Genomic DNA, 285675 nt, shown 5'->3' with positions numbered 1-285675 from the left:
TTTCTCTCTTTACCTATTGTAGGACGCTGGTTGTTTCTAGTTTTTAGATATTATAAGTAAAACTGCTATGAACATTTGTGTACAGGTTTTTGTGTGGCCATAGCTTTCATTTCTTGGGGTAAATGTCCAGGAGTGATATTGCTGGGTCATATGGTAAGTGTGGATCATTTGTAAGAAATTGGCAAACTGTTTTCCAGAGGGCTGTAACAATTTACATTCCCACCAGATTCTCTGCATCCTGACTGGCCTTTGGTATTGTCACTATTTTAAATTATAGCTATTTTAATAGGTGTGGTGCATTATTCTAATGACTAATGATGTTGAATCTCTTTTCACCTGCTTATTTGCTGTTTATCCTCTTCAGTGAAATGTTTCTTCTTGTGTTTTGACTATTTTCTAATTGGATTGATTGCTTTTTACTGTTGAGTTTTGAGAGTCCTTTGTAAATTCTAGATAAGAGTCCCTTATCAGACATGTGGCTTATTTTCTCCCAGTCTGTAGCTTACTTTTTATCCTCTTATCAGAGCAAAAGTTTTTAGTTATGATGAAGTTCAGTTTATTGGGGGTTTTTTCCTTTATGGTTATTGCTTTTGTTGTCATGTCTAAGAACTCTATTTTAAGCCCTAGCTCCCAAAGCTTTTCTCTTACGTTGTCTTCTAAAAGTTTTATAGTTTTACACTTGATAGTTAAATCTGTGATCTGTTTTGAGTTAATTTTTATATAAAGTGTAAAGTGTAGGTCGTCTCCTTATTTTGCCTATGAATATCCAGTTATTCCAGCACCGTTTATCGAAAAGACTATCATCCTCTATTGAATTGCTGTTGTACCTTTGTCAAAAATCAGTTGGCCCGGGCTTCCCTGGTGGTGCAGTGGTTAAGAATCCGCCTGCCAATGCAGGGGACACGGGTTTGATCCCTGGTCCGGGAAGATCCCACATGCCGCAGAGCAATTAAGCCCGTGCGCCACGACTACTGAGCCTGCACTCTAGAGTCTGCGAGCCACAACTGCTGAGCCCGTGTGCCACAACTACTGAAGCCCATGCATCTAGAGCCCGTGCCCCGCAACAAGAGAAGCCACCGCAATGAGAAGCCCGCACACCGCAACAAAGAGTAGCCCTGCTTGCTGCAACTAGAGAAAGCCTGCATGCAGCAACGAAGACCCAAAAAATAAATAAATAAAATAAATTTATTAAAAAAAATCAGTTGGCTGCATGGAGTGTGGGCTCTTTGGAGTTTTCTACTCTGAGTGATTCCTCCAACTTAAGCCTTTTTCAGAATAGTTCTAGTTATTCTAATATTACTTTGATTTGCCATATAAATTTTAGAATAATCTTTGCTATATACATACATTTACAAAAATTTTGTTGGGATTTTGATAGGAATTACATTAAACTGGTTTATCAATTTGAGGAGAAATGGCATCTTTACTATGGTGAGTCTTCCAATCCATGAACATGGTATATCTCTCCATTTATTTAAATTTTTCATTTCATTAGGTTTTTGTAGCTTTCAGCATACAAGGTCCTGTACATGTTTTACAGGTTAGATTTACGCCCAAGTGTTTTGTTATGAGTGCTGGTGTTACAGTTTAAACTTTGGTTTCTGTGTGTTCACTGCTAGTACATAAAAACATGATTTTTATATGTTCTTGTATCCTGTAGTTTTGTTGAACTCACTTTAACGTTTTAGGAGGTTTTTTAGGATTTTCTATGTAGGTTATCTTGTAATCTGCAAATAGGGACACTTATTTCTTCCTTGGGATCTCTGTATAACAATTTTTAGATCAATGTTCATGAGAGTTATTGGTTAGTAATTTAGTCTTTTTGTACTGTCTTTGTCTCATCTTGGTATTAGGCTAATACTAACTTCATAAAATGAAATGAGAAGTGGTCCCTTTTCTTTTTTCTGGGAGAGATTATGTAGAATTGGTGTTAATTCTTCTTTAAACGTTTGGTAGAATTCTCCAGTGAAACAATGTGTACCTGGCCATTTCTTTTTTGGGGAGTTTTAAGTTACAAATTCAGTTTCCTTAATTGTTATATGTTCTTCAGATTATCTATTTCATTTTGGGTGAGTGGTAGTAGTTTTTGCTCTTTAGGGAATTGGTGCGTGTTATCTTAGTTGTTTGCAGTATTTATCCTATGTGTATATATATCACTATCCTATATATATCCTATCCTGTATGTCACTGTAGTCTGCAAGGGCTATAGTGATATCCTCTGTTTCATTCCTCATATTGGTAATTTGTCTTTTCTCTTTTTATCTTGTTAGAAAATAGCTGGTTTTCTTTTTAAAGAACCAACTTTTTGTTTCATTGATATTTCTCTATTGTCTTTCTGAAATTCTGGTGGAAGCTACAAATGTTTGGACTATTCATCATTGTTTTCAATTTCATTGATTCTGCTCTTTATTTTCTCCTTCTTTCTGCTTGCTTTAGGTTTATTTTACTCTTCTTTTTTAAAGTTTTTTGAGATGGGAACTTAGATTGTTGATTTGATACATTTTCCCTTCTAATGTAAACATTTTAGTGCTATAAGTTTCCCTCTCAGAACTGCTTTAGTGATGCCCCATGAATTTTGATGTGTGTATTTTCATTTTCATGCAGTTCAATGTACGTTTTGAATTTCCCTTGGGATTTTGCATTTATCCCATGGATTAATTGGAAGTGTGTTTAGTTTTTGGTATTGGGAGACTTTCCAGCTATATTTCTGTTACTGACTTCTAGTTTGACTCCCCTGTGGTCAGAGAACACACTGTGTGTGATTTCACGTCTTTTAAGTTTATTGAGGTTTATTTCATGCACCAAGGTATGGTCTATCATAGTATTTGTCTGTGTTAACTTAATTTTTGTTAGATTAGGTCCTAGATTTCTTTTGCGGGAGGGCATCATTCAGCCTACCAAAGATTCATATCTGTCTCACACGCAAAATACGTTCATCACGTCCCCAAATCCCCTGAAGTCTCAACCTATTACATCATCAAATCAAAGTAAGAAAGTCTCATCTAAATATCATCAGCTCAGAAATCCCATATCTCAACCAGGTGTGGGTGAGACTCTGGGTCTGATCCATCCTGAGGTAAAATTCTTCTCCATCTGTGGCTCTGTCAAGTTAGAAAACAAGTTGTCTGTTCCCCAAATCCAGTGGTGGGACAGGCAAAGGATAGCAGTTACAGACATTCCCATTCCAAAAAGGAGGGGAGAGAGAGAGAGAAGGGAAGGGAAGGGAAGGAAAGAAGTAGTCACTGCTCCCAAGCAATTTCAAAACCCAACCAAGCAAGGTCACTGGGTGTCAGGGCCTGGGAATAATCCTCTGTGGCTCAAGGCTCTGTCCTCACAGTGATCTTTCCTTTTTCTTGAGATTAGCATGTTTGCATCTGAGTAGTTTTACCAGCCTGTTTTCCTGTCTGTAGAATTTTGGGAGTCTGACAGCTTTATTTCATTTCATCCTCTCTCTTTTTCATACCAAGCACGCCATGTTTCTCCTGGTATAACATTCTCAGAAACCTGTGGGTCTCTATCTATTTCATGGGATTCACTCCATTAGACAAGAGGGTCCCCCATAGATCTTTCCTGTATAACCCCATTTCTATCCCTGGCTTCTGCGGAGGTGGTTGGAGGGATTAATGAGTGGCAGGCTTGTCAGAGAATTTTCTGTGTGAGCGAATATTCTGTTCTTTAATTTCTTCCAAAGCATTTGCAAGGCATTAGCCAGCCACACCTTGGCTTTCTCTTTAGAGCACGTGTTTCTTACAGTGAATGTCCTGATTTTATTATCTTTTACAATCTGGATAAGATGAGATTTTCTCAAATCATCACATCTTGGTTCCTTTTTGTGTAACAGTTTTTCCTTCAACTTACCTCTTTCCTCTTGCATTTTACTGTAAGCAACAAGAAACCAGGCTTCACCTTAAACTCAGTTAAATGTCCAACATCGAGACAAGACCCTCCGCCAGCAAAAAGGTTACGACTCACCGAAGGCTCAGATGATGGTTAGCGTTTTTTAGCGATAAAGTGTTTTTAAATTAAGGTAGGTACATTTTTAAAAGATATAATGTTATTGCACACTTAATAAACTACAGTGTAGCGTAAACATAACTTTTATATGAACTGAGAAAACAATTCGTGTGACTTGCTTTATTGTGATACTGGCTTTATTGCAGTGGTCTGGAACTGAACCTGCAGTATATCTCTGAGGTCTGCCTGTATTCCAAGATTACTTTATCTTCTTTTTTTTTTTTTTTTTTTTTTTCCCCAGCTGCGCCGCTTGGCTTGTGGGATCTTAGTTTCCCGACCAGGGATTGAACCCGCGCCTTCACAGTGAAAGCATCAAGTCCTAACCACTGGACTGCCAGGGAACTCCCTGTTTATCATTTGTTTTTAAAGAACTTCCTTTAGCCATTCTTTTAGGGTAGGTTTGCTGGTTACAAATTCTTAGTTTTACTTCATCTTAGAATGTCTTAATTTTTCCTTTGTTCTTGAAGGATAATTTCACCAGATATAGAATTCAGGGTTGATATAATAGTTAAAAAAATTTTTTTCCCCTTCATTTGAAAAATGTTGGGTTTCTTCCTCTGGCTACTGTGGTTTCTATGAGGAATCCAATCATTTGAATTGTTTCTCTCCTGTAGGGAAGGTGTCATCTTCTCTGGCTGATATCAAACCTTTTTTCTCTTTCAAAAGCATATGATGGCAACTATACGCAAATAAAAATTAAAAAAAAAAAAAGATAACAACAGAAAAACAAAAGCATATGATGTGTTTTGGCACAGGTCTCTGGGTTTATCCTTTAGAGTGCGCTCAGCTTCTTGAATTTTATAGGTTTGTTTTTTGACAGATGCGGGAAGTTTTCAGTCATTAAAAAAAAAAAAAAGCAGTTTTGCAGCCCACCCTCTTTGTCCTCATTTGTTTCAGGGGAATTCTCTGTGTCCTTTCTGACTATCTAATGCCCCTGTCACCTGTGGAACAGCTTCTCCTCTTGGCCCGTTGGGGTTCAGGCAACAGTTGAGAACAACTTGCTGGTCACGCACGTCTCTCTGGGACTTTTTTGACTCCGGTGCCCCCTGTTGGGAAGTGATGTCTAAAATCCTGTCATTAAGCTTTCAAAATACTCAAAAGTAACAGGTATAATTCCCCTCAGAGGGATAAGGGGTGTCCCATCCCATCCTCTTCACACACAAAATAACTCTGTAGTTTTGTGTAGGGTGGGTTTTGTTTAAATTTCTGTCCGTTTTTATTTACCACGAGAACCTTACACTTTGTCCAAAGCTGATTAAAATCAGGCTAAGAACGTAGTATCGTCTCTGTACTAACAGTGTGACCTGGCAGCCCCTCGCCTGGGGTGGTGAAGAGACTCGCACAGCCTTTCACAGGGAGACTGTCAGCATTGGCCCTTAAATCATTTTGTTTTATGAGTGGTAATTTTATGTTACTGTAGGAGATCTTACAAACCTCACGCATCCTACAGAAAAGAGGGAAACAATAGATCTTACAGGTTCTACTTGTTTCTTAAACTAGCAAGTTGTCCTTGCTCCATATTTGTCAATCTTTTAATTTTTTTCTTATGATTTTTGTCAGGCGTGCTCAGTTTTTTTTAGCTTCTAAGGTCACACCCAGGCCATGGAGGGCTGTGGCCCTGTTAAGTGCCAGCTGCCAAGGGAATTCCAGGGCTGAAAATACATGCTTGTTTTTGAGATTACACCAGTTTGTGTGGTTTTGAAGAGCCAGATATCGTGTAGGTTATTTGGGAATACTTAGTAATATTTGAGGAGAAAATAAGAGTTCTTTTTTGTAAAGCATTCCTTATACAGGAAATTAAAGAGAATTTAAAATGGTTTAGAAATCTGTAGAGTTCTCTAATGAGGCTTCTAAAGTTTTTTTTTAATGTTTCAGATTTTCAAAAAAATTTCAACATTTTATTATGAAAAATTTCAAATATACAGAAAGTTAAAGAATTAATTATACAGTGGCCATGCATAAGCCCACCTCCTAGATTCTACCATTAACCTTTTGCTGTGTGCTTTACCCCAGGTGTATCCATTTATCCATCTGTCATCCATCAGTCCATCTTATTTTATAGGCATTTCAGAGTTGTAGGTATCACAACACTTCACTCCTTTGGCAGGTTTTTTTCTTATTTATATGGTCCAAGATGGGCCCTCCAGAAACCTGGAATCAAAACACCTGTCTTCTAGAAGTTCTAGTTACTGCCACAAGGTGAGGGGAGTCTGCCCTCTGTCCCTTCTGCCAAGAAGAGCTCCCTCCAAATTCGTGTTTGTTCTGCTCAGATTTACCTCTCCTCAGTGTTGGGCCATCCTGATAAGCTCTTGCTTTGCTGGCTTCTAAGGAACAGTGTTTATCTTCTACTGGGCGTGATCCTGAATTAACTAAGGAATCTGGGAAGAGGGGACAAGACTGTGTACTCAGGGACCCAAGAAGAGAACAGGTCACACTTAGGAGCAGTACCTCTTAGACTGTGGGCTTCCAGGCCCCCGGGTTGAGGGCCAAGGAGGTTAAATTTTTTTTTTTTTATTGAGTAATTAAAGACAATGGCAGAAAAACGTAGGGACATTGTACCAGGATTGAGGTTATAATGAAAAGAGTGGGATCAGACTGCCTCATTGTGTAGAATGCTGGCAGTAGAGTCATTAAAGCCCTCGATGTGAACATTACTTGACACAAAATCATGGAAATCTTATTAAAATGCTCTGGGAGGCTTCTTTTCCCCCCTCCTCCCCAAACTGTTTTCTGCACCGCCTGACGGTGGATGATGTTGGAACATATTTTCAGGAATCCACCAAGCCCATGTAAGTGTATGCACTACTTTTTTTAATTGCAAAGAATTAACAAATAAGCAAACAACTCTCATCCCTAGAGTAACTTTTGTGAAAAACCTGTGTTCTGAATACTAAGATAATTCAAATATTTTTGAGCACCTGCTGTGTGCTAGTCATTAGTTCTTGGTGCTGGGAATTCAGTGGTGAACAAGGTAGGCAAGAAACCTATCCCTGGGAGTTGATATTCTTGTAGGAGGAGACAAACTAACAGTAAATCAGTGAGATGATAATATTAACACACAGCACTTGTATGTACGACAGTCTGCTGAAGTGCTTAATGTTGTCCCTATTGAAGAGGAGAAAAGCGTGCAGAGAAATTGCAACCCCTGTGCACCGTTAGTGGGAATGTAAAGTGGTACAGCTGCTGTGGAAAACAGTATGGAGGTTTAAAAAAAAAAAAAAATTTATATGATCCAGCAGTTCCATTTCTGGCTGTATATCCAAAAGAGTAGAAAACAAGACTCAAGCACATGTTTGTAGACTCATGTTCACTGCAGTATTATTCACGATAGTCAAGGGGTAGAAGCAACCCAGATGTCCATCGACAGAAAACTGGATAAAGAAAATATAGTACATTCATACGTAAAACTGTCACATGCTACAACATGGATGGACCTTGAGGACAAGTGAAATGAACCAGTCACAAAAAGGACAAACATTGTATGATTCTTTTTGTAAGCAGTATCTAAAGTAGTCAAATTCATAGGAACAGAAACTCGAGTGGTGGTTACCAGGGGCTGGAGGAGGGGAATTAGGGAGTTAGGGCTCAATGGGTACAGAGTTCTGGTTTTACAAGAGGAAAAAGTTCTGGAATGTGAATATACTTAATACCACTGAACTGTACACTTTAAAATGGTGAGGATGGTAAATTTTATGTTTCTTTTTAAGCCACAATTAAAAATTAAAAATTTTTAGAAGCGTGAAGTGCAGGAGTCCAGAATCACAAGCTAATGCAGGAGCCGCGCCCGGCCGTGTGGCTGCAGAGCACCTGCGTCCCGTCCCTGTGACGACTGCTTCCTACGGCCCGATGCTGCTGGGTGCTTAGGAAAACGGAGACAGTGGAGTCTTGCAGAAAACGTCGTGCCGGGAGCCCGGGGTCCTTCAGGCCACGGGGAAGGCCGCGTTTGCGCTGAGGTCCAGAAGCGAGGCAAGGAGCCCGCAGAGGAGCTGTACCGGGCGGCGTCCACTGGCGAGGGCGCTGCACCCCAGGCCCGGGTGAGGAGGCCGCGTTCTGTGCTGAGGGCCATGGGGAGCTCTCTGTGTGCTGAGCAGGGATGGGCTTCGTTGAGTGCACACTTCCAGAACTGCAGCTGGGAAGGAAGTTGAGAAGAAATTCTAGGCTCTTTGGCCATTTTGTAATCAATCATCAGACTGAAGACTTGCCTGAAGATAATCTGACTTCAGGATCTATAAGATGAAATCATTGTCCTCCACTTTTTTTGGGGAGGGGGTGGGCTGTTCAAGCATATTTAAGTGTGATGAGTCTACCAGTCAAGGCGGTCTACCAAGGAAAGCACTGGTGCCCATCTTTCTTTTTGAAAGATACATAGTTAAAGATACACCGTGGAAGGAGAGATGCTGCTTTCCTTTTAAGCCTGGGGGCCGCTACTCAAGGTGATGTCAGTTATCCATCAGAACTAGCGAAGTGAATTGGAAAGAAGATGGACCTATGTGTTGAGGATTTCTTTTGGGGACCTGCTTACTGATGCAGATTTTATGCATTTTTAGCCAAAACTCACCTATGGCTTCAGCAAACCGGTTATAAAAACGTTCTTATCTCCCCAACTTAATGAAGCTTTCAAAGGCAGAGTTTTTGACAGTAATTTACATGAAAAGAATCAAATCTGATCTTAAATTTTAGGTGACGTTTCTTTGACATCGTGGTTGAAAATCTCATTTGAAATCTGATAAGGAGCCTCTTTCATCTTCTCTCTGATCTTCAGAAGAACTTGTTGGAAGTCAGGGCTGATTACATTGCGAGTTGACTTTCATAAAATTGTTTAAGAAAATTATTTGGAAGCTTTGGATATCATTATCTCTTTTTAGAAACGTTATTAATAGATTTATTTTTTAGAGTTTTAGATTTATATTTAAAAAAAACCTGAGCCGACAGTACAGAGTTCCCATGTGGTCCCCTCCACATCTGGTTTCCCTGTTACTAACATCTTACTTTGGTGTGGTATGTTTGTTACAATTGATGAACCAGTGTTGATAAATTACTGTTACCTAAAGTCCATAGTTTACAGTAGGGTCCACTCTTTGTGTTGTATAGTTCTATGAGTTTTGACAAATGCATGATGACATGTATCCACTGTTAGGGTATCATACAGAATAGATTCGCTGCCCTAAAAACCCCCTGTGTTCACCCATTCATCCCTCCCCTCGTTCCCCTGAACCCCTGGCAACCACTAATCCTTTGACTATCTCCATAGTTTCAGAAGTTCGTGTGGCTGGAATTACACAGTGTGTGGCCTTTTCAGACTGGCTTCTGTCACTTAGTAACGTGCATTTCAGGTTCCTCTGTGTCTTTTCATGGCTTGATCCTCATTTCTTTTTAACACTGAGTAATATTCCATTGTCTGTTGTGCCACAATTTATGTTCACCTGCTGAAGGACATCTTAGTTGCTTCCAGTTTGGGGCAGTTTTTTTGTTTTGTTTTTGGCCATGCCCCGCGGCTTGCGGGATCCTAGTTCCCCGACCAGGGATCGAAACTTCCCCGCAAGCACTGAAAGTGCAGAGTCCTAACCACTGGACCGCCAGGGTATTCCCTGGAGCAATTATGAATAAAGGTGCTGTAAGCATTCGTGTGCAAGTTTTCATGTGGACAGAGGTTTTCAACTCAGTTGGGTGAATTCCTGGGAGTGTGATTGCTGGATCGTATATTGCAAGGTGGTGTTTAGCTTTATCAGGAACTGGCGATCTGCCTTCACACAATTTTTATGCCTGTGTATTTGTGAAGCTGTTCCCGCTCTATCCTCCACCCCCTATCACAACTTCTGCCTGGGAAAAAAATCAGTTAAACAGGCTTGATGTCAAAAGTTGTTTGTTTTGCTTTTTCAGTTATCCATGGTAGAAATAGAAAGTCTCATTGTTCATTATTAGTTGTTCATGATTGAGGTAAAAACATGTCTCTTTCAAGATCTTTAAATGCTTCTTGCTTTGATCTAAGATGTAATATTTATCTTTAAATTTCAAGCAACAGTCAAGAAGAGCATTAAATTTTTATTAGCTTTTTGTAGTAATGCAGACATAGGTAATATCCTATTACAGGTGAGGAAACTGAGGCAGAGAGGTTAGGTAAGTTGCTTAAGGTCACACAGCTAGTAAGTGGCAGAGACAAGCTTTGAGACAAGCAGTCTGACTGCAGGACTTAGGCTTCTAACCACTGTGTCATGTTGCCTCTCTAATATATTGCGTTCATAATTTGTGTTAAGGACTTAGCCGTGCATAGCTACATTTTAGCAATGTTCAACAAAATCATTTGGGAAGCTTGTTAAAGTTCGGAGTCCTTGGCCTCCTACCCTAGAGGTTCTGATTTGATAGGCATGGGGTAGGGCCTTGGAACCTATTTTATTTATTTATTTTTTTTAAAGAAATTCACGTTCTTTTATTTATTTATTTATTTATTTATTTATTTATTTATTTATTTATGACTGTGTTGGGTCTTCGTTTCTGTGCGAGGGCTTTCTCTAGTTGTGGCAAGTGGGGACCACTCTTCATCGCGGTGCGCGGGCCTCTCACCATCGCGGCCTCTCTTGTTGCGGAGCACAGGCTCCAGACGCGCAGGCTCAGTAATTGTGGCTCACGGGCCCAGTTGCTCTGCGGCACGTGGGATCTTCCCAGACCAGGGCTCGAACCCGTGTCCCCTGCATTGGCAGGCAGATTCCCAACCACTGCGCCACCAGGGAAGCCCGGAACCCTATTTTAGACAAGTGCCTTCAGGTGATGCTGATGGAGAAGTCCTGTGGACCTTGTTGTGTAAGAACAGGTGTAGATGATGAGCTGGGATCATTGATTCAGATCATTGTCAACACTGTTGATGAGGAGTCCAGAGCGCTGGTTGAGTTCTTGGCTCTCCCGTGTGCTTTTGCTGGATAGATCCAGGGGATAATTGCCCTTCACCACTGCCTTCAGTAAGACACACGCCACCGCGGAAGTCCTCCTGTTGCTTAGTGGTGGTTGGCTGCATCACCCACCAGGAAAAGCGACAGTTGTGGGTTGGCAAGTTGGTCATCAAGAGGATGTTTATATACGAGTGCAGACTCACTTGGGGAGGGCGTGCGGCCCCATGTGAGTGTAAAGACAAAGCGGTTATTTAAAAAACTTGCAGTGACTGCTTTCATTCTTAGTTTATTGCTGACTTCATCTCTCTGTTGTGCGATGATTCTTAACTCCTTCCCAGGGATAGATGCGAACACCGGAGGGTGAGGGAGACTTTGGAGTAACAGCAGTCATTACAAAGGTTTCGTCTTCTAGAGCAGTTAGCAATGATTTTTATCTGCTCTAAAACCAATTTTGAATTAAGAGATGTTATTCCGTTATAAAGTAAGCATTCTTCATAGCTCTTCTGTCATTGATTCTAAGATGCACATTTTTTTTTTTTTAATTTATTTTTGGCTGTGTTGGGTCTTCGTTTCTGCGCGAGGGCCTTCTCTAGTTGCGGCGAGCGGGGGCCGCTCTTCATCGTGGGGCGCCGGCCTCTCACTATCTCGGCCTCTCTTGTTGCAGAGCACAGGCTCCAGACGCGCAGGCTCAGTAGTTGTGGCTCACGGGCCCAGTTGCTCTACGGCATGTGAGATCTTCCCAGACCAGGGCTCGAACCCGTGTCCCCCGGCATTGGCAGGCAGATTCTCAACCACTGCGCCACCAGGGAAGCCCTAAGATACACATTTTAACCTCTCTAAAACTGGAATGCATCTTACAGTTTGTCATCTTAAAATTAAATTTGGTAGTCTTAGTGCTTTTTCTTAACAGGACACAAAATAATGGTGTACTTAATAATTGATGGATTTTCAATTTTCTGAAATAAGTTATCCGGTACAGGCAAACCTTGGAGACGTCACAGATGCAGCTCTGGACCACTGCAGTAAAGCAAGTCACATTGTGTGTGTTGGTTTCCCAGTGCATATAAGTTACGTTTACACTGTACTGCAGTCTATTAAGTCTGCAGTAGCGTTATTAGTCTAAAAAAAACAATGTGCGGGCTTCCCTGATGGCGCAGTGGTTAAGAATCCACCTGCCAATGCAGGGGACATGGGTTCAAGCCCTGTTCCGGGAAGATCCCACATGCCGCGGAGCAGCTAAGCCCGCGAGCCACAGCTACTGAGCCCACGTGCCACAACTGCTGAAGCCCGTGCGCCTAGAGCCCGTGCTCCGCAACACGAGAAGCCACTGCAATGAGAAGCACATGCTCCGCAACGAAGAGTAGCCCCCGCTCGCTGCAACTAGAGAAGGCCTGCGCGCAGCAACGAAGACCCAATGCAGCCAAAAATAAAATAAATAAATTTATAAAAAACCAAAAAAAACCAATGTGCATACCTCAATGAAAAAGTACTTCATTGCTAAAAAATAACATCTGACAATTCAGGGTTGCCACAAACCTTTAATTTGTTTTTAAAAAAATAAAAAGGCAATATCTGTGAAGCACAATGGAGTAAAGTGCAATAAAGATGAGGTCTGCTCTAAAAAGAAAAAAAAAATTCCCCTTCCCCCGTGTCCCTTATAATGCCACAGTGGCTTCTTGCCCTTTACTTGGTGTTTTGTGTTTTAGAGGTACGGAATGTGAGGCAGGGGTGGCAGTGAGGCCTTCTGACTCGTCTTTTTGTACCTCAGACCAGTCTGTCCTGAAGTCCTCCTAGGTGGGCAAGCATCGATTTCTGTTAGTGTGTGGCAGGCTCTTAGAATGCTCTTTTAGTGTCTTCAAGGAAATTCTTCCTTCTCTCCATGGAGGGTTATAAGGGATCACTTACCCAGAAGTAGACTTGCAGGGGCAGTAAATACGATGCCCCGACATTAAGTGCATACGGAACTCAGGGTAAGCACACATGCTTGTGTAACTACCACCCAGATCAAAATACAGAACATTTGCCGTCCCCCAGAAGGCCCTCTTGTCTGACTTCTCATTCAGCACCTTTCCTCCCACCCCAGATTAACCCCTCTTCTAGTTTCTATTACCACAGATTTGTTTTGTCTCTTCTTGGCCTGTTCTGAACATTTCCTGTAAATGGAACCATACAGTATGTGGTCTTCTGTGGCTGGCTGAGCATAACATGTCCAAATATCGGTGCTTCACTCCTTTTTATGGTTGAGTAGTATTCCATTGTGTGGGTATATCACACTTCGTTTATCCATTCGTCACTCGGTGGACATTTGGGTTGTTTCTGCTTCTTGACTGTTGTGACTGATGCTACTGTGAATACCCGTGCACCAGGTTTTGTGTGGACATATGTACTCAGTTTTCTTGGGTAAACACCTGGGAGGAGGGGACTCACTGGATTACATGCAGACTCAGTGTTGAACCTTTTGAGGAACTGCCAGACTTTTGCCAGAGGGGCTGCACTTCATTGCATTTTTTATTTTTATTTTTAATTAATTAATTTATTTATTTGGCTGTGTTGGGTCTTCGTTTTTTGTTTTTTTTTTTCTGTGCGAGGGCTTCCTCTAGCTGCGGCAAGCGGGGGCCACTCTTCATTGCAGTGCGCGGGCCTCTCACTGTTGCGGCCTCTCCCATTGCGGAGCACAGGCTCCAGACGCGCAGGCTCAGTAGTTGTGGCTCACGGGCCCAGTTGCTCCGCGGCACGTGGGATCCTCCCAGACCAGGGCTCGAACCCGTGTCCCCTGCACTGGCAGGCAGATTCCCAACCACTGCGCCACCAGGGAAGCCCATTGCATTTTTAAAATGAATTTCTTTTCTGTTATTTTCTCCTTTGGGTTTTAAACTATAATTTTTCTAATTTTTTAAAGGTGAATGCTTTGCTTATTTTCAGCTTAATTCTTTTCTGAAATAAGCATTTTAGGTTGTGAGTTTCTAAGGATTGTTTTAGCTGGAGCATACAAGTATTGATATGTAGTTTTTCATCATCATTGTCTTCTCAGAATTTTCACATTTACATTATATCTTCTTTGACCAAGGAGTAATTTAGAATTGTGTTCCTTAATTTCCAAACAAATGGGTTTTTCTAATCACTGTTTTGTTATTGATTTCTAACGTAATTATTCTGTGCTCAGAGAACGTGGTCTTCATGATAGCATTGTTTCCGTAAGAGTTCCATGGGAGACACACGAAGCTGGCTGTGTCTGGGGCAGGAAGGGATAAAGTAATAGGGAATTGGGGTGCTGGACACAGCCCTGGAATGACTAGGGCACTGGGCTCTGGCCTGGTCTCCAGAATTGAGTCACTAATGGAGCTCCTCATAGGCGACCCCTGGAATCATTGAGATCCACGTCTATCTCCAGCGAGGAAGGGGTCCACAGGCCTGGATCCAGAAGGCACTCTGCTGCAGCACCGTCTCGATTCCTAGGAGCCTGGAGAATGAGCGCCAGAAGGCTGTTGACGGAAACCCTCTGCTTCCACATCCTCGCTGGCCGGCCAAGAAGCATTCTCTAAGCAAAGGCAGGACAAGGACCCCTGCTTCACTTGCCTCTGTGGAATCTTGGGTGGTGCATCCCATGGGTAGGGCCTAATTCATCTTCAGTAGTCTAAACGTAAGAGAGTCTGGCGATGTAATTTTGAGCTTTCGGTGGAGCAAAGCCAATTCATTGTATCTACCACACTGGTCCCGTGAGAGTAAGACTTTGTTGATGGACTGTATACAGTCGGCTTGCATAAATGTTCCCCATGCCCCCGAAAAGAATGCATATTGCACAGCTGCTGGGGGCAGTGATCTGATTGAATCTGTGTCTCCATCAGTTGTAAGGTGCGTCATTATTTTATGTTCCATTAAGGAAAAAAAAAGCTGTCAATTAAACCAGACTTAGTGATTTCTTCTCACTTAGAATTTTTTTACTTATACTGATGGGAAGAGTTCTTTAAACTTCTTTAAGCATTGATTTCTAAACAACATTTACTAATTGTCCATACATATAGAAGGTAAAATATGAGCAAAATAAGTTGGTTAAGGTACCCCTAAAGCTTGGGACCAGAGCCTCGTTCTCTGCACAGAGCAGGTGTTTGCGTTTTTGACAGAAGCAGTACACACAGCAGTGTCCTCTCTGCTGCTCAAGGCACAGGTGCACAGCTCTTCTGAAGGGCCCTCCTGTATCGTCTGGGAGGGGCGGGGTTCAAATTCTGCAGGTTTTCATGCTGAGACTTTATTGATCTTACCAGAGGGTGCCAATGCAAGGTTTGAAGCAACAGTCAGCTTATTTCTTTATGAGATGGTTCTTAACTTGTGTTTTTAGCAGAACCATCAAGGAGTAGCACTTTAGTAGCGCCCCTGGCAGTCATAAGTGTATTCACAGATGTGAAGGCAGTGACCTCTGTATGTCACACTAGATTTCAGAGACGTAAAGACACACCTCTTAAAACTGATGAAGCATATTATGTCTACTAGTTCAGCTTGTTAATTGTATTAGTCAAATCTATAGCTTTTTCTTTTTTTTTTTTTTTTTTGCCTTTAGGAAGAGTCCATTTTTACATGTACCCTGTCAATTTTTGCTTTATATATTTTGAAGCTATTGTGTTAGATGCATATATGTTCAGACTTGTTAATTTTGTGATTAATGGAACAATGTCAGTATCTAGTGACTTTATCTTTAGTCTGTTTTGCCTGTGTTCATGTCACGGGACCAGTTTTCCTTTGGTATATCACTCCCTACCCTTCTGCCTTCAATTGTTATGTGTTCTTATATTTTAAATAAGCCTTGGGACTTCCCTGGTGGCACAGTGGTTAAGAATCTACCTCCCAATGCAGGGGACACGGGTTCGAGTCCTGTTCTGGGAAGATCCCACATGCCGCGGAGCAACTAAGCCCGTGCGCCACAACTACTGAGCCTGCACTCTAGAGCCCGCGAGCCACAACTACCGAGCCTGCACACCACAACTACTGAAGCCCGCGCACCTAGAGCCTGTGCTCTGCCACAAGAGAAGCCACCGCAATGAGAAGCCCGCGCGCTGCAACAAAGAGTAGCCCCCACTCACCACAGCTAGAGAAAGCCCGCGTGCAGCAACGAAGACCCAACACATCCAAAAATAAATAAATAAATAAGCCTCTCGTATCTAGAAAAATGGTACAGATGAACTTTTTTTGCAAAGCAGAAGTAGAGTCACAGATGTAGAAAACAAAATTACGGTTACCAAGGGGGGTGGGATGAATTTGGAGATTGGGATTGACATATATACACTACTATATATAAAATAGATAACTAATGAGAACTTACTGTATAGCACAGGGAACTCTACTCAGTGCTCTGTGGTGACCTAAATGGGAAGGGAATCTAAAAAAGAGGGGATATATGTATATGTATAACTGATTCACTTCGCTGTACAGCAGAAACTAACGCAACATTGTAAAGCAACTATACCCCAATAAAAATTAATTAAAAAAAACAAACCTAGGCCTGTTTGTCCTTAATTATGTTCAGCAGGCTACACAGCATAGAGGTGTTCTATTTTTTAAAAGATGAGTCCATGGTCAAGTCAGTTAAGAATCCTCTTAGTTTAATACAATTAGTGTTGTTGGCGCTTCTTTTTTTGGTTACAGATTTCATGGAATCTTTAACATATTAACATGTATCATGACGTACTAAGAGGGGTGATATATAGTATGATATTTGATTGTGGACCAAATCCGTGTTTGTGGATTTAAACTTCAAAAATTGTACACTCACGTTTATAGCAGCATTGTTCACAGTAGCCGAAATTTAGAAACAACCCAAATATCTATCAGCAGATGAATGGATAAGCAAAATGGTGGCTAAACATGGAATGTTATTCAGCCGCAAAAAGGACTAAAATTCTGATACATCCTACAACGTGGATGAACTTTGAAAACATTATGCTGAGTAAGATCAGGCAGACACAGAAGGACAAATATTGTGCGATTCTACTTACATGATACACCTAGAGCAGGCAAATTCAGAGAGGTGTAAAGCATAAAAGAGGTTCCTAGCCAGCGGTTAGGGCTTGGGGGTTGAGAATGGGAAACTACTCTTTAATGGTTACAAAGCTTCTGTTTGGGATGATGAGAAATTCTGGAAATAGGCAGTGGTGATGGTTGCACAACATTGTGAATGTACTTAGTGCCACTGAACTGTACACTTCAGAATGATTAAAATGGTAAATTTTATGTTGTGTATATTTGGCTCAATAAAAAAGGCCAAAACAGTAAATAAATAAACCTCTTATAAAGAGCATTTAGTTGGGTGTTTTTTCATTGTGCATTTTTTTCATGTCCGGGTTTTTAAACTTGGTCCTTTTTCCTGTTCATGTTCATTGCAAATGTATCAGTTACTTACGACTTCATGACAAAGTATTCCAAAGTGATTGGCTTAAAACAACAGTGGTTACTATTGCTCCCATTTCTGGGAGTTGGCTGGCAGTTCACGGACCGCTCTTGCCCGGGTCCACCCACTCCCGTGGCTGCAAGGAGCTGGCAGGTCAGCTGGGGCTGAGTTGCCTCCCTGAGGTCCGGGGCCTCAGCCGAGGCGGCTGCAGCAGCTGGGATGTCTTGGACTCTCCCTGCCAGTGGTCTCTTTCCACAGTAGGTTTCATTCAGAAGCTTGCTGACCCGGGCTTCTCCGGAGCACGGTGGTCTTGGGGTTCCCAGACAGGAGGGGTGCGAGGCCTGGGTTCCGGGTCCTGCATGGTGTCCTCTGTGCCACCCTCTCTTGGGCAAAGGAAGTCCCCGAGCCTCCCACCTTCCTGATCGGAGGAACTGTGCCATATCACAGACTCTTTCTTCAGTCTTCCACAGTAAAAATCAATGCTTGGATTTTTTTTTTTCTCCTACTCCCATATTTTGCATTTTGTATTTCTAATGGTTTTTCTTCTTAAAATTTCAGCTGTATTGAGATAGAATTGACATATCTAACAGTTTTTCTCTGTTTCTCTTTGTTGTTTTGGATTTTTTTCTCATTCCAGTTTCTCGTCCTCTTTCTCTTTCTTTTTTGGGCATTTTGAACTCCGTTTCCATTCCTTTGCTGCTTAGCCTAGACATTTTAATATGGATTCTTAGCTTGCCAGGTCAAAGTTCATTATGCAGGCCCTCCTCCTCAGAACTCTTAAGAACTTCAGAGCAAGTTATTTCTCTTCCCATTTCCATGCTAGTGTTGCTGGCTATTTTCTATTCTATGAGACCTCCTGTGTAGGTATCATCCTGTGTAGTCACTTTTTCTTTAGGTTTCCTTCTGTAAATCTGTGCCCATGATTCCCTCTGGTGTCCCGCCCCTCCCATCTTGGGTCTTTTCTCTTGATTGAAGTTCATTCTTTCAGAATTTCCCTTAATGATGGTGTGCTGGTGGCCCACTCTTGAGTTTTTGTTTGTCTAAAGGGGTACTTCACCTAATCCAAAGAAGGCTGGGCAAAGCATGAGTGTCCCAGGACAAAGAAAGATCACGAAGGAGGATGAGGGGACGTGACAGGAGGTGACTGCTGAGTGGTCCATGGGGGCCAGGACCTTCCTGTCCCGTAGAAGCCCGGCCTCTCAGAGCGCCTCTCTCCCCGCGAGGCACACTCTCTTCTTCCTTGTCCCTGGCAGAAAGGCTGCCGCTGCAGTTTGGTCGCAGTGCTTTAGCGATCTGGAGCCCCCACTGACTTGGCCCCCAGTGTGGTTGACATACTGCTGGCCCTGTTAGCCATTTGGACTCAGCTTTATCACCTCACTGAAGGCATACAGTCCTTGGGTGGTGACCAGACCTAGAGGCACAGCTGCCGACGGCCACAGCCTGCCTTTATGTTCTTGGTATAACCACACTGCTTCGTAGTAGCTAGGAACTCATCCTGCTTTAACAGTTTTAAGTCACTGGTTTTTGTGGTGTTCCAGGTAGGTAATATTTGGGTTAAACCACACTCCAGTACAGGGTTCCCATTTAGTGAATTAATGGGACCAGAGGCCAAGCCCATGCTTTCCCAGCATTCTTAGTGCCCTATGGCATTGACCAAAACTCTGAAAAATACCATACAATAACAAAAAAGTTAGTATTGATTAGTAATCAAGGTAAAATTAAGGTTAAGTGACATCAGTTTGCATTAGAACTAGGTACCAAAAATATGCAGTTGTGAGTCATGTGCATGTGATTGTTTGAAACCCTGTTTTATCACCTATTATCAAATTTGTTAAATTATCACATTTGACATTTAGTGACTAAAACAAGGGGAAGATTTCTGGCCACAGTTCACATCTGTGGAACATTATCTTCCCCTAGGAGAACTGCTGATTAACTTTATGGAAGATCGTGTGTGTGTGTGTGTGTGTGTGTGTGTGTGCGTGTAAAATTTGTAAGGGAGTCATTAGATATTTATAGCAGTGAACCAAATTATAGCTTCTTGGTGGATTGGAATCTGTTAGGTAAATAGGTTATTAATATAATTTGAAAATTAGAAAACACTTTGAGATACCATTTGCTTATGCTTTGATGTCAGTATGTATGATAATCTCCCTTTTTCCATTGATTCTGATTTGCAAAATTTTCTACATTCTGAAATCACTGAAGTGGAGGATTCATCTTATATTTGATGGGATCTTAGATTTCATTAAACATCATAAAATAATGATTCTCATTTTCTTATTAATATATTTTTTGCATGCTTTATTTTAGTGGTTTATTTTAGTTTTTAAGTAGTAATGCTTTTTAGATATTATATACCTTTAATTTATCAGAGTCTACTATCAAATAATATTACACCACTTCACATCCAGGGTAAGAACCTTGTAACAGTGTACTTTCATTTCTCCCCTCCCAGCCTTTGTGCTCTTTTACTTTTATGTGTGTTATCAACCCAACACACTTTTTGTTATTTTTGCTTTGAACAGTAGCAGTAAATCTTCTAAAGAGATTCACATCATGAGGGGAAAATGTTTACTCACATAGTTACCATTTACAGTATTTTCCATTCTTCCGTGTAGATACAGACTTTCATCTGGTATCTCTCCACCCCCCACCCCACCCCAGGACTTTTTTTTAATATATATAAATTATTTATTTATTTATTTATGGCTGTATTGGGTCTTCATTGCTGCGCGCGGGCTTTCTCTAGTTGCGGCGAGCGGGGGCTACTCTTGGTTGTGGTGCATGGGCTTCTCATTGCGGTGGCTTCTCTTGTTGCGGAGCACGGGCTCTTGGCATGCGGGCTCAGTAGTTGTGGGTTGCAGGCTCTAGAGCACAGGCTCAGTAGTTGTGGTGCATGGGCTTAATTGCTCCACGGCATGTGGGATCTTCCCAGACCAGGGCTTGAACCCGTGTCCCCTGCATTGGCAGGCAGATTCCTAACCACTGCACCACCAGGGAAGTCCCCACCCCAGGACTTTTAAACGTTTCTTATAGTACAGATCAACTAGTGATGAATTCTTTCAAGTTTTTAATGTCTGAAAATGATTTTGTTTCACCTTCCTTTTTGAAAGATACCTGGCAGGGTGTAGAACTGTGTCCGTTGTTTTAGTCATTTCAGACAGGAGGGTAAATCTATCCCTGTTACTTTGTCTTGGCTGAAAGCAGAACTTCCCACCCAAGTACTTTAAGTAAATTCATACAAATCATGAACCCCAAACACAGACCTCCCACCCACAAGCCTCCATTTGTGGGAAGCCAGTGCCTTCTCAAGAAAGGCAGGGGCCTGAGCTAAATTACACAAATCACTCCTGATTCTTAATCTGAAACCTCTCTGGCAACGCCTTTGTACTAAAATGGGGAATTTCTTGACATCCTTCCACATTGCTTTTCCCCTGTGAAAACATTTATATTTGTAGAAACCACACCTGCTGTGTTGTGGCTAACCGTCTCCCGTCATTCTGCAGACGAGAAATGGGCCCCAAGTGGTGAGGCTTAAGCAAGGCCCTTATCTCTGGAGAATCAGGAAGACCGTGATCAACTGCAGTGATTGCACGAAATTTCACCAGCAGGTTCCAGTTAACTTGCTTTTTCAAAAAAAGCTTTTATTGAGGTTGGAAGGAAATTTCTCATTGTATGCCCTTTTGTATGTTTTCAGAGAGAGAGTATGTATGTGTGTAATAACCATATCCATGTATAACTTTTTCAATTAAGAAAAATAAACCACTGGATTTCTTAGGAGAAAAAATAAATCAGCTGTAGACTTTCGTTTCATCTTACCTAACAACGTCAAAGTGACAAAATGTAGATGATAAAGTGAACCAAACCTTCTTTTTGCCTTCATTGGGAGAAGACTGCTGAGTCGTGGGAAAGGTCTTGATAATTAAGAACACCTTCTCTGAACATGGCTTATCTTCCCATTTTTTTCCTGTGGCACTTGCATGCGTGAAATTATCTGTGAGTGAGAGGATTATGTGGCTGCAAAGTTATTTTGAATGCAGAGAGATACTGATAGAATTTCACTGAATACCAGCAAAATGCTGGTATTCACTGTACATTCAGGGTGTTAAAAGAAATAGTAGGACATCAAGATATTTAAGTGACAGCTGTACAGAGATTGGTCCTGAGTATTTCATTATATACTTGTATTCTTTTTATTTATTCTTTTAGATGTGCCAGGAAACATTCCATTATTTTTCATTAATACTTTAGCCAAATACCCTGAAAAGGTGCTACTGGCCATTTATACTTGAAACTTTTTTTTTAACTTACGAAAAATTCCAGGACTTCCCTGGTGGCGCAGTGGTTAAGAATCTGCCTGCCGATGCAGGGGACACGGGTTTGAGCCCTGGTCCGGGAAGATTCCACATGCCGTGGAGCAACTAAGCCCGTGCGCCACAACTACTGAAGCCCATGTGCCTAGAGCCCATGCTCCACAACAAGAGAAGCCACTGCAATGAGAAGCCCCCGCACGACAACGAAGAGTAGCCCCCGCTCAACGCAACTAGAGAAAAGCCCGTGCACAGCAACGAAGACCCAATTCAGCAATCAATCAATCAATCAATTCCAAACCCTTAGAGTATAAAATAGGTAATGAATGCCCATATATCCATCAAATAGATTTAACACATCATTTTGCTTGATTAATTTTTTGCTGAACGATTTCAAAGTAAAGTCCAGATGTAATAATATTACAGCTCCTAAATTCTACAGTATGAATAAAGACTTTTTTTTTTTTTTTAACATAGTCACAATATCGTTATCCCACCTTACAGAATTTGTCTTTCTTTTAGACATGCAAATTCTGGTCAGAATTATGGGTAAAGTAAATGGTCAGTACTTTATTTAACTCTTTAGGGCGTTAAAGGGATAGGAAAAGATGGGCATTACTGAGAGAAAATCAAGGAAATCCATTAAAGGTCATGATTCTTGAGTTGAATCATTCTGGTGTTTAGATTCACTTAAAATGTACCTTCACTGTTACCAGCCAACCCTACTCATCATCAGGGTTGGAGGGGAGAAAACTGGAGGTGGGTTTTCTTAAACCAGAGTCTGTTGATGATTGAACTCGAGTGGCACCCGTTCAGACTCTTGTTTTCATATAGCTACATAGGAGAACTCAGAAGAACATTTTTTTTTTTTTTAAATGAGGCCCCTTTTGGGAGCCCAGTCCATACTTGACAGACTCAATTTAACTCTTTGGGTGCATTTATTTTTTTCGTAACAGGATAGTGTCAACCAACCGGTTAGTTTTTGATTTCTCTCTATATTACAGTAAGGTGCTTGCTTGCTGGTAAGAGTAATTCCTTGGGAGGTTCAAAAATTGCACACTTGCTTCTTTATTTTACTGTGGCATTTGACGTTGTTGGGTTTTTCCCTCTTGAAATTCTCTCCTCTCTTGGTTTTGGATGCATCATTCTCTGCTGGTTCTCACATTTTCTCTTGATCTGGGTCTCCCCACCCCACCCCACCCCACCCCATACATGAATAAGAAGCCTCTGGAAGCCGCTAGCAGCAGCTTTACGATGAAGCTGACACTTTGGACTATAGAATGGAAAGACCGGGTCCCTGATGACACTCTTGAGCTGCTGGGCCTGCCCGTAGCCTACTCTGGGACCCTGTGGATCTTTGGGTTTATCCTACTTGGAGTTCAAGCACCTGGGATGTGTATATTCATGTCTTTTATCAAATATGGAACATTTTAGCCAGTACTTCTTCAAATATTCTTTCTCTATCACCAGGGAAAATCATTAGACGTCTCTTGGCTTCAGTTTCCTCAGTTATAAAATTAGGATAATAACGGCTGCTCTCAAAGTTATTTGGCGGTGGCAGGGGTGGGTGTTTGGTGGTGTGATATAATTTCCTACTCTGAATTTATAAACACATTTTCTATTTTTCTTCTTAAGAAATTGTGTAGTATTTATTGCCTTTTGAATTTAAGCCTTTATTCTGGAACCGATTAAAAATATAACCAGGAATTCAATTTCATTTTTTTACATGGAGATAACTGATGTAGCACGTAACATACATAGAAGAGTCTGCCCTGTCTCTCTGACCTGCAATGTCAGTTGTGTTGTAAATCAAGTTTCTGTGAGTCTGTGTTTATTTTTCTGGCTACTGTCTTCTGGTTCATCAGTCCGTTTGTCTATCCCTGCACCATGATCACAGTATCTAAATTTGTTTGTAGAAGCTCTACATGTTCTCTTGCTATTTACTCAGATTCTTAATCTTTTGTTTCTTTAAACAGATTAATGAAATAGAAATTAAACACACGGTAGAGGATTATTAAAAGCTGTTTCTCTGAAAAGCTTAATGAGATAAAAGCCAATTCTAGCACAAAGAAAAGAGAATATAGACATAGTAGGAATGGAAAATACTGCAGAGGTTAATCATTAATGCAAGGATATTATGAACAACCCTGTCAATTAAAATTAAATGTCCATGTACCAGCCAGCCTTTACCCACTGCATTGACGTTCCCTAATATCATTCTGGAATGTATTTCCTCACAAGCCAACCTTCTCAGAAGGAACCACTATCAAGAATGTGGTGTTGAGGGACTTCCCTGGTGATGCAGTGGTTAAGGATCCGCCTGCCAACGCAGGGGACGTGGGTTCGATCCCTGGTCAGGGAACTAAGATCCCACATGCCACGGAGCAACTAAGCCCGTGTGCCACAACTAGCAAGCCCGTGTGCCACAACTACAGAGCCCACATGCTCTGGAGCCCGCACGCCACAACTAAGATCCAACGCAGCCAAAAGTAAATAAATATTAAAAAAAAAAAAAAACTGCCATTAAAAAAAAAAAGGAATGTGGTGTTGATCATTTCTGTGCATTTATTTATGCTCTGCGTATGTATATGTCACCCCTCTGTGGAAGGTGTCACGTACAGTGTATGTCTTCAGCCTGCTTTTATCTTCTTTTCATTTGTGGGTTTCATCTGTGTTGGAAGACTGAGTTCAGCCATTGTTAATTGTGTGGGATTCTGTTTCATAAATATACCACAGTTTATTCATTTTCTTATTAGTGGAAACTTAGGTCGTTTTCCTATTAAAACAATGCTGCTACGAATACCTTACACGTGGTCTGTAAGCGAGGGTTCCTTGGGATAAATACCTACACACAGAATTGCTGGCTTGTACATATGCCCATCTTCAGCCTCACCAGAAGTTGGCAAATTGTTCTCTGGAGTAGCTGTTGTTTACTTGTTTAACTCGATTTTTTTTTTTTCTTTCAGTGCCTGAAGACCTCTCATTAGAAGAGAGAGAAGAACTTTTAGACATTCGTCGAAGAAAAAAGGAACTTATTGATGACATCGAGGTAAAAAAATGTCTTTTAGTTTTTGCTCTTAGGTAAAATTGTAAATCAAGTCATTTGCAGAGACGTGGAAGGACCTAGATACCGTCGTACAGAGTAAAGTAAGTCAGAAAGAGAAAAACAAATATCGTATATTAACGCATATATGTGGAATCTAGAAAAATGGTACAGATGATCTTATGGGCAAAGCAGAAACAGAGACACAGACGTAGAGAACAAACATATGGATACCAAGGAGGAAAGGGCGGGGGGTTGGATGAATTGGGAGATTGGGATTGACGTATATACACTACTATAAAACAGATAACTGGGGCTTCCCTGGTGGCGCAGTGGTTGAGAATCTGCCTGCCAATGCAGGGGACACGGGTTCGAGCCCTGGTCTGGGAAGATCCCACATGCCGCGGAGCAACTGGGCCCGTGAGCCACAATTACTGAGCCTGCGCGTCTGGAGCCTGTGCCCCGCAACAAGAGAGGCCGCGATGGTGAGAGGCCCGCGCACCGCGATGAAGAGTGGCCCCCGCTTGCCGCAACTGGAGAAAGCCCTCGCACAGAAACGAAGACCCAACACAGCCATAAATAAATAAATAAATAAAAATTTAAAACTGAAAAAAAAAAAACCCCAGCTAACTAATGAGAGCCTATTGTATAGCACAGGGAGCTCTACTTGGTGCTCTGTGGTGACCTAAATGGGAAGAAAATCCAAAAAAGAGGGGATATGTGTACACGTATGGCTGACTCACTTTGATGTACAGCAGAAGCTGACACAGCAGTATAAAGCAACTATACTCCAATTAAAAAAAAAAAGGATAAACAACAAGGTCCTACTGTAGAGCACAGGGAGCTATATTCAATATCCTGTGATAAACCATAATGGAAAAGAATATGAAAAAGACTGTATGTGTGTGTGTGTGTGTGTGTGTGTAGCTGAATCACTTTGCTGTACAGCAGAAATTAACACAACATTGTAAATCAACTATACTTCAATAAAATAAATTTTTAAAAAAATTGTAAATCAAGTAGCTTCATGAAAATGTAAAAAAGTGGGTATTCAGTATGCGTTTATCCGAACCATACGGAGAGGCAGAGCGTAAGAGTTACCCGGGCTGGTGAAGCAGAGCTTGTGCTCACGGGGCGGCGTGGACTCACTGGAAGAGAAGTCACGCCTGGAGTCACGGGCGAGCGACGTGTGACTCCACAGTCACGAAGGGCGTCTTCACACGGCAGCGGCGCCTGCACACGTACTGCTCCCGGAAGCCGATGGCGAGGCCCCGCTTCGTCTACCAGGGTCCCTGGCGTGCTGCCTGGCACATTGTTGGCACTCAGGTGTCTTTTGAATAATGGACTAAACATATATTGAGTTCTAGCTGTGCACCGAGCGCCTACTAGCTGGTGGGAGTAGAATGACGGACAAAACACAGACAACCGTTGCACTTTTCCACACTTGTGTGCTCAGAGGACAGGGTGGAGGGGGTCCCGTGGGAGACCCAGAGGAGTCAAGCCAGAGTCTCAGAGTTGGAGCATCTGTGATAGTTGCAGAAACGGTACAGAGGAGCAGCACTTGCGGCTTCCTCGGGGGATCGACTGGACGTGCGGCTGCTGCCTGGGACGCTTCCTAACCGTTGTCACGCCAGAGTCAGCGCGGCCTCCCCGGCCACTTGCTGCGGAGCCGAGCCGTGTCCAGACAGCAGCTCCTTTCTAAGGGCTCACAGTTTGAGCCTGAAGTTTCTTGGCACCTAAGATCATAGGGTCTGAATAAAAATTTCTTTGTATTTGAGAGACAATTCATGAAACTTTTCCTTCTAAGGTTACCCGTCATTCTCAGAAAAATCAGATAACCCAGAATGTGTGCTTTGGTTGAAGAATAAGAACATATTGTAAGGCTAACGTTCCGATTTGGACGTTAGTAATAATAGTGCCCATGGAGCCTTGTGTAGCTCCAACGACCTCACTGCTGAGTTGAGGACGCCGAGGCCCAGGAGGTCGGAGCTGTCTCAGCCAGTAAGTGGTGGGGGGTCTGTCCCTTCTGGGTCCTTGGCCTGAGGGCCCCAGGCAAGATCGTTGTCACCTCCTGGGCTCTGTCCACGGTGCCTCGTCTCATGTAAAGTGACAGAAATCATCCTGAGACGGTGGTTGGAGGCCCGATACTGACCTGACTGAGTTTAAGCCTCGCCCCAGGTCTTCCCAAGAAGTCAGGTGCCGGCGAAGGCAGGTGGGCATGTGTGGGTGACGTATGACAGGACTCATTGCTTTCCTTTTGCTGTTTGTGTCTTTTTACACCTGTGATGTTCTCCCCAGGGTCCCTTCTTGATTTTACACACAGACACTCCAGAATCTGCCTACGGGACCCCTCTGCTCTCGTTCTGATGGGAGGTGGACAAACAGTCATTTTGCTTGCTCATGAGTTGGGGTGGCTCTGACTACGAGACTCTCTGTGTCCATAAGCAGTGCTGGTTTCTCCATACCTGTGATGTCCCCATGAGACCTGAGGGGACCTTGCACCTGGGGGGCTAAAAGGTCTCTGAAGGTGGAGACCCCCTCTCTCACCCCCACAACGCTTTCTTTCTTTCTTTCTCTCTCTCTCTCTCTCGACAGAGGCTGAAATATGAAATCGCGGAAGTGATGACGGAGATCGACAACCTCACGTCCGTGGAGGAGAGGTGAGCAGCTGTGGCTGCACCTGCAGGTCGCCCTCCAGCCGAGCTCGTGACGCTTTGGGGCTGGGCAGTGGGGAGCCTGTGGGGGCCTGGTCCTCCTCCTCCGCCCCCTCATCTTCCCTCCCCACGTGGTCCAGTTCACCGTCAGGCCTTGGAGTTGAGGAAGCCGCGCAGGCCCCTCAGAACACCCTGCCCAGACGTGACCTTTCTGTGTGGCAAGGAGCTCTGCTCTTGCTGAACAAGTTAGCAACTGTGAAAGAAAAGAGCTGCAGTGGCCGTACCTGTGCTGCTTCCACCTGGGCAGGGGCGCCTGGGGGCCTGTGCCCTTTCCTTCCCCGAGTTGTCCTGTCGGGAGGGGACGTGAGCTCCCGGTGCTTTGTGCAGACGTCCAGTAACGACTTCTTAATTTGTTCAAACACACAGCAAAACTACTCAGAGGAACAAGCAGATAGCCATGGGAAGGAAGAAATTCAACATGGATCCCAAAAAGGTAAGAGGACATCTTCAGTTTTCTGGCCTGTGAGAGACTGATGGATGGATGGATTGATCGATTTTAAAGACATGCTCCCTCTTGGACAAGGGTGGGTGTATACCTCATAAAGACACTGAGTTGATGTTCAGTTTTACCGCAAAGGGGGCTACTGATGAGCGGGGGCAGCAGAAGTCCCTGGACCAGAAGGCCTTTCTTTGGGAAGTTCCGACTCGGGGCTGGCCTCCAAGGAGCTGCCCGACGCTCAGTCGGGCCCCTTGGTTCCCCCAGGCCGAGCTTTTTGCTGGCCCTCAGAAGCCCCAGGCCAGGGAGTCGCATGGCCCGTCAGGGCAGAGATGGTAGATGTTATGGTCTAGGGGGTTAAAAGTTTCAAGGGAGAGGGCTTCCTTCCTTTCATTTACGGTAAAAAGAAGACATCTGTCTGAAAGACCAAGCGACTCCAGATTTAAGCCAATATCTTGGTCTTTCCTCAAGTTGGATTTTCTAGGAAAGCACCCCCCAAGAAATGAAACCTGCAACATGTAGCATCTTGTTTTTGAGATTTGAGCTAAAGGACCTATTAGCTGAACCTATGAAGCTTTGTGTAACACATGGCTCAGTTGTAACATCGTTTTGGTTTTGAGAAGAGTGGACCTGATCAGCCGCTAAGGTTCATGGTCTAGGAGAGGAGAGGAGAGACGTGTCCGCAGAGAGGTGGCCTCAGGCCCTCTCTGCTGGTGACTTCATTCCTCTCTGGTCTTTTTTTGTTGTTTGTTTGTTTGGTTGCACGAGATCTTAGTTGCAGCAGGTGGGCTGCTTAGTTGTGGCATGCGAACTCTTAGTTGCAGCATGCATGTGAGATCTAGTTCCCTGACCAGGGATCGAACCCGGGCCCCCTGCATTGGGAGTGTGGAGTCTTATCCACTGCGCCACCAGGGAAGTCCCCTCACTGGTCTTTAATTGGTGTTCACTTCTAACGTCTTCCTTGTTTTTCCTGGCATCTCTGTGCTAATTACTTATTTGTTCATTCGGCAAATGTTTGCTGATGGCTGGAATTACACTGCGCAAGGTCTCAGATCTGTAAACTTACATCTGTAGGTGCAAGCACAGTTGCAGATGTTATTTAAAGATATACGTACCACTTTTCCCTATTCAAGGTTTGCAAATTTGGGTTTTGTCAAGATATTAGCAGGGCTGCAGCACAAGAGGGTCTCTGTTTAACTCGGGTACTCTGGCCACTGTGGCAGTTTTCCTGTTGCTTCCTAATTCTCTGCTTACAGGGTATAAATCAACTCCAGATTGTCAGTGAGAACAATTCAAATTGTGAATTTGGTAATGATTTGATATTTGGGATTAGTAACAGTCTTTTTTTTTTTTTTAGAAGTTGAGTTTATAGAGTAGAATTATCAGCAGATGTAATAAGCATTGGAAGCATCTCAGGAGAGGGACGGTCTAACAAGAGGAAGTTTTAAAAACTGGGCCTTAGATTTTCAAGTGCAGCGCAGGGTAGCACACCATTCAGTTCATGGAGAGATTCAGATCTTCTCTCGAAACAGACAAATAAGTACTTGCTTTGAGTGGTGCCTGAAGTCCTCACCATCAGGGTCTTGCCTGTTGTCTTATTTTACATACACTGTGCGTCAGATTTACAGTAATAATGGCTAACGTTTATTGAGAAGTAACTCTGTCGGGAGCTGTGCTAAGGAAGCACGTGGCCCGGTGGACTTCAGTCCCTACAACGACCTCCTGAGGTTGGTTAGCACGTGGCCTGGTAGACTTCAGTCCCTACAACGACCTCCTGAGGTTGGTTAGCATGTGGCCTGGTAGACTTCAGTCCCTACAATGACCTCCTGAGGTTGGTTAGCACGTGGCCCGGTAGACTTCAGTCCCTACAACGACCTCCTGAGGTTGGTTCCGTCTTAATTGCTGTGTCACAGTTGGGGGGCAGCCAAGGAGCACAGAACCCGACTCTGAGACTCATGCCTGTGACTGTGGTGCTTCCTGGGCTCTGGCAGACTCGGGGGTTGGTTCGTAGGTGGCCTTGAGCCCAGCCTAGGTGGCCCGGGCCCCTGGCCAGCCCTGTGGTGTCTGCTGACCCGTCTCGCACACGGGTGTTTCATCTGCTGTGCCTGGGCTGCGGCGAATTGCACCACAGGCTTCGTTTTGTGTTACTGTTCACCTAAAAGACTTTTTGAAATATTAATTCTTGGTTCCATTTGACAACTTACTTGTAATTATGTTGTGCGATAAAAGCACTTGACACATTGAGTCTGCATGTTTGCTTTTTCTGGGAATAATTATCAAAATTTTCTGGTTTTGTAGACTTGGTTTCAGCACTTGTAGTCAACGCCAGCCGCCATAACAAAATACCGTACACTGGGTGCCGTAAGCCACAGAATAATTTTTCTCACAGTTCTGGAGGCTGGACGTCCCAGATCATGGTGAGGTTCTGGTGAGGACCCTCTCCCAGGCTTGCAGACGGCTGTCCAGTTGCTGTGTCCTCACGTGGCAGAGAGGGGGCAGGCTCTCTGGCATCTCTGCTTATAAGGGCACTGATCCCATCAGACCAGGGCTCTGCCCAAATGACCTCATCGAACCCAGATCACCTCCCAAAGGCCCACGTCCTAATACCATCATATTGGGGATTAGGACTTCAACATAGGAATTTTCAGGGGACACACGCATTCAGTCTGTAACAGCACTGGATGATCTCACAATTCAAACTTGTATCTCCCCCATGGCCCAGGCCCCTATTAAACCATGTGACATTGTGAAACACGAGGCTCTTGTCAGAGTGAATTCGTTCTTTCAGGCCAGGAGGAAGATTTAAGTCCCAGAGCGATAACACACTGAGCAGGGAGCTTCGGCTTGTTCGGGTACGTGGATACCCAGGAGTAGCACTTGGCTTTATAAATACAGAAGAGAGACGGTTGATGAGATCAAGGAAGCTGAAAACACTCGGCAGCCTCTCCCTTTTATTCCCAACGTCCTAGAAGTGCCTTTAAAAACATAATACATAAATGTGCAACAAGCAGACTCGGTGGCCTAGAAATTGAGGCATCCCTGAAAGACACAAGGAGAATTGCCCAGAGCACAAGTAAGGGGGAGGAGGCTGTGGGAAGGGCAGCAGCTTCAGGGCTTCCGCCTGCTCAGAGGCAGGTGTGGGTGTCGGGCCATCGCGGGGGCGGGCATCAAGACCCTTCCCCTCGTGTCGAGCAGCGGAGTGTGCCCCCAGGTGGGAGAAGCCAGGGGGGCGCTTCGTCTGTGAGAAGGGGGCCACATCTTTGGGCGCTGCCATCACTAAGGGGGAAACACCCACTGACGGAGACCAGCTGCCGAGCCCTCACCCCCACCCCGCCTGCGTAACCCGCCCCTCTGCCAGATCCCTGGAGGCAGCCGCCACGAAAGCGGGAAACAGACTGCGGTCCAGCTCCCAGAGCGTCCTCCGTGCGAATCTGGACAGCCAACCGGGACCCAGCTAAGTGGGAGGAAACGGACACCACAAAAGAGACGTGGACTCAACCAACAGAACTGAAGCGGCTCTGGAGGAAGCAGACCTCGTAGAAACAACAGAAGGAAACATTAGAAGTAGGGTATTCGCATACGTATGTTTGTATTTTATATAAATCTCGTCAAGGAGACGTGATAGGACGTTGGCTTATCCATGATACAGAAGTGGGGAGTTGGGGGAAAGATCCTTGGAAGTGAAAACAGCATCAGGTAAAAACCTAAGGGCTGGGCTGGAACCCACAGAGGACCCGGCTGCAGGTGGATTCGTGAGCCGAAGGTGGAGTTGGGTGATTCTCGCCGTAGCTGTGCGCGGACCTACAAGGGGACGTGGATGACAGCCCTGGCAGCTCAAAGGTTGCTTAATAGAAGTCCCCAAAGGAGAGAAAAGAAAATGGAGTGGGGACTTCCCTGGTGGTGCAGCGGTTAAGACTCCGCCTGCCAGTGCAGGGGACATGGGTTCAAGCCCTGGTCCGGGAAGGTCCCACATGCCGCGGAGCAGCTAAGCCCGTGAGGCACAACTACTGAGCCTGAGCTCTAGAGCCCCTGAGCCACAACTACTGAGCCTGCGAGCCACAACTACTGAGCCCGTGTGCCACAACTACTGAGGCCCACGTGCCTAGAGCCTGTGCTCCGCAACAAGAGAAGCCACCGCAACGAGAAGACCGTACACCGCAACCAAGAGTAGCCCCCGCTCGCCGCAACTAGAGAAAGCCCGCGCGCAGCAACGAAGACCCAAGGCAGCCAAATAAATAAATTTTTAAAATAATAGTAAAAAAAAAATAAATTCAAAAACCTTTTTTAAAAAAAAAAGAAACGAGTGGAGGAAATAGTTCAAAAAAATATTGGAATATTTCAGAACTAGATTAAGATCAAATCCTCAAATTCAAAGGGCTCACCAAATGCCAAGCTGGATGCATTTCTTAAAGACCTATATGCATAGATACATTGAGTAAAATATCAGGAAACCTGTGGATTAAGAGAAGTGTACGAAATTTCCAGGAAGGAAAGACCAGATTCTCTAAGAAGAAACAAAAATCACAGCAAGCTCGTCAGCAGCAGCACTGAATCAAGGGCAACAGGGAAATCATGTTTTCCAAAGTCTGGGGAAAAGTGATTTAAATTAACTGCTAAGACCTTCTCTGAGCGCCAGAAATGGAGAAATTGGAGTAGTACATCTCTAATCCAGAGGGGAGCCCAAGGGCAAGATGTGGGATTGAAAAACAGAAGAGCAGAGAGACCAGAAGAATTTACAGTTAAGTCTACATAGTGATTGTCGTAAGAATACTTTTAAAAGTTAAGTCCCAGATTATCTCAATATGTTAAGTAGCAAGAAGGAAAGGAAGGAGATTAAAAGCTGGCTAAGGTTTTCTGGATGTTGGTAGATGAATATAAGTTTAAAAATTTGTTAAAATTAAGAGTCACCACTAAAAATAGCAATAAAATAGGACTTCTGAATTATTAGTGTTTACCTAATGTATTCGTTTTCTAGGGCTGCCGTAACAAACTGCCACAAACTTGGTGGCTTCAATCAACAGAAATTCATTCTCTCGCAGTGCGGGAGCCCGGAAGCCCCAAATCCAGGTGTGGGCGGGGCCTGTTCCTTCCGGAGGCTCCAAGGGAGCCCCTGCCGCAACCTCTCCCGCAGCTCCCGGGGCTGCCAGCATCCTCGCCCGTGGCTGCGTCCCTCCCGGAGTGTGACGTCTCCTCCCCTCTGCACAGGGGTGCGTGTCCTCAGGCCGAGAGGAGGCCTCTTCCTCTGCTCTGTCTCCTCGTCCCCTCCCAGGTGCAGCCAGCCCCTTTCTCCTTCGCAGCTGCTCTCTCTGCCTGTGGCCTGGGCTCACGCCAGTGGCTCCGTGTTTTCCATGACCAGGGAGGGCCTCCGTCTCTTGCACAGGGAGCTCAGGCTTCCCTCGGGGCCTCCTCTGCCTGCCTTATGTGACGTTTAAGCACAGAAGGGATCCCCTTGTGCTGAGCCTGTCTGCCTTCCCAGATCCTGGGAGGTGGTTAGATAGCACTTCCTCTCGGAGAAGTTTCCGAGTGATTGGGGAGCGTTGGGTTTTAGAGCAGGTCGTGTGCACCTGGAAGAATCCAGGAAAGCCTCATCTGCAGCCCGTTCAAGGGGCATAGGCTGACGGGGTGGCCGGGGCCCCTTGGCCACAGAGATTGCCGGTCGGGTGACTCTGCAGACAGCCGGCAGAGTGGGGAGAGAACAGGGTCGGAAGGACGCAAGACCCTCTTGCAGCCTCGGCCCCGCTGAGGACGCACGGCCAAGTAGCATCCGCAGAAGGGAGGCTGGCCGCTGGGCCACCACCCTCACTGGTATCACAGCCGAAGTGGTCACGAAAGACCGGGCCAGAACTGTCACCCCGAGGTGAGCCTCCATCCCCCAGGGAGCCTCTGCTGGTCCCTTTGTCCCCGACCTCGGGCTCCTAGGAGGCCCTGTCCCCTGCCCCTACGGTGTTGGGAGCGGCAGAGTCTCCTGTCTCCACCCACAGCCAGCCCGTGAGTCCTCACGACAAGGACTCCAAGGGCCCCAGCGAGGCAGCTGGGGGCAGCTCTGCCTCTGGCCTCGTGGCAGGGCTTTTAGGTCAGACTCGGAACCTCTGCCCAGCCCCACAGAGCTCCCGTCCCTCACAGAGCCCTGAGGGCATCCCCAGCCCTGCAGTCTCCCCTCGCCTTGCTCCACGGGCACCTGGGCGTGGCATCGTGTCCCCTGAGGAAGTAGCGCCAGCACCGCCCTTGTCCAAGGCCTTGTTTTCCGGAATTTGGGTGAGGACAGTTGCACACCTAGGATCGGAATGCTTCGCTCCAGTGCGTGTGTGTCTTCCGATTCGGAAGGTGATACCCAGGTGGCTGTACCCACTTAAGCTCCCACCAGAAATATAGGGCAGTTAATTTAAGATTGTCAGACTTACTGGTTTTTTTTTTGGTAAACTTTTTTTTTTTTTTTTGAAGAATAACATGGTGCGCAAATTTTAAATGTACAGCTTGAAGAATTTTAACAAATTTAAATACTCATGTAACCACAACCCAGAACAAGACGCAGCTGTGGAACATTACAGGGCACCTTCCTGGAGTCTCCTCCTAGGGAATGAATTCTGCGCTATCAGCATAGATGAGTGTTGCCTTTTTAAAAATTTACGTAGGTGGAATTAGAATATGCTGAGTCCTTTTATCCGTGTCACGTCTGTAGATTCATCTGTGCTATTGTTTATTCCACCTCGTGCTATAGTCTTCCATGATGTGAATGTGCTACAATGTACTTGTCGGTTCTCTTACTGACCCACTGTTGGGTTGTTTCCAGTTTTTAGAAATTCTGAATGAGGCTGCTGTGGACATTCATGTGTTTAAAAAATAAATAGACTCTTCAGATGGATTCATGGGGCATGAGGGATCCCTGGTCTTGGGCCCTTAGGCTGTTAGCTGCATTTGTAGAAACAGCTTCTGGGCAGAATTCCCTCTTCCCTTACAAGCTTTCCAACATGTATTTTGAAACCAGCTCAGAAGCTCTGCCCGAGGTAAATTTTTGCTATTATTAGGGCTTCCCGTGAGACAGAGAACCGATAGTTTGGGCCCAGCAGCCCCTCTGCAGCCGTTCATAGAGACTGTTGGGCTGGTCTCTGTAGGTCCTTCCATGGGTGTGGCTTTGACTGCTGTGAGCTCAGTGGCATGGTGACTGGTTACCTGTTCAGCCACAGGTGGCAGCACATCCGTGAAGACAGCTTATGCAGCGGGCTGTCTTCTCACGGCAGAGGTGGCCACAGGGCGTCGAGTGGCTCCCAGGTGGCAGGACTGGGGTCCTGTGTTCTTCCCAGCCTTGCCCTGTATGTCAACTGCAAGGGCTCCTGCCATCACATCTGCATTCAGGGCAGGAAGGAGGAGGAAGGAGCTGTCAAGGTCCCCTTTTATCAGGAAAGGAGCAGCTTTCCTGGGTCCTCCTCACAGACTTCGTCTCTGTCTGTTTGACCAGATCTGTTCACAAGGTCATTTCTGGTTGCAGGGGAGTCTGGGAAGGGGGGCTTGGGATGGGTGTTGGGTTGGTCAACCATGTACGATGTGTTCCTTTCGCACACAGCACAGATCCTTTTCCTGAGCTGGGGAAATTCGGTGTCATTGTTCCTTCTGCCTTTATAATCTCTAATAACACTTAGAACGGTTTGTTCAGTTACTTGTTTGTCTCTTAGCCTGTTCATTTGCCAGGAGGCGTGGAAGTGCTTTTCTCTGATGGGTAAGATGTGTTATGGTGATGTGAGAATCCCATCATGCTCTTGTATTAGTTTTGCCATGTCCGAACCAGTAAGGTCATGACACTAAATGTATTTGTCTTTGAAGTACGAGTCTGGTGACCCTCCTAACTGGTGCTTCCTTTTTACGCTCCTATTCAGGGAATTCAGTTTCTAATAGAGAACGACCTGCTGCAGTGCTCCCCGGAGGACGTGGCCCAGTTCTTGTATAAAGGGGAAGGCCTGAATAAGACCGTGATCGGGGACTACCTGGGTGAAAGGTGAGTTCAAGGGCAGGGGGCAGCCTGCCCACCCGGGCCGACCCTTGCGTCAGGGCCTGTCACGTGGGCTCTGGGGGTGGCTGTGCTCCCCGAGGCCGAGCCAGTCCAGGCAGCCGCATCCTCCCCTGGGCCCTTGTGAGCAGAGAGGGGTGGGTGTCCTGGGGCTGGGCGGGGTCGGTGCTCCTCTGGAATCCTCTGCTCATCCAGGAAACCAGGACGGAACCAAGAATGCCACTGCCTCTCGCTCCTTGCCTCGGAAAGCGTCTTCGTTTGTTTTGCACAGAAATACCCGGGTCTCTCAGCTGTCGCCTTTCCCCTGTTAGTTGGGGGTATGAGTAAAGGTGGAAGGTTGTTATTTTTTAAATGGAGAGCGGCCAGTCAGGCTTACTTTCTCGACCTTCTCCACTTAAAAGTCCACTGGCTCTGCTTAGCAGAGGGCAGGGCAGGAGGCCTCAGGCAGCACATCCCCTGAATGTGTCAGAATAGACTTGGGCAAGGAGCAGACGGCAGTGTTTTTAAACAGAAGGCCAGCAGTCGCTCAACCAGCGTGGTTTCTGTTTCGAGCTTTTCATTAAAAATACTTGATCAGAAGTGAAAAGCAGAACACTTCCCAGCTCACTCTGTGAGGCCAGTGCTACCTGATACCAAAATCAAAGACATCACAGTAAAAGAAGTCTACAGACCAATATCATTTATGACTGTAGAAGCAAAAATCCTCAGCTAAATACTAGCAAATCAAATCCAGCAATATCGAAGAAGGATTATGCACCAGAACCCTTGAACAACACGGGTTTGAACTGTGCAGGTTGACTTGTATGTGGATTTTTTTTCAGTAGTAAATACTACAGAACTGCGTGATCCACGGTTGGTTGAATCTGCGGATGCAGAACCGTGAAGATGGAGGAACCCCGTGTGTAGAGGGCTGTGTAAGTTTACACACATTTTCAACTGAGTGGAGGGTCGGTGCCCCTAACCCCCACGTTGTTCAAGGGTCAACTGTATTCATTATCTTACGAATGCCAGGTTAGTTCAACATACGCAGATCAGTTATCAATAGATGCCATATCAGTAGAATAAAGAGCAAAACCCACACGATCATCCCAGTAGATTTAGGAAGAGCATTTGACAACATTTACTGCTTCATAATAAAAACACTCAAACTAGGAAAAGAAGGGAACTTCCTCAACATTATAGAGGGCACCTGTGAAAAACCCACAACTTCATGCTTTCCCCTTAAGATCAAGACTGTTCTCAGCGCTTCCATTCAACTTGGTACTGGCAGTTCGAGCCAAGGCAGTTAGGCAGGAAAATGAAATTAAAGGCATGTAATTTGTAAAGGAAGAATTAAAACCGTTTCTATTTGCAGATGACATAATCTGGCATATAGAAAATCCTGGGGAATCACTAACAAACTATTAGAACTAATAATTTCAGTAATGTTGCAAGATATCAGATCAATATACAGTTTCACTCATATGTCTGTACAGTAGCAATGAAAATGCTGAAAAGGATATTATAAGAAAGCAGCTCCATTTACAGTAGCATTAAAAAGAATAAGACACTTAGGAATAAATTTTAACAAATGAAATTTTTACTCTGAAAACTGTAACATATTATTGAAAAAAATTAAAAGATCCAAATAAGTGGAAAGACATCCATGTTCATGGATTAGAAGACTTAATATCGCAAAAATGGCAGTACCTTCCACATTGATAAACAAATTTAACACGGGACTTCTCTGATGGCGCAGTGGTTGGGAATCCGCCTGCCAATGCAGGGGACACAGGTTTGAGCCCTGGCCCGGGAAGATCCCACATGCCACGGAGCAGCTAAGCCTGTGCACCACAACTACTGAGCCTGTGCTCTAGAGCCCGTGAGCCACAACTACTGAGCCCGTGTGCCCCAACTACTGAAGCCCACACGCCTAGAGCCCCTGCTCCACAACAAGAGAAGCCTCTGCGATGAGAAGCCCGCGCACCGCAACAAGGAGTGGCCTCTGCTCGCTGCAACTAGAGAAAGCCTGTGTGCAGCAACAAAGACCCAACGCAGCGAAAAAATAATTAACTAAAAAAAATTTTTTTAATTAAAAACAAAACAAATTTAACATACTCCCTAGCAAAATCTGAGCTAACTTCTTTGTAGAAGTTGACAAGCTCATCCCATAATTCATGTAGAAATTCAGGGGACCCAGAATAGCCACAACTGTCTTGGAAAAAAAAGAACAAAGTTGGAGAACTTACACTTCCCAATTACAAAACAGACTAAAGCTACACTAATCAAGACAGTGTGGTATTGGCATAAGAGTAGAGGAAAAGGCCATGGAATAGAATTAAGAATCCAGAAATAAACCCTCATATATACATCAACTGAGGGGCCAACACAGTTCAGCGGGGGAACGAATGGTCCTTTCAGCAAGTGGTGTGGGGACTGCTGGACAGTCACCTGCAAAAGAGTGTCACTGGGTCACTCACCATATACAGAAATTAAAGTGGGTCAGAGACTAAGTATAAGCACTAAAACTATAAAACACTGAGAAGAAAACACAGGGGTAAATCTCTGTGACCTTGGATTAGGCAAGGGTTTCTTAGATATGACAGCAAAAGAAAAAAGTAGAATCATCAAATTTCAAAACATCTGTGCTTCAAAGGACATCCTCAAGAAAGGGAGAAGACAACCCAGAGAATAGAAAATATTTGCAGGTCATATATAAATGTGATAAAGACTGGTATCTAGTATATAAAAAGAATTCTTACAACTCAATAATAAAAAGACAATTATAAAATGGGCCAAGGACCTGAATAGACATTCATCCAAAGAGGATATATACATAGGCATATGATAAGGCCAATAAGCGTATGATGAGATGCTCAACATCATTAGTCATCAGGGAAATGCAGCTCAAAACCACAGTGAGATAGCACTTCATATCCACTAGGATGGTTGTAATTAAAGAAGATGATAAATGTTGGTGAGGATGTGGAGAAACTGGAACCCTCATACACCGCTATATAAAAAATGGTGCAGCCACTTTGGAAAGTAGTTGGCAGTTCTTCAAAATGGTAAACTTACCATGTGATCCAGTAATTCTACTCTAGTTACAAACCCAAGGGGGAAAAAAAACTTGTACGCACAAAAACTTGTGCACCAATGTTCACAGCCACGTTACAGCCCCAAAGTGGAAACAACTCAGACGTCCAGCAACTGACGAATGGATAAAGAAAATGTGGTCCCTCCATACAATGGAATGTTATTTGGCATTAAGAAGAAAGGAGGTATTGATACATGCTACAACATGGATTTACAACATTAAAAACATTATGACAGGAAAAGAAGTCAGTCACAAAAGGCCACGATATTGTATTATTCCATTTTATATGAAATGCTCAGAATTGGCGGATTTATAGAGACAGAACACAGAGTGGTTGCCTGGCGCTGGGGGGCTGTGAGCATTGGGAGGTGATGGTTAAGGTGTGGGCGTTCTTTTTGGGGGAATGAAAATGTTCCAGAATTGCTCGTGGTGATGGTTGCACAGATCTGTGATATACTAAATATGCTAAAAACCGTTGAATTATACACTTGAAACGGTTGAACTATATGGATTGTGAATTATGTTTCGACAAAGCTGTTTTTTAAAAAAATGGAAGGGTCTCCTAGGAGTTCAGGCACCGAGTCTAACAGGCACCTAGCACAGGACAACGTGCTAGGAGGGCCAGAGTCTGAGTGACTCCCTGGCGTCCTCTGGCAGGTGTGCGACTACGGAGATTAAATTAACTACGACGTTAGTATAAAGCGCGGTCTGGCAGTGCCTGCAGATTTTTAGTCCAAAAATATGGGGACTTCCCTGGTGGCACAGTAGTTAAGAATCTGCCTGCCAGTGCAGGGGACATGGGTTCGAGCCCTGGTCTGGGAAGATCCCACATGCCGCAGAGCAACTAAGCCCGTGAGCCACAACTACTGAGCCTGTGCTCTAGAGCCCACGAGCCACAGCTACTGAAGCCCGCCTGCTGCAACTACTGAAGCCCACGTGCCTAGAGCTCCTGCTCTGCCACAAGAGAAGCCACCGCAATGAAGAGTAGCACCCATTTGCTGCAACTAGAGAAAGGCCGCGCGCAGCAACGAAGACCCAACGCAGCCAAAAAAAAAAAAAAAAGAAATGAAGTCCTGGCTCCGTGCCGGGCACTGTTCTAGGCACTTGGGTGGCGTTGGTCCCTCTGCTGTGGAACTGCGTTGGCTGCAGTAACAGACAGTACATAACAAGCAAACTAAATAAGAAAACATGGTCTGTCGGAAGGTGACCAGGGCAAAGGGCCCGCGGAAGAGCTGGGGGAGTGGGTAGCAGTGTGACGGGCTGGTCAGGGCGTCTGACTGGGGCGGTGGCATCTGTGTGAGGATGCGGGGAGGGGGCGGATGTGCTCCGGGTGATGGGAAGTGGGGGGCGTGGGAGGCTCCCGGCGGAGGAGGGGCAGGAGCAGATGGTCCCCGCGCGGAGTGAACGGCAGCGCGGCGGCGGGAGCGGAGGGGGTGGCTCTGGCCAGGCCGGCGGCCGCTCAGGAGGTGGGAGGTGCTAGACTCTGGGTCTGAGGTCCAGGGAGGGGCGGGGGGGGGGGGTTCTGGCAGGGGTGATGCGGCGGTGAGAGGCTCCAGGCCGTGGGCCGAGCAGCCTGGGAGGCGGGGCCTCGGGGCCTCGGAGCTTGCGAGGCCTGGTGGACGTTCAGGTGGAGAGCTCTGGAGAGCGGTCTGGCCTGCGGGCAGTCCCTGGAGGACTGGCGTGGAGGTAGAATTTAATTCTCAGGGCTGAGGCCCCCGACACAGCCCTCCAGCGGGCGATGGGTGGAACCGCCCTGCCTTGGGGGCCTTCACACTGGCTGCAAGCTGAGCACTGAACACCTGTGAGCCTGGACCCCCCGCTCCTCCCCTCCGGGTGGAGGTGGCGGCCTCACGGCGGGGCTCCCTGCGCTCCGGGACCCTGCTGTGCGCTGTCTTGCCTTGAACGCGGACTTCAGAATGGACCGCTGTGCTGGGTCACAGGCCTGTCCCTGCTGCACAAATCTGTACCCCAGCCTGCCTGCCGCTCCCCCGGTGCTCAGCACGCTTGCGCACACACGCGCACGTGTACACACCCACCCACCCCGAGCGTGCCCTTTACGATGTCACGCGGCCTTTTCAGCAGGACACCAGCTGACGGGTGCAGTGTTGGACAAACCAGGGCCCAATAGCCAGTCTTTCCAACGGGCTGAGCGCTCGCTGCTTCCCGGGAGGGTCCCGTCCGCACCCGCTTCTGCACACCCAGGGCTTGGAGCCCCACACCTGCCACCAGCTCATCTCAAAGAGAAAGGAGGGGGTGAAGTTGCAGCACATACTTTGTGCCGGCGCCCTTCCCGCCTTGGGTTCCATCCTTAGCCCTCGGGTGGGTGGTGTCGTCGCAGTCACGGGTGCTGAGCTGCAGCGTTTCCTTGCTGTTGGCAGGTCATGGGCCTGCACCTGTGGAGGTGAGCATCGTCAGGTGAGGCCCCGGGAGGGCGAGTTACAGGTGTCCCCATGGTCAGTGGCCCACACCTGTAAGCCAGCCCTTTGCAGCCTGGGTTGGGTGCTACCCTGGCGTTTTGCTGGCTGGGGCGTCCTTAGGCTCCTCCAGACCAGGGCCTGTGGGAGTGGCTTGGAGTTAAAATGCCAGTGTATTGAGCTGTCGCCGTTACGTCATTTCAGGTTTTTTGTCATAAAACTTTACCTGTTTTACTGTATTCTCACGCTAAGTTTAGTTTTTAAAAGCTAGCTATTAATGTAAGGCATGACTTCTCTTCCAAACCTTCCTCTCTGGGTCCGGGACTGTGCTTTCTGCCTTATGACCCTGGAGGAGTTGCTTCCTGTCTCTGAGCTTCAAAATCCCACCTGGGAGGTGGGAACGAGATTAGCGCCTGCTTCGTGGTGGTTTTGGAGGTTGAGAATCTGTACCAAGCACCTGGGTCGGTGCCTTACAGCTCAGCGCAGGGAACTTGGAACGTTGGCCATCGATCGGGCTTGTATTTGGGGTCTTACCCTAACTCATACTGATTGTGAAGTAAACGCTTAATATCTTACTGGGTCTCCTTTGTTTTCAGCCTGAAAACAAACGCACAGTGAAAAATACCTGATCTTTTAGTCATATGACGTTAAAAACCATGAAAACTTGCTTTAGGAAGTGTCATTTAAAATTATTGAAATAACATGCAGTGAGGCTGTAAAATACATTTTCTTTCCTAGGGATGAATTTAACATTAAAGTTCTTCAAGCTTTTGTGGAACTCCACGAGTTTGCCGATCTCAACCTGGTACAAGCCTTAAGGTGAGTGTTTCATCACCTGCTCTTGCGCAGAGGGAGGGCGGGTGGCCCAGCGGTGCCGGGTGACCCACTGGCAAGCGAAGGGCCTCTGCAGACCTACAGCCTGGTGGGGGGGGGAGGGGTAGGGGAGGAGGGGGGGGGGGGGGGGAGGGAGGGGGGGGGGGGGGAGGAGGGAGGGGGGGGGGGGGGGAGGGGGAGGGAGGGGGAGGAGGGAAGAGGAGGAGGGAGGAGGAGGGGGGGGAGGGAGGGGGAGGGAGGGGGAGGGAGGGGGAGGGGGGAGGTGGGGGAGGTGGGGGAGGGAGGGGGAGGGAGGGGGAGGGAGGGGGAGGTGGGGGAGGGAGGGGGAGGTGGGGGAGGGAGGGGGAGGTGGGAGAGGGGGGGGGGGGTGGGGGTGTCGGGCCACGCCTGCCTCCTTGTGGCCGCTGGTCCTGCGTTCCATTCATAGTTGCTTTGCTTTTTCATTTTGTGTGATATTTGACAGTTGTGGGCGTGCCTCTTTCCCACTTCTACGCATGATCTCAGTGCCGCCCAGGCACGGGCCCACTTTATGCCACATTTGGCCTTGAACACCAACCGTGTGGACACCCAGCGTGTGCCTGGGAGGGTGTGGGTTTCCTGCCATCGGAGGCCACCCCTGGCCCCAGTGTGCCCGACGGCCTTGGCTGGTCCTGGTCTGGCCCTTCTCCTCCGTGCTCTGCCCCAGCTCGAGCCTGTTTCCTCGTGGCCGTTCCCCCACCTGTGGACCAAGGTGGCAGCCATGTTGCTGTCTGACACTCGCGCCCCTGCGCTCAGCCCCTGGCCTCAGCTGAAGGACACACTGGCGGGTTCCAATCCTGCAGCCGTGGTTCAGGAGTTCTAGGTTCAGTGTTGAAAACGGCGTCACGGGGAGGTGCAGGCTTGGGGAGGCTGGGGTGCATCCACGCGGACTCTGTTCCTCTGGGTCAGTGTCTGGCCCAGAGCCGCGGGGGCTCCCGACTCGCTCCCGCAAGTGGGTGGCAGAGCACAGGCAGCGGCCGTGCCACTGTGTCCCGTGGGTCCCCGCGCTCCGCCCGCAGCCCCGGCCGGGGCCTCTAGGCGCGGAGGCGCCACCCAGCCGGGCCGTGGAGACGCGCATCCCCCCCCCCACCCCGGTTCTCGTCCCCCTGCAGGCAGTTCCTGTGGAGCTTCAGACTCCCGGGCGAGGCGCAGAAGATCGACCGCATGATGGAGGCGTTCGCGGCTCGCTACTGCCTGTGCAACCCCGGCGTCTTCCAATCCACGGGTGAGCGCGGGCTGCGGGCGCCGGGCACACGCAGGGGCGGCGCGCGCTGGGCCAGCGCTGACGCCCCGCGGCTCTGACTCCCCCCAGACACGTGCTACGTGCTGTCCTTCGCCATCATCATGCTCAACACCAGCCTTCACAACCACAACGTGCGCGACAAGCCCACAGCCGAGCGCTTTGTCACCATGAACCGCGGCATCAACGAGGGCGGGGACCTCCCCGAGGAGCTGCTGCGGGTGAGCCCCCGCGTCCCCCGTCCCCGATCTCTGTGCTCGGGAGCGTCAGGCTCAGCTCCAGGGCAGCGGCGCCAGGTCGTTTGTTTCACGGCGTCTTCACAGGGTCCCTGGGCCCCATGCTGGGGGGGCGACGCGGGGGCGGCCGTTCCTCCTCCACCTGAGTTTCCGCGCCCGCCGCCTTCCCTCCTCGCAGAACCTGTACGAGAGCATCAAGAACGAGCCGTTCAAGATTCCCGAGGACGATGGCAACGACCTGACGCACACGTTCTTCAACCCGGACCGGGAGGGCTGGCTCCTGAAGCTGGGTGAGCGGCGCCGGGGGCGGGACCGAGCTGAGGCCCCTCCTCCCGCGGCAGCAGCCCCCGCGGTGCCTCCAGGGCCTCCCCGGCCGACCGGAGGCACGAACGCTCCACGGAGCACCCCACGCGCCCGGCCGAGCGAGGCCATCCTGCCGGGGCCGCACGCAGTGCCCGTCCTAGCAAACTGCCCCCCCTAGTGTCCAGATAAGCCCACGGCAGTTTCTGTACCGGAGGCAGGCGCCGCCGCCCCGGAGCCTGCCGCCTCTCTTGGTTTGGTGTGGCTGATTTTTGATGAGTGGTTTAAATGTGCCTTCTTGTTGTTTTCCTTCTGCCTGTGGCTCCCACCTTTCTGTTCTGTGACGGGCTGTCCCTGCTTGTTCTGCGTTAGGAGGTACGTACCCAGTGGCTTCCTGCCCCTTCCCAGCTGCTCTTTCCTTTCTCTCTGTCGGTTTGTGTGAAGCTCTGACTCGGCTGTCATCCATCTGGCCCTTGTGGCTTCGGACGTGCTGGGGTCACCTCCTCCTCCTCGCAGGGGGCGGCGGCCACGACGCCCGCCCGGGGCCGGGTGAGGAGTGAGGGACCGGAGGCGTGTGGGGATGCCCGGAGGGAACAAGCTCACCCCTCCGCATCCTCAGGGCCCGAGCGCGGGACGGCCAAGTCACCCGCCGCCCACTAACCGGGCGGTGCACGTTTGCACCACCTGTGTGGAGTCCAGCAGCGTCTTAAGGACTTCATAGCCACTGACAGACAAGTAGAAGAGCATTTTTATTTTCTGGGCAATTTTAGGAATTGGTAGGGGGTTTTTACTCTGGTTGGGGTTGGGATTTCCACCTTCCCGTGACATTGGAGCCTGAGAGATCTGACATATCATCCAGGCACTCTGCAAACACCGGGGCCTACAGAGTTCTGGTGATTTTGTGCCTTTAACTGAGAGAGGATAAACATGGGCCTGGTGACAGTGTGGCGGGCGTAGGGGTGTGCAACACCGGTCAGCTGTTCTGATCTGGGGTCTTGCTCTGACTTTTCTCTGGCTATGCCAGGGTTTGGAAGAGTTCTGGATCTTTGCCTAAAAACCCAGAACCGTAGCCTTGGACTTGAATACCTGAGTAACCTTCCAGAGGCACCAGACTTTGAGATCCCATCCAGCCTGTGGTCCTGGGGTGAGGGCAGAGGAAGGTGCCCAGAACAGCACTCGGGCCCTTCCCGTTGCTGTGTTGCCAGCAAGTGCCCCCCTCGGGATGGTGACAGCACAAGCGGTCCTGGCAGCTAGTGTGCCCCAGTGCCAGTGGGGATGCGGCTGGCTCTAGAGACTGAACAAAATGAGTGACAACAGGCCTGTGACCTGGTTGAGCAGATAAGCGGGCCACAGCGTCAGTGCACAGAGCACCGTCACAAGCCGCAGGGCTGGCTGGCGCCCCGGGTCTGCTGCTTCCCTGCTCCCGAGGCCTCGCGCTCGTGTCCTCGTTAAGGCTACGGAGCTGGTGACGGCGCAGCTCACACCTGGAGCCCGGAGCCTCGGCTCCCGAGGCTGCTCTGCTCTCGGGGCTGTTAGCGTCCCCAGGGGGATCCCAGCACACTGGTGGCCCGTGTGCGCTCCAGACTCCCGCCAACAGTTCTGACACTGGCCGAGCTGCTGGGAAGGGTCACTGGGTGTCAGTCCCCGAGGGACCGAGGAGGCGGTCTGTGTGCAGGAAGCAGATGCGGAGGCCGCGTTGGGTTGGGCCTGGGTGCAGCGCCTGTACTTGGTGAGGGCACGCAGCCCTGGGCCCCTGCCTGGCCTGGACACTCGGGCAGAGAAGCCAGAATTGTGGCCACGCATGTGCTGGGATAGGAACGGAGATCACAGTGTGACCTTGCTTGGTTGTTTCTCATCGTGAAGTTAGAGGACACGGCTTTTTCGGGAGGCCCGGGTGCCCCACCAGAGCAGAGCTTGGTGGTGTCGCTTAATGCTGGTACGGTAAATACCATGTAGTCACTATGTTTTGCGAGTGAGTCCGTTGTGTTAACGCAGACAGGAGTGCGGTCAGAGTGGGGCTGGCGTGGAGGAGAGGCGTGCACAGTGAGCACGAGAGCGCGTGTCTGCTAACAGCCATGCCAGCAGCAGGGTGTTGACAGAGAGAAAGTGGGTGCTTATACTAGTCAGGTGTTGCCGGGCTCCTTCCTATAGGTGTGTGTGTGTCCCGCGTCCTGAAGTCCAGCTGCAAACACGTACATGAGCGGAGCCGCTCGGTCTCCTGCATCAAAACCTGATGGGGCTCGGAGACCAAGAGTGTCACCACCAGCCACCCTGAGCAGGGGCCCGGGGCGGGGCTGGGCTCAGGGGTCAACGCAGACCACACGCCTCCATCTTGATGCCCACTGCCCCCGGCCCGAGAGGCTCCCCTGGTCTCAAGAGCTGGACCAGGGATTGGGCTCCTCTAGACTTGCCACTGAACTTGGGCGCAGTGGGGTGGGAACCCAGGTACGAAGAGCCGAGAGGCCTCCCAGGGAACAGAGAGCCCGGATGAGCCTGCACGCAGGGTTCGGGGAGTGAGAACCCAGCCCACGGGTCCGAGAGACACGGGTTGGGGGACGCCTCAAGGGGATGGAGGCCCTGCGGGGGGGATGAAGGCTTCTGATGGGGGTGGGAAGCGAGATGGGGAGCTGGGGAATCTGGGGACCTTCCTTCAGGGCATGGCTGAGGCTTCCTCCCCGCATGGCCGCCCCGCATACCCAGCCTGCCTGCGGCCGTCACGAGGACAGACGTATCATCAGTGACGCAGGGGTGAGGGTCTCAGTCCCTGAGGACCCCTCAGTGGCACTGAATCTGCAGGCGGGGCTCCCTCTCTGCAGCTGGGTGTCCTCATGCGTGTCTCTTCCCCCCGCCCCAGATCTCCACAAACGTCAGGCCCTCGTGCCTCGGCCCTCAGGGTGACCTTCATGTCCCTTCATGTCCCCCCCGTGTCCCCAAGCTCCTCACAGCAGGGACCGGGTTTATGACCCTTGGCCATGAGGGTCTCGCCTGCCTGCATGTCCCCTGGGGAGCAGTGGGTCAGGGGAGCCGCTGCTTACCTTGTGCCCGTGGATCGTGGGCATCTGTCACCAGGCTCATGTTTTCTCTTTCAGTTTTTGTATTTAAACTTTGTGTCAGGAGCAAAAACTAGAAATGGAAACCAGTTTGTTTCTGCTGTATATTTGAGGGTAAAAATGATTTTCTTTTCCATAGTGTAAAGAGAGTAGGTGCAGATGAGCTCTGTGTGTGTGTGTGTGTGTGTGTGTGTGTGTGTGTACACGTGTGTGTCCCAGATCTTAAGAGATTAATTCAATCTAATAATTCCCTGGGCCAAGGCGTAATCGATTTTGATGGATCCCAGGGCGGCCTGAAGTCCTCAGTAATGTGATGATGGCCCTGACGTAACGGGATTAAGTCCTGGACAGACCGGCAGCGCGCTGACTTCATCCTGTTGTCATTTCCATGTGGGGAAATTAAGGCCATTCCTCACGACTGACTCTCCCAGGAAGCAGATTTGGGAAGCGCTCGGGTCATCGGGGTGCCGCGCAGGCGGGCGGGGTGCGTGCGGGGCGGGCCAGGCAGCACAGCACGGCCAGCATTGGGCTGAGTGTCGGGCGGTATGGGGGGGGGGCAGAATGTGAAACATTTTCCACGAGGAAGGAAACTTAAAACCCAGCTCGGCCCCTGTGGCATTTCTGAAAAGCGCACTAACTTGTGTAGGGCCCGCGCCGCCCTGACTCAACGGGGTTCCTCTGCTCTTAGGGGGGCGCGTGAAGACCTGGAAGCGGCGCTGGTTCATCCTCACCGACAACTGCCTCTATTACTTTGAATACACGACGGTAAGTGCAGGGCAAGTGCGGGGCTGCCCGTCCTCTGGGTCGCGTCGCGGGACCCTCCGCGGGTGCCGGCGGAGGCTGGCTGAGCGCTCTCCTCCCGCAGGATAAGGAGCCCCGGGGAATCATCCCGCTGGAGAACCTGAGCATCCGGGAGGTGGAAGACCCGCGGAAACCCGTAAGCTGGCTTCCCCGCCGCCCGCCCTGCCTCCCTCCCCTCCCCTCCCCTCCCCTTCCCTTCCCCCGGCGCCGGGTGACGGGTCGTGTCTGTCTCCACCAGAACTGTTTCGAGCTTTATAACCCGAGCCACAAAGGGCAGGTCATCAAAGCCTGTAAGACGGAGGCGGACGGCCGGGTGGTGGAGGGCAACCACGTGGTGTACCGCATCTCGGCGCCCAGCCCCGAGGAGAAGGAGGAGTGGATGAAGTCCATCCGGTGCGCCGGGCCACGGGGCGGGGGGCGGGGCCCGGGGGGCGGGGCCCGGGTGTGGGTGGGTCATGGGGTGGGGCAGAGGGGGCGGGGCCGCGTGGGAGAGGACCGGCCCTCCCCGCCTAACCGAGCTTCTTTCTCATTTTCCCCCCAGAGCGAGTATCAGCAGGGATCCTTTCTATGACATGTTGGCCACGAGGAAAAGGAGGATTGCCAATAAGAAATAGAGCTTTCCTGGCCTGAGCAGCAGGTAAAAGTAAACTCAAACCCCGCAGCAAAGAGTGACTGGGGGCCTCCCCGCGACGCCCTGGACCCCCGGCCCGGCTCCTCAGGGACGGCGGCCCCCGCTGGTCTCGAGGGGCCTCATGTCGTCCCTTCCCGCCGCCCTCCCGGCGCTGAGCGCATCCTTCTCGAAGTCTCTTCCAGCAGCTGCGCCTGGTGGTTCAGCCGTGAAAATCCGCGTGGCAGACGCGGGGTCACACGTGCTCCTTTGTGGCGGTGTTCGCCGTTCTGGAAGCCGCTGTTTTGTATCATAACAGGAAAGGAAAAGCTACCAGTTTTTTATTGAGTTTTTTTTTCTCAGATATATAGGATTATAGCTTTTATATGCCTTTTTATATTCTCAAATTATAATGAAAGATACTTTCTAACAGTAGTATTTTTAGAATGGCAGCTATAAATTTAACTTCTGGACACAAGAATATACTGTGCACTGAGAACAATTACATGTGTACACATATGCAGCCCCCGGGGGGCTGGGGGAGGCATCCCGCTGTGGGGGGGGGGCCCAGGGGAGCTCCTGGTGGAGGGAGGCGCACGTGTCCTTGACGACCAGCACTGGGCGGGGTAGGGCGGAGGCCAGTCCTCTGGGACCGTTCAGCTCAGACTTTGTGGTCCCACAGATACTTTCTAAAGAGGCAAATTGTTAAAATATAAATTTCGGTTTGGGGCATTTATCCTGTAACTTCTGAATCCCAGGATAGACAGTGTATATGTTGGACCACATGAAACTGCTCATGTTTGACCATTTCTGATCATGCCCACAAACAGCAGTGTCCTGTGGTCCAACTGAACACGTGGTTCAGACCAGCTGTGACCACTGTCTTCACTACTTAAAACTTGTTGGCAAAACGGATGCTTAGAATAATTTGACCAGATTTCTTAACGTAATGAGTAGACATATAAGGAGATAGAGATAACCTTATTCCATGTTTTCAGAGATTTGATCTTCCGTTATGGGGAGGGAAAAGAGCAGGCGGAGGGGGATGAAGAAGTGGAGCGCTTAGGCTTTTCTGTAAATAGTTTAAAACCCCAAATATGCACTGGTGGTGGGACTGCTGAAGATCGCCGACCAGGAGGTTGTCAGGTTGCTGGTGGCTGAATGAGAGGTGCTCAGTCGTGCGCTAAGGGCAGGCTGGAGCTGGGCCCCAGCACGTCGCAGAACTGGCCCAAGGGTGCACGGGTGGGCCGGCCGAGAGGCGCTGGGTGCTGGGACATTCGGGGCTGGTGACAGTTGCCTTTTTATTGGGAGCTTTATTTCCGCCGCCAGGACCCCCGCATGTAATACATAGGACCCCCTTGCCCACAGGGGCTGTTCCGGTGGAGAGTCCCTCCCCTGCAGGACCTCCTTTCCCTGCCCCAGCCGCGAAAGCACTCCCTCCGTTTGCACACTTGAGAGGTCATCACCTCTCCTGTGCAAAAGCAGAGTCGGAGAATGACAACCGCAGGCTGTACGCACTTACGTGGAGATGTAAAGAGCAGAAGGAACCGTTCCTGGGAGCTGCCTTGATGCCGAGACTGAACGGCTGTGGGCCCTCGGCCTCGGTGCAGCTGACCTTGACGTAGCGCTCAGTCACACCAGACTGCAAAGGGGTCTGCACCCGGGACTCTCCAACATGCATCAAACTGATTTTTTTGGTTCATTCCCAAGCTTTTAGGCTTTGCTACTGTACTGATACCTCAGATTCGAACCTCTAGTTTTGAGAAAGGCAAGTCAGCATTCTTGAAACACGTGACTGGCACATATGCAACTCTGGCCCCAGTCTTCCGTGAAAAGAGACGCTGCCCAGACCACCAGACCAAACACTGCTGACGACGACCCGGCAGCGCCTTCCCCTCGGGCTGGCCCCGTACCCGGGCTGCTTGGGGCTCCGGCTCCATCAGGATTTTGTGTGGAATAACCGGTCTCTCCTTTGTCTGACCCAGGTAGGACCCTGGGGATACAGGGCTTTCTGTCTTTCGGGTTTGCCTCAGGGTGGGGCTGGGAGAAGTGAGCGTAAGGAAACACACACCTGGAAGAAATCTGTTCCTCTGGCCATCTGTGAAGGAGCCTCGCCCAATGGCTGTTTGCCCAGAACAATGCAGAAGGCCATGGTGCTCAGAATCTGTGTCACTTGCCCTCGGAGTGTTACGTGAAATCGTGTAACTCCAGGTTTTGTGTGACAGCGTTAACCTGACGGGGCTGTGGGGCGCGGGCCCGGCTGCCTGGACCTCAGCGTGGTCCCCCGTTCATCCCCCTCCCCGCTCCCCCCGTCTGTGCTCAGTGCTTGAATTATCAGTCCCAGCTCTGTCTCCTCCAGAGACGGAGGGCAGGAGGCAGGGAAGGGGGTCGCCGGGCGGGAGACGGCGGCTTCCACAGCCCCACCAGCCCCCGTTAACACCTGGGGTTTAGTTGGCCCACCCTGGACCCAGACAAGCAAGTGTCTTCAGGATCACGGAACAGTTTTGAGCAGTTTAATGTGGTACCAGACTGAGTCCAAATAAGAGCTATTTATAGATGAAGCAGCATTTAATGCTGCATATAAAGCAATGCATATTTTTCAAGTTAAAATGCATATATCTACATAGATGTGCTTTGCTGAGAAGTTAGGTCTGTTGTAGACCAGAAACCACACATTGTGATTTCTTGTTTTATTTTTTTCTTAGAAAACATTTCTATTTACAGTAAATACAGTTAATATGTAAATAATGTACATATATAATACGACTTCTGGAGTGTTTGTTATTCAGTGTATATACTCCAACTTGCATGAAGAAATACCCTGTATCTATTGATATTTTGTTGTAAAGTGGATGGTGAAGTCGGAGAGTTGTATGGCTGTCAAATTGCAAATACTGTGTTGGTTAAATAAAAACGCACTGTTAAAACAAGATTGCCTGTGACTGGGTTCTTTAAAGTAGGGAGACTGTCGGGTCCAGCAGCCCACACCTGACTCTCCCTCACCCATTTGGGGTCTGCACCTCTCAGTCTGGGACTGAGAGCCCGTGGCTTGAGCTTTAGAGGTTTTAGGAAAGTGCAAAGAGAAAGAAGTCCATGAGAAGTGTCTGTAAGCAAATGGGGAAAACAGCAGTAAAAAATAAGACACGAAAGGTTTAATTTGCTGCCATTTATATACTATATAAATTTTACATGCTGTATATTTACAGTGGGGCAAGTGCTTTTTTAATCTTTAAAAAAACAAAGATCAAACTTTAGACATCTCTGAACAACACAAACTGTATAAACCATACAGATTATTCAGATACAAACTGTATTAAATACAGCTTTCCCCACTCCAACTCCTGATGCAGGACCAGTGAATTATAAGTGTATCACAGTTTGATAGCATATCCATATTAAAAATAAAATCACAGTATGATTTTTGTCTGTAACTAGAAACTTTAAGGGACCAAGCTGACAAGTCAGACTCCAATATCAGTCAAGACGAGAGACACTGTATAAAAAAGTGTTGTTACGTAACAAAAACATACTGTAGGCCTTACAAATAATGTTCGGATTATACATTCATAATGTAAATACTCATCATAACTGGTAAATTGATTGGAATAGTTCCACAAAGTTCAAAAACAGAACTTGTCTATAAAATACATCTTCAAATCTTGAATACAACTAAAATATGAAGCAAATTAGTTTCTAGTATCAGACATTACAGAAAACAGACGACTGCTCTCAAAAGTCGAGTTGAGAGCTTGTGAATCTTTAAATAAGTTTTTAAATTAAATATACACGCTGTCAGTTTGTACTTTTACTAATTCCATGGTTTCCCGGTTGGTCTTGCACCGGACGTCCGGCCTGGAGGAGCGTTACATGGAATACGAGTGATCAACCTGAGTCTGTGATTAAGCAGCATTTGAGATGTTCTAGTCCAGGGCGTTATTTTCAATGTGATTTATATACACACAGTCTTATTTTACAATGGTCAGCAGTTGTAGAAAGTGTTCATTTGGAATAAGGGTAATTAAGAAAAGGTGGTAAAAACTAAAAAAAAAAAAAGTCCTCCATGGTAAAATCTGTACAGTATTTACTAAAGAAGCACCACGCAGATTTGAACAAAGTTATTTTCTCTATTTATAATTTAAGCTGGGTTGGGGATGGCTTCTGTTGAACACGTTGAATCTGAAAGACAAGAGGCAGCGGGCGTTAGTTGGTCCAGAGGCAGGAGGTGGGAGCCCAGCGCCCCATGAGTCCCCCGGTGGGGGGGGGGGGCTTCTCGTCTTCATTCACGCCCTCCCCTCAGCAGGCGCCCCCAGGTCTCCCCGCGGGCGGTGAAGGAGCCGGCGGTGGCGCAGAGGCCCGCGGGCAGGGCGCCCTCTGCTGGGCGCGGTCCCGCCAGCCCGGCCGCCGCGGAGCCGCCGCAACCCGGCGATTCCCTTGCTCTAGGTAGGAAGAGGCTAATTCCTTAACGCGGCTTGGGTCTTCCCATTGAGGACACGCTGTAAAGCGTGTTAAATCAACTGCAAGTTAATCTCCTGCAGACAGTTCACGTAAAGCCCCCTTGCCGACTACCAGAAGTTACACGTTTGGACGAAATTCCCTCCGGAGAGCAACCCCGCAGGTGCGGCAGGCCCAGGACACCAACCCCACCTCCGGGGCCACTGAGTACGAGGCCACGAGGAAACGACACTCCAGGTTTTGATTTGCTGTAAAAAAGCACCCAAAACCCATTCCGATCAAACCAAGCCCGAGCCCTTTCAGTGCGCGGGGCGGGCGGCGGGCACGGGACGGGCTCCCCTCTGTCGGCCCCTCAGGTGGGGCTGCGAGAGGACATGGCTTCTCCATCTTTCAAATGTTTATCAAATGACTTGATTCTGAAGCTTCTGACCTGCCCTCACTTTCTTACAACGGGGGAGGGAGGGAGCAGAGCGACTCTGACTTAAGGGGCCCAAATCCCACCCCCCCCCCAGGACTGACTCCCCACCTGCTACCCCCGAAGCCGAGGCCCAAAGCTCCCTCCTCAGGGCCCCTCAGCGGCTCTACAAACCAACAGGAAGAACATACCGAGACGAAAAGAGCTTACCGTAACTAGTGAATTTTTTGTTTTGAGGCCACGTTTTCAATCACCTACAAAGCAAAGGTTAGGAAACATTTTAATGATGGTTTTGCAAAAATTTTAGTGCCTACGCTGTGTGTGCGTTACGTGACTACACTCAGAAGCAGTCCTCAGAAGCTTAATGTCTGTTGCCTGAAATCAGTCCTACACAAGCTGTGTCTCCAAGTGCTTCACTGAAAACAAGAGTTGAGGTGACAACTGAGGGCCACGTCCCCTCGGGCATAGTCCACTCTGACCCCAGTAAACCCATCAGCGTTTCAACATTAGGTGAGAACAGATCTTAGGCCAGAGAAATCGAGAGCTTGATGGCGCCAGAGAACAGGAGTCTGGAAGAGAGGTCAGTGGTCAGGGCGCCAGGACAGACACACGCAGGCCAAGAGGTCTGGCCTCCACCAGCCGACAGCGATGCGTGGTCTGGGCCCGAGCAGGTGGCCCTTCCCGGGAGGTCAGGACGGGGCGGGCGCCCAAGCCAGGAGCACACCAGTCATTGGGCGCCATCAGATTGAGGACAGGAAAGGGGCCACCCCCCTGCCTGCAGCCTCTGGAGACGCGCGTCTGGGCCACCACATGCCCACTACTGGGCTTTGCACGCCACCTACTGTCCCCCGAGCCAGCTCTGCGGGTGCGCTGGCGGCCTCCAGCTGTGGTCCTCACCAGAGACCTGCAGCCGGAAGGGGAAGATTCTGGCAAAAACGTAGAATCCCCGCGGACCTGCGCAGAATGCACACGAACAGCCCGTCTCCACTTCGCCCCAAGCACCAAGCAGACGTCAGCAGGGACTCATCCCCACCAAGTGCCTTCCCCGAATCGCTGAACTGTTCATGGGAAACCAGTGCGGAAATGCAAATAATTCCCCTCTTAACAAACACAGAGCAAGCCCACCGGTAGCGTCCCTCTCCTGCCGCCCCGACGACTCCTCACCCACGCCGCGCGCCCCAGCATGCCCCCGCCACTCAGGAACACGCCACCCCTTCTGCTCTCTGCTCCTCCCAAACGCCAGAGCGCTGCGCGGCCCTCTGTCCGTCCTCCACCACCCACCGTGGGACCGGGGCCACCGCACGGGACAGGGCTGCCCCCGAACAAACGACACCTCACCCGGGTCCAGGACGCAGTCGAGAACCCCGTGGCCCCTGGGCATCTAGGACAGCGGGCAGGGTCGCGGGGGTCTGCCTCAGGGGTCCAGGGCGAGGCCAGCACACCTTTCCCTGTGGACGGGCGGACGGGCGGGCCGGGCTGGGCTCATTGCGGCTCTACAGACACCTCAATTTCCCATGATTTTCATGTGAAATGAAATATTCTTCTTTTGACTCTTCCAACCATTTAAAAACGTCAAATTCTTCCTTACCGTCAGGCCGCGCAAAGACGGTGGCCAGTCCAGCCCTGCCCTAGGCCCCCGGCCCCCTCAAATACGCTCAGCACTCCTTCCAGGGTCGAAGGTCATCGGAACAGATGAGGAAGCAAGGGGGGCTGCTTTCAGAGCAATCAGAGTAGAAAAGGCTGGGAAGGTACAAGGGAAGACAGAACTGTGCAAAGCAGACAAGAATCCCAGAGCCCAGAGGCCTGCAGTGACCCAGGGAACCCCGTCAGGAGCCCGAGCCCCACCAACCCAGGCCTGAAGCGTGACGTCCAGCGAGCCAGTCACCAAACTGAGTTCTAGGTTCTACTCCCAATGCCAAAGGCTTAAGGATTCTGGAGAGAAAGAATGTACCACAACAATATTTCTATCAAAAATTGCTTAAAAACAGAAGTTCTGGTCCACAATCAGACACTCAGAGCCATAAATTCCAGAGGTTCCTGGTTCCGCGTAACTCAGGTCTCCAGTAAGCGCCGAGGCGGCACGGCTAACCATCGAGACCGGCCACAGCAGCCTCGGGCCAGCCGTCGGGCAGAGGACACAGGGCGGGGAGCTCAGAGGGGACTTACACCTTCTACGCCCTTTGAGGCTCCTTCCCTGTGTTAACCACCCTTTCCAAAGAAAAGAGTTTCTATATTCGCAGTTCCAAGTATGTCCTCTTACCCTGGCCACAGTCAGACGGATGACACCTGTCATCCCTGGTTTCCATCCAGAAATGTTTTGTTTTCTCACGGAAAGGTCCCACACCCTCCAGAGGCTGGCCGTTTGTGAGGGGGAAAGCGCTGTCCGCTCTCCGGAAATGGTCCACAGTCTCACAGCTGGCGGCCTTGGGCAAGTGTGGTTCTGAATCTCTAACCAAGTCCTCCGATTTCCTTGAGTGCCTCTTCTTCTTCTTCTTCTTCTTCTTGTGTCTGTGGAGGTCAGCATCAGAGTGCGCTACCGAAAGGTCTGAGTCCTGCTGATGCCTGCGGAAGAAAAAGCCAGAACTCAAACCACCGGAAAAGCAAACCACCCCAAGGAGAACTGGTCTTTGACTTTGATTTATACCCACTACTGTTGACACTCATTACGTGAACACAGGTAAACCCTTATCTAATGAAAAATGCGTTGTTTTCATTGTAATAATTTTTTAAGTCTGGGGTCATAAATTCACCAATTTCAACCTTTCCCCACCGATGCCCTTCAGCTTTGTTTGGGAGGGGAGCTATGGCCAAAACACCAGAGGAAGGATTTCATCAATTTTTCCTGAAACTAGTGGCTGAAGGAAAAAATATCTTTGCCAGGTGTCTCAGGCACATAGGAGGGAAGGTTGTTTGACTTCCTCTTCCTTCAAGTAACCACTATTTACCTGTGCCTTCTGGTAACCGTCTCCCAGGGTTTCGATGTTAAGAGGCACCCGTGTGTACAGCACACAACGCGCAGTAACTGTTTGTGCCCACCCCTCTCATTGTGGAGAAGTCATTTTCAAGAAAACTACTGACCAATTTAGCTTTTTAAAAATACAAAAACAAATGTCCCAATGAGATTTCAAACTGAGAAATGGAGACAGAAAACTAGACAGAGGCAAATGCAACAAATGATGTGTCTCAGCCCTTTGGGTCACAGGCACATTCAGTAGGATGGCGGCCTCCCATTTCCTGCCACACGGCAGTCACTGAGGTTGAAGGAAGTATCAGCAGACGTGAAAATATAACTACATCTGTGAATAAACATATTAACAATCACTGTGAAGTCAAAGAATCCCAAGTTTTATCTACCAAACACTGCACACTTGCTCCTAGAAGTTAAAAAGCACTAACTGAAAACGGCAAAATCATCTTAAAAGATGGTTTTCGGGCATTTCAAAATACCATGAGATAAGATCCAGCTTAACACAGAGGTAAGTTTTAGGAATCTACAAAAACAGGGAAGTCCAAAACCCACAGAGATAAAAAATACAAATCAGAGTCACATACACAGGACACAGCCCTTCGCAGGTCACCAAGCACACACACCCTCACCTGGAATCTCGGTCTCGGTGTTTGTCTTTGGATTTCTTTTTCTTCTTTGATTTTTTGTGCTTCTTCACTTTAGGCTCCTCTAAAGGATCCTTTTGTAAGCTTCTCCAGGCTTTCTTTTCTACGTGACTGTCATCATTCCCTACACTACCGTACCTCGGTTTCCGTGACTTGACGTCCTTGTGTTCGTGAAACCGACCGGCGAGGCCACAGCTGCTGTCTTCAGCCCCCAGCGCAGCCTTTTCGTGGGCGTGCTTGTCAGCGGGGTGCGGAGGGGGCGCGTGGGCCAGGCCCGCCCGGGGGCTGCTGAAGCGGTGCCGGTCCCTCTCTTTGGCCGCCGGCTCGTAGCCCTTCCGGCCTCTGTAGTGGTCCTTGTACGGCCGGCCGCCATAGGGCCCGGCTCGGTCGTACTCTCGCTCGGCGTGGAAGGGCCTCCAGTCCCGCGGCTCGCGGGCCGGGTACGGGGCGCACCTGTCGTGGTGGTACCTGCACCGCCCCCAGCGCATCCTGTCCGGGTAGTGCTTCTCCCAGGCCCAGGCGTGCTCGCCCTCGCCGTGGTGGTAGCGGCCCCACTCCTGGTCGGGGGCCCCCCTGCTCCGGGAGCGCCGGTGGCCGGACCTGGCCAGGGACCCGGGGCAGGAGGCGTGCGGGGCCGCGGCGCAGGGCTCGGGCCACTCGGACCGGGGCTGCTCCCGCCCGTGGCGGGGCCGCTTCCGGCGACGCTGGTCCTCGGTCCTGCTCCTGCTCGCCCGCACGCGCTCGCCGCTGGACGACCGGTCTCGCCGGCTGCGGTAATGTCCTCGGTCCACCTTTCTGAGGCTGCTGATTTTTTCCTGCACTGGACAAGCCTCCTGGACCTTCTGCCCGGCCTTACCATCTTCACCTCTCTCACCGTTACTTTGCTCGGGGACCCCCTCTGGACGGTTTTCTGCGATCCTGTCTAATTGCGGAGAGGGCACCCCATCTGCGGACACCCCTGTGCTTTGAGGGGGACCCTCCACATCCGTGCCTCTGTCCCGACTGCTGTGACCCAAGGGCTCAGGCTCACAGTCGCCCTCGGTACGTGACAAGGGACTCGGGCTCAGCCTCCCCGCTGCTTCTGCTGCCGCCGGGTCCTGGGGACACTCTGGTAACATCCCTTTCACGTCCTGGGACGGTTTGCTCTGATCATTTGTTAAATTCCCAGGGTCACACGGTTTAGGAAGCTGATCATCCCCGAGGGTATCCTTGTTGGTGTTACAAAAGGTGTTGATACTCGGCAAAGCCTCCTCGGGTTTTGCCAAAATGTTTTCAGAGACTTCTTCTTTGGTAGGTTTGATGCTGGGGTCCGAGGGCGACAAAACCTTCTTGAATTTGCTGCTAAGGCTCGTGACCAGCTCCAGGTTCTCACGGGAATCGGGAGCGGAGCTGCCAGCCTCCAGGTCAGCCTCAGGGTCCTGCGGAGGCCTCTCCTCTGTCCCAGTCGTACTGCAGCCCCACCGAAAGAAGGAAAGAAATCAGCATTTACTTGTTTGCTTTCTGGCTCACAGGGACAAACACTTGAAATCGTTCGTTTACTAAATATTTTATGGCTTTACTACATCTGGTTTAAACCTAAAACTGGGCTTATCATTTTTGGAAACGTCAAATTTTCTCATTAAATAAAAATGTAAAAATTTGTATCAAGCCTACCCCATTTTTCAGCAATAATAATTCTGCAATTCTAGGCGCCTTCTGTTTTCAGATATACTTCTAATTCTTAATAACTAAGTCTGGACCATCAAAAAAGTCAAATAACGATGGGGCTCTTACTTTTCCTTTGGATCCCTTTTCTCTGAATTTTCCTGGAGCCTCGGAGCTAGAGTAGCTACCTCCAGACAGAGCCAAGAGCTCCCTGAATTACCTACAGATTGTGAGGAATCACTGAGGCTTTAGAAACACTTTCTGTAGTAAAAGAACTCTGCCTTGCTTTTGATGGAGTCTCGAAGTTAATGAAAGCTGCCAGAAAGCAAGAAGAACCCTAAAGCGGGCCCGCTTTGCAGCGGGAAAATATCTGGGAGAGAGAAGACACGTGTGATCTCGAGCGTGGCAGTGACGTGTTCAAGGCCGCACGTGAGGTTAGGAAACGTGCGTAGCTGGGGACTGACTGCTTATACAATCACCTGTCGTAATTCTCACGCACGTTACATTTGAAGACAAACTAAGCCGGACAAGGATAGAGAAAGGAGGACAGCCATCCTGCCAGGGACTGAGTGTTCAAGTGCCCCCTCTTCACGGTCGACCGGGAGTGCGTGCGCTTTGCTCGTTTTTCTAAGTGAGCGTTCCTAACAGTGGTTCTTGGTGAGGGCACGCCCCCCGCAGGGCCCTTCTGAAACGGGGGGTGCATTTTTGGGTCAGCCCCACGATGGGGGAGCCTCACCAGCACCAGTGGGCGGGGGCGAGGCAGGCGGCCCCACAGAAGAGCCCACGTCCCAGCGTTCACGTGGGTGAAAAACCCCGGCTCTATTACTGGCCGCTTCACAGACACCGCTAGGGTGTCGATCTCAGGTTGGTCAGAACTTGGCCGCAATTCGTCCACCAGGAGGACGTCACGGCGCTGACATGCGTGACGTGACCTGTGCGTGGTGCCGAGCTGCTGGCCCAGCCCGTGTCCTGCGGTGGCCCCGCCTCCCGGCTTGTTGGCATGGCCACACGCCACTGCCTTCTGACCCTTCCTTCTACTCCCGTTACATGACGCTGAGGTCAATGCACTGACTTCTTTTTTTTCTTTTTAAGTGTGGAGACAGAGCATCTTAACTAGGAATTTAATTCAGAATTCTAAAGGGAGCAAAACAAAGTCTTCGCTACCGGACAGTCGAGAAGCCCTGCGCCACCCGCTTCACACCTCCTCCGGCGCCTGTCACACGGAGGGCTGAGTGGGACGGTGCCGGCGGGAGGCTCCACCGGGGGCTGCGGACGAGCCCCAGAGAGGAGGCCCTGCGGGAGGGGGGGCGTCAGCTGGACTAACAGACCCTGTACGTGTTTACTTTACTTTCTTAAAAGGAACATGAACGAGTTCGACAGATCGTTATTCAAATCATTCCAGGGTCCAAAAGCTTCACCGAGACTTCCGCGAGCGGCCGCACCCACAGGCCCTGCTGTGGCTCCCCGGCCTGCGTCCCACGGCCTTGGGACAGTGTCCTACCTCGTCTCATCTGTGCAGCCTTTCCCTTTGCTGCTGGGTTTGAAGGTCTCTAAGATTTTGTCTTCTGGGAGAGGTGGCAAAGGAGCGGGCATCAACTACAATAAAAAACAGAGAGATTTCAGCTCCGGGGGCCACCTGAAACCCAGCCACGTGACCCGCCAGACACGAGGGGGGAAGCAAAGCCCGCCCCTGCCCCGCCCGGTGCAGGCTCACCTTCCCAGGGAGACCGTTTGCCTTAGAAAAGGGGTTTTCTGAGTGTAGAGCAGGCTGGACTTGGCAGGTGGCAGCATCCGAGGGCAGGCCGTTTTCTTTCGGGTCACTGTCCGTACTGGTAGCACCATTTAGAGCCACGGGCTCTCGGAGCTCGTGCGGAGAGGCCCCGACATCTTCGGCCTCCGGGGCAGGGGCGCACGCACTCTCGGGGGGACCAAGACCGTTCTCCTTGCCGAGGCCCTTCGCCTCCTCGTCGGACTCTTCGGACGACTCGGCACCATACGGGACCAGCACGCCGGAGCTCAGCTTGGACCTGCCGTTCATCAGAGGCTCAGGGCAGGACTCCCTCAGGGTGATCTGCTTTGTGACCTTACTAGACGCGGGCATCACGGGGGCACTCGAGGTAGACTGTATTGCAGAAGAAGTGGTAATGGTAGAAGACGGGGCAGGCTTGTTAGGGCTCTCCAAAGAATTGCTGTGAAGGGTAGGCTGAGACTGACCTTGGCGCACAGGTAACTTGTTGTGAATACTGATCGTGATTTTCTGTTTCTTGGGATGTTCTGGAATAACTGAAGGCCTGTTAACTGACCAGTTCTGAACAGACGTTGAGGCGTTAACAGGGCCAGTCCTACTGACATTGGAATTCCCGTTAGGACTTGACATGGAGCTGCTCGGCGTTTCCTTCAAGGGTCCCGTCCCATTTAGATGAGGTGGGTTCTGGAAACAAGCAGACCACAGCCAGGTGAGAGCCCCAGAAACAGTCGCAGACTCAGAAACCTGAGACCGTGGGCCTCTCCCACTTTGGTTATCTTTTTCTTTTGTGAATAACGAGTTTCACGCACCAAGAAAGCCCTCCCCCTCTCCTGTGGGCCTGCCCACCACAAACCTTTCACAGGGCACAGTTTTCTGAGAATGAATTTCTGGTGAACAGGGACCACTCTTTTTGTCAGAGAACAACACCCAGACCAAATTCTTCCTGCTCCAATTTGACAGAAAGAAGCAGGTCCCTTTGGGCATGGAGTCACACAGGTTCTCCTTGCATGGTTTCCAGGGAGCCCACCGCAGTCCGGGCAGAAGGGAGTGCCAGCCACGGGGAACTCCCACGGGCCAAGGCAACAGGCACGTGGACAGACACGCTCACTAAGCCATCCCTGCCCCCATCATCTCCGACTCCTGCTCGAGCAGTTATTTTGCTCCAGATCCCAACTTTTGCTGCTATAACCCAGAAGTGGCAAACTGGTAGTCATGGGTGAATTCTGACTCACAGATAAATTCTGTTTGGTCTTCAAAATGTTTTCTTAAATATCTGAATTAGTTGCTATCCTAACACTGGAAGGCTTCATAGTTAAAAAAAAAAAAAACAACAAAAACCAAAAAACCTCTTGAAAAAGCAACAGCAGTGGCCCCTCCACACAGGGCATGTGCTCTCCAGCTGGCCGTGTCCTGAGGCCTCACGCAGGCAGCGCCCAGTGCAGGACCTGCTGCCTTAGCTCCCTAAGCCACTCAATCTGTGAGTCCCTATCAAATTGAAGGCTGTTACGACACTACGGCACAGGTGACAGGATTATTCCAAGGTGTATACAGGCTATTCCAACAAGTCCAACATGTCCACAATCTCAACACCTACGTCAAGCAAAAGGCAGGCCTCCACTGAGGACTCGGGGCTTCACGCGAACCAGGCGTACCTTCCACTCCCCCCGAGAAGCCATGAGGGAGCGTGACCAGGCCCAGCTGACGGCAGACAGAAAACGCCACATGCCTGAAAGGGCTAAACGGACACGACTGAAGTGTTCTTTTTGTAAAGGCGTCACTTTCCTGGAGGCCAGCATTAACCAAGAATCCCCAAACATTTAATCCATTAAGTGAATGGAAGTCCAAGGTGGGAGCTAAAATCTCTAGCGTTTAAACAGACTTACACCAGACTTTCTTCTTGATCCTTGTGTTCATACTCAGGGATTTTCTGTATATTTGAAATATAATAAACAGCTCGAATAAACTTTTTGGCCAAGAAATTCAGTTGTAGATGAGGTCATGACGACCACTGCAGTGTTAACTAGAGGGCTGGAAAGGTGAACATGAAGACGGCATTCTGCCGTGGAACGCTACCTGCATCATGCGAGAGGGAAGCTGTGCTCCCATAAACCCGGACGCCGCCTGTTTGCTGCTGACAACCCGCTGGCTGACCACCGGTCGGGGAGAGGACTGGCCAGGGCTGTGGGCGGAATGACTAAGTTCACCTCCGTTTTTCACATCGTGGGACCTGGGGACAGAGAGTGACAGTGCTCAAGGGACACTGGGACACATGGGACGTCTCCCCCAAAGAGATTCATGTACACCCCACCCTCAGGTAACAGGTGACACGACGCGCAGAGCTCCACGCAGGGTCCCCGTCAGGTCCAGGCCAACGCCGGGTGCTCAGATCGGGAGATAACAGGGTCACTGGGCAAACGGTATTTTGAACTGTGGATTCTGAGGATGCCACTATCTGAAAGCTACTGTTCTTTAATTTTTTAATTTTTTGAAAGGTATTTTTCTTTTCTTTTTTATTTCTATTTTTCTAATTGTAAATACATACCATTGTAGAAAAATCTGTAATATCCTGAAAAGTTAGAAACCAACAAAAACACTGTGCCTCCCCTCACTGCTTCGAGGCGTCCACTATTCAGATTGAGTGGATTTTCCTCCAGGCTTTATTTAGCCTGTACTGGTTTCTTCAGTATCAGTGTGTAAAATTTCAAACTGCTTTTCCTCCATATACGGAGCACTCTCTCATATCATTTTAAAAAGCTTTATAAAAATCACTTTTAACAGCTGCATTGTATTCCATCATATGGATTTGCTACAATTTATATGATCTTCTGCTATTGATGGAAATTTCACGATGTTCTTAATTTCCAGCTACTACAAATGAATACACTGGAGCACACATCAGATTGCTCCAAGGCCCTACGTTCCCAGAAATGGAATTAGCGAGTCAGAATGTGCAGCAGCAGCAGGGGTGCTGGCGCTGGCCCAGGCCTGGCCCAGGGAGGTGGCTGGCCGCCTGTGCTCAGTGCCTGAGAGGTGACCACACCCAGGTACTCAAGAGTCCCCTTCTCCAGGCCTCCGCTCACTGCCTCCCAGGCCCCCTGGCCCACCCGGTTTGCCACCAGCAGCAGAAGCCCACCCTCTGAGACTACCGCCTTCCCTTTCTTCTGCATGTTTCTTTATTAACCTGCCGAAGAGCTGGGAGCTAAAGCAAACTCATGATCCACACTGAAAACCACCTTCCTTACTCTCCCCACCATCGAGATGCTGTTTAAACAAACAATATCGAATTTAAATATGTTGATGAGAGGAAGAGAGATGACATAACAGAAAAGATGAAAATTTGCTTTCCTGACAATACCTGATATAAAAGAGAACATAAGCTTGTTGACTGAGTACCGATCTAATATCACTGGTAGATACGATGGAGTCATTCATTTGGTACCAGAGGCCATTGCTAGCCTGCAAAACAGCCAATAAAAGAGATATTAGATACAATTAGGTAAATAGGGAACACCAATCCACAGACGTAAGAAAAATGGGCTTTCACATTTTAACTGTAAAAGCCCCACCTTTCCTCCCCAAAATGCCAGGGCTATCTTACAGTGTATTGTAAAAATACTTATTAGCAAAATCCACAGAGCTTACTTTTATGTAGCAGAAGTAATGGCCAGCATGGCAATTAAAACCAGTGTGTACCAGTACTGCATACAAAACATAAATGATCGGTTCTCCATTTGGCTGAGACATATACGGTCGAATATCAAGATACTCAGGATATTTCACATCCTACACAGGAATGGAAAGAGGAAAAAGGAACATCATTTCTGAAGGTGCAGGTTATCCCATGTGCACAGGCACAGGAGACCCCAGAGCACTGCACCCTATGTTCTGGCAGAAACCCAACACACTGAACCTCATTTCAAAAGACAGAATTAACCTGGAGCACACCTGAACCTAAGTGTGTTTAATGCAATCCCACTGTATTCTTTATTTCCTTTAAACAAATAAGGATCCACGTTAAGTGAATCCTCCAAATCCATCAAAGGAGATGGTAACAATCACAACTCTGGATTTGAGAGTCCAGACTGTCTTATTTTTATTTTTAACAATTCAGGAACAGATTTCTTTTGCATGTTACTGGATTTCTGACCACTTTCAATCTTCAGAAAGTGGGAAGAAAATGGGAAAATTCAGTATACTACCAGTCAGAAAACAAATGAATAAACAAAATAAGCTCTGATGAAAGAATGGCAAGATCTGACTGGGAACCCTCTTTGGATTCAAATGACACAAGCTCACTCCCTGTAGCCACTCGTCACCTGCACTGACTATGAAGCCCAAATGAAGATAGTAATCATCAATTTATCTTCAGAAAGTCTAGCCAGCTAAAGGATATAGAAAAAAGCACATACGCTCATAAACACACATACCAAACTACTAGCTCAATTCTTTGACATTTTTTTCTACTACCAAGTGCTGGAAGAACTTAGAAAATCAGATAATAAAACTGTTCAATTTAGTTGCTGACACTTAAGCCTTGAAAGGCTCAACATAAATGGTTATTAATAATATTATCTACATACCTTAGCAATTTTTCCACCAGTAAAATTTGCAAAACGTTTCAGAGAAAGTGTAAGAACATTAGAAGATCTGTGTATAGTGAACCTCTTTGAAGCTGGAACCATCTTTTTACACCTTGGAAAAAAACAGAAACAAATGTTTAAGAAGATTAATATGGGGTTTTTTAAATCTTTCCCTTGTTATTCCTCTGAAACATTCTAAATTAAGTTTCCAAAAGAAGGCTATGAGATGAGAAACACCACCCTTTTCAACCAACAGTGAAAATATTAAAATTTAAAGTACGGGGGAAACTGCTTAATTAGCATGAAAGAAAAAGATAGGACAGTTCTGAAATGTCAGGTATGATAGGTCACTGATATTTTTTAAATTAGATTAATATAAGTTTCTCTCAATTCAAAACAAACTGAAAAACTGGCTGGTATAATACTGTGAAAACTAAGCCCAGATACAAAAGGAAGAAAGTAAAGACTAGAAACGTCCATGAAGTTTAAAACAAAGGAGAAATCCCTATGGTCTTGGGAGGAAAGGGAGCCTTGTCCCCCCACAAAATGAACCCAGGCACACCTCATGTTATTACCCTTTGTAGATATTTCATTTTTCACAAATTGAAGGTCTGTGGCAACCCTGCATGGAGCAAGTCTACCGGCACCGTTTTTCCAACAGCATTTGCTTACTTCGTGTCTCTGTGTCACATTTCGGTAATTCTCGCAATATTTCAAGCTTTTTCATTATTATTATATTTGTTATGGTGACCTGTGATCAGTGATCTTTGATGTTACTATTCTAGTTATTTTGGTATTTTTTAACAGTAAGTATTTTTAAATGAAGGTCTGTACACTGTTTTTTAGACATAATGTTATTGCACACAGACTACAGTATAGCGTAGACATAACTTTTCTGTGCACTGGGAAACGAAAAAATTCATGTGATTCACTTTATTGTAAGGTTTGCTTTATTGTGGTGGTCTGGAACCAAACCCGCGCTATCCCTGAGGTCTGCCCATATTCAATAACAACACTTACCTGTGTTACCTGACTTAAAATGAAAATCTACTTAAAACATATGATAACAGGGCTTTCTTAAAATAGGCTCTCTTGGGACTTCCCTGGTGGTCCAGTGGTAAAGAATCCACCTTACAATGCAGAGGACGCAGGTTCGATCCCTGGCCAGGGAACTAAGATCCTACATGCCGCGGGGCAACTAAGCCCGTGCGCCACAACTACTGAGCTTGCATGCCTCAACTGGAAAGCCCGCGTGCCGCAAACTACAGAGTCCATACACTCTGGAACTTGCACGCCACAATTACGGAGCCCAAGTGCCCTGGAGCCTGTGTGCCACAGCTAGAGAAAACCCACACGCCACAACTAGAGAGAAGCCTATGCGCCGCAACGAAATATCCTGCATGCCGCAACTGAGACCCAACAAAACCAAAAATAAATTAAATAAATAAATAATGGATAAATCTTGAAAGAAAGAAGAAAGAAGGAAAGAAAGGAAGGAAGGAAGGAAGGAAAGAAAGGAAGGAAGGAAGGAAGAAAGGAAGAAAGGAAGGAAGGAAGGTAGGAAGGAAGAAAGGAAGAAAGGAAGAAAGGAAGAAAGGAAGAAAGGAAGAAATACACTGCCCCCTTTAAAAAATAAATAGGCTCTCTCGACTCGATGGGGAAACATTAAAGAATAACTTAAATTCGAGGTTTCTAGCAGATACTGCCCCAAATCCTGGGAAAGAGCCAGCAGTTAAGAGAGATCCTGAACTGCTCTGGGAGAAAGTGACTCCCCATCCACCCCAACCCTCTCACACAGGAGAGTCCATGTAAATGCTGCTCGACACACACGCCACACGCCACACGCCACCGCAGCCAAGCTTCACACGCGGCAGCTCTAGCCTGTGGTGAGTGAGGACCTTACCTCTGCATGCCCACCCACCTCCCCAGGAGCGAGGCTCCGTCTCCCATTCCTCAGTGCACTTCTCTGACGAGTGTAAACACAGACACAGCGTGCCCTGGCCCGGGGAAGAGAGACCCCGGGTCTTCCCAGCCGGTAACGGGACTCTAGCCCTGGGCTACGCAGACACACCGAACCCCTCCAAACCAAGCCTCCCCGCCCCCCATGCGGCCTCCAGCATCACCCGTCATACTTGCTGCACTTGTACGAGTTTTCTCCATCAAGCTGCTCCGGCTTCACAAACTGCTCCAACGCCTTGTTGACGCTCTGAGCAGCCTGGGGACAGAGCAGCACCAACACCACATTACCACTCCCTGCCGCTTGTTAGGAAAAAGAAAAAAGACGACTCGAAAGTATAAAAGCACATGTGAATTTTTATGTAAAAAGAAAATCTTCTTTCATTATGACGTTCAGTTTTATATTAATACATGTACACACCAAGCTAATTCCCCTCCCATTAAAAAAAAGAGCAGACTAAAGTCAACAAAAATATGTGAAGAGGCTGCTTGCTGCAGCATTATTTAAAATAGTATAAAACTGGAAACAAATGAAGTATCTACCAGCAAGGAATCAGGCATGTAAATCGGCTGAAGCACAACACACAGAAAGCCCAAGCAAAATGCAATGAAGATAGGAAGTGGCCAAACAGACTGAAGGTATAAACCCATTTTTATAGACAGTAAACAAATACTCTGGAAGCAGTTTATATCAAACCGTTAACAAGAGTACATTCTGAGGGACAGGATCTCACACGTCTCTGCAATGTTTCTCATTTTTATCATTAGTATTACACTTGTAATCAGAAAAACAAAAGCTTAAGACAACCAAAAATAGGAGTTTAGAAAATGCAAGAAGCAAAACAGGATCTAAAGAATAACAACCACCTAAATTTGGCTAATAAGAGGCATCAGAATCTGGTTTTATTAAGATTAAGTGAAAAGTCAAAAGGTAATAAAATTATTAAACGTTTTAAGCTTTTTATGACGCCTAATACAAAGCTTAAATAATCTCCTCTAAATAAAGTCCTAGCATATTAAATTTTTCAATTTATATTCTCTAACATGTGTAGTCTAAATCATAAGTGAACTATAAATACATAAAGTATGACTGACTTTTTTTAACTTAACCACCACAACAACTATCAAACTTACCTTTATCTCCAATGTTATATCGAGATATGGATCAAAAGTATCTGACACACCTTTGCAATTTAAACACTTGACTGAAATAAAAAGAAAATGCAAAGGATAAGCCAAGTATAATCAGTATGGCAATACCAACTACTGAAATGACAGAACATATAAATACTATCACAAAATAAAAAACACACGGTACTTTTTTCTTCTGTCACATCGGGCAAACAATTTTACTACTACACAGTGAGAGGCACTAATGTGATGCACGTTCACCACTGGCTGGAGTGTAAACTGGCATAACCTCTTGGCAGAGTGACACAGCGGAGTCAAAGTTTAAAATAAACACACCCTTTGATAAGGAGATTCTAACAAATTATCCTGTGTATATACACTTTTACATGGACATAAAGGCATGTGTATACAAGGATGTTCAATGAAGCACTGATGGTAACAAAAACAACAAAAATTAGAAACAATCTAAAAATTCCCTGATAGGGAACTAAAATAAATGGAATACTACTGCAACTGTGAAAGACTCCGTTAGACCTATATGTGCTGAAATGTAAAAAGGTTTCCAATGTGAAAAGCAGCCAGTCTGCTCATGCACAGGAAACTACTGGAAGGATAACCACAAACTGGGACAGGGGCTGCCTTTGAGGATGGGGGATGGGAGTCTGGGCTGGAAGGGAGATACACTTTCCATTAGTAACCCTTTCCTATCCTTTGCATTTGTTAAACCACATACTGTGTCACACTTATCAACCTTTAAACAGAAGTTTACCTCTAGATCTTAGGTATCCTCCAAATATCTGACAAACGAGTGTGGTAGCCTGGGTGTGTCTGTCTAATCTGAAAAAGTCAAACAGTAAAATGAGAGAAGAGTTCTACAAAAATGACAGAGGCTATAACCAGATTTTAAAAGCAGGTACATCTATAAAAGAACAAGAATTCAAACAGCAGAGCTGCACAGTATGTGTGACAGCTAGAGAATCGCCGTGCCTCATGAGAACACAGTGAGGGTTTGGGGTGAGGCAGGAATCTGGCCCTGAAGCAGGACTGTGACACCGCGTGAGGACTCGCCGGCGAGGGCAGGGAACACAGAGCGCTCTCCCCTGTTCTGCAGCCGACTGTCATCCAGACCGGGACAGCCTGGCCAAGGCAGTGCTGGTGGCAGCGGGAAGGCAATGGGAGACTTGCTGGGTGTGTTGAGGCAATAGCAAGTGGGTTAGGACTTGTTATCTAATTGTTTCTCCAATCTTCCTCTTGAGCCCACATTTAGATTTTAAAGAAGAAACTGCAGAAACTGGTAAGTGACCAGAGTGAGAAAGACGCAGGGAACAAATACAGATTTCAAAGTCTAGAGATCAACTCAGAAAACGCTGGCACAAGAAAGGAGAAGTGGTTAGTTTTGAGCTGCAGAGGGGTGATGATACTCAGAAACTAAATAACGTCAAGACCAACATTCATGTCCTGACGTCTGCAATTAAATCCAAATCATTATAGTAAGCACACCTTTTAAAATTTCAACCATTTGAAAATAATGCCAATCACTTGAGGAAGAGGCAGCGCAAAGTCAAAAGCTGAGGCCGAAAGAGAGCTCTGCACACCCGTCGTAAAAGGCTGGACTGCGTTCTGGTGAGCCAGCGAGGTGGGCAGGGGGTGGGAATGGGGGTTGACCGATGCTGTGTTGTACTCACTTGTTGCTGCCGTTCAAGCATGCTTTTTGCATAGCATCAACAGTGTACTGCAGGAACTCATGGGCATCTTCTTGGCTTCCAAAGCGGAAGTGCCTAGCTATGCCTATAAAGTTCGAGTAAAGACAAAGCTGTATCATCACATGACATGCCGGGCTGTACTCCCCCCAGAGTTACATCTTATGTCAATACGTTGGTTAGAAAATACCCGATAATTATTTTATGAGGAAACAGCATTAATAAGCTCCCCTGAGAACAGCTAGGACAGGCCCTTTAGACAATTAAAAGTCCACATGGGCTAGAGTTTCCGAGAGCCCAGAGACTCTATGTCTTCAGCAATAAAATGATACCTGAATAAATTCAACTTTGGCTGTACTGTTTCAAAAATTTGTCCCAAATGTTATGTCAGTGCACACATCTTAAATCTGGCCCTAGATCTTCCTGAGAGAATCCATGTAAAACATAAACACGTGAACCTATCTAAATTCTATCCCAGTAACCTAGAGAACATACTATATTCTCCACTGAGTATCATTTTGGTCCTATTTCTAATTGACTAAACAGCCGCAAGACAAAATTACATAATAATGAAAAACAACACAAAAGTATAAACAATATACATAGAATTTTAATGTGTATGAATATATATAAATATATATTAACTTGAATCATATGAAATTGCCAATATTCTACCAGTTCTGACCTACAAAAATGACAATTTCATTATTCAACCATATATGTTTGGAGTTGGCGGGGTGGTGTATGTTCATGGATGTATGTATATACACACAATGACACTCTCTTAAAGACTAAGTTTAAAAATATTAGACATGCCTGCCGTATGTGTGTGTGTGTGTGTGTGTGTGTGTGTGTGTGTGATCTATACATGTAATTAAACAAACAAAATCACCCCTGGCTAAAATTCTGCCAGGATCCTACAATGTTTAAAAAATTTTTGCATTGTCTACTCTGGCCTGTTAATAGTACCAAGGGCCAATATAACATCTCTTTATCTTCAGCAGCTTTTTAGGCAAAAAGATTATAAATTGTCACTGTGTAATTATCCACCCCTATAATTACCCAGCTAGATACCAGATTAAGAGTTAGGTTTTTGTTTTATTTGCAAGCATTTTTTATTCCAACTCAGTTAATTAAGATGATGTAAAAGCTTATTACAAAAAACATACAGAAAGTGCATAAAAATATTTCATGCGACCTATCAGAATCATTACAATTCAAGAGGAAATTTTAAAGTCATTTAAAAATTGTATAGAAAAAGTGAAATTTATCCACAAATTTGCTAAGTTATGAGTATAAAATTTTCTTTAAAAGTATAATTAACTTTATTTTGGTAATTCCCATCACTATGTATAGTGTAATACTCATTCACTGAATTAAAACTAATTGAAAACTAAAGAAACCTGCAGGACAATATTAGAGTTAGTATTAGCATAGAAATCCAAATATCTGAGAAAAACACTGTAAAACTTATCAATGATTTTATCAATAAATTGAGTTTTTAAAAATTTTTAATGTGTTTATATATTAAACTGAATACCACCTTCTTTACTATATTGTCATCTTTCACTTTAGGTTTCAAAATGTGTTTATATAGTAAACAGTTTACTAAAAACCTGTTATTCATTAAAGACATATACATATACAATAAACTGTTTGTTGTAATACACAAGGAGCTCATCATTTACCAGTTAGACCATTAAGACCAATTAGCTAACAAATACTAATATAAACTACTATAGAGGATACTTACGCCGCATCTCATTAATGACAAACATCGGTTTAATAACATCCCCAGGATTACTGAGTGCCTGGGTAATATGTGCTTGCATTGTACACATCATACAAAATCCTTCTGCATGACCTGAAAGATAACAGATGATAATCCTCCAAATTAGCAAAATATGACTCTATATATACATCAAGGGGTATTATAAATAATGGGCACACTCCTGAAATAAGAGTAACAGTTACAGGACTTCCCTGGTGGCGCAGTGGTTAAGACTCCACACTCCCAATGCAGGGGGCCTGGGTTTGATCCCTGGTCAGGGAACTAGATCCCACATGCATGCCGCAACTAAGAGTTTGCATGCCACAACTAAGGAGCCCGCAGGCCGCAACTAAGGAGCCCTCGATCTTCAACTAAAGAGCCTTCAAGCTGCAACTAAGGAGCTGGCAAGCCGCAACTAAGACCCAGCGCAACCAAATAAATATTAAAAAAAAAAAAAAGAATAACAGTGACTATGTGTCATGTATTGAGCTATATACTTTTATTCATTTTCATTTAATTCTCCAGCAAACCTAAGTGATAAGTATATACTGGCTCTACTTTACAAGAAAGGAAACTGAGGCTCAGAGAGTTAAAAATTTGCCCAAAGTCAAATAGTTATTAAGGGGCAGACACATAACTGGACTCAAATCATACCCTTCTAATTTCAAAGCCTGTGCTCTTAACTATTGTCTATACTGAAGAAATAAGAATTTTTTTTCTTATACTACCATTTGTCTCAAACAGTAAAGGAATGTCTCCTGTACAAGGGGTTCAAAATCTCTCTGTAAGTATTCTGACTTTCTTGGCCACATACAGTGGTCTCTGTTGCATTTTTTTTTAAACAACTTTTTAAAAAAATGAAAACCACTCTTAGCTCATGACTAAATGGTGCTCCTGGCATCTTGTGGGTAGAGCCCACAAATGCTGCTCAACATCCTACAATAAACACAGGACAGCCCCTACGATAAAGAATTACCTGGTCCTAAATGTCAATTACACTGAAGTCAAGAAACTGCCTAAAACTAAAGGCTGCTCAGACCTGCCTAACAAAGCTTTAAGAGCCTCAAAAGGTCCAGACTATTTCCTTTTTAAAATATTTATTTATTTATTTTATTTTTACTTATTTTTGGCTACGTCAGGTGTTTGTTGCTGCACGCAGGCTTTCACTAGTTGCGGCGAGCGGGGGCTACTCTTCGTTGCAGCGCACGGGCTTCTCATTGTGGTGGCTTCTCTTGTTGCAGAGCACGGGCTCTAGATGTATGGGTTTCAGTAGTTGTGGCTCGCAGGCTCTAGAGCGCAGGCTCAGTAGTTGTGGCGCATGGGCTTAGTTGCTCCGCGGCATGTGGAATCTGCCTAGACCAGGGCTTGAACCCGTGTCCCCTGCATTGGCAGGCAGATTCTTAACCACTGCACCACCAGGGAAGCCCTCCTTTTTTAAAAAAAAAAAAAATTTATTTATTCATTTATTTATTTGGCTGCGTTGAGTCTTCGTTACTGCGCGTGGGCTTTCTCCAGTTGCGGCGAGTGAGGACTGCTCTTTTTTGCAGTGCACAGGCTTCTCATTGCGGTGGCGTCTCTTGTTGCGGAGCACAAGCTCTAGGCACGCGGGCTTCAGTAGTTGCAGCATGTGGGCTCAGTAGTTGTGGTTCGCGGGCTCTAGAGCACAGGCCCACTAGTTGTGGCGCACAGGCTTAGTTGTTCCGTGGAGTGTGGGATCTTCCTGGACCAGGGCTCAAACCCATGTCCCCTGCATTGGCAGGTGGATTCTTAACCACTGCACCACCAGGGAAGTCCTAGACTATTTCCCATTAACATAACTGTGTCCCAGAATAAAGCTCAAAAATATTTATAGGCATAAAAAGAAAATCCAGCACCCAACAACATAAAATTCTAATTGAAGAGTACAACTGAGTTATATACTCAAAGATGAGGCATGGAAAGATCAGAAATGACCACTAACAAGGAGCAAATAAACAGAAACAGACCTGAAAATAACACAGATATAAGACTCAAAAATAAGGACATTAAAAAAGACATTATATATATATATATATATATATATAATTTCTATGCTCGAGGTAGAAAAAAGAGCATGTTAAGGAGACACATGGAAATAGAGCCAAACCTACTTTACAGAGGAAAAGTAGAATCTCTGAGATGAAAAACACACCAGGTGAAATTAATAACAGGTTAGAAACAAAAGAAGAAAAGATTAGTAAACTTGAAGACTTAGCAAACAGAAGTTATCTGTAATGAAACACACACACACAAACCTCAAAAAAAAAAAAAAAACCTCTCAAAATAACAACAACAAAAAATAAGCATATCAGTGACCTGTGGGACGACTTCAAGTTGTCCCTAATGTACATGTAATTGGAGTTGGAAGGTGAAGAGACAGAACAAAGAAATAATGATTGTATACAAAGGGATAGCACAAGGAAGGTTTTTAAGAGTGACGAAACAGTTGTGTATTCTGACTGAGGTGGTGGTTTACATGAACCTATACCTGTATTAAAATTCGTAAAACTGACCCCCCCAAAATTAATAGGACTGTACACTAAAGAAATTAACTTTATGTTAATTATAATAGAAGGTTTTTTAAATGACTGAAAGGTATACAAATCTGAAACAGTAAATTTACAGATCTAACAACCTCAACAAACCCCAAACAAAAGACTACAAAAAACAGTAATAAAAAGAAAAATTTTAAAGCAGTTAGAAATAAAACATTACGTATACAGGAACAAAGGTAAAACTGACAACAGACTTCTTGTCAGAAACAATGCAAGACAGAAGACAGTGGAGTAACATCTGTCAAGTATTAAAAGAAAAATGTCAACAGAGAATTCCATACCCCATGAAAACATCTTTCAAAACCAAAGATGAGACCTTCCACTTCTCGGAAGATAGATTAGTGGTACTTTTCCCTACTCCTCCCACTAAGTACAACAAAAAATCCTGCACATTGTATGTGAAGCAAACATAAGAAAGCTGTGAAAGGTAGAGAGAAAAAGACAAGCTAGCAATTTCAGAACCCAAGGAATGACATGGCAGTGAGTTCCCTGGGATTTCTTTGTGCTTCATATATTCCAGACTTGGAGCTGAAGGAGCCACCGACCTGGAAACACCAACAAATGGCGGGAACCAAGCCACAGTGAAAGCCTGCTACCTCTAGCCAGAGGACCAGGAAAGGGGCAGCCTAGCAAGGCAGAAAACTTACAAAAACTGCTTTACCCTAGTCAAACACACAGAAAAACTGTGGTGCCACACCTACCCATGGCCAAGTGGGGAGCCTAATCTTCCACTTACCAGGCTTTAATGAAGCATCCCAACCTACCCACTGGGGTAGTGTTAGAAAAGGTAAATTAGGAATGGGAACTTTCATCCATGCTGAGTGATAACAAACCACACCCCCATCCCACAATGTCAGTGAAGATCAAATGAAGAGCCTGGACTTCCACCCACAAACCCAGTAATAAAGAAGCATCCCTCCATATTATGCTAAGTTAAATAAATCAAACAGAGAAAGACAAATGCTGTATGATAACACTTACACATGAAATCTAAAAAATACAACAAACTAGTGAATATAACAAAAGAGTAACAGATTCACAGATGCAGAGAACAAATTGGTGGTTATCAGTGGGGATAGAGAAGGGGGAGGGGAATGATAGGAGTAGGGGATTAAGAAGTACAAACTATTATGTATAAAATAAGCTACAAGGATATAGTATACAACACAGGGAATATAGCCAGTATTTTATAATAATCATAAATGGAGCATAACCTTTAAAAATTGTGAATCACTATACTGTACACCTGTAACATATCATATTGTAAATCAATTATACCTCGAGAGAGAGAGCGAGAGAAAGAAAGAAAGGAAGAAAAAGAGAGAGAAAAGAAAGAAAGAATCAACCCTTGAACTCCCCAGTGGGTAGTGTCAGAATCAGGACTTTCACTATCACCCAGTGGTAAAAAGCCACTGCTGTGTCAGTGGACATCATGTGGGGAGCAGAAACTCCTACCCCTGCCCAGGAAGAACATGGAGCCCCAAACCCCACCTTGGGTGTCAACAGACTGAGTGGGGAACGTGGACTTCTATCTCCACCTAATATTTCTTCCTTTGCCAGAATGGTGTCAGAGAAAGCCAGCTAAAACACATATTAGATAAGATCCAATACCTTATAACGTAACACAAAAATGTCCAGGTTTCAACTGAACATCACTCATCATACTAAGAACCAAGAATTTCTCACTCAGTGAAAAAAGACAATGAATGAATAGATGCCAACACTAAGATAGTAGATATGTTAGAATTATTTAACAGAAGTTTTAGAGCAGCCATGATAAAAATGCCTCAACAGGTAGTTATGAACATACTAGAAACAAATAAAACAATATAGAAAAACTCAACAAATAGAAGATATAAAGAACCAAATGGAAATTTTAGAAGTGAAAAACACAATAACTGAAATAAGCAGCTCAGTGGATGAGCTAAGTAGAAGAATGGAACTGACAGAGGAAAGAATCAGTAAACATGAACAAAGAACAACAGAAATTACCTACTCTGAACAATACAGAAAGAACACACTGGGAAAGAAAAATGAACAGAGCCTCAGGGACCTTCAGGACGTTAACAAAATATCTAAACACATGTTATCAGAATCCCAGAAGGAGAGGAGAGAGAAGGCTTGGTCGAAAGTATTATAAGAAATGAAGGCTGAAATTTTCCCAAATTTGGCAAAAGATATCATTCTATAGATTCAAGAAGCACAGCAAGCACTAAACAGGAAAAAGAACAAAGATATTTATGCCAAGACACATCATAATTAAACTTATGAAAACTAAAGACATCGAAAAAATCTTGGAAGTAGTGAAAAAAAACATCACCTTACCTATAAGAGAAAAACTATTTGAATGGCAATGGATTTCACATCAAAAACTATGGAGGACAAAGGAAGTAGCAGAATAATTTTCAACTGCTGAAAGAAAAGGACTGTCAACCCGGAATCCTATACCCAGTGAAAATGTCCTTCAGGAATCAAGGTGAAATTAAGACATTCTCAGATGAAGCAAAACAAGGAGAATTTGTTGCCAGTAGACTTACCCTAAAAGAATGACTTAAGGAAGTTCTCTAAACAAAAAGGAAATAATTTTTTTTAAAAAGGAACCCTGGAACATCAAAAAGGAAGAAAAAAACATGGTAATCAAAAATACAGACAAATACAATAGGCTTTCCTTCTCTTTGAGTTTTTTAAATTATGTGATAGTTGAAATAAAAATTATAACACTGTCTGATGTGGTTCCAAATGTATGTGAGGAAATATTTAATTACATGATAACTAGGGAAGAATACAGGAGATAGAAGGTAAAGTTTCTACACTTCCCTTGAATTGGTAAAATGACAACATCAGTAGACTGTGAAAAGTTATGTATAAATAATGCAAACCTAGAGCAACCTCTAAAAACACTGTATAAAGAGATACACTCAAAAACATAAAAAAACAAATTTTTAAATATTCAAATAACCCACAGGAAGGCAGAGATAAGAAAACAGAAATGAAAAACAGAACAGAAAACAAAAACAAAATGGCAAACTTAAGTCCTAATATATCAACAACCACCTTAAATATCAATAAACATTACACCAATTAAAAGACTTAAATTAACAAAGCAGATTTTAAAACATGATTCAACTATATGCTGCCTATAAGAAACTCACTTCAAATGTAATGATACAAGCAGGCTGAAAGGAAAATGATGGAAAAACATGTCATGCAAACATTAACCCAAAGAAAGTAGGAATGGTTATATTAATAGCAGATAAAGTAGACTTCAGAGCAAAGAAAACTATCAGAGAAAGGGAGATTATATAAAGGATCAGTCCATCAAAAAGACAAAGCAATCTCAAATGTGTTTGTACCAAACAACAAAGCTGCAAAATACATGAATTGAACTCTGACAGGACTGAAAACGGACATACAGAAATCCACAATTAGAGCTGGAAACCTCAACATCCTTCTGTCAACAATTGATTGAACAATTAAACAGAAAATCAGCAAGGACACAGAAGAAGTCAACAACACCAACAGCCAATGAGATCTGATCAACATTTATAGAACACTCCACCCAACAACACATTTGTTTCAAGTGCTCACAGCACATATACCAAGATAGACTATATCCTGGGCCACAAACAAACCTCAAAAAATAAGACAACTGAAATCATAGTAAGTGTGTTCTCTGACCACAATGGAAAATACTAGAAATCAGTGAGAGAGAGATAACAAGAAAGTCTATAAATACCTGGAAACTAAGTAGCACACTTCTAAATAACCCATGGTTCAAAGGGTAAGTCTCAAGGGAAACTAAAAAATATATTGAACTGAATGAAAATAAAAAGACAACATATCAAAAGCTTGGAGACACAGGGACTTCCCTGGGGGCGCAGCGGTTAAGACTCCGCCTGCCAGTGCAGGGGACATGGGTTTGAGCCCTGGTCTGGGAAGATCCCACATGCTGCGGAGCAACTAAGCCCGTGAGCCACAACTACTGAGCTTGCGCTCTAGAGCCCACGAGCCACAACTACTGAGCCCGCATGCTACAACTACTGAAGCCCGCGTGCCTAGAGCCTGTGATCCGCAGAAAACACAAGCCACTGCAATGAGAAGTCCGCACACCGCAACAAAGAGTAGCCCCCACTCACCACAACTAGAGAAAGCCCGTGCACAGCAACGAAGACCCAACGCAGCCAAAAATAAATAAATAAATAAATAAATTTATTTTAAAAAAAAGTTTGGGGACACAGCTAAAGCAGTGTTGAAAGGGAAATTTACAGTAATACCAATATCAGAAGCAAAAACAAGGATATCAACCCTGCAGACATCAAAAGGATAACAAAGGAATATTATAAATAACTTCACACACATAAATTTGACAACTTTGGAAAAATGGACCAATTCCTCAAAAGAAGTGAACTACCACAACCCACCCAATATAAAATAATTGGAATAGCCCTATACTTATTAAGGAAATTAAATTTGCAATTTTAAAACTCCCAAAAAAGAAATCTCCAGGCCAAGATAGTTTCACTGATGGATTCTACACTAAATAAGAATTTACATCAATTCTACACAATCTCTTTCGAAAAACAGGAGTTAACATATCCCAAATTCATTTTATAAAGCTAGTATTACCCTGATACCAAAACCAAACAAAGGTGGTACAAAAACAGAAGATTACAGACCAACATATCTCATGAACACATGTAAAAATCCTTAACAAAAATTCAGCAAAATATAAAAATAAACATCATGACCAAACGGAGTTTATTCCAGAGATACAAAGATGACTCAGAACTGGAAAATCTACCAGTATAATCCACTATATTAATAAGCTGAAGAAGAAATTCACATGATCATATCAATTTGACACAGAAAAAGCTATTGACAAAAATCAACACTCATTCAAGATAAAAAGCGGGAATCAGTAAAACAGAAATAGAAGAGGAAAAAAAAAAAAAGAAATAGAGGGGAACTTCCTTGACTTGATAAAAAGGATATACCAAAAACCTACAGCTAACATCAAACTGAATGCTTTTCCCCCAAGATCAGAAATGAGGCAAGGATGTCAGCTCTGATCACTCTTATTCAACATATTGCTAGAAGTTCTAGCCAGTGAAATAAGGCAAGAAAAGGGAAAAAAGGATACAGATCAGTAAGGAGTAAGTAAAAACGTCCTTATCTGCATATGACATGATTCTCTGCATAGAAAAATACAAGGACTCCCCCCAAAAAAAAAAGCCTAGAAATATTAAGTGAAGTCAGTAAGGTCAATATACAAAAATCAAATGTATTTTTATATACCAGCAATAAAAATGTGAACACCAAAATTAAAAATATAATGATGCTTATAATTCCTCAAAAAATAAAAGGATTAGGTGTATATCTAACAAAACAAAACATGCTGATAACTACACAACACTGACGAAACAAAGTAAAGAAGATCTAAGTAAATGCAGAGACATACCACATCCACAGACTGGAAATGTCAGCATAGTAAAGACGTCAATTCTCCCCAAACTTAGATACAGGTTTAACAAAATTTCTATCAAAATCCCAACAAGATTTTTTTGTACATATAGACAAGATTATTCTGTAATTTATATGGAAAGACAAAGGAACCAGAATAGAAAAAAACAATTTTGAAAAAGAATAAGTGGATGGACTCACTCTACCTGATATCAAGATTTATTACATAGCTACAATAACAAAGACCAACCGTGTTGTGGGACAGATACATACTTTAACAGAACAGAATAGGGGACCCAGAGGTAGACCCACACAAATACACTCAAGTGAATTTTTACAAAAGTGCAAAAGCAATTCAATGAAGGAAAGATAGCCTTTTAAACAAATGGTGCTAGAGCAACTGGACATCCACAGACAGAAAAACTAAACCTCATGCTATACAAAAATTAACGTAAAATGGATCACATACCTAAATGTAAAACTATAAAACTTGTAGGAAAAAAAATAGGAGAAAATCTTTAGGATCAAGGGCTATGCAAAGAGATCTTATACTTGACAGCAAAAGCACAATCCATAAAAGGAAAAATTGGACTTCACCAAAATTTAAAACTTTTGCTCTGTGAAAGACCCTGTTAAGGGGATGAAAAGACAAGCTTCAAACTGGCAGGAAATGTTGGAAATATACATCCGAAAAAGACCTAATATCTAGAATATATAAAGAACAAAACAACAATATAAAAACAAAGAACGCAACAGAAAATGAACAAAAGACACAAAGGAATATTTTCCAAAGAGGATATATACAGATGGTAAATAAACACATGGAGAGAAGTTCAAGATCTTTAGGCATTAGGGAAATGCAAATTAAAACTACAATGAGATATCATTATACTCATCATTACCATATGGCTAAAATGAAAAATAGTGAAACACCAAATGCTGGCAACAATGCAGAGCAACTGGAACTCAATACACGGCTGGTGGCAATGGAAACTGGTCAGCCAATCTGGAAAAGTATTTGGCAATTTCTTACAAAACTAAACATGCAACTACCTTATGACCCAGCAACTGTAGTTCTGGGCATTTATTCCAGAGAAATAAAGACTTGTGTTCACACATATGCTCTACACACTAATGTTTACAGCAGCTCTATACATAATATCCAGAAACTGGATACAACCCAGATGTCCTTTAATGGATGAGTGGTTAAACAAATTGTGGTCCATCCATACCATGGAATACTAGTCAGCAATAAAAAGGAACAAATTATTAATATACACAACAAAGTGAATGAATATCCAGAGATTTTGCTGAGTGAAAAAGCCAATGCCTACTATATAATTCAATATATGTAACATTCTTGAAATGATAAAATAATAGAAGTGATAACTAGTAGTTGCCAGGGATTAAGGAGGAGGTGGGGGCACGAGGGAAGTGGGCTTGGCTATAAAAGGGAAACATGATCCTTAGTGATGGAAATGTTCTGTACCTTGACTGTATTGATATCAATATCCTGGCTGTGAGACTGAACTACAGTGTCACCACTGGGGGAAACTGGGTAAGGGTACATAGGATGCCTCTGTGTGATTTCCTACAACTGCAAGTAAATCTAAAATTACCTCAAAATAAAGTTTAGCTTCAAAAAAGGCAAAATAAAGATATTTCAGACCAAGAATAAAAAACAAACAAATAAATAAAACAAAAACAAAAAAACAGAGTTTGGGGGCTTCCCTGGTGGCACAGTGGTTAAGAATCCACCTGCCAATGCAGGGGACACGGGTTCGATCCCTGGTCCGGGAAGATCCCACATGCCATGGAGCAACTAAGCCCGGGCGCCACAACTACTGAGCCTGCGCTCTAGAGCCCGCGAGCCACAACTACTGAGCCTGCATGCCACAACTACTGAAGCCCACGCGCCTAGAGCCCGTGCTCCGCAACAAGAGAGGCCACCACAATGAGAAGCCCGTGCACCGCAATGAAGAGTAGCCCCTGCTCGCCGCAACTAAAGCCCGCACACAGCAATGAAGACCGAATGCAGTCAAAAATAAATAAATAAATTTATTTAAAAAACAAACAAACAAACAAACAAAAAACAGAGTTTGTCACCAGCAAGAAAAGTTAAGGGAATTCCTCCAGGCTTATGAAAAAATACCAGATGGATGCCTGGATCTACACAAAGGAATTAAAAGCAGTGGAAATGATAAAAGAGTAAGTAAATATAAAAGACTGGTAAAGAAACCTTAACAAACTACTTAAAATAAAACTTTTAAATTTTATTTAAAGCAAAATAATACAATATATTATGTGGATACAAATTAAGTAAAAATAAAATGTTTGAAAAAAAAAAAAAATGTTTGACAACAATAGCACAAATGCCTAGAGAGAGACCATGAAAGTATATTGTCATAAAGTCCTTATACTACACAAGAAATGGAATAGTATCTCAATGTAAGCTATGGTAAGTTAAAAATGTATGCTAAACCCTAAAGCAACCACTAAAAAGAGAAAACAAAGTTAGAGAAAATATGCCAATAAAGGAGAGGAAATATAAAATTACTCATTCCAAAAGAAGGCAGAAAACGATGAAAAAGGGAACAAAGAATACAGGACAATTAGAAAACAAATAGCAAGATGGTAAATGTAAAACCAATCATATCAATACTCTCATTAAATATAAATGATTTATATTTTAAAAGGCAGAGACTGTAAGAGTGGATTAAAAAACAAGAACAAACTATAGGCTGTTTACAAGAAATCCACTTTAAATATAAACATAAATAGGTTAAAAGTTAAAAGATGGAAAAAGATACACCATGTTAACATTAATAAGAAAACTGGAGTGGCTCTATTTCAGACAAAGCAGATTTCAGAGTAAAGCATATTATTTGGGTTTATAAAGAGGGTCATTTCATAAGTTATAAATAGGTCAGTTCACCAAGAGGTCATAATAACCTTAAGTGACAGAGTTTCACAATACATGAAGCAAAACTGATAGAACAGAATGAAGAAACAAATTCAAAAATTTATTTTATTTCAACATACCTCTCTCAAAATTTGATAGAACAAGTAGACAGAAAAGCAGTAAAAGGACATAAAAGACAACCTCAACAACATTATCAAGTAACTAAACATAATCAGCATTTATAGAAACTCCAACCAACACAGCAGAATACACATCCTTATTAAGTACACGTGGAATATTTAACAAGCTAGACCATGTTCTGGTGCATAAAACAAGTCTCAAGTTTCAAAGGATTCAAACAATAAAAGTATCTTCTCTGACCACAATGGAATTAAAGTAGTAATCAGTAACAGGACAATTTCTGAAAAATCCCCAATCATCTGGCAACTAAAAACGTGCCTCTAAGTAATCACAAGGGCAATCAATCAAGTAACTGTATTAAAAAAAAAAACAAACTACTAGAATTAAGGAGCTTAGCAAAGTTGTAGGATACAAGATCAATAAACAAAGTTCAACTGCATTTCTATATTCTAGCAATAAACAATCAAAAATCGAAATTCAAAAAATATTACCATTTATAATAGCTTTCAAAAATATGAAATACTTAGGGATAAATCGGATTAAAAAATGTACACACTGTACTTGTATACTGAAAACTATGCAACACAGCTAAGAAAAACTGAAGATAACCTAAATAAATACCTAGTTTGTGGGTCAGAAGACAATACTGTTTGGATGTCATTCGTCCCAAACTGATTTACAGATTCAACACAATCCTAATCAAAATCTCAGGAAGCTTTTTTGTAGAAATTGACAAACTGATTTCAAAATTCATTTGGAAATGCAAAGGACCAAGAATGGCCAAAACAACTTTGAAAAAGGAGAACAAAGTTGGAAAAGTTACCTGACTTCAAAACTTTTAAATATGTAGTAACAAGGCACTGTGTTATGGTGTCAAGACAGATAGTGGATCAGTGTAACAAAACAGAGTCCAGAAATAGATCCATATGTATATGATCAATTGATTTTTGACAAAGGTACAAAAATAATTCAGTAGAGAAAGGGCTATCTTTTGAACAATAATGCTGGAACAACTGGATATCCATATTGAAAAACATGAACTTTAATCCATTCTTCACACCACAAATAAAAATTAACTCAAAATGTATCACTGACCTAAATATAAAAAATAAAGTATAAAACTGCTAAAAAAAAAAGGGAAAATCTTTGCAACCTCTGGTTAGGCACATTTCTTAAATGCAACATCTAAAGCACAGATGATAAAAATGGAAAAATAATGAAGTAGTATTCTTCAAAACTAAAAGCATGCTCTTTGAAAGACAGTGTGAGGAGACTATTTTCTCCAGATTGGGAAACATTTGCAAATTACATATCTGATAAAGGGCTTCTATCCAGAATACGTAAAGAACTCTCAAAACTCAACGATAAGAAAACTACCCAATTTTAAATCAGGCAAAAGATATGAGCAGGCACTTGAGCAAAGCAAATACACAGATGGCAAAGAACCATATGGAGAGATGTTCAACATCATTATTCATTATGGAAATGCAAATTAAAACCACAGTAAGACACTATTATACTACACACCTATTAGAGTGTCTAAAATTGGAAAGACTGACCACGCCAAGTATTAGGGGAGATAGGGAGCAAATGGAAGTTTCATTCACTGCTGGTGGGAATGTAAAATATCACAATCCCTTTGGGAGACAGTTTGGAAGTAACTTAAAGTTAAGCGCACACATACTATAGGACCAAGCCATTCCTCTCCTAGATATTTACCCACAAGAAATGAAAACATGTCCTTACAAAGACTTCAAGGTAGCTTAATTTGTTGTTTTGTTTTGTTTTGTTTTGTTTTTTTGGCTGCGTTGGGTCTTCGTTGCTGCGTGCAGGCTTTCTCTTGTTGCGGCAAGCGGGGGCTACTCGTCATTGCGGTGCACGGGCTTCTCATTGTGGTGGCTTCTCTTGTTGCGGAGCACGGGCTCTATCTAGGCATGCGGGCTTTGGCAGTTGCAGCACATGGGCTCAGTAGTTGTGGCTCATGGACGCTAGAGCGCAGACTCAGTAGCTGTGACGCACAGGCTTAGCTGTTCCGTGGCATGTGGGATCTTCCCAGACCAGGGATTGAACCGGTGTCCCCCTGCATTGGCAGGTGGATTCTTAACCACTGTGCCACCAGGGAAGTCCTCATAGTAGCTTAATTTGTGATGGCCCAAAATGGGAAACCACCCAAATGTCCATCAATAGGTGAATGGAGAACCAAACTGTGGTACATCTATCCATACAATGGAATACTACTCAGCAATAAAAATTAACTATTGATACATGCAACAACATGGAATAATGCTGAAATAATTGTGCTGAGTGAAAGAAGTCAGGCAATATAAAAATATATACTGTGTAATTCCACATATAAGACATTCTAGAAAATACAAACTAATCTGTAGTAAACAGCATATCAGTGGTTGCCTGGGGTGGAGGGGATGAGGGACAGGAAAGGGTGGGAGGGACTGATTTCAAAGGAGCACTGAGACTCTTTAGGGGGGTGATGAATATGTCCATGATGTAGACTGTGGTGATCGTTTCATGGGTATACACAAATGTCAAAATGCATCAAATTGTGTATTTTAAACGTGCAATTTATTGCTTATCAACAACACCTCAATAAAGCTGAGAAAACAGAGAGAAAGAGAAAACTACCAATGGCCTATAAAAGATAGGCACGTAATTCTAGACACCCCGAGCATCTGCATTTTTGTCTCCATCCTCCCTCTCTCTGTCCAGGTGCCAGTGCTGGGTTTTCATCCACATCCTACTTTCATTAAGTGCAAAAGTGATAGGAAAGCTGTCTGTGGGGAATGAATTATGGACTTAAAAAAGAAGAAAATGAGGGCAAACAGAATCTTCCTTCTGTAATTTGAAACACTGGCATAACAAACACCTCTTGATGGTGAGATTCTAGGTGATTTTCTTTTGGTTACCTTAAAATTTTCTGTACTTTCCAAATCCTTTAAAACCATTATTTTGCTCTTTGGGGGAAAAAAGTTTTAAAAGAGTGAGTCTAAATTCTCCATTAAGTAAAAAACTATTCGGGAATTCCCTGGTGGTCCAGTGGTTAGGACTCAGCACCTTCACTGCCGAGGGCCCAGGTTCAATCCCCGGCTGGGGGACTTCCCTGGTGGTCCAGTGGCTAAGCTCCACGCTCCCAATGCAGGGGGCCCAGGTTTGATCCCAGGTCAAGGAACTAGATCCCACATGCATGCTGCAACTAAGAGTTCGCATGCTGCAACTAAAGATCCCACGTGCCACAACTAAAGAACCCGCACGCCGCAATGAAGATCAAAGATCCCGCATGCTGCAACGAAGACCCGGCACAGCCAAATCAATCAATCAATCAATCAATCAATCAATCCCCGGTGGGGGAACTAAGATCCCACAAGCCGCAAAAAAAAAACAAAAAAGTAAAGAGCTATTCAAAAAGAAACCAAGGGGCTTTTTTTCCACCCTAATAATGAAGGACTAGCACCCTAACATACACACATACACATTAATGTAGATCAAAGAACAAGGAGATTTCATTTATAAAGGGGGAACAGTATGTACAATACTATATGCAGAAGGTCAAAACCTCAAAAAACGGATATGTTCTAAATTCTGAACTTCACTAGTTGACCACTGAGTTGGCTCTCACCTAATTAAAGACATAACATGTGTTAACTAACTTCCTGCCCTCTGAGTTGAAAACCGAGCTCTCACACACTAAAGGGAAAGTCCTGCATGAATTTCCAGGAGGTGAGGAGCAGTGACAAGAGGCTCCTCTCCGCTAATGCTTAAAGCCTGTAAATGAATCAAGCGTTCAACACGGGATGGATGCCAGGAGAAGTGGGATTCTTAACCCTGCTTGTCCTAAGCTGTTGGCAGTAGACATTTATGTCACATTTTTTAGCAAGTGTAGAAAGCCAGCAGGGGCTTCAGAAATGCCAAATGCTGATACAATATGTTTCTTTTTAAATAATTCTACAGGTCAAATTACGTGCACAATGTTTTTTATGCAATCTGAATGTAAATCTTTAAGAGTCTTCCTCCATGATTTCTAAAAGAAGAAACCAACTCCTTAGTGATAATCAAATTCTTGGCTTAAATCTTCACTTTCATTTCAGAGGAAAAAAATGAAAGTACGTTAGCATACCATAACACTACACACATAACATAATACAGAACACTTACATGTCTTGGAGTGTTCGTGCGATAGCATGTAGTTGGCGAGAGGTGGCGTGTAAGTTAAACACTGCAGCGCTGCGTTGGCAAAACAGGTATTGCCCAAATTCTGGAGCCCAGCTCCTACTCTATGAGTTTGCTGCCACTTAAGACAAATCTTCTCAGATGGGAAAAGAACTTTTTGTGGAGGAGCAATGCCATCACCTAGGGCTAGAAAAATAAAACAAATATTTAAAAAGAAAGCTTTGCATACTTCCGAAGCTGAATAAATAGCAACACATCAAACCTGAATCTGATCAAGATTCTTATGACCAGCTAACCAGAAATACAGGGGAGAAAGGGACATTTTAAAAGAAACAGCCCAGAATGTGGGAAACTCTATATGATTTGGTTTCTTTGATAAACAAATTGCAAGGACAAAAAAAGGGGGGGGGGCAGCATTTAACAGATTAAAACAAACTTAAAAGACATTCACCAAATGCAAAGCATAGACCTTGTTTGGAGGTTGATTTCAACAGCCAACTGTTAAAATAAATTATACGACAACCTGGGAAATCTGCACATTGACTGGATTTTTAATATAAAAAGCTTTTAATTTTCAGACATGAATTCTTTAAATATACACACTGAACTATTTATAGATGAAGTATAAAGTCCTGGATTTGCTTTAAAATGATGGGGAGTGGGGAGAGGAGTAACTGGGTGCAGGTGTAATTGGCCAGGAGCTGATAAACATCAAAGCTGGCTGAGGGGCTGAGACTTCATTACAATTATTCTCTCTTCTGCACCTACTTAAAATTTTTCATTAAAATAGTTTTAAAAATAAATAAACTACAACACAATAAAAGTGCAGGAACGTCGATTCCCTGTAATATTTGCTACGGATGCTCGTATTCTGTACCCCCACCAGCACGGCATCCTCACCATCATCTCACCTACTCAGTCCTCACTAGCTGTCAGATACTCTCAGTTCCAAAGGTTGGTAGTGATGTCATCCCGAATTTACCAGCAGGGAAACAGGCTGTTAGGCATCACTATACATACTCATAAGTATAGTCGACATGGCCTAAAAATTTCTTATCTATTTTTAAAACTTAGAAACAGATTGCTAATGATACTCAGGTGAGGCTCAAAAACTATTTATTTAGGAAAGGTCAAAAATCATCCATAGCAAGACTGTTTTTTCAAAAGTTCGCCAGTTCCTCAGTACTACCAAAGACTGAGATGCCCAATAGATGGTTCTCTCTTTTAATAGCAATACTGAGTGTTTAAGCACGCAAACAGGCAGGCTTCAGCTTCGTGAAGAAGGGAGAGCAAAATCAGGAAAGGAGAAATGGATGTTCAAAGAGCGTGACAAGGCCCCCAAAAGGGCCAGGTGGGGTGATACAAACTAAATCTTGAGGAAGAGAGAGGAGCCCCAGCAAGGTGACAGGAGGCTGGAGTCTGTGAGAGGATGTCCTGTGGGAATGCCCTGCTTATAAAGGTCTTTAAACCTCTCTGTATAACATTCAGTTGTTTGATTTGTGATGTAAATGTCCCCTCACCCAAAACACCTTCAGCAAATCATACCACCCACCTCCACATCACAATATCACACGCACTAGGAAGACTCAAAACAACGTGAGAGCCAAATTATTCTAAACCAAACAATGTTCTGAGTAGGAACTAATCTCTTAAGGTTTCAAAGCTTCCAAGTCCGAAAGTCTCAGGAGTACCAACTAAAGTGTCAATGTCTTACTTATCAGGATGGGTTTTAACAAATATAACCACATTAACCTGGCTTTATACATAATGTAACATTTACACGATCTGCTCGCTTTCAAAGAGCTTTATTTCTACAGACGATTTTAACTGGCAAAAACTAAACACACAAAAAACAAAGTTGGGTGGAGCTCATTTGTCAAAAGGCAACCATTTTTAAAAACATCTTAAAAAAAATCTGTAAAATTTTCAAAGGTAGACATTTACTTAGGGCACTACAGTTAATTGACAAGTTAATGAAATGCTTGCCCATCTCAATTCTCACCAAGACAAAGTTTATCCTTCAAAAAATTAGGAACTCAACTACAAATAAATTCATAGTAACTAAAAATAATCTTACCTTGTTATGATACATATGTTAATCATGAACAAGCAGCAGAGGAAAATGAAGCCTGTCAAATAATGCTACTCTGCTGGCCATTCAGGTGGCAGTGTATCTTGCAAAATAAGCCCCTCTCTGAAACTACCAACCCACTGACAGCATTTATACAGGAGTTTCTTGCAGTGATTCTTTTAGAGAGTAGTACCTTGATCCTTTTGTGGTGATAGTTTTGATTTTTCAGGTACAGATGAACTTGAATACACTACAGCACCAGGTACTGGTCCTAAAGAGAGCGTGTGATTTGACACATCATTTACCGAAGACACCGCCCCCCAGCTGGCAGACCCCGCGTCCATGTCTCCAGGCGAGACGGCCTCAGAGCCGCCAGGCTGGTTCCGATAGGCTGACGGGCCTGAAGATTCAGAAGCTTTGTCAACTATGGTCATTGTCCACCTCTGTAAAAGATGAGAAAAGCATACGTTTGTTTCATAAGGTAAGAAAAGTAATCTACTTATTCTACCATTAGATCTTTGAAAACAATTATAAACGGCTAGGCTAATTTTCCAACAAATCACCCCAATACAAAAGCAACACTATTTTTTAACTTTGTAATAATTTCCTTGGGATATTTACTGTTGTGCTAATCTGAACATGCCAACAATTTTTAATTATAAAATCTTCAATGAAGTATTTGATTAGATCTTGTCATTCTATTTCATGCCCTCTGAAAATCTGATATTTCGTTTTATAATCAGGTACCTCAATTTCCAACTCTATACATTCACCAAGAACCTATATTTTTTCTCTCCCTTGCTTAAACCTAGAATGTGAAATGCACTAACACATTTGGCTCAATTTTCAATTCATATATAATTCCTCAAGGAAAAGTCTCAACTACATGAAAAGAAAATCTAGCTTTAATTTGAAGCTTAAAGTCCAAAATGACACTGTTTGAAATATATTACTTTTTTTTAAAATATAGGAAGTCTCCCTTTTGAAACACATTTTGAAGAGGCTCATTTATTTCGCACATATGATTTTTTAAAATGAAGTCCATAAGGCATTGCTGACATCAAACTGGAACACAAATACATGTTATAAAAGTACTTAATTATAATTTTCTCTCTGAACCCTATTAAAATCTTAGGGCCACCACTAACTGAGCACTTTCTATGTGCTAGTCATTGCGTTACGCACTGAACACACACTAACTTACTTAATTTTCATAATGACCTACAAGAGACTGGACAGAATCCACTGGGTCTACGAAATGGAGCAACTATTACCCAAACTAGTCACAACTGGGAAAAGGTCCCAAGCCCAAAATTCCCGGCTGGGGTCCCTTCGGGCTCTACCAAGCTCCACAACACAGCACTTCAGGAATGTTTCCCATATTGCCCAGCAGCAACCAAATCTGGCAGGCCACTGCTCTGCAGATGATCTTCCAGGCGTGCCCCGACTGCCTCCGGCCCAGCATCCCGACACCTGGACTCTGGACACTGCCCGTCCGCCCTAGGAGCCTCTCCGCGCCCCGTGGTCCTGTCCCGCCTTCTCTCTCCGGGCTCTGCACATGCTGTTCTTCTTTCCCCAAATCTCCTCCACCCTTCCACCTCCAGCCAGTGAACACCCACCCCCCTTCTCCGTTTAGAATTCATTTTCTCTGGGACACTTTCCTTGATAGTGCCCTCCCCCAAGACAGTCTGAGAACCCCTCCTGGAAGCTCTGGCGGCGCCCTGGGCACCCTCAGGCTGATTTCCACCATAGCGCTCGGGCATGGACTCCACAGCCGTCCTGCCTGTGGCTCTCCATCATGTTCTTGTTTACATGCCTTGACCTGGCACAAGGAAAGCTCTCCACACACGTGTTGAACAAATGAATGAGTTGTGAAGACAAGACATAACCAGTGTTTGCTCCTAGCACCAATTTTCGCTGACTGTTTTATATAAAGTATCTCATTTAATCCTTAAAAATTCTGAAGTAGGAATAGCCTTTAAAACTTGTTTTAAAAAATATTCAACACAGTAAAATAATTACCCGTGTATGTGACACTTCAACAAATGTTATGATGCACTGTCTACTCACAATAAGGTTTTTTTAAAAGCCTCAATTTTGTTGTGATTTTAAATTAAAGATTTAAATTAAGATTATCACCCCCCAAAAAAGTACAAACTTAAATATTTTTGGAATCTTATGTAGAAACAGAGAAGAAGATGTTAATTAGATCTTAACGAAAAGAAAAACTGAACTGAAATTTTAAGTCAATCTAGGTAAAACACAGGACCTTTATTCAGGAAGAAAGCCTGAGCCATATTATCCAAATAAAGTTTATACTTTCCTCATCTGACAGTCAAAAGAAATTACAAAACAGTGTGGAGGCAAGAGTAAGACAACAAGGGAAAAAGAAGTAGAGAAGGAGGAAAAGGAAAAAGAAAGCCAAACAGTGAAGGTTAAGCCAGCCTTATTTACAGTAATTTAAATAGCAAAAACCTTGATTTTCTGGGATAAACATCCCTTCAGGACAATCATTAACAAATGACCAAATAAAACCATTTTACTTGCTCCAGTTGCCTTTGGGGGGGTCGCGGCGTGGGGTGGGGGGGTGGTGGTCACACAACTCTTAAATTAAGAAAAAAAAAAAACAAGGAAAACGTACAACGCAGTCATTGATAACCATATAGCATTATAATTTGGGAAAACCAAAAACATCCATTCTCCTTCAGATGTATATTCAGCCAATGACTTCTTACCCTGAAACCATCAGGTATTAAACTAAACTCCATCTGCTATGGAGAAAACCTTTCTGGAAGCCAAACAATGTTGCGTAGGGCTCAGGATTCAGATGTCACATGTTCTTTAGTCTCAGTAAAGCTTCTAAACATTACTGAAATAAATCTCAGGACTTTTAAGCAACTACTTCAATGAAAAGTTTAAATTTCTCTCAACACCTCCTGATGACAGACAAACAAAAAGTTACAAAAGCATGTTTGAAAAAAACTGAGTACAAAAATCAAGGTTGGATGTGTGTGGAGGAATGAGACAAAGTGACTTCTCAATTGTTTCCATTAAGTGTACCTGCTTTAAGTACAATGTTTTACTTGAAAGTCTTAAAATGCTGTCCCTTATATGGTATTTCTCCCTTGTGGTGACCAAATGCTAGAATACATTATTCTTTTTCATTTTTAAAAGAATAAGCATATGGCTATTTGAACATTATGGCACTCCACATACATTGTGGTAAAAATATCAATACATGCAAAAACAAACTGTTATACCTGTGCTTCTTAATAAACAATGTAATCCACATTCTTGTTGCATTTCCATTTGAAAACTCACAAGCTTTAAAAAGACAACCTGGATTTTGCTTATTTGTAAGTAAACAAATCAATTCGCTTTAAACTTTTACAAAAACAACTCTGTAGACTTAATTCAGATACAGAAAAGAAAGTGAAACTGACCCTAAATACAAATAAGTGAAACCGATTATTCACAACACCGATGCACTTTGAATGAATAATACAGTCAGAAGAGGAGAATTATGTTTCAAATGCGCAAGTTAAAATTTGAGACTCCACTAAAACGTACGAGAACCTAAAATACTGCTGTTTTAGAGGCTAACTAGTTTTTCAACCAGTTTTACTGTTATTTGAGTGTATTTACTTTAAATAACCAACGTGTTTTCCCATTAACAAGTAAGCCCTAAGGCCTCCCGTAATATAAAAGAGCTATTCCACAAAAGTAATCTCAATTGCATTCATTATAGCGAGGTTAAAGTCCTAGATGGTAAAACTTCTGTCCCATCAAATCTTCCTCTCAAACATCTGAAACTGACCGCCCTCTCCCCCCCCACCGCCCCCGCCCCAGGTAAGTTGGGTCTTCCTGCCCCGAAGATAAAGAACAGGACCAGGGCACACGCGCTTTGGGGGACGCGACGCCGGGCCGGCCGGCCCCTCCTCTCCTCCCGAGGGTGCCCGCTCCGCCCGGCGGCAGGCGTGGGGAACTCGGACACCCGGTGGACTAGCTAGGTGGACGGCCCCGCGAGGACGGACCGGCGCGGCGGGCTGGCCGGCGGGACGCCCGGGTGGGAAAGTTTGTCTCTTTGGGGGGCGCAGTGGGGGTGGGGAGGCGAGCCCGGGGCTCCGAGGAGCACTCGGGGGCGGGAGGTGGCAGCCACGCGGGGGGCGGCGGGCGGCCCGGGGACTCCGGGCGGCTCAGCGGTCGGCGGCCGGCACACGCCCACCCCGGGCAGACCCATGCGGGCCTCGCTGCCCCGGAGCCGCCAGCCGGGCCCAGCCCCCGGGCCGAGGGGGGCGGGCTGGGCCGGGTGGGGGTGGGAGGGCAGTGTCCATGGCAACCAGGGGGGTCCGGCCTCCCCGCGCAGCCCGGGGCTCTGGGAGCCCGGCCGCCGCGGCCGTCGCGGCCACCGCCCCCTCCCCAGCGGCCTGGCCCGGCCGGCGGTGGCGGCACTGCCACCGGCGCGGCGGGGTCCCGGGCGGCCCGCCGCTGCGGAGGGGGCGGCGGGCGAGGGGCCGCGCCAGCCCCCGGCGGGCCGCGCCGGCAGAGGGGCGGCCAGGCCAGCTGCGGCCGAGGCGAGCGGGGCGCTCCGCGGGCCCCACGCCGGCCAGCGGCTGGCAGGAAGGAGGCGGGAGCTTACCTGACCCGGCTCGGCGCTCGCTCCATCCCCCTCGGCCGCCGCCGCCGCCGCACACAGCCCAGCCGCCCGGCGGGGGACAATGACGTGCCTCCATCCGGGCACCGCCGCCGCCGCCTCCGGGTCAGCGCCGCGCCCGCAGCGCCCCGCCGGGCCGCCAGGGGGCGCGCCAAGGCCGCGCCCGCACGCGCCGCCGCCCAGGGGCCGTCGCACAGGAGGCGCAGCGCGCAGCTAACTGGCCGGGCTAGCGCGGGAGGGGCCATCGCCAAAGCGCCGCGGGCGCAGGCTGGCCCGCGCGTCACTGGAGCGCCGGTCGGCCGCGGAAGGAGCGCGCTGATTGGTGGAGCCGAGCCGTACGGCGCGGGCGGGTGAGGTCTTTCCCCAGCGGCCGGCTGGAGCCGATCGCGCGGCCCTCGGCTGCCGCGAAGGGAGGGCCGACACAGCCCCGCGGCGTGTGCACAGCGCACGCGGGACACCTGGTTTCCCCCTAATGGACACGGCTCCAGGAGATGCCCCTCGGCCTAGAGACCCGGCATTGAAGAACGCCGGACCCAGCGGTGCTCCAGCGCGCCATCAGACTTCGCCAACTGTTACTGGAAGCGGAGAATTTTAAACCCGGCTCCAGAAAAGGCAGACCTCCACCTATCCCGTCACGATCTCATCTCAGATCCGAGCGTTGCGCATTCTTGGAGGGCAGCTAGACCAGCTCTTGCTCCGGAGGGCCAGATCCATACTTCCAGCCGCTTATTGGATGTCTCCACCGCGAGGTCGAGCAGAGAACGAATTGATTGATCGTGGCATCTCCCCTCCACCACGACCCTGCTCCTCTCTGTGGGGTTCCCTGCTTTGATTAGGGACGTGGCACTCTCCCGTACTAACCTGAGTCCTCCCTCTGTCTCTTTTCTCCTTTCCTGACCTAACCCCTTACACCAGGTCACACCCACCCGACCTACCCACGGGCTGTAATCCCCACCCTCCCGGGGCAACCTTCCTAATCTCGTCCCTCGCCTGCCCACAGTCTCCTAACAGTCACTCCACTCTCTTTCAACTTCCACACTGTGGTCAGGATGATCTTTCAAAGACACAGATCAGATGTTGGTCCCCTCCTAAGAGCCTTTAGCTACTTTCTTGGCCCACGGAAAAGTCTCAACTCCTTTACCTGGCATTGAAAGCCTACAGTTCTCTCTCCTCTTTTGTGTCCCAGCCATAACCTCCTTTTTCCTACAAACACCCCACTCCTACTTCTGCTTATAGAAATCCTGCCTGTGTCTCTTCTTCCATGAAGCCGCCATGAGAATCTTATTGCTCCGCCTATGTCTTTTAAAGTAGTGCTAATTTCACTATTATGGAAAGAAATCACTGAAGTGATAAAAATAGCAGTTGTGTGTTTGGAGCAGAACACTGAAGTTGTCTGAGAAAACAAAAAAGGAAAAGGTGAATTCCAAACCTCCAAAATTCAGTACCCACTTTTGGGGTTAACACCACAATTTACTTCTTGATGAAGAATGGTTATGAAATCTCACCTGCACCGTCCTGGCAACACTAATAAGAGACTTGGAAGAACAGAATAGCCATAGGAATGGATCCAGTAATTTGCTTGCCTTTACCAAATGACTTTCAGGTGATTAAATACAGAATAAGAAGGAATTGAAGAGTCAAATGCCTAATAGTCACCTGAATAGTGGTTATTTCAAAATGCTTCCTTTGGAAGTCACATGAGAAGTTTGGCTTCTAATGTCAGTTTCCATTTCACATCCTATTGACAAACTGCCCCCGCAGTCAACGTCTTAATACAGTAGAGTAGGAAAAGAGATTTAAAAAAAAAAAAATCCCTTGGCATTCTCTCCAGAACAGAATTTTTTTGGAGGGGAGGGGTTGTTACACAGTCCTCTGCTCCTTCCTCCGTGCCTTGAAAGCAAACATAGAGGCCCTTTTCCTCTAAAGAATTTTGGTGCCACTTTAGTGCAAACTCATGACATAAATAGAGTAGTTAACAAAGGACATTAGGAAGTCCCTGCCTTCAAACAGCTGGGTCTTTGGCTTTTGCCCCAGAAATTTGTTTTCCTCCAGACCAGAGCTTAATCCAAAGTGAATGCTGTTGGGAGAAGATTTCACTCTGCCTCTGTTCTTACAAGCTGTGGGACCTACACAAATTACTTAGCCAGTTGCCTTGACCAAAACTGTCTTTAGGCGAGAGGTAAACTGACACCAAGTGCGCCACCTCCCAATCCGGGTGATCACATGATCAAAGAGCAAAAGGTGTCAAAGAGGAATAAATTAGACTTTTCAAGGACCTCCAGATACTGAGGGAGCCTGTGGTGGGCTCTGTTAGTGCCCCATCTAGATCCGCTTTACTGGCTGATTCACGAATTCCCCTCCCAGCTGTTATATATGTTAGTCGCTAATAACCCACAGCTGCCCCCTTCTGACAGCTGTTCTTGGCTGATGGGGAGCTGCCTTCTGGGGAGGTTAAGCCCACCTACCCTCCCCCCTTTCAGTCTACACCAATGGCTCACCAACGCAGGGGTTCAGAAAGACTTTGCCTCAATTAGTGACCAGCCTTGCGATGCGGTTTACATTCCAGAGCCAATGGAAACAGAAGGAAGCTCATCTCCTACTGAGACTACATCCTTGCCTAACTCTTCCCTGCCCTCTGCCTCCCTTCATTCCCTTTAACACTCCCTCGATGTATCCTATGCATCTGAATTCTGTCTCAAGCCCTGCTTCTCGGTGGTCCAGCTTAGAGAGTCAGTACCAGGAATGGTCCTAAGAAGCAGAGTCTAAGGATAGGATTTCAAGTGGTAGCTGGGATGCCGGCAGCTGTGTGATGACCCTCACCTTGGGGGAGCTGGGTGAGAGAGAGGTAGATGGGGATGCGTGGGCTTATTCAATCTCTCTGGTGATTGAGGACGTGGGGGAAATAGTAATTTTCTAAACTGAAATTAGGTGGCCACTGATGCTTGAAAGAGGGAGAATGGCTGCCTCTGTTCAATCCGTCATCAATATACAGCAAAGCCAGTGGGCCTGCTTAGGAGTCTGTTGTAACCACCACCTGCAGTCAGACAGCAGAGCATTCGTTCTGAGGACCAGGCTCAGGTTCACTTAAAATGAGCTGATCTTTAGAAATGGTCAACTCAGCCATGGTTAATCCCCAACACCATAGTCTGGGCTCTGATTAGGAAGAGGTGAGACTCCAAGACTAGGGATGAGACTAGGGATGAGAACCAAACAGTGGTAGAACTTCAGACTCCTCTGAACCTTTGGGGCCTGTAGAAGTGGCCAACTCCCACCCCCCCAATCTGAAGACTATGCAGAAGCTTCAAATGAGGCAGGTACCCTACAAGACAATGCATTTTCCAGGATCTGCCCCATAGCCCCCTCTGGCCGCTAGACCATTCACTAAAATTAGGCCTCAGGGACTTCCCTGGTGGTCCAGTAGTTAAGACTCTAAGCTTCCAACGCAGGGGGAGCGGGTTCGATCCCTGGCTGGGGAACTAAGATCCTACATGCCATGCGGCACAGCCTAAATAAATAAATAAATTTTAAAAATAAAATTAGGCCTCAGTATGGCCTACCTGGGGAAGTGTTGTAGGCTTGCTAAGGGAGGAATGGAATGAGCTTGCGGGACCATGCTAATATATACTAGCAGGAACTTTAAATAAGCCTCAAAATGGATCCCAAGTGGGCTAGATCAAGGGGTGGGAGTGGGAATAAGGAAGGGTTTGTAGATATGGGCTCACTCTCCCATAATATAGGTCTAACACTTTGTCAAGGGCCCTGAGTGGACTGCTTCTGATACACCATATGGATAGTACTTGGCAAGAGAAGTGAGACACATTAAGTGAAGTCAAGATAATATGACTTCCATGGTAGATGAAGGAAGAGATCAACAGGCTCAGGGAAGTGAACCTGTTAGAATGGATGCTCCTAGCGGGATATATTCCATAAGAAGACCCGGAGGACACTCTGTTTACCAAGGCCATGAGAGGTGGGGGCACCACCAGCTTTGCTGAGAAACTCGGTGACACCCAGTGGGATCTGTAGGCCAGGGCCGACAATAGGGGATGCTGCTACAGAACTGGGCTCTCTAGTAATGGGATCCTGGAGTGACAGAGGCTGGGTGGCAGCACTTACCCATTAGAAGCAATGTGGGCATGATTGCTGTAGAGGGAAACAGGGTCAGAATGACAGATGGGGGCACCTGACTTGCAGGGATCCATGGAGATGGCTGATAGGACATGGGACTAGATAGATGGGCGGTCAACAAAGGCATAATATATGTAATCAAATACATATATGTATATATATATATATATAAAATCTGGATTGCAGAAGACTGAAGTCAGGTGACCCAGTGGAAAGTCACAATCTCCTTCCCAGTTTCCCCACCTGAGCCAGTTCTCAGATCCAAAACACCCATTCAGTAAAAGAGAAGCCAGATCCACAGCAAATGTACACAGCAGTGATTCTCCAAATCCTTCCCAAAGAGACCTCTGGCCATTTAATTTACTCAGGGAGCCATATACTGGGTTACAAAGAGCAATACTCAGGTATTTCCAGGCTATTGGATACAGAGACCAAGTTAATGCAGACAGATGGGGACTTAAAGCACCCACAGATGGGGACTTAAAGCGCTCCACAGGGATCCTTTTTGGCTAAGGGAGTAAGAATATATGGGGTCAAGCAATATATTGGGTCCTGACCCCAGTCCCTCAGCGAGTGCATTCAGGCTACAGTGGTCACTTCCCTGGTTTCCAAATGTAATATCCAAATGGTCATACTTAGTGGTTGCAAGAGCCCTCACATTGGTTCCTGGACTTGTAGAGTAAGAGCTATTGTAGCAGAAAAAGCTGTGTGGAAGCCCCCGAAACTGTCCTCTCTGGCCAAGAGAGCAACTCTTGGGGGGGGATGGCTGGGAACAGTACCACCCTCAGAGTTGCAGAGGATACAGGGCTAGTGGTCTCCATCATGGGCCTATTTAGTAACCAGTCTGGCCCCTGCAAAAACTGGATGGATCATGGAGGGTGACAAGGGACCACTGCAAACTTAACCAACAAGGGCTCATCTAGCACCAGCTGAATCCCACCACGACCCACTCCATCCCTTGGCACTCTTCTACACTCACAACGGCATGGAGGAGTACCTAGAATCTTAGTCAATCCTTGCTCTGAACTCCTCCGAGCCAACATAAACTAGGTCCTTTATCTCTTATGGATTTCACTCATAATCAGTATGAACAAAGAAGAAATGATATAAACACACAAAAAATGGATTAGTCACAAAGCATATTCCAAAGTAGTACCTACCATATTTGGCCACACACACACACACACACACACACACGAAGAAGAGGAAAGGAAAGAAAAAGAAAAAGTGTACCTACCTTTCACTATCAGAGTGCACAGATAACACCACCAATAGACTTGTCCATGCTGCCTGGCCTGAGACGCAGTCACCAGGAAGTGCTGTTTGGAGACACACAGAGCAGAAGTCCTGTTGGGAGACACACGGACCAGGTGTAAATTCCAGCTCCAGCTTCTATTTATTAGTTCAGGTCTTTGAGTCTTGCTTTGGACTCTCATGAAATCAAAGTTATCAAAGCCAACTTTATCCTAATGGATAATTAGCACCCCAACATAAGACCTTACAAACCAAAAGTTTTCAAGGAAGAATATATTTGATTTTTTCTTTTTTTTTTAAACTGAAGTAGAGTTGATCTACAATGTTTCAATTTTTTAATTAATTAATTAATTAAATTTATTTTTGGCTGTGTTGGGTCTTTGTTGCGGTGCGCGGGCTTCTCATTGTGGTGGCTTCTCTTGTTGTGGAGCACGGGCTCTAGGTGTACGGGCTTCAGTAGTTGTGGCACGCAGGCTCAGTAGTTGTGGCTCACAGGCTCTAGAGCGCAGGCTCAGTAGTTGTGGCACATGGTCTTAGTTGCTCCTCAGCATGTGGGATCTTCCCAGACCAGGGATCGAACCCGTGTCCCCTGCATGGGCAGGCGGATTCTTAACCACTGAGCCACCAGGGAAGCCCTTACAACTTTTTTATTATTTTTTGTTTGTTTTGTTTTGTTTTTGTTTTATAACGTTTGAATGTTCATCTGGGCAATAAAGCCATTTGTTCACACACTCAACCCTTAGCTGTGTATAGCTCCTTTCTCCTGAAACAGTTCACAGTTGCATTCGTTCAGCAAATATCCACCTAGATAACCAAATATATGGGTATCTATTCTGGAAATCAGGGAAGGAGAAATGATATGTTAGTCCAAACTGTTCCTGCCTCGGTAGCTTTCAGGATGTTGATATAAAACCGTTAAGCGGGACTTCCCTGGTGGCACAGTGGTTAAGAATCCACCTACCAATGCAGGGGACATGGGTTCGAGCCCTGGTCTGGGAAGATCCCACATGCCTCGGAGCAACTAAGCCCGTGATCCACAAGTACGGAGCCTGCACTCTAGAGCCTGCGTGCCACAACTACTGAGCCTGCGTGCCACAACTACTAAGCCCGTGTGCTGCAACTACTGGCACCGCAATGAGAAGCCACCGCAATGAGAAGCCTGCACACTGCAACGAACAGTAGCCCCGGCTCACCGCAAACAGAGAAAGCCCACGCGCAGCAACGAAGACCCAACGCAGCCTAAAATAAATAAATTTATTAAGAAAAACAGTTAAGCAATTAATGACAATTTTCCAGAAGAGAAGCGTGGGAAAAAATAACATAGTTGGGGGGTGGGGGGTACAGGTAAACAGGAGGGGGAAGTTCAGAGTGGGCTTCCCTGCAGAAAGTACAGAGAGATTGAAGCCTGTGGGTTGAGTGGCAATGAGCAAAGTGACATGAGGACTGGGCCAATTCAGATAGGAGAGACTCAGAGACAGAGACGGGTGGAGAAAATCAAGGGAGGAAAGGAGGACTTAATGTGTAATTCACCTTGATACGCATTTGAAGGAAACAATTTACAACTTTATTAGAAAAATGTCTCAACATGGAGCTGAACAAAGTGAAGGATGCCAAAGGAAGGGGCTACCGCCAGGCTCAGAGTTTCTCTTATGTGAAGAATGACAATCAACGTCTGACAGTAGACTCAAGTCTCAAGAGAGTTTACAAATGATAATACTAGTAATTGTTAACAGTTCAACAGAAGTGATTATGTGCCAGACATCACTTCTAAAGATTTACACCAGTTAACTCATTTAATTGTTGAAATGACCACTTGATGTAGGTACTATAAGCATTTCCATTTTATAGGTGAGTTGACTGAGGCAAAGAAAGGCTGACTCGTTCAAGACTGCACAAACTAGTAAGTGGCAGAATCCATGTTCTTAAATCTCTCAGCTGGCACGGTCCAGTAGAACTTTCTGCAGTGATGATAAGGTTCTGTGCTAACAGAGTAGCTGCTACTCACATATAGCTACTGAGCACTTGAAATGTGGCTTGTATGCCTGAGGAACTAGGTTTTTAATTTTATTTAATTTTAACTAATTTGAATTAAAATGTCCACATGTGGTTACTGTATTGGACAGCATAGCTCTAAGTTATTCTGATTAGAGTATATTCACTGTAGCATTGCTTATAATATTGAAAAATTAGAAACAACTTTAAATGGGAGAATGGCTAAAATAGACTATGAAATATACACAGGTCCAGGGAATTCCCTGGCAGTCCAGTGGTTAGGACTCTGCACTTCCACTGGAGGGGGCACAATTTCGATCCCCGGTCAGGGAACGTGCTGTGTGGCACGGCCAAAAGGAAAAAAAAGAAATATACACAGGTCCAATGAGGGGAATGGAGAAATCTGGTAAAAATTGTAAAATTGGAACATCAGGACAGAGGGCCTGGGTAAACATACGTTGCATAAAGTACAGATCCACACTTTCTGGGATTCCTGATTTTCTTCTGGGCCCTAATCTACTCTCGTGGTTCCTGAATGAGCAGTCCATAGCAACCCCGTCCAATAAAAATATAATGTCAGCCACATGTGTAACTTAAAATGTTCGTAGTCACATTTTAAGGAGTTTTTTTTTAAAAAGTGAAATTAGGGACTTCCCTGGTGGCGCAGAGGTTAAGAATCTGCCTGCCAATGCAGGGGACAAGGGTTCCATCCCTCGTCCGGGAAGATCCCACATGCCTCGGAGCAACTAAGCCCGTGAGCCACAAGTACTGAGCCTGCACTCTAGAGCCTGTGTGCCACAACTACTGAGCCCGTGTGCCGCAACTACTGATGCCCGCGCACCTAGAGCCCGTGCTCCGCGACAAGAGAAGCCACCGCAGTGGGAAGCCCAGGTACCACAATGAAGAGCAGCCCCCGCTCACCGCAACTAGAGAAAGGCCACGCACAGCAACGAAGACCCAACGCAGCCAAAAGATAAATAAATTTATTTTTTAAAAAGTGAAATTAAGTTTAATAATATATTTCATTTAACCCAGCGTACCCCAAATATCATCATTTAAACACGTGGCACGAGCCATATTTCTGGTTGCTCAATAGCCACTTACGGCTAGTGACCACCATATTGGATAATAAAGATCTGTAGACTACTAATCAGCAGTTACAGGAAAGAAACTATTCTATACCTACTAGTGGGCAAAAGTTCCATGAGGCATATTATCAAATGATAAAATCAAGTTGCATATCTATATATCTATATAGATTTATAGATATGAAACCCCAAAACTATTTAAGCCTATCTTGAGTTTCTATGATATTTAATGTCACTTCATAGAAATCCCTTAGAGGTGTCTCCATCGAAGACTATCAAAATATTTATAGTACCTACTTAAGAATTCTCATTTCATTGCTTTTTTTTAATGGTATGGTAAAATACACACAACATAAAATTTATCATATTGACCATTTTTAAGTGTGTAGTTCAGTAGCATTAAGTACATTAACAAAGTTGTGCAACCAGCGCCACTAACTAGTTCCAGAGCCTTTTCACCCCACCCCCTGCAACAGGGTAACCTCCTATACATTAAGTGATCACTCCCCAGTTGCCCCTCCCACCAGCCCCTGGTGACCATTAATCTGTTTTCTGTCTCTATGAATTTACCTATTCTAGGTATTTGATGTAAACAGAACCACACAATAGGAGGTCTTTTATGTCTGGCTTCTTTCATATAGCATGGTTCAAGATTCATCCACATTGTAGGATGTACATCATCCCTTATGAGTGAATAGTATTTCATCGTACGAATATACCATATTTTATTTATCCATTCATCTGCTGATGGACATTTCGGTTGTTTCCACCTTTTGGATATTGTGAGTAAAGCAGCTATGAATATTTGTGTACAAGTTTTTGTTTGAACACCTGTTTTCAATTATTTGGGGTATATACCTAGGGGTAGAATTGCTGGCTCATAGGGTAATTCTATGTTGTTGGGTTTTTTTGGACACACCGCTCGCCATGCGCATGCGGGATCTTAGTTCCCCCACCAGGGATCGAACCCATGTCCCCCTGCAGTGGAAGCTCGGAGTCTTAACCACGGGACTGCCAGGGAATTCCCTATGTTTAACTTATTGAGGAACCACTGAAATGTTTTCCACAGTGACTGAACCATTTTACATTCCCACCAGCAATGTTTGAAGATTCCACATCCTTGCCAGCACTTGTTATTTTTTTTCTTATTTAAAAATTATGGCCATCCTAGTGGGTGTGAAGTGGTATCTCGTTGTGGTTTGATTTGCATTTCCTTGATGACTAATAATGTTGAACATCTTTTCATATGCTTATTAGCCATTTGTATATCTTCTTTGGATAAATGTCTATTCAAGTCATTTGCCCATTTTAATTTTTTTAAAATTAATTAATTAATTAATTTTTGGCTGCATTGGGTCTTCGTTGCTGTGCTTGGGCTTCCTCTGGTTTCGGCGAGCAGGGGCTACTCTTTGTAATATTAAGGAAGTTCTCTTCTATTGCTAGTCTGTTGAGTGTTTTTATCATGACAGAGTGTTAGATTTTCTCAAATGCTTTTTCTGTGTGAATTGAGATGATCATGTGTTTGGGCTTTTTTTCCCTTCATCCTATTAATGTGGTGTATTACATTGATTTTTTTTTTGTATATTTTTTGTATATACACCACCCTTGCATTCCTGAGATAAATCCCACTTGGTCGTGATGTCTAATCATTCCAGCATGCTGCTAGTATTTTGTTGAGGATTTTTGTATTTATATTCATAATGGATATTGGTCTGTAGTTTTCTTTTCTTTTGGCCGTACCACACGGCATGCGGGATCTTAGTTCCCCAACCAGGGGTCAAACCCCGGCCCCTGCAGTGAAAGCACTGAATCCTAACCACTAGACCACTAGGGAATTTCCCTGTAGTTTTCCTGTGATGTTTCTGTCTGGCTTTAGCGTCAGGATAATGTTGGCCTCAGGGTGAAATAGAAAGTATTCCCTCCTTTTCTATATTTTGGGAAGAGTTTGAGAAGAATTGGTGTTAATTCCTCTATAAATATTTGGTAGAATTCAGCAGGGAAGCCATGCAGTCCTGAACTTTTCTTTGTTGGTAGGTTTTTGATTGCCAATTCAGTCTCTTTATTTGCTATATACCATATTAATAGAATGAGGGGGAAAAAACCCAACTGCATGATCATCTCAATTGATGTAGACAAAGTCTTTGACAAAATCCAACACTCTTTCATGATAAAAACACTCAACTCAGATTTTCTATTTCTTTTTGAGTCAGTTTTGGGAGTTTGTGTGTTTCTAGTAATTTTCCCATTTCATCTAGGTTATATAATTTGTCAGCATATAACTGTTCATAGTATTCTCTTATAATCCTTTTTTAAAAATAAGATCAATAATAAGGTCCCCATTTTCATTTCTGACTTTATTGTCTTCTTTCTTTTTTCCTTAGTCAATCTAGCTAACAGTTTATCAATTTTATTAACCTTTCAAATAACCAACTTTTGGTTTCATTGATTTTCTCTATTGCTCTATTCTCTATATCATTTATCTCCACTCTAACTTGTATTTTTTCTTCCCTCTGCTAACTTTGGGTTTAGTTTGATCTTCTTTTCCTAGTTCCTTAAGGTATAAAGTATATATATAATATATATATATATAAGATCTCACATCTTTATCCATTCATCTGTTGATGGACAGTTTCTTTAAAATCTTTGTCTATCTAGTAAGACCAATGTCTGTGTTTTCTCAAGGACAGTTTCTGTTTGTGGTATTGTGATTTATACTTAGTAATATATATTTGATCTTCTTCCCATTCCTGGCACAGGGCTCCTAAGACCCTTGCAAGTTCCTAAGTGATATGAGCCCTAAGAACATCTTTTTTTCTAATGAGGTGACTCTGGGTGGGCTTTTGGATGGAGGCTGGTCACCAGAAAAACCAAGCCATAATTAGAAGCTTGAAAAGGGGCTAGAAAAGGAGTTATGTATGAGGAGGCCTCCATAAATCCCAATAGTATGGTGTTCAGAGAGCTTCCAGGTTGATGAACATATCCACGTACCAGGAGGGCAATGCACCCCAACTTCACAGGAACAGAAGCTCCTGTGCTTGGGACCCTCCCAGATCTTGTTTTATATATTTCTTCATCTGGCTCTTCATCTATATCCTTTAACAAATCCTTTAATAAACTAGTAAATGTAAGAAAGTGTTTTCCTGAGTTGGGTGAGCTCTTCTAGCAAAGAATCAAATCCCAGGTGGGGGTCATGGGAACCTCCGATTTATAGAAAAGTCAGAAGCTGTGGGTAACCTTGGGTCTTACTACTTGTGATTGGCATCTGAACTGTGGCAAGTCTCGTGGAACTGAGCCCTTCACCTGTGAGATCTGACACTAACTCCAGTCAGATAGTGTCAGAATTGAGTTAAACTGTAGGACTCCCATCTGATGTCACACAATTTCTTGCTAGAGGGAAAAACCCCGCACATCTGGTGTCAGAAGTGTTGTGAGTGTGATAGCAGTTTAAGAGTTAAAGGAGAAACACAGGAGGAGTGTGAGTTTTTCCCTATTTACTGTTTGTCTCTTTCTGTCCTGGTAATGGACCATACGTTCTTGTGTCTTTGCATGCTTTATAATTTTGCATTGAAAATTGGATATTTTGAATACTATGTTAAAACAAAAAGAAAAAAGAAAGAAAGAAAAAACAGTCCTTAGTTCTTTGCAAGTTGGCTGTATATAGGGCATCCCTTCAACTCTTAGCCAGGCCATTTGCAACTCTGCCCTAACCATCACTTTCTGCTTATGCAGAGTCTAAAGACAAGCCAGACTTCCCAGATCTTTTCTGAGCTTGCATCCTACCCTGGCCATGCACATGGCTTCCTAGGTTCCCAGTATATGTGGGACTTTTTTCAAAGGCTTTTCTCCAAAGTTTCTCACTCCCCAGCTTTTCCTCCCCATCTTTTATCATGTCTACTGTTTGTCTCAACTGCTATTTTTTGCCCCAGGCAGCAGTGGCTTGTTCACTTGGTTTTCAGTGTTTTCCAGGAACATTCTCCAGGTAGCCATAGCCATTTTTCCATCCTGAGAGTGCTCTGGGTTAGATAAAACAAAGGCAGGCCATTGTATCTTTCAGGCACCCATAGGCAAGTCAAAATAGACTTTCTTCTGATCAAGGTCTTCTCTGTTCCTGGACTAGATGTGGCCACACTGGGAACAGGCTGCCATCTTCAAGATCGCTGCTACCCTGGGAAGGGTTCATTAAAATAGGGTAAGACTAAGTTAAAATGTCAGAGCCTGGGAATGCTCTGGTGGTCCAGTGGTTAGGACTCCACGCTTTCACTGCCAAGGGCGTGGGTTCGATCTCTGGTCGGGGAAATAAAATCCTGAAAGCCACGTGGCAAAGAAAAAAAAAAAAAAAAAGCCAGAGCCTTCTCCCAAGCCTGTTTCAGTGACCTTTTTCATGGTTAAGCATTTGCTTAGTTGTTGAAAACCTTTAACTATCTTCCAGAGTTTTGATAAGGGTGATTCTGACAGTTTTCGCCAGGATTTTCAGTGTTAGAGTTGGCTCCTTCAGGTTCATACTCTACCGCTTTTGCTGACATCACTCTTAAAAGTTTTTTGTTTTTTTTTTTAATGCCAGTTTTGTTTGGGCATAATATAGAAGTGGTGTTACACGTGGAAAATACAAGAAACATGGTCATGGGGGCGGGGGCTGGTTCTTAAGAGAGTTCAAAGAGCACTAATCACCAGTCTCTTGGTTCTTCTATTAATCCATTTTCCCTATTTCTCTTTGAAAAATGGTACAGATTATATATCAAGGTGACTTTGTCATCCATATAGATGTTGAAATTAAGAGTAATATTAAAATATATATTTTTAATTAATTAATTTATTTTGGCTGCGCTGTGTCTTAGTTGCGACCTGAGGCTCTCTGTTGGGGCATGCAGGCTTCTTAGTTACAGCATGCATGTGGGATCTAGTTCCCTGACCAGGGATTGAACCTGGGCCACCTGCATTGGGAGTGTGGATTCTTACCCACTGGACCACCAGGGAAGTCCTGAGGGTAATAATTTTAATTGAGGAGTAGGATGGCTAAAACAGAGTCGGGGACTACAGCCTTCCCATGAACATAAGGGAATGAAACAAAAGTCAGAAGACAAAAGCAGGGAAAAGGGCAGTGATGTATAATGACCTCAAGTTTCAAGTGAGGGAGGAGAAATAGTTGTGGAAACATGTTTACTAAGAAATAAGGGTTTAGCTAGCTGGTTGATCATATAAAGAAAGATAAAACATCTTACGTTTAAAATAATTTCTAATTAGGAACAAAACCATAGTGCGTGTTATTACTGTAATGGTTAACGGGATTCGTGTTTTTTGGACCGATGTAAAAAAATAAAAAACAAGAATAAAAATAAGATGAGAGTGGGGCCTTCCCTGGTGGCGCAGTGGTTAAGAATCCGCCTGCCAATGCAGGGAACACGGGTTCGAGCCCTGGTCCGGGAAGATCCCACATGCTGCGGAGCAACTAAACCTGTGCTCCACAACTACTGAGCCTGCGCTCTAGAGCCCGCGAGCCACAACTACTGAGCCCGTGTGCCACAACTACTGAAGCCCGTGCGCCTGGAGTCCATGCTCCGCAACAAGAGAAGCCACCGCAATGAGAATCCCGCGCACCACAACGAAGAGTAGTCCCCGCTCGCCGCAACTAAAGAAAGCCCGTGCACAGCAACGAAGACCCAATGCAGCCAAAAATAAATAAATAAATTTATTAAAAAAATAATAAGATAAGAGAGAATCAATATAATCAATGGAAACCCAATTAGAGTATAAAAGGTTGGTTGATTAAAAGAGACATATATGTAAAGTCAACTGATCACTAAGTATTAACAATAACAGCTTAGAAATGTTTTAAGCCGTGACTCTCATCACAGATGAAACAAGATAGTAAATAATAAATAATAAGCTGAAACTACTTGTAGGACTTATATGAAGAACATGATTAAACACAACCGAGTGATACTTGCTGAAGGCAGAGTTATAACGCAATATTGAATAGGTATCATGTGTCCCAGATTAGATTGCAACTGTGATGAAACTGATTCCAAGGGGATTCTTTCTAGAACATAATAAATTGCTTATTAGATAAATGTATAATACCTTTTAATTAAGTTACAAGCGTAATGTCATGCATCCCAAGAGGATTCCTTTTGGAAATTAGTAAAAATGTTTTAAATGTTCTCTAGGCAATAAACACATTAAGTTAGAGTACAGTTGTGTACATTGACCATCTTCCCCTCCAAACGGTTCATTCTTTCATTCATTCATCAATTTTCCATTGAGTATCCACTGAGCATCAGAGGGTGTGCATGATATAGAGAAAAATGAATGAGACATATAACAGTGCTTGTACTAATGGGATTTCCACTGTGTTTATATGGGGAGAGGATTTAGAGGGAGAAAGAGAAATTGGCTTAAAAAAAGTAACATCTACAATGAAGTGTGCTAAATGCCATGGGGGGGGAGCGTGGATACAAGTGCTATAAAGTGCACAGCAGGAGGTACTAACATAGTGGGATGAAGAGAAAGCTGTGAGGGGGGTGTTCTCTGTTAAAGTGTGTCCCTTCCCAAAAGATATGTTCGTGTCATCACTCCCACTACCTGAGAATGTGACCTTATTTGGAGACAAGGTCTCTATAGAGGTAATCTAGTTAACGTGAGGTCCTTGAATTGGACCTTAATCCAGTAACAGGAGTCCTTATAAAAAGGGGAAATTTGGACACACACACACACACACACACACACACACACACACACACGGAGAATGCCATGTGAAGATGAAAGCAGAGGTTGGGGTGATGTTTCTACAAACCGCAGAACACCAAAGATTGCCAACAAACCACCAGAAGATAGGAGAGAGGCATGGAACAGATTCTCCCTCACAGCCCTCAGAAAGAACCCATCCTGCTGACACCTTGATCTTGGACGCTCAGCCTCCAGACCCATGAGAAAATTAATTTCTGTTGTTTAAGCCACACAGTTTGTGGTACTTTGTTATGGTAGCTCTAGCAAACTAATAAAGGAAGGGACATAGTATGATATGTATAAAATGCAACAAGTCACATTTCATTAGAGACCTGAGGGATAAGTAACTGGAAGTCAGGTGAAGTGGGGGTTAGAGCAGGGGAGTGTTCTGGGCCGAAGGAACCAGATCTGCATTGATTAATCATGTGTTTTTGTTTGGCGGTTTCTTTTTGTTTTTTGGGTTTTTTTGGCTGCATTGGGTCTTCGTTGCTGCACGCGGGCTTTCTCTAGTTGCGGCGAGCGGGGGCTACACTTCATTGCAGTGCGCGGGCTTCTCATTGCGGTGCCGTTGCGGAGCACTGGCTCTAGGTGCATGGGTTTCAGTAGTTGCAGCATGCGGGCTTCAGTAGTTGTGGCACGCGGGCTCAGTAGTTGTGGCGCACGGGCTTAGTTGCTCTGCGGCATGTGGGATCTTCCTGGACCAGGGATCGAACCCGGGTCTCCTGCATTGTCAGGTGGATTCTTAACCACTGCACCACCAGGGAAGTCCCCAATCATGTGTTTTTTGTTTGTTTGTTTGTTTGTTTTTGGCCTCACCTTGCAGCATGCGGGATCTTAGTTCCCTGACAAGGGATCGTGTCCCATGCCCCCTGCATTGGAAGTGCAGAGTCTTAACCAATAGACCCCAGGGAAGTCCCAATCATGTGTTTTTATTTTCTGTATTTTATGATGTTTTGACATCTTAAAAAGCTTGCTGGCCAGGAGAGAGTATTCCTCCCAGAGCTAGCCAATTCTTAGAGATAGCAAAGGGTTCAATCAACCCATGCAAACCGACCAATCCCAAGCCTGTAGATCCTGCCTTGTTCTTATCTAACTCTCACACATGAGTCAATACTTCCTCTGCCCTAAATCACCCCAGGGCCAGGTACCAGGCCACTAGAGATACCCCTATGGCCCAAAGCCTGCTGGAATTATTCCAACCAGCCAATCCTAAGCTGCTCACTCTGCTGTGCCTTGCCTTTCCCATGGAAACCCAATCCAGGCTCTGGCTCAGACTTTCCCCTCACTCCTGTCTTGTGCCACTTGACCAAAACCCATTGCTTTCCTTGTGCCCTTGCATGGTATGTAGTGACCGCTTCTTTGGGAGCTGGGAGTATAATCAACTTCTTCCTCCCAAGTCTTGTTCTCGTTTCCTTCTGTGGCTGCACCAACTTAACCACACGTATACAACATTTACATTCTTAGGACACAGCAGGTTTCTTGTTTCTTTTTCTTTCTTCTTCTTCTTTTTTTTTTTTTGCCACACTGTGCGATTTGCAGAATCTTAGTTCCCTGACCAGGGATTGAACCTGCGCCCTCAGCAGTGAAAGTGTGGAGTCCTAACCACTGGACCGCCAGGGAACTCAGGACACTGCAGGTTTCAAGGAGAAGGGCAGTGGGAAGAAATGGAGAGAAAGGAAGCATAATGTCTAACTCACCTGGATGAGTGTTGAAGATACAAAATTATACCCTTTCAGAAGAAATCTTTCTGCTTAGGGAGATTCTAATGGTGAAGGACGAAGGAGCTGACACTACCACCAGGGTCAGAGTGTTTGACCTGAGTGGTGTTGGTCAGCGTTGGCACAAAGAATCAGCCTCCTTGGAGCAAAGAGGAAGGATCATCATTAAGCAAAGGTGTTAACACCAGCCAATAGCTGAAAGGTTCCTATGCCCCAGGCACCTCCTCTAAATGGTTTAGATACGTTAACTCATTTACTATTTACAACAAGACTATGAAGTAGGTACAAATTAATATTTCCATTTTACAGATTAGGGGTTAAGTACATTGCTCATGATCTCACAATTAGTGTCCGAACATATATTCTTCAACATTAAGCTGTATATGCACAGATTTACTGTAAGACTAGAAATGCAGGCTAGGGACACGGAGATTTTGTAGGCAGATGGGGCAGTGTATGAAAAAGCAGAAATAAAAGAGAATGAGGGAGATCTCAGCGTGTAGATTGTCTTAAAGAGCTGTTGGAGAAAATTCACATATTTTTCATCCTTCTGAAAAATATCTCAGTTCAATAAAGGAGGATTAAAGAAGTTTTGCTACCACCAGGGTGTTTTCTCTGATCTCAGTGTTGTCAATCAGTGTCTGTGGCAGAATGAAGTCTCTTAGAAGAGTTGCTTCTAGGGTAATAAGGTAATACATACATCAGAGATAATAAAATAATATAATAATAATACTTGTTATCGTGGTATTATATGCCCGGTACCTCTTCTGTATGTGTGAATTACATGTTAACTCATTAATTACATTCAACGACACCATGAGGAAGGGAGAATTAGATTTGCATTTTACAGGTTCCAACAACTACAAGGGAATGGCTAAAAAACAAAACTGTGAAAGATCTACTAGGCAAATAAAAGGAGTGGGGGACACTGGCATAAAAAGGTAGCAATGGTGGTCAGAAAGGGGGCCTCATAGGCAATTATGTTGCACATAAGTACAAATCCACTCTTGCTGGGGGATCTGAAAGTATTTTCACCTAACTCTGTCATAGAAGCTCTGCACGTGAGTAGTATTTCAAATGCAGTAATGAAAGAAGTTCTCAGAGTCAAATCGCTGACTAATAAACCAATTTGTAAAACAATAATACAACATTCAGTAAGAATCCAAAAACTAAAGTCCAAAATATTATATATATTTTTCTATGGGCACATGGCTAGCCAAAGAAGTGAACAGAAAAAGATTTGGACAAAAAAAGTAAAGAGTGCTTAATTCTAGAAAGGGGAAAGAAGAGGGGATAGAGTTTAATGGTCATATGGAACTTGACTCAAAATGTTTTAATGTTTCCCAGAAGATTTTACCTATTGTATGATACTATTAATAATAAAAATTTTGTTTTACCAAATATATGATTTTGTTTTAGCTTTCACTCTTATTCCTCTACATTAACCTCTATGTTGGATTCCAAAAAAGAAATGCACCATTAAGGCACTGGTGAGCATAACAAAGAAAATGCTTTCAGGTAATTCCAAAGGATAATATACAAACAAAATTTCAATAGTGTAAAATTTTAGAGGTTGGTTCTCCGATTCCTGGGCAGCAAATTTGATGTTAGCTCCTGGAAGAGCTACTTTACACAGCTACTGGGAACAGGGAGGTAAAGAATATGAAGTTCCTTTCCAGAGTTATGGTAAAATAGAACTGTATCCTTACAAAGTTTTTTGAATAATTTGAGAAATAAAATCCACCATTAAGGTGTGAGGGTTATAAGAATATGAACATAGAAGTAGAGCGTTCTCAGGGACTCTCAAAAGAGACATTAAAAGTCGTTTTTAATAGTGCAGTATTTCATTATTTAGTCTCAGGGAGCTTAAAAAAAATGTTACCTCAAACTGCCCTAGCTCTGCATTACATAGCTCATATTGGATGGAAACAGAAGCATTAAGTAATATTAAATATTTTTTCAAATATGTATCCTGGTATTTTCAGTTGAAATATTTTTTTTTAATCTCCTTTTAATCCTAATGACAATATTATGAGCCTATTTCCTCTTTTTTTTTTTTTTTTGAATTTTATTTATTTATTTATTTATTTATTTTTTGGTTGTGTTGGGTCTTCGTTTCTGTGCGAGGGCTTTCTCTAGTTGCGGCAAGCGGGGGCCACTCTTCATCGCGGTGCGCGGGCCTCTCACCATCGCGGCCTCTCTTGTTGCGGAGCACAGGCTCCGGACGCGCAGGCTCAGTAGGTGTGGCTCACGGGCCTAGCCGCTCCGCGGCATGTGGGATCTCCCCGGACCGGGGCACGAACCCGTGTCCCCTGCATTGGCAGCTGGATTCTCAACCACTGCGCCACCAGGGAAGCCCCAGTTGGAATATTTTATAGCTTAACTTTATAAAGTGATTATTACTTACAAAGTTATTCATTTTTAATATTAACAACTTGCTAAAATTGTTTATCTGACTAGCCCTATATTAAAATTGTTAAAAGCAAAAACTTAACATCTCTTGCACATTGCACTGGGATTGAGGCCCCAAAACTGAAAGAGCTAAGTTCAGGGATTGAAATGGGAGTGATCCACTCTAATTGGCGATAACCACGTGAAATCGCCATGTAAAATGTGTCCACTGACATAAGGAATATCAAGAAACAGTTTTGGCTTGAGGATCCATTAGTAATTCACCTTATTTGGGAAAGTAAAGAGGAAAGGAGAAATAGATATGCTCACCTGAAAGAAGTTGCTCTTCATTTGGAACTTGCCATCCAACGGTTGGCAGGACCCTACTAAATGAGGGTTCTAATCCTTATGACGTCACAACTGTTGCCTGGTAACCAGTCAGATCAACTGAATCTTTACAAGGCGTTGGCTTAGGCAGTTTCTCACCCTGATAAGAGGCTGGAAATCTAGTTAAGCATATGTATTTATTATTGCTGTGTAATAAATTACCCCCAAGCAAGCATTTATTTTCTCACACAGTTTCTGAGGGTCAGGAATCTGAGAGCAGCAAAGCTTAGTGGTCCTAGCTCAGTCTTTCCTGAGGTTGCCGTCCAGCAGTTGTCCTGGGCTGCAGTCATTTCATGGTCCTGCTGGGGAAGAAGAGTCTGTTCCAAGCACGCTTCCGTGTCACTGGCAGGCGCAGATGCTCATCACTTGGGCCTTGCTCACAACACGGCAGCATGTCTCCCCCAGAATGAGAGATGAGGGAGAGAGGGCAAGGTGGAAGTCACAGTATCTTTTAAACTCACCTTGGACATCTCAGACCATCAATTCTCCATATGCTAACGATCATACGAACCAACCTTAGTACAGTGTGAGTGGGAACTTGAAAAGGGTGTGAAGACCAGGAGGCAGAGATCACTGGGGGCCATCCTGAAGGCCAGCTACCAAGGTGTGGTACCCTCTCCCAAACTCTCACTCTCACCTGTCATTACTAGATGCCTACAGGTGGCTGGGGCTGTTGTGGTAAAAATAGAGGAATTAGAGACACGGTAGAATTAGAGACAAACTGGAGAAGACTGGATCCCAATGCGCCACTTGGACAACTTCCTTAACATCAGATGAGGAAGTACTCAGGAAAGATGATAAAATGTATACAACCCCCAGTTGTACACAGTGTACTAAGCACCTTATTAGTTACCTTCTATAATATAAATATCTGTTTACTGATCCATCCAATTGAGACAGTATCTTCTAACTCCCCACCATATAGATGAGAAATTTCTACCTCTCCCCATCTCGTTACTTCCAAACATGTATGGATATACCACTGATTCTATTAAGGTTTATAGCACTTACCTCCTGTTGGGCAACCATAATTATTTATGTAACAGGATGATTGATAAAGGTAGCTAGCGGAGACATCCTCTGAGGTTACTGATCTCTCCCCCATGACTGAGAGGTGACTTTGAAGTCCATTTGGATATTGGTGGGAAGGCTTCACATTGGGGGGCTTAGTGATGGGGGAGGTAAAGGAGAGACTGGGTAGGCATTTGTGCACACACACAGACGCACACACTTAGATGTACACAGACGCACGCCTACACTGCCCAAAAGAGGGAGCTTTCCTCCGGGATGCCAGCCCCCACTCTGCGATCCCCACCCCTGCCACCAAGAAACTTCCATCTCTTTAGAGAGTTCGTCTTCACCTCACCATGAAGAAAAAGCTATACTGTCCATGCAATATAGGTGGAGGAGGTGGGTGAAGGCCATCTATGCAGCCAATGGCTAATTGTTCAGTTACTGAGATTTCCGTCCTACTTCTTGTGTGACCCTGTCCTTGCTCCAGAAACTGTGACCTTGAGAACAATCTCTGCTCTGTCCCTCCCTCATGAATGTGTTAAGTCATGGGTCTTGTTCATCGGCCTGGTCCCATAGGCTGCTGTGAGAGTGGCATGACTGAAGACTGAAAAGGAAGGCCGGGGAAGCTCTTGAAAGGCCCTGTGGGCCTTACAGAGGACTCTGAATTTTCTTCTAAGTGCAGTGGGAAGGCTGACCCATCACAACAGCTAACTGGTTCTCTTGCCACTCCTGTTTCTTTCTCCTGGTCTCTTTCTTTCTTTGAAACGTACTAAATTCATTCCTACCCCCAGGGTGTTTGTACTTTCTTTCTCTCTCGGGACACCTCCCTGGTCCTAATACTGATGATGCCTTCTTATAATTCAAGTGACAGCTCAAAAGAGGCCTCTTCAGGCAGGTTTCCTCTGGTCCTGTAATCTGATGTGCCTCCTCACCCCCTCCTTTGCCCCACCCCCTTCCTATCTCAGTGTCTCACTTGTCTTATGTGTCAACTTGTCTGGGCCATGGTGCCCAGATAGTTGGTCAAACATTATTCTAGATGTTTCTATGAGACTGTTTTGGGGTGAGATTAACATTTAAATCAGTGGACTTTGAATAAAGCAGCTGGCCCTCCATAATCTAAGTGGGCCTCACCCAAACAGTCGAAGGCCTGAATAGAGCAAAAAGATTGACTTGAACTTTCAGATGCATCAAAACATCATTTCTTCCCTAGGTGTCCAGCATACCTGCAAAGTGAACCCTGCAAAGTGTGGAGTTGCCAGCCTCCATAATTGCATGAGACAATTTCTTTTTTTAAAATTTTTTTTGGAATTTTTGAATTTTATTTTATTTATTTTTTTATACAGTAGGTTCTTATTTGTTATCTATTTTATACATATTAGTGTATATATGTCAATCCCAATCTCCCAATTCATCACACCACCACCACCACCCCCTCCCGCCACTTCCCCCTCTCGGTGTCCATACGTTTGTGCATGAGACAATTTCTTAAAATAAATCTCTGTATATACACACATCCCATTCGTTCTTTTTCTCTGGAGAACACTGACTACACAGGTTTTGATACCAGGAGTTGTTCTAGAGGAGAGGAAACTTAAGGGTGAGTTTTCTGAGTTGGCTCCGGGCTTTCTGGAATTGGCTCTCTAGTTAAATTAGGTTGAAAGACCAGTGACTATTTCTTTTTTTTTTTTATGTTCCAAATAGGTTTTATTTTTTCTTGCTTATTCCTTGAGCATACCTTACTTTGAAGGACAGCCCACAGATTTTTCTGATAGACTAGACACATAGTATGTAAGACAAATCAAACTTGAATGTTACGTTTTGCCTGAGAAATCATAAGGTTGGAGTTTCTATCAAGGAAGAGGTTTAGAGGCAATCCTATTGAGTTAAGATAGTCTAGTATGGTAGTGTATCTGAAGCATGACACATGGAATGAAGAGATTATGGAAGGGTTATAAGTTTTTTTTTAAATATCAAGGACTAGGACATAGGAGTAAATGGCTGGAATTAGGGTAAAACTGAGAGAAAGTTGGGCCACAGGAACCATGTTTATCACGAATATAAATTAACTCCATCTTCTAATTTTCCTAATTCTTACTAAGGCTGTATCACTTCTCAGCTGCTTTTTCACAGAAAGTTACTGTGACTCAGGCACTTGCCTCACAAATATTCAAATTCGTGCCTCTGCAAGATTACAGATACCTTCAGGACATCTCTCAAAGTTCCTCATCCAATAATGAACAACCACAGTGTTGCCTGTCACCAGTACCCATGTTCCTCTTGCCTGAAATACCCTTGCTATTCCTTCAAGCCACTTCTCCCATTAAGTCTTACTAAAAAAAAAACACTCATTCCTTCTGTTATTGTTCTTACCACACTAGAATTTACTTAACTGCTTACTGGCCAAATAGTTGGAAAGGATAATCAATTTAAGAAAAATTCCCAAGTCAAAAGAGATTGTATTTGGGCTTCCCTGGTGGCGCAGTGGTTGAGAATCTGCCTGCCAATGCAGGGGACACGGGTTCGAGCCCTGGTCTGGGAAGATCCCACATGCCACGGAGCAACTGGGCCCGTGAGCCACAATTACTGAGCCTGCGCATCTGGAGCCTGTGCTCCGCAACAAGAGAGGCCGCGATAGTGAGAGGCCCACGCACCGCGATGAAGAGTGGCCCCCGCTCGCCGCAACTAGAGAAAGCCCTCACACAGAAACGAAGACCCAACACAGCCATAAATAAATAAATAAATAAATAAATAAATAAAATTTAAAAAAACAAAAAACAAAACAAAACATAAAAAAAAAAAAAGAGATTGTATTCATTTTTAAAATATCACATATGAGTCTGGCCTCTTGCAGTTTCTGTAGCTGGATCACTCAGAACTTATTCATCAACCTGTTGAACTGTTCTTTTTTCAGAAACATAGATACCATCCAAAAATTTTCTGATATCCTTGTTTTTAACTGTTGTGGCTTGCTGAATCAAGGCAGCTGAATTTGACACAAGTTCAATGTCATTTCCTTCAAGAATCAACTCATCTTTCTGGACTTGAGATACTGAACAAGCAACACCTGGCCTCATCCGAACCCTGCAGAGTATCTTTCACCCCCCAAATTTTGGATTCCTACAAGAGAACCATTTTCCTGAATAACAACATTGATGGGTAAGTGAGCATACGCAGAACTCATCTTGTAACTGAAGCCCAGTGTAACACCCTTGATCATGTTCTGTACATGACTACAGATAGTACGAACAGTCACCAGTTCCTTTCTAGTCTCCCACCATGTGTCAACCCAGAGCCTCTTCTTTTTCTTTCCAAGGAGACTGAGTTCTCCACTGATGTGATTGAAGTCCCTCTGCAGGGTGCCTCTGGGGCCCTTCACAATAACTGTGCGTCCCTTCAGAGTAATGTCGACATTTTCTGGAATGTCGACAGTCTGATTGCTGAGAATGGTCTTCATTCTCACCTCGAAATAGATGTGGCAAAGAGTAGTGACTCTATTTCTAGAGGTAAAGAGAATGCTCATAGCCCACGGCATGATGTGGCAATAGAGATACAGAAAATATCACCACTGGATACTCTTAATCAAACACTTACAAGAAGCAAGGATCTGGGTGACCTTGTATACGATACCTTAAAACACTTTGTTAAATTGAGATTGACTGGTGACTCCTAAGGTCACTGGACAAAGAGGGGAAAGAAAAGGATGAGCTTACAGATTTGATTTTAACTGACGTGGAAGCTCTGTGCCTGCCTTGAAAGAAGAGATCGTTGGGACTTCCCAAGGATCCAGTGGTCCAGTGGTTAAGACTCCGTGCTTCCAATGCAGGGGGCGTGGGTTCGATACCTGGTCGGGGAAGTAAGATCCTACATCTTATTTACCTGAGTGGCTTATCATGAACTGGGTGTCCTTTGACCCAAAAAGCCATAAAGTTGGGCATGCGCAGAAGCACTGCATCACCAAATGGAAGTGAAATCATGCCCAGGCAGGCCCTGAAGGCACACATAATTTACATGAAGAAGTGGCCCAAATGTTCACGGTTCCCACTCCCGCTACAGTACCTTCTCTCTCCACGCCTACGAGTATGGCCTTATGGAGAGTTGCCTATGATCAGAGCATATACAAAGGAAGGGAAGACTTGGGCCTGGTTTCCAGATGCTTCTGCACAGTATGCAGGCACCACCCACAAGTGGGCAGCTGTAGCACCACGGCCCCTCTCTGGGACATCCCTGAAGGACATGGTGAAGGGAAATCCTCCCACTGAGCAGAACTTTGAGCAATGTATCTGGTTATTTATTTTGCTTGTGAGGAGATGTGGCCAGATGTGATTATCTACCGATTCATGGGATGTGGCCAATGGTTTGGTTGTATGGTCAGGGACTTGGAAGGAATGCAAGTCTATAACTGATGACAGGGAAGTCTGGGGAAGAGATATGTGGATACACGTCCCTGGATGGGTGAAAAAGGTGAAGATATTTTTGTCCCAAGTGAATACTCACCAAAGGATTTTTTTTTTTTTTTAAATAAGGCCGCACTGTGTGGCATGTGGGATCTTAGTTCTCTGACCAGGGATCGAACCCTCGCCCCCTGCAGCGGAAGCGTGGTGTCCTAACCACTGGGCCTGCAGGGAAGTCCCTCAGCAAAGGATTTTAATCATCAAGTCAGTAAGATGAACCATTCTGTGGGTACCAGTCAGCCTTTTCCCCCAGTTGCCCCTGTAATCACCCAATGGGCAACGTGGCCATGGTGGCAGGGATGGAGGTTACGGGTGGGCTCAGCAACATGGGCTTCCACTCACCAAGACTACAGCCACTGCTGATGGCCCAATCAGGCATCAGCCGGGACCAGCACTGAAGCCCCAATGTGGCACCATTCCCTCGGGGTAATCAGCCAGCTACCTGGGGGCAGGTTGAGTATATTAGACCACGTCCATCAGGAAGGGGCAGTATTTTGTCCTTACTGGACTAGACACTTACTCTGGGTAGAGATCTGCCTTCCCTGCATGCAATTATTCTGCCAAAACTACCATCTGGACTTACAGAATGCTTTATCCACTGAAATGGTATTCTACGCAGCATTGCTTCTGATCAAGGAACTCACTTTCCAGCAAGTGGAGTGCAGCAGTGGATCTACGCTCATGAAATTCTCTGGTCTTACCATGTCCCCTACCTTCCTGAAGCAGCTGGCTTGACAGAACAGTGAAATGGCCTTTAAAAATTTTGTTGTATTTTATTGAAGTACAGTTGATTTACTGTGTTGTGTTAATTTCTGCTGTACAGCCAAGTGATTCAGTTATACCTATATGATATATATGAGTTAATATTTGTATATATATATATGAGTTAATATTTGTATATATATATATGAGTTAATATTTGTATATATATATATGAGTTAATATTTGTATATATATATATGAGTTAATATTTGTATATATATATATGAGTTAATATTTGTAAAAGCACATAGAACTGTGTGAGTGAGGCTGACACAGTTCTCAGTAAACATTATTATACATATAAAATAAGACTTCTGCAACTTTCACTGTTTTAATTAATTAATTAATTTATTTATTTATTTATTTTTGGCCACACTGCATGACTTGCAGGATCTTAGTTCCCCGACCAGGGATTGAACCCATGCCCTTGGCAGTGAAATCGCAGAGTCCTAACCACTGGACCGCCAAGGAATTCCCCACTGTGTTGTTTTAAATGTCCATGATAAGACAAGTATATCTAGTTGATTCATTCTAACTGTTCTATAATATTTGTTGGCATATATGTTTATTTCCCTACTGATGGATATTAGGCTACTTTTGTATTTGTTGTTACAAACAATGTTGCAATAAATATCTTTATACACATATCCTTAGGCACAGATAGGGGTGTCCAAAGGGAACCAAGAGGGGAATTATTATCTTTAGAATATATTTTAAAATTTATTTATTTATTTATTTGGCTGTGCTGGGTCTTAGTTGCAGCACGTGGGATCCAGTTCCCCAACCAGGGATCGAACCCAGGCCCCCTGCATTGGGAGCGTGGAGTCTTAGCCACTGGACCACCAGGGAAGTCCCCAAGAGGGGAATTAATTACTGGATCTTGGGTATACACCATTTCAGCTTCACTCAATATCCCTAAATAGCTCTTTAGCAATGTATGATAGTTCCTTTTCTCCATATCCTCACCAACCCTCGGTATCAAAAACTTCAATTTTTGCAAATGATAGTTTGAAATGATATTTCATTGTTTAACTTACACTTACCTGTAACTAGTGAAATGTGTGCATCTTTTCCTATGTTTATTGGCCATTAGGGGTTCCTTTTCAGTTACCTGAATGTTTAATATTGCATCTTTATATGTATCATGTTTCTATTTATTTATTTTTTTATTAACTTGTAGGCAGCCTAGATATGTTCTGGATATGGAATAAAAGTTGACTCTCAGGTTTCAGGCTTGGACAAGTGGGTGGATTGTGTGCTAATTTAAATGGATGGAGAAGGGTAGTAGAAAACAAGTTTTAGGAGGAATATCAAGAGTTCACTTTCAGACAAATTTGAGATGCTTTTAAGCCATCCAAGAGAACAAGTCTGTGTTGCAGAGATACATTTGGGAGTTGTCAGGTTATAGATGGTATGTAAAGTGATAGCGGTACATGTGGTTATCTCCTGACAGAATTTGGAGTGACATGACAAGAGCCCTACAGAATTACACATTTGGAGAAGGAGGATCCAGAAGGGGATATTGAGATGAAGGGCCAGTAAAATAGAGAAAAACTAAAATTGTGTGATATTATGGAAGCCAAGAGAGGAACGTGCTTTTTTTTTTTTCTTACAATTTTTGCCTGCATGTGGTTTCATCGCAGGGATGTACCCTAACTGCTCTTCTATCTGGAATTTGGATTATTTCAGTGCTTTCTTATTATAAATTACACTTTGATGGACATTCTTGTATTTATCTTTTTTCACCACTCTATTTCCTTTGGATATACACCTATATATATAGGTGGAAGGGTGTGCTTATTTAAAAGCTTTTAGCTATAAATTGCAGGTCATCTTCTAGAAAGATTTCTTTCATTCTATTCTGACCAGAATGAGTTTGGTTTTTTTTTCTCCATTCTGGTGGTGGTGGAAAAGTGGTGAGAACCAGATAATGCATACCAATATTTTTAATGGTTGTGAAGTGTGCCATTGTATTGATGTTTGTAATTTATTTAACCAGTTATATTGCCTGTTTTGGGTATTATAATTAGTGTTGCAATTAATAACTTTTTAAGCTAAATCTTTTTGCTCATTCTTTTCTTAAAAATTAATTAATTAATTAATTTTTGGCTGTGTTGGGTCTTCTTTGCTGAGCGAGGGCTTTTCTCTAGTTGCCGTGAGCGGGGGCTACTCTTCGTTGCAGTGCGCGGGCTTCTCATTGTGGTGGCTTCTCCTGTTGCGGAGCACAGCCTCTAGACACGCCGGCTTCAGTAGTTGTGGCGCACGGGCTTAGTTGTTCTGTGGCATGTGGGATCTTCCCAGACCAGGGCTCGAACCCGTGTCCCCTGCATTGGCAGGCGGATTCTTACCCACTGCGCCACCAGGGAAGTCCCATCAAATAAAATTCTTTTTAAAAAAAATATTTATTTATTTTTCGGTGCGTTGGGTCTTCGTTGCTGTGCGCGGGCTTTCTCTAGTTGCCGCGAGCGGGGGCCACTCCTCGCTGTGGTGCACGGGCTTTTCATTGCAGTGGCCTCTCTTGTTGTGGAGCACGGGCTCTAGGTGCACGGGCTTCAGTAGTTGTGGCACATGGGCTCAGTAGTTGTGGCTTGCGGGCTCTAGAGCGCAGGCTCAGTAGTTGTGGCACACAGGCTTAGATGCTCCACAGCATGTGGGATCCTCCCAGACCAGGGCTCGAACCCGTGTCACCTGCATTGGCAGGCAGACTGTCAACCACTGTGCCACCAGGGAAGTTCAAATAAAATTCTTAAACAATACCATTTTTGCACATCGCACTGGGGTTGAGGCCCCAAATCTGAAAGGCTTTTCTTTTTATTTTTGGCCGAGCCACGTTGCTTGCGGGATTTTAGTTTCCCAACCAGGGATGGAATTTAGGCCAGGGCAGTGAAAGTGCCAAGTCCTAACCACTGGACCGTCAGGGAACTCCCCCAAACGCTTTTTATTCCAGCTATGTTATCTGATCTGCGATCTAAGAATCAACTTCCAACAACATTGTGTCAGCGACCAAGTCTTCAGAGACATCGCCAGAGGGCAAAGAGGATTTTTGCAGCCAATGGCTTCAAACCACCGTTGGTCCATTGCGGCCATGGGATCACTTGGAAAAGCCTGTCTCAGGTTTGTGAAAGTCGTCTCAAAACCAGCGGAATTTTTATTAGGCTGATTCACTCTGGAATCTAGTTGGCATTTCCCGTTTTGCTGTGGCCTAACGGTTCACCAAAATACGTTCAGTTCTCCTTGAGACGAGTCTTGCAGATGCTTTTGATTTTTTAAAATAAATAAATGACAAATGAACAGTCACCGCTGTATCCGCAAAAAGTAAACATTTGGATCAGCGTCCCTGCAGACATCCGATTCTTGCACTAGCACCCGAGTCTTGGCGTGAGAAGTGAGAGCGCTGACTCGTCGGGTGTTCAGGTCTCGAGGATAGTGGGGCTGAACCGCGGGGAGCAAAGGCCGGGGTCGACCCCACGTGGGGGCCACCCAATTCCTTCCGCAACGCCGCTCGCAGAACAGCCCACCACGCGCCAGCACCTGGGGTGCGCCGGCGCGGGACCAACCCCCCTCCTCGAAGGGGAAGGGGAGGGGGCGGGGCCTGCGCCAGGGCCCGCCCCCTCAGGCGCCCGGAGGGCGGGCAGATCTTCCTCCTTCCGAGAGGCTACTTCCGGATCCGGTGGCGGCTGCTGGGAGTGTATAGGGAGGCGGCGCTTGGGTGGCGGGAGGGCTACCTTGCAGCCCGCGCGCGGCCGGCGATGCTGGGGGGTATCTTGGGGGCCCGGGAGCGCGAGGCGGAGGGCGACGCGGCAGGGGCTGTGCCTGCGCCGCCTGCCATCGACTTCCCGGCCGAGGGCTCGGACCCCAAGTATGATGGTGAGGGACCCGGAATGCGGCGGCGGCGGCGGCCCTCCCCGCCCCCGTCCACCTTCATTCCCGGGGCTGGCAGGTAGCTGCGAGGTTCGGCCCAGGACCTGGACAAGTTCATCTGGATCCGGGCTTGAACCGGGACCCAGCGGTGCCGTATGGGGGCGGCGGGCGGGCCGTCTGGGTTAGGTGAACTCGTGTTGAAACAGGTGTCTGCAGCCCGGTCGATCGTTTACATTTCTGTTCCTTGGTTTCCTCTGCGGACTCGGGGCTGCGGACGTGCTGGGCTGTTTTCCAGCTCCTGAGCCCCGGGGTGTTGTCGGACGATGAGCTTGAGCTTTGTAAACTACTGGAATGGAACTCTGCAGACCCTATGCGCTGAACAGTTTGGGTTAAGAGTTTTAATTTGTAGCTTCTCTCGTCTTTTGCTTCACTAATCGCGTAAAGACTTCTCATAGTGAGGCAGTATGGACATCATCCTCTTCGGTTAAAAAAAAAAACGCCCGAGTTTTCTTGAGGCTTTTGGTTTCTAGGAGATAGGGCTAAGTCGGCAAAGTCAGTCAAGTTATTCATAAAGCGAGAGGTACTTACAGCATTGAGTCTAACCAGTTCAGAGTATCTAATGTTTTAATGAAAGTGCAATCGGCTCTTTAGCTGCAACCAGTTGTTTTGGCAAAAAAATATATATATATTTTTAAATTGAACATGAGCGTGATTTGGAGAACTTTTCCAAACTTGCAGTTGGTGTCAGAAGGGAGGGAGGTTTCATGTGGACAGTCTACCCTGTAACATTTGTAGTTGGCTAAGCCCTTGCAGACATCAACATAAGAATTGAGAGGGAGCATTACAGCATATAATTATGAGCAGAACTAAGATTAAATAGGGGCCAAAATGGAGAGAGTCTGGTATGTAACGTCTGCTCAGTTTAGATATTGGACAACTAAAAATAGGGGAGTGGGGAAAGCATGTATTTAAAAAGTTTGGTCTCCGCAGTAAATATATTGATGATGGTAGTATAGGTATCGATATTCTGTAACCCAGTAGCAACAAATATCCCAAGTTCTCAGAATGTGGTCTTTTTTTTTTTTCTTAGTGGATGAACACTTGAAAAAAATTGAGTTATAGTTAATTTACAATGTTGTGTTAGTTTCAGGTGTATAGCAAAGTGGTTCAGTTATGCATATATATTCTTTTTCAGTTTCTTTTCTATTATAGGTTATTACAAGATATTGAGTATAGTTCCCTGTGCTATACAGTAGGTCCTTGTTGTTTACCTATTTTATATGTAGTAGTGTGTATGGACTTTTAATTAATTTATTTTTTGGGTGCGTCGGGTCTTAGTTGCGGCATGCGGGATCTTTTCGTTGCGACACGCGGGCTTCTCTCTAATTGTGGCGCGTGGGTTTTTTCTCTTCTAGTTGTAGCACGCAGGCTCCAGGGTTCAGTGGGCTCTAGTTGAGGCACGCGGGCTTAGTTACCCTGCGGCACGTGGGATCTTAGTTCCCTGTCCAAGGATCGAACCCACGTCCCTTGCATTGTAAGGTGGATTCTTTACCACTGGACCACCAGGGAAGTCCCTGTATGGCCATTTTTAAAATAAAATTGTGCCATAAAAAATGAATACATCGATTCAAGGAGGTTTTTACTATGTGGTAGTTCGAATAGAATGATTACAGAGAATACACGTTGAGTTGAAGCATGAAACAAATATTAACATGTTGTAGGGATTTAAAGGTGCAAGCCGAGTTGAAAAGGTCTTAATTTCCTTAAATTCTTTGATTTTCATCCTTATTACTACCTACAATTCTTGATCTTAAAGAGAAGCAAAAACAGACTGTGAGGGCGATTTAAGTAGATCCTTAGCACAGGACAGTTGTAAGATAACTACTCTTTAATGGACAAACTGATTTTTTCCACATGTGTCATATTATAGCAGCTCAATGATGCGTAAAGCATTATGTCATAGAAGTCCCAGCTGTAAACAGGCAAGTCTGTCTGTTCTGTAACATTGTGATAAGGTTTTCTGCAAACCGAAGATTATTCTTGAAGGGAGTGATCGTCGATAAGCTTCTAAAAATTTCCTCCTCCTTTGGTTACTAATAATGCTGCCACATTTACATATTGCCTTTTCTTCCAAAGAAGCCCAGAATGTCCAGACATACTTTATCTTTTTATATGAAAAGTTAGGTCTGTGAGAAATGTAGTTTCTAGACTTCAAACAATAGGTAGACGATTTCTCGACGGTCGTCTGTATTGATGTGAGGAGGTCACTCTGCCCGCCAATGGTAGCGTCAGAAAAGTTGCAATCTAGATGTAAGTAACACCTGTGTTCTCTAGCACCTCAGCCTGCAGGGAGTCTCCATCAGCCTTTTTTTTTTTTTTAATGATTTTGCTTTTTTTTTTGTAAAGCTATTTTTTAATTTATTTATTTATTTATTTATTTATGGCTGTGCTGGGTCTTCGTTTCTGTGCGAGGGCCCTCTCCAGTTGCGGCAAGTGGGGGCCACTCTTCATCGCGGTGCGCAGGCCTCTCACTATCGCGGCCTCTGTTGTTGCGGGGCACAGGCTCCAGACGCGCAGGCTCAGTAGTTGTGGCTCACGGGCCCAGTTGCTCCGCAGCATGTGGGATCTTCCCAGACCAGGGCCCGAACCCGTGTCCCCTGCATTGGCAGGCAGATTCCCAACCACTGCACCACCAGGGAAGCCCTCCATCAGCCTTTGATCAGAGTTTCCGCATGTTTTTTTTTTCCTGTGTTAGAAGGAGGCGTTAGAAGGAGGGCCGACAGTAAGCCCATTGTCAGACTCATTCATTTTCCTTCTTTCATCTGACACAAATGTTTTTACCTCAGATTAATTCTACAGGTTCTTTAATTTAATAATGGACCATTTGGATCATACTTTCCTCAGGAGGTTGAATCAGGTCATCCCTTCCCTGTTTGTCTTACTCCCCTCCTTCTTGGCAGAATTCTAGAACTCTAATGCACATCGGGTTTAGATACCATTTCCTACTCTTTAATAAGAGAACTTGACCTCACCTTTCCTTTTAGCCACTTAACCTCTTCCTTTTCTCATGACCAGAACTGTGAAATGGGAAGCTTTCAGCCTCAGCCTTCGTTTCCTTTCAGTTTTACTCCTTCCTGCATTTGGGTGTCTGTCCATTGGTCTTTTTTAAAGTTGTCATTTTCTTGATTTATTAGGTTCAGTTGACTCCACTGAGCAACCATTCTTTTTTGTTTTTTATTAAAAAGTAGAATTTTCTCATTGTAGAAAATAGGAGAGTATAAAAATAGGAAAGTGTAGAAGCAGAAAACCCTCCTAAAAAAATCTCACCGCTGTTGACAATTCAGTACTTAAAATTTTTTTTCACATTACAGAGTATGTTAAAAATGTAGAAAAGCATGAAGAAGAAAATTAGAAAAACCATAATCTCATCGCCCAGAGATTACTGTTTGTAATTTAAATATACAAACATTACATTTTGGCTTAGCTAGAGACAATTTTTGGGGTGAATTTTGCATTTAAAACTGTCAAAGAAAGGTATTCTGAATGGATTCAAGATTTCTGTCTGATTTCGTCATCCAGATAAGATAAAAATTTAGAGAAATCATGTGCAAAATTTAAAGGCATAAAGGAAGAAGAGGGGAAAGTGTATTTATTCACATCTCTGAGGAGAACTCACTGCTAATAATTTGGTGTATTCATTTGCAAATACTTCCTGAGAGTTGCTGTATACCAGGTAGATGCCTAGATATGAAGGATCAAACAGGCAGACTATAAAATAGCTGCTCACTGTAATTTCACTCTTTTTGTAGCCTCTGTCATTGAAAACACAGGGGGCAGAGATTTCTGTCTGTTTTGATGTTTCCATTCTTTTTGTGTGTGTGTACATTTATATAGATATAAAATAAATATATTTTAAAATCGTGATTGTAAAAATTTTATGTTGCTTTTTATTTTTTATTTTTATTTTTTGGCCATGCCTTGCAGCTTGCGGGATCTTAGTTCCCCGACCAGGTGTTGAACTCAGGCCCCAGTAGTGAAAGCTCAGAGTCCTAACCACTGGACCACCAGGGAATTTCCTTATGTTGCTTTTTATTTATTTATTTATTTTAAAAAATTTATTTATTTATTTATTTTTGGCTGTGTTGGGTCTTCGTTTCTGTGCGAGGGCTTTCTCTAGTTGCGGCAAGCGGGGGCCACTCTTCATCGCGGTGCGCGGGCCTCTCCTGTTGCGGAGCACAGGCTCCAGAGGCGCAGGCTCAGTAGTTGTGGCTCACGGGCCTAGTTGCTCCGCGGCATGTGGGATCTTCCCAGACCAGGGCTTGAACCCGTGTCCCCTGCATTAGCAGGCAGATTCTCAACCACTGCGCCACCAGGGAAGCCCTTATGTTGCTTTTTAAATGTGAACTTTTATTAGCATTTTCTTGTGACAAATTAGCCTTTAAGAATGTTATTTTAAGACCATCACATTCTGTACTATCATTTATTTAGTCTTCGCTGTACTGGTGGAAAACAGATTTATCTTTTTTTTTTACCATTAGAAATAATGATGGGTTTGACGTGTATACACAAATCTTTGTTAATATCTGATTATTTCTTTAGAATAGAGCCACAGAAGTAGGATTTGTTGGGTGAAAGAAAAATATTTTAAAAAGTTTTGATACGTTTGGCTAAAATGATAACCAGAAAGGTTGCATTGGTTTGTATGAAACTATCTCCCTCACCTTCATTAGTGTTACTGTTTATGGCCTGCTTCTTTGACTTGATACAGGATTATTTATGATTATCTTTCTATACACCATCATTTATAACAACTACATAGTATTCTATTATATGTGTATAGCTTGTTTAACAAATTTTTAATACTTTGAGTGTTATCCTGAACACCTTGTACATATATATTTGTTGTGCTTTGTTTAATTATTTCCTTGGTTTATGTTTCCAAAAGTAAAGTTTTGCACACGTGAAATTCTACAGTGTATTGTCAAAGGTTGCAAACACCCCCTTGTGTTTGAAAGTATCTAGTTTTCTGTGCCCTTAACAATACCAAGGATTCCAGGCTTTAAATAGTTACCAGTCTGATGGCAAACTCTTGTACTGTGGTTATTTTAATATGTATGTCATTACTTACTAGTTTTGTTAAGACTATTACAATTTTAATTGTGCTTCATCTTCTTACTAGCTTGTAAGAGCGCTATATAAATTTTATTCCCTTTTTCTTGTCATGTACAGTAAAGGTATCTGTACTGTATCTGATTTTGTGATTCATATTTTAACTTTAAGATGTCTTTACGTAGAGAAGTTTTTACATGGCCACATTTTCCATTCTTTTTCTTTCTCATATTCAGGCAATAAGTATTCATTTAAAATGAATAGCACATCTCCATTCATGCAGGTCTTTTTTTGGGCCACCTACAGGTCGGAGAGGTGAATTGGTGAATGAAGTCTCGATTTCCAGACCTCTCTTCCAGGACCTTTAGTAGTTGATAGAGAAGCGTGGAATAAAATGTTTGGAATGGGGCTGATTGTAGAAGGTGTAGGATACCTGGGCCCTGTTTCCACAGGGCATTTCCAGCTGAATGGGTCAGCAGCTCCTGAGCGTTTGAAATTCCTCATCTTTCCTCCAACAGCCCCTCTTACCAGTTTTCACTCTCGTTAACCTCTCCTTCCTCTCATTCCTAGTGTTTTAAATCCTGACCAGTCCATTTCTTTCTTGGTATCTCTGGGACCTGTCCTTTCCTCCACGTTTCTGTCACTTACCTGCTTTATAGGCTCACCCTGACTTCTTGTTGACTCTTTTTTTTTAAAATTTATTTATTTTATTTTATTTTTTAAGTTCATTTTTGGCTGTGTTGGGTCTTCATTGCTGCGCGCGGGCTTTCTCTAGTTGCGGCGAGCAGGGGCTACTCTAAGTTGCGGTGCGCGGGCTTCTCATTGCTGTGGCTTCTCTTGTTGCGGAGCACGGGCTCTAGGTGCGCGGGCTCAGTAGTTGTGACTCACGGGCTCCAGAGCGCAGGCTCAGTAGTTGTGGCGCATGGGCTTAGTTGCTCCGCGGCATGTGGGATCTTCCCGGACCAGGGATCGAACTTGTTGCCATTGGCAGGCAGATTCTTAACCACTGTGCCACCAGGGAAACCCCTTCTTGTTGACTCTTGCATGTCTCCTTCCAGGCTACCTATCACGTGTCCAGAACGGTTTCCTCAAACATGTTTCCTGCATTGTGTTTTCGGCCTGTTAAATAACGTATTAAACAGTGCGTGAGAACTTAACGACTGTCAGCTTTAAGTGCCAACTCAGCTGTCCGCTTGGTCTTGTTCAGTGGAAAGAGGATGGGCTTGGGAGTCAGTCTGATCTGCCTGCTAACTTGTTCCTTAACCTCTCAATGGGATCAGTGTCTGCATCTGTAAAATGGGAATGGTAACATAGGGCGTTTCGGGAGGATTCGATGAGATCGTGCATATAAAACACCTGGTCCATAGTGTGTAGCTCAGAGTAAAGATTCCGTTCTTCCTCCCTTTCCCTTTCTTTGCTGCCAAACTTCTTTCTCTCTGCTTCTCGAAGGAAGGAAGCCGTCCTGTTCCTGCTTGCTTGCTTGTTTGTTTGCTGGAATATTTATTTGTTTCTACCTTTGTACACATCATCCCTAACCAGAGCTTCCTCCCTTCCCGAACTGGCATCTCTCTGCGAGTCCTTCCAGACTTCCAGAATTCAACTCAAAACTCAATTCCAGAATGTCTGTCTTGATTAACCCCACTCACCTTAACTACTGTTTTGCTTTTTATTTCCTTACATTTAAATAGTGTTTTCCTAATTAGAATATGCTGTTTTGTCATTATGAGATATGTTTACCATTTCTTAACATTTTTTTCCTTTTTTAATTTGCAGAATCTGATGTTCCCGCAGAACTCCAGGTGCTGAAAGGACCCTTACAGCAACCGACCTTCCCTTTTGCAGTTGCAAACCAGCTGTTGCTGGTTTCTCTGCTGGAACACTTGAGCCTTGTGCATGAACCAAACCCGCTTCGTTCAAGACAGGTGTTTAAATGTTAGTAAGAATAAATTAACCTTGCTAAATAAAACTTGTAAAATTACTCTGTTGTTCAACGCTGTCAGTCTGAGAAGCAGCTGGTATATAAAAATTTGAAATAAGCCTTAGTAGTACATTTGTAAATTTATTTTATGTTTTCCTTGGGGTAATTCCTTATGAATATCATCCCTGGGGACCCTGCAAAAAGATTAATCACCACAAAATTGTGTGTATTTAAATAAATAAAAGGTAGTTCTTTTTGATTTATAAGTGATAATTCATACAATTTTCGAAGCTCTCTTACGGTTTAGTTGGTGACCAGGTACATGAAAATCCCAGGTATTGATTCGGAACTCATTTTTGCCCAGAGCCCTGGAACAGTTGTGTTTTGTGTCGTTGAAGGAAACTGTTTTCCTCTACACATTGAATACTTCCGACACCAAATGTGTGGGGCTTTCCTCCCACACGGACCAGTTCTCCTGACACCAGCTGGGTGTCTTACAATTCACTTCCGACACTATCTCCCTGGAGTTGGTGTCAGATCTGGCAGGTTAAGGGCTCAGTCCTACAAGACTGTCCTTATTTCAGATGCCAGTTGAAAGTAGGAGGTCCCTAGGTTCTCAGGTTACCCACACTTTTGTCTGACTTGGCTCCAAATTGGGGGTTCCCAGTGCCCCTCCTCAGATTTGATAATTTGCTATAACAGCTCGCAGTACTCAGGCAGACACTTTTTAAAAAAAATAAATTTATTTATTTATTTATTTATTTTGGCTGTGTTGGGTCTTCGTTGCTGCGCGTGGGCTTTCTCTAGTTGCGGCGAGCCGGGGCTACTCTTCATTGCGGTGTGCGGGCTTCTCATTGTGGTGGCTTCTCTTGTTGTGGAGCACAGGCTCTAGGCGTGCGGGCTTCAGTAGTTGTGGCTCACGGGCTCAGTAGTTGTGGCTCACAGGCTCTAGAGCGCAGGCTCAGTAGCTGTGGTGCATGGGCTTAGTTGCTCCACGGCACGTGGGACCTTCCTGGACCAGGGCTCGAACCCGTGTCCCCTGCATTGGCAGGCGGATTCTCAACCACTGCGCCACCAGGGAAGCCCGAGACACTTACTTATGCTTACCAGTTTATTATAATAAAGGATATGATAAAGGATACAGAGGCACACAGGGTGAGGTCCTGAGGGTCCAGAGTGCTCTACCTTCTGTCCCCACAGAGTTTGGGTTCCCCACCCTCCTGGCAAGTGGATGTGTTCACCCACCCTGTACTTTAGGGATTTTTTATTGAGGCTTCATCACATTGGTGTGCTTGATTATTAACTCAGTCTCCAGCCCTTCTCCCCTCCCTGGAAGACGGGGGTGTGAAGTGGAAAGCTCTAAGCTTCTAATCAAGGCTTGGTCTTTCTGGGGACCAGCCCCCATCCTGAAGTGACCTAGGGGCTCCAGCCACCAGTCATCTCATTAGCATATGAAAAGACTCATCACTGGAGACTCCAAGGCTCTGAGAAGCTCTTGTGTCAGGAACTGAGGTCGGAGACCAAATATTAAGACAAAAGATCGTCCTAATACCCCTATCACTCAGAAGATTATAAGAGTTTTATAACTGTGGAGCTGTGTGTCAGGAGCCCGAGACAAAGATCAAAATAAGCAGCAGCAGCCGACCCAGTGTTGAAAATGTTTATTCCTGCCATAGGTTACTTGTCTGAGGAGCAAGCACAGAAATGAGTAGAATTACAGATTATGGCATTTCTGGTTCAGCTTCAGAGGTGGAACTCTTGAGTAGCCCACACCACAGATTCTAAGTGTCTTTTCTACCAAAAGTCTTCCCAAGTCTTGTTTGGTGTTAGAAAGCCTTAAACTTACAGATACTTCTATGTGATCTTAGAAGAACATAATGTTTTTAGTTAAAGGTAATTATCATTTTGATAAGCTTCATGGGACATAAGAAATGGTAAAAAATTTATTTGTCCAGTATACACTTATTTCCTTGAATATGTGTTGGGGGGGTTGGGTCGCACAAAAGGGGGTGTTCTGTAGGTTCCAAACCCGGGGATTATTTTCTGGTATAGAGACGCAGATTATAATGCTTTTAATATAGTACTCTTGGTCCTGATTAAAGCAAAGCTGTGAATCTTGCTGGTTTTAAGATGTTTTAAAATTCCTTATATACAGCCTTTTTAAAGCCCGAAATTTAAGACAAAGTTGGTTATTTTTTAAAGAGAAATGAGACAGTGTTAATATCATTATTACCTTTTACTTACTATTTCCCTCTTCTGACTATGAATTTCGGTTTCCTTTCTTCCTTCGTGTCATGGTGTTCAAAATAAAGGATATTTAAGTAAATGTTTTTGATGTGGTTTAGTTAGTTGACAATCTAAATGGAGAGTTTTTCACATAGAATTTTCTCTGTAGTACCTGTATTCCTTGAATGAGTAAAAACCAAGCAGTTCTGTAGAAACTTCTTTTTCTGAGCAGCCTGGCCTTGTGACTTGAGACTTGACTTCCCCCCTGGTACCTGGTCTGTACACGCATCTCAGATGTGCTCTTTGTATGTTGGTTAAGGATATTCCATAATTGAAAACAACAATTCATATTCACTTTTGTTGTCAGTTCTAATCATTTGTTTCCATTCCTGCCTTTTAAATTTTTATTTATTTATATATTCTACCCCTCCCCCTCCTTTTTTTTTTTTTTTTTTTTTTCCTTTTTTAAAAACAGAGCTTAGTACTTTACTGACTGACCAAGCACAGTAAACAAATGACTGTAGAATGTAGAGTGTCAGATAAGAAATAACAGATGAGCCCCCGATCAACGAGTGTAACCAATCATTCCATCTCTTCAGAGAATCAGTCCCCAAGCTGTAATGTGTGCGTCAACATAACTTTTTTCTTATAGAGGCTATTATTATGACTCTTTATTTTCTGTGTGTTCTTGAAAATTGCCATCTCATCGATGGCCTTTCTAATAATTGTTTTCCATATTTTTTTATAGTACTTTGTCAGACCTTTATCAAAATGGGGCTGCTGTCATCCTTCACGTGTAGTGATGAGTTTAGCTCCTTGAGGCTACATCACAACAGAGCTATTACGCACTTAATGAGGTCAGCTAAGGAGAGAGTTCGTCAGGTAAGCACTAAGAAATGTACTTGGAGTGTGATAAAGACATTCTCATTTCAAGAGAACTGTATTTTAAAGCATTCTGAAATCCTGATTATAACATAGGTTTAATGTTAACTCCCATTTGTTTATTCAACAGATGTTTATTGAATGGCTGCTATGTGTTAGGCTCTCTTGTAGGAGCTGGGGTTCAGGCAGTGAGCAAAATAAAAGTCCCTGCCCTGGGGCGGGGGTGGTGGTGGTATGAATTGGGAGATTGGGATTGACATATATACACTAATATGTATAAAATAGATGACTAATAAGAACCTGCTGTATTAAAAAAAAAAAGTCCCTGCCCTCAGGGAGCTTATGTTCTGACAAGCGGGCAGTAAACAATAGAAAAAGAAAAATACATGGGGTGTTAGGTGGTGGTAAGTGTTAAGGAGAAACATAAAGCAGTGAAGGGCATTAGAAAATGTTGGGAGGGGCCGTGTAGCGTGGCAGGTAGGACCTCGCTGAGACAGGAGCAAGGAGCTGAGGTTGAGGAATGAATCACGTGGAGGGAAAGCATTCCCGGCAGAGGAGCAGCTGTGTGCTGGCAAGTTTGTGAGGCTGACAGGCAGCCAGTGGTGGAGGTTGGAGTAAGCAAGGGGGCGTATGGGAGAGGCGGGGCCGAGGGGCAGATGGAGATGGACCGTTTTAATGTCCTTGGTTTTCACTCAGTAAAATGAGAAGTGCTGCAGGGTTCTGAGCACGGGAGTGACATAACCTGACTTTAACGGGTTCTCCCCAGCTGCTGTGTTGAGAATACATAGAGGAGGGGACTGAGGGCAGAAGCAGGGAGACACGTGCAGTCATACAGGCACAAGGTGCTGGGGGCTTGGAACGGTGACACGGGAGCAGTGGTCAGTTTCTGCTTTTATGTGAAAGGGAAGCTGGCGTTGTTTGCCGGTGGCAACTCCTTGGTAAATCTCAGCTTTGTCCTTGGATGGCAAGAATATAGCTTTTTCACGGGTGATCTTTTAGTTAAGAGAAAAATGTCTTCAATTGCAAACTCTTAAGTAATATTGAAAAAGCCATTGGGTGGGTGTGGTTTTTTTTTTAATATTAGTTTGAGCATTTATACTGATCTAACATTGAATTTTAATAGATCCCTTATTCCATGAAATTTTCAAAATACTTTTTAAAAATAACTTTTTGATTTTAGGGTCCTTGTGAGGATAATTCTCATATCCAGAAGATCAGGTATGTGTTGAATACTTTCTTGACTATGCAAGGAGTAAACTGATCCAAAAGAAATCAGGATTAAGAATTAATCCTGAATTAATCAGAAATTAGTAGTGGGGTTAAAAATAACGTAGTTAGGGTAGTTTATGAAAACTAAAAACATTGTAAGATTAAAAACTTTTTAAGATTTGCTAAAAACTTTGTAAGATTTCTCATTCTCTCTTTGACCACCCTTCCCCCACAATTCTACGTGGATTCCATAAGCCCCACTCTTAATTCAGAGCACTGACATCCAGTCTCTGTCAGGGGAACACCACTGAATTTCGGCTGTATGTAGGAAATGCTCGTTTAAAATCTGTAACTGGTCTGAATCATTCAGAAATTTAAGTAAACTTATCACTGAGCTTAGCTATCCCCTTGCTATCTCTATTACGCTATTGATTTGCTAATTATCAAATGTTTTCTTCATAGAGAATGAAAACTTTCATTTTAGCTCATCCTTTCCAAATTATCACAGTTTAGTGATAAACGAGGTTTGCCAGGTTAGTAATACAGTGAACATGATCTGTCTTAGAACATTTCGGTTCTCTCATGTTTAGGGATTGATTGATTGATTGTGTTTAACTTTCAGATCAAGGGAAGTAGGCTTTGAAGCACAAACTTCACGCTACTTGAATGAATTTGAAGAGCTTGCCATCTTAGGAAAAGGTGGATATGGAAGAGTATACAAGGTGGTTTTCCACATATTTGTTTTGACCCCCTACTCTAAACAATGTATTTGCAGAAGTTGTTTTCATTATTATTATATAAAGTGCTCAAAGGAAAATTCCTAGAAATCATGTATGTTTACTTTTAATTTAGATTTGTCATTTACAGGAACGTGGGCAGGTTTTAATTTTTTCCTAACCACGTTGGTGATTTAGGTGGATTCTGGAAACTTTGAGTTTTTGTTCTTTAGTTAATTTTTATTAAAAAATGTATTAGTTGAAAAAGTTTTGCTGCTGTGTTTTGCACATAGCCTTTTTGCTAACATTCCCATTCTTCAGACCTAGAGATTCTAGGAGTTGGACTGTCAGTACAGTTGGAAAAACTATTAGTCTAGTTGACTGCGGCTGACTTCCCTGAACACATAGTAAAGAGGATGCATAAAGCGTGGAATCCAAACCACTGGACCGCCAGGGAATTCCCCAGGACGTGTGTCTTTAGCTTAATTTTATCTCTTTGGCTAGTTTGGATTATCTAAGGTCAGGTTAAAAGAACTTTCTTTATTCAGTTGGATTTAATGGTACAATATACTTTGTCTTTTCCTCTACTTTTAGGTCAGGAATAAATTAGATGGTCAGTACTATGCAATTAAAAAAATCCTGATTAAGGGTGCAACTAAAACAGATTGCATGAAGGTATGATTTAAAACATTTACTTATTTTGAATAATTGAGTATGTAGGTCCTTTTGAAAGAGTTTGTGCGTGTTTGTGTGTATTTGGGAAATACTTGGTGGTACGGATTGCAGTTTGCTAGGAATGGGTTACCGTAAAATAAACATCAAGATTAAATTTTTATTTGACTTAAATTTTTTATAGGCACTTTAGGTTGACCACATTTCAGGGTCATTGCTGGGGAAATTAATTTTTTAAGTAAACTATTCATATACAATATATAACAAGCTTTTTATGAAAAACACAGGCGCTCAATTCAGGTCCAGGTCTTCTCCCTGACATACTGTGTGGTCCCAGGCAAACGACCTAGTCCTCTAAGCCACTTCTGTCTCCTGCCCTTGAAATAGTGGTGACAAGAATGGTTTTATTTACCTTGGAGGTCTGGACTAACTTGTAGGAATGAAATGAGGGAATGATTATATATGAGCCATGAAAAGTGTAAAGTGCTATATGCACTTGCTATAACAACTGCATTTGTCTCTCACAAAAGTATTCCCATTATTTTAACACAGTCTAGATTCCTCGTACAGAGGGAACAAGTATTATTTAATACCATGAACATTTAACAAATTTGTAAGTAAAAACCAGCTCTAAGTATGTTTCTTCTTCAGGTACTACGGGAAGTTAAGGTGCTGGCGGGTCTTCAGCATCCTAATATTGTCGGCTATCACACTGCCTGGATAGAACATGTTCACGTGGCCCAAAGGCAAGGTGAGCGGTTTCAGACGAAACAGTTGAAGGGTTGGTAAATTTCGGCCCGTGGGTGACACCAGGCCTACGTCTGTTTTTGTGCACCCTACAAGCTGAGAATTTTTTTTTTTGAAGAGTTAAATCAAAGGAAGAATTATTTTGTAAAGATTATATGAAATTCAAATTTCAGTGTCAGTAAAGTTTATTAGAACACAGGCTCGCTCGCGTGTGTTATCTTTGGCTGCTTTTGCAGTACGAAAGCAGAGTTGAGTAGTGGCAGCAGAGTCCCCTAGGGCCCACAGAACCTGAAATATTTACTGTCAGGTCCTGTACGGAAGGTTCGATGAGCCCTCGCATCGTTGAACAGCTCTGTTTTTGTCTTTTCTAAAATCTGCCAGTCATTTGAATAAGCTTGGTGTATTTGCATTTTGCCAGAAGGTCGTGACATTTTTAACTTGTTGTCTCATTTGGTCTTACTTATGTATTTTAGCTCTGCCTTTGACTATAAATTAGAAAACTGGGCTGCTTGAAGATTTCCTTTTGTTTCTGTTCAGCAGATAGAATTTCTATTCAGTTGCCGTCTCTGGAAGTGATCTCTGACCAGGAGGACCCCAGGTACGTGGGCTGCTGTGTCCTTTCACGCCCTGGACGTTACCTCCAGTCACCTGCCTTGGGTCGCCTTTGCCTTTTACAACTAGGAGCTCAGGAGTGTTTTAGACTTTCTTTTTGCTTATTTTCATTACAAAATGTTAAGTTATTTTCTTCCTCCTCTCAGGTATTTCCTGTCAGTGTTTTTAAGTAAATGCTGCTGCTAGACAGATTGGCTGTCTCTTTTGTCAGGAGTTTACCAGTCAGGTTCATACAGGCTTGAAGGAACAGTTGAGGTACTCTGGATCTTTTTTTACGTTGGTTTTTATCGTTACTGTTTTTTTTTGGCCTCCAGAGATCAGTGTGATGTTAAAAGTGATGAAAGTAACAGCTCATTCATTATCTTCGCCGAATTCACCCCAGAAGAAGAAAAATCCTTGGGAGAATCTGGCGTTGAAAATCAGAATAATAGATTGGTGAACTGCAGCGCCAGTGTAGTCACAGGAGATGCCGGTGGATTTGCACCATCCCTTGAGCCCCAAGAAAAAGGTGTGGCTGATGGGTCTTCCAGATCAACTGTTGGGCGTCGGCTGCCAGTTCGGCATAATTCAGACCTGGAAGAGAACTTCGCATCCACTGAGGAATCTTCTGAAGAAAACTTCAACTTGCTGGGGCAGACGGAGGTAGATGACTCTCCCAGAACTTGCCCATTTGCTGTTTCCCTGTAATAGCGGTGTGGAGGGCTGTGATTGGATACGGCCGGCCCTCCTCCTCAGCTGGCTTCCCTCGGCTCCTCCTCCCTGTCTCTGCTCTCGTGCTCCCTCCTGACACGTGGCCCTTGTATTTGGTCTTCCCTCCTTCTCTTAGTTAACTCCTCCTGGTCCTTTTCTGACCTCCCTGACGGGGGCATTTCACAGGTACACCCTGGAGCAGGAAGCATCACACACGTTCTATTTCTGTGGTTGTTTAGCATCATGCTATCAAAATATATTTATGCAGAAAGATTTTCTGTATTTTGGAACGTGACTTTAGGAGACAAGTCCTAGGCAGATCACCAGGTCAGCTTTCAGTGTCCTAATTACAGTAATTAGGATTACACTGATGTGCTGGTACTCTCACCCTTACTGAGTGTTAGTATTTAAACTTGAACGTTAACAGGGTCTGCGCATAACCTGTCATGTTGGGATCACAAAACTGTATATACCATCTGTACACTCACACGTAGAATTAATTCTGGCTGTCCGGGAATATGAGGTTCTGTATTTTTATGAAACACAAAAAACTTTGAGTAGGTTCCCTGAATATAAAGGAGTTGAGTTTGAGGGACTTTTCATCAGAATCATTTCACTGCTCTGTAATAAATTTGGAAAATTTTCCTGAATGGGCTACAGTGAGCTTAATTTTTGCTTACTTTTTTCTCAGACAAATTATTAGTTATGTGAAGCCAGATAAAGTGTGTGTACACTATGGGGTATCCATAGAGTAGTAGAATACCATACAGCCAGCCTGATGCTTTATCTTCAGCTTTAAAAACTGTTTATCTCGAGAGCAGACTAAACAGTTTCGGGCCCACGGACTCTGTCACGTTCAAGAGCTTCTTCCATTTAATACCTGCCTAACCCCAGCCGGGCCTGCCTCTGCCCACTTGGGTCATGACGCATTGTGTTAAGTATTGCTTTATTCCTCTGTCTCCTTCACTAGAGTTCGGGCTTCTCGGGCAGGCTTGTGTTTGTAGTCTCTGCCCACAGCACATAGCCTGGTGCTTGGCCTAGGGTAGGCAAGGGAGCATTTGTCCGCTAAATCGTGCAGATGGGAGCCAGCGGTGTGTCGCCCCCTAGGTGCAGTACCACCTGATGCTGCACATCCAGATGCAGCTGTGTGAGCTCTCGCTGTGGGACTGGATCACGGAGAGGAACCAGCAGGGCCGGGAGAGCATGGATGAATCCGCGTGTAAGTACCACGTGGGTGTTCGAGGGCTGGGCTGGGAACTACAGACAGACCTGCCGCCTTCTGCCTCCACGTGCTTTGGATCGGGGGAAAAATCACATTTTTAAAATATAAGTAGGTATTTGGAAGTTAATATTTTCTGTTATAGATACATAGTTTGTTGATATTTAAGAGTACTATGCTAGAATTTAGTATAATGATTTCAGGTAGAAAAGGTCTTTTAAAAATTTTTTAAGGGAAAATTTAAATATTTGTTTTATTTTTTTAACCTGAAAATGTGATACTTTGGGACTTCCCTGGCGGTCCAGTGGTTAAGACTCTGCCCTTCCAGTGCAGGGGGCATGGGTTCGATCCCTAGTCGGGGAACTAAGATCCTGCATGCCGTGCGGTGTGGCCAAGAAAAAAAGAAAAGACTGAAAATGCGATACTTCTATAAAAAGAAACCTTTAAAGAAACCCTTATAGAAGGGCATGTGGTCAAAAGTTTGTCTCCTTCAAGATCCATATCCCCCCCGCTCCCCTGCAGTTATACAATAGCCTCTAGAAGTACTCTGTTAGGTTAATATTTGTAGAATATTATAACACTGGTTCTCAACTTAACACTGCATGTTGAAATCACCTGGGGAACTTTTACAGAGATGTTGTCAATAAAAAAAGAATAACTTTACAGTGGAAGAAACGTGACAAACACCCCCTCAGCAAGTAATCAAGGTCAGCATCAACAGCGATAACTCATGTTGATAGTATGTGCCCTTGATAAGAGGCTATGAGAAGGGCACGGTATCTCTGTGATTTTCCTCCCCAAAACCCATAACCCCAGTCTAATCATGAGAAAAACAGACAAATCCCAACTGAGGGACATTCTACAAAACACCTGACCAGTACTTCTGAAAACTGTCAAGGTCATCATAAACAGGAAAAGTCTGAGAAACTGTCACAGACCAGAGGACCCTCAAGAGGCGTGACAACTCAATGTAATGTGGTATCCTGGATGGAATCCTGGAACAGAAAAAGGACATTAGGTAAACACTAGGGACGTCTGAATAGCCTGTGGACTTGTATCAGGATCGGTGCATTGTGACATGTACCAGACTGATGTAAGGTGTTGGTGACAGGGAAACTGGGTGTGGGGTAAGTGGGAACTGTCTTCTCAGGTTTTCTGTAAATCTAAGACTGTTTTTAAAAATGAAATCTTTTTAGAAAAAGGGTGTTGTCTGGGACCACACCAGTAATTTTTATATAATTGGTCTTGGATAGGGCTTAGCCTTTGTTATTTTTTTGTGAAAGTTCTCTTGTTGATTCTAATGTGTGGCCACAGTTGAAATTCACTGCGGTAGATGATCAAAATAGGGAATGCGAGTGACCTGATTTTAAGTAAAGGCTCAACTAAATATCGATCATTAATCATTTGCTGTTCACTCCTAGTGACACTATCACCCTTTATTTGGCCTAAAACACAGGTCAGTTGGCCTACTCAGAATCTTAGACTAGCTTCCCATGGAGACGGAGACATAACGTCTCTCTCCAGCAGCTCCTCAGTGCCCCTCGGTTTACCATGAAATTAGAACATGCCAGACTTTGTTCAGTCCAGTCCAGTCATGGTAAGTGGTGCGTGGGGTATTTTTAGGGCCCAGTAAAACTGGATCCTTGGCCGGCTGCATGCGCATTATAGTGCTACGTGCGCATCTTTGTGGAAGGAGAATGGTCCATTCCAGCCCTGTGTGCAGTTGATCTTGAAGCTTACGTTTGGAAAGTGAGTCTTTAACGAAGCGTGGGGTGAGAACTCTAACCTATACCGTCCAGTACGATAAACCCGTCAAAACAGTGAAGGCAAGAGATGGATCACACTGCTAGCAGGATGTATATTTTTCTTTTAAAAAATGTTTTAAATTAAAAAGTTTTATCTTTGTAGTATTCCAGCCCTGTGTGTCCAGCTTTACATCAATCACATTTTTTACGTGAATCATTCCCAACACTCCCATGAGCGGCACACCTGGGTTTGAGTCATGGCTCTGGTACTCACCAGCTAGGAGGTGTTGGGTAAGTCAGTTAACAGTTCTCAGTCTCTATCCTCACCTGTAAAATGTGGATCATCCCTGTTTTATGGGGTCGTTGTGAGGATTAAAGCAGTGCCTGCAAAGGATGTAGCACTGAGTGGAAACTGCGGTCACTGGAGCAGGTCTGTGTATGATTACTGAATCCTCCAGCAGTTGCCTACCGTTTGGATGTGTTAGGTGAGTTAAAAGGAAAACCGAATTAAAGACAGACCAAAGCAAGGTAGTTATTCTGAATAGTTGGGAAAGTCAGAAAGGTCTTCTTGCATTTCTTCCCAGACAGGTTGGTCACTTCAGGGGCGGGGGGGTCATACTAGAGGTACTTGTAGTGGAACCATTGTTTTTATTTTATTTTTTAAATATTTGTTTACTTTTTGGCTGTGCCACGAGGCTTGCAGGATCTTAAGTTCCCCGACCAGGGACTTAACGCGGGCCCCGGCAGTGAAAGCGCAGAGTCCTAACTACTGGACCACCAGGGAATTCCCTGGAACCATTGTTTTTACACACACACACACACACACACACACAGAGTTTTCTGTCTTAAGTACTTGAGGTCCCTAAATTATATGCTAGACAGTGTAAAAGGAGGATGTGGAATAGGTTTGAACTCTATAACAAAGTCGGCTCATTCAGGGAGAAGGGACCACGTGGTGCTCTCGTGCTCAAAGGTAAACAATAGGCTTATGATTTTATTTTATTTATTTATTTATTTATTTAATATATTTATTTATTTTTGGCCGCATTGGGTCTTCGTTGCTGCATGGGGGCTTTCACTAGTTGCGGCCAGCTGGGGGCTACTCTTCGTTGCGGTGCACGGGCTTCTCGTTGCAGTGGCTTCTCTTGTTTCGGAGCACGGGCTCTAGGTGCTCAGACTTCGGTAGTTGTGGTTCGTGGGCTCTAGAGCGCAGGCTCAGTCGTTGTGGCGCACGGGCTTAGTTGCTCTGCAGCATGTGGGGTCTTCCCGGACCGGCGTTCGAACCCTTGTGCCCTGCATTGGGAGGTGGATTCTTAACCACTGTGCCACCAGGGAAGTCCCTGATTTAGTCTTACCAAACCTCTCCACCCTCTAAATTCCCATATTATGTTATGATATTAATAGATTAATTAATTCATTTACCTTTTCGCCCCTATACTTCATTTGTCCATCATTTTTGGAAAATGCGGCATTCCAAATCTTCCAGGCAAAAGAAGCTCACCCCTTGGGCTAACATAATTTATCTTTTTTCTTATTCTGTTATTTGTAATAATGTGTTTAATCCACAGCGGGCCAGGACACCAGATTTATTAGCATTAAACCCCAGATGTCAGGGGTTGAAGGTGACTGAAACGTAGTTTAATGTAGCCACCCGATGCCTGAGAATTGTTTACAAAGCAGTTAATACAGGGGCTCTGAGTGACATGAGAGGTCCTCTCTTCCTGGTGACAGGAAGTCCATCAACTCTTGGTAGCTAATTTGCAGTGGCTTCTTGGTTTGCTGATTTCTAGGTTTGAAACCATTGTGGAGTATTGACTGTGTTGACAATCTGAATGTTGTGTGGTGTCAGGTGTTAATGTACTTATAACTACGTTCATTACATTTTTTTTTTATAAAGTTATTTATTTTTGGTTGCGTTGGGTCTTCATTCCTGTGCACGGGTTTTTCTCTGGTTGTGACGAGTGGGGGCTACTCTTCATTGCGGTGCGCGGGCTTCTCATTGCGGTGGCTTATCTAGTTGTGGAGCAGGGACTCTAGGCGCACGGGCTTCAATAGTTGTGGCACGTGGGCTCAGTAGTTGTGGCTCGCGGGCTCTAGAGCGTAGGCTCAGTAGTTGTGGTGCATGGGCTTAGTTGCTCCGCGGCATGTGGGATCTTCCTGGACCAGGGCTCGAACCCGTGTCCCCTGCATTGGCAGGCAGATTCTGAACTGCGCCACCAGGGAAGTCCCCTCATTACATTTTGATGTTATGTAACAAGTGAAAAACTATTAGAGAAATAAAACTATTTTCTTTTAACTTAAAGGTCCTTACATTATGGCCAGTGTTGCAACAAAAATTTTTCAAGAATTGGTGGAAGGTGTATTTCACATACATAACATGGGAATTGTACACAGAGATCTAAAGGTAAGTGGGGAAGATTAAATCATTGACAGCTGCTTACAGGGATGACTTGGGTATTGGTTTACTGAATTAAATGAGATCATGTACCCTAGTTTATTTACTTCGGAGGTTGTCATTACCTTTATATTGTATAAATCATTGTTCCATAGGTCTAGAATGTGAAAACTTTAGATTGAATTTAAAAGGAGTAATCTTTGGGCATTCGAAAATTCTAGCTGTCTTCAGGTAGTAAGTGTGCTTTGAGTATTAATATAACTGATGATGCTAAATGTATTTCATGCTGACAAAAATACTCATTTCTGCCTTAGAGGTAAAATGTTTCTGTAATTATCCCTCTTAAAAGAAATTTAACATGGGAAATTTTTTTCTGCTGTTTTAAATATCTGTAATGACTATTCCAATTTTTATAAAAGAATATCAAGAAAGAGAGAAAATAGGGAATTCCCTGGCGGTCCAGTGGTTAGGACTCCATGCTTTCACTGCTGGGGGTGCGGGTTCAGTCGCTGGTTGGGGAACTAAGATCCTGCAAGCCGTGCGGCATGGCCAGAAAATAAAAAAAGAGAGAGCGAGAGAGAGAAAATATATTTACTACTTTGGCTGAGAGTTTTAATTTACTTACTTTTGGGGCAAAAATTAAATCATGGAAAATGCATTTAAAAGACTATTTAGGAAGAAGAAGTTAATGTGCAAATCATTTTATTTTCTGAAAAAGGTTTAAGAACCAGTAGTTTGTACATTTGGGATGTATAAGGTGACGGGTTAAGTATTTTCTGGGTACACGTCTAGCCAGAAAATGCGACGTGAGTTACTGAAGTTCTGTGGCTCTGTGCAACTTTGAGATCTTATTTCAGGAGGTGAGCTAAATCATAATAACCATATACAGAATTCCAGATCTTCTCTGGGAGAAGTCGCTTCAAGTGCTGTTTGTATTTCTCCCCATAAATATTTCTGACGTTTCTTTTACAGTTGTCCTCTAGGGATAAGGGTTTTTGAGATAACTTTATTGGGGTTTCCCTTAGGAGGTGGAATTCTGGGAGCATGATTCCTGCAGGTAGAATTCCTTGGTTATTGGTCAGTCTCAAAGGATAAGAGTGGTAAAGCAGCCTGGTGAGAAGTGCCGTGTCTCTTATATTGGAGCCGCGCAGAAGGTACATATATATCGGAGATTCCCCATTTCTTGTTAATATGTTAACATTGGCTTCAAATTCGAGCAAGAGATTGATTATTGCCTCTCTGCCTCCAAAACACGCCTCGTGGATCGCGGCTTGACCTTCATGGTCCTGGGTATTTACCTGGGCTCCGTGAACAAGCAGCAGGCGGGTGCAGCTCAGGCCCGCGGCCAGCAGCCGGCCGGCCTTGCTTGACGCGGTGCACACCGCCAGCTTCAGGGCCGTGTTGCCCGTGGAGGAGATGGCGCAGTTGACGTTCACCCCGTGGGCAGTGAGCGTTTCCATCATCTCCTTATTCAGTACATCTGCAGCCACGTGCAGGGGTGTCATGCTGGACTCGTTCATGGCGTTGACCTGGGCACCGTTCTGGGCCAGGATGGAGAGAACCGGGGAGGTGCCGTACGTGATGGCCAGATGGAGGGGGGAGCGCCAGTTGTCGGCCACTCGCGCATTCACCTGGGCCCCGTGTTCGCACAAAGTGTGCAGACACAGGACTGCGTCGTTCTGGATGTCCGTCAGCATCCTTTGGATTCTGTTCCCCGGGTTCGTCCACGTGGTAGAGGCGATGGGCCAGTGCAGGAGCATCAGGCGGAGCGTGGTGAGGCCTCTCGTGTCCCTGGAATAGGTACTGATGGCAGATTACACTCAATTCACAGCGGGAATGGCTCGACGCGGAGAGCTACTACTTAAGAAGGCAACATTTATTTAAGATAATCCTCCGTAATTACTCTAAAGAAGTGTTTGAGAATCTGCATTGCTGTTTAATTTCTTGGGGTATCCCAGCGTCTTGGGACAGAGTGGTATGCATCCCAGCACGGAGGGGCCCAGCTTCCTGTCGCAGCTTGTGTCAGCTGTGTTACTCCTGCTGGGATGGCGGCCTCTTCCAGGCTGCATCTCAGTTAGCTCTGTGTCCACAGCCCCTCAGGGCTGTGCTGAGATAGCAGCTAGTCAGTAGAATTGTGCGGACTCGAGTGTGATCAGGGATTCCCACAGAAGTGAGCCGTGAAGGGCCAGAACGCCCGCTAACTCGGTCCCTGGCGGCCCCGCACCTGCTCCTCTACCTGACCTTTTCACTCGCGTGTGTGGATGGCAGGAGCTGCAGCTGGAGTTTATCGCCAGTCCCTGCCCAGCACAGGCGGAGTGAGAGTTTGACAACTCGGCCCTCATCTCCTTTCCTGAAATCTCTCAGGATTGCCTCCAAAATTCCTTGATTGTGGCAGAGAAAAGGGAAGGTCTCTTATGAGCATCTGACCGCTCCACTGGGATTAGAAGATGACTTTCAGTTCACCTGTTGATTTAGTGTAAGCCCTGCACCAGGGGTGTGGGGAAACAGCAGAGTCCCCACGCTGCAGAGCTTACAGTCAGGTGTGGAAGCATTAACCCGAAAGAGCTAAGTAAACAGGCCAGTGGGCAAAGTTCTCGAGAGGTCTGCAGGCCCCATCCAGGGCGAGAAAGGGTGGGAAGGGTGTACTGAGGAATCCTCTGGGTCGTGGGGGGGAAGGTGATGGTCCAGTCCTGGGAGGACCTGCAGAGCTGGGGTGGGGCTCGGGGGCAGGGTGAGAGCACGACGGGGTGGGGGCGCCCTTCCGGAGCGTGGTAAGGATTTGGGGCTCGACTCTCTTTTATACCGTGTACTTCTCCCATTCGTTCAGATGGTATTTATTGGGCACTTAGGAAGTGTCAGCATTGGTTTAGGTGGTGAAGATACATTGGGAAGCAAGATAAACTTCTTTCCAAGAAAATCCCTTGCCTATTTCCATTTTCTTATTTTTCATATCTAACTTAGGTTGTTAAACTCCCTGAGGGCTGTGACCAGGACTTAATTTGCCACAACACCATTGCTGAGCGCTTAATACTCACGATGCTTTAAGTGGGCTGACTCATTTGTGTTCCTGTATTATTTCCGGTTTTTCAGAGCATCTCATCTAGTCAGTAAGGAAATTGGTTTATTCCAAACGTGGTAACCTGTAGTCCATCACCCATGGAGAGTGGATGAGTCCAGACGTGACCGGGAAAGGAACACAGATCGTGTGTGTCCTCGTTTAGAAACAGTCGCCTGTTGAGTTAACTTACCTTACTTCTGGGTCTGCGCCGTGTTCTAACAAACAAAGCAAACTCTGTGCCTTGCGGTATTCCGCGGCCAGGTAGATGGGGATGATGGACTGCGTCTGCTTTGGGGGGAAAAAATACATTACAAGTAGCCCAATATAGTTAGAATAATTGTGTTAGCTTGCTATTTCAAAGGAAATAATTGTATTTCGCATCTCTTTGGTTCAGTATTTCTCTGTTATGTGCATTGAAATTCTCCTTTTGCCTGTTTTAAATTACCCCAAACCAGTCAATTTTATATTGATATTATAAAAATCTGTATTTTACATAAATGCAGATTTACCAAGGCAGCAGATATGATTTACTTAAAGCTTCGAAAGTTGATTCTTGTGAAGAGCTCATTGTGTAAAATTAACGGTAATTGCTATCAAGTCCCTTAGGCCTTAAATTAACCCAGAGAGTCATTGACAAGTAGGTTTTGTTTTTTAAGGCTTCGCCAAAGTCATAGTATCAGTAGTATAACCTGCACTTTTAGGGTTTCAAAGTTAATGCTGCTTGTATTCTGTCTATGATTAGCAGAGCTGTTTATGCGAGTTCTTTATATACACACACACACACACACACACACACACACACAGGCCTTTACAGCACGACTGCAAGATAAGGGCAGAGGGTGACTTTCTGAAAAAAATTTAAGTTATAAGGGTAATAATTACTGTATAAAAATTCAGAAAATGAAAAAGTATATGTAAAAAAGGGAGAAATAATTCCAGCACACAGACATAATCATCATTGGCACATTTGAGAGGATGAGATCAGTGTTCTTCCAGCCACGCGAGCCCCAGTCTCTGCTCAGTCAGTGCCCCTGTGATCCCTGGAAGGAGCCGTCGCAGACTCAGCAGAACACGGCTTTGCGTGTGCAGGTGCTCGGCGTGGACCATCCAGCCTCGGGCACGGTGAGGGCAGCCAGGTGTAGTGAGTCCTCAGGAATCAGGTGGCGTTCCTTCTGAAGCATCACGTCTTTTTCCTAAAAGTGACCGAGAAGAGGAAGAGGGTACCTGGCTCAGCAGTAATCTGTAGCCGGTGGAGCTGGCCAGAACGGTCATGGGCTCGTTGACGGGGTGGCTTCTGAGCAGAGCCCGGAGTGCGGTGCAGTCCTCCCTCAGGATGGCCTCGTAGAGCCTGGTGTGGAATGACACCGCCACGCCCTCTTCCAGGGCCTGGGCCCCGTCAGCCACCAGCCCCCTGCTGCCTCTCTTGGTTATGTTTCCCATTAGTACAACTTCGAGAGGGGACTTAGGAATTCAGGGCAAACGCGTTACAGAATTGGTCAGTCTCAGTCTCTTTATGATTCTTTCCATTCAGTTCTAGAACTGTTGAGAATGGTATCCGTGAAGATGATGCATTTTTATATCAGAACCAAACTTTTTCACATGTTGTTCCTGTATCTATAGTGCCAGATACAGGAGCACAGTTTCCAGGACTTTCTACTTAGTCACAAAAGCGTATCCAGGTTATCATCTTGCACCTAAGATTGTTTCTGTTTTCTCTTCCCATTCAGCTACTGTTAAAAAAAACCTGACAATGCTAAAATAAGGGAATTTATACAAACAAAACATTTACATTAAGAAGACCTAACTTTTAAGCTAAACACTTTCTAGTTTTTAATGGAATTCCACCCCACCTCCAACAGAGGTGCGTTTTCCACTGGTCTGGGGGTAGTTCCATCGGGAAATGTGTTGGGTCTGTGATGATTGCTTCAATAGAGTGAAATGTGTACCTTTAGAGTGTGACCTGGCCGTCCCCAACCCTGGCTAACATGTTAGATCATCTGGGAGCTTTAAAAAAAATCAGTGTTCTCATTAAAAATAATAATAATCAAAGTCTTTGACTTGTTGAGAGGATAGTAGTTGTTAAAACCTTCTCGGTGACTCTGAGGTTCCGTCAGGGCTGAAATGCACTTGTGCACAAGCACGCTCTACATTAGTGGAATAAGCTGGGGACTTTAAGTAATGTCGATGCCTGTGTCCACCTCCAGGAAATCTGATTTAATCCGTCTGGGAAGTGGCTTGGCCGCTGAGATTTGTTTAAAGTTCCTCCAGTTATGCTAATGTGTGACCGAGTTTGAGAACCACTGCTCTCATTTTTAATTCTTGAGGGGCTATTGGCTCCTGAGTTGAAAACTCTCAACATCCACACGTTTTCACTGTTCATTCTAGAACACCGTGGAGTTGACCTGTTCTGTTTGTTTACAGCCCAGAAATATTTTTCTTCACGGCCCCGATCAGCAAGTAAAAATAGGAGACTTTGGCCTGGCCTGTGCAGACATCATACAGAACACAGACTGGGCCAATGGAAATGGAAAGAGTAAGTTTCTTTTGGTGGTTGTTTTTGTTTGTTTTTGCATTAAAAAAAGAGAGAGAGAGCCATGGTTGAACGCTGTCAGTATTTAAAGAGAATCATAAAGACTTAACAGCAAAGGTGAGATTTAAAAAAAAAAGCAACTGTCATTTCCTTGGGAGCTGCAGTGCCCTGCTCAGTCAGGGGTCTTTATGGAGACAGTGCTAACCCCACCATGCTTCATCTCTGGCTTTTCAAATTACAGGAACATCCACACATACCTCCAGAGTGGGCACTTGCCTGTACGCTTCCCCTGAACAGTTGGAGGGATCCGAGTATGATGCCAAGGTAGTGTTTGTTCCCGTCTACCCTTTCAGTGGACTTACCCTGCAGTCATAAGTAACAAGAAGTACAGTAAATGCAGTGGAAGGTCTGACGTCGAAGTGATTTGGAAATAGCGGAGTGTGGTAGGTTATCTCTTACATCAAACTACCATAGTGCGAAGCCTCACTTTTCAACTGAATCTGACTTTTTTAGGCTGTTTTACTATTTCCAAATCCGTGGGTGTCACAAAATCATTTTTGCAATGAGCTTTCCCTTTAAGATATCACCGTCCCCTCAGGAAGGCAGGATTCACCAAAGTCTGTTTTCAGCTGTTCATTCTGCTTTCAAGCTTAGGTAAATCAGTGCCCCCGACAAGTGTGACACTTGCTTCCCTCTGAGGTAGAATGAAGATGCGGAAAAGTTTTAATCCAGCTTGTTCCTCAAAGGAATGTTAAGTAAATTCTTTTCTCAAAATAACAGCCTAGTAAATTTTCTTCCTTTTGATGAATCATTCAACTTTTTAGTGACTGGGAAAGAGCTGCCAGAAAAACCATGGCAGCTCCGAAAATCCTACGTAGTAAACACCTTCCTAAAAGACTGTTTTTAGGAAAAGTGACAGGTTTTATGCAGAGTTTGCTAAAACTTTACCAAGAATGCCTAACTCTGAGCGGAGGCAGCGGTGGGACCGGGGTAGGCCGCAGGGACCCTCAGTGGCCTCTCATGTCTCTCTCAGGCTATACCTGGCCTGGGTTTTCAAGGAGCAGTGGAGTCAGTTGTATGGTAGTGACCGCTCTGGGTGGCCGCGATCACCCCTGCCCCTCGCCTGGCCCTCAGTCCTTCGTGCCCCTGGATGCCCCTTTTTGGTGTTAGAGCTGGGGATTGCAAGAGTGCCGTCACCTGTCTGTAGATCACCTACAGTAGATCCAGCTGGCAGACACCTGCCTCTGTGGGGGACGAGCCCGCCCGCTGTGTTCCCTCCGTTGTAGGGACTGTCAATCATCCTTCTGTAGAAAATCCTCTCGCTTTTGAAAGGAAGGTGGGTGGGAATGGAAGTGTTACTCTGTGTATTTCACTACTCATTGACCGTTTCCCCCCTTTTTCAGTCAGATATGTATAGCTTGGGTGTTATCCTGCTGGAGCTCTTTCAGCCGTTTGGGACAGAAATGGAGCGAGCACATGTTTTAACAGGTTTAAGAACTGGGCAGATCCCCGAGTCCCTCAGTAAAAGGTGTCCCGTCCAAGTCAAGTACATCCAGCACTTAACCAGAAAGAACTCATCCCAGAGGCCGTCTGCTGTTCAGCTGCTGCAGAGTGAACTGTTCCAAAATTCTGGAAATGTATGTATGATTTTTTTAATACTGGGGGAAATATGAAGCTTAAAATGGAATTTGTTTAAATTGTGAATCCCATTTCACGAAGAGCAGTTGAGCTTAGAATCAGGTTTATGGAAACAAAATATTTCAACCCATTCTCAGAGTTGCCAGTGGCATACCTGTCAGGTAAGCTAGATGACCGCTGCCAACTGTCTGCTCTGAAAATGGTCACATGGGCTCCAGTTTCGAGCCTCAGCTTGCTAAGTCAAAAGGTTTTAGTTTTCCTTTCCAACTATGGTATATGGCCTTTTATGAATTATTGCAAAGTATCTACTAGTAGAAAGGGACACACACCAAAGGATGTAGGACAGCAGTGATTCTCAGGGGAGCTGGAGTATCTGTGGCCGAGACCGCCTTACCCAACCTAAGATCTCAGCATCCCAGTGTGCGAGTCTGGTTTTCTGTCCTGTGAGGAGGTCCTGCTCCAGGCAGCCCATCCCCTTCCTCCTTCCTGACATGTCGTTTCAGTGCCAGGTATAAACAGAAACTTTCTAAGACTTAAAAAAGCTTGATTCAAAGAGAAATGCACAGGTTCTCTAGTGCTTTGCTACTCAGAGTGGGTCCTCCGACCAGCGGCATCAGCCTTACCTGGGAGCTTGTTAGATACATAGGCTCCGGGGCGCCACCCCAGACCTGCATTGTAGCGAGATCGCCGGGTAATTTATACGCAGTGTTGTGTGGATGCACCGGTTCCAGAGCGCAGTCTCCAGACCAGCAGCATAAAATCACCGTGAACCCGACAAAATACTTAGACCCCCCCCCCCAACTTCCCCCACCGACCTATTAAAAGAGACATCTGGGGGAGAAGGGGCTGCTCTCTGTGCTTCCACAAACCCTCGAAGTGGTTCTGATGCACACGAGTTGGGGAACCACTTGCAACTGGTTAGTTGATTTGTCTTTTGTTTAAGGCTTATTTCTTTTCAAGTAAAACAGTGAATTTTAGTAGATTGAACGGTAAACAGGTAGGTGTAGTGCTTTTCTCTCAGTCTCTGAAAATAGCAGATGTGGTTGTTGAATTGATATCCTTGTATGGAGAGAATTTTCTAACTCCCTGTGAAGCTAGAGTAGAGACCGTAGTTATTTGTTGTTAATGGTAAGGATTTCTCCTTCTTGTAGAATTGTTTATAGAGTAACCTATGCATACCTGTACAGATAAATTTGCATAGACAGGTGGCCCTCACTTTGCACTTTGTGTAGTGCAGGACTGTGAAAATGACCACGCAGAGCTCACAGCATACAAAAGGAGCTTAAAAATCAATGGGAAAAGTTACAGTTGTTCCATGACCTTTAAAAATGTTTGTCAGAACATTAAAACCCTCTTATTATCAGTTACAGATGTATGCGGAAATGAAAAAAATTATAAAACTATAATTGAGAATTAAAGTGTTTCAAGAGTCGTCTGAATAGTGCCCACCTTCATCTTGTCCTGTAACTTAGCACACGGAGTGAGCACCTTTTCTATGCCTTGGTGACTTGTCATACTCCTTGCTAAGTTTGGATCAGTTTCTGGCATTTTACCTTTGGCACTTTTGATGTTATGGTCTGTCTCCAGGAGTTCTTTTAATGTGAAGTTTTCTTGGGGACATCTTCACCCTCTTCCTGTTCACGTTGATAAGCTGTCTTCACTCAGTGCGTCAGATGGTGGCGGGATCGGCGTTCCCGCGATCAGCTGCTTCGTCTGTAACACCGTGCGTTTGATACTCACTTCTCGCGTCCTCACTTTTCATTACTTTGCTGTACTTTCATCTTTGTTGGCCAGTTCCCTCTTTCAAAAATGTCACGTGGACTTATCACTGGGAGACAGGAGGCAGCACAACTCCACACGCTGCTTGTGTGTGAACCGACTAACAGGTGCACGGTGACCAACCACCAGAGCCTTTGAAAGAAGTGATGATTGTTCCTGATGATGACGTGTATGGTGGGTCAGTGTTTTGTGGACTGAAGCGCTAAGGCAATTAGAGTCACTGTACCTTGGTAACTGACACTCGACCCACGTTGCTGGGTGACACGTAATAAGCTGTGAGAACTGGAATCCACGCATATTGGAACTGTGCAAAGAGAGGCAGCCCTGTATATTTAAAAGTAAAGGAAGAAGCCGTTGTAACGGAGCTTAAAATTTTCTCTCTTTACAGGTTAATCTCACCCTACAGATGAAGATACTAGAGCAAGAAAAAGAAATTGAAGAACTAAAGAAGCAGCTAAGTCTCCTCTCTCAAGACAAAGGGGTTAAGAGAGTGACATGAAAGATGGGGGTGTGCCCATCTAGCCTCAATAGGCTCTATAAATATGAGTGGACTTTTTAAGCTAAATAGTCAACTGGAATGTAAATTTTCAATCTTTATTAGGATATGGCTGGTATAACTCTAATCGTATTTAGTAAGCCTGTATAAGACTTATTAAAGTGAGGTTGTGAAAGTACCTTTTAAGGCTGGCATTTTGAACCTAAGACTGCTCGAAACGAAACCTGTTCTGTTCTTGCCTTTCTCCTACCCCGCACGCTCCTTTTCCTGGACTTCTCACTTTAATATTACCATCCATCCAGTCTCTGAAAGTGAAAGTGTAGGCCTCATCCTCAGCTGTTCTTTCTCTTTTGAACTCTGCCTGTTGACCACCAAGTCCTCCTCTAGGTTCTGCTGCAGAGACCTAAGTGTGCTCTGGACCCATCGCTGCCCAAGCCCAGGCCCGCGCACTAGCTGCACCGTTCCAGGTTGACAGCTGCTGGCCTTCCTACCCTCCACACTGCGCTGTTCCCACGGGCTCCCTCCTTCCTCACAGACTTGCTTCCCCCCAAGTCTACATTCCTCGAAGGCAGCGATATGATACGTTCATATTTGTACCCCAGTGTGCCTGCCACATAGCTGGCAATTGTCACGGTATATTGCATACAGTGTTGCTGGATTTTAAATAAAATGAAAACCACAGATTAATTATATGATGCATTTATTGATATTTAACCACTGGCCTAAATAAAGACTTTGATTTTAGTACAAGTCCCTTTACCAATAATAGGCACAAAACAGCACCATCCTTAAAATTTAAACCCTTTAAAATCAGTGACTGAGGTTCACTGAAGGAGCTTGAGGGCCGTGTGAAAAGGGGCCAGGTTTTCACAGGCCCTCATCCACTTCTGCACGTTGGCTGGCGCTGTCCCACTGCAGCCCCCTGTCTGCTGGAGAACGGACCACAGCACGACATCCGCCACCGTGAGTTCATTCCCAACGAGCCAGGGGCTCTTCCCGAGAGCAGAGTTCATGGAGCGGAACACAGCGGCTTTTTCTTTACTGCTTCCCTCTTTTAGCTGAAAAATAGCTATATCTACCCAGCTATCTATGAGGGTTAAATTCATAGCATCCTGCTTCTGGCCAAAGAGAGAGAACAGGAAGCGTGCAATGTTCCCTTCTCCTTCGATGGGACACATCGTTTGGACACTGAACTTCATCTGAGTCTTCGGCACTGAAAAGAAATAAGCACTCCATGAAATGTCAACAAGAGCAGCGCCGCCGGAGGACGTGCTTATAGAGCGTGGCAAGGGGAGTCCCTGTTAGTCACGAACCGGTGGCGAGGGAAAGTGTATTTTCAAGAAAATCGGAGTTTTAGTCGGTCTCCAAAAGGTCAGTAATATTCAAGAAAGTTTAAACTGCAGGTTTAAACAGTGCAAACTGTAAGTTACAAAGCAACCATTTCTGGTATTCGATGATGACAGTTTTCAAGCTAGAAGGGACCTCAGACCATCTGTTCCAACCCCTGTGCCTAAGGATCTGGGCATGAGGCCTGCAGACCAGGGGTCCCATCTCCCGGGCCAGGACCTCCTGCTGCCCTCACCTGGCTCTCCACGTGTGGCTGAGGGCAGCAAGGCCTCGACGGATGGACATGAACTCAATTCCCTCCGTAGGAACTTAACCGGGAGAAGCGCACACACCAGTGAGATAATGAATAAATGACATCCTGCCAGCCTTTAATGGGTAACGTCCATTACAAGAGGACATCGATGTCCCCATAATGATAGGTTTTGGAATGTGAGGGCAAGACGGCCGTGACAGCCGTGACTCCCCTGCCCTGGCTGGTTAGACAGGATTCCCTCGGAGACTGCTCTCAGTCGAGACCTCCACCTTCCCAGAGGAGGGAGAGCATCTCTGGGCCAAGGTGCACCTGCTCCTCTTGGAGAACCCCCCACCCCAAACCCCGCAAGCTCTCTGGACTTTGCCGGCCAGCAGCTGCAGACCGCCCCTTTCCCATCCCCCACTGCCTCCCAGTCACCCGGCCCCTCCGCTTACCGTCCTTCCAAATCAGAGTGAAACCCAGCTGGTACTCGTGACGGGGCTGTTGCCTCGTCTGCTCGCCGAAGCACCTGAGGAGGTTTGCCGGCACGCTCTTGACCGCTGAGTGCGTGTGGACGGTGGACAGGACCTTGTAGTGGTCACAGAGCAGCCGGTGCAGCACAAGCAGGGAGAGGGGTGGCGAGGCGGGGTTGGCGTTGATCACGATGTCCTTCAGCGCCCCGTAATCCTGGGGAGCAAACCCCAACAGCGCAGATGACACCAACAGCAACCTGAGTGCCGACACTGTACCAGGTGCTGTGCTTAGACCCCCACCAGGCTTCTCTAAAGAATCGTCACCTCCCGGGAAGAAGGAACTAATGTCACCCCACCTGCAGCCAAGGCTGTGAGTGCTGGGGATGGAAGGAAGCTACCAAGGGGGCTCGGCTCGGTAGGAAGCAGGGGACGGCAGCCGACTCCACCCCTCCACCCCTGCAATGCTGCTCCCAATAAATAACAGGTGACTCTACTCAAATTAGCGCAACGTGTTAGGATTGACACCTCTATTTGTCCCTAAGTTAAAAAAAAAAATCACACGTGTAACTACTCCATTTACTAAATCTTTCTAATGCCCGACAGGATATAGTTTCTACAGCAATTTGTTTGAGTTACGTGTCAGTGAAGAACCCCTTGGAAAAGGGTCTTCGCTCAGGGAGATTTTAAAAAACTAGGTGTGAATTAAAGTGCCAAAACACACTGCCTTTTTATTTTATTTTGTTTTTAAAATGTATTTTATTGAAGTATAGTTGATTTGCAACACGCACTGCCTTTAGATGCGGACTATCTTCTTTCTGTACATCCGCTCTTCATAACTAATGAACTCATATGATACAACAGAGGCCAAACTCTGTGGCTTTCTGTCCACAGCCGGCCACAATCTGGCCTCTGGTCTTGCACTCCTGACCGATGCCCTTCATGTGGACCTATGCTGGATGCTCTGCATTTCTCTGAACATATCGTGTTACTTGATGCTGTGCCTTCTGCGGTATCAAGATTTATCTGAAGCACCGTGTGCTCTGGGAGGCCCCCCGGCATGCTGGGACACCCGGCACAGCTGTCTTACCGACTCACCCCCTATGCAGACTGGCTCCCTGGGGGACTGGCTGAGTGGGGTCTCATGGGCCCCCGGTGCATGCAAACACGAACTGGGGGATGAAGGGATACATGAGTGCAGAGGGACGGACGTTACCAAAAACAGCTCTGGGGGAGACATGGCAGTGCTGCCTCCGCTTGTTAGGTCTTTAAGCAGGACCGTTTTCTATCACCAGTTCCAGGGGAGGGTGCTAGCAGGGATTCTCGGGACGCACCCTCTTGCACCCACTTGTAACAAGACATTCTTTCTTTGCGTATCAGATTGTCCTCTAAATCAATTGAAGCCTGTAGACTGACATTAAAGGTGGCTGATGCAACTGAATTTTAACACAGCAAACTGAATTTAAGCAAAATATGTCTGAGGTATGAGACTGTGACTGGCTTTTAGCAACAAATTGCAAAAGGATCGGTGGGATTTTTGCGCCTGGACAGCCAAGGCTCTGAAATTCAGGCCACTCTCAAAGAGTCAGGGTTGACTCGGCTGAACCTCAGAGAAGCACCGAGTGAACGACCATTTCTCCAGGGCTCGGAGTCTGCCGGGAGCTGCCCCGAGTGGCAGGAAGCAGGGACTCTTGACTTCCTCTTCTGCCTAAGGATCACCCCCGTTCTCCACCGGGTCTGAGAAATCCAGAAGCTGCATTAGAGCCTGCCTGGCTTCACTCAAGCTCATGAATCTGTTCTGTGCAAAGGCACAATCAGAGGAGGAATGTGCTTTTTGCACCACCTTTGAAAACTCAAAAACCAAGGCTTTAATCACACCGGCACAATTTTCCAGCACTAACATCCACCTAGCACGCTGATGTTCTTTATCCTTCTAGATGCACTTACCTTTCCAAGCACGGAATTTAAGTCCAATGCACCGGTCGATAAAGCAGCGGGCTCGTCAGCTTGGATTATGTTGGTTACATCCAAGTCCGCATCTGGTGTCTGAATCATCTTGGAGAGACCATCGACCGCAGCTTTCAATTCATACAGACGTTTTAAAATATCATCTTGGCGGGACTCAAGAGCTTGAAGAGATGGGTCCGACTCTTCCTAAACAGACCAACATCAAAACGTTCACTTCCTCTCACATCAAAGCAGTCTGTTTGATCACTTCCACTTAGTTCGAACCTCCCACCTTTCAGAAGACATTACAATGAGGTAGCAGAATCATCTCATTTGCCCCAGTCCAATAGGTCCTGCAAATCAATCCCCAAATGCTATAAAACAAATAATGTTGTGCCTGAAAGCCACTTTGAAATTGTGGGACTCCTATTTCAGGTGATTTAGTCTTTAAGAACAGAGAATGAGAGAAGACGAACACAAATTGTTCTTTCTATCAAACTAGTTCAAAATACTTTGCGTAAATGAATAGAAAAAGATTGGGGGTGGCGATGAGGATGTAATCAACCATTTAGACTAATCGAAGGAAAAAGGGAGCACACAGGTTAAAAAAACAGTGTCCTTAAGCTTGGAAGTATGTCCGGGGTGGGGGGGTCAAATGATCCATTCCCCAAATCATTTTCTAGGCAATACTGGCACTCACATTATCTTAGAATCATCTAGAACTTTTTCACTGCTGAAATGTATTACTTCATAAAGAGGGAATATTCACATCCTTCATTCACTGAATCTTTGCATCTTTCTTGCCTGGTACAGTGGATTAGTACACCATAAGTAACTAACAATATTGGGTTGGCCAAAAAGTTCGTCTGGGTTTTTCCATAACGGGACTTTTTGGCCAACCCAATATTTGCTGAGAAATAAATCTCAAATCTCTACAGACGTAATTATTTATTTAATTAATTAATTTAATTAATTTATTTTTGGCTGCGTTGGGTCTTCGTTGCTGTGCGCGGGCTTTCTCTAGTTGCGGCGAGCGGGGGCTACTCCTCGCCATGGTACACGGGCTTCTCACTGCGGTGGCTTCTCTTGTTGTGGAGCAAGGGCTCCAGGTGCGCAGGCTTCAGTAGTTGTGGCACACAGGCTCAGCAGTTGTGGCGCATAGGCCTAGCTGCTCTGCGGCATGTGGGATCTTTCTGGACCGGGGCCCGAACCTGTGTTCCCTGCATTGGCAGGCGGATTCTTAACCACTGCGCCACCAGGGAAGTCCCTACCGACTTACTTTAAAAAGCAATAACAAGAAACCTCCCAGCAGTCACACTGTGCAACCTATTTTCAGATTCACAAGCTCTCACAAAAGATAATCCATTTGAGTCAAGAGAACAAAGAACACGTTAAGCATGAGTAAGACACTCATGACTAGACAAAAGGGTCAATAGGCAATGACCTTGAGTTTATTATAAACATGCACTTGTGGCCTTCCCGCGCACCCGCAACGAAGAGTAGCCCCCGCTCGCTGCAACTAGAGAGCTCGCGTGCAGCAACGAAGACCCAATGCAGCCAAAAATAAATAAAATAAATAAATTTATTTAAAGAAATAATAAAAAATAAACATGCACTCATGATACAATGTGAGTGTTGGAAGAGTGCCTGCTCACATTTGTATGCTGGTGAGTTTAAGGAACATTTTGTTTCTCCCCTTGTCACTCACAACACTGCCCTCTTCGCAGAGCCAATTCATCACCAGCGGTTGTCAATTTTCTGGAATCCAATGACTTATAAGTGTGCCTCCATGGTCAATGCCTGAGTCCAAGACACCATTTTTCACCTGGCCTACTTCTACTGGTCACCTTGCATCCATTCTGGTCCACCCCTCTGACCCACCCATCCCTACGATGGCAGCCAGAAATCAAAACAAACTCTTAGGCTAAAAAGCCTAACCCGGATTGATAAATAGCTTGTATGAATGGTTCTCTGGTTACCTCCTCTCCCATCATTGCCCCCATTGCTCTGGGCTCTGGCCATGCTGTTCTTTGGATCCTAAAACACACAGGCCCCCACCTGCCACAGGGCTTTTCCTCATCAGGTTCCCTCTGTCTGCAACATCCCTCCCCCTTCTCTCGGCTGGTTAATGCCGATTTACCCTAGAGCTGGATCTCCACGATCTCAGCTCCCCTCACCTGCTGCTCTTGTTTAAGATCAAACAGCAGAGAAATGCAAGATGACTACCATCTGGGTGTGATAAAGAAGGATAGAGTTCAGTGTGCCAATTAAATAATGTGGTGCTGACTGGAAATAAGTGTGCAAATGTGTGACTGGTAAGGCTACCACCTGTGTGATATCCTCATGTTACTCAATATCAGTCCTCCTGAGTAATACTTCCAATCTTTTAATCCAGCCTGTATGTGTGCATTCTTTGTGTACAACTTTGCTCATTTCTACAAATGGCAGTCGGGTCCCTGCCCAACCAGGGGCGAAGCACCTACTGTACTCAAAACCCGTCAACACTCACTGAAGACTGAACCCAGTACTGCGTGTGGAATGTGGCCTGTGATAAGAGCCCAGCATAGCTTCATCTGAGGAACGCAAGATGCTCAAGTTCTGCTTTACCTACCACACCTTCTAATGCTGGCCTGTTGTTTTCTTTGTTCAGGAGAGACTGTGACTTGGCATGTTGTGTTTATCCATTTGTGTTGTTTTACATGGATTTAGAGGCATTTTATTCTTTGTGTTGCTCTCATTTCCTCTGGAGATGCTAGATTTCTACTGATCTGTCCACATTGTTATCATCTGCTAAGTTATCACCTTCAAAGTTGCAAGTTCACAGTTAAATGCCCAAAGGATGTTAGGCAGCATACTTAAAAAAAAAAAAAAAAGAAAGGGGGACTTGGTCTCAAAAGGGATGTTATGTTCCCCACTCTGGGGTTTTCTTTTTGATTCCATGGGACTGTCCAGTTAAGGGGCACCAGACCATGCCTCCATGGGAATCTCCAGGTGAAGAGATACTGGACCATGCCTGCGTTTTTGCCTTAGCTCTGCAGTGAGACAACAGTTGTGTTATTTGGTTTCAAACTAAACTAACGACCGCCCTTCCAATCGAGGCAGAAAGGTCTTAAGACAAAGGATGACAGGGAAAACAAGCCACGAACGTTATCTATTCACTCATCTTGAGTCAGAATGGACAGAAAGTCTCTCCAGCTGGAAAATTAAAATGTGTATTTGCAATTAATAAAAAAAGTCAAAGTTGAGCAGGTACTTTACAAAAGAGGTGAAATCAAAATGCCCAATAAACATGAAAAGGGGCTCGACTGATTTAGAGGTCTCGGAGATCTGAACTAAATTACAGTAGGATGCCACTGTACACCCACCAGCTTTGGGGAGGGTGCCAGCATCAGAAATTCGTATACACCGCGGGTGAGAGCATAAACCCGGATGACCGCTTTGGAAAGCAATCTAGTCCAGTTGAAGACAGACCAGCCCACTGAGCCAGCGATCCCATCCCTTAGTATATACCCTATGCCTGCTCGTGTACAAGAATATCCTGCAGAATAATTCATAACAGCCTAAAATGCAAAACCAGCCGACGCCCGTGAGCAGCGGGACGGATAAAGCCGTGGGGGCACAAGTCAAGCCAAGGAGCAGCAGACCGCAGAGCAGAAAACGCTTCGCTTTTTCATGGCAGCAAAGGGATTCTTCAAATCATATCTAGAAGAGGCAGCCAGACACTGCAGGGCACACGCTGCATGCTTCCACTTACACCAAGACTACATGGTTAGGGATGCATACTCAGGTGACAAAATAAGAGAGAAAAGCTGGACGTAATGACCGCGGAAGTCGGGAACTTTGGGGGTAGTTTTAAATGGGGCGCTGACAACGTGTTAACTGGAGTGGTGGTGACACTGGGATTCGCTTTATAATTCCTCAAAACGAGCATTTACGTGCTATTCGCTTTTCTGTGGGTAAAATTTCGTCATATAAAAGTTTAAGTAGTCATAAGCGCAAAAACAGCTACCAGATGGATAGCTCCTTTAATAGATAAGAGTTACGGTCGTTCGGAGGCCGGCGGGCGCGTGAGGCTGGAGTGGGGTAGGCGATCGGGTCTGGTCCCCACGGTTTGTTCGAGACAGTTCGGGTCCCAAGGTCCGGGCCTGGAAGGACCCATGCCCCTAGTCCTCCAACTGAGGGCCAGGGCGGGCGGCAGCGCGTGCGCACTGAACAAGAGGGCAGCGGGGCGGGGCGGGACCGCGGTGGAGCCAGGGCGCCTGAGCACTGGACGGGCGGGCGGTGGGACTAGAGCCTTGGCGCCTGGCACTGGGCTGGTGCGGGGCCGGGGCAAGGGCCGCGCGCTCCTACCTGCACGTGGCTCGCGGCTGGCGCGGGGCTGCCGATCCTACCGTGCACGCTGGGGAGCCGGTACATGCAGGTGGGAAGCTCTACACGGAGAGATCCACTGCCCTCGTGATAGGGCTTTACCTGGTACATCGGCATTGTGGAACCCAAGGGAGGGAAGGTGGCGGGTGAGAGACACGAACGCTCAGAAACCGTCCAAGTCCACGACAGGCTACTGCCACCTCCTTTCCGACCCGGAGGCTGGCGTCCGGGAAAGCGCAATTCCTGTGCTCTAATTGGCCCCTGCTCATTCGACGTCATGGACTCGACCTTTGACACAACCAATCAGCGAGAAGGAGAGGTGGGAGGCGTTCGTAGCCTTATCCGGAAGTGGCGGGACACAGTGTCGGAAGCAGCCAATGGGCGGCGGGGGGGGGGAGGATTCCCTCAACCCCCCCAAACCGTGGGAGCGGCGGCGCAAACTGTTCCGATTCCCGAGTTAGGCTCTGCATCCATGGAGCGAGCCGACGGGCCGAGGTGAGCCGAGCTTGCAGCCTCCCCTCGCGGTCTCCCTGTCTAAGGCCCACAGCGTTCCAGACCCCTGAGGGGAAAGTGACCGCGGCGCTGGGCGAGCCGGCGGCACGGAGGCCCCAGGCCAGGCTCCTCGGCGCTCCCCCAACCCGCTGCCCTGTGGGTGCACTTTGAGGTCGGGGTCCGCGGGGGATTCGGCCCGCTGCCCGGACGCCGCCATGCATCTGTGGACCTGAAGCCGGAGCTTGAAATCCCAGTAGACGGAATTAATTTCCTTTTTACCTGGTTGCTCTCTCTTCTTTTTTAAAATTGAGGGTTATTTTCGGGGAGGCTTTAAGGCACATGCTAATTTGCGGCGGACAGTTTTAAAAAAACGCATTGCTTCTGTATCTCCTTGAGTATGCGATTACCGTCAGCTACACCGAATTAGGGGTAGCGAATCTTCGGGTAGCACTGTTGCCCTGTGACAGATTCCTGAATCCAGATTCGCTGTCTGTGTTTAAATGTTTTATCTCCACCCCTCCAAATAAATATCAGGAATGGACCTGTAGCCTATGGTGTCCTGCCAAATCAACAAATTTTTTAGAGATACTTTATTCCATTTTAAGTGGTGTCATCTGCAGTTTTTCCATTTAAGACAAATTTGAGTGGAATTCTGTGCAAGGTCGAGTAAGAGTAAAGATGTTCGTTCTTTTTTTTTTTTTTTAACACGGGTTTACCGAGGGTCTATTATGTGTTATATGTTGTGGGAAATACCCAAAGATTTCCTTCCCAAGGATGCTCCTGTGTTCAGTTACACCCAAGTTATCAGTAAAACCGTTTACTAGAAATTGCTAAATTAGTGAACATGTAGACGAGAGGTAGTTTGCCAGGCAGAGGAGGAGGAGGCTACACACCTGTATGGGCAAGATGCAGTGTCTAAAAGAGCTTGTGATATTCAGGAAAGAGTTGTTCGCTGTGACCAGAATGTAGGGGAATTGGCAATGGGAGGATTGGAGAGAGAGAGAAAATAAGGCAGATTGGGGTCCAATTGTGACTAGATTTGAAACTTCATATAGCAGACAGTGGGATGCTAGTAAGTTTTTTTCTTTTTTAAATAATTATTTTTTGGCTGCGTTGGGTCTTCGTTGCTGTGTGTGGGCTTCTCATTGCTGTGGCTTTTCATGTTGTGGAGCAGGGGCTCTAGGCATGGTGGCTTCAGTAGTTGCAGCACGTGGGCTCAGTAGTTGTGGCTCGTGGGCTCTAGAGCGCAGGCTCAGTAGTTGTGGCGCACGGGCTTAGTTGCTCCGCAGCATGTGGGATCTTCCCGGACCAGGGCTCGAACCCATGTCTTCTGCATTGGCAGGCGGATTCCTAACCACCACGCCACAAGGGAAGTCTGCTAGTAAGTTCTTAAAGCAGAAAAATTATTTGACCAGATTTGTGATTTCTAAAGTAACTCTGGTGGTAGCATGGAGGATTGATTGAAGTAGAGAGAAAATGGAGACAAACCAGTTGGAAAATTCTGAAGGTAGGTACAGCCAGAACTGTGAGGGCCTTTGCTAAGGCAGGAGCTGGCAGCCTGGATTTGGAGTGGGGATTTGTAGGCAACCATAGGAATAGTTACCCAGCTGGTACCCGATTTCTGAGATGGTTTTGATTTTGACATGAACACTGGATTTCCCAGCAAAATTTTGGCTTTTCAAATTGTGTGGGAAACATTGCTTTCAATTTTCAAGAAAGAAGATACTATTGTTGCAAAAGATTATTCACCCATAGCTTTAGGGGGATGTGTCTCCTCCATGTAGATCCCAGTTTAATTAGATTTTAAATGTCTGTTTCATTTGAAGTATCTATTCAGAAGACTTTCTGACAGATGTTTAAGGATTGTAGACCAACATTTATATTTGTGAATATAATAAATGGATATGTTAATATAATGAATGGATTAGACCCATTAACTATTAACGGAGATGAATCATTTCCCACAGTTAAAACCAGGATGAAAATGCATAATTGCCTCCTTGCTGTTTCTTGTAACCCGTTTCTTTAGTTCAGAACTTGCTAAGGCCATCAAACCTATCGATCGGAAGTCAGTCCATCAGATTTGTTCTGGGCAAGTGGTTCTTAGTCTAAGCACTGCTGTGAAGGAGTTGGTAGAAAATAGTGTGGATGCCAGTGCCACTAACATTGGTAAGTTTGGGAGAGTTTTAAACCACAAGAAATAATCAGTTTATGCTGTTTCATTCAAGAAATGTTTGTTACTGTAATAAGACAATCAGGTATTGATATACAGAGAAATTATTATTTTTTAAACATAAATTTAGCACTTATTATATGCCTAGTATTTAGCTAGGTAGCAATAATAATAATAGCGGTTAACTTTTATTGTGTTCTTACTATGTGCCAGGCAGGCATTGTGCTAAGAACTATACAGATGGGATACCTCATTTAATCTGTAGAATGACTTTATGAGATTGGAATTATTGTTATTGTTATAATTATTATCTCCGATTTACAAATGAGGAAATTAAGGCACAAGGAATTTACTTTTTTTTTTTGAGGTTATAAAGCTAGTAAAATATGATCCCAGGGAGTCTGATTCCAGAACTTGTTCTCTTTAATGACTGTGTTAAAATTATCCTCTTGAAGGAAAGAAAAAAGAAAGAAAATAAAAACAAAACTATTTTATCTGGGCTAGTAAATAGCCAAGAAGGACTTTAAAAAATAAAATATACAAAATGACAGTAGTACATTTAAATAAATATAGTTAGGACTCAAAGTTGCATTTTGTAAGTTATAAATACTGTCACTCTAAAGGCTTTTCGCATGGATCAATTTGAGAAATCAATATTTTAAACTTTCTAGAGCTCAGGCTTAAAGACTATGGCGTGGAGCTCATTGAAGTTTCAGACAATGGATGCGGGGTAGAAGAGGAAAACTTTGAAGGCTTAAGTAAGTTGAATTTTGCTAATCCTATTTTAAAATATTTGGGCCAAATGTCTGAGAATTTGGGTTAACACTGTCTTAGGAAACACAAAACAGCTTTTTAAAACCAGTCACTTGGGTGGGTATGGTGTGTGTTCATTGCTGTGTCACTTGCGATCTCTTCGGCCTTACTCTCCACCTCTCTTTCAGCTCTGAAGCATCACACTTCTAAGATTCAGGAGTTTGCTGACCTCACTCAGGTTGAAACTTTTGGCTTTCGGGGGGAAGCTCTGAGCTCACTCTGTGCACTGAGGTGATGCAATAATTTTATCCACTAACTTGACCCCTTATAAAAATCTCTCTGAAAATTAAAAAGTATGATTAGAATCATTATTGTTTACACTTTTCCATCTGAATGTCTCAACTGCTAACTTCTGCATTCTGTTTTATCTTAGTACCAACCTAAGTGGTAATACTTCTGAAATGTAAGCAATGAATGAACAAAATGAAGCAAATAGTATTGTAAAAAAATTGTTACCCTTACTAAAGCAGTAACTTCTCAATTTAAAAGTGACATATAGATAATACATTATAGATGCCATATGCTATTGGTTTTAATTTATTTTGATGTTGAGGAAAAAATTTAGCTGAAGCACTTATTTAATTACACAACAGCTTCTAAGATTTTGTTAGAACAGTAGTAGCCAAACTGAGAAATAAATCTTTATTGGTGAATATGTAAGTTTTGAGATCTTTTATTTTGCAGTTTAACCAAAATAAGTATCAAAGCTTTTATCAAAACAAAACATTTACAGAACTCTCTCACTATCTATTGGGGGCCAAACCTTGGATTTTATGATGACTCCTCACCCATTTAAACTCTCTTGATGATCTCGGAGGGATCATCATCTTTTTAGGGGAGTTTAGAGAGAACAGAAGTGAGAAAATGAGCACGTGATGACGAGCACGTGGGAGTCTCTAGCTGACTGTGCTCTGCTGGCTTTTTCGTACAGTGATGTAACTATTTCTACCTGCCACACATCTGCGAAGGTTGGGACTCGACTGGTGTTTGATCACAATGGAAAAATCCTCCAGAAAACCCCCTACCCACGACCCAGAGGGACGACAGTCAGTGTGCAGCAGTTATTTTATACGCTACCTGTGCGCCATAAGGAGTTTCAAAGGAATATTAAAAAGGTACGGTGGGGCTTCCCTGGTGGTGCAGTGGTTGAGAATACACCTGCCAATGCAGGGCACACGGGTTCGAGCCCTGGTCCGGGAAGATCCCACATGCTGCGGAGCAACTAAGCCCGTGCGCTACAACTAACTGAGCCTGTGCTCTAGAGCCCACGAGCCACAACTACTGAGCCCACACACCTAGAGCCCATGCTCTGCAACAAGAGAAGTCACTGCAATGAGAAGCCCGCACACCGCAACAAAGAGTAGCCCCTGCTCACCGCAGTAGAGAAAGCCTGCGCGCAGCAACAAAGACCCAGTGCAGCCAAAAAATAAATTAATTAATAAATTAATTAATTAATTAAAAAAAGAAAGGTACGGTAAATTCAGAATCCGAGAGCCTAGAGAGTGTGATGCCCAAATGTAGTACAAGATCAGTCAGGGTGGTTTGCACTCCCGTTCATTCTCTTCCCTTAATTTTTGGAGAAGTGCTTAGCTTGCTTCTTCCCCTCAAAGACCTAACTTTTGGGTGATTTACCCTTTTCTTTTCTTTTTTAATATATCTATTTATTTTATTTATCTATTTATTTATTTTTTTGGCTGCGTTGGGTCTTTGTTGCTGCACATGGGCTTCCTCTAGTTGGGGCGAGCGGGGGCTACTCTTCATTGCAGTGCGCGGACTTCTCATTGCGGTAGCTTCTCTTGTTGCGGAGCACGGTCTCTAGGTGCGAGGGCTTCAGTACATGTGTGTTTGTGTGTGTGTGTGTGTGTATATATATGATTACAGTTTTGTAAAAACAAAGCAACTGGCCAAAATATGCATAGAAAAAAGCATGGGAGAGTAGACGCATGAATGCTACCAGTGGTTATTCTTGGATGTGTGATCACTTGTGCTTTTTGCCATCTTCCTTGTACTTTTCTGTTTTGTACCTATATTCTTTGTAATCAAAAAACTTAAACATATGCTGCTAAAAACTTTCTTTACCTCTAAAGCAATTTGTGCGAGTTTTAACTTTATTAATTTTGCAAAAATATAAACTTTAAAAATGTTTTTTAATTTAAATATTAAAAATTTTTTGTACAGAGAAAATTTTTATTATTATTTTGTATCTTAAGGTAAAAAAAAATTGGTGTCTCAGAAAATATAGGCATAAAGAACTTGTACTTGCCAGAGATGACCATTGTTAACAGTTTGGTGAGTCTTTCCAGACTCCTTTTAGTTTCATGTATTTATAAATCTTAGAAAATTTTTCAAGATAAATATTAAAAAAATGAAATCAAGTGACATAGAATATTAAACATTTAAGTCACATGGAATTGTGTGCAGTAGAAAGTTGGTATTGTCTCTGCCTACCTCCCAGAGTTTGGTTTACATCCCTTAGACTTTATTTTTTATTTTTAATATTTATTATTTATTTATTTGGCTGCTCTAGGTCTTAGTTGCAGCATGCGGGATCTTTAGTTGCAGTGTGCAGGGTCTTTAGTTGCAGCTTGCAAACTCTTAGTTGCGGCATGCATGTGGGATCTAGTTCCCTGACCAGGGATTGAACCCGGGCCCCCTGCATTGGGAGTGTGGAGTCTTAACCACTGGACCACCAGGGAAGTCCCTATATCCCTTAGACTTTAAATGCGTACATGTATATACAATCTTTATACATATGTTTCTATTTTTCTTTAAACAATTGGGATCATATTATATATACTGTTCTATACCTTGACTTTTTAATATAGTATATTGTAGATACCTTTTTTTGGTCGATTGGTAACTACCTTATTTTTTATCATGGCACCATTATGTGGATATACTGTAATTAATTAGCCCCTGGTTGATGGTTGCTTAGGTTGTTTATAATTTTTCACAATTACAGATTGTTTCAGTGAACATTTTCATAATATATCTTTTTTTAAAAATTTTTAAAATTTATTTATTATGTTTATGTTTGGCTGTGTTGGGTCTTCATTGCTGCGTGCAGGCTTTTCTCTAGTTGTGGCGAGCGGGGGCTACTCTTTGTTGCAGTGTGCGGGCTTCTTACTGCGGTGGCTTCTCTTGTTGCAGAGCTCAGGCTCTAGGCACACGGGCTCTAGGCACGCGTGTTCAGTAGTTGTGGCTTGCGGGCTCTAGAGCGCAGGCTCAGTAGTTGTGGCACACGGGGTTAGTTGCTCTGTGGCATGTGGGGTCTTCCCGGACCACGTCTCAAACCCGTGTGCCCTGCATTGGCAGGCGGATTCTTAATGACTGTGCCACCAGGGAAGCCCTTTCATAATAGATCTTTTTTTTTTTTTTTAATTTATTTATTTATTTTTTATTTATTTATGGCTGTGTTGGGTCTTCGTTTCTGTGCGAGGGCTTTCTCTAGTTGTGGCAAGTAGGGACCACTCTTCATCGCGGTGCGCAGGCCTCTCACTATCGCGGCCTCTCTTGTTGCGGAGCACAGGCTCCAGACGCGCAGGCTCAGTAACTGTGGCTCACGGGCCCAGCTGCTCTGCGGCATGTGGGATCTTCCCAGACCAGGGCTCGAACCCGTGTCCCCTGCGTTGGCAGGCAGATTCCCAACCACTGCGCCATCAGGGAAGCCCATCATAATAGATCTTTGATTGTTTATGCCAGTCTTTCTACAAGGATAAATTTCCAGAGGAGGGATTTCAAGGTCAAAGGGAACATACTTCTTGATTTTTAGAGCAGAAGGCCTGGACATTCTGGAAATGAGGGAAGTGTGGTGAAGAACCTTATCCTCTGATTTCCCTTTGGTACCACGTAGGGAGATTCAACTCATCGCTCATTCTGTCAGGAATAATTTGCCTTATTTGTGAGATGATAGGAGAACCTTGAATTGACTGTATAACTTGAATCATGTGCTTCTTGCAAGACTGAAGTAACGTTGAGTCCTTGCGTTTGTCTTTTTTAAACAGGAGTTCTCCAAAATGGTCCAGGTCTTACACGCCTACTGTATCATTTCAGCAGGCGTCCGTGTAAGTTGCACCAATCAGATTGGACAGGGTAAGAGGCAGCCTGTGGTGTGCACCAGTGGAGGCTCCAGCATGAAGGAAAATATCGGATCTGTATTTGGGCAGAAACAGGTAGTGGTGGCCCGTTTTTTGGTTTTTTGGTTTTTTTCTTGATTCAGGTGCTCCAATCTCTCACCTGGAGCTCTCCGGCAGTCTTTTCACTGATCACCTAGCCTCTAGACCAAAGCTCACTCTTATCCATCCACCACCACGCAATGAAAATAATCATTCTAGAACAAAAAACTGGGTGGCCAGTTGTTTAAAAACATTTTATTGCTCTAGTGATTATGGCAGGTTTCTCCTGTCCTTTCCAGTAGCATAGAGAATAAAATCTAAGAATTGATTTTTTTTAAATTATGTCCCTATCACAAAAATTAATCTTAGGAGCTGCAAGTTTTAAAATCATCCTTTTACTCTCTCCTTGAAAAAAAAAATATTGTGAGCAATGTATTGTTTATGGATGAGTAGGAGCACAAGTGTTTCATCTTGCTAATAAATCAAAATTATTTATTATAGAACTGCAAAATGCAACTATTGAGATTCTTTGTCCTCTTGATGTGGATAGCTTGGCTAGGAAGGAAAACACACGAAACCTTCGTTATATCTTCCTTTCTGAAGTCAGGCCGGTTCTCGCTTTATTAGGAAATAACTGTAAACCTTGATTTCTTTCAGTTGCAAAGCCTCATCCCTTTCGTGCAGCTGCCCCCTAGTGACACTGTGTGTGAAGAATATGGGCTGAGCTCTTCCCAGGCTCTGCATAACCTGTTTTGGTAAGTTGATTGGCGCCAGGAAAATTACGATCAAACAATTTTTTTGAGTTTTTTTTTTTTTTCCCTTTGGTTTTGTTTTTAAAGATTGTGATTTTTTTTTTTTTTTTTACTTTAAACATCTTTATTGAAGTATAATTGCCTTATAATGGTGTGTTAGCTTCTGCTTTATAACAAAGTTAATCAGTTATACATATACAATATGTTCCCATATCTCTTCCCTCTTGCATCTCCCTCCCTCCCACCCTCCCCATCCCACCCCTCTAGGTGGTCACAAAGCACCGAGCTGATCTCCCTGTGCTATGCGGCTGCTTCCCACTAGCTATCTATTTTACATTTGGTAGTGTATATATGTCCATGACACTCTCTCTCACCCTGTCAAGATTGTGATTTTAAAGCTTATAGTTTCTTATGTCCATTATAAACTGTAGGCAGTATTGTTGCTGAGAAAGAGGATTTATATGGAGGAGCCAGGGTTTTTTTGTTGTTTTTTATTTATTTATTTATTTATTTTTTTATGGCTGTGTTGGGTCTTCGTTTCTGTGCGAGGGCTTTCTCCAGTTGCGGCGAGCAGGGACCACTCTTCATCGAGGCGCGCGGGCCTCTCACTATCGCGGCCTCTCTTGTTGCGGAGCACAGGCTCCAGACGCGCAGGCTCAGTAATTGTGGCTCACGGGCCCAGTTGCTCTGCGGCATGTGGGATCTTCCCAGACCAGGGCTCGAACCCGTGTCCCCTGCATTGGCAGGCAGATTCTCAACCACTGCGCCACCAGGGAAGCCCGGAGCCAGGTTTTTAATGTAAACAATATTCTGGGTAACTGGTGCATTTTAGGGGGTTTCTTATTAAATTAGCATTTGTGTAAGAGGCTCTGTTTAGTGAACAATTAGAATAACTCTTCAATTATGTATGTTTCACTTTGTCAGGGCCTGGCATAGAGGGATAGAGGCGCTTTTCCTTTAACTCGTGCCTTACCCAGAATCCAATCCAGCATCATTAGTTTTAGTGTAAGAAAAATAGACATTTTTCCATAAGCAGAATTGGGCCCATATTGCTTACCCTCCCTCCACTTGCCTTTGGCTTATCCCTGAAATTAAAGATGGGGATTCATTTTTTATGCTAAGGTATCATTCTTATGGAAACTCAAATATCCCTGGGGTAAATCTCAGGTGAAGCTCTTAACCAACGCCATAGGTGATAGAAGTTTGCTAACTGAGAACAGATTTTATGTTTTATATTTATTTTTTTGGCCACACCATACGGATCTTAGTTTCCCGACTAGGGATTGAACCTGCACCCCCTGCACTGGAAGTGTGGAGTCTTAGCCACTGGACCTCCAGGGAAATCCCAAGAGAACAGATTTTAAAAAGGCGGGGAATGTGGGCAAAGAGCCTGGATACAGGTCCTTGGGCTCCCTGGACAGCTTGGTGGGGACTGCACGAAGGTTCTAGAATGTGAGTGTGGGGTGAGACCCACTCCTTGTGTGGAGGCCAAGGATTTAATAGGGAAAGTGAGAGCTGAAACGAATCAGTTTTGAACCCGCTGGGTTGCCCATGGAGGATTTGTTAACGATGGGAACTTTGGAACATTCCAGAGGGTCTGTGTTCCTTAATGATTCACCAGAATGGAGCACAGATACACGTTACCTGAAATGTTAATACTTGTCAGCTCGTCACCAGGGGTTATGTTTTTATTTTTCACTTTGAGAATGTGCTGTTTGATGTGTGTCTGATCCTTTCTGCTCTGGAATCCCGCCCTAATGGCATTAACATTGAACAGTATCTCAGGTTTTATTTCTCACTGTGCTCACGGCGTGGGAAGAAGTTCAACGGACAGACAGTTTTTCTTTATCAATCGGCGGCCTTGTGACCCAGCAAAGGTATTTCAAAATATGGGGGGATTAGTTTTTTCTTCTAGCTTTTAGTTTTAATTTTATTTTTTATTAAATAACATTTTCTGACACAGGCAATTTACATGGAACTTGGGACTTTGACTCAGAAACATTACTTTATCTTTTTTTTCATTCTTCTAATCAATTTTATTCTAAAATCATGTTTTTATGCAAATATATTGATATTATTTATTTTAAAAGACAATGCTATATTGTCATTTTAAAATATTTTTAAAAATATCTTTAAAATGTCTCGCTGTTAATTTCTTTTTAAAAAATTTTTTTATTATATTGGGGTATAGTTGATTTATAGTGTTGTGTTAATTTTAGGTGTATAACAAAGTGATTCAGTTATACATATACATGTGTCTATTCTTTTTAAAATTCTTTTCCAATTTTGGTTATTACAGAATATTGACTACAGTTCCCTGTGCTCTACAGTAGATCCTTTGTTGGTTATCTATAAATTATCTTATTTTAGGCATTTAAAAACGCCTACCATACAGTGGTTTCAATTATATATATGTGCACGTGCATACATATGGACATATTAATAACCAATATATTTATTATTGTAAAAATTATCACTATTAGAAGAAAGTAAACATTTTAAAACATTCACCATTATCTAGACTTTTTGGTATAGACTGACACACGTGCACATGCTTTTGTATTTTCTCTTTGTTCTGTCCATTTTCCAAGAAAATAAGGGCCCAGGTTACTTCTGCCTCAAACTTAAACTGATCATCTTGATATGATTATAGCACTTTTAGTGGTCAGTTTTGACTTTGCATCTTCAGCAACATTATACCTAGCAGTGAAAGCGCTGAGTGTTAATCACTAGACTGCCAGGGGATTCCCCAAAATTACTTCTATCAACCAGATATGGTTCAGCTTCTATTATTTTTCTTTTCTTTTTTTTTTTTTAATATTTTTTAGCATATATAGCGTAGAAGTTTTTATTTTGTTTTTTTTTTTTTCTTTTTTTGGCTGCGCCATGCAGCATGCGGGATCTTAGTTCCCCACCCAGGGATCCAACCCGTGCCCCCTGCATTGGGCGCACAGAGTCTTAACCACTGGACCACCGGGGAAGTCCCTCAGCTTCTAAATTTTTAACCTATATTGTAATTGGTGTGACTTTATGGCTTATCCCTAATGCCATTTAATAATCTCGTTATAAAGTCATATAAATACATTTCTGTGTACATTTGAATGTGTTTTATGAGCATTTAAACCGCACCTCATTTTATTGACATTTCTTCAAGAGCATCTTGAGTATGGAAAAAGATTCAGTTTTATGAATCTATGATTAAAGATACCCCTTTGAGAGGAAAGAGGAGACTTTTTGGGTGATGGATATCTTCATTATCTTGATTATGGGGATGGGTTCGTGTGTGTATATATATATCAGAATTTATCAAATTGTATACTTTTTTTATTTTTAATTAATTAATTTATTTATTTTTGACTGTGTTGGGTCTTCGTTTCTGTGCAAGGGCTTTCTCTAGTTGCAGCAAGCGGGGGCCACTCTTCATCGCGGTGCGCGGGCTTCTCACTATTGCGGCCTCTCTTGTTGCAGAGCACAGGCTCCAGACGCACAGGCTCAGTAGTTGTGGCTCACGGGCCTAGTTGCTCCGTGGCATGTGGGATCCTCCCAGACCAGGGCTTGAACCCATGTCCCCTGCATTGGCAGGCAGATTCTCAACCACTGCGCCACCAGGGAAGCCCTCAAATTGTATACTTTAAGTGCAGTTTGTTTTAGGCCAGTTATACCTCAAGAAAGCTGTTCAAAATGTATCCTTTTAATGGTTGGTTAGAGTAGCATGTTATTAGAAACTGGGGGAAGGAAACATTTATTCTTTTCTATGTTTTTTGTATAGGTTTCCAGACTTGTGAATGAGGTCTATCACATGTATAACCGGCATCAGTATCCATTTGTTGTTCTTAACATTTCTGTTGATATGGGTAAGTTCCACTGACATTTCAGTAAAATTGGTGACTTACTCTTTTTTTTTTATCTGGCTGCACATGGGCTTTCTCTCGTTGCGGCGAGCAAGGGCTGCTCTTCGTTGCGGTGCACGGGCTTCTCATTGTGGTGGCTTCTCTTGTTGCAGAGCACGGGCTCTAGGCGCGCGGGCTTCAGTAGTTGTGGCACGTGGGCTCTAGAGCACAGGCTCAGTAGTTGTGGCGCACGGGCTTAGTTGCTCCATGGCATGTGGGATCTTCCCGGACCAGGGATCAAACCGTGTCCCCTGCATTGGCAGGTGGATTCTTAACCAATGTGCCACCAGGGAAGTCCCTGGTGACTTACTCCTAAAAGAATAAAATGAGATTATAAAGCTCTGATATGACCAGAAAGAGACTTTTATAGTAACAATTAATGGTGATATATATTTTTATAGACTTAAAAAATTTTTTTTAATTAAAAAAAAATCTTTTTAGACTTTTATTTTTTATACAGACTTTCCTGCTTTCTACTAGAAACTACGTTAATTGTATTATTCGGAAAATGTGACTTTTTCATGTCAGCCGAGGGAGAAAGTAGACTAAATGTTCTTCCTGATTTTGAAAATAATTCATTTCATGTAGTTATTTTTCTTCTGATTGCTAATATTATGGTTTATTGTTATTCAATATTTTTTTTAGGTGCTTAGAAATATATATGTGCACACCTTAAAAAATATATATATAATGATATATATATCTATCCATATTTTTTGGAGTGAGAAAATAATTTTGGGTAATTTTGTGCTCTTTATCCTTAGATGTGAACATTTTCTTTTCCATGTCATTAAAGTTTATTCAGAAACATGATTTTAATAGCTGTATTGTATTTCAATGTGTGGATATATCTTGATTGTAAACTTTTATGTTTGTGCCTATTTTAGTCGTTTTCAGTTTTTAGAAATTCAAATAATGTTCTTATAGATAAGTCATTACCTATATTTTTGATTATTTCTTTAAGATAAATTTCTAGAAGTAGAATCATTGGGTCAGTGAATGTGATCCTGTTATACCGATTTACACACCTACCAACAATGTACTAGGTATTATAATTTTTAACCAGATTCAATAGGTGATAAAAATGACATTTTAGTTTGCAATTTTATCGTACCTTTTTATGGGTTTATTTGCTTTTTTTCTTTTGCAATTTACCTACTCAAATGCTTGCATATTTCATGTGTTTAAAAAATTATTCATCTTTTCCTTGTTTATTTGAAAGGGCTAGTTTTATAGTATGAATATGAATCTGGACACGGCTTTTGGCAAGTGCAAGTGAATAAAATAGTCAATGGGGAAATCTCTCTTGTTAAACGTGAACTTAAACACAATTGGCATCTTTTCTATTTTGCTGTAGAATGTGTCGACATCAACGTTACTCCAGATAAAAGGCAAATTTTACTACAGGAGGAGAAGCTTTTGTTGGCAGTTTTAAAGACGTCTTTGATAGGAATGTTCGATAATGATGTTAACAAACTCAACGTCAGTCAGCAGCCGCTGTTTGATGTCGAAGGTAAGAAAAACACAAGTGTATAAACAGCTTCTAAAACTTGTAGCTGTTGTGATACTTTCCTTATTTTTCCGGAGGTAAAGTTTTTTTTGGCATGAAACAAAATCTATCAGATTTTGATCGGTACCTACCACCTCCATCTCTGTACAATGCACAAATAGACATGGAGATAGGGGGCAGGCTGGCCTAGAGGAGTATCTGCCCCAAGAAGTGGATCTGGCTGTCAGAGGGGGTAACGGCCAACTCAGAGAGGACGTGTCACCCTAGAAAGTATGTAGCTGCAGATTTAAGGTAGTCTGGATTAAAACGGATGCAAGCCACCTCCGTTATCACCCAGGGATACATTCTTACCAAGACTCACCCATTCTCCTTTCAATAAACACGCCCCCATTGGAATTCCCTGGCAGTCCATTGGTTAGGACTCAGCACTTTCACTGCCGGGGCCTGGGTTCAATCCCTGGTTGGGGAACTGAGATTCTGCAAGCCAAGCAGCGTGGCCAAAACCAAAAACCAAACAAACAAAAACACCTCCCGATCGTGGCAAGCCTTTTGTTAATTTCCAGAGTTCTGAAAAAGTTGATTCTGACCATTTTTGCCCGTTTTCTCCTATCTTTTATGGAGTAGGGAATTTGGGGGGGCCCTTACTCTGCCGTTTTCCCTTACGGCCCCCCTGTGCATTCATCACTGAGTAGCATGTTGAGATGAGACTTGGCCCAAGGCTGGTTTGACCTCTGTAAAAATATGCACAATCACTGTTTTACTTCCTGGTCCTGAGTGAGCAGCCTTTCGTTTAAATAGTTGGTTTTATTCTTTTGCATCCAAACCAAGTGCATCCGGGGCACCTTGGGAGGAGTCCACAGCTGAGCCCCAGCAGCCTTCCGTAGCAGAGACAGGAGCTGGCGGCTACCCCTTCTGACAGCCAGATCCACTCCTTGGGGTGGATACCCTTCTCTAGGCCAACCTGCCCCCGACCTCCACGTCTGTTTGTGCAGAGACGGAGGTGGCGGGTCCCCATCACTGTGTCCTCCGGGCTGTGGCGGGGGGAAGACCAGAGCAGCTCAGGAAGCTGAAATTATGTTTGGTGGAAAGCTCAGGTGACAGTGGGAGGAGGTCGTTCTGGGATGAGGCTTTGTAACCCCAGGGTACCAGGAGCCATAAGCCAGGGGTTAAGAGGAGGGGCGGGACCCAGAGTGGCTCTGTCCTCGCATTTCCTAACACCCGGGGGGTTGGGGGGCAGAGAGGCTGACTTGGAAGACAGTGAGGTGCGCTCTCATCAAGTGCCACGGTCGGCAGTTGTGACAGTCGGAGAGTATGGTGGGGACACAAGCTCCTAAGGGTGGGGAGGGGCTGCTGGGTGGTGGGAGAGGCGCACAGGAGCCCTGCCATGAGTGCGGCCGAGCTACTGACCTCACATCTCTGCCGCCCACTCTCTGCATGGGATAATATGGCTGCGTGCGTGCGTGTGTGTGCGCGCATGCGCGTCGGGGCGCTCACGGGCGGGGGATGGGGCGGAGGATGGTAGGGAGCGTCACATCTTTGTGGAACAGGCCGGTGGTGGCAGCTCTGAGCGCACGCGCATGCACACACACGCGCGCGCACGTTTTCAGAGAGGCCACCCCATACAGAGAGAAACTGCTCAACTTACCTCTGCATCTTGAGGCACAGTCAAATCAACGCCCTCTTTTTAGCCCTTTCATCGAAGGACAGCATCCACACAGAAGCAAATGTGTCGTGAGTGCATCCGCCCTGAGATCAGGAAATAGCACCCACAGAACCACCCTTGTACCCCTTTTCAGACGCTAACCCCCAGTGGGAACTGTTTCCCCGACTTCTAACACCATGGATTCGTTTTATCTGTTTTTAATTTGAAGGCATCCAGTATTTACATTTTTCCATCGTTGGTTTCTCTCTCAATATTTTGTATGTGAGATTCATCCAAGTCCTGTGTGACAATTCATTTATTCATTCTCGTTGCTGTACAGTGTTCTGTTGTATTTAAATACCACGACTTATTTGTGGACAAGTGGGTTGTTTCCAGGATTGGGCTGCCATGAATATAGCTGTCACGAATATCCCCACCCATGGTTTAGGCCAGCACAGGTAGACATTTCTGGTAGGAAAGCAGTGCGGGGTCACAGGTGTGCATGTTCAGATTAGATGTTCCCAGAGAGTTTTACAAAGCAGTTATACCAATTTCAACACCACCAGCAGTATTTAAGCATCCCATTTGATCCTCAGCCTTGTAAACATTTTTTTTTTTTAATTTTACCTGTTCTGTTGAGTATATAGTGGCATCCCATTGTGGTTTTAATTCGTGTCTCCTTTATGGTTCATGTAGAACTGTGTTCACACATCGGATCAGGCATTCGGAGCTCCTCTTTTGTGAAGTGCCTGTTCACGTAAAAGTATCCGCTTATTCTGTTTCCGCGCAGCCCCTGATGCCCTTCTCTGTTCACATCTGCTTAGGTCACTTAATAAAAAGGCATTCGGCAGAGGTGGAGAAGCCCGTGCCAGAAAAGCAGGATGATCCCGCCCCGTTAAGGACTCGCGGGGAAGAGAAAAGGGCAGTGACCATTTCCAGACTGAGAGAGGCCTTTTCCCTTCGTCACACAGTGGAGAACAAGTCTCGGGGCCCGAAGGCCACCGACCCAAGACGGATTTCTCCACGACAGAAAAGCAGCACCCCATTTCCTAGCGCTTCAGGGCCCCTCTGCTCCCGGAAGCACATCTCTGAACCTCGGGAGGAAGGGATGACTTCCACTCAGAGGCCCTGTGACCCGATGGGCAGAGTGGACACGGAGGAGGGCTGGGGGCACAGCAGCGCATCTGCCGGCTCTGAGGAGGGGTCCAGCACCCCAAAAACGGGCAGCCACCCCAGCAGTGACCATGTGGCAAGCTCCCCCAAAGATGGGTTTTCGCAAGAAAATGTGGAGTCTTTGGAGAAGTTACCTGAAACTGACCATCGTCTTTCGGGCACGAATTGCCACTTAGACCACGAAGAAAGCGGCTCCCGACCTAGAGTTTTGCTGCAGCCTACTCACCTCTCATCCCCAAACGCAAAACGTTTTAAAAAAGAAGGGGTTCCTTTAAATCCCGATGTCCCTCCAGAGTCCGTGAAAACTCAGAACGCTTCAACGTATGAGGTGGATGTAGCTGTTGAAATTAACAAGAAAATAGTGCCCCTTGACTTTTCTATGAGTTCTTTAGCCAAACGAATAAAGCAGTTATGTCAGCAAGAACAGCAACGAGAAGGTGGACAAAATTATAGGAAGTTTCGGGCAAAGATTTGCCCTGGAGAAAATCAAGCAGCAGAAGATGAACTAAGAAAAGAGATAAGGTAACACTTTTTCCACTCACCAACTTCTTTTCCTTGCCTTTCAAATCCATCACATTAATTTTCTTTAAAGAACTCTTTCACCAGGCAGTTCTGCAGCCTGAAATCTTGCAAGAATTTTTTTCCTTAGATTTTCTCTGCGTATCTTTTCCATCGGTCCAAATCAATCAAGGCCTTCTTGGCCCCAATTTTATTCCTTTTCCTGGAGGTTTTCAGCCCATGGTGACTTCTCCCTGCATTGAATTCAGGGCAGCTTTGGGGAACATTGCTATTTCCCATCTTTCCATTTTAACATGTATGAGGAAAAATCACATTTTCAAAGCTATGATTTCAAGAAGATTGCATCAGATAAGGCTAAGTAAAAAAGTCAATTTAAAGAAAAATCTTCACAATACAGATAATAGAAAACACTGGTCACCAGCACTTTCTTGACAGTAGTCATGTCCAACATTGTGACTCTTAAAAATGATGAATTCTTTTGAAATAGTTTTTATTTTTTAAATTTTGTCTTTGTTTTGTGTCACCAGTTACTGAAATGTGCTGTGTCCTGTGCACAGTGCAACTCAGCAAGTACATTGCATTTTTATAGCACTTTTAGCCTGGACCACACAGGCTTTGCCTAATTTCAGTTATAAATTCTTCACCGAGTGTTATATAATTTCTTTGTTATTCATAGTGCCTAGCTTATGTGGAGAAGGGTTTTCAGGAACCTTTCTTTCTTTTAAAAGGTGTGTAATTAATGGAAATGAACCTCTCTGGTTGTGAACTCAGAGGGAGCCAGTGAAGAGAGCCAGGTTACTTAAATATTTTTAAATAGAGATTTTAATTAAGTTTGCAAACATGTATTGATCACCTGTTACCGTGGTTTTTTTTTTTGTTTTTTTTTTTTAATTATTTATTTATTTATTTATTTATTTATTTTTGGCTGTGTTGGGTCTTCGTTTCTGTGCTAGGGCTTTCTCCAGTTGTGGCAAGTGGGGGCCCCTCTTCATCGCGGTGCGCGGGCCTCTCATTATCGCGGCCTCTCTTGTTGCTGAGCACAGGCTCCAGACGCGCAGGCTCAGTAATTGTGGCTCACGGGCCCAGTTGCTCCGCGGCATGTGGGATCTTCCCAGACCAGGGCTCGAACCCGTGTCCCCTGCATTGGCAGGCAGATTCTCAACCACTGCGCCACCAGGGAAGCCCAAAAGAGAGAAATCTTTTTTTTGTTTGTTTTTTTTAACAGCTAACATTATTTATTTATTTATTTATTTATTTATGGCTGTCTTGGGTCTTCGTTTCTGTGCGAGGGCTTTCTCTAGTTGTGGCAAGCGGGGGCCACTCTTCATTGCGGTGCGCGGGCCTCTCTTGCTGCAGAGCACAGGCTCCAGACGCGCAAGCTCGGCAATTGTGGCTCACGGGCCCAGCCGCTCTGCGGCATGTGGGATCTTCCCAGACCAGGGCTCGAACCCAGACCAGGGCTCGAACCCGTGTGCCCTGCATTGGCAGGCAGATTCTCAACCACTGCGCCACCAGGGAAGCCTGTTACCGTGGTTTTTGAATGTTGGTATGCCTAAGAATCACTTGGAGAGCTTGTTAAACAAGCAGGACCTATGTATGGCCAGATTCCAGTGTTTCTGCTTTAGTAGATCTGGTGGATCTTGGGTGTGGAGCCCAGGAATCAGCATTTTTGACAAGTACCCCAGAAGGTCACATTGAGAAGCTGATCCACAAGGGCCTGGCATTGGCTTCTGGCTTTCAGGGCACGGCTGTTGGATTGGCTGTACTTCTGAGCTATTGGTCTGATGAGGTTTACTTTTTCCTGAGAAGCACAGGAAAAAGTACTGAGCTAAAGATTAGGCAGCAGTGAAGATATTGAGGTTGTGTTTACCAGCTCCTGTTTCTGCATTTTGAATTATAACTAAATATACCAAGCTGTAAAACTTTGTTTCTTTAAGCCAGATGCTAGGTTCTAGTTTATGGTGGGAGATACACCTGCCAAAGACACAGAAGACCCGGGTCTTCAGGCCGACACAGGTTCTTCCCATGGGCAATCTGCCTGGGCAACCGGAGCAGACTTAGACAGTTCCTGGAAGAGCAGTCAGAGCCAGGGAGTTGGTGGTATTTGTGCCAATTACCAGTTTATTGCCTCTCAGTTCCAAATCCACTCTTTGCCCTGCTTTGCAGTCCTAGAGGCTGAACCATGTAAGCATTTCTCCTGGTGCACTGTTAGACTTGATCAGCAGGGGGCGCTGTGATGCCCTTGTCTTTTCCTCCTACAAGGCAGCCACTGGCAGCAGGCAGGAGGCCCAGCATTGCTCACTCTGCTTCTCCAACCAACTTATTTTCATTCATAAATGAATGAAATGCAGCCATGCCTGTTCCAACAAAGTCTGAAGCTCAGCCTGGGGTGGGCAGGGGGTGGGGGGGCGGGTGCCCCCATTAGAAGGATTGATATCCACTATTGACAAAAAGGTACTCATATACAGGTAGCCCTCCATATCTGCCGGTTCTGCAACTGCAGATCGAAAATTTTAAAAAATTCCAGAAAGTTCCAAAAAGCAAAACTTGAATTTGCTGCGTGCTGGCAACTATTTTACATAGCATTGACATTGTAGTAGGTATTATGAGTAATCTAGAGATGATTTAAAGTATATGGGAAGGATGTGCATAGGTTATATGCAAGTACTGTGCCATTTTATGTAAGGGATGTGAGCATCTGTGCATTTTTGTATCCTGGGGGTCCTGGAACCAATCACCTGCATATACCCAGGGACAACTGTACATATTGGTGGGAGTGTAAACTTTTATAGATCTCCTATCAAAGTAAAGTGTACACATATAATAACACATCTAGGGATTTATCATACAGGTACATCCACAGTAGAGAAGATCTGTGTACAGGGATGTTGCACCTTTGTGTTTCTTAAAATGGATACAACTGAAGTGTCCTTTAGTAGAGAGTTTGTCAGACAAATTGGTACATCCACATAATGAATTCCTACATGGACATTAAAAAGAATGAAGTAGGTGTCTATATATGGGTCTGAAAAAATATCTGAGATTCATTGTTAAGTGATGAGAGTGAAACGGTATGAAGAATTGATTCCATTTTTGTTGTTTCTTTTTAAACAGTGTATAGTCAAAGGTCTGGAAGGATATGGACCAAATCATTAATAGTAGTAACTAATGTCACCTGGAGAGTTGGAGGAATGAATAACTAATGTTATCCTTAGAAAGTGGGATTTTTAGGGACTTTGTCTATTTTACGTTTTTGTACTTTTTTTTTTTTTTAATTATTTATTTATTTTTGGGTGTGTTGGGTCTTCGTTTCTGTGCAAGGGCTTTCTCTAGTTGCGGCGAGCGGGGGCCACTCTTCATCACGATGCGCAGGCCTCTCACTGTCGCGGCCTCTCTCGTTGCAGAGCACAGGCTCCAGATGCGCAGGCTCAGTAGTTGTGGCTCACGGGCCCAGTTGCTCCGCGGCATGTGGGATCTTCCCAGACCAGGGCTCGAACCCGTGTGCCCTGCATTGGCAGGCAGATTCTCAACCACTGCGCCACCAGGGAAGCCCTGTTTTTGTACTTTTTTATTAGTGTTTTATAAGCAGAGAAGGAATCTTTTAAAATGTCTTCTAAAATGGGAATTCCCTGGCAGTCCAGTGGTTAGGACTCCGTGCTTTCATTGCTAAGGGCGCGGGTTCAATCCCTGGTTAGGGAACTAAGACCCCCACAAGCCGTGCAGCGCAGACAAAAAAAGAAATTAAAATGTCTTCTAATTAACATTTTCTACATGCAGCAAAACGATGTTTGCAGAAATGGAAATCATTGGTCAGTTTAACTTGGGATTTATCATCACCAAACTGAATGCGGATATCTTCATAGTGGACCAGCATGCCACAGATGAGAAATACAACTTCGAGATGCTTCAACAGCACACTGTTCTCCAGGGTCAAAGGCTTATAGCGTAAGTTCATTTCAGTGTTCAGAATTTTCAGTGTTGTTTCATCCCCCAAATTTAAGATCTCTTAGCTATAGGTGTGTCTATCTTTATCTCTATCTAAACCTATCTATACCTATCTATCTATCTATCTATATTTTTTGGCTGTACATATCCTTGCAGCAGATTTTTATACTTTTTGCATAATAATAGTCATACCTGCCATTTATGGAGTGCTTATTTGGTGCCAGGCACTGTTGAAGCAATTTATATTTAATCCTCACAGAGTTTGAAGTAGTTACTATGTATTACCACCAACATCTCACAGGTGATAAAACTGAGAGACCTTTAATAACTTGCCCAAGGTCACACAGCTAATGGATTCTTTAAGTATCAAAAGATACTTAAAGTTCTTTTAAGCTGTTCAAAAATGCTGATCACTGGTTGGCCAGAAAATCCTTTTGATGAAGAGCAATTTATAGTACGGAGTATATCTACTTAGAGTAGGTGGAATTCACTCGTTCAGAAGGTCAGCAGTGCCTGTGTGTCTGTCCTCAGCTATGGTAGAGCAATTCCAGTGATTAGTCACTGCAGAATTTGGTATTTATCTCTCTTTTGCCAAATTGAATGTTTTACACTGACCATTTCACAAGGCGGTGTGATGGTGTAGCATATAAACCAGAAGTCTTTTCTGAAGCGAAGTCGTAAGGAGAGGTCTTGGATTTTCATTTGGGAAATTAAACTACATAATTAACTCAGATCCCAACAGCAGCAGATCCCAGCATGAAGAAGTTACCACTAAAACAGCCACTCAGCTGGAAAACATACCTAGTTTATTTGCTGAGTACTCTGTATCCTACAGAATGGCTTAATTATATTTATTTTCAGTAGGAGTAAGTAGTAATAGTAAAGACATTGAATGAGCCACTTTATAATACTGAGCTATTCCTGCCCCTGTTACAGAGGTCGTTTATTTTTTAGCCATCTGGTGTAAGTACGGTCTCGTTTGTGGCATTTCAAGTTGACCTGGATAATCACAGGCCACTGTGGGTCCCACGTGGATCACACTTCAGGATGAAAGGATAAAGACCACAACTGCATCCTTTCCTACCGGCCCTGCATAGTTTGGCCCTGATGACCTCTTCAGCTGTTCCTAAGCCCTCTTCTCCTGTTCTCTATACTCTGGCCATCCTTCCTTTTCCCTTGACAGGCCTGATGAATTCCTACAGAGCCATTAAGCAGAATGAAGCAGATCTTTGTGTGTGGCTCTGGGAACATCCGTGGTCCATCCTAGGGCCTTTTTACAGACTGTTGTCTCTGCCTAGAATACTTGCCCCTGCACCCACCCCTCACCCCCATCACCTGATAACTGCCACTCAGCCCCAGATCTCAGCTCAAAGGTCACTTCCTCAGAGAAGCCTTCCCTGACGCCCTCTCTCTCCAGGCCAAGTCTCACATGCTCTGTGCTCCTATGGTCCTGGGTGTCTCTTCTTCCTGATTCTCAGTGTAGTTTGTAATTACAATTTGTTTGTTTGACTGTTTGATCAGTGTCTTTTTTTCCCCACTAGACTGTTTGTTTCATGAGAGCAGAGAACGGGTCTGTGTTTGCTCACCTTTATGTCTCCTGCCTTTAGCGGTGTCTGTCTTACTAAGCACTCAGTAAATCCAAGAGGAGAGATGGATGGATGAAGAATGCAGGCAGGGGGGACTTCCCTGGCAGTCTAGTGGTCAAGACTTCGCCTCCAGTGCAGGGGGTACGGGTTCGATCCCTGGAGCTGAGATCCCACATGCCTTGGGGCCAAAAAACCAAAACATAAAACAAAAGCAATATTGTAACAAATTCAATAAAGACTTTAAAAATGGTCCACATCAAAAAATAAAATCTTTTAAAAAAAAGAAAAAAAAAGATGCAAGCAGAAGGAGCAGGATAGCAAAACAGATGCTGTTTCTTCTGTTTTCAAATGTCTGTAGTGACCGAACCCAACTTTTCAAATCGTCTTTATTGTGAGGAGGAAAAATAGCATTTTTAGGTCATATTGTTATCTTGGAGAAGAGAATTTTAAAAAAGACAGTCATTGGGGTGGTACGGCAGATTGAGGAAAGGCAAACTACTTTTGGAGTTACTCTAACTTCTAAAAAGAACTTAGAAAAAAAAGAAATTAAAAGGAAATGCTCAGAGTTTTGTGACAGGAGAGGCTCATAGCTGAAAGCATGTTATTCGTGTTGCTTTTTGAAATGAATTCAAAGGATCACAGAATGGTTATTTTAGTTTCATTTCTGCTTTAGAGCCAAATGTTTGACTTCAAGGTCTAGTTTGGGTCTCTGTTTTTCAGACCTCAGACTCTCAACTTAACGGCTGTCAATGAAGCAGTTCTAATAGAAAATCTGGAAATATTCAGAAAGAATGGCTTTGACTTTGTTATCGATGGAGACGGTAAGTTATTACTTAGGACTGTAGAACTGTGTCCTTTTAGAGCTGAGAACGATCTTTTTTTTTTTTTTTGATAAATTTATTTTATTTATTTATTTTTGGCTGTGTTGGGTCTTCATTGCTGTGCGCGGACTTTCTCTAGTTGCGGCGAGCGGGGGCTACTCTTCGTTGTGGTGCGCTGGCTTCTCATTGCGGTGGCTTCTCTTGTTGCGGAGCATGGGCTCCAGGTGTGTGGGCTTCAGTAGTTGTGGCACGCAGGCTTCAGTAGTTGTGGTGCGCGGGCTGTAGAGCGCAGGCTTCAGTAGTTGTGGCACACGGGCTTAGCTGCTCTGCGGCATGTGGGATCTTCCCGGACCAGGGCTCGAACCCGTGTCCCCTGAATTGGCAGGTGGATTCTTAACCACTGCGCCACCAGGGAAGCCCGAGAACGATCTTTGAGGTCATACACTTCAGCGTATTTTATAAGAGATGAACATGCTTCCCCGCAAAAGCGTTTTGCTTCTGCCCTCTCTTTCAGATGTTCCTTACAAATAGCACCCAAATGAAACGGATTTTTCAAATGACGGCTTCTTCTTCAAATTTTCTTCTTTTAGCGCCGGTCACTGAAAGAGCTAAATTGATTTCCTTGCCAACTAGTAAAAGCTGGACCTTTGGACCCCAGGACATAGATGAACTGATCTTCATGCTGAGCGACAGCCCCGGTGTCATGTGCCGGCCTTCCCGGGTCAGGCAGATGTTTGCCTCCAGGGCGTGTCGGAAGTCTGTAAGTAAAGAAAGCTTGTCTGCAGGAGCCTGGCGGGTCTGCTCCAGCTCGTGGGCCTTGGAAGTTCTCAGTTCAGCCCCTGACTTGTCAGCCTTATTAAATGTGGGTGATGGTCGCTCTGGGCTGTGTACGTAGAGTCCCATTGTCCTCAGCCATTGTAACACATAAACCCTGCACGTCTGCCCGAGGTCAGACCTCCGACCCATAATTACTGCTCTTTCTTGGCGTCCCTGAAGCAGTGTCCTCAGAGCCTTCGTCACTCCCACGCAGTTAGCTGGGTATCCACGTGGTTCGTCTGTGGCCCTTATGGGTATTAATGACACTGGTGGGTAAAGATTAGGTGCCGCCAGCCCTCAGGGGCCCTGCACGAGATTATCCAGAACCCTGCGGTCAGCTCGCTCTTCACAGGAGCCCCAGGGGCGGGCACCGCGTGTTGTCTGGTTGCCGCTGCTCAGACTGGTTCTAGAAGACGATAGCAGCGGTTGGTGATGAGCCTGACGTCAGAGCGGAGCGCGTGTGTTTGCATCACCTGGCCCCCCCTCCCCTCACTCACTCAGCAGAGACCCCTTGAGCCCCCGCTGGGTGGCCGGCCCTGGTCCGGGCGCTGGGGGCACAGGTGACCCGGCAGATGAGGTCCTTGCCCTCGTGGAGCTTACAGTTTAGTGGGGGAAATGGACATAACGTTAAGAACGGCAGCCTCAGGTACAAGTTCGGTACAGAAAACAGTATGGGGGTGGGGAGTGAGCACCGGGAAGCGAGGCGGGTGGTCGGGGTGAGGCTGTCTGAGGAGGTGACCTCCCAGCCGACGCTTGGAAGGTGAGCTGGAGCCCCTTGGGGAAGAACTTTCCAGATAGAAGAAACAGCAAGTGCAAAGGTTTGGCGTGTTTGGCGAAGCCAGAGGCTGACCCCGTGTGACTGGGGCGGGGGACCAGGATGGGAGCGGGGCCCCGTCCGGGGACCCACTTAGGGTCCTTGGGATCCTGGTCCGAACCTGGGCGTCTGCGCTGCACGTGTCAGGAGGTGCTGGAGGGTGACCATGGGGAAGAGACCACAGAGAGGGTGTCATAACGGAAATGAGGGAGGTGGGGCAAGGGCTGCGGCATTTTCACCTTTGGGGGCGGTGGGGTTCAGCCTTCTCTGTTAGACACGTTGTATTTGAGATCCTATTAGACGTGAGAGGAGGTGTCTGAGAACAGTCAAGTCAGTGAATCCAGAGCCAGGGGAAGTGTCAGTGCTGGAGAGAAAGGTTTAGATTTTCTAAGTTACGCCCATGGCATTGGATGAAATTCCTCCAGGCAAGAGTTTGAGGAGAGAATAGGGCCCAGGACCAGACTTCAGCCACAAATGGTTCTTTGATAAAGGCCTAACCTTGATCTTCCCATCCTGGAGTCGGGGCTAAGACTCAGAGCTGGGCCTGGCCTGTGCTGATGGCCAGGCGTTCACAATGCCGTGTCCTCGTGTGACGCAAAGATCTTTGGGGCCGCGGGGCGCTCCTCAGTCCCCACGCTGGCGGGTCCCTGGCGCTGCAGCGCTGTCCCCGCGCAGCACACGGGCTGACAGGGGCGGGCTGTCCTCTGCTGCACCCGTGGGCCCCGTGTCCTACGCTCGGCTCTAGCCACGCCGGCCACACCATCTCCTTCCCGCCTCAAGTCCTCGCCCGCTGTCCCTCTGCCTGGATGTCCCGCTCCGCACGCCTTCTTCGCCCACCTGGTCCCCTCCCATCCTCGGGCCTCCCTGAGCACCCAACTGACATAGCCTCTCCCGGGTGCTTAGGCACAGCCCGAGGGCTACAGAGGACAGACAAGGCGAGCTGTTTCATTGCGGGGAGGCAGCGACATTTGAGCAGCAGCCTGCGGGAGAGGGAACGTGAGAGATGCAGATATCTGAGGGAAGCGTATCCTGGGTAGAGGGCACAGCCAGTGACAAGGTCCTGAGGCAGGTACTCGCCTTACGGGCTTGTACTAGAGGCAAGGGCGTGCCAGTGTGGCTGCAGTGGGGGCGGAAGGGCTGCTTGCTCACAGGTGTGGGCACTAAGGCCAGTGAGGGCGAAGTCACGTGATGCACTTGGGCTTTTATCCAGGTGGGGGGCGGGGCTTCGAAGGGGAGCCACGTGATCTGACGCGCCTTTAAAAGGAATCACTGGCTGCCGGGTGGAGGACGAGTTGAAGGGAGAAAGAGGAAAGCGGGGGGCGGGGGGGGGGCGGGGCGTCGGCGTCAGGGGGCCGCTCCAGTCACCATGGTGGGAGGTCGGGGCGGCTGGGATGTGGATGCTGGTGGAGCTGGCGAGACTGGTTGGCCCTGGACGGGAGTGGTCGGCGTCTCTCCTGAGGATGTGCTGCCACGACAGAGCCACGGAGGGGCTGGATTTCACAAAGAGGCCGAGGGCTGAGATACTAGAAGGTAGGGTTCTTCGAGGGAGGACTTTTCAGAGAATTGTTGCTTTTGTTGTAATCTTGTCCAGAACAGGGCTTCTGAAGAGTTGCTTTTCTAACCAAAAACCAGTAAAACTTTAATTTAAGCCATCATGTCTCACATGCAGGTGATGATTGGAACTGCTCTGAACACAAGTGAGATGAAGAAACTCATCACTCACATGGGGGAGATGGACCATCCCTGGAACTGTCCCCACGGAAGGCCCACCATGAGACACATTGCCAATCTGGACATCATTTCTCAAAACTGACAACATTTCTCATTTTAAAAAGCTATTGATCTTATTGCAGATTTTTCTGTTTTGCAAGTCAGGGTTTTAAGTAACCGTTTTGGGGGTTTGTTTCTAAATGAACCTGCTACTTAAAAATGCATCAGATCCGTTTAGAAATGATCTTGAGAACTTTTTCATTCCATATGGAGCATTGCTTGCAACATTTTTTGTTTCACATTTGAACATACGTGTGTGTGTGTGTGTGTGTGTGTGGTGTGTAGCCGCAAGAGCATGTTTTACAAAAAGAGAGCACTTTGGAAGTCACCTAGACCTCTGCTCTGGCCCGACGTATTTTAGCCTGCCACTTTCAGCTTTTAATGATGATTAAATCCGTAATGGTTTAACTTCATAAATTGAAAATTATGATCCTTTTGAGTTAGTCATTCTCAACCCTGATGCATATTAAATTTAGAAGATAATCCAAAAAAACTCAAGGGATATACTCTGTCCAGCTGGAAGAAATCGACCAGGTGGGGCGATGTCTCTTTTGTTTTTGTTTTTTTGTTTTTGGTTGCGCTGCGCTGCTTGCGGGATCTCAGTTCCCTGATCAGGAATTGAACCCAGACCACGGCAGCAAAAGCCTGGAATCCTAACCAGGAGGCCACCAGGGCACTCCTGGGGGTCTCTATTTTTAAATGTTCCCCGCTGCAGCCAGGGTGGCAAAGAGCGTTGTAGGCAAGGGGAAATAAAAGACTGATTTTTCTGTAACTTTGATGCTGTGATTTGGTTTTCTGGGAGTGTGAACTGCAAGATGGTCTAGTTACTGACTGGTACTGGAAGTAGAAGAATCCCTGTCTGTTGTCAAATGGTTTTTCATGGAGTCTCGTCCCATTTGAACTCTGCCAGAAATGGAAGTAAAAATGCCCTCTGCGGGGTCCAGATGGCAGTTGGAGTACAGTGGCCAGTGTGGACCTCCCACCCGCACTCTGCTCTTGACCTCTCTGCCCAGACAGTGGGCTTCCTTCCATTTACAAACTTAGAATCCCTTAGGTGTAAGGAGACAGTCAAGTAATGATCATTGCCACTTGTGCAAGCACTGCGCTGGTGGACCTGTCCAAAAGATTTAATATTTGCAAGAACTCTGCATATTGGGGTTTGTGGGAGGCAGGCCTTCCCTAGAGACCACCTGTCCTCATCCCAGAACCCTTGAAAACCTGCTCTACGTGGCCAAAGGGGCTCCGCAGGTGTGAGTAAGGGAAAGGTGGTGAGATGGGGCGAGTACCCTCGATTGGCTGGGTGGGCCCCGTCTAGCCCATGGCTTCTGAAAAGTGGAGAACTTTTCCCAGCTGGGCCAGAGAGAGGAACGTTGCTGATTTCGAAGACGGAGGAAGGCGGCCTCTAGAAACTGGAAAAGGCAAGGACGTAGATTCTCCCCTGGAGCCGCCAAAGGAACCAGTCCTGTTGGTTTCCTAACTTACAGAACTGTGAGATGATAAACTTGTGTTGCTTTAAGGCTCTAAGTTTGGGGTAATTCGTTTAGGGCCATAATGAAAAAGTAACACCTGAGTTATTCTAGTGTTAAGCGAAGATAAAGGCTGAGAGAGGCCTCGCGCGCGGCAATTAGCAGAGCTGGGAAAACCCAGGTCAGGTGCTTCCAGCTTCAGAGCTCTGCTCTAAGGGCTGAGCACGCGCGGCGGCCCCTTTAAGAGCGGGGCGGGGCCCGCGGCTGCCTAGAGACCAGCAAGATCAGGACGCCGCGCCGACTCCGTCCGGGCTTGGCGGAGCCCCACGGCGTCCGCAGCGAGGTGAGCGCCCCAGCGAGGTGAGCGCCCCAGCGGGGTCCCGGGGTCCCAGGCCGGTGGCCGTGCTTGCGCCGCGACGGGCGTGACGGCCAGGTCCGGCTCTTCCTCGGCCTCCGAGGACCCGAGCAGGTGCGCGGGAGGCGGGGAGGACCCTAGGAAGGGGTAGGACCGAGCTGGAACCCCCAGCTCAGAGAATGCGCGCCCCTCCTGTGCGGCCTGAGGAAGGTCAACGGTCGATGATAGAGTCTCAAGGCAGGGAGAACAGAAGATATACAAAAGTTAATGGGAAACACGCCACGAGGAAGTAAGTTTGCCCTGTTAGCAGCTCAGGCTTCACTGATGGAGGACCAGAAAGCCTATGGTAAAGGAGAGCTTAGAAGCGAGAGCAGCTTGCTTCGCTGACAGTCGTGGAGTGAGGGTGCGGGGCAGGGAAGACTCATGGAGTCTTGAAGGAAGAGGGAAGCCGGACCATGTTGGTGAGAGCAGAGCCTAGAGGTGGGGTGAGCGGGAGGATGCCAGAGGATGCCATGCAGGCAGAGGAGGGCATGGGGCGTCCACTGCACCCCGCGGGCACGGGAAGGGGACCTTGCCTTGCACTCCGGGACTCACCTGTGCGTCCTGCTGGATGCACCGGGATGTCTTCAGTGCGGCGAGTTCGGGAGGGCCACGGAAACTGTGGCTCTGGAGCCCTGCCCCTCAGCTCTAAGGCCTTGGGCAAATAACTAGCACAAGGTTTTTTGCTTGACCCTGGCAGTGCTGTCCTAGGGAGTAGGTAGCCGATGATTTCAAGTTCAGAAACAGGAAAGTGAAAAAATAACCACTTCATTATTGATTGTGCACACTGTCTGATCCGTAGGGAGTTTGTGCATCATCTCATCCTTATAACCAGACAAGGTGCTGTTATTCCTGTTTGACAACTGAAGCAGAAGGACATCAAGTAACAGCTGGGAAGGGGCAGTGCAGCTCACGAGCACTTTGCCATGCTGACGTACGAAGAGACGGGCTTTTAAAGAATGATCTCGTGGCATGTAGGATTTTAGAGGTTAAGTCGGTATTTTTCACACACAGGATTGCTCTTCTTACTGGAGCACTATTTGAAAAGAAGTGGTAGATGGTGGTTCCAATTTAAAAAATTTTAGGAAACAACCAATGCAATATTGAAATAGTATTATTTTTATAAACTGGTGAGACTCGATACTTGTAATTAATTTTTCAGGCTGTAGGAAGAGAATGATAATGACATTGAGGTTGTAAAACGAGACATAATTTTTATTTTTCAGGTAAAACTCATCAATGCCGTGAAACAAAGAGCTTTCAACCAAAGGAGTCATTTGATACTTACCTATATAAAGCAAACCTTAGGTCTTCTAAAGGCAATGGTGAAAGAAAAGAAAAGAGCAGATAAAAAAGGGGATAGGTTGGCCTGCTCTCCCTCGTCTCTCTCCGATTATACAGAGTTTTCCAAACAAGATGGCAACGCTGCTAGGCAAGATATGTCCCCAGGTGCTGTGCCACCGTTGGACATGCAGCTCAAAGAACCAGGACTCAAGAGAGAGTGCAAAAATGATAATCTGCAGAATGAAGATACCACCCAGTATGAAGAGCCCATTGTGACCAAACTCATAGTAGAAAGGTGATTTTTTTTTTTCTTTTGAAAGGTGATTTTAATGAGCTGCATCGTCCATGCTCCCTTTTCTACGACTTTCATGCTCTCTGTTCTCTGTCTCTTGATAATCTTTTTTTTTTTAAATGAAAGCTTATTTATTTATTTATTTATTTATGGCTGTGTTGGGTCTTAGTTTCTGTGCGAGGGCTTTCTCTAGTTGCGGCGAGCGGGGGCCACTCTTCATCGCGGTGCGCGGGCCTCTCACTGTCGGGGCCTCTCTTGTTGCGGAGCACAAGCTCCAGAAGCGCAGGCTCAGTAATTGTGGCTCACGGGCCCAGTTGCTCTGCGGCATGTGGGATCTTCCCAGACCAAGGCTTGAACCCGTGTCGCCTGCATTGGCAGGCAGATTCTCAACCACTGCGCCACCAGGGAAGCCCCTGATAATCTCTTACTGTAGCTTTACTTCCATCTCCCTAGATGACGGTAAACATCTATGTCTTTAGCACTGTTCTCTCTCCAAGAGTTTTAGGTTCAGATTTTTACCCCCCTAGTCGACATCGTCCACTGGACTTCAAACTTTCTGTGTCCCAACGCAAAGACTGCAGGACTTGAAGTACCATGATCTGGATTTGAATCTTAGCTCTAGGACATGAAGCCTATCGCCGAACCTTTCTGAGCCTCAGGTTCTTAATGGGGGGAAATAAATGAGTATTCGCACCTTAGAAGGTTCCTCTAAACATTGCTGTTTCTCTCCCAGCCTTTGGCTCCTCCCTTGGTCCCTGTTTCTATCAGGGCATCCAGGCTCCAAGTCACAGAACTAATCTCTTCCCTCCCCCTGCCTTTTGTGTTTCTTTTTCCTCCATGCTTCTCTCATTCGTCCTTTTCACTGTGCACAGACTTGTCTTCATACCTCTTGCTTGGGCCATTGGACTCACTTCCTAAAGAGTCCCTGCTTCTAGCCTCTCTCCCCAGGCCTCCTGTGTAGATTTACCTTCCTAATGCTGACTTGGTTTACATCACTCCCTGTATTAATTGTCTATGTAACAAGTCACCCCAAAACATGACAATCAAAGCAATAAATATCACGTAGTTTATGGGGCTCAGGAGTCTGGGAGCAGCTTTGCTGGATGCTGGATTGTGTTGGGTTAGGATCTCGTGAGGCTCAGCGAAGATGTCAACCAGGGTTTGTCTAAAGTCTTGGCCGGCTGGACAGTCTTTCGCAGTGGCTCCCTGGAGTGGCCGTCAGTCTCAGTTCCTCATCACATGGACTGTCTCCGCAGGGCTGCTTGAGTGTCCTCCCAGCATGGCAGCTGGCTTCCCTGGAGAGTGATCAAGAGAGAGCAAGCTTGGGAGCCTCAGTGTCTTTTATGACCTAGTCTCGGACGTCACCTTCTGTCATTTCCACAACAGCCTAGTGGTCACACAGGTTGCTTCCCTGGCTTGACTATTGCATACAGTGCTGTTATGAACATTGGGGGTACATGTATCTTTTTGAATTAAAATTTGTTTTTTCTGGATATGTGCCCAAGAGTGGGGTTGCTGGATCATATGGTAACTGTATTTTTAGTTTTTTTAAGGAACCTCCATACTGTTTTCCATAGTGACTGCCATTAATTAGGATTTTTAAAAAATGATTGCTGAATTTTATCAAATACTTTTCTGGCATCTTGATATAAACATGGTTTTTCTTCTTTGATTTGCCGATATCATGAATTACATTTATAGGTTTTCTAATGTTTACTCTTCCTTGGATTCTTGGAATAAGCCCAATGTGGTCATAGCTGTCACAGGTCCGTTTGTTTTCCACCTCACTTACCTCAGAGCCTAGAGGCGAGCTAGGTGACACATCACACATTATCCATTCGGTGCTGAACTAAAAATCTGGGTGCTGTTCTCGGTACCTCCCTTCCCCAAAGGCAGCACGTCAGCCAGCCCTGTTGGTTCTATGTCCAGAATATATCTCGAAAATTTTAAAATATTATCATAGTAAAGTACACATAGCATAAAATGTACTATTTTAACCATTTTAAGTATAAATCCACAGGCATTAAATACACTCACCATGTCATGCAACAATCCCCACTACCCATTTTCAGAATGTTTTCATCACCCCAGACAGAAAACTGTCCAGAATATTCCATACGCCTCCATCTCTCTCCCCTCCCACTACTCCCTCCCGGCAGTTAGCTCCCCCCCACACACAGTCCGTTCTCCACGGCAGCCGGAGTGATCTTTTTAAGATGTAAATCTGGTCTTGTCCAACCCACCTCTTAAAACCCTGTCATGATTCCTCCTAGAGCTTTTCGATTTTATAGCAAGTCTTTATCACAGCCCAGCCTCTTCTTCCCCTGGTCTCCCTCCCATCCATTGCTCCCCTACTCAGTGTGGTCCAGCTGTGCAGCTGAACTTGAGCCGGCAGGCTCTTTCCTGCCTCAGGGCCTTTGCACTTGCTGTTTCCTCTTCCTGGGGATCCTCTTCTCCAGGTTCTTTGTTACAAGTAGCCGTCTCCTTACTCCTGATCATGTTCCCCGATCATTTCTTTCACAAAAACTGAACACGATCTGGAATGATCTTGTTCATTTGGTTCCTTTTTACTGTCTGTCTCTCCTCTTTGAACCATAAACTCCCGAGGGCAGGAACTTGTTCACAGTTGCAGCCCTGGTACTTAGAAGGGGGCAGGCACACACAGTGGTCCTCGGCGGGGAATGCTTGTTGAGTGAATGTGAGATATTTGTACTTTTTCGTTGATGTTCATTACGTATTTTAACACACAGTCACTGAGGTGTGCTCACATGATTCATTGCCTTGAGCTTCATTTCGTCGTAGCTATGAAGGGGAGAAAGTCCGTGGACTGTATGAGGGAGAAGCATTTGCCATCTTTCAAGGCGGCTGCACCTACCGCGTGAGTTATACCTTTTGGGACTGGGCAGGGCACACAGTGAAGGGTGATAATTTTAGATTTGCATCCTCAGAAAGTCCACTGATTCCTCAAAAGAAATTGGAAGTACTTGATGCTGATTTTATTTTGAACCCTGAGTACATATTTTAAGGTAAAAACATGACTACTTCAGTACAAAGTAGTCATTTTAGATTTTTTCCTTTTGCCAAGTTTTATTTTGTACAAACAACATTAAGGTCACTAAAGTAAAAAACAAAGAGTAAAAATCCCAGTATCCTTTTGCCATAAATGTTTTCAATTTGTTGTGTCTTTTTTTTTTTTTTTGGGGGCGGGGGGCGGTGCGCCACGTGGCTTGCAGGATCTTAGTTCCCCGACCAGGGATCCAACCTGCGCCCCCTGCCGTGGAAGTGCAGAGTCTTCATCATTGGACCGCCAGGGAAGTTCCTCTTTTATTTCTTGAATGGATGGATCAGTGCTTTTACATGGGCGTATTAATTTTGTAGATAATACCTTGAATCTTTTTTCAGTTAGGAAGACATTGCTGTATTAATGTATGGTTTCCATAACTTAAAAGTTTGTTTGTGGTAAAATGTACATTAAACTTACCATTTTTAAGTGTTAGTTTCAGTGGCATTAAGTACATTTACATTGTTGTACAACCATCACCACCGTCATCTCCAGAACTTTTTCATCATCCCAAACTGAAACCCTGTTCCCATTAAACACTAAATTCCCATTCCCTCTTCCATAATTATTTAAAATATTGCATAGTGCTCTAATTTACCATTCAGAACTATGCCATAATCATTAGATACTTTTGGGGTGTTTTCATTTTTTGTCTTTATCAATGAGGCTACAGTGGCAGTAGTCATTCATCCGTTCGTTCAGATTATCCAGGAAACGTGTGCTTATTATAGGAGAACAGATTTTTGTAGTTGAGGTCAAAAAGCATGGGTTTCAGTATCCTGATTTTTCCCATTAACATATAACATGTTCATTTTCCTGTGTTGTAAAAACTCTTAAAAATGCCGTTTATGGGAATTCCCTGGCGGTCCAGTGGTTAGGACTCTGCGCTTTCACTGCCGAGGGCCCGGGTTCAGTCCCTGGTCGGGGAACTAAGATACCACAAGCCATGCAGCTGGCCAAAAAACAAAACAAAACAAAATAAAAAAAACCCACGCCATTTATTATGGCTGGATGATACTCATGAAAATGACTGTCCCGTCTGGCCTCGGCCAGTTCTGGCCTTTATAGTGTTTCTTTATCCTGATGAGAATCTTCCTTCACCGCTGTGGTGCTTCTACAAGGCACCAGTGTGTATACCATCCAAAGATACCTAGTGCTTGACCACACGGGCTAAACCCCTCCCGGGCTGCTGAGGATGTGGTCACAGCTCCTGCTGACGCTGGTAACCTGGTACCTCAGGTACGCAGTCACCTGGTGGCTCAAGCCGGGCCAGGCAGCCTTGCCCTTCCCACTAATGAGAGGCAAACACCCCTTTACTTCTGGAGGAGCCCCCTTCCTTGCTGCCAGCTACCTGCTTTGTAAACTTTGCCTATTTTCCTTAGACTCAGATTCTTCCAAATGAAAGTAATCATCAGTTGGATCCCCTTTAAATGGTGAAGGAGGCAGACCCAGTGGAACGACCCAGTAGCCCCACGACCCACAGGGGTCAGACCTGCCTTGGTCACATGTTTAGATCACAATTTCCTAAAGAGAAAACTTGAAAACAAACATTTCACGAAACACTTGCCCTTCCCGTGTAGATGAAGCGCGATCCTTTCTGTTCTATCAATACTCTGTTAAAACAAAACAAAACTCTGCTTCTTGCGACCACGATTGATTCCATAATCCAAACGAGCGCCTCAGTCTGCAGTAGGAAGATCTCTGGCTGCCCCCAGTTTCCCTGAGCGTCAGCCCTGCCTGATGTGCGGCCAGGGCCAGGTTCACCTGGATGGATGACATAACGGACCTTCTCGCTAGTGAAGTTAAGGCAGTGGTTCTTAAAGCGTGTTCCCAGGGACCAGCAGCAGCACCTGGGAATTTGTGCAGAGTACAAATTCTTGGGCCCCAGCCCAGACCTGGTGATGAATCAGAATCTCCAGCATGCAGGGTGGGCCCAGTAATCTGTGCTTTCACCTCCCCGCACCCCGGTGGCTCTGATGCACAGTTGAGTCTAGAACCACTGCGTCAGGGCACTGTTTACAGATTCTCGGTTCTCTCCAGTCATCAACCCCTGACCTCACCACCTCTAAAGAAGTGATTCCGAGGAAGAACTGGGTGTAATGTTACACACGTTTTCTCTGATTGCATTGCGACATTCAGGTGTGTTAAGTTTTTAATAACTAGTTCCTATACATTAACAATAGACACTTTAAATGAACGATATTGACAACTGTACATTATGTACACTTGTGTTTGTGTCAATACACACACACACGTACTGATAATTCCCAGTAAGGGAAAACAAAGTGTGATGTTGACAAATGTCATAATTTCTGATATCCAGATAATGGTTTTAATCTAGTCTAAATAATTTTCAAAAGACCCTTAAACTTTGAAATGCAAAGCCCAAAGCATATGAGTTCTTTTGAACTACAGAGTTTTCCAACAGCTTAATTAGGTGAGGAAGGCTGAATTTACAGCTCAGTTTAACAGCTGCGCAGCACTGCCTAGTGTCAGTTTTAGGGAACTGGGTTTTTTTTGGACTCCTCCTCAGATCCTTTTTAGAACAGGATGGACGCCAGTGTGGTGCCAGCTCCCAGCTGAACACTGGACAAGCATATTTGTGGAACATGGTTCCATTTTAAAAGCTGAATCCCTGGGTGGCAGTTGTGTTAATCAAGATTGGGCCTAACGCTTTGTTGCTCTGTTTCAAAGGGTACGTTTTCAGAAGGACTCATGCATGGACGGGGAACTTATGTCTGGGCCGATGGATTGAAATATGAGGTAAAGTGTATAGTATGTTATAGTTCTAAACGAATTATGTGATTTAATGGTCAGGTCCCCACAATTAAACATACTAGTTTCATAAAAGTAACTCAGCACATGGGTTAAAAAAATATCCATAGAACCAAAGAACAGAGGTGACAAGTAAGTTGTTACCACAGGGGACCCTCTATAAATTGTCACCAGTTTCCAGTTTCGTTTGTATATTCTAGAGGTATTCTTCAGCCTCTCCCATTTTTTTGCAAACACAAATAGTCTATTTGTTTATTTTTTTAAAGATTTAATTTTATTTATTTTTGGCTGCATTGGGTCTTTGTTGCTGTGCATGGGCTTTCTCTAGTTGCGGCGAGCGGGGGCTACTCTTCGTTGCGGTACGCGGGCTTCTCATTGCGGTGGCTTCTCTTGTGGCGGAGCACGGGCTCTAGGCATGCGGGCTTCAGTAGTTGCGGCATGTGGGCTCAGTAGTTGTAGCGCACGGGCTTAGATGCTCTGTGGCATGTGGGATCTTCCCGGACCAGGGCTCGAACCCGTGTCCCCTGCATTGGCAGGCGGATTCTTAACCCCTGTGCCACCAGGGAAGCCCCACAAATAGTTTGTTATACATTCTCTTCTGTAGCTTTTTTCTCTAGAGACCAAACCATACTCACTCACTCAGATCTAGCTATCTCTACCGGCTGCTTGTGCTGTGTTTGGGCCTCACTTAACGGTCTTGCCGGGTCGGGGAATGTGTATTTTTAGACCAGTGCCTCCACAGTGCGTGTGGGTCTGAAACACTGCCCTGAAAATCACAGTTGCAGAGCTGCTAACGCGATGGTGTTCATAAGTGGTAATGATAGTATTTAAAACGGGATGTAAGGCTCACATGCAAACAACAGCCAGGTGAGGGAAAGAGGCACGTTTGGGCCAGGTGGGCAGCTAAGTGGACTGGGCAGTGGGAGATGAGGCTGGGGAAGAGCGAGGGGAGGGTCCACCTTCATCGTCACGGAGGGGAGAGAACAGCCGAGGTCCAGGACGGCCAGAGGATTGAGTCCCAACTGCCGTTTCAGGCCAGTCTTTCCCAGGAAACTCCCCACTGCCCCCAAGCCCCGCCTCCTGGCCTGGACCTCTGGTTCATCAGCTCTGGAAGGTCAGGTGGGGCTCATTCTTGCAGACACAGACCCGCCCCCATCACAGACACACACACACACCCAGTCAGGGGAGGGTTTATGGGCAGGATTCAGGCTCTCACAGAAGCCTCCTCTGGGAGGTTGGCTGGCCTCTTGGGACCTCTGCTGGGACCTCGCCTCCAGGAGTTCATGTTCCTGGAAAAGAACCTGATGCCTCTGGGCTGAGGTGTGGGGGCACCGCATGCTGGCCGCTCATCCTGGGGCAGGCGGTTGGCTGGTGTGTCTGCAGTATGTTAGGGTTTCCACCAGTGATCCCTGAGCCTGGCTAATCGTCAGCATCTCCTGGGGGTAACACTGGAACCCAGTGAATTAGCCGCCTTCGAGGCGGGTTCCAGAATCCAAAATTCTCAAGGCCAGGCTTGGAAGCCACCACTGTACCACGTCACCTGCTGACTTCTTGGAGCTTAGTGTGCACACAGCTTTCCCGATAGCTCATTCCGCCTGGGCTTCTGCCCGGTGGAGGGACCAGGTGTGGGAGGATGGGATGTGTAGAGATGGGAGGAGGGGGGTGAGAGCTGGAGGGGGTATTCAACCGTTTCCAAGGGAGGAGAGACCGGCGTGGTATCCGCATCTCCAGCAGCCCACAAGACGAGGGATCTCTCCACTGCCTTCTTTCTGCCACACTGATGACCATTTTGCCCCAGGGGGACTTTGTGAAGAACATCCCCATGAACCATGGCGTCTACACGTGGCCGGACGGCAGCACCTACGAAGGAGAAGTGGTCAACGGCGTGAGACACGGATTCGGCATGTTCAAGTGCAGCACGCAGCCCGTGTCCTACATCGGCCACTGGTGCCACGGCAAGAGACACGGCAAGGTGGGTGAGGCAGCCACGTGACCCCCGGCTATGAATAGGATGTGCAAACACAGAGAGCAGGAGGTGGGGGGCTGTGAAGGGTATATTCACTTTTTTTCTTATGAGGTGAAATTCACATCACGTGAAATTAACCATTTTACAGTGAACAATTCAGTGGCATTTAGTACATTCACAATATTGTGCCACCACCACCTCTGTCTAGTCCCAAAACATTTTCATCATCCCAAAATAAAACCCCATACCCATTAGGCAGTTACTCCCCACCTCCCCAGCCCTGGGCAACCACCGATCGGCTTTCTCACTCTATGGGTTTATCTATTCTGGATATTTTGTATAAATGGAATCATACAATATGTGACCTTTTGTGTCTGGCTTCTTTCAGTGAGTATCATGTTTTTGAGGTTCATCTGTGTTGTAGGTAGTTCATTCCTTTTTTACAGCTGAGTAATATTCCACTGTACGGATAGACCACATTTTGTTTATCCATTCATCCATTGATGGACATGTGGGCTGTTTCCATCTCTTGGCTACTGTGAATAGTGCTGCTATGACTATGAGTGCGAAGGTTTATTTGAGTACTTGTTTTTAGTTCTTTTGGGGATATACCTAGGGGTGGAATTGCCAGGTCCTACGGTAACTTGATGTTTAACATTTTGAAGGACCACCAAACTGTTTTCCATGGTGGCTAAACCAGTTTACACTCTCACCAGCAATGTAGGTTATAGGTACTTTGAAGCGAGGTTGCTGTTTCTGGTACTATTGTTTCACTTTTATATAGGATGATAAAATACTGTAGCACTGTTTTTAGAAAATGTCAAAAGAAAAAGAAAGTCTGTCTTCATAATTATCACCTTACTCAGATTTAGACTGTTCCCTTGTGTTCTGCATTCTGTTTTTTTGTTTTTTAGCTCAGAGCAGATCAGTTCAGATATTTGGGAGAGTTGGGGATGGTGACTTCTAGATGGAGGTACCAGGATGGCTGAAAGAAGGAACAAGTTAGCGTGATAATGAGGAAGAAGGTGGAAAACTCACACACACACAGAAATAAACCAGTGAATAAACAAGCAATTTGAGGCCATTTAGCGTAGATCCAAATGCTTTGCACAGTGGCTACTCCCACTCCCTTAAAGGAATCGTCAAAGAAAAATTATGCCATGTTCACTTATGCTCGGAGGCAGTAAAATAAGATGTCAAAATGGATAAAACAAACTGGTTTTGATACATAAAAGAGAGTGACCTTCAGTTATAAGGAAGGTACTACTCTTCACTTTAGGTGACAACAAAATAGGATTTCTTTAGGTACTTATTTGACTAATAATTACTGAATATACTGAATGTAATGGATGTAGTCGTTTCATCCCGTATGTGAGACTTTGTTATTCAGGGGTAACTGATTTGTGACATTATCTCATTCTCACTTGGTGGGCACTTTACAGTATTCTTAATCACAAACCAGAAACATAACACGGATTATATGTCTTACCTAAGGATGACATTTTCTGCATCATTTAGACTCCTTAAAATCATACATTTTAATCTTTACCTTTAAAAAAGCATTTGTTTTATGAGGCTTGATGATTTTATAAAATGGTATTCTTTGTTCTAGGGCTCCATTTATTACAATCAAGAGGGCACCTCTTGGTACGAGGGAGACTGGGTGCACAACATCAAAAAAGGCTGGGGGATAAGGTGGTAGGTATCCCCCCGCCATGTTTGGGGTGTTGGCGAAAAGCGTTTGTGGGCCCAGATAACTTTCACATAGGCTATTTAAAGATAAGGCACAGAACTTACAGAGAACACGTTTTCTAGATAAGCAGGGTGGAATATTTAAATTAACCCCAATATAATCTCAACAGGGATGAAGTATTCTTCGGAAAATTTAGAAAAACACCATATTAAATATGATGTCTAATCATACTGTTTCACTTTATTATACGTAGAAACCGCCTCCCTTTATTTTCTATATTAATCATGGGTCTCCATTATTAGTTTCATATTTTCTGAGGGATATTGACATATCGACTTGATCTTAGATTGAGCTGATGGAGCCAAATATTTTAAGGGTTAAAATATTTGGGGGCAAAATATTAACCAATCATAATACTATAGGGAATTACTTAAAAAGATTAAAAACACTATTCTTACCCACTGTCACCTTATTAAGTAATCAGAAGTTTTTACAAAGTGATTTATTCTACCCACCCCTGCACCCACCCAGATGATTGTTTTTATGGACCACATGCCTATTCATTGAATTTAAATACAGGGAAGATTGTATGGGCACAAGGATTGGATTTCTTCAAAGGTATTTAGGGAGAAAGTTTAAGAAAGTCTTAAAGGTAAATGTTGTACATGAGATAACTGATTTTTTTTTTGTCCTAGTTACAAATCTGGAAATATATATGAAGGTCAGTGGGAGAACAACATGCGTCATGGGGAAGGCAGGATGAGGTGGCTGACAGCTAATGAAGAGTACACCGGTCAGTGGGAGAAGGGGGTCCAGGTACTGTGCTAGCTGGTTTTACTGGTCTTAGCAGAATACACCCAGAGGCGGGTGCTCTGCTGATCCTCAGCCCATGAATTAGTTGGTGTAGGGTATTGCATGGTCATCTGAAATTCAACCTGTGTTAAATTTAGAAACTCACAAACTCACATTATGATTACTTGTCTAAATCAGCCTTTTTTAAAAAAATATATTTTGTTGACATATAGTTGATTTACACTGTTGTGTTAATTTCTGCTCTACAGCAAAGTGATGCAGTTATACATGTATATATGTTCTTTTTTTTTTTTTTTTTTTATTTGGCTGTGTTGGGTCTTCGTTTCTGTGCGAGGGCTTTCTCTAGTTGCGGCGAGCAGGGGCCACTCTTCATCGCGGTGCGCGGGCTTGTCACTGTCGCGGCCTCTCTTGTCGCGGAGCACAAGCCCCAGACGCGCAGGCTCAGTAGTTGTGGCTCACGGGCCCTGTTGCTCCGCGGCATGTGGGATCTTCCCAGACCAGGGCTCGAACCCGTGTCCCCTGCGTTGGCAGGCGGATTCTCAGCCACTGTGCCACCAGGGAAGCCCCTATATGTTCTTTTTCATATTCTTTTCCATATGGTTTCTCACAGGATATTGAATATAGTTCCCCGTGCCTTACAGTAGGATCTGGTTGTTTATCCATTCTATATATAATAGTTCGTATCTGCTCATCCCAAACTCCCAATCCATCCCTCTCCACCCTCCCCTCCCCCTTGGCAACCATAAGTCTGTTCTCTATGTCTGTGAGTCTGGTTTTGTTTTGTAGATACGTTCATTTGTGTCGTCTTTTAGATTCCACACACAAGTGATATCATAGGGTGTCTTTCTCTTTCTGACTTACTTCACTTAGTATGACAAGCTCTAGATCTATCCATGTTGCTGCAAATGGCATTATTTCATTCTTTCTTATGGCTAAATTGACCTTTTTTTTTTTTAAGTGCTGTTTTATTAGTATTTAGTTTTCTCTAGCGGTCTCACACACAAGCAAGGTTCTTCCTTTGGCAAATTCATAAGTCACATGACTCTTGGGAGGAGTATTATTTACATTTTATTTTATTTATTTATTTTTTTGGACTTATTTGGCTAGACAAGATTTTATTGGGTACAAGATGATCATTTTTGATAAAGCATTATAGTAGAGATCTTAAATGAAGATAACAAGACTCAAAGAAGTTTGGTCAAAAGACCAAAGCAGATCCAGACTTGCCACCTGCCTTGGAATATGGGTTATTACCTGTTACCATTTCTCTGCAGTGCTTCAAGACGCTACTTGTTACAGGGCTTAAGAAGCAGCTATCCCCTAAATGACGGTACCTGCCTCAGAGGGTTACTATGGAGACTGAATAAATACAAAATAGTGCCTGGCATATATAATAAGCTATTATTGAAGGCCCCAGGAATCCCATACTACTGCTCAAAGTTCTTGCTTGTCTGAAGACTGGAGGGGTAGGTAGGCTGGGGCAGCTGTGTCTGGAAGGTGTCCAGAAGGGCACCACATGATACACAGAAGGATTCTCAGTCCTGACTCTGCCCTAGCCTCAAGAGCCCAGGAGGAATCTGCCTTTGCCCCACTGACAACCCTCCCTCAGGACAATGATATGAGGACATGAACTACCCTTAAATCAAGGATAGAAACCCAGGGAAGCCACGAGGTGCTCAGCACCGTGCTTTTATTTTTTAAAAAGAGATTGGAGTTTATTTATTTATTTATTTATTTATTTTTGGCTGTGTTGGGTCTTCGTTTCTGTGCTAGGGCTTTCCCCAGTTGTGGCAAGCGGGGGCCACTCTTCATCGCGGTGCGCAGGCCTCTCACTATCGTGGCCTCTCTTGTTGCGGAGCACAGGCTCCAGACGTGCAGGCTCAGTAGTTGTGGCTCACGGGCCTAGTCGCTCCGCGGCATGTGGGATCTTCCCAGACCAGGGCTCGAACCCGTGTCCCCTGCATTGGCAGGCAGACCCTCAACCACTGCGCCACCAGGGAAGCCCCCAGCACTGTGCTTTTGACACAGAAAGCCTACCCTGTGAACACCAGCGCTGTGTTTGTCTCCCCCTCCCCCTTTTAGTTCCAAAGGTACTGAAGCCTCTTAACTCTGATCTTTTTACAGAACCAGTACCAGGCATTTATCAGAAGAGGCCAAGCTTCAGGTTTTCATACAGCCCTCCCTTGGCCAATACTGTAGTAGGCCTTGCTCTTCTCCAGATATGGTGAAATGAAACACCTTGCTTCAAGGTCCATTCCTTGTATCTACTTGCATTTCCCCTCAGTATAATTTCCTGATTCTGAGGCACTCTCACACCTCATTTTCCCCTAAAGAGGGAAAGCAAAAAGTCAATTCCTCTTACACTCAAAGGCTAATGTCCCCCTAAAATAAAGAATCAACAAGGTCTCAGCTCAAGTTTAGTAAAACTACAAAAGACCAAAAGTGACATCCTACTACTATACACATCAGTTTGCCTGCCCCATAATACAGCTCAGGCCATTCCCTGCAGAGGAAGCAAGGCTGGCCTCCCCAACCCCTGCCGGAAAGGCCCGTCCAGTCCCACAGCACATCTGGGCTGAGTGTAAGGTCTTGTGTTTGAAGCATGACAGTGGTACAGAAGGGGTTTTGCTCTCATGGCCACCTGCTGCAGCCTGGCCCTAAAATGGCCCAGCGCTCACTTCTGCTTAGAGAAATATTCTTTGCTCTTCTGGACATCAGGCTCGATGGTATCACTGCCAGGCTTCCAGCCAGCTGGGCACACTTCCCCATGTTTGTCAGTAAACTGGAAAGCCTGAACTAGTCTCAGTGTCTCCTCCACAGAACAGCCAACAGGAAGGTCATTTATGGTGATCTGTCGAAGGATACCTTTATCATCAATATTAAAAAGGCCCCTGAATGAGATGCCTTCATCGGCCTTTAAGACCCCATAGTCCTGAGCAATGGTGCGCTTGGGGTCTGATATCAACGGAATGTTCTTGGGTCCCAGTCCTCCTTGTTTCTTGGGTGTGTAGATCCATGCCAGGTGACAGAAGTGAGAATCCACAGAAGCACCAATCACTTGGCAGTTGAGTTTCTTAAATTCTTCTGCCCTATCACTGAAAGCAATGATCTCCGTGGGGCACACAAAGGTGAAGTCAAGAGGGTAAAAGAAGAACACAACATATTTTCCTTTGTAGTCAGATAGGCTGATATCTTTGAACTGACCATCTGGCATTACAGCAGTTGCTTTGAACTGGTGGGCACGGTGCCCAATTTTGGCATTTCCTGAAGACATATTGCGATCAGCACTTCTCACAAACCACAAAGGACAGTCAGGAAGCACACACACTATTTACATTTTAAAAGCTATGTATTGGGCTTCCCTGGTGGCGCAGTGGTTAGGAATCCACCTGCTAATGCAGGGGACACAGGTTCGAGTCCTGGTCCAGGAAGATCCCACATGCCGCGGAGCAACTAGACCCGTGCGCCACAACTACAGAGCCTGCGAGCCACAACTACTGAAGCCCGTGCGCCTAGAGCTGTGCTCTGCAACAAGAGAAGCCACCGCGATGAGCAGCCTGCGCACTGCAACGAAGAGTAGCCCCCGCTCGCCGCAACTAGAGAAAGCCCGCGCACAGCAATGAAGACCCAACGCAGCCAAAAGTAAATAAACTAAATAAATAAAATTTTTTAAAAAAGGTATGTATTTCCTGCATAGAAAAGGAAAGCTTTCTATGGTTAATTTTATATAGTTTATATAGCTAGGATTTTCTGATGACATCTTGTATATTAACCTACTAATTGGGGACCTTGCTAAACTCACATAATAGTTCTAGTCGCTTTTTTGTAGACTCTCTAGGACTTTCTAATCTAGATAACCATGCCTGCAAATACAGTCAACTTTATATGTTTCTTTCTAATCTGTATGCCATTTTTTTCTCTTGCTTTATTGCACTGGCTAAGACCTCCAGGGTATTTTGTGATATTGACTAGGAGTGGAGGGAGTGGACATCCCCACATTGTTCCTGATCTTAGTGTGAAAGAATTCAGCCTCTCATCAAGCATGATGTTAGCTGTAGGTTTTTTGTAGCTACCCTTTATCAGGTTGAGGAAGCTCTTTTTTAATTCTTAATTTGCTTAACAGTTTTCATCATGAATAGATACTGAATTTTGTCTAGTGCTTTTTCTGCCTCCAGTCAGATGATCATGTGGTTTTTCTTCTCCAGTCTATTGATCGGTTGAGTTAGATTAATTGATTTTCAAATGTTGAGCCAATCTTGCATTCCTGGGACAAACCCGACTTGGTCATAATGATATCATCCTTTTTATATCTTGCTGGGTTTAATTTCCTAATGTTTTGTTGAGAATTTTTATGTCCATGTTCATGAGGGATATTGATCTATAGTATTATTTCCTTATAACATCTTGTCAGCTTGTAGTAATCAGGGTAATGTCAGCTTCATAAAATGAATTGGGAAGTGTTCTCTTCAATTTTTTGGAAGTTTGTAGCATTGGCATTATCTCTTCCTTAGCCATATAGTTGAATATGCCAGTGAAGCCTTCTGGGCCTGGAGTTGTCTTTGTGGGATTATTAAATTAACAATATATTAACTATAAAATCAATTTCTTTAGTAAATAATGTGCTATTCAGGTTATCTATTTCTGCTTAAGTAAGCTGTGGAAGTTTGTGTTATACTGAAGGAGTTTGCTTGCTTCATAGAAATTGTTAATGTTATTGGCACAAGGTTGTTTATAACATTCCCTTATTCTTTTAATATATATAGGATCTATAGTGATGGTCCCTCTTTCTTCTAATATTAGTAATTTGTGCTTTCTCTCTCCTTCATCAGTCTTGCTAGAGATGGATCAATTTCATTAAAATTATCAAAGAGCCAGTTTTAGTTTTGTTTTCTTTGATGTTTTTCAAAATAACTGATATCTATTCTTGTTATTACCTTCCTTCTGCATGCTTTGGGTTTAATTTGCTCTTTTCCTAGAGTTGTATGGATGCTTTATTGATTTGAGACATTTCTTTTTTCCTAATATAAACATTTAATACTACAATTTTTCCTCTTAGCACTGCTTTATCTGTATCCCACTTATTTTGATATATTATGTTCTTTAAGTTTTGTTCAGTTCAAAATATTTTCTAATTTCCCCATGACTTTCTCTTTGGCCTATAAATTATTTTGAAGTATGTTGTTTAATTTTCAGATATTTGGGTATTTTCCCAGATACTTTTCTATTGTTTTTTTGTGTGTTTAATTCCACTGTGGTCAGAGAACATACTGTCTATAATTGCATTTCTTTTCAGTATGTTGAGGTTTATTTTGGTCTATCTTGGTGAATGTTACGTGTATTTCTGATTTGGTTGAGTGGAGTTTTCTATAGATATCAGTTAGATCAAGTTGGTTGATAGTGTTGTTCAGATCTTCTATATCATTACTCATTTTCTGTCAACTTTTTCTATCCATTTCTGAGAGAAGCGTGTTTAAGTATCCAAGTATAGTTGTGGATTTGTCTATTTCTCCTTTCAGATCTATCAGTTTTTGCTTCATATATTTTGACAGTTTGTTGTTATGTGTATACACATTTAGGGTTGTTATGTCTTCCTGGTGAGTTGACCCTTTTTATAATTTTATAATGTCATTCTTTAACCCTGGTGATTTTTATTTCTCTGAGCTCTACTTTTTCTGATATGAATATGGCCACTCCAACTTTGTTTTCTTTTTAATTTTAATGGTGGTAAAATATACATATAACTTACCATCTTAACCATTTTTAAGTGTATATAGTTCAGTGTTAAGTACATTCACACTGTGTTCAGCCATCACCGCCATCCATCCACAGAATTCTTTTCACCTTGCAAAACTGAGACTCTGTACCTATTAAACAGTAACTCCCCACTTCCTCCTCCCCCCAGCCCCTGGCACCCACCATTCTACTGTCTGTCTCTGTGAATGTGACTATTCTAGATACCTCATCTAAGTAAAATCATATAGTATTTGTCCTTTCGTGGGTAGCCTATTTCACTTAGCATACTGTCTTCAAGGTTCATCCATGCTGTAAGCATGTGTCAGAATTTCCTTCCCTTTTAAGGCTGAATCATATTCCATTGTATGGATGGACCACATTTTGTTTATTCATTCCTCAACAGACACTTGGGTTGCTTCCAACTTTCGGCTGTTGCAAACGTTGCTATGAACATGAGTGTACACATTGTGTGTTCGATTCCCTGCTTTCATTTCTCTTCAGTATACACCCAGAATTTACAGAATGGTATATATATCCAAGCTGTCTAAGCTTGTATAACAATGAATAAAGTCAGATAAGATTTAAAAAAAAAAAAAAAAAGAATGGTGTATATATAGAAACATTCCATTGCTGAAAAAATTGTGTATGTCTTTATATATGTATATAGTATGTAGATTTAGTATGATTGTATGTGCATGGGGAAAACAGAGATGAATTTCAAACCCAACTAGTGGTTACCTCTGGAATGTGGGATTGAGGAGGGAATATTTTTATCAATCTGTATGTTAAAAATAATTAAAATTTAAAATAATATTAAGCTAGGCACTTTATATACACCATTTTCAATTATTACATCCAACCTGTGGTAGGTGTTATTTCCCTTTACAGATGAGACCTAGAGGGCTTAACTAATTAGCCTTACGTCAAAGGGCTGGTTTGTAAATAACTGAGCTGAGGCTGAACCCAAGTCTGTGAGACTCCATCATGCACGCTCTTTGCCCCTTTGAATGAGTCCCTGTATTTGATTCATACCAATTTTAAATGGATTTAGGTAAAAAGAGGAAACATTTTGAGCATTTCTCATGGAAATTTGCTTTCTTTTCAGAATGGTTTTGGCACACACACGTGGTTTCTAAAGAGAATCCCCTACTCCCAGTATCCTTTGAGAAATGAATACGTAGGAGAGTTTGTGAATGGATACCGTCATGGCCATGGAAAGTTCTACTATGCCAGTGGAGCCATGTATGAGGGAGAATGGGTTGCCAATAAAAAACATGGCATGGTGAGTACAGACCTGTGAAGATTACATTTTAAAGATTATGTAAAGGCATGTCATCCTCTGTCTAGTAAAGTGCATTATCCATTTTGCATAGGATAACTTACTGTTTTGTTAAGATGATTACATAAATTTTAAAATAACTTCTAACATATCAATTTCCTTTGTATTTAGAGGCTATTTAATTAGTCTGGTGTGTGTGTGTATGTTATGGTGGTTTTGGTTGCAAGTAACAGAAAATCTAACTTAATCTTCCATGAATGATAAAGAATAATGTGGGTTTCAGTGTTGGTTTGATTCAGCAGCTCCATGACGTCAGGGTTTCTCCTCCATCCATCCATGTCTCCTACCATGTCAGCTTCACAATTATGCTGCCCTCCCTTATGACTGCAAGATGGCTGCTGTGGTTCCAGGCTTCACGTCTACATACCCCACTAAGTAGAAGGAGAGAAGAAACTCTTTTTGGACAAGTTTTCCACAAACATCTTTAGCTTCACTGAGCTGAACTGGGGGTCATTTGCCCACCTTTGAGTCAGACCAACCACTGGCCTGGGTTTGATAAATACCAAGAGAGTCCCCATTCTGTGATAGGCACCTCTGCTGGTCATCAGCATACTTAATAAGCCACATTCTGTGACCTAGGGGTGCTTAAAGTTGGGGAGAGGTTGTGGGGCAGATACAGTGAGAGGAGAGAAGGGGGATCGGGAAGAGGAGAGGATCTACATGGTGACAAGAGACTCCAGGAGCCTGACTGTATGTGGACTAAGTGCAGATCTTTTTTTTTTTTTAATTAATTAATTAATTAATTAATTTTTGGCTGTGTTGGGTCTTCGTTTCTGTGCGAGGGCCTTCTCTAGTTGCGGCGAGTGGGGGCCACTCTTCATCGCAGTGCGCGGGCCTCTCACTATCGCGGCCTCTCTTGTTGCGGAGCACAGGCTCCAGATGCGCAGGCTCAGTAATTGTGGCTTACGGGCCCAGTTGCTCTGCGGCATGTGGGATCTTCCCAGACCAGGGCTCGAACCTGTGTCCCCTGCATTGGCAGGCAGACTCTCAACCACTGCGCCACCAGGGAAGCCCTAAGTGCAGATCTTAACAAGCAAACAGAAGCCTCCAAACCCTTGAAAAAGATATTGATGTATGTTTACCAGTGGTTTTCTTTTTCTATAATTTTTTTTTTTGAATTTTAAGACTTTTTAAATTTTTTCCACACACACACACACACACACTGTATTTTATTTTTACAAGAGATAAATAGACAGACATCAAGCATTGTACATGGATGACCACAACAAAAGCAACAATGATTGCAATTACCAAACATGAAACACACTCATTCTATGTCATAATATTGACATTCAGTCCAGTAATTCTCCACTGTAGCAGCTCCTTTACTTTGCAGTGAAAATTCATTTGTATATTCTTTGCCTCTGAGTCCTTGTGGGATTTTTTTTTTTTAATTCAAACAGAAAGTCACAAAAATTATACTCATCCTCATCAGTTCACTCAGTCCCATGTAATTAATTTTTATTTTTAATCTTGATCTTTTGTTAGCACTTTTATGAGTTCATCAGTTTTTCATTAGAGTTCTGAAAATGCTTATTCGTTCAGTTCAGCAGTACAGTCAGTTACCAGAAACCTGTACCTGTCAGAGTCTTTTCCATGAATTTCTTGAAGATGAAACCCTTTTATAGGAACATTTTTGCAAAAGCATCAGAGTACACCCAGAACTGTCTGTAAATGACAAAAGACTTAAAAGACCACAGTTAAAGATTTGATGAAAGTTCATAATAATGCAGTTGACAAGAAAATTAGTTATTTCTGAGATATACATTTTAAAGTAATAACTAGGATTATGACTTATAACATTATACCAGAACATATAAGATTTTTAGAAATTTCATGTAATGTCTGAAACATTTATATTAACATATTTCCATACAAATAACCCAATGAAAGTTTAGTATTAGTTGTTTTGTTTGTTTTTTTATACTGCAGGTTCTTATTAGTCATCAATTTTATACACATCAGTGTATACATGTCAATCCCAATCGCCCAATTTCTTTTTCTATAATTTAAAAAAAAAATTTATTTATTTGGCTGCATTGGGTCCTAGTTGTGGCACGCAGGCTCCAGGGCACGCGGGCTCAGTAGTTGGGACACACGGGCTCTCTAGTTGTGGCACGCAGGCTCTGGAGCGCTCGGGCTTAGTTGCCCCACAGCATGTGGGATCTTAGTTCCCTGACCAGGGATCGAACCCACGTCCCCTGCATTGGAAGGGGGATTCTTAACCACTGGACCACCAGGCAAGTCCCTACCAATGGTTTTCTAAAAACGCTTTTCCTAAGCTGCAAAAAGTTATTTTTCTCTCTGCAGGGCCGATTAACTTTTAAGAATGGGCGTGTGTATGACGGCCCATTTTCCAATGACCACCTAGCAGAGTTTCCAAATCTTGAAGGTGAACTGATCAGCTACCAGGACACAACTCCAGAATCTGCCCTCAGGAACCAGTATCACAGATCCTCCATCAGTGCCGGTAGGGAGCGTCCACCTGTCAGCTAAAGGCAAATTAATGTGTAACATCGCATCGAAAATACACCTAATATTTCAGAAAACACAAGTTTCCTGTGAGCAACTGCTTTCTTACAGGTTTTTGAATACTCCTGTGTCACACTTCTGCAGAAAATCATTTTGACATGACATTGAAATATTTTAACATTGTTTTTCACATTTATCCTGTATATTTGTCCTCATCTGCTAGAAATCATCAGAAAGCTTGATGGCAGTGAAAGTAATTCTATGTTAGGCTCGAGCATCGAGCTGGATCTCAGTTTGTTGCTGAAAATGTACCCGGAGAGAGACCAATCAGAAGAAAAGAAGCAGGTAAAAACCTTCTGTATTGTTATAAATTTATATTTTAGGCTAAAACATTAGCAGACTCTCCACAGTCCTGGGAAGATGCAGTTGATGACTGCTGTCATGTATTGAATGTCTTTTATTTTTTAAGAATTTTTAAATTAATTAATTATTTATTTTTGGCCATGCTGCGTGGCTTGTGAGATCTGTTTCCCGACTAGGGATCAAACCCAGGCCCCCGGCAGTGGAAGTGTGGCGTCCTAACCTCTGGACCGCCAGGGAATACCCTGGTTTGCTAATATTTTGTTGAAGATTTTTGTGTCTGTGTCCATGAGGGATATCGATCTGTAGACAAGAGAATTTTATCGCTGTCATTGAGATAGGATGAAACAGGATAGGATTGGACAGAGCGGTATGAAAGTAATTCCACTGTCCAGATAACAGCACGTCTTTCTACTCTTACTCAGAAATTGCACTTTACTGACCTGGGGATGGGTGGGGAGAATATAACATTTATTGAGGTAAATGCTATTGCATGTGTTACCTCGTTTAATTTAGAAAACAGGTTTTCTTTTACCTTTGCTCTTACCAGGTAAGATGAAGATATGTATGGCTTTCCCTTTTCAGGTAGAATATGCTATCTTAAGAAATATTACAGAATTAAGAAGAATCTATAGCTTTTACAGCAGCCTAGGATGTGATCACTCTCTGGATAACACCTTTCTGATGACAAAGCTTCAATTCTGGAGGTTTCTAAAAGACTGCAAATTCCATCACCATAAAATAACCCTCGCCGATATGGACAGGGTACTAAGTGGTGAGTATTCCAGATCCTTCACATCTGGTTTAAAGAGTCGTATAACATCACAGCACCCTGACACCAGTTAGGAAATGTTGAGGGAGTGAGGAAGGCAGATGTTGGGAGAGGTGTTCCAGAAAGCAACACACGGTCGTGTTCCCAAGGTGCTTAAAATGTGACTGAGGAGAGAATCTCGTGAAATAACAGCAACAGTCAAAGACCATCTCTAGCAGGGGCAGCAAAGTCGGCCCATGGGCCAAATCCAGCCCAACCGCGTGTTCTTGTAAATAAGGTTTTATTGCAACACAGCCATGCTCGTTTGTTGTCATCTTGTCTGCGGCTTCTTTTGCCCCACACCGGCAGAGCTGAGTGGCTGTGACAGAGGCTGGCCCACAGAGCCTAAAATATTTACCGTCTGGCCCTTTACAGAGAAGCCTGCCTATCCCTGAGAAAACAACAACAATCCCCCCACGACCAAAAAAAAAAGCCCCCAAACCGCCCAGTTGTCAGGTCAAAAGCAGAGAGGATCAGGGAGGGCTTGGAATAGCCTAGAAAAGGCTTCAGAGGGCTTCCCTGGTGGCACAGAGATTAAGAATCCGCCTGCCAATGCAGGGGACACCGCTTCGAGCCCTGGTCCGGGAAGATCCCACGTGCCGCGGAGCAACTAAGCCCATGCGCCACAACTACTGAGCCTGTGCTCTAGAGCCCGTGCGCCACAACTACTGAAGCCCGCACGCCTGGAGCCCGTGCTCTGCAACAAGAGAAGCCACCGCAACGAGAAGCCCGCGCACCGCAACGAAGAGTAGCCCCCGCTCGCTGCAACTAGAGGAAGCCTGCGTGCAGCAACGAAGACCCAGTGCAGCCAAAAATAAATAAATAAATTTAAAAAGAAAAAAGAAAGAAAAGGCTTTAGATAATCTTGGGCTTGGGCTTGATTTCAAGTTGAAAAGTCCCTGCAGTAAAATAAACAACTTTGAAGGCTTTATTCCTTGCAGCTGAATTGTGGCAGGCAGGCAGGCTCGAAGGCCTCAGATCACCTTCTTGCCTATTTACTTCAAATTTCAGTGTCTGAAACACACTTCAAACCCACTTAGAATTAGCAGCGTTAATCAGACTGTGGCTCAGACCACTTTGAAAAACACCAGGACAAGGTATCTCGTAAGTTTCTTGTAAAGTGACCAGATGGAGCTCTTCCGTGTGGACCTTAATGTTTAGGTGGACGCTTATATGCTGTTCAGGGTAGTCTCTAGGAAAAAAATGTACTCCATTGTATTCAGTTCTTTGAGTTGTGTACCAGCAGCAAATAAGATAGAAGGTTCTAGAGACCACCAGGTATCCTCCCCAATTTTCTTCTTTTAGCCAATAAGGACATACCAGTTGAAGAAATTCATTCTCCATTTACAACAATACTTTTGAGAACATTTTTGGATTATCTCCTGCAGTTGGCTTACCACATCCATCACAAAGAATACCAGTAAGTACTCCTTCTGGACCCCGTGATAGGATGAGGGCTGAGCTCACCGTTAGGATTGTTATGATATTGTTCTGTTTCCTTCGATATTATTATTTTTCATACTCTTGAAATGAAGGATCGGAAACAAAAGTTTCCCACAAATATTAACCACAAAACCGCGAGAAACGAGATTAAATTCCGAAAACCCTTCCGACGTGGGTCATGTTTCAATTCTGCACATAGCCCTCAAGTTTTTATTCAGAAATAGTCACCACCAGCTCTTCCTTAGACCAGAATTTCCTGTCTTTCTCAGAGCAAAATTGATATTGTATCTTTAAAAAATAAGAAACTATTTTGAAATAATTGTTGATTTACAGTGTTGCCAACACAATTCTCGTAACACACAGAATTCCTATACACCCTTCATCCAGCTTCCCCTAATTATTACATCTTACAGAACCATGGTACACTTACCAAAATTAAGGAATTAACATTGCTACACCACCATTAACTAAATTACAGGTTTTTTTAGGACTTCCTGAGTTTTTTCCCTTTTCTGTTTCAAGACCAAATCCAAGATCCCACCTTGTGTTTATCACATCTCCTTAGTCCCCTACAACTGTGATAGTTTCTTTGTCTTTTATGACCATGACACTTCGGAAGAATATTGGTCAGTTATTTTGTAAAATGCCCCTCGATTTCAGTTTGCTGATGTTTTTCATCATCACACTGAGGTTATGAGTTTGGGGGAAGAATACCATCCTATCAGGTAAATGATGTCGATCTGTCTCATTACTGGGGATGTTAACCTTGATCACATGGTTAAGTGCTGCCAGCCAGGTTTCTCTACTGCAGACTTACTATTTTCCCCTTGCTATACTCTACTTGTTAGAAGCCAGTTACTAAGCCCACCGCATACTCAAGGGGAGGGGAATTAAGTTCCACCTCCTGGAAGGAGCAGTGATTATGGTATCTTCTTAATCACAGAGACAGAAGCCCATCACTCTTTTTGTGTTTTACAAAACTGATGAATGAGAACATTTGCCCAAATGCCTGCCGTGTAAAAGGTAAATACAAAGCCAATAGGATTATATTTACCATAATTTTTTCCAAAACAGAGTTTTGTAATCATCTTTTGGATGTTTATTTTTCCATTACATCTTTAGGCAGTTTATTCTGCGAGGCCCACCGGACAGTCTATTCAATGAATTATGTGGATAAGTGCTGGGAGATCTACACAGTTTACTGCAGACCAAATGCAGCCCCTCCCCATGAGCTCACAATGGACATGAGACACTTCCTCTGGATGTTGAAGGTAACCACTCATGGCTGATACTGGCTTTATGTTTATAGGTACTTTGATTTTAATTTAAGAAAGGCAAAATATTCTAGCTATGATGTGCAAGGAACAAGGTGAAGGTCTGAGATAAATTTTCGTAGCCATCAGCAGAGGAGAGTAACTCTAATGGCCTGTGATAGTGGAAGGAAGGGAAACAGAAGGAGCTTCTGCCCAATGGGCTTCCCAGCGAGGGGGGAGGGCTATGGTCGGTGGGGCCTCCAGCATCTTTATTGATGCAGACCTTTCCATTTAAAGGAAGATGGGGGGATGGATGTCACTTAAAAAAAACTATTGTTCATCAAAAAAGTGATTTAAGAAATTTATTAGTTTGGAAAATAGTGAGAATATCTAATTTATACAATATTCTCATATTTTTGGTAGTTTTTTTTCATGATATTTTAAATTTATACTTGTGGGTAGATAAAGGATAAAACTAAAAGGATTGACTACTAATAGGGGATAGAGTGATTTTAAAAATTTAAGTGTCACATGTATACAAAAAACTGGTTTTACAAATTTAAATGTCATATATACGAAAAACTAGTATTGATAGGAAATAATTCTTTTGAAGTATGTGGTCCCTTATTATTGATGAAATGAGGCCATTTGTCCCTGTAGATTGACTGGTCAGACTTCAGTTTTGGTTGGCTGCATCCTCAGAGAGTTGATGACAGGTGTTCCTTTTCCCCTTTATTTCCATCAAAGTGGTCACTAGAATTAGAAGCTTGATTAGATTCAGGTTTTGTTTTTTTTAAAAAAGAAGCTGTTTAATTTTTATTTATTTATTATTTTTGGCTGCGTTGTGTCTTCACTGCTGCACGCAGGCTTTCTCTAGTTGTGGCGAGCGGGGGCTACTCTTCGTTGCGGTGCACGGGCTTCTCATTGTGGTGGCTTCTCTTGTGGAGCACAGGCTCTAGGCACGTGGGCTCAGTAGTTGTGGCGCGCAGGCTCAGTAGTTGTGGCGCACGGGCTTAGTTGCTCCGCAGCATGTGGGATCTTCCCGGACCAGGGCTCAAACCTGTGTCCCCTGCATTGGCAGGTGGATTCTTAACCAGTGCACCACCAGGGAAGTCCCTCAGGTTTTGTTCTTTTTCATGACAAAGCTGCAGGTGCTTCTGGCTAATTCCTGTTGTGTCACATCAGGGATGCTCCCTTTTAGTGATGCTGAGATCAACCAGTGGGTCATATGGTGTCAGCAGAATCCTTCCATTTCAACATTCCCCATAAACCTTTCACTAGTGGTTCGAGTAGCCCTGACAGTCATTGCTAACATCCGTTATTTCCTTAAGGGTCCCACAATAGTGATTTTCTATCATTCCATCTGCATTTCTTAGCTGTGAATCCGATATAAAGAAGAACTTTACCTCATCAGCTATTTGATGACTCTGAAATACACAGGAAAGGAAGGATAAGTGCTCAATTTTTCCCTTTATTAATTTTCAGAATGAGTTGATATCCTGGCAGTTCTTCAACAGTGACTAATGAGCTTTTGAAAATATCATTATAACTCCTGGACTTACACATATTTGATGTGTTTCAGTCCACTGCAGTCTGCCCTCCATCCCCCATGGTCAAATTGTCCCATATTTGGCCAGTAGGAATCTCTCCAACTTGCTACCTGCTACCTTGAAATCCATGGATTAATGTTTTTCATCAGTTAAAAAAAAATTTCCACTATTACTTGTTTAATCATTGCTTCAGAACCATTTTTTCACTCTGGGACTCTAGCTAAAATAGTCTATAATACTATATCCTCTGTATCTCTTTTCTCTATTTTCTCTTTGTGTAGCTTCTTTCAGCATAGTTATTTTGAGATTCATCCATGTTGTTGCATGTATAAATAGTTCGTTCTTTGTTATTGCTGAATAGCATTCCATTCGATGGATATACCGTGATGATTTGTTTATGCATCCATCTATCAATGGACATTTGGACAATTGTTTATAGTTTGTGGCTGTAGAATAAATATAGTATGAACAACTGTGTACAAGTTTTTCTGTGGACAAGTTTTGATTTCTATGGGATAAATGCCCCAGGTGGCAATTATTGAGTTATATAGTGAGTATTTGTCTAATTTTTTTTAAAAGACTGCCAAACTATTTTTCATAGTGGCTGGATCATTTTATAGTCCCACCAGCAATATTTGCCAGTATCTGTCTTTCAATTGGTGTATTTAGAGCATGTACATTTAATATAATTGGTTTGTTAGGTGTAAGTTTGCCATTTAATTTTTTGATTTTTGTTTGTTCTGTTTTTGTTTTCTTTTTCCTTCCTTCCCGTAGGTTACTTAAACATTTTTTAGAATTTCATTTTGATTGATCTAATAGTGTTTTTTTGAGTATCTATCTATAAATATATTAGACTTATCACAGTCTAATGGTGTCATCATTTGACCAATTCGAGTGAAGTACAGAAACCCTTACTTCCCTTTACATCTTTTTACCCCCTACCGTTTATAATTGATATTTCCTCTACCTATCTTTAGAACATCAGATAGTATTATAATTTTTGCTTTAACTGCCAAATATAATTTATAAAACTCAAGAGGAAAAGGAAAGTATATTGTACTGATCCATATTTTTGCTTACAATATTTGTTCTTCCTTCCTGAAGTTCCTGGATTCCTTATCATTTCCTTTCTATTTAGAGAATTTTCTCCAGCCATCCTTTTCAGGTAGGTCTGCTAGCAACAAATTCTTAGTTTGCCTTCATCTGAGAATGTCTTGAATTCCCCTTCAGTCCTGAAGGATATTTTCTCTGGCTAGAGGATTCTGAGTTGATAGTCCTCTTTCAGCACCTGAAAAATGCTGTGCCACTTCCTTCTGGCTCCCATGCTTTCTGATGAGAAATCTGCTGTCATGTGAATTTTTTCCATTATAGGAAGGTGTCGTTTCACTATCACTTTCAAGATTTTTCTCTTTGTCTTTAGTTTTCAGAAGTTTGACTTGTGTCTTGATGTGAATTTCTTTGGGTTTATCTTATGTGGGATTCACTCAAATTCTTAGATCTGTAGGTTTGTGTTTCTACCAAGTTTAAGAAGTTTTCAGCCATTATTTATTCATGTACTTTTTCAACCCACCTTTCTTTCTCCTTTCCTTCTGTGACTCTGATAACATGAATGTTAGATCTTTTATTACAGGCCCATGGGTCCCTGAGTCTGTTTTTTTCAGTCTATTTTCTCTCTGTTGTTCAGGTTGGATAATTTCTATTATTCCATTATCAGGTTCACTGATTCTTTCTCGTATCCCTTTCTTTATGCTGTTGAGCCCATCTATTGAGTTTTTAATTTAATTATTATAGTTTTCGGTTCTAAAATTTCCATTTAGTGCTTTATTTCTTCCATTCATTTACTGAGACTTTCTTTTTTCCCCCATTTGTTTCAAGCACGTTTGTAATGGCTCATTTAAGCATTTTAATTAAAATCTTTGTCACTTAATTCTATGTTCTCTGTCATCTTGGTGTTGGCATATGTTGATTGTCTTTGTTCATTCAATTTGAGATCTTCCTGGTTCTTGGCACCATGAGTCAGTGATTTCCCACTGAAACCTGAACATTTGAGTATGTTATGTTATGAGACTCTGATTTATTTAAAACCTTCTGTTTTTGCTGGTTTCTGATGAAGTCCAATTATCTATTTTTTTCTTTTCTCACTTGTGCTTTTGGTGTTAAGTCTAAGAATCCATTGTCAATCCAAGATCATGAAGACTAACCTCTATGTTGTCTTCTGAGTTTTATCTCTTACTTTTAGGTCATTTTGAATTAATTTTTGTACAATATATGGTCTGAGGTAGGGGGTCCAACAATTCTTTTGTGTGTGGATACCCAGTTGTCCCAGCACCATTTGTTGAAAAGACTGTTTTTCCCTCTATTGATTAGTCTTGGCATTCTAGTCAAAACTCAGTTGGCCATAGATGTATGGCTTTATTTCTGGATTCTCAATTGTATTTCATTTATCTGTATGTTTATCCTCTTACCAGTACCACACTATCTTGATTACTGTTGCTTCTCAATCATTTTGATGTAATTTCTTTTCCTCGCTGAAATATTTTACAATCTACTTTTATCCTTGTTCCGAAATTTCACAGTGATGCAGCTTTGGTATTTGTCTTTTTACATTTATTTCGTGAGCTTTAACATTGGAAACTTGTGCCCTTCAGTCCTGCAAAATGCTCTGGAATTACTTGTTCAGATTTCCTGCCTTGCATTTTCTCCATCCTTTTTGTGGAACATGGGTGTCAAACCTCCTGGACCAATTTAATTTTATTTTAGTCTTTTCTCTCTGACCATCCACATCTTTGTCATTTTTTGTTCTCCTTTAGGAGAGATTTCCTGCATTATCTTTCCCCTTCTATTTGAGTTTCTGCTATCAAATTTCTAATCCTTTGTCCCTTTTTTAAGCATTTTGTTTGTTTTTAAAACATGGATGCAATCTCTCTTATTCCACTAAAGAAATGAATTGGGGGTGGGGGAGCTAAATGGAATTTTTTTTTTCTTTGCTTTTTACATTGCCTCTGTTCCTTCCAAGTCCCGATCTCCCTTCCCCACCTCTGTTGGTTTTGTTCTCTGGCTTTTATATTAAGGCTTTCCCCATAGCATGTGTGGTGAACCTTGGTTGTCCACTCATAGATAGGACTGTGGCACTCTAAGGCTGACTGGGGGCTTCCCTGGTGACACAGTGGTTAAGAATCCACCTGCCAATGCAGGGGACACGGGTTCGAGCCCTGGTCCGGGAAGATCCCACATGCTGCAGAGCAAACTAAGCTCGTGCGCCACAACTACTGAGCCTGTGCTCTAGAGCCCGCGAGCCACAACTACTAAGCCCATGTGCCACAACTACTGAAGCCCGTGTGCCTAGAGCCCGTGCTCCACAACAAGAGAAGCCACCGCAATGAGAGGCCTGCGCACCGCAACAAAGAGTAGCCCCCGCTCGCCGCAGCCAGAGAAAAGCCCAAGCATAGCAACAAAGACCCAACGCAGCCAAAAATAAAAAAATAAATAAAATAAATAAATTAAGGCTGATTGGAAGCTCTTGTGGATGAGTGGCACTTGTCAAAGATTAGGTTTCACTGTGGAGTAACCAAGCCAGGAAACTGCCCCACCTCTCCCCTTTCTCCTCCCCAGCCTACAGTTTTGTCTTTTGTTTTTTGGCTGTGCCACGAGGCATGTGGGATCTTAGTTCCCTGACCAGGAAGCGAACCCAAACCCCTTGCATTGGAAGTGTGGAGTCTTAACCACCGGACTGCCAGGGAAGACCCTCCACCAGCTTACGGTTGACAGAGCTTTTCTCTTGGATGTTCGATTTTCCAGGGGAGGATTTCTCCTAACTCCTGCCTGGGGGATATGAAGCCGGTTTTCATGGTTCTTAGAGTAGAGTGGAGAGAAGGGTGAGTGTGCAGGGAGGGCCCTACCCACACGCACTTTCCCCTCATTCTTGCTTTCAGCAGGACTGTGACTTCAGGGGAGCCAAATGCGCTGTGCTTCAGTGTCTCCAGCGAGTCAACCTTCTGTTTTCAGTCTAGATACGGAAAGGGTCTTCACCTAGACTTTCTGGGAGTGTTCCTGTGTTCAGCCTTACCTGAGGCACGGCTTTCGAGCTGACTCCTTCCTGAGTTCCGAGTGGACTTGACTTGCCTCTTGACTCCCTGAGCTCTCTGCTCCTTGTTCTGCTAAGCCCATCGGTCCAGCGCTTTCCCACCAGTAGGGCTGTGTTGACATCTCACATCTGGGTCATCCACTCTCCCGTTCTCTGTCCTATGTTTATGCCTCTAAAAAAATCTTGACTGTTGTCTTAGAGGGATTAGGGAAGGAGTAGAGAGGTAAATACCAATGTTAATCCAGAATGCTTTTCAAAATTACCAGTTTTTAAGATACTTATTTCTAGACCATCTCCTTAAAGTGCTGTATTGGTATAAAGTAACTTTAAAAATATATAGCTGTTTGTAATTATCGGCCATTATGATTTGTTTCTTTTACAGAGCTTTAAAATGATAAATAAAGAATTAACAGCAAGCAAATTTGTGGAGGTCATAGCAGAGGATAATCCTTTCATGCATGATGGAATTGACAGCAACTTTAAACTTGAGGTTTGTAAAGAGGTGTCACGAACGGTACAGATCCAACTCAGGCTGTTTGTTCTACCTTGGATAGCAAGATAGGATTGGCACCAATGGTGCCAGCACGACCACCTCTTTGGGTCCACGTCTGACACTGAGTCACACCTGCTGCTTAGCTGTTCCCTGAATACGCCCACCACACCCCTACCTCAGGACATCTGTACTTGCTAACCTCCACCCCAGCCACCTGTTTTTGGCTTATATAACACATATCTTGCCTGTAGTTCTGAAGGCTAACAGTCAGAAATCAAGGTGTTGCTGGAATTGCATCCTTCTGAGGGCTGTGGGGAAGGATCTGCTCCAGGCCTCTCTCCTTGGCTTGTAGAGGTCATCTGCTCCCCGTGTCTCTTCACATTGTCCTCTATGTTTCTGTCTGTGGGTCCAAATTTCCCTCTTCTTATAAGGACAGCCGCCACATTGAACTAGGGCCCACCCTAATGGCCTCACTTTAGCTCAATTATCTGTAAATCTGAGGATACTGGGGGTTAGGACTCCAACGCTTTTTTGGGAGGCACAGTTCAAACCATAAGTCTTCCCTTTGCAACCCCCCTCCCCATTCATATCCTCCTTATGTACAAAATACGTTCACCCTATCCCAGCATCTCCAGAGGGCTTAGCCATTCCAGCACCAACTCTTACAGGTGCCACTTCTCTAGTTGTCCAAGAAAGAAAGAAATACTTCTGAAAGTGACTGTCCTCAATTAGCTAATATAAAATAAAATGTTTCCATCAAATAGAAAAATGACTTACAAACTAAGGAGAGAATATACATCCTCACAGACCTTTTAAATGCTGTAGTTTTTATTGCAAACTGGTGTGCGCCCATGATGCCTGAGTGCTGAACAAGGTGGTACTTTCTGGAGAACAAACACCCAGAACTGCGGGTCCACCTCGAGGTGTGTCAGGATGAATAAGACCCTTTATATTTTCTTATATTTCAGCTGGTTTTCCTGGAATTCTTTGAAGCTCTGTTAAGCTTTGCACTCATCTCTGTTACTAACCAATCGACTAAATTCTATTTAAATTTTCCAAATGATGACTTGTCTGGAAACAAAGCTGGAAGCACTTATACAATGATAAATCAGGTAACAAATAATACCTTAGAATTTACAGAGTAAGGAATCGGTTTTATTCTGGAATGGTTAAACCATCATCAAGACTATCTTGGGCTTTTGTAACCCTTCAGGAAATAACTTAAATAATGTAAGACTTCTTTTCACATTCTGAAAGGAGTGTATTGTCTTTTTTCTACATTAGGGAAAATGTATTTTCTGGTCATGACCTATGATAGTGGAGATACGTAATGAGTGTCAGAGCGCCTGCTGACACCCTCAGGGGTGTGGGGCTCCCCTGGCTGGACCACGAGGCCTACGGCACCTGAGGTGGTTTTTATGAAACGTTTCATCCCATGATCTAGTGTTTACAAGAGTGGATCGCCCGTCCCAGAGCAGAGATGCCAAGGAACAGCTCCCAAGCGTGTGCAGGATGCTGGGCGTGTCCCAGAGGACAGGACCTGCTCATGGGGCTGGACACTGGGCTTCCCACCAAAGCCCTGGGGGAGCAGGGACAGCGTGCGCCGTTGACCGAAAGATCTAGCCGCTGGGTCAGATGGAGCGGGGGTTTCAGGGTCGTGGGCTGGAAGGGTTTCTGATCGTTGAGTCCTTCATTTGGAGCCACAAGGGAGCGTGTTGGCGGCCAGCGGAACCCCCAGCGGGGAGACTCGCCAGAGCTGCTCGCTCAGGGAGACCTCTCACTGTTGGTTACCTAAGGAGCGCCTCTGACCACGAGTCCCAGGATGTGCCTCGGACCCTCGTGCAGGTTCAACGTCAGTAGCGCAGAGTCCACCCGATCAGCAGATGCGCACCCTCCAGGTCATCCGAGAGCCTGGCCACAGGCGGGGTCTGGGGCTCGGCCCGGAAGGAAGTGCAGGAAGGAAGTGCAGCGTCCACCTTAAACTCATCCATGCCGTCGTGGACGGCAGCACCGCGGACTCCAGCAACCACACACGGACGCGCTGGCCTCGGGGCAGCCTCAGAAACCATCCGATCAAGTTCACGTCTGGTTTCCAATCTGGCACCACACATCCATCAAGATAAACAAGTCCTATTATAACCATACAACGGAGAATGAGCCAGCAGTGAAATAACTCATGACACATGGCAACAGCATGGGTGAATTAATTATGCTGGGTGAAAGAAGCCAGACAGAAAAGGATACATACCGCTGTGATTCCAATGACAGAAAATTCTAGAAACGCCAAGTGATCTGTAGTGACAGAAAACAGGTAAGTAGTTGCCCAAGGATGAGGGAAGAGGGCTTCCTGGGGCACAGGAAACCTGGGGTGATGGATACGTCCCCTCCCTGAGGTGATGGCTTCACAGGTGTAGACACGTCGAAACTCACCGTCATAGTGTGCGTTATGTGCAGGTCATTGTAAATCAGTCATACCACGTTAAAATCACGTGCACGTGTGTCTCCACGGAAAACAGAAATCCTCCTATGTGTTTGTCGTTGATCAGAACACCCAGAACAGGAGTCCAAGTGCGCTAAGAAGCCAGGAGTCTGAGGTGCAGTACGGCAGCACTAAGTCGTCTTCAAGCAAGTTAGGAGTCTTGCTTGACATGAGCAAGATAAGGAAATCAGAGGTTTGTATTCACAGCTAACCATGAAAACAGTGCCGCGGCCATGGTATCTACCGCTGTTGCGCACCTGCTACGGGGTGAGGGTTCTTCTGGTGCCAGGGTTCTGGCGGGAACACAAAGCCTGTCCTCTCGTGGGCATCACATTCCGGGGGAGAGAGGGACGTGGTGACACGTGAAGAACAGGAAGAGTGAACACCCTCGGGGTGCTTACCAGGTGCTGCGCACTTCCCAGGGGTCCGCTCATTTAATGCCCAGACGACCTGTAGGTGCTTCATCGGCTCCAAGGGGGAACTGAGGCACAGAGAGGTCGAGTACCTTGCCCACCGTCACAGAACTGGTAAGCAGTGGAGCTGGGGGTTTGCACGCAGGCAGTTCGACTCCAGGATTTACACCCGTTACCGCAGTGCTATACTTCTTTACACTTGGGAGGGATCAGTGATGCGATGGAAAGCGAGGCAGGCGGTGGAGACTGAGAGGGTGGGGCGGGAAGGGAAGGTCTTCGGACGAAGCCATACTTGAGCGCAGCTGGGGGGAGACTGTCCTGTGCGGGGGCCTTGAGGCGGGAGCACCTCTGGGGTGTTGGAAGGGGTGCAGCAGCAGGCGTGGCCACGTCGGGGTGGCCCAGGAAGACGCACTGAGTGAGGCAGTGCCCGGCCGGGAGGGGGCCCTGAGCAAGGGGGGTCAGTAAGCTCACAATGGCTTTGCTGTTGACAAACCCGTAAGGAAGCTCTTGGAATTATCTGCATGTATTTTGAAGGCTGTGGAGTTTGAGAGGGAAAGAGAAGGCAAAGATGATTCTAAGATTTTTTTTTTGGCCTGAACGACTGGAAGAACAGAGCTGCCATTTATCATGAAGGGGAGGACGGGGGTTTGAGGGGGAGATGAGTTTTGGGGCGAAATTAAAGGGTTGGGTTTGGGCATGTCAGACTTAAGGTACCGGATGGGACATCCACGTGGTGACAGCAAGTGGCAGCTGGAGACAAAGTCTGGAGTTCAAGGGTGAGATCTACTGGAGATAAAAATGTGGGCATAAACAGCATGTATTGATATATGGTTTTATATATATATAGAGAGAGAGAGAGAGAGAAAGAGAGAGAGTAATTAAAGCCACTAAGAGATGGATTAATACTTTCCCAACAGACCCAGGGAGTATTTTCTAGTCTTTGGTTTCCTGGGGGAAGCCTTCCAGCAGATACAATAGCTCTGTTATTCATTTCCTTAACAGGACAAATATACAGGTTAAAAAGTCAAATTTTAGGCAGATTAAAAAGTCAAATTAGGGCTTCCCTGGTGGCGCAGTGGTTGAGAATCTGCCTGCTAATGCAGGGGACACGGGTTCGAGCCCTGGTCTGGGAAGATCCCACATGCCACGGAGCAGCTGGGCCCGTGAGCCACAACTACTGAGCCTGCGCGTCTGGAGCCTGTGCCCCGCAACGGGAGGGGCCGCGATAGTGAAAGGCCCGCGCACCGCGATGAAGAGCGGTCCCCGCACCGCGATGAACAGTGGTCCCCACTTGCCGCAACTAGAGAAAGCCCTCGCACGAACCGAAGACCCAACACAGCCAAAAATAAATAAATAAATAAAGTAGCTATTAAAAAAAAAAAAAAAGTCAAATTAGCATAAAGATAATGGCCTCATTAATACTTTTCTAATTGTTTATAATGTAGAAAATTAGTTTTAGTCCATAATGATGCAGAAGTTATATTTTGCTTTATGATTTCTTTTTTTTTTTTTTTTTTTTTTAACGAAAAAGCCCAAGATCAAGAAGTCTCTAAGTGATGGAAAAACTTCCAAAATGAATTTTAAATCTCCAGGAAAGGAGCTAACCTTTCTTTTATCTCAAAATGGTGAGTATTTTAATTACACAACTTTGGTATTAGCAAACTGTTGCTTATAAATGATTTAACATTTACAAAAATGTACAACCATCTTTTAAAATATAATTAGGCTGGGACAGCTGCTCCCAACTCTGCCCCCTGGCTTGACAGAGTTCCTTTTCAAGGCATTGATCTTTTTCCCCTTTTCTTTCCCCAGTTTTACTGAGATATAATTGACATACAGTGCTGAATAAGTTTAAGGTGTACAACATAATGACTTGACTTACATGTATTGTGACATGATGACCACAATACGTTTAGTTAACATCTATCATCTCATAAATACAAAAAAAAAAATTCTTCTTGTGATGAGAACTCTTAGGGTTTATTCTCTTAACAACTTCCACAGATATCATTCAGCAGTGTCAGCTACAGTCATCGTGTTGTACGTTACATCCCTGGTACTTAATGTACCTTATAACTGGAAGTCTGTACCTTTGACCACCTTCCTCCAGTGTCCCCCATCTCCCTCCTCTCGTAACCACACATCTCATCTCTTTTTATATGTCTGTATTTTTTAAAAATAGATTATACTTGTAAGTGAGATCATACAGTATTTGTATGTCTCTGACTTATTTCACTTAGCGTAATGCCCTCAAGGTCCATCCATGTTGTTGTGACTGGCAGGCTCTCCTCCTTTTTATGGCTGAGTACTATTCCATTGTGTATATATACCTCTTCTTTATCCATTCATCTGTTGAGGGACACTCAGGCCGTCTCCTGTCTTGGCTGTTGTAAATGGTGCCACTGTGAACGTGATGGTGCAGCTATCTCTTCGACATAGTGTTTTCATTTCCTTTGGATATATTCCCAGAAGTGGAAATGCTGGATCATAGGGTAGTTCTTCTTTTAGTTTTTGAGGAAACCCATACTGTTTTCCATACTGGCTGTACCAGTTTACAGTCCCACCAAAACTGTACAAGGGTCCTGTTTTCCCACATCCTTGACAGAGCATCTCTCTTCTTTTAGAAGCAAGCCATTCTAGCAGGTGTGAGTTGGTGCTTTTTTTTTTTTTTTGGCCTTGTTTCGTGGTTTGTGGGATTTTAGTTTCCCAACCAGGGATTGAACCTGGGCCCTCGGCACTGAGAGTGCAAAGTCCTAACCTCTGGACCGCCAGGGAATTCCCTCTCATTGTTTTTATTTTTATTTTTTAACATCTTTATTGGAGTATAATTGCTTTACAATGGTGTGTTAGCTTCTGCTTTATAACAAAGTGAATCAGCTGTATGTATACATATATCCCCATATCTCCTCCCTCTTGTGTCTCCCTCCCACCCTCCCTATCCCACCCCTGTAGGTGGTCACAAAGCACTGAGCTGATCTCCCTGTGCTATGTGGCTCCTGCCCACCAGCTATCTGTTTTATATTTGGTAGTGTATATAAGTCCATCTCATTGTGGTTTTGATTTGCACTTCCCTGATGATCAGTGACGTTGAGCACCTTTTCAGGTACCTTGCTTTCCCAAGGTCGGTGCTAAAGCTCGAGTTTGTGGTCCTTCCGTGGCCCACAGATTTGGGCCAGCTTTCTGTGTGTGCTCACTAGTCACCTGCCAGAGCTCACTCTCACCACCACAGGGAGCTGGCCACAGGGTGGAGGTATGTGTGGGTGAGGTGGCTGGAGCCCTGGGGGTGCCTGTGGGCCACCTGGTGCCACTGACTTACTTTCTCCATGGATTTGCCTTTTCTGGACATTTCCTAGAAATGGAATCATATTCTTTTGCATCTGCTTCTTTCACTTATAATTATTTTGGGATTCGTTCATGTTGTAGCACATAGTAGTATTTTGTTCCTTTGTATTGCTGAGTAGTATTCCACTGTGTGGATACACCACATTTTATCTACTCATCAGTTGATGGACGGTTGGGTGGTTTCCATTTTTGGCTATCAGGAGTAACGCTGCTATGAACACTGGTGTGCAAGTCTTTATGGATATGTTTTCATTTCTCTTAGTCCTTGTAAAATCTGGTACTGGCGGGACTTCCCCGGTGGTCCAGTGGGTAAGACTCCACGCTCCCAATGCAGGGGCCCCAGGTTCGATCCCTGGTCAGGGAACTAGATCCCACATGCATGCCGCAACTAAGAGTCCATGTGCTGCAACCAAGACCCAGAGCAGCCAAAATAAATAAATAAGTAAATATTAAAAAAAAAAAAAATCTGGCACCGGCATCAAGGTTCTCCGCACTAGTCTTCCACTCTTGGGCCCTTCACAGTGGCTCCTGGATGGAGGGTAGATGGGTCACACAATGCTACGAGTACCTGTGCCCATACTCCTCTCCCATCACTGCCATCAAACAGCAGATCAGCCCAAGCTGTAGACACAGTCAAAGAACAACTGCTCTCTTGAAAGATCCCCAGTCTTATTGATATTATAGAACCAACCAAAGCATTATCTTCCTGGAATCAACTATATTAAACACATTCCAAAGTGCATATCTGCTGGCCTTAGTAGATGTGAAGCAACTCCTTACCAAGTCAATGATTTTACCTACCTCTTAGTCAATTCAGAGTTAAAATCCTTCTTAAAATTTTCTTGGAATTCCCTAGAGGTCCAGTGGTTAGGACCCTTGTGCTTTCACTGCTGCGGGCACGGATTTGATCCCTGGTGGGGGAACTAAGATCCTGCAAGCTGCGCGGTGCGGCCAAACAAAACAAATAAAATAAAATTTTCATAATGAAAACTGCCTTTAAAGACAAAGTATGCAAAAGCCAAGAGTTTTTTTTCTTTCTCTGAAACATGGGAATGTTGTAAATTTTCTAAGATTTTAATTTTAGAAAACCAAAATATTTAAGCTATTTAGGAAAAAATAACAGGTACCAGGAGATTTGAAGGAAGTGTTGACAATCATGGCTGTGGTCAGCTGACACCAGCCTTGTTCCAGGTGGTCCCTGAAGCATTTTGCAGTTACCTTAATCCTCACAGGCCCACGAGAAGCACAGTGTCACCCACCTTATGGGGGGGATGAGGACACTCAGCCCAGCACAGGAAGTGACAGAACTGGGGAACAGGAACACAGACCCCAGAGTTATTGCAAGACTGTATTAATGCTCATTTTAATCAAACTTTCTTCCAGAGAAAAAAGAAAAATCCAAGGATGAACAAAAGGAAAAATCCAACACATGGAGCAGTAACATGTATATCTTTTTTGTGAACACTCTCTTCCAAGCACATAAACATGAAGAAACCCTCAAGGAGAAAGTAAAGGAAAACAGGCTGCATAATGAAGCGATGGCCCATCAGAGGAAGATGGAGAATGAGGAGCTGGAGGCGAGGTAACTCAATAAAACCTCTCGGCTCCATCCCTCCCTCCCGGGCTCTCGGGCATCTTTCTTTCCTCTCCTCTGTAGCTGCCAGAAGCTTCAGGACCAAACACTTTCATTAAAAGTCTACAACCTCTGGGCCTCCCTGGTGGCACAGTGGTTAAGAATCCACCTGCCAATGCAGGGGACACAGGTTCAAGCCCTGGTCCAGTAAGATCCCACATGCTGCGGAGAATTAAGCCCGTGAGCCACAACTACTGAGCCCACGAGCCACAACTACTGAAGCCCGTGAGCCACAACTACTGAAGCCCGCGAGCCACAACTACTGAAGCCCGCACGCTTAGAGCCCACGCTCCGCAACAAGAGAAGCCACTGCAATGAGAGGCCTGTGCACCACAATGAAGAGTAGCCCCTGCTCGCTGCAACTAGAGAAAGCCTGCATGCAGCAACGAAGACCCAACGCAGCCAAAAAAAAAAATGAATAAAATAATTTAAAAATATATATTAAAAAAAAAAGTCTCCACCTTCCGAAGGGCGGCACGTCCTCCTGTGGGGCTGGGAACCCGTAGCCACCAGTTCTGTCCTGGTTGTCTAAGGCATCCCCAGGCATTCACGAGGAGGCAGCGTGACATAGATCCAGACTGCCCAGGTTCACATCCCAGCCCCATCACTTATATCACCTGGGTGACCTTGGGTGAGGTCTGTCCCTGTGTGCCTGTTTCTGCATCTTTAAGGTGGAGGTGATACCTCGTAGGACTGTTGTGAGGACTGAGTGAGCGAGTGTTTGTGAAGCATCGAGAACAATGCTTGGTGCGTGGTGAGCACCTAGCAAAGGCTGCATGCTTACCTTTCTAGAACCACTGTCCAGGCTTAGTTCCATGCAGACAGGTCAGTCCCAAGTGCAGATGTCTGACCTCTGTAAAGGGCATCTCAAGCCCATTGGTCTGTGGAAGAGAGCATTAGACTTAAGGAAAACGGCTACAACAGTATTTTTTTACAACAGTATTTTAAAAGGCTACTTACTAGCTAAGTTGCTTCAGAAACAAGTGCGTCACAAGTCACCTTAGATGTGTGAAAACTTTGTCTTAAACTATCTAGCTATTGCACCACTTTTTATTTCAGGCAAAGTGATGACAGTTTAGTTCTGTTCACAAAAACTGTTGAGATCCAGGTATGGACTACTTTACACCACATACAACGTAAAAACCGGTTTTGAAATTTCAAAGACAAAAAAAGATACCTTCTTGTGTTTGCTTCTTGTTAGGCTGAACAGCTTGAGAGAGGAAGAGACCACAAGGCAAGACTATGAGGTCGCCATCACTGTGATCAAGGAACCAGTGGATGCCCCATCCTTGAATGTCGCACCGAGCCCCCTGAAAGAGGACACAGTGGTGTCCCAGTCCAGCAAATCCATTGCAAATAAGAAGAAGAAAAAGTAGACATCACTGGGTTTGTAAATGAGCCACGAGAACAAGCAGGTGTGAAGGGAATTTAGAACCAAAGCCTGTGACAAACTTCCTACCCAATAAAATTATTTGTGTTTTACTTCTTGTCTAAGTGTTTCTTGAAATACCACTACCTGGGCCCACTGGGTTTTGGGTTTCTAATATGGCTGGATCACTGAAATGCCTGCATTTTGACAACTGAGCTGAATGAAAATACACACATGTGGGTATTAAATGAGCGTGTATTGTTTTTTTTTTTTAAATCCAAGTATAAAACTAGTGATTAAATTTAGAATCTGATAAAACCAGTGGGGAGTGAAGTTGTTTAAACATTTCTTTAGGCCTCCCTCCCCTGAGCCTGGCACGCCTCCTTTGCCCCTTGTAACTGCCCTGTGCCCACATCCTACCTGGCCTTCACATGCTGCCTCTTATATGGCCTCTTCCCTGGTCCTTTCCCATCCATTCCCACAGCATCGCAAACACCACTGCATGGACAAAAGGCCGAACAACGTAGGATAAAGAGCCAGGTGTGCAGTCAGCAGTTAAGTGAATACTTTAAGTCTGTTAGGAAAATGTTACAGCTAATAGTTGTGTTAAATATAAGAGTAACCACCAAAAGCATAAAAATACAACCTAAAGCTTCCAAACTAGCAAAAAGGAAGGAAACTATCATCTGACATAAAGCTGGGAAAAAGAATAAAAAAAAGAATGGAAACAGAAAATGCAAAAGATGGCAGGGAAAGTACAAATCTACCCGTCATCACCAAGCAAACAGGTTAACTCACCTCCTCCTCCCCTTCAAAATCCCATAAATAGATTGGGTTTAAAAAAAATAGAAATTCACTTCAATGTTATTCTTTACAAGGCAAACATCTTAAACAAAACCAGATAGAAAGGATGAAAATAAAGATACAGAAAAAGATGTACCAGGACAATCTAATCAAGATGACCAGAATAACTAGCAATATTAAGAACAGACAAAACAGAATTTAAAGCAAACATCTGCATGATACAGATAAAAATAAAGATAACAGTAAAAGGCCCAACAACCAAAGAGATGCATTACTCACATACATCGTACATACTAGCCTTGCAAGAGCAGAGAGAATTACAGGGAAGACTACAACCATGAGGGAAGAAACAGATCAGGAAGACACACACTTAGTAAGGATACAGATAATTTTACCAACCAAACTACAAAGTTGGAACTAACAGAGTTAGCAACAAGGATGCAACAGAGAATAAACACAGACAAAAACAGTGACTACGTTTTAGGTTGAAAACTGCAACAACTTCAAATAATACATCAGAGGCCATGATCTATTTTTGCTGCAATTACTAAGTCAGCAATAAACACACAGTAAAGAAAGCCTAAGATCACTGGAAACGAAAACATACCATTTTAAGTAACTCACGGGGCAAGAGGAAATCATAAGGGAGACTGTGAATTAGCGGGTGACAATGAAAATAACTGCAAATAGATGAGAAGTCATTTCCCTGCTCCACCCTAACTCACAGGCTGGGTGCAGGGGCGCTGTGGAGAGCTCCTATTAGGGCCAGGTTGGTACCGGTTTTTCCAGACCATGCCAGTTTTCAACCAAACTCTGGGATGTCCAGACCACCAAAAGTTAAGTTAAATCAAGTCCTGCCAGGCTTAATCTCAGTTGTGAGCATGCAGGTGGGGTTGTGCCTACCTGGGAGTTCTGCGTGGCTTTATGTTTGGAGCACACTGGGGCACTTGCATTACGTTCTTTGTCTGATGTTTATCTGTGGTCTAAAAATCACATTACTGCTCAAGATAAAAACCAAGTCCAGCAATTACTTTGGGCAAATGCCTCATAGTTTACCACTTCAGGCCTAGGGACCGGGGAAGGAATCCCAACTCTGAGCACCTTTAGCTGCTAGAATATTCCTGAGGATGAACCAGGGACCCATGGCTGGTGTGGTCTACAAACAAGCAACCAGAGAGACTCAATGCAAGACCAGAATTTTAAAAACTTTAACAATTTATTAGTCTTATTTTCCAGTAAAATAGTCACATAATGTCAAAAGAATGGAATGAAAGAGATGTAGCTGACTACCTTTAATTCCACATAAATATTTAAAATCTAAAAACCTCAGGGGATCATCAGGCTGAGTAGAAATTTGATTCTTCAAAGCAAGTATTGCTTTACTATTGTCATTAATCCAGTCAATAATATGACCAATAACCTGCAATGGTAAACAAAATGCTTGCTGAGCTGTTTTTTTAAAAGATGTTTCGGTGAGCCCTTGTCAGTCAATCCAAGAAGAATATGTTACTGAACTGCGTCGCACAAAGCTTCTTGACCTCTTCTGCAAAAAGAAGAGAAAACGGTGAGTAAGGTATAGAAATTCTCACTGGAAAGGTTATATAATATATATCAGTACCTTAAATTCCCTGGAGTAAAGTTGGTCATAAATAAACGTCTGCATTAATTTTGACCTTAAATCTCAGAAGCCTTGATAAATGTTAAGCTCAAACCCAAAGTGTCTAAGACACCCGCAGGTTGGGGGGTGAGGAGCACAACTTCTAAAATCTTGAGGAATCTGATTCAAAAACACAGGAACTCTAGCTGCAACCCTGAATTGTGGGTCAGGAGCTCCAACAGTGGCGTCATTATCTGGACTTTACTCAATTCCCGTTTTAAATGAGGCGTGTAGGGGCTTCCCTGGTGGTGCAGTGGTTAAGAATCTGCCTGCCAATGCAGGGGACATGGGTTCAAGCCCTGGTCCAGCAAGATCCCACATGCCGCGGAGCAATTAAGCCTGCGCGCCACAACTACTGAGCCTGCACTCTAGAGCCCGCGAGTCACAAATACTGAGCCCGCATGCCACAACTACTGAAGCCCACGCGCCTACAGCCTGTGCTCGGCAACAAGAGTAGCCACTCCAATGAGAAGCCCGCGCACAGCAACAAAGAGTAGCCCCCACTCGCCACAACTAGAGAAAACCCGCGTGCAGCAACGAAGACCCAACACAGCCAAAAATAAATAAATAAATAAATGAGGCATGTATTCACTGAGGTTGTTTCTAATGCACAGACTATTAATACAAGTATTGGTATCAAGAGAAAAGTGTAATACACCCCAGAAGATGTCTGCAGAAGAAACCTCACACCTGACTGTCCTTACAGTTGACACTTGGGGTGCACCGCCCCACTGTCCCACTCCCGAATAGACCAAATGATGATTTCTTTTAAGCAACAGGGGCATCTGCTTAAAATCTCAACAGTCATGATTTGTCCTATTTAGCATGCTCCTTAGTACACTGAAAAGATAGTTTTTAAATATCAGTAGCATTAAAATTCTGCTCAAATACCAAACCCTATTTACCATTTACTTCAATGAGGTTTGCATTTTTTTGATTCAAAATAACATACAGCTCCCGCTGGTCAGACTTTTTCCCAACAACCCAATAATCACTCATTGCTTTCACGATGATTTCTTCATCTTCATCCACTCTGTAAGAAAAGAGTTTCAAAACGCAATTGTTTATTGTATATACATAGCTGGATTGTGAAAAACATTCTAAAACAAGAAACAGGAAACTTGAGCCATTTGAAAAGTTCAGGGAGTCCCCTGTGAGTGACCAGCCCCTTCTGGGCTTAATGATGTTTGGAACTGGTGCCCAGGGAGGTGGTCAAGACCTCTGAAGGGGCCTGGGGTCACTCGGTTTTTGAAGATGATTCCTTTAATGTCTCTTATTAGAAAGTGGACGTCTAATTGGTGAGGTGGTTAGAATTACCTTGTAAAATCACTGTTGATGTCACCCAGAATCTTCATTAAATCTGGATGAACAGACGTAAGTGACACACTGGGTGTTTTCCTCATGTGAATTGTACTTTTCTCTGCTAAATTCATATGGTTGAAGTAGATAAACTTAAACTGGGGTTCTTTTTCAGACCTGTGAAAACATGTTATTGAGGTGGTAACATTCTGAAAGAACAATTACCCAAATATACAACTACACTGTAAAAACTCTCAATGTTTAATGGCTAAGGTGGTATTTTCAGTGGCTGGGCCTTCAAATCAAGAACCTTAGTTAAGACGTAAAATTCAGCAGTAACTTATTTGGTATCCGCGAGGTATTCAAAATGACTGAATTTCCCAGCGAGCTCAAGTATGTACTTTTAAAACCCCAAATATTTTAACCATTATGTGACAATTTTTTTTTTCAAGTACAGTGTTTTATAAATGGCAGTCACTCAGTTATTTGTTCACTTAAAAAACAAAAAACAAAGTAAATCAAGGCAGGTCATTTATCTTCCAGTGAAGGGATCAGCAAACTATGGCTCTAGGACCAAACCAGGCCCTGTTTTTCTAAAGAAAGTTTTCCTGGGACACCCATATGCCTATGTATTGTCTACAGCTGCTCTCATGCTTAAAGGATAGTTGAGTACTTGGAACATACACAGCCCACAAAGCCTAAAGTACTTACTATTTGGCCCTTTGCAGAAAAAGGTTGCTGACCCCCGTACATCTCATTTATCCTGCAGCTGCATGTATGTAAACGGCCACAGAACGGAAGCTTAGCTTTGTGAGTAACAAAGCTTCCATCATCCTACTCAGAGATCATTCTAAAACGTATGAACCTCCTCGGAAGTATTTAACTGGGATTTACCCTTTTATTATTCTGGATGACTGGGCAATGCTACTTCGCTGTCTCCCGGCTCAGAGTCTGAGACCCGTCGGGGAGCCACCCTGACGGCTGGGCCACGCGGCTCTCAGGGCCTCCCCTCCCTCACCTCTCGCTGTGCCTTAAATTCACAATCGGGGGTCTGGGTGAGAGCCTGGGCAGCCCCGCCACGGGGGCCAGAAGCCTTCTCTGCTTACCGCAGGCGGAGCAGCCAGGCACTGGGGGGCTGAGCGTGCCGGAAATCCGACCTCCGGGGAAGTGGGTTACTACTGAAATACTCTACCTCTAGGCAGAGGAAGAATGTGGACGATTTAGTTCCCAGGAAAATGAAAACAGAATTCTTATAAAACCAGAATTTGTTTTTAGTAGGCCCCTAAATCTAAGAAAAGCAAGTATAACTACAAGAAAAATTGTCTGGAAAGATGAAAATTTTAAAAGAAGTTTGGAAAGAGTTGTAAATTTAGTTGTTTGGACAGACTAACTTCTATGACCTTCGATCAGGCTTAAAGTTCTGGTTATTTGTCTAACACTCTGTGTGGCGTTCCTCTTTCTCTCATTTATAACATGTACAACACTCTTCTAAGAAGATTGGAATTCTTCCCTTTGTAACCCCACATGGACATTCACATGAGAGACGTTATTTAGGTAGTTAGGACAGGGGCAAATGTGGCCTCTTTCCACTCCACCCACCATGAAGGATGATGTAAAAACGAAAATAGAAAAAAAGTTACTTGCAATGTACTGTTAATAAAAGAAAACAAGATCTGCTCACATTAAAAATAGTGGGGATTCCCTGGTGGCGCAGTGGTTAAGAATCCGCCTGCCAGTGCAGGGGACACGGGTTCCAGCCCTGGTCCGGGAAGATCCCACATGCCGCGGAGCGACTAAGCCCGTGTGCCACAACTACTGAGCCTGTGCTCTAGAGCCCGTGAGCCACAACTACTAAGCTCGCATGCCTAGAGCCCATGCTCTGCAACAAGAGAAGCCACCGCAATGAGAAGCCCGTGCACCGCAACGAAGAGTAGCCCCCACTCGCCGCAGCTAGAGAAAGCCCACACGCAGCAGCAAAGACCCAATGCAGCCAAAAACATTAATTAATTTTAAAAATAAAAATAAAAAAAAGAAAAGATAACAAGATTGCTCGCATTAAAAATAGCAGGGCTTCCCTGGTGGCACAGTGGTTAAGAATCCGCCTGCCAACGCAGGGGACACGGGTTCGAGCCCTGGTCTGGGAAGATCCCACATGCCGCGGAGCAACTAAGCCCGTGAGCCACAACTACTGAGCCTGCACTCCAGAGCCTGTGAGCCACAACTACTGAGCCCACGAGCCACAAATACTGAAGCCCGTGCGCCTGGAGCCCGTGCTCCACAAGAGAAGCCACCGTGATGAGAAGCCTGCGCACCGCAACGAAGACCCCACGCAGCCAAAAATAAAATAAATAAATTTATATAAAAAAAAAGAGGTCACAGGGATATCTCCCATGAGTAAAGAGCATCAATTTCACTGAGATGCCAGAGACTTAAGTGTTTAAGGACCAGTTATGTGAAAACCTTTCCAAACTTCCAAAGCCTACCTGGAAAGGTTACCGTGAGCTGTGAACCAGGGGAGGAAATGACCGGCTGTTCAGTGCGCACCTAACTGCTCGCAGAGTTTCGCCTGTGGACTTGGGCAGCTGGCTGGGAGCAGGGACCAGCCGTGGTTTTCATTTGTTCTGGGCTGTGTTCCAGAGAGCTGAAGGTTGCCAGATAGATGATTTCTAGCTGAATACGGCTACTGGCCATTCCTCACTTATCAGACCAAACTTAAGGCAAAGAAGACTTCCTCCATCCCGCTCCGCCATTAGACACCACTGACCACAGCCGGGGCCAGGTCTTCCCATCTCGCTCTCCTCCTGCTCCTGCCCGTGGTCCAATCCCGGGTCTGCTCATAACCGACCTGTACTGTTAATGGTTACACCCCTCACTTGTGGTAGGAATCCCAGCGCACTCAGCCTCCCAGGCAACTGGGTTACTTTACACATTTATTCAAGAAGACTGATAAAAAAGGATTATAAAAAAAAATTGCTCACGGGACAGAGGTTCCGTTTCTAATAACTTTCTACATCCTCCTCCTCCTTCCTGCCTTTTCAGATTTAATATTAGAATTGGCTGGTGAATAGGGGTGTGTGAAAGAAACAAAAACTAAAGTCTCAGATTCAGAAAACTATCGATTTGGGGGAAATTTTTAAGTTACAGCCCCCCTGCAAGCCCTTAAAAATTCTAGGTGAATTAGAGATTTACCACAGAAAATAAAGCCAGGAATGTACCAGAGATAAAAATGGGACATTTTTACAATATTGGGGTGGAAAGCTCCAAGTGTGCCACTAAAGAGAAATCCAAAGGCAATGATTAATAAAACTGACTAAATATAAAGGAGAGAGGATGCAACATGACTAAAGGGTATTACATTAGGAGTAATACCTAATGTAAAAGAAAATACTTGATGTAAAAGTAATACCTGATGTAAAAGACAAAGCACTTCAACGGAAAGAGCCAGAGGACAGGGACAACTTGTGGAGGAGACAGAAATGCCCATGAACAGACGAGGAGATGCCCAATCTCAGTGTCCCTGTCAAAGTGCGAGAGCACGGAGAACGGGAGCTGGTGGCACCGGCGGGAGGGGATGATGGCTCTACCTTCGCGGGAGCCGAGCCACGCGGTAAATGTGCATTTCCTTTGCCCCAGAGCTCAATCCTAGGGATTTCTCTTGAGGAGATAATTAGGTGTTTAAGTACCAGACTGTTCAATACAGAACTGTTTGTAATACTAATAGCCATAACCAGCCCTAACCATTAAATGGGAGAACGATTAAGCAAATAGAACACACTTTTCCTATTAAATACTATGAAGCCATTAAAAAGAATGAGGTAGGTCTGTATTTATTGGTTTAAACTGATGCTCATACCATATATTTATTTACTTATTTATTTAAAGCTACAGATTTACAGCATGATATATTTTCAAAAGTCCATGTGTAAAAAATACCATGTGTGTATGTCACTGTGTTTATATGTGTGTACAAGTCCAGAAAGACAGAAGCCAAATAAGATTTCCAATATTTCTATTTGGAATTGTTTAAAAATTAAGGACATAAGTTACTCTCAAAAAAAGAAAAAAAATTAAAAATAATAGAATTTTAAGTGCTGGAGAAGAAAAATACTGAGGTGGCCCACAAAGGAATAGAAACCAATCACCAAACAAACCTACTTCACACCATTCTTTAAAGGGCTGACCCCAATTTCATAAGGAACGTTAAGAGCTGCAGTTTATAAATCTGGACTCAACACTGAACACTGGCGCACAGCCCCGTGGGCACTTTCTAGCGGGGGCTGCAGCTGAGACAGCAGAGGTCCCGGAGCTGGCCTCTGGGATCAGGATGGCTGGCTAACATAGCCCCCTCCGCCCCCCAACAATGCCCCTGACATGCTGCTGGCTGGGGTCTTTCCTCCCTCAGGGCTGCCTCTAATTTCTCTGGGATATGACTTATGGAGGTCCCAGGACTGGCATGTAAAATGGCTTGATTTGCGTCAGAAGGATTTCTGGAAGAAAACTACATTATCTTTTGTACTCAAAAGCTTTTATCTTTAGTTAGTTGATGGTTACGGTTTGGCAATCAAAGCTCCTTATATATAACATCTCAGATGCATCGAGAACCATCTTCAGGTCATGGTTTCAAAGATAAGAACAACTACATTCCTAGAATTCCTGTTACTGGGCACACCCCTAAATTGTGTGGCACTTATTTTACCATCACGTTTGACAGGTACCCTATCCTCCAGGGGCTAATGGTACTGTTCAGTGATTCTCCTAACAGTCAAGAAATTGTCCTTTAGACAGGAATTGACAGATCTGTGCCCAAACATACATGGCAAAATGCCTATGGAAGAATCTAAGTGGGGGTATATGCGTATCCACTGTACAATTTTTTCAACCTTCCTATGTTTGAACATTTTCATAATAAAATATCGGAGAGAAAACTGCTGTCTAATGATAGGATAATTAATATCCAAGGCCATCTCCTTTCTTCTGTACAATCCCAAAGAGGGTTAACCTGATTTGTAAAATAAAAGGTACTAGACAGCAAGTTTACCTCTGGATATTTGTCAATGAGTTACTTGATATTCACCATATCTGCCAAAAGCATGGGCAGAGCAGTTAAAATGTGCAGTCATCTCCCAAGGGTTTGGGGATGTAGGTAACTACACTTGATCATTCTCCACTCATAACTTGCATGATCCAACACAGATTTAAGTCACATGCTTCCTTCACAATCGAAAATCTGGCAGGTTCATGGTCAAAAAGTTAGATTAAACAGCACTGTCAAGATGTAAGTGGTCAGGCACTTTCATTCCTTGGCTGTATCTTTTCTAAAACTAAGTAAGCTGTCAGCAGTAAAAATCCACTTGCAGATACAAAACCTACCCGTGCTTTCACCTGGAGCCTGTGTGGGACCTCTCTGTGGGCTGGTGCTTATGTAAGACCACATACATACAACATATGATCACTACAAGCACAAGCTTATATATAAATTCACAGCATTTTAGTAACTTCTCAAACACACGGGAAGCCCATATAAAGAAGCCTTTTATTCCTTAAAGTACTTTCCATCTACGCACTTTACCTTTACAGTCATTCGACTTCGCACTGAGAAGAGAGTAGAAAGAGGTTCAGTGACTTTTCAGGGTGTTTTTAGAACCAAGGTGAGTTTAACCTCGAGTCTCCTGATACTCAGCCTAGAGCCTTTCAAGATGCCAGACTCAGCACCAACGCCTACTGGCTTACGTCACAGGCAACCTCACCAGGAATATTTCTGCACAAGAGGCAAAGTGCCTTCCGTCTATGCAAAGCAAAACCCTGCTGATTACCTCTGCCAGTGTGGATTTCACAGCCTGGGCGGGTCATGTGGATGTGAGGTGAACTCACAAGGCCAAGACCACAGGCAGAGCTGGCACACCTAACCCCACACGTTCACAGCACCATTGCGGAGGGCTGAGGGGACGCATTAAGAGAAGACCCGCCCCGACCGTCATTGTGGGGCAGAAAAACTCAGGAACAGCTCCCCAGGAAGCTTTGCAGACAGGACCAAACAGCACATTTGTTCTCTGGATTCAGAGTTTATACGAACCTTAACACCATCCATGTTCTAAGCAAAAACCACCCTTTTTCTTCCAAAGCCAGTTAAATGCTTGAAAGCAAACACAAAGCAAAGTACAAACCCAGATATTCTTTTGTTGATGTTAAACTGCTCACAAATGTCAGATGCCAGCACTGTGAGCTGGGGCCCGACAATGCTGTCCAGTCTTCGGCAAAAGTCCAACGTAGGCTGGATAGAGGCTAACAAGTAATTCAAGAAACACCAGTGAGTGTTAGGACACTGTGTTAAAAAGGTCAATTTTCATTTTACCATCTTAACAACAATATTCAAATGAAAACGGTACTGATCTGGGAAATAAAACAATTAAATGATCAGATCCCCCTCCCCTCCCAAATAGAAGAGAAACAGAGGAGCCAGAATTAGTTATATTTAAGATGAAAAAGAGGCAAAGACCTATCTCACTGTGAATGTTGACTGAAGCACTCCCTGCGGGGTAGTGAATTGACTGCCTACCCCCAGCAGACCTAGGAAGGTCAAATATTTATTTAACAAACACTACACAGCACTCACAGGCCAGGCACTGTTGGCGCTTTACAAATATTCCCTCATTTAATCCTAAAGCCCCCTTTGAGATGGGTACTCCCGTAATCGTTTCACGGGCAGGAAGGCACAGAAAGGTGCCCAGGTCCTACTGCTGAGAAGCAGGAAAGCTGGGACTTTAACGATATTAGAAATAGCTGGTTAAGACGGCAGAGGCCCCAGATGGAGGCTTAATACAGCCTCCCTGTCGCTACGACAACTTGTTTATCATTTAGGAACAGACCACAGCAAAGTGTGAAGAGAAAAGGCTCAGCTAATCAGGTGAAATCAGATACAGGTGTGTACCTACCGTCAATCATAAAGCACACAGCTGCACTCATGGCCTGTGGGAGGAGGGGAGAAAAGAAACCAAAGATCAGAAAATGGTACAAAAAAAGAAGACTTAAATAATCAAATGCAGTGGCCTTGTTTAAATCTTTATTTAAATATATCAACTTTATAAAGACTTTTTTAGTCAACTGGAGAAATCTGGATAGGGGCTGGATAATAGATGGTATTAAGGAAGTTATTAACGTTATTTTGGTCTGGTGTGATAATGGCAGGGTGGTGATATTAAAACAGAGGTCCTTATTAGTTAGAGACGCAAAATGAACTATTTATAAGGGAAATGAGATGATTTAAAATGCTCTAACAAAAATCCAGAACATGGGGCTTCCCTGGTGGTGCAGTGGTTAAGAATCCACCTGCCAATGCAGGGGACACGGGTTCCAGCCCTGGTCCGGGAAGATCCCACATGTCACGAAGCAACTAAGCCCGTGCACCACAACTACTGAGCTTGCGCTCTACAGCCCGCGAGCCACAACGACTGAGACCGTGTTCCACAACTACCGCCCTCGCACCTAGAGCCCGTGTTCCACAACAAGCGAAGCCACCGCAATGAGAAGCCCGCGCGTTGCAACGAAGAGTAGCCGCCGCTCACCGCAACTAGAGAAAGCCCGCACGCAGCAACGAAGACCCAACGCAGCCAAAAATAAATAAATAAAATAAATAAATTTATTAAAAAAACCCAAACACCAGAACATGTAGAGAAGAGAGATGAAACATTAGCATATTATTAATTAAGCTGTGTGATAGGTACCTGGGTATTCATTATTCTAATCTATTTTTGTGAATGTTTGATAATCTCCATTAACACAAGTTAAAAAAAACAGCAAATTAATGTCACCTCATCTCACTTTTTATTATAGCAAATACTGCAGTTATGACATGAGTGAGTAACAGGAACCTACAGCAAGCCAGATCATAAATAAATAGCCCCAAATATTTAAATTTATCAAAGCAATGTATAGTGTTAGAAACAAGGTCAAACAGAACATATAGGCTTATGATGAAAATGCAAAAGACTTCCTTCTCTGAGGCCTGTTCGCCCGGCAACCACTGTTAACGTTCTAGATAACATGGTCAACACCACCGTCGCCTTTGGCCGTCATGAGGGATGAGGCCCCTCTCCAGCCGCTCCCCCCACCCCCAGAGCTTACAGCCCCTCTAGTTCCTCCACTGGATGGTCACCTTACAGCCTCAAATGGCTCACTTCTCACGCCACCAGCCACAGGCACAAGCTCCTGAACTGCCACTTCTGAACGAGGATATTAACATTGCCCCTGTCCCTGCACCTCTCCCCACTTCTGCCTCTCAACCTCTATCAGCTGTTAACTTTATTTTTAAGTGGCCAAAGTTAATAACATTTATGCTATTTTGCAACCGAATCATAATTATTATTTGCCCATAAACAGGCTGCAAACTGGGAGACTTACAGGCCAGTTCCATCCAATGTAGGTGTTTCTTTGTGTTTGAAGTAATTTTGACTCAGATGCCAACTGGTTTTCTACCAAAATTCCGATTTCCAGCCTCTCCTAAAGCGTCAAGAGATCTGGAACTGCTGGCTCTTCACTCTGGTCACTACCTGGCAGACCTGCACAACGGCTGGTCTCCTTGGGACACGAACTCTGTGTGCCACAGGGTCCTGAAGCCTGATCCAGCTTGCTTCCCTTATGTCTGCGCCTCAGGCATTTGCACAACTGATCCCTTACAGGTTGATTTTTTTTTAAAAAAAGTGCCTTTTCAAGTCTCTATTTAAAAAGTTGAAGAATTTCAAATATATTAAAAATGTACACAGAATGGTACATGTGAACCCCACTGACCATCACTTTCTCAGTAACTGTCACCTCGTGGACAATCCTGCCCCATTCACCGCCCCGGTCCACATATTAATGCTCCCTCCCCAGTGAAACACCATCACTGGAGAAAAATATAAAAAACAATCACTTAAATTTCCAGAGGGAAATTGTCCTAACAGCAGACAGCAAATGGAGGAATGGTTATAAAAGACAATCTACTACATCTTAGTATTACAGTCTCTCAGCTTTATAGCTGTAAACACATGTATTAAAAAGAAGAAAGATCTCAAATCAATAATGTAAACTTCCATCTTAAGACCTTGGAAAAAAAGAGGAGCAAACTAAACCCAAAGCAAGCAGAAGGAAGGAAATAACAATGATTAGAGCAGAAATAAGTTGAAATAGAGAACAGAAAGACAGAAGAGGAAAAAACGAAATCAAAAGATGATTCTCTGAAAAGATCAACAAAACTGAAAAATCTTTAGCTAACCTGTCTAGACCAAGGAAAAAAGAGAAAAGACTCAAATTACTAAAATCAGGAATGAAAGGAGACATCATTACTGACTTTAAAGGAAAAGAAAGATTATAAGGCTACAATATTATGAAAAATTATACACCAACTTGAATAACTTAAAATGGACAAATCCCTAGAAAGATACAAACCACTGAAACTAACTAAAAGAGAAGTAGAAAATCAGAAAAGATCTATAATAAGCAAAGAGACTAATTAACAATTTAAACACTGTCCACAAAAAAAAGCCCAGATGTAGGTGGCTTCACTGTGACCAAACATTTGAGGAAGAATTCACACCAATCCTTCACAAAGTCTTCCAAAAAACAGGGTGTTAACCCTGATACCAAAACCAGACAAAGACTTCAAAAGGACCCCTGAACTAGCAGTTGGTGTGAGAAGTGAAGGTGATCTTGGGCACCCTTGAACTTTGCTACCATAAGCCACTGAATTGTGCACTTAAAATGGATGAATACACGCTGTGTGAACTGTATCTCAGTAAAGCTGTTTTAAAAAAAGACACAGGGACTTCCCTGGTGGCGCAGTGGTTAAGAATCCGCCTGCCAATGCAGGGGACACAGGTTAGAGCCCTGGTCCGGGAAGATCCCACGTGCCATGAAGCAACTAAGCCTGTGTGCCACAACTACTGAGCCTGCGCTCTAGAGCCCACGAGCCACAACTAGTGAAGCCCACGCGCCTAGAGCCCATGCTCCGCAACAAGAGAAGCCACCGCAGTGAGAAGCCTTTGCACTACAACGAAGAGCCCTGCTCGCCACAACTAGAGAAAGCCCACGTGCAGCAATGAAGACCCAATGCAGCCAAAAATAAATAAATAAATAAATTAATTAATTAAAAAAAAAAAAAGACACGAACTCTTAATGTAACTGAAATGCCATCATTACACCTAAAATTACATCTATGGTTGACTCTAAAAATGAAAATCCAATACACAACACAGCAAGCCAGGTTCGTGTTTCCTTCATTAAGGGATCAAAGTCATTACCCCTGAGTCATTCAAAGGAGAATGAGTTTAGCCTGACATAAAAATGGACATTTCCCCTCCAATTACTGCTCTAAATTATGCCTTATTTTAGTTTGGCTCATTTTCAGACCACACCTTTTTGTATACTTTCCCTACAATTCCCTCCTCCCTCCTCACTCCTTATCACATCACATACTGAATCAAATCTTTTTTTTTTAACTGTTTTTTTTTTTTTTTTTTTTTTATTTTCTGGCCGTGCCGTGCAGCATGTGGGATTCTAGCTCCCCAACCAGGGATCGAACCCGTGTCCCCTGTATTGGAAGCACGCATCTCAACCACTGGACTGCCAGAGAAGTCCCTGAGTCAAAGCTCTTAGTCATACTACCTTATGAATGAAGCCTCTTTTCATTATGGGGCCCCTGCCCCTAATACAGAGCCAGCCCCCCACCCCTCTGGTCCACTGTGGAAGCATCTCAGGTGAGAAGTCCCTCAGCAGACCTGAGGAGTGCTGTCATCTCAAGCCTTCCTTTCACTGTTCTCATGGGTAAGATCCACTGTTCTGGATTCCAAGGTGTTTTGTTTCTTGGTTTCCTGACTTATTCTACTGAGATACAACCTCATGCAACATCCTAAGAAAGGATGCACAGGGAGCCTTTTGAGACTTTTCATGTTTAATATCTCTCTCTTCTATCTCAGCCACCATTCTACACCAAAAATCATTTCCTCTCAGAACTCGAAAGTCTTTCTTCCATTGTCACCTGACATCTAGTGCTGGTAAGGAAACTGCTAATCTCAGCTTTATCTTTTATAGGTGACCTGGTTTTCCTTCTGGAAGCTTTGAGGATCTTCTCTACACTTCTGAAATTGCCCACTGTTGTGTGCAGGCATGGGTCATTTACACTTACTGTGCTAGACACTCAGTTGGGCCTTTCAACCTGGAAAACGTGTTCTTCTTCAGCTACACATTTCTTCATAAGACCACTTTACTAATTTCCTCTCCTCCACTTTGTTAATTAGATGTTGAAATTCCTCTCTCTCATCTTTCTGCTCATATTTTATCGTTGGTCATTTTATCTTACATTTGGGGACAGGCCAACATCTTTAACACTTCTAAGAAATTTCTGAAGTCAACAATTACATTTTCAGGGGGAGGGGAGATGAGGGGTTATTGCTTGGTGGGTTGGGAATTTCTCTTTGGGGTGAAGAAAGGTTTTGGAAACAGTGCTGATGGTTGCACAACATACTGAATGTACACTGAATTGTACACTTAAAAATGGTTAAAATGGCAAATTTTATGTTATACATATCTTACCATAATAAAAATTTTTTTAATTATATTTTCAATTAACCTAAGCTTAACATAACCCTGAATCTCTGTCGTCCTATTTCATTTTTATAGATACAACTTCTCTAGTCTTCGTGGATGTTAATTTTTAAAAGTTCTCTTCTGATCCCAGAATCATTCTTGCATCTCTCAGGACCCACAGTTTTGGTTTCCCAGTCACACTTCCGGATGAGGGAACCGAAAGGCTGACGGGGTGAAGAGGCCTGGCCTGGAGCTGAGGGCAGCAGGTGCCGACATCCACGTGAGCCGCCCCAGCTTTCCCCAGGTCATTACTTCCTTTCAGAAGCTCCTCAGTTTGCATCCAGGGGTAGATGCTCGGCTGTCTGTGTTGAGCATGGGGAACAGGTGGCTGGCTGGCTTACATCCAACACTTCACTCACTGCCCTTCTTGCCAAGCCCACTGTCCACTCCTGACTCCTCGGGTCACTGCCTGCCTCCAAGCCGGAGCTGCTCAGGCCCCTCGGGGCGGGCGGGCTCCCGCCTCAGCGCACCCTGTCCTCCACTCACATTCCAGGCTGCAGCTTCCTCACTCTCCTCTGCCAAACACATCTTTCCATCTTCCCGGAAGTTACAGGATCCCCCTCATCCTCTGATTTCATCTCCTTCCTGTGCACTTACCGCATCACCTCTAAGCCTTTATGAACTAAAACGTAACTGCACTCTCAGGCAGAAAAGAAGAAAAACAACACAGGCTCAGCCTTCTTTCTTGAACCAAAAACTGCTCTTAAAAAACCCAACCTGGGACTTCCCTGGTGGCACAGTGGTTAAGAATCCGCCTGCCAATGCAGGGGACACAGGTTCGAGCCCTGGTCCGGGAAGATACCACATGCCGTGGAGCAACTAGGTCCGTGTGCCACAACTACTGAGCCTGCGCTCCAAAGCCCGTGAGCCAAAACTACTGAGCCCGTGTGCCACAACTACTGAAGCCTGAGCCCATGCTCCACAACGAGAAGCCACCTCAATGAGAAGCCCGCGCACCGCAACGAAGAGTAGCCCCCGCGCGCTGCAACTAGAGAAAGCCCACGCGCAGCAACAAAGACCTAACACAGCCAAAAATAAGTAAATAAATAAATTAATAAAAAAAACCCCAACCTAACATAAATATACATCCTTACAAGATAATATCCTGACAGAAACTCAGACTATCCTTATGGAATTAGCAAGTCCACAGCTTTCAAATCAGAGCGAAGGCAGAATCCACTGGAGCGTGGGCAGGCATCAAACAACAGGCAACACGGGCCTTGACGGCCTCTGATCTGTCCGCGTGCAGGACTGGAAACATGTGAGTCACAGCCTCAGACAGTGACTCTTGCTAATTACAGAACTACTGTTTAATGGGGACTGAAAGTAACCCTCTTACTCCAGAAAGCACCCATTTTGAGTTTTACAATAATCAGAACTTGCGACACCTGTTCCAAGAAACACATAAGAGGTCTGCCCACCGACTAGTGCACCCGTGCAAGAAAGATTTACTTTAGTATCAATCTGTAACCCTGGAGAGAAAGACCACGGTTACCTTATAAACAATTAAATGCAGAGCTTCATAAGTGTCATCTGTATTTACAAAAATTTTGGGGAATCTGCATTTTGCTTCTGGATCATTAAGATTCAAGGGTCCAGTGAGAAATCTGAAAAGGAAGCACAGAGATGACTTGATTCAATTAGGCAGATTACAAACAGGAATATATAAACAGTGCATTCCTATAAGGGTGTTAGTTAATATTTGGCCTTTTTGGGAAGCTACACATTACTTAGAAAACACCAGATCAGAATATAAAAAAGTAATCGTTTTAATTCATTGGAAACAAAAGAATTTCCTTTGTTGATTATTGTCAATAAAGTAGCACAAAGGTAATTCAGCGTTCATGATTTTATCTTTACCAGAAAAGATAATAAAATCCAATACTGTCTATCAAAGGACAGAAGTCCTACCTTCCATAGTGTTGAAGATTTCCGGGCATTTCTGCCCTTATTGGAGAATCCCTTCCCGCCAACTGTAAACAAATTTAATGTTGACAAGTGACTTATTAGATTTCCTATATTCAAAGCTTTGAAAAACAGCATTTATATTTACTAGTTGGCTCCATGCCATTTTTCTATATCAATTTTCCATATTCCTCCCCACCAAAAAAAAGGGAGGGGGGATTACAGAGGTACAGAAAGAACTCACTGGTTTTAAACAGAACTATCATAACTTCACTGTGCCCTAAATTCCACATACTGATTTAGTTCCTTTTACAGCAATAATTGAAATCTCCCATGTGTTTAATACGTGCTAGGCGATGACATAAATCGCGTAATTTCATCTCATATCGCCCTTATGGGGAATGCCATCTTCCTATTTTCTAGAAATGGAAACAAGTTTGAAGAAGTTCACCAACACACCCGGCCCCTGAGTGGAGGGGCCAGGCATCAAACCCAAGCCTGTGTGACCTGAAAGTCCCTGCCTTCAGCCATGACATGGTGCCTCCTCATAGATCTATATTTGTAACCCAATCCTGGTTTCTTCTGCTGAAGATACACTACATCAATATGCATAGGAAATGAAAAAAAATCCCGAATCTAATAGTCACATTAGCTAACACTTATTATTCTTCTAAAACTTTTTGATGTTCTTCTAGTCTATATAAAATTCTAGCATGTAACTGAAAATGAAAGACTGAAAAACAGTGAATCCAACAGTGAAAATGCACAGCTAAGTCTCACACGTGCAGCCTGTACCGAGAGAAGTCCTCACACATCCGTGTTCTCACTGCCACTTCGTACATTCCCATTTTATAAGCCCGGCTCTTTAGACATATAATAACGCACCAATGGAGTGTTCTGCTGTTGCAACAGCACCGTCCACCACGGGAAAGTCTCCTGAAGGATCCTTCTGAGGGTGTGGTTGGAAGCAGGTGCTTTAGCATTAGGCAGACCCCAAGATCAAGTCCTGGCTCCGTCACTTACTAGCTGGGTGACACGGGGTTAAATCATGTAAGCCCCCCAAGCCTGGGTCTCCTATCTGTAAGATGGAGATAAGGTACCCGGCTTTCAGGACGGCTGTCAGGATGTCATGAGATAATGCAAGTTTGCTGGGCACTTACACCATGTCTGGCGTGTGGTATACACTCCAGAAACGTTAGCCACTGTATTCAAACTACCCAGAAAGGAGCAAAGTGCAGGACCAGGTCCTTCTCAAAACCTTGAGATTTCTTATCAAAGAGACTTTTTTCCTGTTGTTTCAAGTCATGGCCTTAAAAAACAGAGCGAGGGAGAGGCTGTGTGTGTGTGCGCTCCTGGGTCAAAATGATAATGTTATGGGTTACGAACACTTTTCACTTCCAAGCTAACTAAAGCTAAAAAAAGATACTTTGCGGAAAACACTGCAGTATTATTTACAGTTCTCTGCAGAAAACTGAGAAATTAAGTGCCAGAATGGAAAAGTCAGGCAGGAAGTATATAATCAACTCAAAATCAGATCTCATGTTTGCACATGAAAAGACCACAGAATTAACCACTGTTTTGTCCAAGATCCCTGGCATTTTCAGAGTTCCCAGAACCCGACCTAAAAATACAGTTTTTCCTCTACTCAATGAATTGCTCCCCTTAAAAACATAGCTTTGCAATTGCATTTGAACGTAACAAAATGAAGAAAAGCTGACATACGTGGTTTTCTGTGCTAAGTGACACACGCTAAATATATACAGTTGGCCTTCGGTATCTGAGGTTTCCACATCTGCAGATTCCACATTTGTGGATTCAACCAACCGCAGGTTGAAAATATTTGGGGCAAAAATTTCTTTTGAAAGTTCCAAAAAGCAAAACTTGAATTTTCTGCACACTGGCAACTACTTACACAGCATTTGCATTGTATTAGGGTTTTTTTTTTCAATTTTATTAGGTATTATGATAACCTAGAGACAGTTCAAAGTATAAGGGAGGATGTGTGTAGGTTACATGCAAATACTATGCCATTTTGTATAAGGGACTTGAGCATATGTGTGTGGATTTGGGTATCTGGGGGGTCCTGGGAGCAATCCCCCATGGATACCAACGGACAGCTGCATGACTAAACATCACACTAATAATGTAAAATGTATGGATTAAATTAATTGAATGCAACACTCTTGAAAAAAAAATGTAAAATATAGATCAGAACTGCCCCACCCACCAAGTTACTCCACCCCCAAATCTGTGTATATGTGTGTGTGTGTGTGTGTGTGTATATATGTCTGTCTATATATCTATTTATCCATCTATCTATTTATCTAGAGATTAGTACCCCATCATACCTCAGGTTCGATATGCCTTGGAAATAGAGATGTGGTGAGGTATTTGTATAAAATTCTCATGTCATCTTGTTCTAATCCACTCCTGAAACATCAGAAAAGCACTGTGTTAAAAGTCTGGAATTGGTCTTCTGTCTTTCCATTGCTCTGTGATAAAAGTTCATCTCTCTCTCTCTTTTTTTTTTTTTTACATGATATCAAGAAGCCCTTTCCTTGATGGAAAGTTCAAGAATGGAATGAATTAAACTTGAGTCCAGCACTAGAACTCTAGCCTGACCTGCTAAAGGCTACTACTACATAGTCCTGCATTTTATATGCCATTTGAAGTAAAAAGTCACAGCAGATTTGATTTGCCTTCCACGTGGGATTAGCCAGGGAGCGTTAGCAGCCGCGACACTCCCTTCGGGTAGCAGGTTTCTGCCCACGCTCTGGGTTACACGGGAAGGCCACTTTCTTTCACCCCGCATCCTGAACACACTGCTATGCTGGCTGTAGACGGGGAACTCAAAACGCTATGTCTCAGAAATGTATTTGGATTTTAATTCTCTCCATTCAGTGTAGGCAAAAAGTGGGAAGAGAAAGAAACAAACTTTTGGGCAAACCATCCAATCTGAAAAGAGGCAAGAATAAGTGGCACCTGGGAAAGTGCTGAGAAACTAGCAGGTGTTGTTGGACTCTACCTGAAACCGGTTTTTCAGATAAGGATATAAACAGACAATGAGTCTGTATCTGGGTTTTTTTTTCTATTCAAGATAATTGAAAAAATCCTTGAGGAAGTCTAACTTGATATAAACCAAGCCTCTGCACCACATTCCAGGGGCTCTGTCTTCTTTCCCAGTGGAATCGCAGGTCACGTTAGAAGTCCGGCCTGGCTCGGCACAGGAATGCTGCCTGCTTCCCTGGACTCCTCCCGTTTGTCTTATCTCCTCCTCCTCCTACACCACCTCTCCTCTCCCATTTTCAGAATGTCTGTCCACAGCTAAAACTCTAAAGGGGCCAAACACCCTGAAGCAGGTTTGAAGCTTCCTGCCAAGTAGAACGAAGTCCCGGGTCCAAAGGTGAGGCCAAAACAGAAACAGCTGAGAACTGTCAGCGCTTGGCCTGTGACAACACCAATTCTGCAAGTAACCTGCAGCCGACCGGGCAGATGGACCTTTCAAATCAAACACACAGAAGGTACCCCACTCTTTTCTTTTGCGGAAATAACTGAGGGCAGGGGAAAGAAAGAGAAAGACACAAAACAGGTTCTGGATGTTACTTTCCTTTCAAGACATAAATCCTGGTGGAGAGAGCTTGCTAATGGTAAGCAGCAGACAGTATGTAAAGAATCACGCTCTGCGCAATTTCTTCCAGAGCTGCGCTTCCGGAAACGGTAGCTACTGGGTACATCTGGCTACTGAACACCTGAAATGTGGCTGGTGGAAATGAGTGTAAAATACACACTGGACTTTTAGGATTGAACACAAAAAGAATAGCTCATTAATAATTTTTTATAGTGTTTACATGTTGAAAAAATCTGAGATACATTGGGCTAAAAAATATACTGTTAAAATTGATTTCTCCAGTTTCTTTTTACTTTACTGTGGCTACTAGAAAACTTAAAATGATATTAGTGGCCTGCATTATATGCTTATTGGACAGCACTACTCCAGACCAGAGGACACTGAACAGAAAACACCCTATAAAAGGAAATGGAAGACACTTCTTAACTACTTACTATGTGCGCTGTGCTTAGGGCTTTGCATTTATTATTGCACTTAAGATTTAACGTTAGGCATTAAGTAATTTGATGCTGGTTTTCTGGGTAGAAAATTTTAAAAGAAAGTAAGTCGCAGCCAGCTGTTCAGAGCATGAAGCAGCAAGTAGGTTGTTCCCATTCTGCCTATGGGGAGGCCTGCCCGGGGTTGTGGAATGTCCACTAGCTCCGACTGTAGCAGCCCTCTTCCCAGTATCTGCCACCCGCATCCCTATTCCTGCTCCCCAACAAAAGTCAATGAAGTAATACTGTGTTATAATTATGCCGGATGTTACCATTGGAGAAAAGTTGTTACAACTGCATGTCAATCTTCAATAATCTCAAAATAAAAAGTAAAAACAAACAAAAAAAACCCAAAAAAAACAAGAGTTCCTTTCTTAGCACAAGTAAACAAATAAAAGCAAACAAAACCCTGTACTGACAGGTCCACATGATTCAGGACTCTGTCACTGGCTCACGTCAAACAGGAAACAGCCTACTGGTGCTCAGAAGTACAGATGTTCTCAAAGTTTCTCAAATAGTCATTTGATATGAATGATTTAAAAAAAAAAAAGAAAAATTATTCTCCTGCTCAACTGATTCATTTGTGTGCATGAGATGTTACTACTTTCTCAAGACTGATTTTTCTTTCTGTTTTATATATCACTCTGCGCCTTGTTTTTACTTCAATGCTAAATGGACTTCACCTGTTTTGCTCTAAGACCTCCACACCTGCTCTGAGTGAAGCCTCAACTCCAGCGCTGTGAGCTGCGCACAGCCGTGGTCCGGGATCTGTGCACTTCTCCAGAGCCCGCCAACTCTGTTTCTGGTGGTGATGCCAAGTTATTCGAGAATCTCTTTCAGCGGGAGCGTTACCGAGAATGAAGTGGCCATCATTCGACAGAATCCTTCACGGTAGGATCAGTTTAGTCTATAATACAGACTATGTCACTGTCAAGTGTTGAATGTAAAATAATCTAGCCAAGATCAAAGAGTCTGGTCAACTCTGATTAACTTAAGAAATAGCTAAGGCATTTATTCATAAAAGCATTCACCCCTGAAAAAGGAAAGCAATTCACTAAAAAGAAAGTCCTCTCAAAAAACAGGCCAAAAACTCTGGGCGAGACAGTCAACTGACACCCTCCTCCCCACAGAGGAGGGGCCACTGCTAAATCCTTTCACAGCCGCTGCTAAAACCAAATCCACGACTTGGACGCAACACGGTCCAAACGGAACTCTAAGGTATCTCCTACCATCTGCTTTGAGCTCACCGTCAACGCTCTCGGAGCACAAACAACGTGCCAGAAGATACAAACACAAAAACCGAGTGCACTTGGGCAGCTGCCGGAGGGCTTTCAGCTGGCGGCTCCCCGCGGACCTCAGCGGCTCACCACAGGCAGACCGGGCTCAGCTGCGCACAGACAGGCTGGCTCCCCGTCAGGTCTTCAGGGACCTCTCCCCGCGGTCTCAGGCACGTTCACACAGCTCCTCCAGAGTCCGTGTTCGGGAGTTGAAAGCTTTTAGTAACAGTTTATGTTTGCTTCTTGAGTATCAGTGCTTTCATCAAAGAAATTATGTATTTGTCCCTGCTACAGGACGCAAACACAGTTTGATGACAGTGGGTTACTTCTTGGTTTTATAGCACTTATAACTTGTTGGATATTTTTAAAAAACTAGCTTCCTTAAAAGAAAGTATGAAAATTATGCGGCCTCCCTGGTGGCACAGTGGTTAAGAATCCGCCTGCCAATGCAGGGGACACGGGTTCCAGCCCTGGTCCGGGAAGATCTCACATGCCACGGAGCAATTAAGCCCGTGCGCCACAACTACTGAGGCTGTGCTCTACAACTACTGAGCCTGTGCTTTAGAGCCAACGAGCCACAACTACTGAGCCTGTGTGCTGCAACTACTGAAGCCTGCACACCTAAAGCCCGTGCTTCGCAACAAGAGACGCCACTGCAACGAGGAGCCCGCACTCACTCCAACTAGAGAAAGCCTGCGTGCAGCAATGAAGACCCAACACAGCCAAAAATAAAAATAAATAAAATAAATTTATTTTAAAAAAAAAGTATGAAAATTATGCTTTCCACATTTACCATACTGTTTCTTTGAAGATGTTTTTGGAAAAATACCAAAATAAAAATAGGATTCTTGGGACTTCCCTGGTGGCGCAGTGGTTAAGAATCTGCCTGCCAATGCAGGGGACACAGGTTCGAGCCCTGGTCCGGGAAGATGCCACATGCCGCGGAGCAACTAAGCCCGGGTGCCACAACTACTGAGCCTGCGCTCTAGAGCCCGCGAGCCACAACTACTGAGCCCGTGTGCCTAGAGCCCATTATCCACAACAAGAGAAGCCACCGCAATGAGAAGCCTGTGCACTGAAATGAGTAGCCCCCACTCCGCAATGAGTAGCCCCGCTCGCCGGAACTAGAGAAAGCCTGCGCGCAGCAACAAAGACCCAATGCAGCCAAATATAAATAAATTAATCAATTAAAAAAAAATAGGATTCTTCAATCTAACATTTTCTCTATCTTCCGTGGAACCAGTTTTAAACTCCCCTGCTTGGTAATTTTAAACAAAATTACCCTAATTTTGGTTTAAACAATCACTGCCTTATTTTAACAATATCTAAAAAGACGCATCCTACCCCTCCACCCCCCACCAGCTATTACTTCCAGTTTGACAACATGATATCAACGCAGTCATTGCTATTTTTTATGATCCTAAAAGACTTTCTTCTTCTACACACCAAGCTGTAGGGTATACCTACCAGATGAGTTGATCGTTATAGAGAAAGGCAGTGTACTTGACTATACTCAGGCTTTCTTCCATTCTATTAATAAAGGACTGGATTTTCAAGTAAGTCATTTTATCCAATGGGAAGAAGCTGATCCCGCCAAAAATGTCAAGTAGATCACATGACTGCAAATGCAACGTTTGCAAATACTGTAGGAAAAAAATAAGGCATAAAAGTTACTAATACTATACTGAAGATAGTACTCTGACAACTGAAAATAATTAGTCTTAATTTATGGTACAATTACATGCTAGCAAACAGCACACTGCCAAGACCAACATGGAGGTGAGCCACAGGGAACTGGATTTGAAATCAGTACCAATTTCAAAAAATTAAGTTCAAACATAAGTAGTGCTCATTCAGCATTGTGTTATCTCTCTTTGAAGTGTTTAAGTCTTCATATCAGTGCTCCTCAGATTAGACTGACCTCCACACGATACCATCTTATACTAAAATCATGCTGGAAGGGCATACAGTCAGTGTTGATGGACAGAAAAGAAATGAAGACAAGAAGAGGAAGAGGGGACAGTCAGAGTGAATAATTATGGTCATTAAAGTGAAGAAACAAGAAAGAAAAGTACTTCATAAAAACAAAACAATTCAAAAATAGACATCAAAGGTAGTGGAGGGAGAAAGATAAATTGAGAGTCATTTCTCTAAGATAAACTGGATTTGACCAGGGGAAGGTCAAATATGCAAAATTTACACTGAAGGAGAATGGCAACTGTGTAGACACATTCACATCAGTTGGGAAAGAAAAATCACACTAATCACCACTAAGGGAAGAAAGTCTGTGTCACAGCCACAGACTTCACCTTGAGTCAATACAGATTACGCCTGTTTAGTGAACATAATCGATCTGTAAGGATGTGAGATTTTGCTAATTAACCGATCCACCACACAGGAAGTTTGCTTTTGAGTAAAGCGCACAGGGACAGACACAGGTGGGGCAAGATGAAGCCGAAAGACATCTCCAAGATGCTCTAAGGAGCCGTGTACAAATGTCAAGAAGCTCTGATCCAAGAGTGCAAATGTAATGAGTCTCCTCACTGGTCTGATCCTGTCACACTATGCCTGAGGCTCTTTGCCATTTCCAACTTCTAGGGTTTTTTTGTATGTGAGAAACAAACCTGTCTGTGTCTCTCTCTAACAGTCTGTTTGGACAACTACCAAGATTACAAATAAAATTCAAAATACTTACCCGATGGAAGAATTTCTCTAATCTTTCTTTTAGGAGCTTGACACCTCCATCTTCCATGGCTCTCAGAAATGTACCATTAAAAAGCTAATGGTGTAAAAGATTAAAAAAAAGAAGTCAATTTCTTATGTCCTTCAATTTCCCAATATAACAAGTTCTTCTTTTCCTTTTACATTAATTCTGCTAATTTCATCCCCCAGTTCCTTCTGAATATAGAAAATACTTACACGAGAAAGCCTGAGTTATAAGTCACAAAATACCGAAACACTGTTAAGTGATACTGTAAATTTTATAAAATCACCTGTTTTAGGCATTTTTTTTTTTAAACCTGAACTCACACCTAAGTTTCAGTTTATATAAATAATATCGCCAGACTTCTTCAATCATGCAAATACCTGCACTATGTACTTTCCGCAAGAACACAGACTCTATTGTTCACTAATGCAGATATACTCCTAGCACAAGTCTGCGAAGAGAGAAGGGCTCAGTACTGAGTAAGTGCACGCATAAACCTCAATACTGTTTCAAAGGCCCCATTATTTCCTCCCCCTAAAATGGACACATAGTCACCTTGCAGTCATGTAAAGAGTTAAGAATTATTTTAAGCATCCCATGTAAACTGGGGTAACTGGCTAGACTCTCAATTCAGAAAGCATGTCACGCTTACCTTGTACATGCTGTAGCACTGTTGGAGCACCGAACTATAAACCTTGTCCTACAAACAACACAAAGACATGGCACAGATCTTAATTTAAGGGAAAGCAAAAAGTCTTTGCATAGCAAAGGTACAGTGACTCTTGGCAGAGCAATACAACGCTCATAAACTTGGTCCTATAGTAGTTGTGTGCTGAAAATAAGAGGTATTTAAATTCAATTATGAACCAGTAAGCCTAATTTTTAGTAGGGCTTTAAACACAGATGATCAGTAGAAGGCATTCGTAAGAGACGGTACATATACATTTTTATAAGATTGTGCTAATGGAAACGATAAGCATAAAATTTTGCTGTGTGTACCCTGAGAAACTTCTGCAGAAGTGACATAGCTTAAATCTGAAAAAATAAGTCACTCAACATACTAACAAATTTTTTTCTAAAAATATGAAATAAAAAATGACACATTACCAGCAACTCCTCCTCTTGGTATTCGACAACTGGTTTTCCGTCCTTACTTTGCTTTTCAATTATGGGATTCCTAACAACCTACAAAGTTTGATCAACTGAAATTACACAATGTATCAACTATATGTGTTTTAAATTTTCCCCTAAATTAAAAAACTTGGACATGTCCCAACCCAAAACTTCTTAAAAGAGTCCCAATAACAAATACACCAAACAGGAGTCTGATTTTTAAACTGCCACCAACTTTATGGTAACTCTCTTCAGATGCAATGACTGGAGGACTTTCCTGAATTCCTAACAGTAAAGATCACCCATCACTTTATGATACAAATTCAAAAAGGTGTACTGTGTATGTAAATACCATGACCATCCAGAAATTTTCTTCTGGTTCGTTGAAGAACTGTCTGTTCTTCTGTGTATGTAAAGATTTTGCAGGTTTTGATGGACTAAAGGTCCTAAAAAGGTTAAAAGAATGTTAGGGACAATTCTCCAGCATAAGTTTTAAGAATTCACTGAACTCTGCAAAAGCACATTGAAAGGTATTACCTTGTAAACTGTACAATAGCTTCACATAATCCGACATTTCTAATTTTTTCATTCTTTTCTACTTCATTTGGATAGTAAAACAAAATTTTATTTTCCTCCTAAAGTATGAAGAAACAGAATCACAACATTGACATAAGCATTTTTTCCGTCTTAGCTGTTGAAAGTGCTACATTTACTGTCAACCTCTCACACCATACACCTTAGCTGGCAAAACAAAAGACCCTTTTTTAGAAAAACAAAAATTATCTTCTCCTCACGGTGTAAACAACGCCCACCTGCCTGAAAGGCAATTGTGATATTCAGTAAGTCACATGCCATCTGAAATAGCATTAGACAACTATTCTGAAAACTCAGTCTTTGGATTTCTTTCCTCATGCTAATTTGTAATACACCAACGCTTGTTAAGAAACAAGCGTGTGTGCAGGTGCACAGACTTACACCTCCCCACAAATTAAACCCAGCAGGTTCACAGGCATTTGGACTGACAGCCTTTAAAAGGACCGTGATTTCCTGCCAACACAACCTACCGCCGGACATCCGTTGAGAAAGTCACCGTCCCCACCTTAAAAAATAACCATTAAAAAAACCCACCCGCCCCCATCCGATTTAATTTATTAATTTGGAAAAAAAACCTTTCCGAAGATCCTCCAAGCTTACATTTAAAGGACTACAGTCTCCCACTCTTGTTCCACGCTTCTAGGCGGGGACTTCTAGCAACAAAGACGTAAACTCAACTTTAATCACCCAGGACTGATGTAGAGAAGAGAGACTCCACCTGTGTGGAGTGATTAGCCTGACGAACCTTCACTCAATACACAGGCTTTGATCCAGGACCTAGAACAGACCCTGCCCGCGTTGTGTGGCCCCCGCCGTAGCCCCTGGCCCGGGCACACACCTGGCACAAAGCAGCCCGGTAAATGCCGCTCGACGAGGGCGGGGTGACAGGTGCTGCCCGGCTCCGGGAGGGCCGGGGCCGCCTCCCGGGCGCACCCCGCGGCTGCTCGGGCCCGACGCCGTACGACCGCCCCACGCCCTCCTCGGCCGCTTACGGACGCCAGCGCGCGGCCCCGCTCCGCTTACCTCTCCCTCGCGCGGCCCGAAGCGCGGGTTGTAGATGAAGAAGCTCAGTAGCGCCGGCGGGAACTGCTTCTCCTGGGCCGCCCCAGCTCCTGCCCCGGCCGCCGCTGCCGCCATCCCGGCCCGGCCCCCCAGCCTCGGGAGCCTCCCTCTGCCCGCCCAAAGACAGCTGCCGCGAGGAGACCGCACTTCCGCCTCGCTCGCCGTCGCCCCGGAAGTGGCCGCTGCCGGCCCGGAAGAAGAATTCGCAGCCCACCTTCAACTTCTGGCGCGCCTCCGTGGGTTCGTTCCCGTTTGTGTCCTGGGTAGGTGTTTCTTATAACTGTAAGAGTTAAGTTGAGGGTGAAATCGGTTTTTGTAGTTTGTTCGCAGATTTCTGGCCTGGCTGAAGGCGAGGGTTGCGTGTTTAAAGAAAAATGAAACGGACATAGTTTTCTGTAGAAGGGAGTGTGAAGGTTCAAAGGAAGCCCCTGCGTTACGGGCGGTCGTGCATTCAGCCAGGCAACTTGCCCATTTTTATCATCTACAGGGTCCCTCCGGGCATTTGTGGGCTTTTTTTTCCCCCTCTTTGAGAGACCTCAGGTGACCGCTGGATCAAACCAAACCGTACGGACTGCGCCGTACGCGGATTCCTCTGGCTTCAGGGAGAAAGTTTGCTGCACATGGCGAGGCGCGGTGTGTGGCCTAAGCGGGACAGAGCGTGGCATCTCCCCATAGTGCCCAGTCCCAGACCTTGGAGCACAGGGCATCGCCCTTTTCAGCTTTTGGGGCCTGTGAATTGTGGCAGTTGGAACGGCTCAGTATGTCTGGTACTTGGAGTTCAAGCCCTTGCAGCAAACCGCTTGACCAAACTCAAGATTTTAGTTTAGGTTATCCCTCACAGATTAGGTTTGGAAACAGGACTTCTTATCCAGCCTGGCAGAATAGAGCTTCACGTTTAGGGAGGCGGTGTTGGAATTTGCACATGAGACAGATCTGGGTACTTATTCTAGCTCTGTCACTCCCTAGGCGTGCATCCTTGGACTGATTACGTAACCTTTCTCAAGTCTCTGTGTCTTATATGTAAAATAACTAATAGTAAATGCTTTTCTAGTAGGAATTTCACTTTAAGAATTAAATGGGTGGGGCTTCCCTGGTGGCGCAGTGGTTAAGAATCTGCCTGCCAACGCAGGGCACACGGGTTTGAGCCCTGGTCCGGGAAGATCCCACATGCCACAGAGCAACTAAGCCCGTGCTCCACAACTACTGAGCCCACACGCCACAACTACTGAGCCTGCTCTCTAGAGCCTGCATTCCACAGCTACTTAAGCCCAGGTGCCACAACTACTGAAGCCCACATGCCTAGAGCCTGTGCTCTGCAACAAGAGAAACCACCACAGTGAGAAGCCCGTGCACCGCAACGAAGAGCAGACCCCGCTCTCTGCAGCTAGTGAAAGCCCGCGTGCAGCAAGAAGACCCAATGCAGCCAAAAATAAATAAGTAAAAAAAAAAAAAAAAAAAAATTGGTGTGAATTCCCTGGTGGTCCAGTGGTTAGGACTTGGCACTCTCACTGCCTGGCCTGTGTGTTCAGTCCCTGGTTGGGGAACTAAGATCCTGCAAGCTGCACTGTGCCGGGCAAGAAAAAAAAAAATTAAATGGGACTGTGATTGTATGTATAGTAGTTTCCAGCCCTTAATCATTATTCAACAAAAGATTACTGTCCTTACTTGCTTTAGTGTATGACATTCTCCTGTTAGAAAGACTTGTTTTGACATTAAAGTAATAATTTTCAAAGAATTTTAGGGTAGCAAAATCCCCTCTCCCCTTTTTATCCCCCCCCCCCAAAGTCTGTCAGAACTTCTAATATATTAAATAGACACAGAGCTACCCTGCTTGAATGTGAGAGGACTGAGATCTAAGAGTACATCCCTCTGGCCTTTTCCAGGAACTACCCGCCCCTCAATCTCTATCTCCCTGGGGGACCCTAAGGCACCTTGCACAGGACCCTGGGGCTCCAGGAACCATAATTTGAAAACTCCAGGTTAAAGAATTCTTTCCTCTGTCTCAGAACAAATGCTGTTGGAAGAGTAGTAGAAAGAGCCCAGGGCTTAGGTGGGAACACCTGAATTTTAGTTCTGGTTTTGTCACTTACCAGTTGTATGACCTTTGACTACTCACTTAACTTCTTTGACCTCAGTTTCCTCCTCTGTAAAATGAGATTAATACCTGCCTCAAAGGGTTATTGCAAATATTACATTAGATGATACAAATGAAGTGCAAAGTCCTATGTACATGTGGTGAGATAACATTTTATAGCATTATAGCATTCTCCCCAGCAGGCCTCTACTTCCTTGATTACTTTGCCTCCTGTGCCCCGTTCAGTCAGTTGCATTGATTGCCACAGGAGAGAGATGATATAAAAACACAAACAAACAAACAAAACCAGAAATCAAAATGCTTTTAAGTTTCAAAAGCCAAGGAAGCAAGAAAGCTTAGGTAGTGATGCATCCCCCTCTCTCACACTCCTAGGGTGTTGCCTGGGTGTGAGGTGGGAGAAGTAATGATGATAGATACTTAGATGTGCTTGGAGATCTCAGAGGAGAGAGGATGTGGATGTGTACATTGTTCCCTGTGGAGCTGGGGAGGTGGCAAGCCTTGCAGAGTTCCCCTCAGTGTCAAGCATGATGCAACAACAGTAGGGTAGCTGTGGCCACGTGAGTGTCTAGGCGGTAAGCGCTACTTGGATGCAGGAAGCAACCAAATGTTTTACTTGTGCACAGAAGTAATTCAGAGAAAGCCAGACCTGAGATGCCATAAGATGAGGACAAAGAGAAGCTAGCTGTGGCCTAGGTGGAACCACCACCGAAGGCCACAAGACTAGAGAGGAATGAAGATGACTCAGTGGTCACTAGTATGGACTGAGCACCAGATACTCCTTTCCCATGAAGGGCTTTGGAGTACCCACTTCCTCTCTCCAACCAGGGAAAGAAGGGTGAGGAGGAGGCTGATTGCCTTATGTCATCCTGAATTATGATTCTGTCGCCCAGCATGATGGGGATTCAAAACTAAGTCCAGTTATAGAAATAGAAAATTAGATCCTTTGCACAGACAATTTGTGAACTCAGAAGGGGAGACCAAGTTGGAGACGTAGGAGGTTCCTGAGCATCCTTTGTCCCACAAATGCACTGAATGTACAGCTACACACAGTCGTTTCATCTGAGAGAAATCCAGAAACTAGCTGAATGACTCCCACACGGAAGGTGAATGGGAAAATACCAACATCAAAACGGGCAAGATGGGAATAAAGACACAGACCTACTAGAGAATGGACTTGAGGATATGGGGAGGGGGAAGGGTAAGCTGTGACAAAGTGAGAGAGTGGCATGGACATATATACACTACCAAACGTAAAATAGATAGCTAGTGGGAAGCAGCCACACAGCACAGGGAGATCAGCTCGGTGCTTTGTGACCACCTAGAGGGGTGGGATAGGGAGGGTGGGAGGGAGGGAGATGCAAGAGGAAAGAGATATGGGAACATATGTATATGTATAACTGATTCACTTTGTTATAAAGCAGAAACTAACACACCATTGTAAAGCAATTATACTCCAATAAAGATGTTAAAAAAAAAAAAAAAAACGGGCAGCAAAGTCTGAGACACACTCTTGCCATATAAGCCCCACCTCCTGCACAGCTCCATACGATTGGGAGGAAATCCCCAATGCCTAGCTTCTCCTTGAGGAGTGACGGATTTGGACTGCACATCCAGCACCTCAACTTTTAAGAGTCTCACTGAGGGCCAGTCCCCCAAAACACTTGACTCTGAAATCCAGTGGGATTTGCATCCACCAGACCCACAGGACTATAGCAAGCAAAGGAGCAGTTCTTAATGGGCACACGAGCACGTGCAATGGCTGTTTCCCCAAGGCTCAGTGCAGAGGGAGCAGACAAAAATGCCTATTGTTCTGTCTTTCCCTGGAAGGGATTTGACTGCATACTTTCCAAGCTGCTGTCTAAGGGTCTGCTTCTAATTTAGGACTCATCTAAAGGCTGGCTGTGATCCTCCTTGAAGCCCCAAATAGCTGATGCGTGCTTTCCCTGACTTTCCCACCGGTTCACTCCAACAATGAAACCAAGTCACCGTTTCTTCCTGGAGGACCTTGTCCACACATCTAGTACCCCAACATTTACAGCTGCCACCCAAGTGTGGGCCCCCAAGTTACCTGGCTTTGATAGCCAACCAGGCTTACATTCACAAGTCCCACAGCACCACATCAAACAAAAAGCAGTTTTTAAACAGATTCAAGAGCACCTCCCAGTGGCTGTACTCCTGGGCTCAGTGCAGAGGGAGTAGGCTCCTCTGGACGAATTTTACTGTCCTGTATCCCGATAGAATATCAATAAGGAAACATTGGACTTAAACTACATGTTAGACAAGATGGCCCTAACAGACATAAACAGAACATTCCATCCAACAGCAGCAGAATAACCATTCTTAACCACACATGAAACATTTTCCAGGATGGATCATATGTTACACCACAAAATAAGTTTTAATAAATTTAAAAAGATTGAAATCCTATCAAGCATCTTTTCCAATGACAAATGGTATGAAACTAGAAATCAGTTACAAGAAGAAAACTGGAAAATTCATAAATATGTGGAGATTAAACAACATGCTTTTGAAGAACCAATAGGTCAAAGAAGAAATCAAAAAGGGAAATAAAAAAATCTAGAGACAAATGACAGTGGAAACATACCCTACCAAAACTTATTGGATGCAGCAAAAGCAGTTCCAAGAGGGAAGTTTGTAGCAATAAATACCTATAATAAGAACAAAGAAAGAACTCAAAAAATTTAATTTGAAACCTCAAGGAACTAGAAGAAGAAGAACAAACTAATCCCAAATTTAGTAGAAGGAAGGAAATAACAAAGGTCAGATTGAAAATAAATAGATAATAAAAAGACGATAGAAAATACCAATGAGAATAAGAGCTGGTTTTTTGAAAAGATGAACAAGATAGACAAACTGTTAGCTAAACTAAAGAAAAGAAGGAGGACCCAAAGTCAGAAATGAAAGAGAAGACATTACAATTGATAATACAGAAATACCAAGGATCATAAGAAACTACTATGAACAACCAACAAATTATATAACCTAGAAGAAATGGATAAGTCACTAGAAATATACAGCCTGCCAAGACTGAATCATGAAGAAATAAAAAATCTGAACAGACTAATTACTAATTTGGACATTGAATTAGTAATCAAAACTTCCCAACAACAAAAGTTCAGGACCAGATGGCTTCACTGGTGAATTCTACCAAACATTTAAAGAATTAATACCAATACTCTCAAACTCTTCTAAAAAACAGAAGAGGAGAAAACACTTCTAAACTCATTTCACAAAGCCAGCATTATCCTGACACCAAAGTCAGAAAAAGATACTACAAGAAAAGAAGATGACAGGCCAATACCCCTGATGGACATAGATGTAAAAAACCCTCAACAAAATATTAGCAAACTGAATTCAACAGTACATTAAAAGGATCATACACCATGACCAAGTGGAATTTATTCCAGGGATGGAAGGATGGTTCAGCATCCATAAATCAATCAATATGATACACTACATTAACAAAATGAAGGATAAAAGTCATATAATCCTCACAGTGGATGGAGGAAAAGCATTTGACAAAATTCAACATCCTTTTATGATAAAAACTCCCAAAAAACTGGATATAGAAGGAATGTACCTCAACATAATAAAGCCCATAAATGATAAAACCACAGCTAACATCATGCTCTACAGTGAACAGCTGAAAGCTTTTCCTTTAAGATCAAGAACAAGACAAGAATGCCCACTCTAATCACTTTTATTCAACATAGTACTGGAGGCCCTAGCCTGAGCAATTAGGCAACAGAAAGAAATAAAAAGTCATCCAAGTCATAAAGGAAGAAGTAAAATGGTCTCTTTTGCAGACAACATGATCTTTTTTTTTTTTAAATTAATTTATTTATTTATTTTTGGCTGTGTTGGGTCCTCGTTTCTGTGCGAGGGCTCCCTCCAGTTGCGGCAGGCGGGGGCCACTCTTCATCGCGGTGCGCGGGCCTCTCACCGTCACAGCCTCTCTTGTTGCGGAGCACATGCTCCAGACGTGCAGGCTCAGTAATTGTGGCCCACGGGCCCAGTTGCTCCGTGGCATGTGGGATCTTCCCAGACCAGGGCTCAAACCCGTGTCCCCTGCATTGGCAGGCAGACTCTCAACCACTGCACCACCAGGGAAGCCCAACATGATCTTATATAAAGAAAATCCTAAAGACTCTACCAAAAATCTGTTAGAATAAACAAATTCAGTAAAGTTGCAGGATATAATATAAATACACAAAAATTAGTTGTGTTTCTATACACTAACAAAATATCAGAAAGTGAAATTAAGAAAACAATCCTATTTACAGTAGTATCAAAAAGAATTAACTACTTAGGAATAAATTTAACTGAAGTGAAAGATCTGCGCACTTAAAATTATAAAACATTGATGAAAGAAATTGAAGAAGACAAAATAAATGGAAGATATTTTGTGTTCATGGATTGGAAGAATTAATATTACTAAAATGTCAATACTACCAAAGTGATCTACAGATTCAGTGTAATTCTTATCAAAATTCTAATGGCATTTTCCATAGATATAGGAAAAAAAATCCTAAAATTCATGTGGCACTACAGAAGACCCCATATAGCCAAAGCAATCTTGAAAAAGAAGAACAAAGCTGGAGGCATCTCATTTCTGTATTTCAAACTATACTACAAGGCTATAGGAATAAAAACAGAATGGTATTGTCATAAAACAGACACATAGATCAATAGAACAGAATAGAGAGCCCAGAAATAAACCCATGTATATAGATCTCTATTTTAAACAATACACACAATCAACTCAAAATGGATTAAAGACTTGAGCTTAAAAGCTGAAACAGTAAAACTACTAGAAAAACACAGGGGGTAAACTCCTTGACAGTGGTCCTGGCAATGATTTTTTGGATTTGGCACCAAACGAGAAAGCAACAAAATAAAAAATGAGACTACATCAAACTAAAAAGCCTCTGCACAGCAAAAGGAAACCATAAATAAAATGAAAAGTCAACCTACGGAATGGAGGAAAATATTTGCAAACCACACATCTGATAAGGGGTTAATATCCAAAATATCAAGGAATTAATACAACTCAATAGAAAAAAAATAACACAAAAAATGGGCAAAGGATCTGAATAGACATCTCTCCAAAGAAGACATCCAAATGGCCAACAGGTACATGAAAAGTTACTCAACATCACTAATCAGGGAAATACAAATCAAAACTACAATAAGATATCACCTAACACCAGTCAGGTTTATTTTTAAAAAGGCAAGAGATAGTAAATGCTGGCCAGGATGTAGAGAAAAAGGAACTCTGGTGCACTATGAGTGGGAATGTAAATTGGTGCAGCCACTATGGAAAACAGTATGGAGATTCCTCAAAAAGTTAAAAATAGAATTACTGTGTGATTCAGTCATTCCACTTGTGAGTATATATCCAAAGGAAATGAAATCACTATCTAGAAGAGATATCTGTACTCGCATGTTCATTGCAGCATGATTCACAATATCCAAGGTATGGAAACAACCTAAGTGTCCATTGATGGATGAATGAATAAACAAAATATGGCATATATGTACACAACAGAATATTATTCAGCCATGAGAAAAAAGGAAATCCTGCCATTTGTGACAACATGGATGAGGCTGGAGGGAATTATGCTAAGTGAAATAAGCCAGACAGAGAAAGACAAATAGTGTGTGGCATCACTTATATGTGGAAACTTTTAAAAAAATAAATGGAACTCAAAGAAACAGAGAGTAGAATAACGATGGTTGCCAGGGACCGGGTGGTGCTGGTGAGGGAAATAGGGAGAGGCTGGTAAAAGGGTACAGACTTTCAGTTAATAAGATAAATAAGGTCTAAGGATCTAATGTAAACATGGTGACTATAGTTAATAACACTGTATTGTATAATTGAAATTTGCTAAGAAAGTAAAATTAAGTGTTTTCATAAAAAAAAGTAAATATATGAGGCAATGGATGTGTTTCTTAACTTGATGGTGGGAATCCTTTCACAATCCAAGCATATATAAAATCACCACGTCCTACACTTTAAATATATCACAATTTTAAATGTCAACTATACCTCAATAAAGCTGAAAAAAAGAAAAAGAATTTGTGGACTCAAAATTCCAAGGGAATAAGATACAGGCACAGTTCCAGGTAAGAAGGCACAGTTCCAGGGAGGGAGGTTCTAGACATGTTCCCACATATGTCTGTCTCCCCACTAACAAGAAAAGTGAGCTTGTCAATGGAAGGACCCAATTGGAGTCATCCTCTTGTTCCTATTGTGCAGTGCAATGCCTGCCTTAAAGGACACAGTGTAAGTGTATTGATGGATCAATTATGGAGGTAGGAACAGGGAGGATGGAGAAACGGACTTTTCCCCTTCATAGTTCTGTCTGCTGCATGCTGTGCAGACAGAGCTCAGGTACAGGCTGATCAGACGTTCTACTGAGTTCTCTCCTCCCTACGCTCATCTCAGTACTGAGCTCCAAGAGGAAACTGCTGACTAGAGGTCTGGGTGTGATATACACCTCCAAGGCCACCTGTACAAAGAGCCACTTCCTCTCTGCTGGCAGAAATAACAGACCCATGAGTCAAGTAATCGATCTTTTCTCTGTTGACTTAGAGCCCAGAGACTGTGTCATTCAGAGGTGACCTTCATCCTGAGGGTACATCTCTCTCCTGCAGTTAAAATTGTCCTCGATCTCTGTCTCCTCCTGTGATCACCTGTAAAGGATCTTCCAAAATGTGTGATTCTTTTTATTAAAAAATGAAAAACCTGAAGGAAATTTGGTAAATCGGTGTTCAGTTGGAGAATGAGAACCATCTAGAAAAAAAATATATATGTGTATTATATATAATGTAACTTTTTAGATATGAATTACAGGTATTATGCAATTATGTAGTCATGTAATATATACAGTGATATATATAAATGTATGTATTACAGGTACTATGAGCTTGTGAGGTCTGGTTCAATAGTCTCTATAAGGCTGTTGCCTTCATCTGACGCTGAAGCTTGAAATCTGCAGAGCAGACAGTCAGGAAGGGAAGATGGATGTAAAGAGGGGGAGAGTGAGGACAAACTGGAACCCCTAGGGACAGACTGGAACTCATGTCAGTCTCTCACTGCTCCCAACTCTGATGTCCTTCAGGAAAGGCTGGTGTCCTTTGTCACAGAAGGAAGCGCACCTGGAGCTGGAAGCAGGAGGGCCCCGCAGCAAGGAGGGGAGCCAGCAGGTAAGCTACCCCCGCACCGACCTCTGGAGCATCAGTACCATGGCTGCTTCACTCCCACCCTCCTAATCCCAGGCAAGATGTCTCCTGCGGCCCACCCTGACCAGATACCTACAGCCTAAGCAAGATAACATATTACAAAGCAACCAGATAGTTCCTGCCAAGGTTTGATACAGTGAGGCGGTAGGTACACAGGTGTTTGCTACATCTCTGTGTAGTCTCAGATGTATGTTTGAAATACCTTACAATTTAAGGTGTGAATCCATCTACATTCATTGTAGAACCTGTAAGAAAACGATGTCAAAATCCACCCCCGGGCTTCCCTGGTGGCGCAGTTGTTGAGAATCTGCCTGCCAATGCACGGGACACGGGTTTGAGCCCTGGTCTGGGAAGATCCCACATGCCGCGAAGCAACTGGGCCCGTGAGCCACAACTACTGAGCCTGCGCGTCTGGAGTCTGTGCTCCGCAACAGGAGAGGCCGCGATAATGAGAGGCCTGCGCACCGCGATGAAGAGTGGCCCCCGTTTGCCGCAACTGGAGAAAGCCCTCATACAGAAACAAAGACCCAACACAGCCATAAATAAATAAATAAATGAATGAATGAATGAATGAATGAATAAATAAATAAATAAACCAACCCAAAAAAAGTTAAAAAAAAAAAATCCACCCCCTTCCAAAAAAAGTCGACTTTTTGGAACCAGTTAAAACATTATGTAAATGAGTAGCCTTTCCAGTGAATAAATTAACAGGCCAGATGGAAACGATCCCGGTGATTCCAATTTCATCTGTCTTCTTAAGTGTTTGCAAAGTAATACCATACCTTAACATTAGCAGAAGAGATATAAGATAGGTTTTTGCTTGAAATTGGATTCCCGAGTACTCATTACACAAAATTAAACTGCAGTCGTTACACGAAATTAACTATGTAGCTTGTAAACCTGAACAACTAGACAAATATTTCACATCTTCACCATTTTGCTACACTTTGTGTTCGAGCTGGAAAGAACTGCAAAAACCTATACGTTAAAAAATTGTTTATGTATTTCATAATGTGCAGAGGCTGAAGCAAAATACTAAATAACGTTTCAAGTATTTTAATAATTTTCATTAGTCTCAACAATTAAGCACATTCACGAAGCTGACTTTGCGATCGTGTTCTGTTAAATTGTAACTACCAAACTATAAACTAAAATTATAGTTAAGTAAGAATAGTCCAAATTAAAGCCACTGTTGCCACCCTATTTTATTAGCAATTAGGGAAAATAAGAGACACCAGGTTTTTCAGCTCTGTGACCTGCTAGGCAATCTAGGCCCTCGTTTCAAAGACAAAATAACATCATTCTGCTGCTGAGAACATGCTTTCTTGAGGTGGGTTGATTGGGTGAATTCTACATGTCTGTTTTTTGTTTTCTCTAGTTACTATGCTCCCCCACTGAAAAAGCCTTCATGCTCATCTCATTGTTCTGTAATCCTACCAGCTGGAGATAACTACTGTTAACATTTTGCTATATGTCCTTTCCCTCTTTTTTTTCCATGAGGCACATATTGAGTAGGACCCATTTAAAAATTAGTTGTTTGTACTATATTTACATGATGACTAAAACTAGGGAAATTTTTGAAAACATTTTTTGTTTTCAAATTATACTTAACACTAAAATTTGGAAATGCTACTGTTTCTACAAAATTTCAACTTAGAAAAATAACCCCCAAAATGAAAAGTGCTAATTCACAGATATGTTCAAATGCCCAGAGCTGTTATTACCTGCATTCAGAGTAGAATACTCACCCCCTGCCCCAAACACCCCAGATGCAAACAACATAATTAAAAATTGGTATGAATCAAGACCACACAAGATTATTGTTTCATTTAAGCATACCAGCTGACATTTTTTGGGTGTTAAATATAGAGAGATGGCCCCTTTTGATTGCTGTTTATTATCTATCAACAGAGACTGAAATTAAATTCCTAAGACTGGGTTAGAAGAATGAAAAAGTGATGTAATTGAAATGGGCAAAAATAATTTGAATTGTACTTTTGAAACAGTAGAATGAACACAATTCATGAATAACGGACCATCATTCTATGTATGGAAAATTTGTGGCGATTCATCCTTTTGTATACATCCAACCTCTAAGCAATTTCCCCAAGACATTCAGAACATCAGTACGATCCAATGACACAGTGTCCCCTGGGTGCTCCAAATAACCCCTCCAGTGATTATTCCCATGCAGATCCCCTCTCGAGTGACAGAAAAGAAATAACAGAAATCCACGATCTTTACCTAGATGCTGTGAGGCTGCCTTTGCTGCTCCAGTGGATGATGGATTGCTTAGTCAATTAAAAGCTCATCACCATTATTTAAAAGCGTCATCATTCACATTGTTTCTCCGAGGCATATGGTAGCCAGAGCCCCATGGAAAGAGGGCTACAGGATCACGCTGAGTTATTTAAAGTGTCCCCCTTCAGAATGGTTGGGATGAAGAGCCCTCAGCTGGGAAGGGCCAACGGCGTGAATAGAAATATCAGGAGGATCAGAGTATCCACGTGGTGCGGCGGTGAAGGCAACATGTGGATTGTTTTAGGAATCAGGGCTCTTAGGTCATCAGTCCTGGCCCGGAAAGCCCTCTGCTGGTACCTGGGAGACATTGTCACACACCCAGGGAAGCTAGAGGTGGGGAGGAACTAACCCAATTCCTGCCAGGGTGGCCGGGGAATGAGGAGAGCATGAAGGTGCAGGTGTGTACCGGGAGAGGGGAAAAGAGAGCCGTGAAATGACACAGCTCCATTCTTTGGCTCTCCCCAAAGAGTGCTTCATTTTCAGGCTAGATTTCCCCAGTTTGACTCCTCTGAAAACGACCTTTGTGGGTTTTGTCCCTTCAACGTGACTTAATATTCTTCAAATCTTCAAATCGATACACTTTCAAATGTCTAATAGCCTCATTCTAAAGCGGCGATATTGAAATCAGGTTTGTGCTTTTATTTTCCTGATTCCTATTAAAATAAATACACGGTTATTAAATTTAACACTGTTGACCCCTGTCCCCCTAAAATCATCTTGAGGCCCCCTTGTGGTACATGCCCCACACTTTGAAAAGCTGCTCTGCCGCAACCCTCCAAAAAACAGAAGTTCAGAGTTGCTAAGCTACTTAGCAGGATGGCAGCAAACCCAGGAGAGGCCAGGGCGTTGTTAACTTGTGTGTTGGGGTAAAAAGTGCGAGCTTTTAAACAAGCTCCCCGGGAAGATGCCTCGCTTCCTCCCAGGAGTCCTCAACTCCGGGGGTCAGCCCAAGAGAACAGCTTGAACCTGCCACCTGGAAATCAGCCTAATGAGAATTTCCTGGCTTGAGATTGCCCCACCCTAATGAAAGTCCTGTAATGGGACCCCGAGGCTCGCCTCAAATGTTCGGGCAATTCTGGGTGTAATTGGCTCAGGTGGTATCAAATAAGAGCCAGGAAAGTAGTGGCTGAGAAAGTGGAGAGGGGTAGGGAGAACTGGGGGGGTGGGGGAGAGAAAGGGAGGGGGAGGGGGGAGACAGGAGAATGGGTCAGAGCCGGCAAGTGTCTGAGAGCTTGTTTTTCTAAGAAAAAAAAAAATAGCTTGAAAATATGTCTGCCTGTCTCAACCAGCATAGCAAGTCTTAGCTTTAGGGCCACGGTAGCCTCGCACTTTTTCCTGTCTTGTACTGTTTGCTTTAACTTAAATCTCGCTTATGGCAATCTAACACCCAGTAGCAGAAAACACATAAGCAAGCATGACTTTCTGCTGGCTAAAATCTCTTCATAGGCATTTCAGACTCAGATAAATCGCTGAGAAAACCCTAGCCTGACGCCCAGTAAGACCAGAATTCTTCCTAAAAGCCTTCGGTCTCCAAATTACTTTCATCCCTCTACCTCTCAGAGGAAAAAAACCACACCCACACATCAGCAGATGATGAGAAAGGTGTCTTTATTGGATGATTTTTTTAAAAGGCATTTTTTGTCTGCTGAGGATCTTACGGGAGTCATCAGGGCATACCCACCACCAAAAGGTCACGGATGACTGTCTTATGACCTCACTAAAACAATGGGCAAATTGCAGAAGCATTTCGGGGGAAATGAATAAATAAATTAGGAGGAGGATGCGGGGTGTCCCAGTTCCTGGGGCTTTGGAGGCCTTCCAGCTGATTCTATCTCCATAGTCTGAGCCCTTTAAGAATGTACCATTTCCTGGAATTCTAGAACAGAAGAGGTGAGAACAGGGTCAGCGAGGATGGCTTGGTACTTTACAGACGTGCTATGGCCAATGAGAGTTCTGAAGAGGAAAGGGAACGAAGCAGATTGTCAGATGATGGGCATGGCCCCCTCCAAGGGCACAAAAGGAAGAAAAGGTGTCACTGCCCACCGGTCCTGACAGTCTGCAGCATTCCATCTTCCTGCCTAATCTAACAAACATTTTAGCTTTTCGATAGAGCCCCTTGTGTTAGAATTTGCCAACCCAGTTATTTCTCTCTGACGATAAGTGAATTCAGTATAGTGGCCCATCACAATCTGTGCTCACTCAACCTTTTGTCTGGTCAATTCAGGACAGAAATGGGAGGTTTTCTTTTTCTATTAAGTAGCTACGTATTGCATATTTAGGAAACATTTAATAGAGCGGGACTTTGAACCAACTTTTCTTTACTGAACCCTAACCTTACCCCCCAAATTTATATTACTAAAAGATAATAATAATAATAATAAGGTGTGGATGCTACAGACTGAAATTGAAAACTGGGGGTTTGCTTTATATTTATCGGTAAGCTTTGCTTATTTGGAAATCTTTCATGGTTAGGTTTAAATAAATCAACTTTCCCTTACCTAAGTTATTTTTCTGACCTATCTATACAAGGTGCATTAAGTCCCATGTAGTAAGTTATAGTGGTATCATTTTGAATAGATTTTTAAAATGAGGATCTAAAGTAGCAGTTTTACATTTTAACTAGTACCACCATAAGAACCACACATAAGTTCTCCTGAGTTGACATGCACAAAGTAGGTGAAAATTATGTAACCAACATGACAAAGTCAGATAAACATAATCCTACGGCCATGCAATTATGCTAAAATTTGAATATAAGGCTCTGCATACAGAAGACTGCATAAATGATGATTGATTTATTTGTTCTCTAATATTTCGGGCTACTGTCCAATAAAACGTATTTGTTTAAACCCTTGAAAGCTAAGAGGCTTTCCTACTCAAGTCAGTAGACTCTTTAGTATGAGACGTACTTGAGAATGTCAGTCCTTCCCTTATTCAGAGAGACTCACATCCCACTGGTGGAGATTCCTTACATTATTTTCAAGGTGCATCAGGGTGTCTTGCAAATAATTGGCCAGGAAAGTAGCTAGTACCCTGGTCAGGTGAAGAGTATTTTCTGGTTCATAGACAGTGACCAGTGGGAGCAGCTTCTATGGTACATCCCCAGGCATCACGCCAGAGTCTTGACACACATCATTTGCATCCTCATTTTAGTTCTGTTTTGCAGATGAGGAGACTGAGGCTCAGCAAGGTTAAGAAAGGGGGATTTTCACCCATATCTGTCTGATCTCATGGCCTAAGCTCCCTGCCCCGGATGCTGCCTGAGCTGAAGTCTCTTCTGCTGTGTACAGGTGTGCACATACCATCAGCCCCAATTTTCCCGTCTCCGTCATTATCTGCAGCCGTCATCAAGGACTTGGTCTCTGACTCAGTCAGTTCTCTAGCACCACTCTCAAACTTCTGGAGGAAAAACCTACAGGGTGATAGAGATTGGGGGACTGTTTTGAAAACCCACACACATTTCTATGCTTACCCCTTTCTCTTGAAGCAAACCGTCTGTTCCAACAGTTGCAATAATCAGTCAAGATCTTAGCAGGCAAAGGTTTCCTTCATTGTAGAGAATAACAGCGGGCATTTTGTTTTAAAACATCTTTCCAGAATTTTGTTAAGACCGTTTGCCCAAGAAAACCTCTAAGACTAATGAATCTTTGCACCCACGGTCTTCGGTGCCCATGTTTAGTGTTTTGCGTGGGTAGATATGTGGCCCACCGACTCATGTTCTTCCCTTTCACGAGAATCTGCTGAGTGTCCAGCATCAAGGCTGGACACTGAAGGATACCGAGGAGGCTGACCCCCACTACACCCCAGCCCCACCTAGCAATGTTGGGGTGCCGGATGGGCTTAGGACAAAGCTTACTTCAGCTCTTCTTCATCCAGGTACCCACTCTGGTCGTTGTCTATGAAACGAAAAACATCCTTCACCTGACTGGCTGACATCTTGGCGAGGCCCGATGTCTGGAAGAATTTTTGGGGTTCAAAAGTATCCGGGTCTGAAGAACAGAGAATGGGTTATTCTGATGCTCACTGGATTGCATTCTGTCTTTGGGCCAAAGTGCTGAAAACATAGGTTATTAAAAATACTACTTTTCATAATAGCATTGAGCTACAGGGACCAAGATTTTGAGGCAGCCAAGACTGGATGGCTTTGTGCTATCATCTCCTTTCCCCCTTCCCAGCTTTCCCTCTCCACTTGACTTTGTCCGTCTCCACTTCTCTCGCCTCCTCTCCTCTGTGCCTCCCCCTGCTCTTTTTACTGGCTGTGTATCCAAGATGCCAGCATCACTGGTCTAGTTGGTGGGAGAAATGCAATCATGGGATTCAAACAGGCTACATGGCATCCACCGATTCCTTTTTTTCACGTTTAGTAAGTTTCTTTCACCTTACGGAAATGTGATCGTATGTTCAGATCTCATATTTTTATCATTGTAGTTATCTAGTTAATAAGTTTTTCTCTGATCCCATGAATTTTCAGCAAAGTTCACATTTTAATTTTTGTAGCTTTTCGGGAGGTAGAGGTACGTGAGGGAAACCCACCCCTGCCTTGTTTCCGCTTTACCTTGGCACTCCTGCAGGGCTGCTGCAATGTCATCAGCACTAAGGACATCTGTGATGCTCATTTTCCACCTGTTCACACAGAATAAACAAGATGTGGTGAATGGCAAACAGAAACATGCACGTCTGGGGGGACTACACCCCCCCACCCCCAGGCCCACAGAAAATGCAAATTTGTTGAAAAATTTTAAAATGTGATAAGCATAGTGTTGTATTAAGAGCTGGGACAGAATATCCAAATAAAAACCAAATATCGAAAAGATCCCAGTCCCCTGTGTCTCAGTGCCCTCTCCTGAATGGAGTTAAAGATGAAATTTAAAAATACAACCTAAAGAGCAATTTGATTCTGTTTTCTTGTAAAAATTATAATTACATCATCGACCACTTACATAGGCATCTAGAAGTAAACCATTCAGAAGTAAACCATGCTACAAATGCAATAGCATTTTAACACACCAGCCAGAGAAATGCAGTGTTGCAAATTCCATTTAGGGAAGGATAGAGCTTGGGCTGCTTGCAGACCTTCTATGGAAGGGTTGCTATCTGTCCTGAAGGATGGGAATCAGAGACATCAAAAAACCCATTTACCAGAGATCAAAATCCATCCATGTGTCAACTCCATGGGAAAAGAGAATCTGAGCACAGCATGCACCAACCTAATATGAATGTGTGTAAGAAAGAAGAGTCTGGGGTCTGGTAGGTCCACCAGCTACTCACCGTTTTAGATTTTCCTCTAAGAAGAATCAGGGAAAAGAGTTGAAAGAGCCAAAAAAAAAAAAAAAAAAACAGATGCGGTTTTGCTGCCTTACTGACCTACCTTATATAGGATTGAAAAAGCGATAGTAAGAACCTCTCAGATTTCCTTTTCAAGGATCAGGTGGACGTAGCTCAGATGTCTTGCTTTACTAATTAAACCTCTTTTTTTTTTTCCTATTTATATCTCAAGGGAATGTGGGTGGGAACAGCCAATTTTCAAAAACAAACCTCAACAAGCCTTAACAAAGGTTTCAATTCTGCAAACCAACCCTGCTGGCAAAGTGTAAAGGCACCAGAGGCCTGGTAAAGAGGAGACAGTGGTTGAAGTGAGGTAAACACATCTGGGGGTCCTCTGTAAACTGAAAAGGGCCCCCCAGATGTTAGAAGCTGCTGCCAGAGGCAGGTCTGTGGTCAGCCTCTGAAACTGTGGACACGTGAGGCCGACCTCAGTCTAGGCCTGACAGACTCGAAGTCAGTGTCACATGGATACGAAGGACTTGTCCAGCCCAGGGGATGGCACTGGTTAGATGACTTTCCAAAAAAGTCTTGACTTTGGTTTTTCTCACCTATATCTTTTTTTTTATTATTAAAGTATAGTTGATTTACAATGTTGTGTTAATTTCTGCTGAACAGCAAAGTGATTCAGTTATACACATACATACATTCTTTTTTAAGATATTCTTTTCCATTATGGTTTATCATAGGATACTGAATCTAGTTCTCTGTGCCATACAGTAGGACCTTGTCAGTTATCCATTCTACGTATAAAAGCTCACATCTGCTCATCCCAGCCTCCCACTCCATCCCTCCCCCAACCTCCTCCCCCTTGGCAACCATAAGTCTGTTCTCTATGTCCGTGATCCTGTTTCTGTTTTGTAGATAGGTTCGTTTGTGTCATATTTTAGATTCCACGTATAAGTGATATCATATGGTATTTGTCTTTCTCTTTCTGACTTCACTTCGTATGATAATCTCTAGCTGCATCCATGTTGCTCTCAGCTGTATCTTAAATTGCACACACTAAAAAGGCAAAAAGGAGGAAAACAACCCACCATTCCCAACCCCATCGGTAAAATTTGCAGAAAATATATGAGGCCAGGACTTGGGACCTCATGATTTGTTTTTGTTTGTTTGTTATTTTTTTTTGTTTTACTTTTAGCAAACACTTATAGAGTCTCTATGTGGCCATCACTGTGCTAGACTCTTTTTAAAAACTGTGGTAAACAAACACATAACATAAAATTTACCATCTTACCCATTTTTAAGTATACACACCGTATAGTAGCGTTAACTACATGTTCATGGTTGGACAACAAATCTCTAGAACTTTTTCATCCGACAAAACCGATCTCTATACCCATTGAACAAGAAATCCCCATTTCCCCTCCCCGAGCCTCTGGCGACCACCATGCTACTTCCTGTCTCTAAGAGTTAGACTACTTTAGATGCCCCTTAGAAGTGGAATCATGCAGTATTTGTCTTTCTGTGACTGGTTTCTTTCACTTAGCAAAATGCCCTCAAGCTTCATCCATGTGGTAGCATATGACAGGATTTCCTTCTTTTTTTAAGGCTGAATTCAAGTTTTTTAAAAGTCAAAACTGATCCCATGTCGCAAACAGAATTATTCAGTGGTTTTTTAGAGAAGGGCCTCAGACTCTTCCCCGGGGGGTACAACCTGGATAGTCATCTTCAGTTTGCTCCCAGATATATTTCCCTACCCCCATCCCTGCTCTGTACTTTTGCTAGTGTCATCAATGGAAAGTTTCTCTCAGGAACAACTACAGCATTTTTTTTGCATTTTATAAGGTTTTTATCTTAATTCTTTTATTGAAATATAGTTGACTTACAATGTTGTGTTAGTTTCAGGTATACAGCAAAGTGATTTAGTTTTATATATATATATATATATATATATATTCAGATATATATATATTCTTTTTCAGATTCTTTTCCCTTATAGATTATTACAAAATATTGAGTATAGTTACCTGTGCTATACAGTAGGTCCTTGTTGGTTATCTATTTCATGTATAGTATTGTGTATATGTTAATCCCAAACGCCTAATCTATCCCTCCCCCCCTTTCCCCTTTGGTAACCATAAGTTTGTTTTCTATGTCCCTACAGCATTTCTTAAATTACCAAACCTCAGGTCAGCACCATTTCTGTCTTGCCCACATGATGTTGCCCCAATGCCTAGCACATGCCTGACCTAGTTAGGTACTCGGAAATTATTTGATGAATAGATATATAAAAACAGCAAAAAAGAACTTGAAGACAAGATTACCAGCCAGCATCCACTTGCCCAGCCTTTAAAAAAACAGTTTCTGAAAATAAGTCTCAAGAAATTAGGTTGCTGACATTAAGTTGCCATAGAAACTGGCTGAGTCCTTTCTTTCTGTGGAAAGGTTTACAACCGTCCACAGAGATAAAGACATTTTTAAAAATCTGCTCATTTAAATGAAAACAGTATATGGGTTAAACCAAGACACTTTAGATTTTCATGCTGTTTTTTTCTGATAGAAACTAAAGATAACAGAGACCCAGTAAACATGATGTCTGAATCAACAGTGTAACCAGGATTCTGACTTGAATTCCACCATGTGCAATCTGGGGGTCAAAATGTTGACTCACACAGAAGGACAAACAGTCTGTGATTTCACTAATATGAGGTCCCTGGAGGAGTCAAAATCATGGAGACAGAAAGCAGAAGGTGGGGACCGGGGGGGTGGGGGGTGGGGGAGGGGGAGTTAGTGTTTAATGGGGACAGAGATTCCGTTTGGGAGGATGAAAAAGGTCTGGAGATGGATGGTGGTGATGGTTGCATAACAGTGTGAGTGTACTTAAAGCCACAGAACTGTACACTTAAAATGGTTAAAATGGTAATGTTTATGTTATGAGTATTTTACTGCAATAAAAAATGTTGATTCAGTAATCTTCCTTATTTTGGCCACCAACTCACAGCTGCTCCAGGGAAAGAGCAGAAGGAAGCTTTAGAAGTAGAAGACCTTAACTTGAGCCCAGATCTGTCCTTTATTAGTTGTGTAACTCTGGGTCCCAGTTTCCTCTTGTGGGAAACAGGAGTAATGCAAGTGTCTGCTCCGTCAACTTCCCTGGGTTCTTTTGAGGATCAAGGGACCAAGTGCAGGTCTGCAAGTGTACAGAGAGGTCTCAGAGTCCCCTGTTGAATCCCACCCCTGTCCTGGGATTGCAAGAGTATTTCCTTTGTGTATGCATTCCACTCGATTGGTAGGGACTTCCCAGAGTGGAAGGAATGGATGCCTGGGTCGACTAGCAATGTCTGCAGTGGGGAAGCTGGCAGCAGGGAGCAGGGAACTTGGCGATTCTGGCCAGGCTGTGTATTTGGACTTTGCTACTGCCAAGGGCCCTGGACTCTGAGATCGCACTCCTGTCTCGGATATTTGATGCTGTCCCCAGTCACCTGTTTCAATCCAAATCCCTGGTGTGCCTCTTAATCCTGCGGACTTCCTCTACTCTGAGCCCACACACCTGCTGATGGTGTAGCTCTGCGATGTCGTCTTTCCAGCCACACTGGCCTGACCCATCTCCTGACCCACTGGCCTGTCCGAGATGTCATCACTGCCTATGCCCAACCCCAGCTGCCTTGCTGGTGACTAATTTCCTAGAAGTGTCTGAGGCTTTTTCAGTGTGTGTGATGCTATAGATAAAAGCACAGCTGACCTACTTCCATACTCTCTCAATGGATGTCACCTCCTAACATTTCTCAACTTCATCTTCTCTCCATGCCCCACTGTCACCACCCTAGTCCAAGCCACCGTCATCTCTTTGGGGAATAATTGCAGTGAACTCCTAACTGGCCAAGCTACATCCACTTGGGTTCCCCTTCCAACCTAACTGGGTAGACCTTTCTAAAAACCCACCTGTGTTAGTTTCCTGGGGCTGCTGTAACAGACTGAGTGGCTTAAAATCTGTTGTCTCAAGTTCTGGAGGCCAGAAGCCCAAATCAAGGTGACAGCAGAGCCGTGCTCCCTCTGAAAGGCTCTAAGGGAGGGTCTGTCCCTGCCTCTTCCAGCTTCTGGTTTTGCTGGCAGTCCTCAGCATTCCTTGGCTTGTAGCTGCATCACTACAATCTCTGCCTCTGTCATCACATGGCCATCTTCTCCCTTTGTGTCCTCTTCTTAGAGGGACACCAGTCATAATGGATTGTGTTCACCCTACTTTAGTATGACCTCATTTTAACTAATTACATCTGCAATGACCTTATTTCTAAATAAGGTCACATTTTGAGGGATGGGGATTAGGACTTCAGCATATCTTTTGGGGGAGAGGACACGATTCAACCTATAACTTCAAGCATATGGCTCCCCATCCCTCTCTCCCGCCTCTGCCGCCAAACCACAGGTCCTTCACTGGGTTCCACTTGTTCTTGGAATAAAGACAGAAGTCCTTCCCATGGCCTTGAAGGCCCTGCCTGATCTGTCCCCTGAGGACTTCTCCAGCCTCATCTCACACTGTCTCCCACTTCAGTCCCTCGAGTTACCTTTCCACCATCCATGGCCTCTTTGTACTGTTGACTCTGCCTGAAACACTCTTCTCCTTCTTCTCGCCATAGGTGTCTCATACACAGCCTTTCTATCTCTGCTCCAGCGTCACTTCTTCCAGGAAGCCTTCCTTGACTCCCAGACCAGGTCAGACCCCCCACTTCACAGGCGGTTGAACCACCATGCTTCTCTCTTATAGCAAAATCACAGCTGCACGGTCCCACTTGCTGTGATTGCTTGAATAGTGTCTCTCTGCCCACTGGCCAGTAAGATGCATGAGGGCAGGGGCAGGGGCTGTGTTTGTTCAACTCTGTTTCCCCACATGGACACAAACGAAGACCAACCAAATGAGAACACGCAAAGGCTATTTATTCAGAGCATCCTGAGGCAAGGGAGTCGATCACCATCACTTGTGTTTGGCAGAGCCCCGAAGGCAGGCAAAGGAGCAGGAAAGCTTTATTTTATTTTATTTTTTATAAATTTACTTATTTATTTATTTATTTTTGGCTGCGTTGGGTCTTTGTTGTTGCATGCGGGCTTTCTCTAGTTGCAGCGAGCAGGGGCTGCGGTTTGTTGCGGTGCGCGGGCTTCTCATTGCGGTGGCTTCTCTTGTTGTGGAGCATGGGTTCTAGGTGCGAGGGCTTCAGTAGTTGTGGCACGTGGGCTCAGTAGTTGTGGCTCTCAGGCTCTAGAGTGCAGGCTCAGTAGTTGTGGCACACGGGCTTAGTTGCTCCGCGGCATGTGGGATCTTCCTGGACCAGGGCTCAAACCCATGTCCCCTCCATTGGCAGGCGGATTCTTAACCACTGCACCACCAGGGAAGCTCAGGAAAGCTTTATAGTGGAAAAAAAGGAAGGCTCAGATATGCTCTGATAGGAGGCTGTCAGCCGGGGAAGCCGGAGGCAGGCTAGTAGAAGCTGGACATCCTATGTGAGTACGTCGGGGAGTGTATTTGGCTTTCTCTGATTGGTCCTAAGTTGGAAGCAGGAACAAAAATGAGGGGAGCTGTCAGTTATTAGTCAAGTCTCCATTGTTTTGGGCCGACTGTTACAGGGGTTAGTTTGGCTTCCTGGATTACTTGCTGGAGATAGTGTTCTGACTTCCTACAACTATGACTTATAGGCTGGTTTCCTGGCTGGTGGGTCAGAGTTCTGTTTTCACATGTGCTCTGACCATTGTCCATTTTTATATTCAGTCTCTCACCAGCACCTTCCTTGTCACATTGTAAATATTCAGTAAATACATTGGAGCGAATGGACTTGAGCAGGTCTCTTATCCTGAGCCTCAATTTCCCCCTTTTATAGTGGAGATAATAATACAACCTACTCCATCTATAGGTTGTTGACAGGTCATCCATGTGAAGCACCTGGCATTGGGCCAGGCACTCAGCGAATGAGGAATAAATGGTGGCCGTTGTTGTTGCCGTTATTGCTGTTTTAAAACAAAGACATTCCAGGCAAAACTCATCCAAAGCGCTAGAAAAGGAGAGAACAGTAACTGGGGGTGAAGAGATCCCGGAGAGTTGATAATATGTTGGTTTTTGATCTGGGTGCTGGTTACATGGGTGTGTTTACTTTATGGAAATGCATTGAGCACTTTTCTGTACCTGTGTTGTACTTCAATAGAAAGTTTACTTTTAAAAAGTGGTTGTGGCACTTTCCCGGTGGCGCAGTGGTTAAGAATCCGCCTGCCAATGCAAGGGACATGGGTTCGATCCCTGGTCCGGGAAGATGCCACATGCTGCAAGCAGCTAAGCCACGAGCACAACTACCGAGCCTGCGCTCTAGAGTGCACAAGCCACAACTACTGAGCCCACGCGCTGCAACTATTGAAGTCCGTGTGCTCTAGGGCATGTGTGCTGCAACTACTGAGCCTGCGTGCTGCAACTACTGAAGCCCATGCACCTAGAACCCATGCTCCGCAACAAGAGAAGCCACCACATTGAGAAGCCCGCGCAACGAAGAGGAGCTCCCGCTCGCCGCAACTAGAGAAAGCCCGCGCACAGCAACGAAGACCCAATGCAGCCAAAAAAAAAAAAAAGTGGTTGTTACTCCCCCAAGGTTGAGCAGAGAAGGACGGAGGGTCCTGCCCTGTGACTTTGGCCTTGAGGTGTGGTGGGTGGAGGAGGTGGGATCAGGCGTGGCCGGCTGCAGCCTCTCTCTGTCCTCTGGGCTGAATGATCATGGGGTTGTGTGGACTTCCACCAGAGGAGACCCAGATGCTGAGCCGGGGTGCTTCCTATGTTCATAGCAGGGCTGTGATGAGAGATGCTTAACCAGAACCAGGCTGTACCCTCTGAACGAGGAAAATTACCTCAGAGCTCAGAAAGAGAAGTCATTCTGGCCCTAAAGGGGATCAGAATATGCTGCCCAAAAATATGCCACTTGGACCACTTTGGGCTGAAGCCAATTGAGAAACAACAAATGCAAGAAGAGTTCTCTTCTCTGCCCTTATCTGCCTAAAGCAGGTTATAAATTTCCTGCAAGAAAAGTGCTTTTCCTGTACCAGGAAAGGGAGAGCAACTCATCACTGGCGGTAGAGAGTTGACACCGGGATGAGTCTGCATAAACAGTCCTTTCTAAAAGAACCCTTATCTTCCGTTAGTTCCCCACATATTTCCTAGTCACTTCCCCATGATCTGTCACCCCCAGAAGCCCAAACCCCCGTTCCTTTGTCTAGTCACTTCTCCAGAATTTATCATCCTTTGTTAAAATGGTATGTAAGCCCCCAAGTTTAATTGCTTCTTTTTTTTTTTTAAACATCCTTATTAGAGTATAATTGCTTTACAATGGTGTGTCAGTTTCTGCTTTATAACAAAGTGAATCAGTTATACATATACATATGTCCCCATATCTCTTCCCTCTTGCATCTCCCTCCCTCCCACCCTCCCTATCCCACCCCTCTAGGTGGTCACAAAGCACCGAGCTGATCTCTCTGTGCTATGCGGCTGCTTCCCACTAGCTATCTATTTTACGTTTGGTAGTGTATATATGTCCATGCCACTCTCTCACTTTGTCCCAGCTTACCCTTCGCCCTCGCCGTATCCTCAAGTCCATTCTCTAGTAGGTCTGCATCTTCTTTCCTCTGAACTCCCATGCAGGTAAAATAAAATTGTACCTTTTCTCCTGTTAACCTGTCTTTTGTCAGTTTAATTCACAGGCTCCATGAACTGAACCTAAGAGATTGGAGGAAAAGTTTTTTTCCTCCCTGACTGCTGCCTTCATCTCATCACTCTTATTTTTTTTTCTTGAGAGCACTTACCATGGTCTGAAATTATCTGGTTTACTTCTTTGTTTGCTTGGAATCTGCTGAAAAGTAGGGACTGTATGTATGTCCTGTTCACCCTCAATCCTCAGGGCCTGGTACTTACTAGCACCAGGGGCCCCCACAGTGGAGAACAGAGGGCCTGGCCTCATCTGGGAGACGTGAGTAGTTGTAAGGTGGATCAGGTGGGAGTCTGAAGTCTTACTTAAACAGTGGCCAGTGTGGTTAAAAACATCCCTCATGCTTTGTCATTCCCCATCTAGTCTAAAGGAGTCTCCAATGTCTTGCAGGACAGTGGCAAATTTGAGGACATTAAGAGCTGAGATTCTTAAATGTTGGTGATTAAATTCCAAGGCCCATGGGAAAGCAACTCCTGAGTGACAAGTTAGAAAACCTGAAAAAATCTGAATTTCAACATCTAGCTGATGCCTCTGTACAGTGACATGGGTGGAAATCTAGAGTTACCCACCTGTTCCCCTGGATAATTCACTTCAGACCCAGGGTCATGTGTGGGCTGGACCTGTTTCCTTAGGGGGAATTTCTTTTTTTAAAATTGAAGTGGAGTTGATTTACAATATTGTGTTAATTTCTGCTGTACAGCAAAGTAATTCAGTTATACATACATATATTCTTTTTCTAAAATATTCTTTTCCATTATGGTTTATCATAGGATATTGATTATAGTTCTCTGTGTTATACAGTAGGATCTTGTTTTTTTTCCATCCTGTATATAATAGGTTACATCTGCTAACCCCCACCTCCCAGTCCTCCCCTCCCCCACCCCCCTCCCCCTTGGCAACCACCAGTCTGTTCTCTATGTCCATGAGTCTGTTTCTGTTTGGTAGATAGGTTCATCTGTGTCATATTTTAGATTCCACATATAAGTGATATCATATGGTATTTGTCTTTCTCTTTCAGACTTACTTCACTTAGTAAGATAATCTCTAGTTGCATCCATGTTGCTGCAAATGGCATTATTTCGTTCTTTTTTATGACTGAGTAGTATTCCATTGTGTATATGTACTTAGGGGGAATTTCTAAGGGCAAGACAGGATACAGTACTTTAAGATATGATAACGTTAGGATCGCTTGACTTAGCATAACATGTATCTGGACTACACTTAGGATAGTAAGCACTCATATGATACCTGGCTAGGCTGGGGCACTTTCAGTAAATGAATGGACAAGCCAGCAGCCTGGCTTACATGCACTGTGTGTGTGTGTGTGTGTGTGTGTGTGTGTGTGTGTGAAGGTTAAATACAGGAAGAGAAGAAGAAGAAGGGGAGGAGCAGGGAGAATGGAGAAGAGAGAAGAGAAGGAAACACGGGCCCTCCTGTCACTCGAGCCTGGGGGGACTTGTAACTAAACATCCACTCGCCCGGCTAACACTTCTCAGATCCCAGGAAAATGCTTCTTCACATCTCTTGCTCTGTGTCCTCAAAACAAAAGACAACTGTGTCTAAAGATGTGGAGGCTGTGCCTCTCCGATCCCAGAGACAGGGGATGAGGGAAGATTTGAGTGGCGGGAACCTTAGGAAACAAACAAACAAAAAGACAAAATTAAGTCATCAAATCCTTTTTCTCAGATACAGTGAATATGATAGATTCTCATATAACAAAGTATTGTTTCCTGGTAGTGCTAAATGTCTGTTTTTTTCCTTTTCTTGGTGTTTTAATTTGTATTATAGTTATAGTTAATTTGTATGGACTAGTTCCAGAGGTATTCACAGAGTAGCTTGTTAGTTACAACAATTGCACATGGTGACTAGGAAAATTTGCAATATTAAACAACTCATGTTATTTTTTTTTTAAATGGCAGCTGCTATTCTTCTCGTCATTCTTTTTTTTTTTTTAATTAATTAATTAATTTATTTATTTATGTCTGTGTTGGGTCTTCGTTTCTGTGCGAGGGCTTTCTCTAGTTGTGGCAAGCGGGGGCCACTCTTCATCGCGGTGCGCGGGCCTCTCACTATCGCGGCCTCTCTTGTTGCGGAGCACAGGCTCCAGACGCGCAGGCTCAGTAATTGTGGCTCACGGGCCCAGTTGCTCCGTGGCATGTGGGATCTTCCCAGACCAGGGCTCGAACCCGTGTCCCCTGCATTAGCAGGCAGATTCTCAACCACTGCGCCACCAGGGAAGCCCTCATGTTATTTTTGATTTGTGTACATATAGGTCTAGATGTTGCATGAGAGAAGTGGTATATCAATTTTTTATTTGGCAACTAGTTAGACATTGAATATTAGAATTGTGAACTGTCATGTTTAGAAAAATTTAGCAAGGTTTAATGAAATTCAGTGAGTATTTT

General features: G+C 44.2%; 9 protein-coding genes and 1 pseudogene across 27 annotated transcripts in view; 3 read left to right on the top strand and 7 right to left on the bottom strand.

Moving 5' to 3' along the window:
• The window catches only part of CYTH3 (cytohesin 3), a 96436-nt gene extending 45145 nt beyond the window's left edge, over nt 1-51291 (top strand). Inside the window, exons 2-14 of one of the 2 annotated variants that reach the window (XM_036826452.1) lie at nt 24557-24639; nt 27229-27293; nt 27714-27780; nt 35655-35773; nt 42014-42094; nt 43240-43352; nt 43440-43588; nt 43782-43893; nt 47642-47718; nt 47819-47890; nt 47993-48147; nt 48296-48391; nt 49730-51291. In XM_036826452.1, the coding sequence (XP_036682347.1) occupies nt 24557-24639; nt 27229-27293; nt 27714-27780; nt 35655-35773; nt 42014-42094; nt 43240-43352; nt 43440-43588; nt 43782-43893; nt 47642-47718; nt 47819-47890; nt 47993-48147; nt 48296-48368 (1166 nt within the window). In that variant the 3' untranslated portion in view covers nt 48369-48391; nt 49730-51291. Of the gene's footprint in view, nt 1-24556; nt 24640-27228; nt 27294-27713; nt 27781-35654; nt 35774-42013; nt 42095-43239; nt 43353-43439; nt 43589-43781; nt 43894-47641; nt 47719-47818; nt 47891-47992; nt 48148-48295; nt 48701-49729 lie in introns of those variants that run through there. The other variant, XM_036826451.1, reaches the window with a different exon arrangement.
• A 240-nt stretch (nt 51292-51531) lies between these two features.
• Nucleotides 51532-93449, bottom strand: USP42 (ubiquitin specific peptidase 42). Of its 7 annotated transcripts, none has more exons than XR_005016578.1 (19): nt 93338-93449; nt 88892-89141; nt 86613-86813; nt 71352-71462; nt 69584-69686; nt 68668-68735; nt 67902-67972; nt 66944-67026; nt 64812-64923; nt 63874-64014; nt 63587-63687; nt 62305-62458; nt 60199-60915; nt 59986-60080; nt 56826-58289; nt 55489-55790; nt 54567-54968; nt 53439-54286; nt 51532-52537 (listed from the first exon to the last, which is right to left on the bottom strand). XR_005016578.1 is itself a non-coding variant. In XM_036826838.1 (18 exons), exons 2-17 carry the CDS (start codon nt 89130-89132, stop codon nt 53475-53477), a joined length of 3972 nt encoding a protein of 1323 aa, XP_036682733.1. In that variant the 5' UTR covers nt 89133-89141; nt 93338-93449; the 3' UTR covers nt 51532-52537; nt 53439-53474. The 7 variants fall into 7 exon arrangements, 2 of the variants coding, with proteins under 2 accessions (XP_036682733.1, XP_036682732.1); XR_005016577.1 differs by having other exon boundaries at nt 53439-54676; nt 54817-54968; XR_005016576.1 differs by having other exon boundaries at nt 53439-54968.
• Nucleotides 93450-116923: 23474 nt separating this feature from the next.
• LOC118881495 lies at nt 116924-117513 on the bottom strand (annotated as a pseudogene).
• A 5427-nt stretch (nt 117514-122940) lies between these two features.
• On the top strand, nt 122941-153572 carry EIF2AK1 (eukaryotic translation initiation factor 2 alpha kinase 1). Of its 3 annotated transcripts, none has more exons than XM_036824305.1 (15): nt 122942-123127; nt 130004-130162; nt 133123-133256; nt 134437-134474; nt 135088-135187; nt 135776-135856; nt 136505-136604; nt 137141-137198; nt 137527-137854; nt 139010-139121; nt 143170-143270; nt 148741-148852; nt 149091-149173; nt 150253-150486; nt 152655-153572. In XM_036824305.1, exons 1-15 carry the CDS (start codon nt 123010-123012, stop codon nt 152763-152765), a joined length of 1869 nt encoding a protein of 622 aa, XP_036680200.1. In that variant the 5' UTR covers nt 122942-123009; the 3' UTR covers nt 152766-153572. The 3 variants fall into 3 exon arrangements, 2 of the variants coding, with proteins under 2 accessions (XP_036680200.1, XP_036680199.1); XM_036824304.1 differs by having other exon boundaries at nt 137138-137198; XR_005016346.1 differs by lacking the exon at nt 152655-153572 and having other exon boundaries at nt 122941-123127; nt 137138-137198; nt 149091-149292; nt 150253-150385.
• On the bottom strand, nt 143802-148730 carry ANKRD61 (ankyrin repeat domain 61). Its single transcript, XM_036824310.1, has 3 exons — nt 147544-148730; nt 146510-146607; nt 143802-145052 (listed from the first exon to the last, which is right to left on the bottom strand). The coding sequence occupies exons 1-3, from the start codon at nt 147757-147759 to the stop codon at nt 144110-144112; spliced, it is 1257 nt and encodes a 418-aa protein (XP_036680205.1). The 5' UTR covers nt 147760-148730; the 3' UTR covers nt 143802-144109.
• On the bottom strand, nt 153446-161373 carry AIMP2 (aminoacyl tRNA synthetase complex interacting multifunctional protein 2). Of its 2 annotated transcripts, none has more exons than XM_036824307.1 (4): nt 161229-161373; nt 156759-156965; nt 154797-155028; nt 153446-153975 (listed from the first exon to the last, which is right to left on the bottom strand). In XM_036824307.1, the coding sequence occupies exons 1-4, from the start codon at nt 161241-161243 to the stop codon at nt 153587-153589; spliced, it is 843 nt and encodes a 280-aa protein (XP_036680202.1). In that variant the 5' UTR covers nt 161244-161373; the 3' UTR covers nt 153446-153586. The 2 variants fall into 2 exon arrangements, with proteins under 2 accessions (XP_036680202.1, XP_036680201.1); XM_036824306.1 differs by having other exon boundaries at nt 161109-161368.
• A 29-nt stretch (nt 161374-161402) lies between these two features.
• On the top strand, nt 161403-230684 carry LOC118880609 (radial spoke head 10 homolog B-like). Of its 7 annotated transcripts, XM_036824296.1 has the most exons (33): nt 161403-161621; nt 163648-163787; nt 164463-164549; nt 164733-164835; nt 165536-165719; nt 168609-168776; nt 169377-169474; nt 171249-171348; nt 173241-173325; nt 174719-174874; nt 177338-178208; nt 181983-182150; nt 184457-184557; nt 185148-185317; nt 191044-191396; nt 194196-194271; nt 197149-197217; nt 199028-199201; nt 200808-200893; nt 201584-201704; nt 208540-208716; nt 211084-211243; nt 211469-211590; nt 212191-212380; nt 213722-213836; nt 214803-214882; nt 214982-215130; nt 221129-221236; nt 222208-222351; nt 223786-223911; nt 225663-225756; nt 228857-229055; nt 230308-230681. In XM_036824296.1, exons 1-33 carry the CDS (start codon nt 161404-161406, stop codon nt 230480-230482), a joined length of 5367 nt encoding a protein of 1788 aa, XP_036680191.1. In that variant the 5' UTR covers nt 161403; the 3' UTR covers nt 230483-230681. The 7 variants fall into 7 exon arrangements, with proteins under 7 accessions (XP_036680191.1, XP_036680192.1, XP_036680194.1 ...); XM_036824297.1 differs by lacking the exon at nt 228857-229055 and having other exon boundaries at nt 161405-161621; nt 230308-230345; XM_036824299.1 differs by lacking the exons at nt 228857-229055; nt 230308-230681 and adding an exon at nt 224141-224245 and having other exon boundaries at nt 161405-161621; nt 225663-225732.
• LOC118880612 (peroxiredoxin-1-like) lies at nt 186691-205028 on the bottom strand. The gene is made up of 3 exons (XM_036824308.1): nt 204343-205028; nt 200716-200717; nt 186691-186700 (listed from the first exon to the last, which is right to left on the bottom strand). The coding sequence occupies exon 1, from the start codon at nt 204973-204975 to the stop codon at nt 204376-204378; it is 600 nt and encodes a 199-aa protein (XP_036680203.1). The 5' UTR covers nt 204976-205028; the 3' UTR covers nt 186691-186700; nt 200716-200717; nt 204343-204375.
• Nucleotides 230685-232476: 1792 nt separating the features above from the next.
• On the bottom strand, nt 232477-258802 carry CCZ1 (CCZ1 homolog, vacuolar protein trafficking and biogenesis associated). 3 transcript variants are annotated; one of them, XM_036826663.1, is made up of 15 exons: nt 258578-258801; nt 257498-257595; nt 257313-257406; nt 256955-257032; nt 256500-256547; nt 255836-255919; nt 254608-254783; nt 250108-250189; nt 247766-247827; nt 247350-247461; nt 241168-241201; nt 240400-240517; nt 234254-234412; nt 233842-233969; nt 232477-232822 (listed from the first exon to the last, which is right to left on the bottom strand). In XM_036826663.1, exons 1-15 carry the CDS (start codon nt 258689-258691, stop codon nt 232767-232769), a joined length of 1443 nt encoding a protein of 480 aa, XP_036682558.1. In that variant the 5' UTR covers nt 258692-258801; the 3' UTR covers nt 232477-232766. The 3 variants fall into 3 exon arrangements, with proteins under 3 accessions (XP_036682558.1, XP_036682559.1, XP_036682560.1); XM_036826664.1 differs by lacking the exon at nt 256955-257032 and having other exon boundaries at nt 258578-258802; XM_036826665.1 differs by lacking the exons at nt 256955-257032; nt 257313-257406; nt 257498-257595 and having other exon boundaries at nt 258578-258799.
• A 13326-nt stretch (nt 258803-272128) lies between these two features.
• On the bottom strand, nt 272129-274975 carry OCM2 (oncomodulin 2). The gene is made up of 4 exons (XM_036826666.1): nt 274834-274975; nt 274135-274267; nt 273581-273690; nt 272129-272154 (listed from the first exon to the last, which is right to left on the bottom strand). The coding sequence occupies exons 1-4, from the start codon at nt 274892-274894 to the stop codon at nt 272129-272131; spliced, it is 330 nt and encodes a 109-aa protein (XP_036682561.1). The 5' UTR covers nt 274895-274975.
• Nucleotides 274976-285675: the final 10700 nt, after the last annotated feature.

This window comes from Balaenoptera musculus, chromosome 15, assembly GCF_009873245.2.
Source record: "Balaenoptera musculus isolate JJ_BM4_2016_0621 chromosome 15, mBalMus1.pri.v3, whole genome shotgun sequence".
Classification (NCBI taxonomy): domain Eukaryota; kingdom Metazoa; phylum Chordata; class Mammalia; order Artiodactyla; family Balaenopteridae; genus Balaenoptera; species Balaenoptera musculus.
Note: the sequence above shows the minus strand (reverse complement) of the source record. Positions and strands in the feature narration are given on the sequence as shown.

Excerpts from the sequence above, each read along its gene's own strand:
- OCM2 (XM_036826666.1), bottom strand. The coding sequence starts at position 274,894 with ATGAGCATCACAGATGTCCTTAGTGCTGATGACATTGCAGCAGCCCTG. Across the intron at positions 274,268-274,833 it reads AGCCCTGCAGGAGTGCCAAG|ACCCGGATACTTTTGAACCC; the intron begins GTAAAGCGGAAA and ends TCTGTTCTTCAG. Across the intron at positions 272,155-273,580 it reads CGGGAAAATTGGGGCTGATG|AATTCCAGGAAATGGTACAT; the intron begins GTATGTGCACAC and ends CTTCTGTTCTAG.
- CCZ1 (XM_036826663.1), bottom strand. The coding sequence starts at position 258,691 with ATGGCGGCAGCGGCGGCCGGGGCAGGAGCTGGGGCGGCCCAGGAGAAG. Across the intron at positions 257,596-258,577 it reads TCGGGCCGCGCGAGGGAGAG|GAGGAAAATAAAATTTTGTT; the intron begins GTAAGCGGAGCG and ends TTCATACTTTAG. Across the intron at positions 247,828-250,107 it reads CAAGGCATATCGAACCTGAG|TTGGCGGGAAGGGATTCTCC; the intron begins GTATGATGGGGT and ends ATTTGTTTACAG.
- AIMP2 (XM_036824306.1), bottom strand. The coding sequence starts at position 161,243 with ATGCCGATGTACCAGGTAAAGCCCTATCACGAGGGCAGTGGATCTCTC. Across the intron at positions 155,029-156,758 it reads TAAATTCCGTGCTTGGAAAG|GATTACGGGGCGCTGAAGGA; the intron begins GTAAGTGCATCT and ends TTTGCTCCCCAG. Across the intron at positions 153,976-154,796 it reads CACTCTGATTTGGAAGGACG|TGCCGAAGACTCAGATGAAG; the intron begins GTAAGCGGAGGG and ends ATTTCTTTTCAG.
- USP42 (XM_036826837.1), bottom strand. The coding sequence starts at position 89,132 with ATGACCATAGTTGACAAAGCTTCTGAATCTTCAGGCCCGTCAGCCTAT. Across the intron at positions 71,463-86,612 it reads GCACGAACACTCCAAGACAT|GTCATGCAGAAGGATTTTGT; the intron begins GTAAGTGTTCTG and ends GTTATCTTTCAG. Across the intron at positions 63,688-63,873 it reads ATTACTTCTGCTACATAAAA|GCTAGCAATGGCCTCTGGTA; the intron begins GTAAGCTCTGTG and ends GCTGTTTTGCAG.
- EIF2AK1 (XM_036824304.1), top strand. The coding sequence starts at position 123,010 with ATGCTGGGGGGTATCTTGGGGGCCCGGGAGCGCGAGGCGGAGGGCGAC. Across the intron at positions 135,857-136,504 it reads CTAAAACAGATTGCATGAAG|GTACTACGGGAAGTTAAGGT; the intron begins GTATGATTTAAA and ends TTTCTTCTTCAG. Across the intron at positions 137,855-139,009 it reads ACTTGCTGGGGCAGACGGAG|GTGCAGTACCACCTGATGCT; the intron begins GTAGATGACTCT and ends GTCGCCCCCTAG.
- LOC118880612 (XM_036824308.1), bottom strand. The coding sequence starts at position 204,975 with ATGTCTTCAGGAAATGCCAAAATTGGGCACCGTGCCCACCAGTTCAAA.
- LOC118880609 (XM_036824296.1), top strand. The coding sequence starts at position 161,404 with ATGGACTCGACCTTTGACACAACCAATCAGCGAGAAGGAGAGGTGGGA. Across the intron at positions 165,720-168,608 it reads TTCAAAGGAATATTAAAAAG|GAGTTCTCCAAAATGGTCCA; the intron begins GTACGGTGGGGC and ends TTTTTTAAACAG. Across the intron at positions 225,757-228,856 it reads CTTTCTTTTATCTCAAAATG|AGAAAAAAGAAAAATCCAAG; the intron begins GTGAGTATTTTA and ends ACTTTCTTCCAG.
- ANKRD61 (XM_036824310.1), bottom strand. The coding sequence starts at position 147,759 with ATGGGAAACATAACCAAGAGAGGCAGCAGGGGGCTGGTGGCTGACGGG. Across the intron at positions 146,608-147,543 it reads ACAGATTACTGCTGAGCCAG|CAGACGCAGTCCATCATCCC; the intron begins GTACCCTCTTCC and ends TTCCCCCCAAAG. Across the intron at positions 145,053-146,509 it reads GGCGCAGACCCAGAAGTAAG|GGACACGAGAGGCCTCACCA; the intron begins GTAAGTTAACTC and ends TACCTATTCCAG.